Source organism: Amia ocellicauda, chromosome 1, assembly GCF_036373705.1.
Source record: "Amia ocellicauda isolate fAmiCal2 chromosome 1, fAmiCal2.hap1, whole genome shotgun sequence".
Classification (NCBI taxonomy): domain Eukaryota; kingdom Metazoa; phylum Chordata; class Actinopteri; order Amiiformes; family Amiidae; genus Amia; species Amia ocellicauda.
In genome coordinates, this window is record NC_089850.1 from 57524832 (window position 1) to 57768624 (window position 243793).

The following is a 243793-nucleotide window of genomic DNA, read 5'->3' on the forward strand; positions in this document are numbered from 1 at the left end:
ATTCACCTGTGAAGGAGCAATTTAATCTGCATTGACCTGCTTGTATCAACCCTTTGCTTTCCTATTGTGAGTGTGAGTGTGTGTGTGTGTGTGTGGGGGGGGGGGCATCAAGGCTATTTCTCATCCTTGTCGTGGGAGGGTGTCAGCACAGTAAGCTGTCCCCGTGCCTCTTTCTTACAGCTCTAGCCCCTCATCCCAAACTAAACTCAACAGGAATGCAGACCCTGTTTACAGTGATAGCAAACACTGAGAGGGAGAATAAGGTTAATATTATTTCAACACAAAGTGAGAGAGGAAAAAAGGTTTCTGCATCACAAGAGCAAGAAAACCCACTTCATTATAATCAATAATTCAAATGAAATAAAAAAAAGAAGTGTCTTTTGAGTGGGGGGAAAAGAAAAGAAAAAAGAAACGGGTACGAGAAAGACCATTCTGGGGGATGTGTTTCCATTGTGTTTTGCAGCCCGAACGTATACATACAGGACTAGTGCTGGAGACCGGAAGAGTCAGAACAGGTTGGCTTTCTAGTTTCCTGCCAGGAAGAACGGAGCAAATGTAAAGACTTTTGAGTCTTAGAAGGACAGTCACAGTGATCTCTGTCGGGGAGAGCATTTGCAGACATTTGCAGGTGCGTCTCAATGTGGAACACCTGGGCATTATAAAGTGATTTACACGTGACAGAAAGCCAATATGGCTGTAATGTCGTCCGTAGCGCAGGTGTGTGGATACACTCGCTCGCGCAAAGGCTATTGTTAGTTGTTACTGTAGCCTCATGCCTGGCCGCCGCTGGCAGGTGGAGGTGCACATCATACAACAGTAAACCGATCACAAATCCCGGCGCTCACGGCCTCCCATCCCTCTGCGCCGGCCTTGGCGAGTCCCAGACCTGAGCCTCAAGGCTAGGAGAGACCAGAGCAACCAACTTTATAAACCGAGCTTCTTAAATACATCTCCCAAAATGAGGCCCGACTCAAGTGTCCAATCTGGCAGTTTGGCAGAAACTGGAGCCTTTTTTGTCGTTCTATAACATGATAGAGCATTCAACTCTTTATATACCAACGGAAATCAGTTAGCAAGCCAGGGGACTCTTGTGGATTGGTTTGATGTAGGTTTTGTCTAAAACTTTAAAAGGAAAAAGGAATAGAAAAAAGAACATCATCAAATAAAGAGCTGGAAACTATTCTTTCATGTGTGAGAACGTAAAGGATTATGAACTGGAGGAGCCATCTTGTTCTCTAGTGCTCATTTGGATGCTTGCTAACGCAGGATCAGAGGGTGAACCGCTTGTTCCAGGCTCCTACCACCCTCTGTGTAAAGAAGTGTTTTACAGTTGTCAGTCTTATGCCCCCCCCCATTGGTTATTGGCAATTGTAACCATGTCGGCTCAAGGCTACAAGCCTCCTACTGTCCCTGGATGCAGCAGAAAACTGTCAGTCCCTGTTACGGTTCAGTGGGCAGTTGTCGGCTGGCCACACCTTATTGTTTGTAGAAATGAAGTGATGTAATTTTTAGAACAGTTTTATTCGGCAGGAGTGGTACAGTGTCTGGCGGTTCTGAGAGTCCGTGTCGTGAAGCTCAACCTCCCCGAGTAATAATCTCAACCGCTGCACTTGATCCTCACAGATTTTCTCCTCCATCTAAGACCCAAAAACAACCACGACAAAAAAAGATAAAAAAAAAAAAAGGCATTCTTCCATCTGCCATCAATTTTACCCCGAGATTCTTAATTAAAACAAAGGATCCTTTTAATTGGAGGAAATTGAATTTGTAGCCTTGCAATCTGATACTGCGGTCAGCGGTTTTCTATCAAAAGTGTTGGAATCAGCCGGAACGGAGGCAGGACAGCTGCACGGTCAACTGAACTCAAGAGGTTCGCACACAGAGCTCTCTCTTTTCTTCCCCTTATTCCTGATCCGCTGACGTGCCTTTAGAGCCATGGCTGGCCTTCGGCTGTGCCCGATCTTAACCAGAGAAGCCGCTTTCTGTTCAAAAATCAACCACATCAGTTTGACTCCGGCCTCTCTTTACAGAGGTTCGGATGATGGGCTGTGGTCTCGATGTTACTGGGTCTGTCTGGGCCAACACGGAAGTTGTATTCGGGCATCCCAATGGCAAGTTCACATTCAGCGCATTACATTCATTCTCCGAAAAGGGATTAGGTAAACGCATAAACAGGCACTAATTAATACAGGAACAGGAAGGGGGGTGGGGTGCAATCAAGTTGCTAATGTACCGAGTGACAGTCTTCTTTTCATTGTTGTCTCTGGTGCTCTGTAAATACAACAGCTTGTCTAGTAGAGAGCGCTTCCCCATTACGATGGCTTGTGGAGCCAAGCTGCGTGAGAATACAATCTCAATGGCCACCCAGGGAAAGGCCTAATCCCAACTGCCACTGCTCACGTTTACTGGGACGACCCATAGAGTAGAGCACAACTGTTCCAGGGCTGGGTGGGCAGGCGAGGACGGGGCGATGCTCAGTTTTCAGGCGCCACCTGCGGCTTCAGGCCGTTAGCGTTTTTCCCGGCAGCTTCAAATTCTCCGAATGGCGCAAACAGTGGCGCTGTTGGCGTTCTGGGCCAGGCAAGTCTGAATTAGATAGAAAAGGTTCCAAAATAAAAAATGAAAGTCTGAAGACTAACAGGGCACACCATAACAAAAATAATTATGTAAAAAATGAGAGAGCAGAGAAAAAGCTGCAGTTTTCAAACTTCAAACTGCCTCTCCACGTCGTGACATCTTCCAGAAGTCAGCTCAGAAAAACGACGGCACCGACAGAGCAGGGAATTTTGCCTCTGACTAAAACATGGGGTTTCAAAATGCAGCATTGTGAATAACCGTACCCGTTGCACCTTCCACTAGCACTTGAAAAAAAAAAAAAAGAGAAAATAAATAATAAAACAACATCCAACCCCCCCTTCCTCCCACTTTCATGTCTATAATTATTTCCCTTTGCAATTATTATTAACTCAGAGCCTCTAACCTTTCTTCTCGTGCCAGGATAAGCATTCTTCACTCGCTTGTGTTTGGATGCGTGCCCCGCTGCATATTTTAGATCTGTGAACCAACAAAGAACTATCTTCAAAAAAATGTTTTTTTTTTTGTTTTTTTAAGATAAATAACGTAAAGCGAAGCCGAAGCCTAGTCCTCCTGGTCACCCCTCTCTAACTCGCTGTGTCTCAGGGTGCGTCCCACCTGCGAGACCAAACCGCAAGACTGAGGACAAATAGGTGAATGTCAAATTCACTGTGGGCCCAGCATGCACTGCAACCAGTCAATGCGGGCCGGGCGGTAGGCACTGTTAAGCTTTTGCTCCCTGGAGCTCAGAGACAGACAATGATCTCCAGTCAGGTTTACTGCCAATAAGGCTGACCTTGCCTCTTTGCTTAAGCTTACAGAGGGCGTTGCGGCACACAGTGGATCAGACCTGTGCCGAATCGAAGACTTCGGGGTGTTGCGGGTGAACGCAGCAACCGGTCAATTTTTCACAGACCTGCTTTTCCACTTATTTGATTACAAACAAGGATGATGGTTATTATGGATGATGAAAGATGACTTGATTATTAGGATGTTTGGTTCATTTACTGATGACCGGGGAAACAGAACGCCGGAGTGATTCTACGCAGAACATTACAAGTTGCTCTATACAGTGGAAAATAAAAAAGAGTTAGGGGGCACTGCCTCCCGGGACTGTTTTAAGACCCCTAATCTCTTGGCTGCTCGGCACCGAGACTTGCAATGCAATGTGGTTTTGGGGACCGTGGCCATCAGCACTTTCAAATCCAGCCTGGGATCCTTTTATTATACTCTTTCCGTTACTTTCGGTTGTCATTATTCTAATTTTCTTTTTGAATTATTTTTCTAGTTTGAAAGCACTATGAAATATGCACAAAAGCATCCCTTATAAGATGGTATTGATGCCGATGGTTGCTATTAATAGAACATGTAAAACATGTCATGCGAAATGTGTCTGATGGCAGCGGTTTGTGTCGCAGTTCAGCAATACATGACACACACACACACACACACACACACACACACTAATGACCACATGTGCAAAAGGCAGACAATGTGGTCAGTGTCCCCATGATTAATAGATCCCAAAAACAAACCCATGTCTTGTTATTTCCACAGTAAATGAGCTACACGCATGTATCAAATAAGGGGTGGAAAAAAAGACCCAAATAATGATATTGACTGGGATGTCTACATGCAGTTGTATTCAGCCAGAGCTCCACTTTTGGGTACGAGTGTCTCTGCCTCAATGGAAGAGAGAGCAGGTGTTTGGACCAGCTGCAGGGGATTCTGGGAGCTGTAGATCACACTGGTGATGCGATGCGGAGGGGCGGTAGTCTAGTTGACATCATGTCTGAACAGGAAGCACCAGCTTGTGATGTCTCTTTTTCCAGACTCCCAATCTGAGGTCAGGTTAAGTATCTGAGGGGGGGGGTTGTTTTGTTTTGGGGAATTCGGACTAATGTTTTCTCTGCCCCGCCCTTCACTCTTCTTTCTGTTTCTTCTCTTCTCACTTAGGAACAGTCACGTTCATCCGCCCCTCCCCTCCCCTCCCACTGGTGAGTGAGACGGACTGACTGTCCTCCCCCGCTCCTCCTGCCAGACAGATCGTTCCCCTGTTTTCACTGAGCGATGCTGATATAACCTTTGGAAACAAACAGTCTTCGCTGAGGAGTTACAGGGCCCTGGAGGTTGGGGCTCAACCCCAGTGACCTCTGCCAAACTGGGCGCCTATTCAGGGAGTGAGTGATAGGTGGGGGGTCCACTCAACACCCCCATCCCTCCAGGGAGCCAGAACCAGATCTAGAGAGGAGAGGGAAGGGAGTTTGTGTTGCATTTTGTAGATGTTAAATTAAAGTTCACCACAGTTGATAAAACTGCATTACAATTGTTAAGAAAGCTATATGATGCTTGGGGCAAAAGGCATAGAAACCATCCACACAGAGCTGCCTCAGGGTAGCTGAGAGGGTGTAATTTCAAACTGGGATATTGATTATAGGAAACAAGATCGATAAGAAAGCAGATCGATGCTGGGAGGAGTGAGAGCTCATGGTGGGCTGGACCGTGTATAATGCTCTTATAATGTCAGATGGTTAATGCAATGTTGTACTTTGTGTGTTTCTTGCCTCGGCGTTAGTGATGATCTCATGGTCGGACGTACATTGACGTGCGGCGCAGTGACCCCTGAGGACCCCTCGGCATGACTAACACTCCGAGACTCCCACTCACAGGGCCCCGTCCCTGGTGTTGCCGTGCTGCTCTGGCTGGGATGAGGTCATTACTATGAACAGCAGCCATGTGAACTCTGTGCACAGTTGGCTGGTGATTTCTTTAATTAATTAATTAATTAATGTGTTACTGGTCCTTCTCTCCTGCAGCCCAAGATAAGTGTTTTGTATCTTCTCTCTCCCTTTGGTCAAATCAGATCAGCCTGTGCCAGGGAAACATCTGATATCCATGACCTTCTTGTTCCCTGGTTGTTGTCCTCGTACACATCTTATTCTGTGAACCACATTGTCTCGTGTAGGCTTTCTGGTAGGGCAAGAGCCCTGCGAAGTCTAGTTACAAAGCTGTATACCATATGATGCCAGTTACACTGTATACTATAGCAGACAGGCTACAGATTATATTCCAGAATGTCATCTGTACATTTCAGACTCCAGTTGAAAGGAAGCTGTGATTGCACTTTCGGGTCTCGCACTGGGCTGTGGCTGAACCCACACTTGTAGGTATCTTTAGCCACTTGCTTCAGTTCTAAAAGTCCTGCTTGAAAAGGTATTGACGATGCTGCTAATATATTTGCTTTAGTGCGGACTGGGACTGTGTATGGGAATACCCAAGACAAGGGGAACTCTATTGTTAGTCTATTTCTTGTGGTATAGAGTCCATTTTCAATCTTGTCTCCTACCCGGGATGAAAGACAAGAAGAAAACATCTAGCAGGACACTACAGCTCCATGCCTGACCACCTGTGAGGATACCTGACAGCGCTTGGCTGTGGGAACCAGCTATGGAGCAGCATGAGGCTGGACAGGGTTACAAAACTGCTTTCCATCTGGCTTAGAAGGGTCAGGATCCCGAGTTGATAGGAATGGACGAAATAGAAGATCACAGCGCACCTTGCCAAAACTCACCGGCCAGGATTTGTCCGAGAGCCTCCGATTATTGTCAATATTTCGAGAGCTCGCTTGGCCAGGGTAATATAACACCAGGCTGACAGATCTTGTCAAGACTCTTCTTTTCCTACACATGAAAGGCTAAAGGGTGTTCAGCATCATTAGACACAAAGATTTTGTTTCTTAGAAGAGAAAATGCAATTGGCTTGGTTTCATTAGGTCGGAGCTCAGAAGGAACGCAGGGGTGTCAGTCCTCCGCGCGCTCTGTGCTGCTGTTCCCAATGAGACGACCATCTCTCCCCCTCTCTCTCAATCTCTCTCATGGTATATAACATTGTGTGTAACACCACTGAAGACAATTCATTTAGTTTTCTTCTTCTTTTCCCTCTTTATTTTTCTTCCAGTCATCCTTCCTTCCTTTGGTTCTTTCTTTCCTCCTAACTCTCAAATTGGACTTCTTGGACTGATGACACCATCATGGAGATAGTTCTGAATAGCATTACATCTACATCTGCAGCTGAGTTCAGGACGGTACAGTAAGGCGCAGTGCAGTGGGGCAGCACAGGGCACCTGTGTGTGTTTTGACTGTTTGCGTGTGTGTGTGCGTGCGTGTGTGTGAACCTCAGTTTTCCGACTCTTCAATTCCTGCTTGCAGAGTCGAAACCTTCTTAATTCAGGACGATGGCCTCCTGCAAAAAGATTCCTCAAGGCAGACTAGGGGGGACTGGGGGGTGGCAGGGGACAGGGATGGGGGTCTTACCGTTAGCAGGGCGAGGGTCCGCGGTGACACTGTGGGTCGTCCTTGGCGGGAGCTCGGCGTGCCCCAGGGAAAGCTAGGAGGTTGTACAGTTATCTCCTGTGGTGTAATTCTCAACTATACAACCTACTACCTCAGCCTGCAAGCACGCAATCCAGGGCCACGCAGAGGCTCTCCAGAGAAGGCAGTCGAGTCCGATCAGGCAGGGTGGGGTAGAGGAGAGGATAGGAGAGGAGGAGGAGAAGAGGTGGGGGGGGTATAGGGTTACTGTGCGACTCTCCAGCCCTGACACAACTCCCTAAGAGAAGGTTCCCGCTGGGTCTCAATTAGCTTTTGTTGAGATACGAATCAAGTGTCTACCGTGTGTGTGTGTTTGTGCAGGAACCTCAGTTTTCTCAATTCCTGCTTGCAAAGTCTACCATTGTTAGACCAGGGTGACCATCTCCTCAATCTGCGCCCCGGTTGCGCTGCAGTGCCCCCAGTAGTGCGAAGCTGGGTTTGAAGCCAAGGACAGAAATCTCGTATGCTTCTTGACTAGCCAGTTACAGTGGGGGAAGGAGGTCACCCAAAATACTTGAAGGTATTGAAGCATGATTTCTGTGCTGTACTTGGTGTTCCCATTTATGATGTTCCATAAAAAAAATTCCCATTTCAACACAATATTAATAAAAACAACAGATAAACAAAAAAACAACCTAAACACAAATTCATGGATAATGTCTAGGTGCAGTGCCTGAAATCTCAGCTGATCACTGAATTTAGTGCTGAGTTAACGCTCATAACTTTGAATACTGGGTGGTTAACACTAAACGAATACAACTAAACGACGGCTTTTTTTGTAAATGCAAAATCAATATTATTGATACTACGTGCTGGCTTCGGTTCTTATCAAATCAAAGTGACGTTCTCTGCAGTGTACACTAACACATGGCCTATATGCTAATGCACTGCTGCCAAACACTGGGGACAGAAGGAAGATGCCACCAGTCTAACCTTTCATCGTCTTGTCACCTTCGCTCGGCTGTGCCAGACGGTGCAGGGCCTGCTGAAAGGACCCCACACGGCCCAGGGAAAAGGCCACAGACTGAAAACTGTGAAGAGCTTCACACGCTCCGCATAAGCGGCACAATTCCTAAACTGGCAAGAGCCATGCTTTGGCGAGATCGCTTGCAAGGGCATCCCAGTCGTCGTGAGGCGAGGAGGAAGGCATGGGGGCGAGGTAAACACAGGGATTAGCTCCCAGGTCATGAAATCTATTTTGCGTAAACAAAAGTAGCTTGCCTATCCCTGTGTGTCTGGGACTGGGACTGTCTTCCCTTTCTTGGGAGAGGGGGGGAAGGAGTAAACAAAATACTTGCTAATCCCAGAGAAACATGAAGTTCAATCAAGAAAATAATCATAAGGCGAAGAAAGTGAAGGAGAATTTCCACAATCGTTGGCTGATGGCCGTGTTTATTCTGCTTCCCAGGTGACCCGAGGAACAGCGGAGATTAGACAACACGGCCCATGGTGCAATCAAACCTCGGCCCTGGCTGCAAACAGCACCTGTCCCTCAGCCAATCAACTGTGACCACTAGGTGGGTGATACTCAGTGTTTTTTTTATTTTTGATTGCACTCTGTAGCCTAATACAAAGACCAGGACCGGCTGACCTGCTGCTGCCACAATCTGGGGAAACCGCCACAATGATTAGAGGCAATCTGAAGATGGCAGAAGAAGGTTTTTGCAGCTGCTCGAGCAACTGGAACCATTTTGTGTGTGTGAATGTGGCTGCGTCACAGGAAACGGGTCTACCCTCCTCGGTATCTGCCAATTTGTTATACTGTACACGCCAAGATATCACTGACATTATCCTTGAAGGATAGTAAAAAAATATATATATATTTACTTGTCTGTCCCTATTTCATGATGTCACTTGATTAGAAAACACCCAAAAGAATGTAGAAAACAGTCAACTGAATTGTTTAAGATAGAGTCGAGGCCCAAAAAGATTTGTTGACAGCTTGTCAATTAGTGAGAAACAGTCTTATTTGTTTTTAATTCTTAACACAAACAGCCAACGAAAAATTGATTACAGATTCGCCTGGGTATCTTACGTCCTTGGAGAGCGATCAACATCTGAGGTTTCACGCAATCGGGCTCACTTTTAAAGCTCGGGGAGTGAAATCGAGACTGTTTACATCAATATTATTGTGAAAATCAGACACAAACAAGAACACTCAGGGGAAAAAAATGAAAAGGAGAATCTCAGGAAAAGCAAGAGGAAACGTTGTTATTGAACCGGTTTCTATACAACAATATCGACAATATATTAAGCGGGAAGAAAACTCTGCAGGGTCTTTCTTTCACAAAACCTTCAGGTCCACAGCACAGCTTGTGAAGTCATGATGTTTCAATCCAACACAGCTTCTCAATTCAGTTAAACTTCATTCCCACGTACACTTTATTTTTTTAAAGACCAGCTGTGTATTCATTTCGCAGAACTGTACTGTTATTTGTTCAGGGAACTGGCAGTTAGATAATATCTCTATATATGCATGAATGTGGAATGCTTCTCGATGCACGTTTTAGGGGCACATTTTTCCCCCTGTTGAACCCCCTAAAAAAAAAAAAAAAAAAAAAAAACTCATACCAGAGAAAAAGCAATCCAACACACACAACAGTCACAATGATACAACTCAGGTCTATTAGTGGCCCAGCAAAGAAATGTGCACTCATTTCACCAGTCCCTTTTGGTGAAAGTATAAAACCACAAGCAGACCGGGTCAGGCTCAGGCTGAGGGGTGGGAGTCGGGCAGGGAGATCACTGGCACACTGAGACACAGGTGTCTTGTGCCGCGCAGACACAGACCTATAGACACGAGCTTGTGTGGTTATTCAGCACAAGTTCGGATCTACGGGTTTGTGGCAGCGGGCATACGGGTCTCTTCTTTGGAAAATTATTAAAAAATGAATATAGAAAGATTTGTCGAATATAATAATAATAAAATAATAAAACATCATTATTATTTACTGTCTGTAAACATCAAACTTAAGAAGGACACTGACCATACGGACACCAGGCATAGGGCAGTAGGTTTACAGCAGAACATAATACACTGACAGGATGTGTGACGTATACAGGAGAGCAGCACTAACCCTGAGATAAGAGGCCATTTGCGTAAGTATTGAATAAGTCGTATTAAACAAGGAAGCTTTCCCTTCATTAGGACATTGACTTCAGTGTGTTAAGGCACTGGGTACGACCTCCAGAGAAACTCGAGGGAAAGCGTCAGGTGTTTGGTGAAACTGGCTATGCATCTCCGTACATTGCAAATGAAACCCCATTCATTTGGCTACACTTGCACAGACCGCGGTCGTCCCCGTCTCGCCATCAATGCATTCTGGAGCAGCGATGTTCTGGTGGTCTCCAGTGAAGACGTGAGGGCGAGCATCCCGAAAGTCGGGCCCACCCCCTCGCGAGGCTCTGTGATGCGCTGCATGTCTGACACACGGATCACTTCCTTCAGGTTTGTGTTGTGCCATTTGCACAGTGGAAGTTTCCAAAGCCAAGCAAATGGAGGGATAGGAGAGCAAAAACTCAAGGAGCTGGCACAAAACGATCCTGGGCGAAGCAACGACACTTGAAATCCTGAAGGGCTTCTGCCAGCTGGCAGCCGTGTTAGCGGACATGCACACGGAAACACACGTGACTAAATAAGAAGTGTACAAAAAACTGAACACAGGTAGAAATGCTAGGTGATCTGATGAAAACAAGGGGCAGATATACAGTTTCAATGAGTACAGACTGAAATACTATTAAAGAGCAATAGGTCAATAAAGGTGTGAGATGGGCCAGATGACACACTCGTATTTTGTCGTTCTTGTGCTGAAAGGGAAAAGGTAGGTGTGGGGAGAGGTACTGAAATACAGTTGTTTCTCCAATGAAGCATAATTAGTGAAAGTCGTCTGGAATACATTTTTGAAATAGAGAAAGCAGAAATGATTTTGCACAGAAGAAAGCTAGGAGTCATTCATTTGTTGTAAAGCAAATGATACCGATGTAGAAAAAAATGGTTTCATCTACCATTTGAATACAGATTGTATTTGTTTTGCTAAGAGTCTCAGTTTCGACTGTCTGTCTGTCATGACTAAACTATTGTGGCGCTGGACTGGGGAAACTACAGACCCAGCATTCCAGGGCTGAGTGCATTCTGGGAAGAGGCCGTTTCGATTCCAGACTATTTCGGCTCTGAGAGAGGACTCAGAAATGAGTTTTCTTTCTGTGTTATCATAGTGCTACTTCTGTGAGTGCATGAATATTTTATACTTTCCATAAACTTCAAAAAGGCCTTTTAAAAAGTTCTGTTGAATATTTATGAGATGTACGAATTGCTCAAAAGAGACTTCAGACGGAGAGACCGTGGATGTACAAACTCAGGCCTATTATAAGTTGGAATAACTGCTGGGAAAACAATGAAGAGCAAGACTGACACGGAAAAAAAAGAACTTTTGAGAAACACAACTTCATTCCTCAAGTGTGAATTCTCTGATCTGATTCCAGATGCCGCAAATAGTGGCTTTGTTGGCTAATTTCACCAGCAAAAAAAGCTTACTTTTTCTTCTTTTTTTTAAGCCCAATTCCTAAGTGAAAGACAACATAGTGGGGAATAGACAAAGCTGAACACTGTCCTCACAAGCCCAGTGGTACAACATCGGGCACCGAGGCCAGTGCATCACTAATAACCCTCCCCCCATCTCTATTAAGGATAGAGAAAATAAAACAGTAACACGCAATTAAACATCAGAGAACCCACTCAGACATATACGGTAGGTGTGAAATGAGAGATTGATGGTGGTAAAAAAATAAACGAATCAATAAGCATTAAATAATAAATATTCTCCATCCTACAAACTTTCCACTCCTTCTCCCAGTTGAGGCCATGCAAACTCTTAAGACGCACAGAGGCAAACCAGGGCTAACTCCCCACACTTCCAGGTGCAATCTCATCATTATTACGCTTCAGGGCATTTAGGCGCAAGGTGTCCGTTTCAGCACAGACCGCACGCTGTCGATTGCTTCATCACGTCTGCAGCTCGATGCCAACAGACACGACTTGTCATGCCGAGAGACCGCAACCGTGACACACTGCTGATGTGAATGAAGCCTGACTGGTTCCTGGTTGGGTTACGGCCAGCGGGACAATCAGGCAATACTGCCGGGAAACCAGGCTCAAATGATGGGAAAGCAGCAGGCACACAAAGACCCTCTGAGGGTCACTGCAGAGACGCCGAGTCCGACCCGCCTCAGAGCATGCCTTCTGTGCCGCAGACGCAGGGCTGCGAACAATAGAGACGGCATCACCACGGACGGGAGCTGCTGTCAAATCCAGGAATCCTTCGAGTCAAGATCAAACTACTGGGTGGGTTATATTCGGATGGTACCAGTGCTTCTGAGGTCGAGCCTGACCTAGCCTTGGCCCGCAGCGCTGAAGAAGAAAGTCACTGTTCATAGGAAACAGGGGCATCTTCTCAAACTATTAATAAACACACAGTGCTGAGATCAGTCCAGGGGACAGTGGGGCTGGTGTCATTTCAGATGCAAACTTCAATGACTTCATCACTGATACATCTTCCTGTTTTCCTAGGAATACACACACACACACACACATATATATATATATGCATGTATACCAGCTGTTGGATGGAGCTGAGCAGCCATTGTTGGACAAGCCCGTACAGGTAGCTGTTCAGAGGGAAGAGGATTAGAGACAGTGGCAATGCCAGGACATGACTGTGGCTGAGAGTCAGGCCATGTGAACGCTTTCTTTCTGGATTCTCAAGCGGGTGTGGCAATGACTCTGACAGAGAGACAGGAAGGGGGGTGGGTTGAGATTAGGCACAAATGAACTTTGATTTCAATGACAGATTACAGTCAGAGACTCAGGGCAGAGTCCTGCAGCCTGAAAAGCATGGGCTGCCCAGACAGACTGAAAGAGCTGCATCTTTCTATTCCAGGAGACATGAGAGGGCAGTGAGGTAGAGGCCAACAAAATAAGGTGACTTCATTATTAACAAGGACCAGAGAACAGAGGCAGTGCTTTACACCAAGAGTGGTAGGGGTCTACAACTAGCCATCCCAGTAACCTGGATGAAGCGGATTCCCTGGGATCCTTCTATAAGGATGGGATCTGCATATCAATCAATCAGCTACTAAGCAACCCACATGGTTGGTAACGTCCTCAGCAAGGCATACATACAGAGTTTGCCCACTTCCACATAGGCCTAGATCAGTAGCCGCCATCAAAAATGGGGAGCAGATTGAAACTGATTTTGTGGACATGGAGGAGAAAACACCCAAAGAATGATGAAGTACTGCCTCCATGCCAGACATGGTTTGTCTTAATAAGCACTGTTTAAAAACACAGTACTTTACCGAGCAAAGACACTGCAAACACGGCACTGGGCAACTGAAGCATAATGGGTAGATAAAACAGAGAAAATGCAAAATTGTAAATTATTGTAATTTCTTTGTGTTGACTTTATATTATAAAGCAAAGAATAGTTGTTGTTCCGATGGATTTTTGCAGTACAATTAACAACCCCAGAGATTTCACAAAAAACAACCTCATGGCAACAAATATTTTCTTAGTGTGAAGCTCCTTGCAAGTATTAGAAATCGTAGCTTAAAGACAGAACGAGAGCAGAAATAAGCGTGCCATCAAGACAGAAAGTAAGCCAGTTTAAATAAATTACTACTAAATTCCCCTTGAGATTCTATTCATGATTCTCCTCAAGGTTTTATTATTAAATAGCACGACTGTGATACACAGGAAAAGCCCTAGAGCAAATTAGTTATACCTATACATTACAAATATTCAAAGCAGTCTTTAACCCAGTATTTTTATTTGTATATACCCCTATCTAAATAACCTTACTTTTGAAATTATAACACCTGCATTAGTTCCAAGGTTTTTTCTCAAGTGCAGTTTAAACTAAATGTCAATGCACACTCAGAGCATTGTCTGTCAACGTCCCAACAGAACTTAACTTCCCATACATGTATAAATGAAATATATAAAGCACATCCACTGTAATTAGGACTCTATCTTGAAGTGATGGAATTGAATAGGCAAACATATTCAATTAAAATCAATTCAAACTCAGTCCTCATTATGAAATCCCTAAACGACAGAATCGGTTTCATTGATCACTTAGCACTTTTAAATAGCTTAAGAATATCTGAAAGCAAAGTACAGTAGAATCTAGCCTAATGCACAGAAATATCTTAAATCAATCAACACTTTTCTTCCCCTCTTTCTACATTTTAATTCCGTCCAAGAAACAGCTATGAATTGAAACCGCAGTAATACAATCCGTCAGCGGTTGCACGATTATGGTTATTTTTGTTTGTTTCTCTGCTTTGTTTTCGTTAATTTTGATTGGGAATAACATCCCATTGTGAATATTGTAATTTCTGCTCTTCTGAATAAAACAGCACTGGAAAAGATGGCAGAGGAATGTGCAGGATGAATTCACAAGCCAGGTGAGGTAAAGTGAAAAGTAAAAACAGGACTGAAAAAGAATAAAAAGAGAGAAAGGGAGAAAACGAAAATCGGACATACTTGAAAGCGCTGTCCATTTGTGAGTTGGCTCAGAGAGTCCAGTCAGGGGACGCGTGGCAACAAAATGGCGACCGGCCGATCAGGGGGGAAAGAAGTAGGCCGACTCTCCCGCAAAACTTCACCTAGAACGAGAGGAGGAAAAGGATTGTTACTTCACCGCCGTCGGAGCCGAGGAAAAAATGAACACAAGAAATACGTACGCTTCGAGTCAGATAATCTCAACACACGCAGAAGACGATTTGAGCAAGTTGGAGCATTCCTTTCCTGAAACCAATTTACACCCAAAAACACAATCCGCGACGGTTAGCCAAACAATGACGCTGCTGTTTTAACAAGCACAGATCGCCAAGTAACCAGACAACCACCCCAAAGCATGTCGCCGCTCTCTCCCTCTGCCTCCCTCTCATGCTTGTTTCTTGTAGATGCATTCAACCGTTTTTTTCGTTTGTTTTTTGGACAAGGACACACGCACCAGGAAAAAACCCAAAATCCCAACAACATGGAAATAAAAGCAGCATACCAATCCTGTTTCAGAATGCGAGAGCTTTAGTTCAGTGAAGACAGAAGTCAGGTGGGTCAGTTGGCATGATCGAAATTAACGTGGAATTTGTGACCGGGTGGTGTTTTTTATATATCTGTCTTTTTTTTGGGACGTTTTATTATTTCGCCTTCTTTCTTTCTTTCTTTCTTTCTTTCTTTTTCGGTTCGCAGCACGACCCTTGGCTGCTGTGCTGACTTTCTTGCAAGGTGCCAAATTCGGACGTTTCCTTTTGTCTTAAAACCCCCCATGAAGACATTTTTAAAAAGAGATCGAGGAGAGAGGGAGAGAAAGATGACAAAAAAGAAAAAGCTGAATTAACTTATAAGTTGCTCTTTAAAGAGAGATGAAATTAAAAAAGGAAGTCACTAACCGGGAGAGAGAGTGAAGGGAGGAGGAGTGAAAATGGAAGGAAGCTTGAAAAAAAAAAGTAAAATTTGAACAGGTCATGTTTTAATAGCGTATTTTGCCAATATTCAATCTCTGCACTTGAGATCTGTTTCGTCCGCACTGGTACACAACAGGAGAAGCTCTGCATTCGGCTAGTGATCCTCCCTTTGCCACGTAGAGAGAAGAAAGAAGAAAAAAAAAAGAAAAAGGAGCTCATACTTTCGGTCCTTTTTTCCCCCCTCTCTTTTCAAAATGGCTGGGGTCTGAACTTGCGAAAAAATGCAATGCCCCGGTGCCTGTTTCTTTTCTTTTTTCCCCCTCAAGATGGCGAGCTGTCTGACACAGCAGCAGAAAACCCGGTTCTCTTTTTTCGGTACCGTTTACTGCCAATTCCGCCCCCCCGTCACCACCACCACACCCCCCCCGATTGAGTTTGAGTTTTTTTTCCGTTTCGGATTAAAACAAAAAGACGCACAGCTGTGTCACCGGCTCCTAATTGAGTATCGCGGGGGCCGGCTGACTGACTGGTGCCAGGGCTGTTGTACGTTTACATAATCTCCATCACGCCGTGCCTGGGCGTCTGTCGTTCCTGACCCGAGGGTCCCCGTCTGTCTGCCTCCCGGGCCGCCGTCGCTGCACAGCCCCACAACCTCTCTGCATCTCAGATCTGTCCTTACTGATTCGTCCGTCTTTCTGTCTGCCTTTGCCTATCTAATTTACCCGTCTGCCAATGGACTTCTCTTCCAACGTGCCCATCCAGCAGTCGTCAGCGCTGGTCTTTCCTGGAAAACGCTCCCTCCTTATTTGTCTTGAGCTCAAACAAAGAATTGTGCAACGTGTCCAGTTTCCCTTTTTTACGCAGAAACGTATTTGTATTTTTACTCCAGCCGATCGACTGTTAATTTTATTTATTCTTTCACATGAAACAATGTGTTGTTGTTGACAAATTTAACCCTTTCTCTGACAAAATCTCTCTCGGGTCTGCGTGTCTGTCTATACGTTACAGACTCCCTTTTCTTGAATGAAAAGATACAAATACAACAACTAGAAGATCCAAAAGAAACGTTTTCAAGATATATCATGAACGATACATTATATTATACTTCTATGTACCCACCCAAGGCCGTACACATCACAGAAAGGAAACCCTCACAGTAAGATGCAGTATTTTACCTCCTGTTGCATGCATTCCTGCCGAGGACAGTGTGGCATGGTATGCAATTACAGAACGGAATTCTTTGGTCCCTAAGGATGGCACAAGATTTTTTTTGCACGTTTGGTACGGTAGGAAAGAAGAGAACGAAAGATATGTGAGGAATCTGCACATGATCCTTGACACCCATTGAGTAATATACCATTCAGTCGACAATAAGATCTTTTGTTCTGTGTTTGAAATAGTCGTTCCATTTCCCGTCCCATTCCATATGTGTCTCATCGCCGGGTGACTGGAGGACACCGCCGCAGAACATCTGCTTAGTGACGCAGCTCGCTACAGACCCTGGACAGTCAGAGCCCATCCCCACACCTGAAGAATAATCCGTTCACTCCCACAGTTGCTTCTAGCAATATGTCAGCGCCTTAAGGACTGCATTGCAACTAATGGGCATCTCACCCATTTCTGAAAGGCAATCCGATAGAGAATGCAGCCTCACGTTAATTCGAGAGCAATTATATCCAGATGTGTTATCAAAGCTTGCAAACATGGCTTAAAAAGAATGCAAACGCATGGAAAAATATTTGCTGCGGCATCTCAAGTTCCAAAATGAAAAACAAGTCTTTCATCTCGATCACTCTTACGGTCTGTACCGAGGGGTCTGCAGCCACCACAACAGACACCAGAGTTTAGGGAGGGAGAGGTGGGACAAGCGCAGGTAGGCTCAATAAGGAGGTAGGGTTTTGTATTGAGTCCTTTGTGCCATTACTACCGTATCTGTGTACCTAGACCCTGCCTATTTATCAAGCCCAGCACAGTGGTTATCCTCCCACGGTGCCCCAGGTACAAAAGATATTTAAAGGTATGGTAATTTTTTCCCGCTCGAAAAAAACATTCCTAGCGTACCATACTGCCACCGTTGTTACCTTCTGAGTCTGTACTAAACAACATAACTTCAGTGTTTCACTATATCACCCCATTAAAACAAAACTGTCTCAATCTCATTTCCCTATCTTGCAAATATTCTATCTTTGCTATTTACTATGCTAAGTCATTATTAAGCATGGGGAAAACTCTTTAGAGGTCGGGTCTGTTTATTAATGCTTTGTACACTTGGAATAAGTGTGTAATAAAGCTTAAACAGTGTATTAAGATAAAATGGGTCACAGACCAAAAAGTAAAAATGCAGCAGAAAATTGTACAGATGATAAGTGGTCTGCAAAAAGCAGGACTGATGTTATAATTATACCTCACTTATTGGAGTAATTGTTTACAAGTACATTGGATCTCTTATATATGAAAACGTACATGTTTTTAAAACATAGATGTAGTATAAATGAACAACCAAAGTTATAATCAGAGGGAAACAATGGATGTGACTTTCTGATGTGACCCCTCGCTGCCGTCTGCAAACAGAGATTAGTCTACAGGGTGGAAAGTCCCATGGCAGCAGGATACAGGAGTGTCCGTCTCTTTGGACAATTCAGCACGTGGCAGTGGACAAACACAATGTTGTTCAATATTTCACAGAGTAAAGATCACCCATAAAAACGGTCCAGAGCGTGGAAACCGAGGCCAGTGTGTGTGAATCATAGGCACTGTTTTTCAGTGTCTGTTTTACCTGTGTGAATAATCAATTTCCCAACATATAACATATTAATCACCACTGCTGGGAAATCACTCGCTGATGAATGTAACCAGTGTGAATGTTTTACTCGAGCTTTGAATGCCAAGCTCAAAATTATTAACTTTATTAAAAGCTAAATAGATAAGACTACCACAATAATAATAATAATAATAATAATAATAATAAAGCCGCAGCTTTCATATTTTTTCTGACCTGACCCGTCTGTGCTTCTACAGTAGGTTTGTGCTTCCCATGTATTCTCTGCTAATGGAAAACAGGGAATATTTGAAAACTGCAGCATATATATCTGTTCCTCCATCAATACCTTTACATCAACAACCAGACTTTTGTGTTGTTGTTGTTGGTCCCTTGCTGACATGATTTTAGATGCCGAGGAATGCACAGCAGAAGGCCTCGAAAGGCACTGATGTGGAAACTCAAAGAAACTGGCCCACACCTTTTCTGAATTTCAGGAGAGACGAATGTCTTTCCAATAAACAAAATGAACATATTCAGAACAAGTAAATAAAATAATAATACAGCAGGGCAGATTTACTAGCAGTACTCTCCTGGCAAAAGGCTTGTAAATGCTGTTGAATACGCAACTTACAGATAATGTTCTTATTATAATTTTTTTACTATTATTAGCTGTTGAGCTGGGGTGCCAAACTTATAAACATCAAACAGGACAGACATCTTTTCAAAGAGCTGCGGTATACAAAGCCAGCAAGTAAAACACACCGAGAGATATACTTTTAAAGATATAAAACCTTCTTTTCCATGTTGAAAGGGCGAACACACTTAACAGATAACTTTTTCTGCACTGAGTTAGGACTGTGCAGACCGTAGGTGTGGACACTGTAGAGCATTTACAGATCAGAGAGTGGAAAACTAAAGTGGGGGGTGCAGTTTGGTAGGAGGTTAAGTCATGCATTTGTAAGGAAGACGGGTTTTAGTCGTGTAAATCGTACCACAAATGTAAAGCAGTGCGCAGCTCGTATGATGTCTGTCTGACGAGCTCCTGTACAGTGTCTCCATGTTGTGCTTTCACTCCTGTGTTATTGACCTTTGACCCACAACTGAAAGACCCCATCATCCTCAGCTCTTTAGTTTACACGCTTGGTCAAAAAAAAAAAAAAAAACATGTACACATAAAAAAGTGAATATAATAACAGGGACGGAGTGCTAAAAATACACCCAGTTACAGTACCAATCTGACCCCCACCACCTATTTGGCTAACAGATAAGGGCACACATAAATAACAATATAAATTGCTCCTTTTGGGACCTTGCAGTATTTTCTGCCCAAATACAAGCCTAATCTGAATCGATTTTCTTGGGCAGTCAAACCTCTGTGCATAAATCGATACAGAGCCTTTGGGGTAAGTTCACTGCGGGCTCACTGCCGTGCTCCCAGGCCACAGAACCAGAGTCGTAAGTGATTTTCACGGGGACCAGTTTGGACGGTTTAGCTTTCTTTTAAAGATCCCTATAAACACGACAGGCTTGTGCCCCTAGAAAAAGGCATGGCACCATTACATTTAAAACCTCCTTAGATCTAGATTTTATTTTAAATCTGAGCTTGTTGCAGTTGTATGTATCGTTTGAAAGGGCTGACAAATTAGGTCTTGTCAGGTGAGCAGGTTTAGGACACATGAGAAAGTCAATTTTTGGGAAAACAGAGGCCTTTGACGTTATTTTTCCTTTTCTCCCACTGGAATTGAAAGGAACAGATTTGTTTTCAAGAGCTGGCCGGGCTGCCAGAACTCCTTTTGGTGTGTTGTTAGGGGGGATGCCAAGAGGCGAAGACACCTCGAAAAAGCCCCGAAGAGAGCCCCCTGCACAACAACACACCCTGAAGGAGCGAAAAGAATTCCCGGAGCGGACGGCAGCTGGATCCGACACCGGGGCTGCGAAGCGCTCGCCAGCAAACAGAAACAAAGCCAAACGGACACCTTTGGACTCGTGGGTCTCGGTTCAAAAGCAAACCATACAAAATGCAAATTAACTAAAATAACGAAATCAATATGGAGGAGAACATCATTCAAACAACTTACAGAGCAGGGCCAGCACACACACCATTGGCAAATACTGATAAAAATAAATAGAAAAAACAAATAACTAAGTAAAATAAAATGTAAACAATCTGGATGATAGCCCTAGGCCTTTTTTTCTACTCGCGGAACAATCAAGCATCTCAATTTCCAAACCTTCCTGTCCGAAAAAGAATGAATAAAAAAGAAAAAGCAGATCAATCACAAGCTAATATTAAAGAAGAAGTTGATGATGAAAACGCTATGCAAAAAAGGCTTCTTTAGCCTTCAAGCACGTTAATAATGACTTACCGATTGCGTCTTTATTGTTTCCAAATGGATTCTTTAGACACACTGCGCTTACAGCACTTGCCAATAGGACGGCACAGTCAAGTCCATTGTGACCCGCCAGAAAGCGAAAAAAAAAAAAACAGCAAAAGACACAAAACACAAACATACAATCAACGAAACGAACAAAAGAAGGAGAAAGAAAGAACGGATAAAAGAGGGAAAGACAGAAAACGAAAGTGAGCAGGAAGAGAAAACGGAAAAGAAGAACAGCCACGCTCCTGAATTTGGAAAGATTGTTGTTGTTGTTGTTTTTTTTGTTTAGTTTTGCAAAAAGAGAAAGCGAGAGACACAAAAAAAAGGGAAATGATCTCTTTGTCTCTAAACTGCTGTATTCTACAAACCGGGTTGCCTGCTTAACAACCAAATGACAGGCAACATCTGTTTGTAAGAAAGCCAAGATCGAGTCTTGAAAAAGAAAAAAAAAAAAAATTGGCTCAATTTTGTCTCTCTCTCTCTCTCTCTCTCTCCCTCACTTGCTCTCCAGTTTGACAAAAAAAAGAAAAAAGAAAAAAGAAAGAAAGAAGACAGCAGAGATTCAGAGAGGGAAAATGGAGTTCAGTACCAGCCCAGTCACCCTCCAACTCACCCCCTCGCGCGCTCCCTTCCCCGTCTGCACAAAGACAATTCAGGTACCGCCGCACTCAACTCTCGCCCGCTTTTTCTTTTTTTTTCTCTCTCTCTCTCTCTCTCTCTCTCTCTCTCTCTCTCTCCTCTCTCTCCCTACTTCTTGGAAGGCTTCCCTGCACCAAAAATAAATACCACTGTAGTTAAAGTCAGCTCCTAAAAGAAGAAGTCCTTTTTGGAGCCCGACCATGTTTCTTCACAGTCAGATTGCTCCACGGTGTGATACCGCCACTTCGCCTGCACTTTCGCACCGACTGCACCGCTGGGACCCCCCGACCCCCTCCACCCCCCAGCCAGCCTTTTACGGTGTACGTTTCAACTTTCTACCCCCGTTACCTACAGATACCATGCCCTGCTCTGGTGCCCGTCCTTAATCCTTCTAACAAACAGCAGTTCAGACTCTTAACAGTTTGATCTCTTTGCCTTGCTGACTGAATGTTTTATATTTGGGGGGACAAACTGAACCTCAAGAGTAAATGTGAGCAAATGAGATGTGGGTGTGGGAGCCATTTCACTGATGCACAGGGTTCAGTGCCCCATGCTGCACCAAAGAAGAGAGCAGTGCGACCCTGACTGTCTTCCCCCTGCAGCCTCCTCTCTGAGCAATCCAAGGCCTCTCTCGGCAGCCGGTGTTAATCCGGGAGAGTCTAAACGCTGTGTACAGGCATACTGCACAGGGTCAGATCAGAAAGCAAACAAAGAAGGCAGAAACTACAGACGGTGGGGCGCGGGGGGAATTAAACAAAATGCGGAAAGAGGAACGTGATCTGGAAAAAGTGCGCAAGAAGCTCTCTCGTGTCAACCACTGGCCTGGAACAACACCGAGATGTTTGATTCCTGCACAGCATTCTCGAGATGCCTGACAGCAACATAAGAAAACAGAGCTGCAAGGAAGAAGACCAACACGACTACTGGACTGAAAACTGCCCGTGGCACGCATGCTCATGTGCCCAGCTCCCAAAGAGTCCTTCAACAACCATCGGGAACAAGCGAGTTTAACTCTGTTCTCGGAAGGACCAGTAGTGTGAGGACACCAGCAGATCTTAGGGGTTGTGGAGCGATTCCCAGATCACGCTCAGAGATATCACAGCCAGGACACTGAGCCATGCAGTGCAGGGCATTGAGTTCCCAGACTCAGATCATCGTTTCACTACAGGGCGGTCCACGAAACCTGCTGGAGATCTAAAGGAGCTAAAGTGTGCAATTTGTCACCGACGAAAAAAAACCCAGACAAATGAAATGTAATAAAGCACGGTAACATGCACGCACACTTCCTTTTATCGCATTTGAAGTAGATCTGACAGTTCCACTGAGATTAAATATATTCTTTCCTGCTTCTCGTTGTGGTGTGGTGTGGCGTGGCGTGTGTGTGTGCGGTCTGCTTTCCCTTTTTATCCTGTTACAGCACGTGGCTCTGCCCGAACCAGAGGGGAATCCCATCGATAAGTGGGGTAAGTCTTGTGTAGGTACAGGAGCAGCTCGCATCTGCATCGCCAGCGCGGGAGCCTGTGACAGCCGCGTGATTGATGAGAGAGGTAGGGTAGCCGTTGCCGGCGAGCCGGGATGGAGGCATGTGTGTCTGTCTGGCTGTGTCTCTTCCCCTGCGCGCCTCGCTGCTGCATTCCGCTCACGCACGACTGCGGCACCCCTCCACCAATCCCCAGCAATAATCCACACCTCAGACAGCGCGGCTGCCAGAGACTCCCCTCCGTACAATACAGATCAGCTTTCAAACTTTGTGAGCCACGGCCGCCCAGCGCTCAGATCGGCTGGGCCAGAGCCACGGGGAGAGAGGGGGCCGACGGCGCTGCGAAAGGAGGATTAAAAAAGGAACAAGTCAAGCAACAGAAAACGCGGGGCTGATGAATTTGTCAGTTTGGCGCTGGTTCTGTCCGTGTGCAGCCTGATCAATGAACCAGCCATCAGCAATCTGAAGTTTCTTTTTGCTTCGTCATCCCCCTTTCCAGCTTCCTTCCAGCTTATTTCGGCACTGACTAGATGCAAATCCTGTTTCTTACCCTGCATGATTTTCCTGATTTTAGTTTTACGTGCAGTTTTTGTTGCTCAGATTTGTCACCAATTTAAGTTAAATCAAATCTAAAACTCTCAAAGTTAATTAAAGTAATGCTAGAGTTTCCCACTTTCTTTTTTAATTTAACTTTTCAGCAATACTTCAGGAGTCTTCAGACACAGATTATATTAGAATAGGGTTCTCCAGATAGCAATCTCCAGAAGAGAAGGGAGATGGGGAAATACCATCAGCAAGACAAATAAAGTATGAGGACAGAAAGTACAAGAACATGGAGGAGGTAGATAGTGTAACCTGCCCCTTTAATAGCGTCCTTCTGTTCTCCATCTGCCTCCCCTCTCCCCGTGACTCATGACTGCAGGCCGCCGCATCACAAAGGGAGTGAGACACTGAGCTCTGACACGGCAATCCATCTCCAGGGCCGGGCGGCACTGGCCACGTCACTCCACTCCCCGCAGACTGAGCGTGGAGCCGCGTCTCTCTCAAACCCAGTCCTCTCTCGTTCAAGGCCAGCCAAATGCCAATCAGCCCCCACTGACCCACGCCGGGATCCCGAAAGAGAAGAGTGCGGCGCACAGCCTGCCTGAGTCATTGCCGCCAGCTGCGCTCGCTTCACAATGCAGACAGGAATGGACGGGGCTGAGCCGGGTTGCCGACTGCAGATTAGGAGAACCCTTGACGTCTCTCTGCCCATTTCCGTCCCTGGCGGCTAATTCAAGGCCCCCTACTGCGCAGACTCAAAGGTGCCTGGGTGGCAGGGTCTCATCTGACAGGCTTTGGCTAAACTCAGTGTCTGTAGATGGCTGCCACCCTCCTCCTCTCCCAACTCCTCTATGGGAGCAGCAGTGTTCAATCTTGCTGGGTTTGAGCCCTGCAATCCTAAATGAACAATGAACCCACATGTATGTAGTGGCAACCTATATATATGTCACACAGGTATAGAAGTCTCTACCCACAAAAGGTAGAGCACAGGTTGGTTTGCGTCCATTATGGTAGGCCTGATAATAGTGTAATGCCAGCTAAACAGGATTGGACCCCCACATGCCAACGTGGTGGCATGAGACGAACGCTGAACACAGACCACCTGGTGGCTGAACTTCAGAGGCCAGCGGGGAAGAGGCCGAACTCTGGCTGCCCTGAGACTCAGCATGGTGGGTGGAATCCAGCAGTCTGCCTCCAGGCATCCATCAAAGGATTGAGCTCGTCAGTAAGACCAAGGGTGGGCCCACACACATTACACTACATTGTCAACAGCTGTCTGCTGGAATGTGTTGGTCCAATCCTGAACATCTGGTAGGACGGTGTGCTTTTCATTTTACGATCGCAGAGATACATTAACCCAACAGGTGAGGGAGATGGATGCCCATCACTCAGCTTTACACTATGGTGGTTCCCTTCCCCAACCCCATTCACTTCAACAGGTTTCTGAGATGACATGATTTAGGAGCTGGGGGAGACCCTAATAGCGTGTGTTTGATGAGTTCCTGGTTAACAAAGATGGTGCCAAGCATTTTTTTCCAGGAAGATCAATCCCCCAAAGCTGACAGTAATTGAACTAGAAAGATCAGCCCAGTTTTACTGTTTGACACTGTGATCGTAAGGAACGAAAATATATCCCCTCACGCTTCGAGTCTCCTCTCACCTGGCACAGCCCTTGCTCCAGGTAAGACCTTCCTCCTGCCACCTAACGAGCCCGCTTTGTATCATTCTGTAATTGCAGATAATTACGGATCGGAGCACTGTGGGCTGCGGTGTCTGCCTGAGGCGAGCGTTGAGAGCCAAAGAAAGAAAGAATCTGATTGGTCCGTGAGCAGCCATTAACCCATGCAGAGACTAGAGCTCTTCTTTTTCACCCTCCTCCTCCTCTTCGTCTAAGAGAGTCTGGGGAAGGCATAGGGGGCTTCAATGGTTCAGCAGCCCACCTAAGCCCTAGCTTCTGAAGATTGAAATAAATAAAGCACAGGTCAAACAGGGAGAAGAATGCGGTTGTTTTTTCAGCTGTTCTTTTTCTGTTCCAGTACTGTCGGATATTCAACACGCGTGCTCTTTTCTGCAGTGCTTGCTCACACTTATAGTTCAAAACCAGCTTACAGTCTTCAAAGAAAGTAAAACTAAATAAAGGAAACAAACCTTTTCAAATAAGGATCAATCGGGGCTCTCTTCTGTTCTCTAAGCTAGATTCCTGTTTATAGTTCGGTATTCAACCAAGGATTCTGATCGGTAAACAGACCTATTATGTGGATCTATCATTTCCCCTTTCAGATAGGGCTGACGTATCAAACGAAACCTCCTCAGCTTTGAGCTAAACGGCATGAAGTTAAGCATCACAATTAGGTTGGGGGAAAAAGAGAGGGAGAGAAATGGTATAATCACGACTTTCCAGTAACTTAAGCCAGGGCTAACAAATGATTTTCCAGCCTCTGAAGGATGGCTTGTGTATTTTAAATCCCTGGCGCTCTCCTATCGCTCTGCTAAATGCGATGTTCTATCCTCTTATGTTAGCTGCATCTGCTTTGATTTGTACGTGCTGCCTGGGCCGGGGAGAGAGGAGTGACGGAGCAGCCTTATTAAAGCAGAGGCATGCTGAGGAGGCAAATTGTCATCTCCCAGCGATGTGGTCTGCAGCCGGCGAGAGAGGCATTGTGCTCTGGAGAACTGGCTGACACATGACCTCCCCCCACCCCCACCGGCCCCCCATCGCCTCTGCTTGTGCCCTTGGTGCATCTTTTCTCCGAGGCAAACTCGGCACGACAAAGCCAACAAGCGGAGAAGCACACAACAATCACGCCTGATAGGATATCTTATAGGATTTGTATATAATTTTCCTGGGTTGTTATTATTTTTTTAACACAGTTCAGCGGTTTTCTAAAGGATCAACATCAATCACTGTGCTTTACTTAACAGTGTCAGGAAAAACACTAAACTATATCAAGCACCATTTTAAAGAGTTAGGGTATGTCTGGGTATTACTGTGGTCTACTGTAGTAAAGCAAGGAGAACCCACAGGAAACCACTGTAAAACTACAGTAAGAACCACAGTAAATCCATGTTAAAAGTGCAGTAAATTCTGCAGTTAATTTACCATGCTCATTTGCATAAGGGAAGGACTGAGAGGCCCATGCAAACCAAAGGGTATACACTGTCCCTTTAAACCACAACAGGAGGAGAGAAGGGGGTGGGGGGGTGGTCTTCCGAGGGACCCTTAATTACTGTATTAATCACTTGGTAATTCTATTCATTTCTAGTAATTGTTGCCTGCTAATCATGAAATGGGGCCAAACATGCAATATTAACACATCTCACATGACAGCTTGGGCTAGGACTGGAGTCCGCGGCGGTGCAATGAAGAAATGCACGCGTTTACAGTGAAATTAAACTGACTAATGCCATTAGGCTTGCCAAGAAAGCTGCTTGGCTTTAGGAGAAGGGGGAAGGGGGGTGGGGGGAGAAAGAGAAAAAGTAAATGAATGTTGACAGGCAAGGTTTGAAGGACTGTGACTATTTACAGACTTCAAGTCTTTTTGCCAGTTTAATACAGCGGATTTCCACCCAAAGCCTGACAAAGATATTATATCCCTTTTTCCTTTTTTTTTTTTTTTTCAAAAGCTTTGGATTTGCAAGCAAGAATCTTAATCCCCCTACCCTAACACCCTCCCGTCTCTCTCCCTGCTCTTTCCCATTGCCCTCTCTGTCTCTCACATTAAAGTTCAAATTCAAAAAGCCTCTTATGTCATGACAAGATGCATTTCGTTCAGAAAGGTACAAGGCGCCACTCGTACAGAGAAGCTCCCCGTGCATCTCTCAAACCTAGTCCTCTTCCCCTATCCATTCTGTCTGTGTCTCCCTCATCCCTCTACCTCGGTCTCGCTCTCCCTCTGCCTCTCTCACTTTAATTTACAAATCCTCCAGTGAAGGACAGCCAGAGAGAGCACCATGGTAACCTGGCAGGCTGCCATCTTATTTCACTGCCAATTGATTCTGGCGTGCCGCCACACAGCCTACCCCTGAGAGCTCGCTACCCATCATGCACCTGACACTCGCAGTCTGGCTGGCGGTCGGGATCAATCCAGAGCATGCACTCTCGCTCACACACACACACACACAAAAATAATGCACAATCTCGCACAAAATCACAAACACTCACACACAAAACGGAGACACTGACACCCTCCCGAGACCAGAATGCTGATGGCAGAGTGGGACACAGGCCAGTCCAAGTGGGGACAATACCGCGAGACCCCCCTGTGCATTTTCTCCAGAGCCCAGCTTGACCTTTTCTCTGCTCTCCCTGACTTCGCCTCACAAGACTGCATATCTCAGGTGCAAATTTCAAATCACGCCAACTAATGATTAATTAGCCGCTTGCAGAATATTACACTTTCTTAAAAATATATATATATATATATACACAATTAGGATGGAATGAATTGCTGATTAAGGAAAATGTTAAATAGAAATTCACCACCTACACACTCTTCACAAATGCTTAGCCTTCACCTCGGGCATCTACGAGCAACGAGTGAATCGTGCGGTTTTAAAGGATCTGTTTTTTCGCGCTTCGTTGATATTTTCCCTCCTATTTGATGTATGGTTTGGGGCACAACTCATTTCCCTGTATTGGTTCATGAGTCAGTCGCTCTCTTTGTTGCTCAGAAGGCTATAAACCATTAACAAAAAGTCATTCAATGTAAAACAAAGAGGCTGGGCTTAATCAGTCACACAACCTGAAAGGCAATGGCATGAGGAAACATGTCAAGGTTTGCACTAGATTAAGCAACGCCGCGCTTCGGCAGCAGGATTCAAGGACACCACTTCAACCCTATGCTCATGAGGGATTGAGGTGGAATCATTACAGATGGAGAAACAAGAAGACTTAATGACTGACAAAACCTCTACTAAGGTAATGTTAGCAGCAGAAGTAGTAGGTGACTTTAAAAGTTGATTAACGGGAGCTTTCTGCCTCCCTTGTAATCCAGGTTTTACTGTAGAGCATCTCTACACAAGAAAAAGATCTGACCAGGCCCAGCACCAATGAAGAGAGAGGGTTTTCACCCCAGCAGCCACAAAGCCCAGATACATTGACCTCACTGATTCAATCACTCCCTTCTATTGAGTCCCTTGTTGTAGTCCTGCCTTGCTGGACGAGCTCAGGTGCAGGAATGGACACCAACTCACTCGGGTTGGGTCGACCTGGCCCCGACGGCCAACGTGTGCAGCCTTGTGGATCAGCCGTTCTCAGCTGATCTGGATTGAAAGACCTCCTCCCTTATACAGTCTGTTTTTTCCATATTTGGCTGGGGTTTCAGCACCAACCCAACTCACCACTGGAGGACATGGGGCATAGAGGAGGACTGCCCTTCTCTGCACCCGGACAGATCCAGACACAACCTCACTAGAGAACTTCGGCACAAAACCCCACAGCAACTCAAAGACACCAGAACAGGGTTGTCTGTGAAAATCTGGCAGAACTGCCACAGCCGGCTGCCCCTCTGGGTAAACCCAGGTAATCTCCTTTACACAGGGCTCGTAGGAGTGAGTGCAATGCAATACAGCCCTTATCCCGTCCTCATCCGAGCAACGATGCCACGTATCAAACGGTCTGCTGTCTAGGAACTCTGTGCAGAGACGAATAAGGTCACAGGCAGAGAGAGGAGGAAGCATATCCGGTACAGCTGCAAGGACGGTAATAAAAACTATTATCAACTTCATCCTCGTGCAGAGATACAGTAGTCTCTCTTGCCCGTGTCCACCAGGCCACTGCTGATGACTAACACGTGCGGGTGCGCTGCTGCCGAGGTCGAGTCACCGGTCAGGAGGAGATTTGAGAGGATCAGGAGTCAGAGAGGGCGGATTGTGCTCTTACACGCACACCAGCGATATCAGCGCCTCTGATTTCCAGCACCAAAACCCTGTTGCCGCACATTTAATTTCCCCCCAAGGGTTTGTTCAGCGTCGTGTAATTGAATTTAAAAAAAACAAACAGACAACTTGACGATTACTAAATACGTGTAAGCAGGCTGTTGCAATTACGGTCAGGTACTTCTTGCGGAGCGGCATCTCTTAGGTTTAATCTTCCTAACCGAGCGGGGGAAAGAGCAGTGATTGTGTATAGCCAAAATTAACAAGATCGGAATCTCCAAACAGCCCCATGCAGGCCACAAGCCCGGCGCTTCAAGTGCAACCGAAGTCTTTAACTCAACCCTGACATGATTTGTTCCCCATAATGAGCTTCGCATGTTCAGAGGTTGTTTCTGTACACAAAGACTGCAAGCAGTTAGCACACATTGGGGGGGTGGGGGTGGCAGATGCCACATGGTAATAATCTATAGCAAGCAAGACATTCCCGTCCAGGGAGATGTGGATCCAATGCTTTGTGAAGTCGTTTAGGTGCCGAGTCAATGTTTGAGGAAGACAGCAAAGAAACGGCAATTCCAAGGAGGGGAAGCGTGTCAATGTAGAGGACGCAGAAATATCAACACCAAGGGTTAGATTTCTGCTTTACATGTTTAGCTCATCAAGAATAATATAAGAGCATACAAACATAAGAAAGGATACAAGCAAATGGAGGCTTCTTGGTCCATGTAGCTCAATTGGACAGATGAGATTTCATCCAGGATTGACTGTGTCTGCTTCAATGACATGGCTGGCATACTTGTCCTACACTCCAGTCAATCCAGTCCCTCAAAACTTGTCAATTCCAGGTTCTTGAATGCCACATCATGTACAACGGCCACTTTTCCTCCTTTTTTGAGAATGACGCCACTACAGAGGAGTAGCTTTCGCATTAAATCAGATGCAACACCAGCCTGAAAGAGATAAAGGAAGCCACATGTCCCCAGTCCTTCTTTGAAAGCCCGGTCCAATGGCTTGTGGTCGTCCCGTCACAGGGCAAGGAAAAGACATACAAGGACTGGCCACCTGCACCTGGATTCCAAAACCTCTGGACCTCCAGGCTGCAGGAGCTTTTATACACAACCACAGTCAGCTGAACTCTTATCTCGCATCTCCAGCGGCTTCTGAAAGGGCTCATGCTTTTTACGAGCGCTGGAGCTGAGCACACTCACATTCTTTATATTTCCTGCAGAATTCCAGTGCCTGAAACAACTGCCCACACGCTTGCTGACTCACTTGTGATTCACCATTTGTTAGTGCTCTCTGGTGGGGCAGCAGTGTGTCTGTGGTTTCAAGAGGGGTGGGGGGGGGACGGAAAGCGGTTGTCAATGGGCGGCTGTTTGGCATCGCAACGGCAGCTTTCGCATCGTTTTGTGTTATCTCACAGCTCTTCGGCGCTGGCATGGCGGAACTGCCGTCCTGGGAGATCAAGGCCACAGGGGAGCGGTTCATTGTTTGTAATCATGTCTTCAAATGAGAAAACGACCACTTTCCTTTTATTCTCAATGAGCCTGTGTGGTACTTTGAGTCACTTCACCACCAAGAGTTCAACAAGTTCGAACTCATGAAGGCAGCCTCACCCACATAGAGAGAACTCAAATAAGGGCTTAAAAAAAGATAACGTCAAGTCCGCAAATAAACCCTTGAGCTGCAGCTCCCCCGAGTTGCTTGTGTTAATCAATTCAGGCTTTAGACTTTCAATAAGAAACTAGGGGGGCTGCCATTGCTATTACACTGATAAAGGACGGTAAGACCTTGGGGTTTCCAGGTTTTATTTTCAGCCAATCTGGTTTGGGAAAACGCTGTGAACAGCCCACCAACGCTGCTTCACGTCTCGATTGAGCCACCGATTCCGTTTGACCTCCTTCTGATGTTAAACACGAGAGTTAACCAAATGCATAACTTCATTTTTTTTGCATTATTTAGCTTCCAGTGTGTCTGCATTCTTGCTGTGCAAATTAAACACAACTGTCTCACAACTAACAAGGCAGGTGTGTCTCTACCACAACCGAATAAGATTGAAAGGCACATAGAGATGAGAAGGAAAACAAAATGAAATACACATTCAAGGTACGGGTGACTCAAGAGGATGTGGCTCGGCTACATACAAAAGCCACACCCTTGGACTTGGACATATTTCCGTTGTAGTAAGAGTTTCGTTTGAATGAAATGTGACCTGTATTGTATTTTACAACGATACAAGCTACAATTTCTCTTTACAGTTGTATACAACAATATTTATCCATAATTATTAGGCCTATATCATGTGTTTCTTTCAATGAATGCTAAAATACTCCATATCAGAGCACTGACTACCTATATTTCACACCAAATGTGGTGATTTCATCCCATGTGGCGTGAAAACTGTTTTTCATGGACAGAGAGATACGGATTTTAGTGATCACTTTAGCAATTTGTTTTATTTGCAGTGCATTTAAGTGTGTGCTAATAAAGGAAGCGTTTCAGACATACATTGGTTGCACTCCATCTGAGAATCTCTCTCAATTGAGATCTCTGGACCTTCACCATCACAGGTCAGCCGCTGGGCGTTTATCAGTCGGCGCCGATGTCATTTTGACACAACAGGCAGGGTACGCCCTGGACGGGACGCCAAACCACAGCAGGGCATAATTAAATACCCATTACGGAACATTTATCGATATTGCAGAGTGTATTTTTGTAATTTCCTCATTTCCAGTTGTCGGTATTTAGTGTAAAAATGTGTATATATGCGTAAATATTGTTCCACTCAGTACGGTACTAAAGGCCCGATTTTCAACAGAGATATGGATGCAAAGTGCACAGCTGGGTCCCTGTTTCAACATCAGCTTTGCCTTCAAAACAAGCCCTGCATCATTGCATGAACGTATCGGACACAAAGCAACTTCATGGAAAATAAACAGTTTAACAAATTCTACGTTGGACTACTACTTAAAATAATTATAATATACATGGTAATGCTTTTCCCTTGTAATTATCCTGATCTTTGAAATGTCACTTGACCTTGTATGGGGATCTGTCTTTTGTGGTAAACTAAGAGTGCCATTTAACACAATCATGTGGTCTTCATCACCACCTTAGTGATACTGAATAAAATTGGTTTATACAGACTTCTTCCAATATCACGTTGATCTCTTCATACGTGAACTTGTTTAAGGACAACCCAGTGGAGCCATTGTTGTGCTTTCATTCGAGGAACCCTCCCATGTGGGCGTGATCTTATATATTTCCCCTGAAGAGACAAAGGCGTGCGATTCTGCGCGTCTCATTTGAAAATCGCCTCTCTGGAATTTGTCGCAAGATGATCACAAGGCACGCTGCATTGCAAATCGGGTTTACGATAAAACCAGCCCAGCCCGTAAAACAGGACCCTAAAATTCGTTAGTCTATAGAAAGTTTAACTTCCTTTGTCCTGTGCTTTGAAACCCTCTAGAGATTACTTTGGGTACATTGCAACTGGGAACATTTTAGTACGGACTTGTGGACTCATTTGCCGTCAAGTTTATTGACGTCGGTGCTCAGTTAGCAAACTAGTTTGGGTTCGTCCCCAGTTAGCACACTGCTTTCTGTTCTTCGTGATTGACCCATTGAGATTAAAAAAGGCAACACCAAACCCGTCAAAGTTCTATATTATGAATCAGCTGCAGTGAAAATGTCTAAATCGTCTGGGAAAACGGTCCATTGTTCAAAAACACTGGTCCATTCTTGTTTACCATCCCCCTCATGGAGGATAAACTATCACCAAAGAAACAGCTCTTTCAAGGAAGACCGTCCCATTGGAACCGAATACTAAAAGTATTGTACTGCCTGTACAGTATGCAGGCAGGAAGACACTGCAGAGACTGTAACGTCAGGCTGGTTTCTCTATAGATCGTCGCTCTGAGTTTGCGGAGTTTCGGGTTTCTCCCAGACTGCACAGCCCCTCCGCACATGTGTGAGTGCGCGCTGGGGTTTTTTAAGGACACGGAGAAGCTTGTGCTACTTGATCCTGAAGCTGGGCAGGCTGGAGGATGCCTAGCCTCTGTAAGAAGCATGCCAGGAATTTTAAGAGCTAAGACTGCTGGCTCAGCACTGAGGCCAGATGTGGAGAGGCAACCTGGAGAAAGGGATTTAGCGGCTAAATCTCCCGCTGGTTTTAACTGTTTGAATTCTTGAATTAATCTTTTTCTTAATATATATTTATATACACACTTATAAAATACAATAGAATATATATATATATATATATATATATATATATAAAAGACCTAGAAGATGACCACATAAAAGATGGGAAGATCTTAAACCATTAAGTTGGCAGGCATGATGTGGAAAAGAGAAACTGTAGATCCAAGCAAGTGGAAACATCTTGAGGAGCCTTCATCCCGCAGTGGATTGATATGGGCTGATGGGGATGACGATCATATATACACACAGTAATGACTCGAGACACGGGAGAGTTCCTGGAAAGCTTAGTGTAGGCGAGAATGGCGCAACTCAGAGGGCATTATCACAGAGCCAGCAATGAAATGGGAGGATCTGCGTTACTCAGACGGCGTATTTTATACAACTACAAAATCAAATTAAACACTTAAAATGTTTAATTGAGATCAAAGACAACATTAATCACTAAGAACGACAGCTGCCGCCGGGGCACCACGAACTCGTTGTCTGGGCTCAAATACGAATTCAGGCAGAAGCCAGAGGCGAAGATGTTGCTTCACAAGGGCACAACTGAGAGGACTGGCTGGGCAAGCTGCCCCCCACAAACACAAGCTTCGTGCCGTCTGCGGTCTGAGGAGCTTGGGTAGAGAGGCATAACGTTGTTGTGGCTTCAGAACTTTCTTGATTGTTCTTGGATGTTCTCTTAATTTTTTTTTTTTTTAAATAAAATGTTATACAGTTGTGACAATAAGATAAATATATATTTTTACAAGTCTCTGTCTTGCATTTTGTGCTATTGTGACTGTTTGCTGCCCAAATAGTTTTATCTGTTTCCATGTTGAGTTTAGGAGTTGAAATGTTATAATATAACTTATTTAATCAACTTTGTTCTTTGCATTCATTGTTTAAATCTATGTACGCACTTTAAATTAAACTAAATGAGAAGAAGTCTGTCCCAGTTAGCATTTTTCTGGTCTAGTATTAGATTTATTACAAGGCTTAAGAAAAATAATCTCTTGCCAGCTCTGTAATGGATGTATGTGAACATTGAGAACAAACTCGTGGCTGCGTATATATACGAGAAAGTCAATTTTGAAATTTTGGGTAACTTGAAAGATATATATATATATATATATATATATATATATATATATATATATATATAATATAGATATAGATATATATAGAATATATAGATATCTATAGAAATATATATATATATATATATATATATATATATATATATATATATATATATATATATAACTTATACAGGCACTCCCTGGGTTGAGTTACACCTGACTTATGTAATTTTGTACAATGCTCCTGTAGGCCCAGTTACAAAAGTTACTAAATGTTTATGTTAGATATGTAAAGACAAGTATTGTGTTTCTGACTTAAGTAGAAAGTTGCGGTACAGAAACTTAACATTACGTTAGTGAGGGAACGTCTGCCTGTAGCTTCAGTAACTGACTGGTTTCTGTCACTGATGAAAGCAATGCTGAATATCCTTGATCATTGCAATGGGAAGGTCAGTTGCAGGGCAGCGATGGTTTTAATCTTATTTTTAATGCGATAGGCTGGTAGGTGCTGAATATCACACACTTTTCATTCGGTTTGCCTACAGAGAAACACTTTTCCTTGAAACCAAACCGCTTGGTCTTACAACCTGCAGCCACCAACATGTGAAACGGTACCAGGTTCTTTTTCCACCCCTGGGTGGAGATGAACGCAGAACCGCCGGGTTTAGTGAAAAGCAAAGGACTACAAGCTATAGCCTCGACTGTACACTGGTGGGTGCCCTGTGTGATGGACTCTCTCCCACCACACTCATAGTGAATGTATTAGCGGTTTGAAAGTCAATCTCTGCCAGGACACCCAGAAACTGGCATTTTTCTGGCACAGAAAGCCTGGTCCAATCACAGTGGTCGACAAACAGTGCAAGCACTAAGCACTAAACCCTGCATAATACACAGGGAAAATCGTAATGTAATGGTCAATACAGGTCAAGCAGAACGGAGTGCGTCTCACACTGCAATGACACTCACCCCACAACAATTCTCTCACCCAGCAAACGACACTCTCCCCGCAGTGACACTCACCCTGCAACAACTCTCCCCCTGCAAACAATATTGTCACATGGCAACGATTCTCTCACCCCGCAAGGACTCCCTCCCAGGACAGCAGACAGTTCATTTGCGTTGAAAGGGCTGCTTTCCATCGCGCTGTGAGCTCTGTCTTGTGTTGTCGTGACAGCACACAAACTGGCGGCAAACTTTGTTTTATGTTCTGGAAAATCTGTCTTCAGTTGAGAACTTGAATAACGCCATTTAAAAAATGATTTATAGATGTATATTTTCTTCCAAATTTGTTCATTAAACCTAATACAGTTGGCTGCATTCAGTCTCAGTGTAAATGTAAAAAAATGCAGAACATAATTGTTTATTTAAGAGCAGAACCCACTTTCTTTGATATATGTTGGCTCGGAGACAACATCAAGAGAGTCTCAAAACAAAATGAATCTGAACAGCTGGACTCCTGACAGTCCATATAGATATATATAGTAGATGTGTTATATATGGTGTTACCAGATTAGCATTTCGTGATCTGAACAGATGACAGGGACTCGAAACTGTGAGAGCCTGGGTCTCTCACCCTCACCAGCACACCTTCACTTCGTTCACTTCGACAGACCGTTAAAACGGGAGGCAGTAAGCAAGATAAAATGTAACAATATAAAATGGCCAGGGATGTGATACTGACGAATCACGTTCAACAGCCCTCTCAATCATGTTAAAAATGATTAAAATATGATCATAAAGCATTTAAAAAGTTGAATTAATTTGGTTTTGGAACCTCATCATGCAGTTTTTATTTAATTATCCTCTTTCCCGTGTGCTGTGTTGGGTAAGACTGTTCGAAAAAATATTTCACTTCATTTGATTCATATTATCATCATCGATACCTTCCAATACTTTTACAGGACAGATTGCATGTTGTGATGCGATCCACCTGTATCAGTCATAACCACCACTTGCAAAGTCTCAACTGATTACAGTGGCAATTCTAGAAGATGAATGTCCAACATGATTTACAATATGATTTATATTGTGACACCAAGAGGCCATTGGGACCACAGGGCACAGAGACTGGCCCAATAAAAAAAAACAATTAATCTGAAGCTCTGTGTAAAAAAAAAAAAAAAAATGTGCTGAAGTTTCCTAGAAGTGGGAAGGATATACACAGTCAAGTGAAAGAGCAGGTGTGTAGGGCAGGAGAGACTGACACTTGAACAAACACTCTGCACTCTGGTCAAACGCAGAGTGAAAACGTAAATGTCCAGAAGAGACTGAAATAAAGTCCTTAAACTAAAGATTCTTCTTAAATTTTAATTTCAACCACTCAGATTTGTGGGGTTTTAAGATTCCTTAACCCTAGTTTGTATAGATGGCAATGAAAGTGACATTACAATAAGAGAAAAAAACACCAACCTACATGAAAAACCTGTGCAATATTATAATGTTACTATCTTAATTGAACCGGTCTTGAGGGGGTGTTTTCTTTTAACAGAACGATTATGATTTTCACAAAAGCTTTGCAGATCCCCATCTGGGTTGAGCAGCCAAGCGTGTTCAGTTATGTTAAACCCAGAAACAAACAGAAAATCGCAGTGTATCCCTTTAAGCTCAAGAATTTCCATACGTCCGCAAACCCGTAGCTATAACTTGTCTCATTACAGTTTGGCGACACATCCGATTTAGCGTTGCTATGGAGAATTTGAAACGGTAATGAAGATTTTGGCTTCGCTGTTCCAGAACACATGGTTTCCATTTCTGTATAATGGACTGCGGTCAAGAGAACCCTTTCTTTTTGCGAATTGGAAAGCCCTGGAGAAACTTCAGCGAAATGGGTTATCAAGAGGCTGGGATGAAAGTGAAAAAAAAAAGGCATATTTAATGTATTTAAAAATCATACTATCAATCACTGCAATGACACTCTGTCGCTCTGGCCGTGTGTCTTGTGAGAGGAGGCTGAGGACCGGTGCTCTCTACCGCAGTGCCGAGACCAGCCGGCCTGAGCCCCCCATTTCATTAGCGCAGCCCCCTGTTCACAGCATGGCCCTCAGAGAGCAGAGTGAAGCGCACAAACACAAGAGAACATGGCGGCCATCGGCTTTGAAATGAAATTAAATGAAGGGAAAAAGAAGACTATCATTTAACTCTAAGCGAAGAAGTACTTTTACATTCTGCACAAAATTCGCCCCACTTTCTCCAGTTAAGTCTCTTTTCCTTTTCTCGTTCCCCTGCCTACTTTGCGCCCCTTTGTTAGATCTGCACCTTTAAGGTTTTAAGAATAATTTCAAAACAACAGGGAGGAAAAATTGCGGTCACTGATTCTGACTCAGCAACTCCTAACCAGCACCTACACCATATTGTGACAGACCCCCTCACACCATCTGGGCCCCCACAGTGGTAGGAAGAGCAGACCGTTCTCTAATGTGTGTCCCTTCCTGCTGCAACGCAAAGCAACTCTGCACCTCCAGTGACCTGAGAGAGGCGAGCTGCATCCCAGTGCGGCCGTCAGCCTGGTACAGATTAATAATTATTGGCACCGGGCTTTTAGACATACTTTCTGATGGTGAAGGGCTCTCCTCTAAACTGAAGCAGATAATGCGATAAGGGCTTAAGGTCTCTGAGCCTTTTTGAATGAATGTGCTCATTGTCAAGCAAGATCACAGCACTCGCTTTATTCAGCTACAGGTACGCATACACACTGAGAGGACACTCATCTAATACGAGGGTCTCGTCTGTACACGTCCTCTCACGGCAGGCGAACAGGTACGTTTACTGTAAATATGTTTACGCACCCAAAGGGAATTCAGAGCTTAGCGAGAGGAAACGTGAGGGACGGGAACTATTTATAACTTCTCTGGCGGGAGGGGCGGCGCAATGGGTTTTTCTGACAAATAGCAGTTTATGGACAAAATCTGCCGTTGCGTTTAGGGTTCAGTGCTGGAAGGACATCTGCAAATCTAATGCTCTCCTGTTTAATGGTTCCCCGGCGTTTGCAGAGAGAAACAATGACGTTGCCAGACATGGCCCAAAAAAGTTAAGAGAGATGCCCCAAAAAATAGAGCAGACCAGAAAACAAACTAAAAGGGTGCCAGGCATGTCCAGGATGTGATTGGATGACTGCCGGAACCACGATCCACACATGATTACTGATCAGGGACACCGGACAGGTCAGCAACCGTCCCGCCGATGGTGGCAGAGTGTGGCAGCACCGGTGTCGTGCAGAGCAGAAGAAAGGGGGAGGCAGCTGCGGCACGGAGGCCACCTGTTGGAGCCGCCTGGGAAGAGGCCTGCGGTGGGAGGGGGTCCGACTCCTCCACCAGCTAGGAACGGCAGCTCTCGAAGCTCTCCCCCCCGCTGGGCGTTTTTGTTTTGTTTCTTGCTGGGTTTTGTCTCTTAATCTGGGCTAACACTCGACCCCGGCTCCCCTCCCAGGGGGACGGGGCTGATGAATAACCCCAGTGTGTGAGCGGCCCTCTCTCCCTGCCACTGTGGGAATGCCTGGGCCGTGAGGTAAGGCGCTCTGTACCTCTGCCCCACAATGCGCGTGGAAATGAGTCATGCGGGGGAACAAGCCTCCGCACTGTTCCCCATGAACTGGCTCGCCAGCTAATAGCAGGGGCCCTATTGTAGCGCATCATCTGCAACATCCACATTCATCTCTTTGTGCTCCAGTCATTAAGGAAGTGAACTGGTTTTCTTTTTCTTTTTTTAACCGTGGCAGTAACGTGCTGCCTGCGGTGCCCAGTGCTGTGGCAGACAGCTTCGCTAGGCCAAGGCGATCGATCCGCACCGGGACCCGTGACGTGTCAGGGGGGCAGCCGAGAGGCCGAGGAATCAATGGCAGGGGAGGCTGAGAGCGGAGGATGTTGATTGGCCAATTAATAAGTCGGGAGTGCACGCCTGTAACCAAGCTTTCTAGAAAATTTCGGGGGGAGCCAGTTGTTACAGATTACTCTGCAGTAAAAATATACACTCTGGTCAGGTGGTGTTTCTGGCACAGCCTTGTTACACTGTTTCACAGGCCAAGACTGCAGTGCTAAGCAGGGTTGTGCCGATAATATAGAATATCACGGTATTTGAAGAAAGGATAACTAAAAAATTAGGATATTTGTATAACTGTCCAAGAAAGTGGGGAACTGTCCGGAAAGGCATTTTTGGACTCCTCTGGTATTGTACCGTAATGTTTAGGGCACTGAAACCCATCAGCTCTTTGCCAACGTTTTAATATAACACAAGGGATGAGGTGAGGAGAGACCTTTTTACAGCAACACAACGTGAGCTGAGACGACCTCAAAACTTGCCAGAAGGTACTTGTGTATCTCTGCCACAAGTTCACCTCCTGAACAGGCCCTCAGCCCAGCAGGAAACAGCGCAAATCCACAGCGGTCCTCCTTAAACCAGAGAAAATGGACATTATGCTGTTTCTGTGCCACAAACATATAGCTTGTTAGACTTGGCTGCCACACAGAGTAGGTTTTGTCGACGTTCGGTGTTGTTTTATTACATTATTTATTATGTTATTTGCTAGATACATTTATAAGTAGTTTTATGTTCATTACATTTGCAATTTAATTTGTTTATATGAAAACATGTTGTTCCAGAAAGTGTTTGGATTACGAATGGCTGTATTTATTCCAGAATGATTTCATCTGTTGTAGCCCTGAAAATCGAGACATGTTCTTGGTTTACTTGGAGTTCTCGTAAATAATAATACAGAGGTTTCAGAAAACAAGATCTTTTGCTTTGTAGTGTTTTTAGGGTTATCATACTCAAAAAACCCAACATAGAATATTGCAATATTGTTTGTGACGATGACGATACAAACATTCTGATATATCGAACACACATAGAGCTAATTGGCCTTAATACCCAATTACATTGCTCTTTTTTCTATATTTTAGCTGGAAGACTTGTATGGCCTAGCATATGAGCCTTGTGTGCAGGAACACCTCCAGAGAGTCCTACAGCCTTTCCTGCTACACCTGGACTCCTTTCCTATTGTAATGGTATAATCTGACGGCAAGTGCTCTGTAATTATAAATTTAATTGTAGTCCGTCCTTTACCACAGCTGCGTAATTGTAGCTGCGATTGTTCTGTGTGCCATGTAGTCGTTAACGGCAGGTAAACACGCAGGGAAGGGATCCGTCTGCGGGAAAGCTCTTGCCCGGCCTGTATAGAGAGTTAGTGGCAGGATGGCCGTCAGCCCAATCCAACCAGCGCAGCTGCAAACCATCGGGCAGGTGTACTGAAGTGGGAGTGCAGGAGAGCTTGCCAGCAAAGAGTCTTATGGAGAAACATTGTTTGAATTTCTTAACAGGAACCAAATGACTGTTCTACGACCCCCCCGCTATGAGCCTGCCTACCGTACTGGACCCTCTGCTGAACCTTTTGATCAGGAAACCGAGTCGAGGTCCAAGTGTAGTCAGGGACACGAACAGAGCAGCAGTGAGCACCCAAACCTGGGAAAGGCTTTCTTTTGTTTACAGTGGCCTTTTTAAAGGTTGTTTGTCTTTATTCTCACCAGGCAGTCTGCCAAAGCAGAGCGAGCTGTCAGCAGCTTCCAACCCTGTGCCCCGGACACACGCACAGCCTGATCCACAAACACACACACACACACACACACACACACACACACTGAGCATGATTCCCATAAACACTCACAACCTGATCCACACACCCAAACACAGAGCCCGACCCACAAACCCACACACAGAGCCCGATCCCCACACCCACACAGAGCCTGATCCTCACACTCACATACAGAGCCCGATCCCCACACCCACACACAGAGCCCGATCCCCACACCCCCACACAGAGAGCCCGATCCCCACACCCAAACACAGAGCCCGATCCCCACACCCCCACACACAGAGCCCGATCCCCACACCCACACACAGAGCCCGATCCTCACACCCACACACAGAGCCCGATCCCCACACCCACACACAGAGCCTGATCCCCACACCCACACAGAGCCTGATCCTCACACTCACATACAGAGCCCGATCCCCACACCCACACACAGAGCCCGATCCCCACACCCCGACACAGAGAGCCCGATCCTCACACCCAAACACAGAGCCCGATCCCCACACCCCCACACACAGAGCCCGATCCCCACACACAGAGCCCGATCCCCACACCCACACACAGAGCCCGATCCTCACACCCACACACAGAGCCCGATCCCCACACACCCAAACACAGAGCCCGACCCACAAACCCACACACAGAGCCCGATCCCCACACCCACACAGAGCCTGATCCTCACACTCACATACAGAGCCCGATCCCCACACCCCCACACAGAGAGCCCGATCCTCACACCCAAACACAGAGCCCGATCCCCACACCCCCACACACAGAGCCCGATCCCCACACACAGAGCCCGATCCCCACACCCACACACAGAGCCCGATCCTCACACCCACACACAGAGCCCGATCCCCACACCCCCACACACAGAGCCTGATCCCCACACCCACACACAGAGCCCGATCCCCACACCCACACACAGAGCCCGATCCCCACACCCACACACAGAGCCCGATCCCCACACACAGAGCCCGACCCACAAACCCACACACAGAGCCCGATCCCCACACCCACACAGAGCCTGATCCTCACACTCACATACAGAGCCCGATCCCCACACCCACACACAGAGCCCGATCCCCACACCCCCACACAGAGCCCAATCCCCACACCCACACACAGAGCCCGATCCCCACACCCACACACAGAGCCCGATCCCCACACCCCCACACAGAGCCCGATCCCCACACCCACACACAGAGCCCGATCCCCACACCCCCACACAGAGCCCGATCCCCACACCCACACACAGAGCCCGATCCCCACACCCACACACAGAGACCGATCCCAGCAGTATCTCAGTATTTAATCCATAGGACCAATTTCAGTGCAGTTGCACCGTTATTTTTTCTGCTCATCAATCGATCCATGTCATCCCCAATGGATGAAAAGCACTGCAGCATTGAGAGACTGATCGCACAAGCAAATTACATCTCAATGGCATCTAACAAACACCAGCAAATACACAACAAAAAAACACAAATACATGCAAATGGAAAATGATACGAAAACTGGCCTTTCCACACCTCAGCCCTTTGCAGCAGAGCACTCAGGTACGATTCAGGTTGGGTGAAAAAGTCATGAGTCCATTGATTTGAACTCAAGCAGTCGAGGACGCCTTGTGCCTGTCTTTGTGCTTTTGATCAACAACTGCTTATTTGAAAAGGCACAATAAACTCCCTTACTTATTCATATACCTTGCATAGCCATTACTGCGGGCGTAACTGTTGAAATTAATATACCTGAAGTGATGGCTGAAGAGATGCCGTACACTAGCCCTTTAAACTCTCGGCCCCCCAGCCCTCCATGACAGGCAGGAGACAGTGGAAGAGAGCGCGCCGAGCAGGACCCTATCACGGCTCCATTTTCCTTGGCACAGGTACAGTGATACAGGAGACTGTCAGGCCAGGCCAATTAAAACAAGCTGAAAACAAAGTGCTGAGCCAAGCATGTCTTTGTGTGACCCTCTTTCACAGCGAGAGAGAGACCGAGAGGGAGAGGGAGAGCGAGCCGGGGGGGGGGGGGGGGTCTATCATAACTCGGCACTCTCCTGTTTTCATTAGGTGGAATCTTTCCCAAGGTTAGTGCCAGTGCTTCTAAAGAAAGAGGCCGAAAAAAGAGAGAGAAGACAGAAAGGAGAAAGGAAAAAGGATTTTTTTTTCTTTTTGCTCTTTTTCTTCTCCATAAAACAGGGTCGACACATCCTGGTAAAAGAAGGTTGCCCAATTGGACTGGTCTAAAAAGAAACTAGACACTTGTGCTTTTGTGAAATGGAACAAAAAGCTGGTTTTCTGTAGTGCCGCAGAGATGTTAACCCGTGCGCTCTGTGTGTCCCAAGAAAGGGAAGGTTACAGTCGGTCTTTATCCTCCCGCATCTCATTGCAATGGCAGGGGCCAATTAACACACAGTCCCGAAGGTAGAACTTCTCTCATATGGCATGCGTGCTTGATCGATTTGTTTTTATTCAAATTCGGCTCTCCTTCAGTCTTGTTGATTCTCTTTTCGGCCTTTTACAGAATCATGTAACCCTCTTCTGTTCTCCAACTTCCTTGTGTTGTGGGCTTATATATACATAGACTAATACAAACAAAGAAAAGAAAATGCGTACTATTTAGTTTGATGAAATGCGGATACGGAATGGAGAAATCTGGGTGAGATTTACATTTCTTGCTCAAAGGATCATCTATATTCCCCCCTCTTGCATTTGAACCCATGTTCCTCTTGTTACAAGTTCAGGATGTCATAACCCTTACTGAACACTTTGTCTAAAGTCAAGTTCTCCACTGGTTAGGATCCCAATATCTGTCTTTAATATTCTATCTTTTTGCAGTCACTGTTAGGAGTAGCAAAGTGAAGAGTCCAGTGATGTGCTTTCTGTTCCCCTGACAAGAGTAGTCTAAGTTGTCAGGCAAAAACAATCTTCCCTCTCTCTCGACTCATTTCCACACTGACCTGCATCCTTCGCTCCATCCTGCAGCCGGAGTTAATGGCCTCAACATGCGGACCGGGAAGGAGGGCGGGTGTCTGGAAAAGGAAAAAGAACAAACATGAAAACGTTTAACTCACACTTGCATTAGAAAGGTATCATTCTAACAGGAGGATATGATAAAATAATAATAATAATAATAAATTGTTTCCAAATGCGTCTGATCTCCACTGGAAATGGCTTCAAAGAAAAATGATGATCAATGTGGCTGATATGTCGTGCCTGTGCGTCATTGTTGCATTATTGAAATGCACCGGCCTTTACAGAGCCCAATTATGACATTACAGTCATTATGAAAGGATGCTGCAGCAGGGTGTTTGGGCACGTTCTGCCTGACTCACTGCCCTTTCACTGGAGCGCCGGGCAGGGAATGTGGAGTAGAAGGCTAATTTTGATCATCTGGTTTCCCTTATTGCTTTATTGTTTCCCTGATTCACATCCTCGTGGTATTAGTGATGCTGCAGTATCGTCTGCCACGCTGACCACACAGTCACCGAAACGAACAACAGTTCCTGGAAGGATTCCTGCGTTATGGGTGTGTTACGGCTTCGGGCCGGCTTCCACTGCACTGAACCACAGCCGCCTCCCCGCCAAACTCTACAAACATTTCCTCCACAAGTTGTTTGTGCTCCGACTCTGGTGCGGTGATTAAACCTGGGGCGGGCAGGAGTGAAAACCCCGCAGGAGACGCACAACGATCACGTTCCCGAACATAAAACGAGGATGTGCACAGATCCAGTTCTGGGAAGTCACAGTGTAGCAATGTGTAAAGATCTCGGTCTAAATTGCTAGCACTCCTCACGTGGAAAACCGAGTCAAATGGGTTCAATTTAAAGAGCGGAATAAGGTTGTAAAAAGCTCATGGAGTGTAAAGCTTCCAGGACCAACGTTGGGCACTACTGATATAATCTAAATCTGGAGAACACGACTGGAGTAAAAGTGCAAAGGATATATATATATATATATATATATATATATATATATATAGGTATGTGTATAAATATATACAAGGCATCACAAATACACTGTGTTTATTTTCTTACAGCACACCACAATCTGTCTACACGCTCAGCTTTCCTGCCACCTTTTTTTGGTCATTTCGCTCACAGACTGTCAGCTACTGTTCGCTCACCGCAGCTATTTCAGTTTTTCAGGCTGAAGACGTCTCTTGTGTCTTTATTAAGAGATTAGTGGGTTGAACTTTCACGTACAAAGAGGTGCTTGTCAGGGGATGGGAGTCAAAAGCTGGGCTCTCACAGACAGGGGTTCATGTGGCAGCTTGGCAGGGGGTGCTTAATGGCTTGGGTTGGGGGCGCAGCAGTTGTATATCGAGTGCTACTTTACTCTTCAAGGTGAACAACTGGGATAATCAATATTAATAAGTGTGATGCCCGTTACTCCCTTCCAGGAGTGAGACAGAGGTACATCCAAGGTGAAAGACAGACGTTGACAGTAGCGACCACTTCCGAAACGTCAGCAGGATTCATTGGGAAATGATTAATTATTGTTAAGAGAGGCGCTGCGGATTCTGCTGCTAACGAATCTGAAAGACGCAGCTTTTCTTCGAGGAGCTTGGCGGCTCCTGAAAACGTGTGACTTTTCTATTAAACACTTCCGATGTCTTTCACTTTATCTGCTGTGAGTTATCGGCTCCCTGTCTCGCCAGACGTGATATTCCAGTCACCCTGGATCCCTCGAAAGACTTTTATTAATTATCGGCCTCGTCTAAAACAAGGTGTTGGTGAAATTCTGGGCTTGTTATCAGACCTTGATGTTATCAGCATGAACACATGACCTGATGGGTCTAAGAGCGCATGCTGTAGCGCCCCCTATCAGATAGTGACCTAAATCACAAAAGAAACAAAAAAAACAACAACTGTATTTAGGGTCGTAGACTGCTTGGGTTTGAAAGGGAGAGTGCAGGCCAAAAAACTATAAGGTGTATAATAAACAGAATATGTATTTGCTATAGGTTCCCGAATTCTACAATCTCTCTCCTCAAGACGGTACGTTTTATATGTGACTGAACTGAAGGCCTTTGCTCACGGTCTCGGTGCTGTACGTGAAACACACATTCCCTCATCGAGACTGCTGCACACCAAGCAATTTTAATGTGACGACCACATGCATGTTATTCTGCACGGCTGCGCTCACAGCTGCAGCAGGCAAGTCTGGCTGGGAGTCTGCAGCAGTGGGACTCACACCGCTTCCTTTATGGTGGTGGTTGTTGTTTTCTGTTTGTGTGTGTCAGACCAATGCGCTGATTTATCCACCGTGGCTCGGCACAGTGGTGGGAGCAGCGGCTCCGCGTCATGAGTCCTGGTGGGTCGAGTGAGTCAAGTGTGTTACGAGTTATTTGCTATGGTAGATAGCAATTCTAAAAAACAAAAACAGCTCATTTTAGCAGGGAAACAAATGAGTGTTGCACAACCTTTGAAGAACTGCAATGAGCCATGTACTGTGCCTATAGAAAGGCCACCCCCGTTTTTTTTTAATTTTGTCATGTCAGTGTCTCAGAGTTTCATGCATTTAAGTTATTATAAAATCATAATAACTATAATAAGTCTTCACCCCACGAGTTAATACTTGGTGGAAGCAGCAATTATAGCTGTGATTCGGTCTCTACCAACTTTGCACATCTAGGATTTAGCCATATTTGACAATTCTTCCTTACAAAATTGTTCAAGCTCTGTCAACTTCCTTGGGGAGCGTTGATGGAGAGGAAACTTCAAGTCATGCAACACATTTTGATTGGATTTAGGTCAGAACTCTGACTGGGCCAATCAAGGACATCTGCATTTTCTTCCTTGGCCACTCCAGTGTAGGTTTGGCTGTGCACTTTGGGTCATAGTCATCCTGAAAGGTGAGCTTCAGTCCCAGTTTCAGCTTTCTTGCCACCGCCATGCTTCACAGTAGGGATGGTGTTCTTTGGGTGATGTGCTGTGTTGGGTTTGCACCAAACATAATGCTTTTCATGTAGGCCATCTTAGTTTCAACCACAAAACTTGTTGCCACATGGCTACAGAATCTCTTGAGTGTTGTTTTGCACACTTCAAATGGGAGTCAAGCCTTCTTGCCATCTACCACACAGGTCAGATATGTGGAGTTCTTGGGATATTTTACATGCACATTTTGACCAGTCATGGCCATACGTTGCCATAGGCCTCTTGGTAGCCTCTCTGATGAGTCGCCTTCTTGCTCGTTCACGCAGTTTCGGGGAAGCCTGGTCTAGGCAGGGTCTTAGTGGTATCAAACACCTTCCACTTCTTAATAATCATCTTGATCATGCTCCAAGGGATATTCAAGGCCTTTGATACATTTTATACCCATCTCCTGATCTGTGCCTTCCAACAACTTTGTCCTGGAGGTCTTTTGAAAGCTTTGGTGCTCATGGTTGAGACTTTGGTTTGAAATGCTCCACCCAGCAGAGGGAACCTACAGAAACTGCGGAGTTTATCCTGCAATCATGTGAATCACTACAGTCAACACAGGTGGAGCCACTTAACTTGGTGTGTGATTGTGAAGGCAACTGCTGACACCAGAGCTCTGTCAGAACACAAGGGGGGTGGACACTTATCTAACCAAGCAACTGCAGTTTTTTTATATAGTTAACTTTCTACACATTTCTAGAATATATTGTTCACTTGGAAGTTGTGGGTAGGATGTGTAGATGAATGAAACAAAAAAAAACTATAAGGTTGCTATAAGGCAACAAAAGGTGAAAACTTTGAAAGGGGGTGTAGACTTTCTATAGGCACTGTAGTGTTGTGTATGTGTGTCTACCATTTAACAATCATGAAGAAAAGCCTATATTTCTCACCACCGACGGAGCACAGATAACAACCCCCTTGGTGTGGAGCGAAAAAGTGAAAAACAACAACAGGAAACCAGAAGAAGCCTTCAGAGTTGTCCTAGCTGGCCATTACCAGGAGTCCCCGGGAGGCGCGGTGTTTGTGCCGTCTCTGATTGGCACAGGGAGGCAGGCGGGCAGCTCTGCCGGGTTTGGTTGCTGGGGTCTGGCCGTGCTGGCTGGGGGGTGATTTACTGTGAGCGCCACCACAAGCCTGTCTCTCTGCCGTGCAGCCTCTGTGAAAAAATCATCGCCTCACACTGAGCGCCACCGAGCCTTTAAATCGAAGGGGGGAATATACAGGGAATGGAGAGCTTGAGAACCACCGCGACACTTTCATTTCACTGCACTCGGCACAGCGCTGCACCGCATTAAAGCATGTAATGAAAATCCCCACCGTCTGGCAGCGGCAGATTAATTGTATGATTATGATGATGATTATTACTAATACTACTACTAATAATAATTATAATAATGTAAAATATATCAGGGAGTGCAAAACAGATCTTAAGTGATCACCACAGTAAATTACAACTTGGCAAAGTGGTTTCATTTTAACCTGATGAGATTATAATCACATTGACTGACTGTGAGCTAGAATCAGTACCCAGTGTTTCTCAGTGCCCCCTCACAGCCCGAGCCCGGACACTGTGGCCGACAGGGCGGGAATGACCGGCGAAAAAGTGTGGCGGAGGCTAAACTGGCCAAACCAGTCAGGCCTTTTCGACTGAAATCCTGCCTATGCTTTTCACCGTGTCCCCGTTGTCCACTAAACCCCTCTTAAGCCCTCCCCGGGGGGGTAAAAGCCATCTCTGTGTTTCAGAGAGTCTCTCAGTCTCCGATCCTATTCTTCCTGAGCTACCACCAAGCGTTCATTAATACCCCCCCCCCCAGACAGCTGCCACTTACTGCGCCTGGCATCCGTTCCCAGTTGTATCGCAATGCATCACGGAGCAGACGGGCAGACAGACAGGCAGGCGGGCAGGCTGGGAACGCCCAAGCGTGCCAGGCATCCTGTGCCAGTGTGTCAATGAAGTGACCCCCCCTCGCCCCTCCGCATTGCAGCAGTCTTAAAGAGGTATTTTTTAAGCCACTCATCTGCGTCCCTTGTTCAGTTCATGTTGGTTTCAGCAGCTTTAGTTTATTTCCTTCTGATGCACGCTTCACAATTCTGCATATCCGTCATGAAGCAAAAAGGTTTACGGAAAGATTCTGCTTAATGACCACCCAGATCCTACTTTATTAGTATTTTTCTCCCTCTCTGTCTGTTTCTGCTTTGAATACTCATTTTCAGATCATGCCTGCGGCTCGCTCTCTCTCTTAGGGTTGGTGGGAGAAGCTTGGGTTCTTTTTTTTGGGTGATCTGAAGAGAAGCAACAACCATCAGATAAAGAGACAGAATAAAATGTAGGGTAAGTGATTCTGAAATGGCTGATTTGGGATATTTTTATATTTTAGGAAGCCCAAGCAGTCAGCCAGGCAAAGTGGCCAGGTCAGAAAATAATCAAAAACGTTCAAAGCATAAAAAAGAGAACGAAAAAAAACAAACAAAAAAAAAACTATCGACCTGCGCAGCAAATTTCCTGCCAAAAAGCACAGTGCGATGAAGCTGAACGTATACAGCGATCAACACAAGAATCATATTTAATGTGGCGAAAACATCAATTTAAATTATACGTCAAATCCAAACATCCCACTGAAAGCAAACTAAATTACTAAATAACTGTTCTTATTATGAAGAAAGAGCACTGAGTGGACACTGAAAATCGCAATCTCACTCCTATCGCAGCACAATCAGGAGCAGTTATTATACTGTCCATCTGAGCAAACATGACAGACATTTGTATTAAACTCTGGGCACTAAAGAGGCTCACAGACAGCTGGGAGCTTGTCAGGGCACCAGACTGGCATAGTGGTCTACTGCAGCATTGGGGCTGTAGTGAAAAACCTGGGGAAGTAACTGGTACCGGTTTGGAAGCAAGTTTGAAGCATTTCTTATGTCCAAAATCGTTAAAGCATTAAATCTTCTCATCCACACATTTTCTGATGTACACAGCAGCAGCACAGAGTCGGGCTTGGTCAGACTAGTGGAAGAGGATCTGAAACCATTGACCAATAACATAAAGCACCTAAAGCTTTACATTTAACAGCCTTTCCCTTAGCTAGGGTACTAACCTAGGGTAAATTGAAACCGAAAGAGAACAACTTGATCTGTAACGGCAAAAGGCCACAGGACAATTTAATACTTTTTATTGTTTCAAACCGGGGCAAAAATATTGAGCAAGGACAGCTGGTCAGCCATGTAATGGAAGCTTGCTGCTGAAAGACATCGGCTGGGTCGAGCCCCAGCCGGGCGGTGTGTGAGAGACCTGCCTGGAGAGCCACAGAGAGGGGCAGCATACAGAAGAGTTATTAAGTACCTCTGTATTTTAGGCCAGAGAAGAAAGTCACCATTCCATTAAAAACAGCATCATTATCATCATTATGGCTTGGCCCAAAAATTCCAATTCTGATTTTGTCTTTGTTTTGATTTATTGTTCAGAAAACAAAGGGCAAAAACTTGGTGTACCATAAAAACACAGGCCAGCTGGCTACTGTGAACTTTTTTTCCCTGAATTTATTTTTTTATTCTTTATTGGGATGTTATAAATGAAAAATTCCAGAAGTTGATTTTCCTCTCTGAGCCAACTTTTCAAGGTGAAGCCTAGAGATGGAATGCACAGATCAACGAGTGAGAGACAGAGAGAGTGTGAGTGAGTGAGAGTGAAATTTGTCTGTTCAGATGGACAGAATGGAGACCAGCAAGGGGAAGGTTGGCCACTTCGCTGTGGACGGCAATGAGAGCTGTTAGGGAACATGATTCAGGATTTGTTGTTCCCTTTCAATCTGTCCTCCTGTCTTCCGTTCTTTGCTGATGTCCGTCACATAGTGCAGGCAAAGCAAAACTCCAGCAGAGGATGACAGTGCGTTTGAAAACCCACAGAGTCGCTGGCTGACCGACGCGGTTTCTGATGCAGGGAAATTGAACGTCCGACTGACTGACTGTCAGAGCGGGTGACTCCCCCCCACTGTACTCACACTGTCTCACACTCTGACCCAATGGCTGGCTCAGCTCAGCACTTGACTGGCTGACCATTAGTCTGGCTGTCCAATTGGCAAGCCAAACTGGCTGACGGATGGCACTGTTAGCAGTTTGGCTATCAGGCTGGGTATTTTAAAAACGGACGACCGTCTGAAGGACCGCAGACCTGGCTGTGTTGTCTGTTGCCGGGCCGTCGTGTCCGTCTGCCTCTCTGTCTGTCTGTCTCCTCTGCCAAGTGTACTCAGGGCTCCTGTTTCGGGCTGTACTGAGACTGGCAGCTGTACGCAGCCGGTCTCTATTTTAATACAGGCCTGCAATCAGAACATAACCACACACACCACGGCACTGGGCCGAGACTGGCAGCTCGTATTTTAACCGAGGGGATAACTGTCACGTCTGACACTCTCTCCTGACTCACGAGCCTGTCTTGTCTCATTATCTTTAACCACGACCTGACGCTGTATCGAGTTTGAAAGCATGACAGCTCACAGACACACTGCGGGGCACCTGCGCGACTGACTGGAATGGGGGGAGGAAGGGAAAAGCAAAGGCTCAACTGGCACACAACTCCCAAGCCACACATATGGGAAATGGCCCTTAACAAGAGGAGAATATAACTCCCTGAGGTCAATACCAGCCAACAGGTGACACTTTGTAACGTTGAAGTCGGTGACAATAGATCCAAAAACTGACGCTGACCTACTTAAACTCAATCAGCTGTACGGGTTAATAGGTAAGAGCACCAATACAATAGAGAGAGAGAGAGAGAGAGAGAAAGAGAGACACTGTACATTCCACCAAGCAAACCCGGAGTAATAAAAGAAAATTCAAAATATGCAACGGCAAACCCCACATGCTTTGAACAGCACTTAAAGAATAATAAAACATATTGGAAATGGATTCCAGATGTGTCTGGAAGAAGTGTGGTTCTGTCCAAAAGGGAAAGGTTATGTGTAAAAAGCCCTTATTAAAAAAAAAAAAAAAATTTAAACCTTTAATTAAAGAAAAAAATGCATGGTATTGTTTGAAAACAAAGTCTATTAGTAAATCTCTGCATGTTTGTTACCGATTCCAACTGGGTCTAGAATACAAGGAATCGGGGTGAAAACCACTGCTGCACCATAGCTTCTGCCGACGAGCCAAGTTGGTGCATTTGTGTCACCCTGAGGTGCTTCCCCACCTACTTTCCTGTCTTTTCCACTGAACTAATTATTGCTGGAATAGTTACTTTTGAATCATCAGAAACATGGGCATAAAACATCCACAAACACAAACACAAAGAAAAACAGAACAGGTCCACCAGCCCAGAGGCAGAGATAACCCGGTCCTCCGACCACAACTCTAAAAGCCAACCCGATCTCAATACACAGCACTGTAACGGATGTGTGGCCATACATCTTTTAACTTAAAGTTATCCGAGGTGAACAGGTGCTCTGAACAAAGAACACAGTCTCTGTGGGGGGAGTTAGTCTATCACCAAAACAAACACTGACTTTATCTCTCTGGAAAGCGTTACTTATGTGTTTTCATTTGCATACTTTTCTCATCGAGTGTTCAGTTACACTCCAAACGCAGGGCTGCAGTGACTGCTTCCCCCTGCAGTCGGGCGACTGTGGCGGCTCTGTGCCCGCTTGGCCCGGCGTGTTTATTTGCTGAATCGCATTGTCCGAGATCAGAGGCTCCCTATGAGAGCTATTATAAATATCAGAGCGAGAGAGAGGGATAGAGAGAGAGAGATGAAGGCATCTCGGCTTACAAAATGTCCGCCACCCCCCCCTACACCCCCCCATCGCACCTCCCTCGCTATTTCTGCAGGAGCACTTTGCAGCAAGTTAACCCTGACAGCGGCTTCCCAGGAACTGCCGGACTCATTTTCCGGGGCACAAAAAAACTGACTTAAATAAACAGGCCGGTCGACGGAGCTCAGAAATACGATTGTAGGAAAGCGAACAGGAGGAAAAGGGCATCAGAAATGTCCTGATCAACAGAAACGGACCCAATCGGTGCTTGTTATTGAACCTCAGTCTTTTCTGGCAATGCAGTGCAAGTTTCATAGCATTTCTTTAATTTAGAGGCTTCCAAATACATTTGTCTGTGCAGTCTTTCTCCCCAATGTGAATGGCTGTTGTTTAAGTTGACAAAACGACATGGTAAAATGCTCATATCTACATAAATCCGTCATGGCAGGAAGATCACAGAGTCTTCGTTACAGTGAGTGACCGGGACACTGGGCCCCTGAGATGCAATGGGACAAGGAACAGCAATCACTATATCAATCCATTCACGGAAAATGCATTTAAATGAGTCACTTTAACATATTAATAACAACTACAAAAAAACACAAACTAAATTATACTAAACACAAACGCGGTGTAAGCCCTTCCTCATTCTGATCAATGTTGTGCTGGAGAACTACACAATGACACTTCAATTAACAAACAATATGGAAATATCCCTTCCTTTATCAAAGTGTCCTTGGGATTATGGAGCCTATTGCCCTACACAATGTCTGCCAGTTGCCTATCTTGAGACGGGGAAGTGCGAATTCGGTGGGTGGGGGCGACGTGGGCGGAGTCAACAGTCAATCACGAGGGAAGCAGGGCATGGAGTTTAACTGGCAGTACCGCTGACAGCCCCGACACCGGGGGACCACTAGCGGAGACACTCAGGGCCGCCCGCCCCCCAGCACAGCCCTGACCTTGACGATCCCCCGGGCGCTGACGATCCGAGGACGAGTATAAATACACCAGGTGGATGTTACTGACTCCCCTTCAGAGGTGCTGTACCCTGACAACTGGGAAACGGTGTCGGAGCTCACAGCTAAATAAGGGCCTCGTGCCTTCATCACTGTCTGAATTTAAAAATACAAAGTCTGCGGTGGCTCTGTTCGTAGGAGAGAGTGCCCTGGGATGAAATGCTTACCCAGATATAGGCCAGGGAAGCGTTTTGGCCAGAATGAACCCAACTGCACGGTTATGATGCACTTTGATCCACTGTCACTCCACCTGGGATGGTAAGCGAAAGTGGTCAAATATCTCATTGGTACTGGGCTGGTATTCCAAGCACCTTCTCCTATTCTCTCTGTGGTGGATCTTGCAGGGGGCATTTTTGTGCTTTCTCTCTGGTTTGGACCCAGTTGGCTCAGCGACAACAGCGAAAGATCTTGAAGAATCGTTCGAGCAGGGAGTCAATCGGTGATGCCAATATGCAGTATGTATTTTTCACACAGCGAGACAATACAGATTCACACATCGTATTATAATGTGCAGGGCCTTACAGAGCCTGGCCCGCAGGTTGGGACCTTTTGCCTTATGCAATATTATACACTATATGGACCATGAACAATTTTACATAACAGTGCGTCCCCCTCTGGCAACACTTGTCTGACTTGTCACAACTACTTTACATTAATTCAGATCTTAAAAAGAAATGAATAAGACTAGGGTACCGACCTGCCAAAAGACATTGACTCAACTTGCGTGGTAAAAAACAAAAGCAAACAAACAAACAGACCGCCTGGCTCAATGGTCACCAATTACAAGAGAAACCATTAACCACACCGCCCTGCCTGAAAGTGGTGGTGCAGGTCTGGGGGTAAAAGCTGGCCGGGTCTCACAGTGCCGTGGGATAGTAATGGGAGCAGATGGCAGACCTGCAGCAGGTTGGATTCAATACCTGGCCACAGATGAAACAGATAAGATAGACACGCAGGGCAGAAGGGGGCATTCTTGCCAGGGATGAGAAAAGAAAAGCAGAAAGAAACGGGGGAGGAAAAAAACAACCATAACAAAACAAAACAAGAAACAGCCCAGATTTAATTACCCAACCGTTGACTGGTTTTCAGTCGAGTTCCTCAAAAAGAAGAAAAAAAAATGAAAGAAAAAAAATCTGAATCTCCAGAGGGCTGTACATGTGAAGATCGGCCCTTGGAGCAGAAGAAAGAGAATCTAAAGTTTAAAAAGAAAAAAGGAAAGAGGGAGAGACATAAAAGGATATGCTAATAAAGACGTCTCGGGTGACAACTGCTAACTAGCTCGGCGTGGACCGTTTTGGTCTATTTTTAGCTGCCTTTTTTTTTTTGGTCCCGTCTCTGAAATCATGATAATATGTATATTTTTTAAAACAGTGCAAAAGGTGTGCAACAACTTGTGTGCGTCTGTTGTGTGCTGCATCGGAATGGGAGGAAAACGGCAGGAGGAGGGAGATGGAGAAAAAAAAATAAGGCGCGCTTCATTAGAGGAAACAAGTCAACAAGCCAAGAGGATCAAAAAATACAACAGCAGGACAACCGAGGAGTCAGAGCCAGAGATGATTCCAGACCCCCCGACAGACCGGCCCAGTTACACACAGGTCTCATGTGCTTTACTTTCTTTGTTGCATTATCCTTACTAGATTTGAAACATAGGGCAATTGGAGCGAAAATGTTGCACGGCAACGGAAAAAAACCTCTGTCATGGCCCCCCCCCGCCAGTGACTATCAAATTAGCAACTCCGCACCCAAGATTTTTGGGTGCTCCAATTTGTATCAGTCGACTACTCCCTACAGTTTCAAACACGTCCACCCCCCTTCCGAGGCATGGTGTGGACACGAGCGAGGGACCCGTTGCAGTGTGCAGCGCTTCGTGTCGAAATCACCGCTCTCCTGGAGAAGTGAGCGATCCGCGAAGTGCCCCCTCCGGGGCAGCGCAGACTGTACTGTCTAGCACGCCGTCTGCTTCTGTGGGCGCAGCCACGGCTCTGCTCCATCAGAGCAGTTCACCTCCCCGGCCTATCCAACCGGGCGGCAGGCCTCCTCTCTCGGGGAGTCCCCTTGGTTTCGGAATGGCGCCTCCACCAGCTTGTGATACAGCAATCGTGGAGCAGGTTCAGCAGGGCGGAGGTGGATCTCTTTGCCTTGGCAGAGTTCACCCACTGCCCACTATGATTCTTAATCCGAGACCGCTCAGGAACCCTAGGGATCGACGCGCTAGCCCAAGCATGGCCGCTCCGTCTCCTTTACGCGTTCCCAGCCTTCCCCCTTCACCCGGTGGTCCTGGAGAAGGTCAAGATAGAACGAGCGACACTTCTGCTAATAGCCCCACTGTGGCCTCGCAGATTCTGGTGTGCAGACCTGATCACCCTCCTCCACAGAGAGCCTCAGACTTCTTGTCCCAGGTGCAGGGCACGCTTTGGCACGCCAATTCGGGCCTCCTCCAGCTCTGGGCCTGGCCCCTCAGCGGGAGCGTTTGATTGCCTGGCGTCTGTCAGACATGGTAGTAGCCACTATTCAGTTGGCGAGGGCTCCCTCTACGAGGTCGCAGTATTCCTACCACTGCCGGACGTTTAGCACCTGGTGTCAAGACGGTGGTCAAGACCCAATTAATTGTCCCATTGGGGTCATATTACAGTTTTTACAAGAGCTGTTGGACCAGGGCAAGTCCCCATCCATGTTCAAAGTGTATCTGGCGGCCATCTCCACATGTCATGACCGGATTGATGGCGAGCCCCCTGGGTCTTATTTCTTGGTTGTGCAGTTTCTAAAGGGAGCTTGACGGTTGCAGCCTCCTCTCACCCCTTCACTGCCCACATGGAGCCTTGATGTAGTGCTGGACACTCTTTTCCAAGCCCCATTTGAACTCAGCTGAGCTGAAGCTAGTATCACTTAAGACTGCGTTTTTGCTGGCAATCACCTCTGCAAAATGCGTGAGCGAGTTACACGCCCTGTCCGTACACCCATCTTGTGTCCGTTTTGTGGGAGATGGCTCCCGGGTCACGCTGCGGCCTAACCCTGCATTCCTCCCGAAAGTGCTATCTCCATTTCATGTCAACAGGCCTATTGAGTTGATGGCTTTTCATTCTCCTCCCTTTACTTCTGAGCAAAAGAGTTGGCTTCACCTGCTCTGCCCTGTGCGGGCCCTCAGGTGCTATTTGGAACGCACTAAGGACATCTGGTGCTCAGACAAACTGTTTGTGTCCTATGCAGCGCTATGTATATATAACATGTGTAAACAACAGGTCTGTGGCCCACTCTGGGCTCTCGTGGTCCGCTGTGTACATAGTTCATTTGTCAGCACAATAGAGCTAATGTTGCCCTGCATTAGCTGGTCTAATCAGCAGGGGTCAACTGCTCCTGTGTTCCGCAGGTGGCGCATAAGTTGGTTCCTGCGCCCCGTGGTGTATATAGTTCTTTGTACGACATTTTCAGTTGTCTGCACAGGGGAGCTCTCCACTCTGTACTGTTGAGTAGGATGCTCCTGTGCTGCGCGGAGGCAGCATGAATGATCCTGCTGCCAAGCGATACATATTGTTGTTTTCAGCTCGGCTACTATTTGACTAGCCGGCTGCGTATTATGTTGTGTTTCAGTGGGTCTGTGGCCCCGCTCCTGTTGGATCAGGGGTCCACTGGCATGATAACACGCAGAAGCCACACAAGTTGCTCGATTGCCTACACCAAATATTGTGCAAGTAGATATGGCCTCGCTCCTAGCTGCACTAGTAGAGCAGCCGGCCTTGCTATTGTAAGCAGAGGGCGTAAGAGTTAACCTCTGTAGCCCCGCTGATTATAGGCTGATTCTAGACAGTTCCCGGTAATAGCGTGACTGCAGTCCTCACTCCTGGGTGGCCCAGGTGTGGGCCTACGGGGCCCGAGTTTACTGAGGTCCCCTAGCAGTCACCTCAGAGCAGGCTCCCTTATCAGCTCGCTGCCTCCTCCCTTGCGATGGTTTTGTTATACAGTAACCCCTCCCCCTTGTGACGATAACGATAGGTTGTGAATGCAAAAAGGAAAAAGGAAGCACTGCCCAAGCAGACGTCACATTTTACAGAACAGGAAGTGGGAAGTGACCTGTTCTGAGTGACGTGCGCAAGGGCCAATGGCAGCATTGATAGAGTGACGTTTTTCAATCGGGTTCCTACAGCAGTGCGCAGAAACCCCTCCCCTTAGGGCATTCGAAACCTATCATTATCTATTGTAATGTAATCTATTGCAGTATAATGCAAATCATAAGTAAGAAAATTAACCAACTAATGCTGCGACAGGGGGGGTGCATTGGGATGCTGATATGAGGAAAGTGTGAAACTCACAGGAGACTGTGCGAAAGCTTCCAGTCAGTGTTTATGTTGCTCAGGCTCAGCTCGGCTCAGAGCCCGTTCCCCACCTGCACCCAATCCCCGTCACCGCTCCGCACGGCACGGCCTGAATGCCAAAGCGCAAACACACAGAAGGGGGAGACAGTGGCCGCTTCTGATGTGAGCCAAACGCCGGCCAGACAAAATCACAGCAGACTATTTCATTGAATTGGATTTGATATATTTATTTGTGGAGGGGGACACGGAGGAGAAAAGGGAGGGAAAGTCAGGCTGATAGAAAGCAGGGGATCGGGCCTCAGCCAGTGGCCTGCGGGGCTGAAGTCCAAGCAAGGCCAGAGCAAAGAACTGAGCCGTTCTTATTTTGTGGTGGTGGGGGACGACGACAATGAGCGGCTTCATCTGGGGAAGACATCTTGCAGTGTGCAATGCTCTCCCGGTGCCAGAGAAAATGTAACGGCACAAAGGGCTCTATTGTCTTAAGCTCAGCTGCAAACCCAATACAAACCACTTACCATCGGTCATCTTTCACAGCAAGGTCAGGTGCAAAGACCAGGTTGGGAAGTGGTCAGAGTTCACATGTTGAGGTCTTGTTTCCTAGCTTTTGATTCACATTTGTTTCTTCTTATTCTGGTCGCATCTTTAATCACTGACACTTTTTAACCCATGCTCCGTCCCGAGCCGCCAACATCTCTCAAGTTCCTGATGTCGGCTACAGTCTGATCTAAGTACCAGAGCTGTTTCTCTGGATCGCAGGAGAACTCTTTCTTATGGACGATTGTATGGTTCTGTCATGTCCATGTTGAATCTTTTGTTTGAATACTTACATACATTTGAAAATGCAAAACCGGATTCATTCACAAAAAGCCAATCACATCCATCATTTCTACAAAAAGCGAATTACAGCACGGCTGACTCATCAGTTCAGTGTTGAACAGAAGGAATACAATTACACACTTGCCAACGTTATGAAAAAAATCATTACAAATTTGATTCCACACGGATGTCTTCTCGTCATTTCTTCTTGACAGGACAGGCGTTCGATTTTAATTGTTGGTGGTAAGTGTGACAGGAGCAACAAGCATATCCAATATTAACAATCAAGTGGATCTAGTACTAGAGTAAGACTCAATAAGGACGTTTTAAGAGGCACAGGAAACTGTTTTCCCTGCTTCACAGTTGTTGTTTTTTAATAGTCCCTGATCGGTATACTTTGAAACATCAAGAACGGCGTTGGCCACAGCACACCTTACAACGCAGGGACAGGTGTAGCCCCAGCGCCGGCAGTGATGGGACCCAGACGGGTGAGAAGCGCAGGGATGTGATGCGTTTTGGAACTGCATCCCTGCCCCCGCAGAGTGAGGGCCAGGGCTCCACATCCTTTGCAGGCCCTGAGAAACTTGTCAAACGGGGGGACTACACAAAATGTCACAGGAGAGAAATTGTGTTTCTGTGTCTTCACTCTCTGGTTGTGCTCAGACTACACTGCTCTGCTGGTGACCCCTTGACCAGTATCTGTGGACAACAGTCTCTCCCTAACAGCCCACTGATCTCCCTAATCCCCACTGGCTATGAACTGGCACTGACACCCGACGAGAGACGGGCAGATGGACGGACGCATGGAGACGGGCAGAGAGACGGCAGTCCGTCTGTGACAAACGGGCTCTTAGTGACAGAGGGGAATGTAAAGCATCCCTGAACTATTTTTAAAGCGCCAAGCGATGACAGATTATCAAATTCCCTGACTAAACCCCCCCTTTCACTCACACACACATACACCCAACACAGTGAGATACACAACACAGTCCCCTTTGCCCTTTCTATTACTGTAGTAGCGTCTCACCGGCCTTTGGGGCCCCCGATCTGGGTCTATAATCATCCCGCTTGTTACCAGATAAGAGAGGAATGGCTGGTGGACAGGGCCAGCGCGTCTGCTGGGCGGTGCTGCCTGCGCTCCGGCTTCGCTGGCTCTCTCTATCTGTCTCTGTCTCTCTGTGTGAGGCAAACAAAAGGACGCTGAAGGTCAGACGGTTGGGGGGCGGGAGAGAGGCTTTTTAAGATGCACCGCCAGTTCTCCATCCCCGTCACTGACGCCATGAATGCGCTGATGCTGCAGCCCGCCTGGCCAAGAAAACCTGTCCCTCGCAGGACAATGAGCTGCACCAGGGCGCTGTTCCCAGTCACTTACCAAGAGCACTTAATATTCACCACACTCCCAACTGTTGCTCCCTGTCCTGTCTGATTAAAGGGCTTATATTTAAGAAATTAAATATAATTACTTACATCTCTCATTTCGTGCGCTTGTTTGCAAATCCCATTTCGCTGATGAGCTTCGTCAAGGTTTTTTTCTTTTTTCCACGGGAAACATGTCAAGAGCTTTTCTCCGGTGGTATCGTGAAAAATATGACTTATTGTGCATCCCTTACACCTTGCATGACATCTGGACGATGCAATGGAAGCCACATATATATATATATATATATATATATATATATATATATATATATATATATGTATTTATACACACGGAGATATATATATATATATATATATATATATATATATAAAAGACATATATAGACATCACATGAACAAGCATTTAGCTCCAGAGCACCTGAAATGCATTCTTAATACGCATCAGGCATCTGATCTCATAGAAATACTTTAAACCCTAGTATTTATTTTTAAATGGTAGTAATGGAATAAGCACCAGTGTTCAAAGAGTAAACGGTGCTGCTGCCAGTGTTAAACAATGACTCATGTACAAATTGTCCGCTGTATGGCACAGAAGAACTCTGTATTTTTATGCAGTTACTTGTCTTATATATCCTGCACAGCTGTTTGAGTCTGGACCCTGATGTTGCTCACTGGCTGTCAGCAGACAAACAAGAGGCAAAGACCGTGAGAGGGATATCAGGATCTCACAATCTCACAACAAGTCCAGAAAGGTGTCTCATTGTACACACACTCCCACTCCCAGGCAGTCAGCTCAGTGGGACTGCAGATTGCACAACACATGAGTGCAAAATATGTCTACACAGGGTTTGACACGACTTCTGTTTCGGCACGTCGGCTTTGGGAACTCTTCTCCACAGCCGAGCGCGAAGTTTGTCCGCTGGTTAGCCTGGGACATAAGAGTTTATCCGGGGGGTGAGAAAAGAGATTGTCGGCGCTCACAGAGACGGGCAAGCAAAACAAACAAGGAACGAACTGCAGATTGCGATGGGGCCCCCGAAAGCGTATTGAAACAAGAAGGGTTTCAACAGCCCCAAGAAGCACCTGCTCCAGTGGAGCCCGTGATTTTATCACTCAGTGCGGTCTTCACTTTTCTGCGTTTGGGGGAGAGAGTGGATGCGATGAAGGAGGCGCTACCTTTTTCCTCTCGCGATTCAGCTGAACCTGGTTTCACTGCAGACAGACTGGCCCTGTCTGTGTCTGTGTCTCCCTCTCTCTCTACTCAACCCCCCCCCACCCCCCCGTGCTCCACTCCTCCACCCTTCGCCACAATGCAGGCTGTTCTTATTGGCTGAGCGCCCGCCTCGAACCACTTTAACACTCCCGAGTCCACTGCTGTTATTCGCTGGCGCTGCGTCAGCTAACAGGCAGGTGAGGCAGCCGGTGCCACCTAATCAATACCCTGAGCAGGAAAAAGTGCCAGGCAGCAAAACGCTTTCAGTCTCACAGACAGCGCGGAGGCCTGTAGTTTCGCACAAGTTGGCAGCTGGCGTTGGGAGGGAGGAAATGGGGAGGGGGGGCTGTTTTCTCTTCCAGGTATGTCAATAATACCACCTACGACCTCTGTAACTGCACCACCGAGCAGAACCGGCCCTAATTGAGGAGAGTAAAGCACAGCCCTACACCTGTTCTCTTCCAGCTAAATGCAATATGCTCTGCTGTGTATTTACAGCACTCTCAGCTTTCAATACTCCAGCTTTTGAAAACTACCCCCCCAAGGAGCGTCGAGGAACTGAAAGGGGGATGCTTATTAGGGTTGCACCAGGTTCAAGACACAGTCATCTTGCTAATGGGATCCACATGCACAGGGTCAGACTCCCGATGTCTCAGAGCCATGTTAAGAGTTTCTTTTTAGTTGCTGCTCCTGTTCCTATTTACCTTCGTAGAAACCCAGAGATTTAGTCACTTGGGACTTGGGGCTTTGCTAGAGATAGAACACAGTCATGATTAAGATATCATTTTAAGTTCTGATCGCCAATTTCACCAATTAATAAAGTTCACAATGCCGATGCACTCTTATGAAGGACCCCTCAAGTCTAGGCATCCTGGAGCATGGCTGCATAATAACAAAAAATAAAATCGACCTACAACTGAGCTCAGATACAGAAATTACTGTCGGGTGACCAAACACACACACACAAAAAAAATAGGCTTTCATTTTGGATGGCAAAGAGTCTGAAGTTCTGCAGTCCTGATGTTAACTGGGAGGGAGTTACAAAGGTGTGGGGGGGCACAGACGTTCTAGCCTTCGCAAACTTAAAAGGACATCTCAGAGCAGCGGGTGAATCTGCATTTCAGAGAGTCCAGCAAGGGTTTGGAACGGATGAGATAAGTCATCTCGTGTCGTTCAAGGTGCGAATGCCCAGACCCTTCCCAGTTATTCTAGCTCCCACCAGACGACACTGGGAACCACACAGAGACCGGAGGTATGTTCAGAGAGAGGAGGACATGTTGTCAGCCTTGGCAGTGGGTATCAATGGCTCCCAGACCCCAAGGTGCTCAGCGACAGGAATGTGCTCAATGTGACCGGGCTGTCAGGTGATGCCCACTGGTCTACGCTGGCGGCAGCATCACAGCTGTCAGCGTCTGTGACTGACAGTCCGGCAGAGGCTGCAATCCCCCCACAGACGGCCTTGTTTATAACCCAGGTTTCCCAGCGCAGCCCCAGGCCAATAACAATGCCCTGTAAAACAATAATTACTTTATTTAAGGCTTACCAGAGGGGGGATCTACTGTGTGAAGCGCTCTGGCTGAGAGGCCTGTCATAACCCCACTGCCAGAGTGGGAAAGTTTCTGTGGCTCTTGTGGGTTCTGCTTTTTATTTTCTCTCTCTATTCTTTGAGGCCACCAGCTATAGTTCAAAATGCTTGGAATTTGGTGGGGAGAGGAAAAAAAAAAAAAAAAAGGGTTTAGAGTTTGAGGAAACTGCTGAGTGAGCTTGCTTTATTCCCCCTGGGGAATCGACGCGTCTCTTTGGAGGGTTATTTTCAGCCTGCCTGAACTCAAGCTCCCCCCTGCACCCCAGAGGTTTGGAAATTTTAACTGCGTCTCTGCAGTCTCAATTGGATTTGTCTTTCTAGCTCATCCTGGACATGCTCTACAGAATTGGGCTTGGGTCTTTTGTAGACTGCAAACTGGGAAAATAATAAACAACGGTCTCTTGTGTTAACAGACAACTGAAAGCAAAGATAAGAAAAAGGTATTTGTTTACCCAATGGTTGATCATTAATGCACATCCCATAATGGAAAGCAGGGGCCTTTTACTGATAAAGTGTGGAAATCAGAAGAACTAGAATGATGACTCCCTGTGTGTCGGCTAACAAAGATTGCCAGGTTTCTAATGACAAAGGAATGGATTGCGTTGAACCACCGAGTCAAACGGCACCAGGCGACGCAAACCGAGCCTTTGTTATTTCACCACTTCCTCTTGTCTCTGCGCCTGGGCCTGCCCTACTGGGCTCACACTGCTGTCATTTTTCGGAAAGTATTTTAGCAGCTGGCTCGGGGTCAGTGTGTGTCGTTTGCAGTGCGCATCTTCCGACCGCCGACCCCGCGAGTTTGATTCCGGTGACGAGCGAGAAACCACCAAACGCACGATTCTGTGTGCTGATCCAGTAAAAGCCCGGTCCAGTGAGATGCTTTTCCTCAGCTTGGACGTCATTTGTAAGAAAGCGATGGCACCCATTCACAGGGACTGTTTAATCTGAGTGGATAATTGCTGGGTATAGTGTGGGCTTCTTCAGCTAAAACCGCATGGTGTGCGATGTAGTATTTACCGAGGTTTTTCGTGTGAAACTTCTTGCGTCATTTAACTAGAATCTCCAAATTTTTTGGATCTCTTCAGATTCTAGCATTGGATCTGCCCTGTGAATGAACGTTAAAGGCAACCTGTCCAAAGACTCTGCAACTTACCTTGACCACAGCTGACCAGGCTCGGGGGCTTTTCCAGGGTCTCCTCCCAGTCAAGTGTAGGATACTTTCAAACATCTGCAAGACAAAGAAGAGAAAGAACTAATTAGCTTTCATTCACATTCTCCAACTCTTCATATAAAAAAAAAAACCTTCTCGTAGTATCCCCAGCTGAAACGGACTTGTTTCAATGATATCTGCCCTTCTTAAACCTACCGAGACTGGGCTGTTTCACTGGGTATCTTGGCTGGGCCAACCCTTGACAGTGAGTGACTCAGACCCCAAAAAGGTGCTGGTGTGCAAGATTTCAGCCGGCTGAGATATTACAATTTACACCTGCGACGAGTGAGAAACTAATTGGCTCTAATCAAATGAATTCTCCATCCACACAAAAAGCTAAAGTATCTAATTTCCCTGTAATGAATTCAAATTGTACATCGGCTGTTTCTAACTTTAGCCCAGACTCGCCAACGGGAGAGAGAGACGTGAGCGTAGTTGAAACTCCTCATAAGCAGATTAAAAAATGACAGAGCCGGTCCCACAAAAATAACACCTAGCACAAGCAAAAAAGGATGTATCCCTCAGACAAAACTAAAACATGGAGTGAGTAAAAGAAACCCTCCTGACTCCATTCTATATAAACTAGAAGACGGAACACGGAACACGGAACACCTCCTGGCGTGAAGAACACCCTCCACACATTCCGGGAGCAAAAATTACATTTCGATGACGCGCATCACACATGGGAATGAAATCACAGGGAGTACACTGGTATGTGAGAATCGCTGGAGATGTCGGTAAGAGTGGATTCCCAGAGTGCAATAACAAACGGAAACGGTGATGTTTGTTGGAATAACCCTCAGATACCAGAATTCCTCGGAACTGCTGATGAGAAACTATATTTGACAATCGCATCGACTCTCTTTGAACGGTCCTCTGATGTTGGCAGGTCTGATGCACTTTCCCTTGATACCGTAGCTGTTGGCCGAGTTCAAATGGGGCCACTATCCCACCTCAGAGCAAATCAATCTTCAAATCCGACCTTCCCTTTCACTGTGAAGTAGAGACGAAGTGTAGTTATAAGGAAAGTTATCAAATTAAGCAGTAAAGAGATTTGTCATGTTTACGAGTGGGAGACACAGGACTCAGAGGTTTTGAAGGTGCAGATTGCATTCACTAATTCACTGTGAGTCTCTCTACAGATCTGTGCTGGAGCGCCATGCTATTGAGTGCAGTCAAGCCACCTCATAAAAGACACAATGGTGAATCGGATGTCAAGAGGTCTCGCGCCACTTTTCCACATTATAAAATCGATCAATGAATACATTAAATACAATAAGGAGAAAATTGCCCGGGCCGTGATGGAATGCTGCAGTGATAAAGCCCTAATTGTAAAAGGCAGCAAAAGAAATAATACAGAAATGAAAAAGCCAAGGAAAAAAGAAATACCTCACATTCCTGGGTTGTATTTGAGGGCCAAACTGTAAAACTGTAACTCCATCAAAGAGATATTTTGATTTATGATAGACTTAATTTCTCAGGCGTTTGAAACTAAACTGCTCGGCTCTAGGCACCGACCCGAGGGAAAATAAATAAAAATACGCACATAAGCTAACATTTACTTTTTATTAGACTCGATCCGAGAGTCATTTTTAAAGCCTTTTTTCAATAAATGCCCCTAATGAGGGTCTTGCATTCCTCGTGCAACCAGAACGCTATTACAGCCCCGCTTTTGGACGCCTATAAAATATACAGAGGGTAAGTTGATTTGTGTTCCTTGAGGAGGGAGAAATCAATGAGTATTTGATATCATCTCTTTGTTTTGATTGCTGGTGGGTTTCGTATCATATTGTGTGTTGTGCTGGCTTCCATTTGACTCCTTCTGCATGTTAGTAAAAACACAGCAACTGGAAATGGTGTAGAGCAGGAGGCAGGTCACTTCAGTCTCAAAGTCAACCCAAAGGCAATTTACACAAACTCCGTACTTATTACTATGATACCAGGGCATTAATTGGCCTAGCCTGTGGAAGAACAGTGTTCTCATTGTCTCAATCTAGATTTCAGTACTCTTATAAACATGGCAGACGTTATATAAGGAACGGGTGAGGATGAACAGTCCAGGAACGCCCCTGATGCCAGTCTCCAGGTCCAATTTGTTAATACAAGTTGTCCATTTCTACATCTGGGAAACCCAAAAATGAAAACCAAATGGTGGTCTAAAATGAGGCCAGATTTGTGCTGTTCTGATCAATTCTTATTAATACATTGTCGGTATTTCCCAGAGTGCCTGTAGCAGCCGAAGCCACACTGCCACGCACCGCCGTTCTCTTTTCATTTACTATAAGATTACCGTTTCCATTTCATTTCAGTCGTTATTAGCACATAAGCTCCCGCGCCGGGTATTTACATCGGGTGTTATTCCTTTCGGAGTCAACCCGGGGGGGCGGCACAGGGCACAAGCAGGAATGAAGAGCTACTTAAAATGTTCAGAGGGAACATTGTTCGCATTGCTAGACAATTATGCCTCTCCGCTTCTATCTTGGCAGAGAGATAAGCGATTGGGATGACCTTCAAATTCCCATTTCAAAAGCGGACACTTGGGTGCAGAGGGAAGAGAGACACCATCTGGTGCAATACCACTACCCAAAGCAACGTGATTTCCCCGTCCTCCTCCCCAATCAAGCCCAGGCTCACTAAGATCCTGAGATCATGAAAAGTCCCTGGCCCGACCGTGCACCCGTGTGTCAGGTCAGCAGAGGAGGCTTGCAAATGTTTCAGCGTTGACAGCCAGCGCACCGAAGAGCAGCTCTGCCTTAAGTGGCCGCAGCCGTGGCTGGAGAAATGACATGGCGCCAGCGTAGTGCACGCGAGTGAACGCGGGCGGAGGACTGCAGTCTCCCAGCCAGGTTTGTTGCCCGGAACTGAAGCGCTGCCTGTCTTGCCTGCCCCACGGTGGGGGGGCGTGTTAATTCCCTGTGGCCGTTTTGCAGAGTCTGTGCGAAAGAGGCTTTTTTCATTGTGTGTGTGTCCTCAAATGGCCTCCCACCCCTCTCAGAAAATCCTCTAAATGGCCCCTCTTCCTCTCTCTCTCACCCTCCCTCTCCCGACCTCTGAACGTCCCTCCCCTCTCTCCATCTCTCCCTCCCTCCTTTCTTTCTCCCTCTCCCTGACCCGGTCCGTATCTTCTCTCTCTTCCTTTCTGTGTTGTTTACTATTTCCTTTCTTCCCCCTGCCTCTCTCTATTTCTCTACCCTTCATTAATCCCCCCCCAAATTTTTTCCTCTCTCCGATCTGTCCTCAGGTGGCTCCCTCCTATCCTGATCCCCTCCTCATTGAGGCCTCTCTCTCTCTCTCTCTCTGTGATGGAGAAAGGCTCTTTGAGAGGGTGGGGTAATCCGCACTGGTTGCCATGGCACCAGACATCTCCCGCTCCTGCTCAGTGAGCACATGAGCTTCCTCTCTGCTCCATTTCCCCGGAGTCTGACTGTGAGTGTGTGTGTGTGTGTGTGTGTGTGTGTGTGTGTGTGTGTGTGTTAGTGATAGAGAGAGAGAGAGGGAGACAGAGAGGGAGAGGGAGAAGGAGAGGGGGAGAAAGAGAGACAGCGAGAGAGAGGGAGAGGGAGACAGAGAGGGGGAGAGGGAGAGAGTCTGTCATTTGCGGCTTTGCGTATGTGTGTGTGTGTGTCTGTGTGTGAGAGATAGAGAGACGGGGGAGGGCGAGGAGAAGGAGAGGGAGTCTCTCATTTGCGACTTGTATGTGTAAGTTAGGTCTCTCTGTGTGCAGACAAAAGCCAGGGTTTCTCTGTGCCTAACGGGATCTATTCTCTGAACAGGTGTCTGCGGTGTTCACACACACACTGCCAGCACAGAGCACCACCACCAGGTGGGCTGGCTGGTTAACGCTGAGGCACCACTCTGCGCTGCAAGGTCACCTGGCCGGCTCCGGCACGGCCCTGGTATCTTCGAAATAGTGCGTCTAGCGTGTGCGTGTTCCCCCCGCTTGTGTGCGCCTCCTCTACATTTCCATCACGTGACATTCCTATACATATGTGCGGACAATCTTGTCCGTTTTCTTCCTTTCCTCCGTAGATTCACGTTCACAAGGTGTGAGACTGGTATCCAGGTAGGGCATGGGAGGGTTACTGCGTTCTGAAAACAAATGGACCCTTCGCCAACATACGGACATCCCGACAGAGACTGGAGGCCGTGACACACTACAGCACCGTATCCTCAAATCATGCATGCACACACCTGCGGGGGGCTGCTTCCCTGCACCGTGGCACAGGCCCTGACGCTGTAAAGCACATAGAGTCATTGATCTCTCTCTCTCTCTCTCTCTCTCTCTCTCTCTCTCTCTCTCTCTCTCTCTGGCGCATAATAAACCTACGCAGTCATTTTCAGCCCTGGTCTTTGAAAATCACTGAGAAATTAGCTCTCCCTTTCATTTAACGCTGTCAGGTTTTTGTCGGCGTTCATCAGTTATTCTTTCTGTGAGTCTTCGAAAGCTGGCCAACTGTAGCGACCTTTAAAAACATTCGCTTATCTATTAAATCCATTTCCATGCATCAGTTCTCTCCAATATACTGATGGGACTGTCTGTCTGCCTGTCTGTGTGTCTATCTATTTATCGATCTAAGAAAGGTCATAATCATGTACAGCCTTCTCTCCAAGCCAGACAACTGAAACTGTGGTTTACCAAAAGGCACTGAAACGATTCCAACACACTCACGGTCACACACCGGCTCTCACAGCCCCAGACTGCACAGAGCCCCCATCACCAGCAGAGGGCACTGCTGGCCCTCCCTGCCCTGTCCTCTCACACACAAGCCAAAACCATTAACAACATTTACACTGGCCCCCAACTGATCCCAAGCAAAGTGTTGAACGCAAATTCTCTCCGGTTTAAAAAGAAACAAACCAAGGAAAAAAAAGGTTTTTTTTTCTGTCCTCGAACTGTGAAACCAAGTCTTAAGCAGATTCTGAGGGGAATCAGGCTGGGGTTGCACAGGGTTTCGATTACAGACATTTTCCGGGATTCAGAGGAGTGTGCAACATTAATTTGTGTCCCCCCCCCCCCACAGCCACTTCCTTACACTCCATTCTCGGAGGTCAAGGCTGGGGACGTGAGGAATTACACACGATCCGAGATCAAATAAAGAGAAAAAAGAGACCACTACACCACCGCCCTGATCGTCAGCCATCTGTGGACACCCATCTATCAGACGCACTGGGGCTGCCACGCTCTGAACAGCCAACCCGGGCAGAATTGATCGCTTTCTTCTCCCCACCGCCTGTGTGTGAAAGAACTGGGTTACAGGGATACCAGGGTCCTTTTGAAACTCTGAGTAATTCACCCCCCCACTCCCTGCCTCCCATCTTCTTGGGTTAACTACATTCTCTCTCTTTCTCCAGAACTCTTTGATACAGTCCATTTTTCTTCTCTTTTCTTTTTCCCCCAAATTATGGATTACACAGATTAACCCCCCGGGGCACGTTAAACCCGGCGCATGTCTTTGTGCGGCCAAATTCCTTCCCTGTATCTCAATTTGAGACTCCAAATGGGCCCACCATTATTCAGCTTAAGGTTATTAGAGGCCTGCGCTGCGTCCCATGGGCGGCGTCTTTGTTGTCAACCCGGTTCCCACACAGCACACTCACGCCAGCGCCGAGGGACCCCGACGCCACCTCTTTGTGTTTGGAGGACTGGCTGCTACAGTACAGCTGCTGTTCCCGGTCCGTTCCCCCCCGTCTCGTTTGGCCGGTTCTCCTTTCGGACACTTTGCTATTGAAACTGCACACAAAAGCTCTCCTCGAGGGACAGGGGGACATCCACTGTGTCTCTCTCCTGTTCTGATAAGACTGGAGAAACATCATATTCCCCTTTAACACAAAACTCTACCTCTCCCCGGTACACAGCTATTTTCCCCGTCCCGTGGTTCCTCTCATCAGAGACAGCAGCCCTGCGAAGATCCATCACGAAGGCCACTGTCCACAGCGATAGCATAGTGTCTTGGGGGGGGGGGGGGGGGCGGTGGGGGTTGCGTCTGCTAAAAATGGCTGAGCCGCGGCGGCGGGCTGGAGTGGAGCGAGGTCAAACATTCATTTTCTACCCACGTTACACACACTGACAGATGCTGTCTCCTTTGATCTAACTTTAGCCGTTTGCTTTCAGTCTGCAGGCAACCGTCCTGAAACAAGCTTGCAGGGTATATTCGGTCAATTTAGGAGAATATTTATATATACACACACACTATACATTCAGAAAATATACATAAACACAGCGTACACATAAACATATCTATGAATCTATACACAAACAGAAGCATATATTATCTATATTGATGTACACGTTTACATACACAAATATGGATGTAATTATAAAGAGACTGGGTACAGCTCTACCCATTCTCTGTCTCTGGCCTCGTCTGCTTTCCCCATCACACTTCTTGACCCCTGGTTCCAACATCAGCCGTGTGCTCGACAGTGTTTATTTTGCTTCATTTATTTTCTGAAGCGTTACAATCGGTTGATGAGACCCCAATCGGAGAGACCCCCCACGCGGACCCCCCACCCCCAGACCCCTCAGCCCCGGACAGCCACCCCACCCGATCCCTGCCCCCTCCGCGCGCCCGATCTCATTCCGCAGGCTGACAGTGATGGAGGAGATGGGGAGCGGCTGGCCAGCTGGGGCACATGTCTGGGCCACTGTCTGTCGCTCCACGCGCCCCCCCACTGCCTCCCTGCACCCCATGGCCCCGCGCAGGTCACATGGCAGCTCTCACTCGCCACCCCATCCCAGATGAAGACAGATTGAGGAGGGAGATCGCACGATGTGTCTAGCCAGGCAGGTTTCCCTGGGAAACAGGTGGGGGGGTGCGGACAGGTGATTTCAAGGGTGAGCGAGACTGGATAGTCCTACATTACAGCCCCTTCAAGGCTCCCCCCCCAGCAATTACAGATAATACATTACACACACAAAGCTGCACTGATGTCTGAGACTATGCAGCCGGCAACAGCATTAATGCAATTCTCTCTCCATCATTGTGCATCTGGGTCCATGCACTAGACATGTAACCGTCCCAAACATGTGCGTTACATAAAACACGGCTCTCGCCTTTACACTGAGAGATACAATCGATTCCCGTTAAGTCTGCCACCTCTGAACAAAACGTACAGCACAAAACAACAGACGGCATTCATTTAGAACTTCAGTCTCCTTCTCTTCAGGTTGGGGGGTTTAAAACTGCACTATGTTCCCCACTAACCTGAGAAGATAACACCATATAGAAACGGCAAAGCTCAAGTTTAAAATCAAGATTATACTCCTCGAACGCTCAGTAATTTGTCAGTGACCGATCCCATGAGAGAGGCGATCAAAGTGGGACTCTGGGTGGGTTTCAGCTGTGATGAAAAGCCGGGAAAACAGGAGTCAAAGCAGGAACAATTACTTTCGGAGCGAGCGCCGGTGTATGTTGGGACTGCTACACAGTACTACGCACTGGTGGAAAGGAGCGGAGGCCGAGGGGCGCGCAGGGTGGGGAGATCGGGAACAAACTGGGCTGCGGTATTCAGAGCGGGGTCAGCCAGTCCCTTGTTCCTGCTGCGCTGTCTGTTTACACTTGCAAGCTGGAAATTTCGGCTCAGCAGCCCTGAGGGTCTCCAAGGGGCCTGCCCTGCTATTTCTACCCTCCCGTCCCGCAGAAATCAATTACCACTGCCTTCCAGGGGGTCACTTTTTGCGACCTGGTTTTGGTCCCCGCCCGCTTCTTTAGTTTAGTTGTTTAGTAGTTGAGTGTGGAGATGGCCATTGAACAGCACAGTTAAAACACCACCAAGGACCTTAGCCAAGGTTACCATGGAGAAGGGCTCCATTCTAGACCCCTTTCTAGCAACATGGCCTTTTGGGAACCCTGTTCCCTACTCCTGCCACTCTTTGTGTCAAGAAGGGCCTCCCATCTTAAATGCACTTCTTATGCTTCCCTCCAATACAGCGAAGACTCCTGGAGGGTTAAAATGCTCAAATAGCTACATACATAAGTGGGGAAGTATATCCTGGTTGCACACACTTCAGGTTAGCACAGGTCCGCAGAGAAGTTAATCAGAGAAAAAGAGAGAGAACGAATACACAACTCTGGGAGAGAGAGACAGAGAGGAGAGGAGCCCCAAAGGACTGGGTGTGCGAAACAAAAGAGAAGTGAAAAGTAAAAAACAACTAGAGAAACAAACAATGGTCTGACTAAAGGACCGATTAGTACCCAATTATCAGAGCGGTTCGAGACTGCCCTAAGATTTTGGTCGTATTTAAATACAGATACACTGTTAGTTTCAGTGACGCTTGGGGCCACGGGGTTCATCTTTCCCACTCTGAGCTGCTGTGAAACCGCTCCAGAGTTTTTCATCATAATGTGTTTATTTTATGAGGACAAACTTGGGAGGCCCTTTTGTTTAACTTTCTAGGGAGGCTCGCCCTCAAAGTAAGCTTTTTCAAACACGCAGGAACCAGATGGCCGCGCAGATCAGTTTACTTGTGTTTAGGTTTGAAAAGACTGGAGTGTGGCCCAGAGCCAAGGCAGAAACCAACACACACACACACACACACTCTTTCTCTCTCACACACAACAGGACTGAAGCACGGCTCAAGAACTAATATGGTGGGACTGGTGGGTTATGGGATATTTGAATACCTGAACACAGCTCACGGTTTCCTGTGGTGATCAGCAAGTGATCAGTCAATATTTGGAAACGCAATACTGTTAAAACAGGAGGCCAATACCGATGATTTCAAACAACAATGTGATTCCTTTTATAAAATTTAATTAAATATAAATATATATAAGATGCATGTTAAAAACGCAATCTCTCATTCCTGCCTCTCCTAATTTACAGTCATAGGGCAGCAGGCCATGCCAGAATTCTTTGTTTGCCTCATTATTTGTAAAGTGTGTACAAACTTCCATTTCTGCATTGACTGGATATGCACTGCCCATGTCAGTAAGAGCTGTTTTTCTTTTCCCATCCTGACCTACTTACACATCCGTGCCTGTCCCAACAAAACAAGGGAAAAGCCGCACTGCAACAGGAAGTGGGAAACTCAGCTTTTCATTTGAAATCAGGCAAACTCTGCCCGAATTTCGCTGGTGCCCCCCGTCAGCCCAGGAAACATTTCATATTCAGGCTGCTAGAGATCCAGTCCAGTCTACCAGTGGGGAACCGGACCCGCTCTGCGTTAGTGGAGCGGCTGAGATAGTTACTGATGCAGTTAAAGGGAGATGTGCACTAAACAGCCCAGGACTCCACTGCAGGAAAGTCCAACCTATCTCATCATCTACAGCTCAGCGCTTATTCACAAGCCAGCCTGGACAACCAATACAACGTGTTTAGAGCTAACGCAAGTGCACAAACCCTATACCCCACCCTCACCATCCAGAGAGGAGGTCACGGCTGAAAGTCCGGAGTTTCTGATTTTGTCACACAGAGAACAATGATCTAAAAAAATGTCTAGTCCTTTTCTTTTATTCCCCCCCCGCCGATAACAACTCTGGTTAGGTTTCTACAGCACCCTATTATCTGACATTTTGGGGATTTGGACAGCTTCAGTAACTTCTAAAACCAAGAGCGATCACTCAAGAACTTTTTTCCAGAGCACCACTTAAACTCTTCACAGATGATTAAAGAAGATCTCCGCTGTGTCAACATTTCCGTAGTAAACAAACCTCCTTCTCAATTTAGCACAGGGGTTTTACAGAATGTATTTTTAAACTACAAAAGCGGCCCTTGGAGGGGGGGGGGATGTTTTTTCCCAGAGCGAGCTGAAGGACAATTGTGAGTTCACTTTAAATGGTTTAGAAGGAAAATAAACATGTCGCTGAGCACAGCAGGTGCTGCTTGCAACACTGTGGTCGGGTGTTTGTTTTATTTACGCACAGCCCAACGCTGGTCCCACCAGGGTAGAAGTGGAGAAAAGGGACAACTGGGAACGAGAGAAAGCTCTGAGGGTGTTCCTCTCGCATCACATCTCTGGCAAACCCCTGGGCATATCACCACTCATACACAAACACAGGTGAGGTTGATCGGACTGAACTGGGAGAGCTGTGAAGAGAGGGCCTCGCCTTGATGAATAGGGGAACATTGCAACAGCATTTTACTCCTGGACCTTCTTATACCTTCAGAAATGCACAACAGGCCACACTCACCTACTACTATATAAGAAAGTTAGCGGAGGAGACCACAAGGCAGTGATGTGGTACGATGAATAGGGCATCGCTATTTAATCACTCACTGTGCTCCTTCAGAGGCCTGTCAAATTCAAAGTTACGGCTCTACACGGGACAACGTCTTCCGTTTGCCCCAGGTCACACACACAGAACAGCCCTCCACATGTAGTCTGTGAGGCCAGTGACTGAACACCCAACACAGTGAGGACTCTGTGTTCAGCGCAGACAGACACCCAGTCAGGGCGTACTGCGCACATTCATCCTAATCAACCAAAAGTACACGGTGTGCGACTAAACTAGAGGCTCATACCATTTCCTGTATGCTGTTACTCAGTTTTCTCCTTGTTATAAATCTATATACGCAAGACCTTCACAATTCTATACTGTTGCTTCTACTTAAACGATTTGCTGCAATGCTTTTTTCATGTGTACATCAACTAACGACTTTGGCATTTGGAGAAGACTGCTTGAAGCTGCCTGAGAGGAAGTGAGAGGGGGAGGATAGTCAGTGTTACACAGGAACTGCCCGTCTGGGGTTCAGAGACCATTGTGACACCAATATCCTTTCCCAAAACGCAACCTTGGTGACAAATAAACTGAAATGACATGCACTGCAGAGTTGTATGCACTCTCACAAAGTCTGTACTTTACAAGATTTTTGTAATCTACTACTGACTTTATCTGTATGATTTCGAACCTAAAAGTAAGTACCGTACATGACTATTACAAATAAGAAATGACTCAAGCAGCAATAAAAACAAATCACATCCCTCAATCCTAGATAGTATTCTCATATTCTATAAACAGTTATAAACAATATTCCAGAATAGCATGTTTCAAAACATTCCAATACAGTTAAAAAACAAAGTTTCAGAATTTGCAAAACATGACATTTCTTTCTTTTTCATCACACCACACCCAAGTAAGTTAGCAACGTCTGGTCCCTCTGGTAAGCACACAAAACCGTCCCGTCTCACTACACAATGCCCCGACTACTCACTATAACAAATGCGGATGAAGGGAAGAAAGACAAAAAGAAAATGAAAGAACGAATGAAAGACAGAGAGGACGAAAAGAAGGTATGAAAACGAACCAATGAAAGCACGCGAGGAAGAAAACGGATGAAAAAGAAGGCACTAAGGAACGGAAAAAGGAAAGACATGTATATTAAAGAAAAGCCAAAGAAAGCAAGGAAGAAAGAGACAGACCAGGGTTGACAGAAGCAGCCAGAGTCCGTGGTGCAGGAGCGAGAGGAGGGCGAGAGGGCTGGACTACCCCAGCCTGGGACTGGCCATCCACTGCTGGGCTCGCAGTATCTAGTCCTCCCTTTCTCCCCTGCTGGCTTCGGCACCGAGCGCAGGGGACGGGAGAGGGCTGGAGTGTTTGCCTTCCCGGTCGAGACGCGGGGAGGGAGAGACGGGGGTGCCTTTATGGCTTTTATTCGATTCCGTTTTATCTCTCTGCATTTCTTTTGTGTTCCGCTCACCCGGCGGCGGGGCGGCAGGTATTGGTGGTGGCGGGGAGACGGGGGGCTGCGGGCAGCTGGCGGCGGAGCTCCGTCTCTCTCACTCCGTCTCTCACTCTCACTCCCTCTCTCCCTCGGCGGAGGCCCAGTCTGGGGAGGGGGAGACAAAAGGCAGCCGTGGCTTTGACAATGCCTCCCCCTAGACCTCTGACACTCACATTGAGGAGCCAAGGCTGCAGACATGGGGACGAGCAAGACAAAGGCGAGAGGCGCACACAGAGCGAGAGACAGAAAGAAAGAAAAAGAAAGAGAGACAGCAGAGAAAAAAAAAGAGGGATGAGGGATGAATGGAGTGGTAAGGTCGCCGGACTGTTTCTCACCTTTTGTGTGTGTTTTTTTTTTTTTTGGTGTGTTGTTTCGTTTTGTTTTGGGGATTTGTTCCCCCCGGAAATTTTCGCATCGTAATCCGGTGTGGAGGTCCGGGGGAGAGATCGCTGGGGTGCGCCGGTCAACGCTGAGGCGTTCAGGAGGTTTTGGGGGGATTTCTTTTTCTTTCTTTTCTGTTTTGGTTTGTTTTCTGGCTGCGGTTTTGTGGGGCTCTAAGACAGTGTCTCTTTTGCTTGCTGTGAATGTCCAGCGTGGTGATGAGAGAGACAGAGAGAGAGAGAGAGAGAGAGAGAGGGAGAGGGAGAAGAGAGAGAGAGAGAGAGAGAGAGAGAGAGAGAGAGGGGGAGAGAGTAAAGAAGAGAGAGAGGAGAGAGAGAGGAAAAGGGAGAGAGAAAAATGCAGCGGACAAATCTGATGTTGTTGCTTGTTTTGATGTTGTTTTCAAATCCTCTCCTCCTTTCCAAGCTTTCCTTTCTGCTGCACAATTTTACAGCACAAGGACTTTTCTTTCCTACCCCAACACCCCCCCAGTCCCCCTCTGCACTCCCACCAGCACCACACCACCGTAGAAGTGAGTAAATAGTGAGTTGCCGTGTGCGTGTGTGTGTGTGTGTGGTGCTGATCGTGTCTGAGTCAGGGCTCAAGGTCTTTTTTATTGCGCTCTCCTTGCTCTGCCTGAGATGCCTATAGGAGTTATCGCAACTATCAATTAGTCTGCAATAGCTCACGACCTTACGACCTCCCTCCCCGCCGGCCCGGGCATCTACACAACGAGGGTCGGGGGGTACAGACGCCAGCAGAGCATCTGGGACCAATAACTGCCTCTCACACTACGGGCTCTTCCTCTGGGCTCAATGGAATTGAGCCAAGTCCTGCCATCCCCATTAAAACAGCATTTAATGAATTTGGGGTTTTAATTATTATGATCTATCGAACTTATCAGAGGGGAAATAGCCTCCTACAAAACTGCCTTGAGGGGTGAGCAGGTATGCTATCATTCAGTTTAAAACAGACGGTGCGATTCTTCAGCAGGACAGCTGTGGTGCTTCTTGCTTTCTCTGTTTTTGTAAAGATACTACATGAACTTGAAGGTGAAGCTGAGTGAGGGGTAGGAGGCGATGGGGGGGAGCTGTCCTATAGTGTGATGGAATACAAAAAGACACGTGAAAAGAAGTGACTGATTGCAATTGTGGTTAAAATGGGAGCTAATGGCGTTTTGACCTAGGCCAGTCGGACTTTTATTGTGCGTGTGTGTTTGCCATCTGCAATTAAATAATTGCTCCATGTTAAATTAAACCAGGAGCTGACAGAACAGGCCGCTCCAAGATAGAATTTCCAAAGGTGTCATGCCAATATACACCCGAATAAATATTTTACTCATGTTAGTTCCCCAAATCGTAGTCTGTCCCCCACACACTTGTTCTTATTGTTTTATACATATATATATATATTTATAATGTTTTTAATAATTAAATAGCATTACATCCTGGTCTTTATAGTGGTCCGAGTTCGAATAGGAACACATTTTATGGTTGGGGGGTGGGGGGGTAGTTGAAAAAGGAAGCTTATATTTGCAAAAACTCACAAAACATGCATGACTGGCGACCTCTGCGGGTTTACAAAAAAGTATACTGACCGACGGATTAACGCTTTTTACGTAGAAATGATAGAGCGCTACGGAGATACTCAACTGAAGGTTAACCCTCTTCCCTACTTGCGTTCATCTAATCAGCAGGACCTTTCAGATCTCGCCCACCATCACAGACCCCTGCACTGCGTGTGAATAACGGAGAGCTGTGTCCTCAAACCCCATGACATTAACGGACAGAGAGATTGTCACTGTTCGTCTATTGGCGTGTTTGTGTTAGGATACCATTAGAGCCCCAGAAAAGATAGAGAGAGAAGTTAATTTGCCGGCACTATTACTGTGATTGACAGTATTTCAATACACACTACGGGGAGACAGTGTTTGAAAGTGACGCCCGAGCCCTGCTAACGCTGCGGCCGTGGTGGACGTGGAGAGCTTCAAATGAAGGCCGTTCTCCTTCCTGTAGAGATCTTGCTTTCCTCCATTCGTGTTGTTGACTCTTTTTAATCACAGTTAATACAGGAACACTTTGTTCACCTTTATTCAGCCCTTTGTTTAAATCCACTCATCCAAATGCCAGACTGAAGATAAGATCTCACTCTGTGTTCCTGACTATCTCGGGTCCTCCTCTGGGTTTTGGAGAAGATGCCACAGAGCTCAGAGAGGAATGAATGTGTCGGGAGTGTTGGCCAAGAGTCAAGCAGCGGTGGATCCATTTCGGCGAGTCGCAGCCGACACACTAGACAGAAACCTTACTACCCACCCTGGTGGCAAGAAGACCATTTTCAGATCCACATCTTCACATTTGCAATGACTTGCCAAGACACGACATGTCACCTTGGGTGAGGGCGTTAAGGTTTGACAATTGCAGTACAGTGTTTCTGCCGTATTTTGCCGACACCATTACCCCCAGCCTACGAGAAGAAGACAAAGCTGACTGAGGTAGGAGAGCAGGGCAGCCTGGGGAAGCTATGGTCTTCAGTTCTGCAAAGCATTGCTCACTTCGCAATGTTGCTTTTCCCTGGGCAACAGTGACAGTGTCTGGCACTGTGTGTGTGTGTGTGTGTGTGCGTGTGTGTGTGCGAGTGAGTGAGTGAGTGAGTGAGAGAGAGAGAGAGAGGGGGGAGTGAGAGAGTTGTACTGCAGAATGTACGAATTTCCAGATCTGATGTGTTGTCTAGTGTAACGAGCCATAGGGACCACACTGCTCAATACTTCTAAAGCTTGTAATTCTGCTGTATGTATTATTTATACTTTCCACTGCAGCCGCGTCAAAGCAAAATTGAGATGTGTTCACGATCCACGAGCACAGCACACTGATGAGAGGAGAGACAGTCTGCAGTCGCGGCGCACACAGCACGCCATTAAAGCGCACTGCATTTTTAACTGTGAACAGCAACCAGGTCCCCTAAAAATGTAAGAATATTTGAAATGTCGTTCCACTTCCTGTCCACATTTTTCTTTTTGAAAACTCCTTCCACAAACTGCATTCATATTGTACGAAAGCAAATAGTTGGAAGTTACAGATGGCAGCAATAAATAGTGTAATAAGTGACACATGCAATAAAACAGCAGGGACAGATCATTGGTGTTTTCTTGTATTATTTTGTATTCATTGTTACAAAAAGGCCGTGATTCATAGGGGTTCTGCTGTAGCCTTCATTTCACAGGCAGAAGCTAAATACAGGCACTGCTTGGCAGACATTACAGCATCTCCCCTCTGAACTGTAACGAAGTAACGTAGAGCTGCAGACACAGACACGTCTCTAACCTCCTTTCCATCAATCAAACAGTGTGAGAATGTGTTAGTTTTTAGGTTTGATGTATTTTTTCACCTGAATTAGCAGACATCTAATTAGTTAGCTTATGAAGCCAAGTGATTTCTGCCCTTTGCATAAAGAAACAGAGCAGATAACTGAAATTCTGGCACGGAGAACAATGTAAAACAAAGGTGGAAATGATCCAGTTGTAAATGATTAAATCACGGAGAGGTTCTGGTGCCTGAAAGCCTGTAATCGGCTACAGCAAACTATACGAGGACTATGTGATCGGGGATATGTAGAGAAAGGAAAAGGAGAGGGGATTCAAAAATGGAGGGGGACAGTACCACCTGAACTTGCTGGGGTTTTTGTATACAGTCATAGAAGTGGTCTAGCAGAACACAGCAGACATTCCCTGACACAACACTGAAATCAAACCCAACACAGCTGAACTGACAGTGTGTGTGTTTTTAAAGAGGATAGATCCAAGAACACCAAAGGTCTGACCCGCTGCCAAGGACCAAGCGTGGATCAACAAAGAGCAGAGGTACCTGACGGAGACGCAACATAGTAGCATTTTCAGTCCATCGCAAATCAAACCTTATCCACCAATGCACAATAGTAAACAGCGTGGAGGTGTGCAAATAAATCACTCACTGAGTCACACAAGTGCGTTCTCTCCTGCTGTCCGGCAGAGCGCCGACACTGGGACCAACGGGGGGGATGAAGGGCGAGGGAGGGGAAAAGGAGGAGAGTGCAGTGTCCAAATGAAAGAGAGAGGGAAAAAGCAGGATTATTTTCTTTTTGTTGGTGTTTAAATAATCTTACAATCATCTTTAGTAGAGAACAGAATGTGAAGAAAAAAATTACCCGGGGATTGTGTGGAGTAATATTTCACTGAAGAACACTTCATATAAGCACTGAAAAGCACTGAACACAAGCAGAGATGTTTCTGAAATCTATATATGAGAGTCTCTGGATGGCAAAAGGATAACCCAGCCACACACACATAGAAAGAAACAAACCCTATAATGGAAGGTGTCTTTCTTTTTCCAAAACCTGCTTGTGTGTTTAGAGAAATGGAGGAAAGAAACGCCAGGATCGTTGTGCAGCAGCTCTGAGTTCTGACTTTAATGCAGCTCTTGAAGTCGGAGAGGAGCTGAGGAGCAGAGAGACGCAGCCAAAGAGGCACACCGGTCATATCAGGGGGAGAGTAATGAGAGGCCCCCAGAGGCCAGGAGAGGGGCCGAGCCGGGCTGCCGCACTGTGTGGACGTGGCACCTTGTGCAGAACCATCCATCAACTCACACACACACACACACACACACACACACACACACATACACATACACGCACGCACGCAGGCCCCCAGTCATTCAGTTAATGACACTGCAATCAGATCGATGAAACGCAGAAAAGGGAGGGGGGGGGGAAGCCTTTGCATTTCTGTACTTATTAATTCACTGACTAACTGCAGTGGCTGGAATGTGACCAGCAAGGGAATGGAGCTGGCGTTGATAAGGACCTGAGAGCCGAGCCAGTGCAGAGTCCGGGATCAAGTCCAGAGAGCCTGACCCAAGCTCTCCAGAACAGGTCACCGGCCGCCCTTATATCTACAGGGACCGGGGTGGTATAGAGGGGTGTGATGGTGGCTGAGAGGAGGGCGGTGGTAACTGACCGGATCGCACATTGGGTGACACACGGGTGACACACAGGTGTCGAATCAGCACCGATGAGTTGATATTTAAGGAACGTGCCACCGAAATGCCCTCGCTTCTGTCAGCGTTACAAACTGCCACCGCAGCCATGTCGTCCTTCCACGCGGACCCGTCGCCACGCGCACTCGAGTCTCTCTGGTGTGGCTGTGTTTTTAAACACCCCCATGGAGATAAGAGTGTCAGAGTGCCACCGTTTCAAGAATGCACATTTACCTTGAAGATGAAGCTGAATGAGGTGAGGATAAAAAGCTGGCGACAAAGAGGACGGGCAACAAAAAAATGGTTGGTTATTTAGGGCCCTTTATGTCGAGCTGCATTATGAGTGACTCTTCAGAGCTCAATAGGAGCGTCACTCACGACTTCAATGCAGCCCTTGAAGAAGCTGAGGGGCGCAATAGACCTATAACTACCGCAAATCTTACAGAATCTGACCTGAGTCTCATTCAGGGAGGGCGCACAATACCTGCCTCTTGAGGCACCGATCTGAGACGCACAATGCAGGCCTACAGTGCAAGGTTAGGCTTCACATCCAATTAGCTGGCAAAATAAATCCAACAAAATAAACGGCAGCTACGACACAGCCTGGAAACAATTAAAACACACCGCAAAGACATCCTGGATCATGGAGACTGGGAGAGAGCGTCACATCAGAAATTATCTTAAATTTGCCTCAATTGTGTCGTCTTTGGTGCGAGAGAGGGGTGCATTACAATTCTGGCAATCCCATTATAGTATTCCTCACAGCTGTCTGCATTGACCTTCACATACTATAACTCATGTGCACATACATCTTAAAGCGGGGCATTCACTCGGCTCAGACCCATGGTGCTGTCTGGGGTGGTCCTGTCAATCACGCAGAGGTCATAACAGAAGGCACAGACTAAGAATTTGCCAACTCTTGAATGGCAGCCTCATCCTTCTCAGCCCTGCGGTCCGATACCTAAGTCTTCCTCACCTGCAGTCGAGAGGCACGGGGCGCTCATTAGCATACAGGCCCACTCTTAATAAAGGGCCGCAGAGAAGTGTGAGGAAACTCAGTCATCTCGCCAGCAGGGGCCAGCAATGGCCTTTAAGTTTCCATTCTGGCACCAGTGTGTGACTCCAGCAGTTTAGTGCTGTACTGTTACCATGTCCTTGGCACCGAAGCACAGTGGCATTTAGGACGTGTCACCGGCTCGCAGGGCAGGAAGGGAGAGCGCGGTCTGAAGATGAAGGGGGACGTTGGAAATCCTTCTGAGCTTCACAGTGCTGGCCCGGCCTGCTTGTGCTCCCCAGGGTTAGGGATCAATAGTCACATCCAAACTAGACTGATTACAGGCTTCATCAACACAGCCTTCATTGCAGCGATGCTCGGCTGTTGAAGTAACTTTGCAAACCGCGAGAGGCCAAAGCTAACTGTGACATGAGCGAGAGAGAGAGAGATACTACACAAACTTCAACATCGCTCTCGACCAACAATTAAGAAAGGAGCATTTTCCAGCATTTCTGTGCGAGTTGCCCCGAAACCCCTGCCTCTTTCATAACAGATAAGACATCATGGGAAAGAAAGACGAAGGGAAAACAATAAAAAAAACAGGGAGAAACAGCTCCAGAGATTCCCTAATATGTGTCAGGCTACACTTTTTTTTTTTTGCAGGCTGGAATAAATGACCACTGGCCCACATTGCATTTAGGTATCTAGGTCGACCAGGCAGAAGCTAATTTCGCAGTGAAACCCTCGGGAAACATACAGTGAGTGTGTCTACTGGAGGGGGGGCTGGCTCAGACTAAAATAATTACCTGTCACAGAAGCAATAGTCTGGGCAGCAGTTATTTTTGCACCATGAAATAAAATAGTCTGGAGAGATTAATAGCTCTCACTTGGTCTCTCTCTCACTCATGTCATCAGAAAAACCCACAGACTCAGACAGATGTGTGTATTAAAGGATACACAATGTTGATACGGACCCAGGATGGGTTGAAATGTACCGGTAGTGACAAAGACCGTACAACCAGTTGCGTGCACTGGTTTATAAGCATGCAACCGGAGCACAGCCACTAACACATCTGTGCAGCTCTGCAGCTGTGTGGACTGCATTGCAAGGCACCTAATTGATCAATTAAGAGTTTGCTTATGATTGTTGAGATGATTACATCATTGGAAAACATGTGTTGCCTACTGACAACAAAGCTTGAACAATAAACCCTTTTCACGTTCGTTTAATCAAATGTATCTGTTTACAGGAGTGTGTAAATGAATTCTAAATATGACTGGAACTGTAGCTGAGCAGTCTGTGCATTGAGGTGAACAACAGCGATTCTGGCTGCTGCCCTTATTGTTTTCACTACGCCCGACTCCAGGTCTGATACACGGCTACAGGAGCCTCAGATGTTCAATGTAGGCGAAAGACTATGGTCTTAAATCGACTACAGAGAGAAAAGCAGTGATGGTAAAGGAGCACAGCACACACAGCCGCCACACCGCCAGTCCGCTGGCATGTTGGAGTGGATTGTGTTTTCTGATCACGGCGCGCCGCTAGAGCAGAGTCAATAAACCCAGAGACTTCTGTGTGCGTGTGTGCGTGTGTGCGTGTGTGTGTGTGTGTGTGTGTGTGGAGGGGGGGCGGGGGGCACAGTACACCGTGTCACCACTGATACCACTCAAGGGGTACGACACACGCTCACACACGCACACGCAAGCACGCAAGCACACGCACACGCACAAGCACAAGCAGAGGGCACTGAATCCGGCTGTAACGATGCATGGACATCCTAATTGTACTGTAATAGTGAACCTTACTGGGAATTTTACAGATCCTGAAGTATTCTCTGCAAAGAACACTGTTTACAATAGTCGTAAGTATAGCAGGGAAACACTAGTTTAAATGCAAATATTATACAACTACAATTATCACAACTCCGTTTAAGTGTGAAACATATGTAAGATAGTTCACTGAAAGGTTTACGGTTTCGGGCACAGAATCGAGGAGAGGGCATTTGCGATTTTGGGCATCTGAATACACAGAGCTCTGCAAGATGGGAGGGGTGCTTCTCACGTCAACGGAGACCCATTAGTGGTCCATTCCAGTCCAGGGCCGGCAAAGTCAGCCTTAAGATTTGTATTATGCTTTGTACGGCACTTTCTGCTTCATGGTAAATCTACAGCAGAACGCAGATCATGCAAACAAATATAGTCACTGTGATTTGAGACTTGCACAAACTATCAGCTGAATTACAAAAGGGGGCCGTGCCTGTGAGGTGCAACTGACAATCCCAGAGTAGTGAGAGCAGAGAGGAGAGAGAGGACTGTCCTCTGCCTGCACTAATGGCAATCCCCATGCCGGCCCATCGGATTGGAACCCTTTCATTATCTGAGGTTCATAAATAAAATCCGGGTTGTGAGAAACAAGGTAAGATTTTTCCTTGTGTTCAGGAAGAGTTCAGCCGCAGAACCCCACTAACAATTCCCTAAGGATTTATTGTTTTTTATGTCCTTTTAATGAACGTGTTGAAAGTATGGGGACTCCGGATAATAAAGGCTTTGCTGAGAGTTGACGGATGTATTTGATATCATGAAACAGCGCAGCCATGATCGGATCTGAGGAATTTAACAGCCGTTACACCGTGGGCAGTATAACACTTTACGGACTGTATCAGTGAGATACAGGCCACTACAATGGCAATAGGGGCTTAATGGCCTCCTCTCATTTGTAAGCTTTCTCTCAATCCTCTGGAAAGAAAAAGACAGAAGGAATGACAAAGTAAGAAGAGATTCATGTCTATACTTAGGTGGCCATTTTTCACTGATAACCTGAATGAATGGCAGAAAGGCATTCCCAGCCCTCACTTATTGAAGCCATAACTCAGTGTTTCTGAAAGCAGCAGAGCAGAGATCAAAAGTGCAATTTGAGGGTAAGATTTTGCAGGGGGAAGAGAAAAAAAAAAAAAAAAAATCTATAGTGTCACGTTCCTGTCATTACTTTATCATTCCCGGGGAGAGGAGAGGTAAACAATATCTTGTAAGAATGACACTGGGCATGGGGGATGATGGCATTATTTTAATATGGGGAAACAGACGTTATCCAATATAACTTGTATTGTTCTTACCTGCTAAAAATGCATCCCGCAAACAAAACATGACCGGCACACATTCACCAGTGTAAAACAATCCCCCACACACCCTCTCCGGGTGAATCTCTATTCTTGCTCAGACTCGGACAGCATGAGCTGGTGCAATTAAGGTACAACGGGAACGATCACACGGGGATATTTCAGGATGTAGCTGTGACCAAATATTGACTCGTGAGAGGCAATTATCAAACAGGGCCGAGGCACGTTGTGACAAAGACTTTGATGCCTTCAATCCCGAACACACGACACAGGCACGCTGCATAGTTCAAAATGAGCACCCAGCTTAATTACAGACGGTGACAGCTATCGGACAGTATTGTAGCGACACAGGCAGCGCTGACACTAATTAGAGGGAACGAAACGAGTTGTGAAACCGGAGCGGCAACACCTTTAATGAGGTGTTGTTTTTAATGCATGTATTCAAAATTTTAAAAATCGTGGTCATCTTTCTCTTCATAGAAAGGGGGAAATAGTAGCACCTTGTCTATAATTAAATCCCTGCACTCTGCGCCACACTGGCCAGACCTGTTTACCGTCTTGATTCCAGAATATGACATTGCGGTCATATTTGAAACACGCTCTCTCAAAAGGTCCCAATGAGAAAATAAACCTAATTTGTTGAGTCTGGGAGGCAGCCAGCGTCCGAATACAACCTACACATCAACCTACACCACTCAGGACATCTGTGGTCAGCCAGCCCCGCCACCCCCCACGGCCAACCATGACCCAACGGTGACCCACCATGCTCTGCAGGATCTTCATCATTAAGGCCACCAAAAGAAAAGACAACAGAAAAGTGGTCCTATAAACAGCTTCTTATTGAAACCAGTCATTTTCTAAAATGCGAAACGCCAGACCAAGCTTTTCCCCTGCAGGCCAGATGCAGTGTGGGTAATTCCCTGTGACCACAGTTTGCCATTCCTCTCCACAAAAGTACAGTGTGCCACACAGCGATCGCTTCCACGTTTCCTCCCAGGACGCAATCTAAACATCCCAGCGCTGCCCACAACATCTATACATACAAAAGAGAGAGAGCTGCTATCAATTCATTCGATGTCTTTCTTTCCCATGCTCAATCTATTCTTGATTCTTTCCTTCCGTTTTCTTAGTGTGCTGGATTGATCCCTCCCTCTCTCTCTCTCTCTCTCTCTCTCTCTCACCGTGAGCAGCAGCACTCCGCTGTCAGCCTGGTCCACTAACCCAGGACCGGTAGCCAGCCACAATCGCATCAGCATGACTATCACTGGACTGGGCAGTGTGATCTCTGCATCTCAGCAGTCGTGCCAGGAAAACCCAGCGTCCGCACACGTCCGCACCATCCGTTTAGACACAACCGACACAATTCGTCTGTGAATACTATAAAAGGGCTATCTGTAATCAGCCACAGAAAATAAAATGATCATCGTACTAATAAAACTCCATGCAGCCGCGCTTGGCCATCTGCTTCCACAGCCGAGACGTTGCCTTTATGGCATTATTTATGGAAGATGTCATATTTCAATTTACGAGTCTCGAGTAAACACAGCCGTCGTATTTCTGCGGAGGAGCTGGGTGTTCAGCCAAGACGTCTGGGCGAATATCGATCTATTCAGGTTACAGCCCTACGGGGATCGGAACAGAGACGCACAGCCACCCGGACACACCATCCATTACTGCTCCCTGAGGCCGAGGCTGGGAGCGGAGACGTCGCAGCGGCGCAGTTGGGAAAGAGCGGCCGAGGGGGAGTCGTGAGGAATCGCAGATACACGGTGACAGCTTTTGACCTTTTCTAAGGGGGTGGTATTATAATTCACTCTAAGACTTAGACCAAATCAAAACTTTGGTCATTCTGGGAATGCAAATGGCCAATCCGATCATGGCTTTATTTATTGTCAGAAGCCATTTTATACTACTTTTAAAAAGCATGACAGGTGTGTGTATATATATAAAATATATTTCTGCTTCACTGAACCAATTGCGTAAAAAACTGAATAAAAATCGAATCTGAATCCTGACTTGCAAGTCCTGCAAAACAGCTGCTGAAACTCTGTCTTTCTTTGCCAGCCACAGGTCCACCAACAACGACACCATTTGTTCCAGCTTTTATAAGACTGAACACTGTATAAACCTAGTTAAGAAGCCAGCAAAAAACTAAGCATTGATTTTCATTGAGGCTTTCTGAACAGTGGCTATGGTGAGTATCAGTACAAAACTCTTTACTGGAGAAACTGGATCTGAAAGCATCAAATATGAAAGACTATTTCATTACAAGAAGGATGGAAAGAGATAGAGGATTTTTTTGGTTGTTGTTGTGTTTTTTTATGGAGTTGATTAAACTAATATGAGAATCCTTGATTGGAGAAGAAAGCGAGGAGTTGAACGCTTAGATTCAATGGCAGTACAGTTCGGATGCCGGGAGAAATCTGTGTGTTTCAACTAAGCTGATCAAGAAGTCGCTGAAAACTGAAGAGAATAATGGAGTGATTAGGCCCTCGACTGAAGCAATTATGAAATACTGCCTTCGAAAGAGGGAGTCATAGAGTGCCTTTTGCAGAGAAAGAGACATCTATTTAGACCGGCGTCTTTAAAATCGCTCAGACGCAGTTAAAGGCGAGACGGCTAACTAAGAACAGTCAGGCCTCTGAGACAAAGCCAAAGTCATGATCTGAAGGTGGCATTTTTGATGAATGTGTCAAGGAGGCGTAGCTGAAGTTTTCCACATTTTTCACATTCCTTCGCTCCTTTCGTTGTGTCGGATAAAGCCCAGGAATTATCGCTAATCTCCCGACCTAAAATGTAAACATACACAACTTTGAGACTTTCATATTTCTGGGGCTTTTGTGCGTGTCGGTCAACTTCTCTCGCCAGTACACAGGAATCTTATGAATCTAGAGCCCAAATAAGAACAATAATGTCAACAATGTATGGAAAGTGAAATGAATTAAACTTTTATATTCTGTACTTATTCCCACTGTTAATCACCTTACTGTTGCTGCTCATGTACTCGCAGGAATTAGGCCTGCTCTGATGTAACTTCCACTTAAATTTGAACAACCCCTGCACTTATTTTAAATTATCGTTATACATGGGACTTATTTGTATATTGTAATAAAATATCAACTTATTGTAATATCTAACATGTACTGTGAAATGTGTATACACTCACCTAAAGGATTATTAGGAACACCATACTAATACTGTGTTTGACCCCCTTTCGCCTTCAGAACTGCCTTAATTCTACGTGGCATTGATTCAACAAGGTGCTGAAAGCATTCTTTAGAAATGTTGGCCCATATTGATAGGATAGCATCTTGCAGTTGATGGAGATTTGTGGGATGCACATCCAGGGCACGAAGCTCCCGTTCCACCACATCCCAAAGATGCTCTATTGGGTTGAGATCTGGTGACTGTGGGGGCCAGTTTAGTACAGTGAACTCATTGTCATGTTCAAGAAACCAATTTGAAATGATTCGACCTTTGTGACATGGTGCATTATCCTGCTGGAAGTAGCCATCAGAGGATGGGTACATGGTGGTCATAAAGGGATGGACATGGTCAGAAACAATGCTCAGGTAGGCCGTGGCATTTAAACGATGCCCAATTGGCACTAAGGGGCCTAAAGTGTGCCAAGAAAACATCCCCCACACCATTACACCACCACCACCAGCCTGCACAGTGGTAACAAGGCATGATGGATCCATGTTCTCATTCTGTTTACGCCAAATTCTGACTCTACCATCTGAATGTCTCAACAGAAATCGAGACTCATCAGACCAGGCAACATTTTTCCAGTCTTCAACTGTCCAATTTTGGTGAGCTTGTGCAAATTGTAGCCTCTTTTTCCTATTTGTAGTGGAGATGAGTGGTACCCGGTGGGGTCTTCTGCTGTTGTAGCCCATCCGCCTCAAGGTTGTATGTGTTGTGGCTTCACAAATGCTTTGCTGCATACCTCGGTTGTAACGAGTGGTTATTTCAGTCAAAGTTGCTCTTCTATCAGCTTGAATCAGTCGGCCCATTCTCCTCTGACCTCTAGCATCAACAAGGCATTTTCGCCCACAGGACTGCCGCATACTGGATGTTTTTCCCTTTTCACACCATTCTTTGTAAACCCTAGGAATGGTTGTGCGTGAAAATCCCAGTAACTGAGCAGATTGTGAAAGACTCAGACCGGCCCGTCTGGCACCAACAACCATGCCACGCTCAAAATTGCTTAAATCACCTTTCTTTCCCATTCAGACATTCAGTTTGGAGTTCAGGAGATTGTCTTGACCAGGACCACACCCCTAAATGCATTGACGCAACTGCCATGTGATTGGTTGGTTAGATAATTGCATTAATGAGAAATTGAACAGGTGTTCCTAATAATCCTTTAGGTGAGTGTATGTTGTGACTACAGCAAGTCACTCACTGGGTAAGATTGTCCCTAAAATAAATACAAAATAAGCAGTTTGTGTCTGAGCAATGGCTACTGAGTACGCCTGCAAGTTCCCTTTTCTTCCCATTTTCCTTTTGTGCCCACAGTTTTGAAAAGGCATTCTCATTCAACCCCACGTGCCCCTGCATAGCTCAGCTCCTGCTTGGAGAGAGAGATCCAGACAGCGCTGACACACGGGTCACCCGAGACGTGCCTCCGCAAGACACGCACTCCTTTCCTTTCACACTTCTGGCCCGACAGATCAGACAGCGGGGGCCAGAGACAAAACAAGTATTGAACGACATAAGTATTAAATACTGTAGGTTTTCCCTACGTAACGTATCAACTTGTCTAGAAGTACTTTTAAAACCATTTGAAACCGAAACAGTGGAGGGAAACACTAAGCAGAAACTAATTGTTTCACTCAACTGGGCTCAGGGCTTCAGAGAGCTCTGATGTTGCTTCTCTTCAGCCAGGGGGGGTGTTGTGGCACAGTAAGCCAACCAGGCCCTTGACTCGAACCGGCAACCTAGAGGACAACACGTCCAAACCTCCTCGGTCTCAATCACTCTCTAGCAGATGGCTTCGGCACTGAGCCCCGAGAGATTCCCATGTCCTCATCGACACTTTCCTTCAAAGTCAACACAGGGGTTGCGGGGAAACGTGGGCTTTTGAATCCCTTATCTCCAGTCCCAATGCAGGGGCTATCGCTGAGAGTCAGCATTGTCTAGTCACACGGCACACACGAAGTAGGCCACAACTACAGACTGGGGGCCACAGAGAATTACAGAAGAGGAACAGAGAAGTATAGAAGAGAATCAATCTCCACAGAGAAAGCTAGCCATGTTTCAAAGTTGTTTTTGTTGTCATTATTGTTGTTGCCTTTTTATTCCTTCCTGATACCGGTCTCTAAGGACCACTGTGGGTATCTCCAGTTCAACATCAGCAGCTGTTACACCCCCACCCTCTCTCTTAAGCCCCCCCCTCCCCTTCTCTCCCTATCCCTGCTGGGTCATTCAGCAGATTTTAATTTCACTTCTGGCTTCTGTCTCCCCCAGCTTATGCTTCAGCCACACAAAGGGCTGAGTTTCAAGTTGAACGTGAGAACCATCTCATCTCCTGACCTCTATTAGCATATGAATCCCCCCGCCCCCCCATCCAAAATTAAAAGAAAAAAACAAAAAAAACCTATATTGGTTGGAAGCATAAAAAGAACGAGAGAGAGAGAGGAGAAAGACTCCAGAGAGCCATAGCACAGAATACTGTGACTTGAACCGCCCGACTACTGAAACACCCGACACCCAACACAAATAAAACAACCGCACTCCGTTAGAAAATATATTTGGACTAAGGATAGCCGGGACTTTTTAAGAACTTGCAATTATGCAGGCAGTGAATAGGACCTGGGGGAATAAATGACGAGTTTGTGGCTTAACTCTAGCTCACGTCAAGGTTGCTATTCTGCAAACTTCCAACTCCACAGAAAAACAAATCAGAAGTCCAGCAGCTCCACTGTCACGCTCATCTCCCTGGCAAAAGTTACAAATACGCCTTGTACTTGTTGTCACTTTGGTTGGTTTTAGTGACATCCTGTATGACGAAAAATAGAAAAGAACCAGGACAATCAGTGACCTGAACTTGTTCTAGCAGCGACTGAAACCGATCGTAGTTTCTACCTGCCTCTAGCGTTTGTTTTGCACGAATCGAAAGCACGTCTCGCACAGAAGCTTTTGACCAGCAGAGCAATTCAGCCCATGCATCCGACTGTCCCGTCACTGGTGCGCAATCTTTGGGAATTCCCACACAGGGTTGTTTCACCGCATTTCTTGCCACCGAGATACGGAGTAGAGGACAAAAGATGGTAGACACACTAAATCTAACTCTTTCTCTGAGGGGGTGAGAGGGCAAGACCAACTCAAAACCAACTCTGATCTACCTGCGAAACATAAATGACAAGCTTGCACCCTATGATGGTTCGATCTGTAAGCAGTAGAAAGTGGATACTCACAATAAATGAAAACCTGGTGGAAGACAACTCTGTACTTTGCGACTGGCGGGCAGGTTCTGGTTTTGATCTGGTCTAGCCTGAAATAACCGCTGACTTCAAGCAGCTTGAACAGCAGCACGGCATGCGCCACAACGGCCTGGACCTCTGGAGTGATTTATAGATAAGACTAGCTGAGCAGAAACCTATACACTGGAGCGCTGGTTAAACTGTCCCCAATGACCCAACGCTCAGTTTAATTAAGGAAATTAGCGCACGGGCAAAGCAGGAAATTGCCCCAGAGGCCTTCAAAAAGCCCAGGATACTGAGCTCTGCTTTCCTGTTCACAAAGGAGAGGACAGAGACGGACTGTGCTTGTAGGCAGCGGTGAGGTCAGACCGGGCCCTGTGGTACGAGGGGGCTGGGCTGCTCTTCCCCTATCTGGTGGTGGTGGTGGTTGAGGGAGGGGGAGGTGGGTTGAGGAGGAGGTCAAGAGAAAGAAACGGCGGAAGGTGCGTTACGGGACAGACTGGGCCTGCCCACCCGGAGTCTTCCTGTGCGTTAAAAAACACGACCTCACACGAACCCAGCTGTCACAACGCCCCCCCCCTCCGCCCGGGCCTTCCTGCCATTCTTTGCCATGACTGGGATCTGGGCAGTGGAGGGGAAGAGGACTGGGGCAGCACGGCTCCCAGCTGCCAGCCTGAGAACGGGCAGGAGGCGGCAAGGATGGCAAATTCTCCGGCTCAAATACAAAGATTAAACAATGCAATGTACTGGCTAAGTTCTGTCAATCAGGGTCCCCAGGGCTGAATTCAGCGAATCTCAGAGTGTCTCTGCACACACATGGGCCAGTCACGGTGGGTCACTTGCTTTGCCCATGTGCTCACCCATAGAGATTTCGCACACTATCTACGATCTCCAGACAACCGCAGCTAAGTCAGGTTGATCCTCATTTGCCACCCATTCGGGGAAAACCCAGTTAACTCTTTTTGAATGTCAGATATTTCGCTTATTTGCGCACAGTGAAACAACCTGGGATCCCCAATTGGACTCGGCGGCTCTGTGGTAATTAGCAAGTCATCTGCGCATGTAATTAAAAACATACTTGACGATGGAAATATTTCATAGCGCCTCTCAACATTTTACAGGGAGAACCAACAGCGGCCGGCACTTCAGCCAGGTCTGCGGCACATTCCTCGGCCCGCGTTCCTGGGAGTCTTCAGCCGTTTAACTGTTGAACTTCTCCAGGGAAGCTGCTCAGGGGCTTGAGGGTGTTAAAGCTAAAAAGCTCATTAAAAATTGTTAATAAACATTCGACTTAAAGTGGGAGGAATCAGCAGACTCTATAATCTCCAGTAAGCGGATATCGGAACCCCTTTGGATCAGAGCAGAGGCTGAACGTGTTTGACTGACAGTAAAGGACGGGAAAAATCACACACCACACAATGACAATCCTTACACACACACACACCACATCTGTTTCTTTTTGTTTTTTTAATTATTAACTTATCCTACATCATCTGTTAACCTGAAGGCAGTTGGTGTTACTTATTATTTCCCTTCCACTTCCACTTGAAAGACGCTTTTTGGTAATGAAAGGGAAATCGAAGGTATTTCATCTCTGGCTGCTTTTAGCTAATGTGCGTCGCAAACAGCCCGACACCGAGGGAGGCTCTTGAGATGACAAAGACACTTACGAACAGGATGTGTCGAGGGCCTTGAGACAAGCATGAAAGCAACAGACAACACAATAGGCAAATATACAATAATAAAAAACAGGTTTACAACTGTGTGACGTGAGTCTTTGCAGATGGCGACTGCGAGTGAAAAGTTAAAAGACAGTTTTACACAATGCTGGCTTAAGCTTAGACACTGGAGTATTAGGAGTTGCTGAGGGATGCTGGCGTGAATTAAAATTAATCAGTTCTCCAGAGAAAAGGTTTACATCCAACTGCAGGCTCGATTTTGACATTTATAGGTCAGTTATGATGGAAGCACAATAGTCAGTGCACTACATAATATAAATATACAACCCAGCTTCAGTAAATGCCTCAGCCCATTTTTACCCATAATTTTACAAACCACAAAACTCACAAGACAAAAAAAACAACAACTGCTGTACCGGGACCAGCACAGCGCTTCAGACAAAGGCTCATCCTTTTACCACAGATCTACTGCAAGTCCCACACTACTGCATCATCTACCACATTGGTACTGCAGTGCGCCGCACTGTACCGAGTGAATCAAGAATGCCACCTCACTCCTTACATTAATCATGAGTTGTCTGTGGCATCTTAAAAGCAAGAGATGCTGAAAATTGAGCAGCAAACCAAATTTTGTATTTAAAAATAAGCTTGTTTGTTTGTAGTCCTTTTGAAGCCTCTTAAATGCTTTTATAAGTAGCGTCGATAGAAGTCACGGCAATAAGAAACGGGAGACAAACGGGAAGCAGTGAAGCCGAAATCGAGACAGAAGCGCAAAGGGACACGGGCCCGTGACCAGGGAGACCAACGTGGCAAAAAAATAAAATGAAAGAAAGAGACAGAATTGGAAATAAATGTCAGGGCCGTGTTGGGTAAATTGCGAGACTCCGCTCTCGCACCAGTGCTGGACCGAATCGTTTATCGCACAGGCGCTGCAGTAAACCTGCCGGCGGCCGCCGCCAGATTGACCCCATTCATCAGGCATTATCAGTGCCGCCTGACGGGGGGAGATAGCAGAGGGGAAATGAGAAGAGTTACAGCACTGACCTGACTCTGGCACGCTCACAAAGGACTCCGCACACTCTTTCTCTCTCTCTCTCTCTCTCTCTCTCTCTCCCTCTGCCTCCCTCACTCTCTCTCTCTCTCTCGCCACAAAAGGGGACAGGCTGCGAGCCACAAGAAGAAGCTGAAAGAGAGAAAAAGCCATTAAATACTGTTTAATGTAACAACAGAGGAAGATACATCTCAAGAGAAGCACCAGCTCCCACTCCCAACTGATTGCCATGGTACGTTTTTTCTGGCTCCTGGGTCCACCAGGTCAGCGGACCATGTGGACGATGGCTGTCCTGCGTGTGCCTGTCGTCCAAGCGGCTGCGTTTCCGTTTCTGCCCAGTTTTGAGCGAGGCCTGGACAGGATTTATAGTATTGACCTCTGTCACCAGCAGGGAGTTGCCCAATACTGAACTGGAAATACGCATCTGTAATTTCTATCATTTACTCACTCATCTGTCATATTTTGATAAGGTACAGACTGTGGCAACGAATTTCCTCTAGAAGGACAATAAACTAAACCCTGAAAAACACCAAGTAACCATTTCATCAGTCAGGAAGATGGGCGCGATCTGACACAATGGCGTTTGCACTCTTGAAGAGGCAGTTAATACAAAATATATATGTATACAGGATCTGCGCCTCAATATTGACATCATGACGCATGACACGGATATATTTTGAGCAGAAAAGCCCATTTTTAAAAAACTTAAATGTATCTGTAGATAGATTAGAATGTGCCGAAAGCATTTGCAAGAATTTAAGCATCTTGGTAGCATATTAACTGTTAATCATTCAGTACAAAATGTAAATGCACCCGTTATCAGCCTGCCGGCGTTTTCCTCCTCTTGGTTTTGGTTTTACCCCAGAAAAGGACATGTCACTCGCAAACCGCGATTGGAACATGCTTACTAACTGCGCTGTCCCCATAGCTATGAATTATGGATAGGAACAGTGAGGTTGTGTTCTAGAATCTCAGAAGGCACGATGCCACTCACAATGCATAACGGGAATGAAACATTAACTTTCATCAGCTCACCCCTGGCTGACACGCATAGGCTGCCATGTCCTGACAAAAGCGCCCTGCTGCTCCCCTCACTCAAATTCACTCTCACTGCGTTCAGTCAAACCTCATGCCATTGCCAACAGCTCTGCCAGAAGGGGTCCGGGCTTTGATCGTGGGTGCTCAGCTCAGCGAGAGCTTCATCATCACATGAGACAAGTCCGAGAAGCCAGAGGAGACGGCTCTAGGGCTGACAAGGCTTGGTTTGATCTATGGTCTGAATTAAGTGCCAGAAAAGGGAATGGGACCTGATCGAGTCATTTCGAGCTCCGGACAGGTGTTTTTATTACCGTCGGCCTGTCGGGGCCTTTATGAAGCACTTTGTACAGAGCCAAGACACATCAATCTCGGGAATGTAGTACAGACTCGCTTCTCTCCATTACACGGTGTGCCTTCGCTCTCCCCGTCCCTCTCTCTCACCCATCAACCTGTCAATGTAATCAAAGAGAGAGTTTTTGTGCCAAATTGCAATTCGAAACAGGGGGCTCTTATTATTGGGATTATTGCCAATATAACCAATACAGGAGAAATGGCGCTGGGGGAGTCCAGGGTGTTGAGCTTTTGTGGGTTTGGTTGCCAGGCTAGGATGGATGACCATTGTTATGAGATTCACCTCCCTGGAAACATCGCCACTCAGCACTGAAGCAGCACGTATGTGACGCAACTGGCTTGGCTTGGTTTGGGCTTATCTTTTCCCAGGAGTAGATTTTGCGCTATGCTTACTTCATTTGAGTTCGTCTTGTGTGCTCTGCGTAAACTTACGCTGAGGATTCGCAAGAGATTGAAATTTCGATGTTCAATGGAGGGGTAGAGAGAGAGAGAGAGAGATTTGCGGTTTGATTTGATTTGAGGTGAAAGTTTAGTGGGAATGGCCACGCGAGCCGAGAAAGTACCCTGTCCAACACTGAGCTCATTTCCTGCCATTTTCACTCGGGGCACCTTCTCAGAGGCATTTTTGGGGGAGAGGTTATTTGGATTGGAAAGTAAATAATCGGAGAAGGATCGACCGCTGAGACGTGAACCACAGGGGACACACGTAATAGGATAGGAAAGGAGCATGACATGAAATAACAGGAAAGTGTAGATGATATAAACACTGAATTGTTCTGACGTTACAAATATGTTGGCAGCACAGGTCCGGCTCCAGCACAGACTATAAAAATAAAAATACTAATTGAATGATGGGTTCTAGAAAAAAAAAACAATATAGTTCAACCCCTGTTAGGTTTTTGACCTATCTGAAAAGTTGTAATTAACTCTAATGAAAAATGCAGTGAAAACGCATTTGCCAACCAGAAAGGCAAAAGATGAAAAACTACAATAAACCATATTATAGTAAAGTTGTAACAGTTAAAGTAAATGTAAAACATTCACTGCAGACTGGAGCTGCAGTGAATATTTACTATGATTAAAAAATTAATGTTTTGGGTAGAGCATTAATTAATATAAAATACAGCTTCTGCTGCAATATTGTGGTAAGTTACTGAAGTATTTGGTTCCCAAGGAATGCAGTTTAAGGAGCTGACAGCAGGTCGTACAATTAACACAATGCAGACATTTCATGTGATCCAAGTGATCCGTTTTGTAGATAAAGTGTTTAGTAGCACAATCGAACACAAGACAGAACTTGCAAGCAAAAAATAGACAAAAGTATATCACGATGACCTACGTCATAAAGTCCTGGAAATAAATACCCAAGAATACCTTTCATAGTCATAACTGGATAAACAGTTGTCAAAATGCAGTTTAAAATATATCCCCTGGAGCATAGTACATATTTACATTACAGAAATAAATGTATATCCATAAAACAGTTCCCTAATATAATATGTATCCTTTGAAGCTGAAATTGCTTTTTGAGAAGTTAGGAACATAATTAAAAACCGGTTTAATTTTCACATAAAAAAAAAACAGGCCTAGTATAGAACACACCTAAAATAAGACGTTAAATTTGTGTCTGTGCTGGAGACATCTATAATCCTCTAACAAAACAGTTGGTTTCTTAGATATCACTGCCCAAAGCACTTCTCTTGTCTTTCGTCTTAAAGGCGTGGCAAAGGTGGTGCCTACAAAGAATAGACCATTATTAGACCCATATATTGTCCCGGTCCAGTCTTTTAACAATAGATGTCTCTAATATGCTGTGTGCAGTACAGGACATGTCCCACGCCACGAAACAAAGGCGTACAGGACAAACATAATGTCATTTTGGGATTACATCATTCTTAAGTGAAGCTGCAAACTGAGGCGTTTCTGTTTGTAGTTTGTCTTACAGCACAGAAAAAAAACGAAAGAAAATAAAAGCGTTTATATAAAAATGTCGACATCCACTTAAAATTATATTTAACGACTTCAATTTCTAAGTACGTCCCTGTGTATCTGCGACATGCTGTATGTTGCATGCAGAATACAGCACTCCAGTAACTCCCTGAATTTCTTCTGAATACTGGCCCAGAAAGTAAAACAATTCACATTTTCACGCACAGCTTAGAATTTTAATGATTTCACCTCCAAATATGACGTTTCTCACAGTACTTGCTGAAAAATGGCGATGGATCCGGTCATTTCATTTATGTAAACATCAAAATATCCCACTGATGACCAAGGCAATTAGGGCATTAAACCTTTTCATGGCATCGCCCGTATGCAGACAACTTTATACGATGTGTGTAAGAGTCATCAGACGAGGCAATGGATATACTATACCACATTAACAGCTTTACACCAGTGCAGGTCTATGCATAAAAATCACCCTGAAAGGCACAGTGACGGCACAGTCCTTAACTAATGGAAACCAGTTAGCGATGTTGTGCACACATGTCCTTACAGTGCAGATTGGTCAACTCAGCCTCTGCTACTAACCAGGACTCGGGCCCGGGAGTTTGTACTGACTACAGTTTTTTGCTCCAGGACCAGCTCCAGTCTTAACTCCCCACACCCCACTCTCTCTCCAGCCTTTGTGCTACAAAATCTGCCTGCCGGGACATTTGCAGGGTGTGCCTGAAAACGGTGCATTTTTCAGGTCTCAGCCTCCCTATCTCGGGGACATCCCACGCGAAACCGGACACAACTGGTTTATTTCGGTTTTTAAATCCCTGCAGTAAAGCCTGCTTTGGTCGATTGAGCGGTGCTGTCTGGAGTTTCCTGTACGGCATCTTCCGGGTAGAATCTGCCGAACTAAACGCATATAGAAGAAAAAGGGAGGAAATAAAGGTGCCGTAAACGTTTATTCGGTCTCGTACTGCACCGCATTGTGCGTGGCTTGGGCGGGCCTGGGGACTGAAGCCCTCTGGATGGAGAGAAAGCCGGGTGTAATGAGGCACATGTTATTGTGAGGGGAAGGGTTAAAGAGGCCAGCGTGTCTGCTGAGTGAGAGGGGTGTAGTGTTCTGCGAGTTGCTGCAGGGTCACTGAGTGCAGAGAGTGCAGTGAGAGAGAGAGAGAGACAGAGACAGAGAGACAGAGGGAAACTACACCACACCCTGCTCCCCCTGCCCTGCTCCACACAGGGGCACTAGACAGGGACCTCAGGGGAAAAGAGCAGCCCACTAACCAAACAGGAGGATGGCAGCAAAACCCACCATTGGTGTCAGCCCTCTGCTGATCTCAGTCACTGAACTTCATGCCCCTAGCTGCCTCGTCCTGCGTGCAAAACCTGTGGTCCTCCCGCAGCCGGACGCCATTGATTGTTCGGGTCCCTTGATTTCTGCGGGTGAGCCATCAGTCAAACACAGGTGCATTAGCGGGTGCCGTGTTCGCACATACACGCACACGCCAACGCACACGAGACTAGCACAGTGAGAGAGAGGCCAGAGGGAACGTTCACCTTTCCTGCACCCCTCTCACCCTCTCCGCAGGTTTCCATGGAAACGCAGAGTCTGCCGGCGTGGCTTTGCCTAGGAATGATAACCGAGTGCAAAACTGCACTCCCCAAGCCCAGAGTTGGCTTTCAACTGCTCTGACTGGCGCATGGGGGGGAAAGGACAGCCGGGACAACAAAGAGAAAAGAAAACAACGGATACAGTGAGGTAGACAAAAATGAGCAGCAAAACTGAGGGAAAAGTTAAAGGAAAGGCAGGAAGATCCTGCAAGAGTATTCCTGCCACGAACTGAGGGAGTCTACTGTGAGTTTTCAAACTCTCTGCTCATAAATGCATTCCTGTTGTATGGAAACAGGGCACGTGTGTGTCATGAGCACATTCGATTGCATCTGTATCACACGGTGCACGTTTGGTTTGCATCACTCTTTTCCAGCGGCAGAAATGGCACGAACCCGTGTCAACAAAGCGCCGTCTTTTTCGTTTTTTTCTCTTTTGAATTTGATTAACTGCATGAGAGACAAAGAGAGAGACAGGGGGGGGGAAGACAAGGTAAGCAGATCGAAGCCGGGCTGTGTTGATGGCTGTGTGACAAGGTTACTCGAGTGGGGGACCACAAAAGGGCTCTAAAAGGCAGCTGTCTAAACACTCTGCCTCAGCTGGCTGTGAGTGGTTACTCCACTCTGAGCTGCGAAGAAAAGAAAAAAAAAAAGAAAAAAAGAAATGCGTCTCTCTCCTTGAGTTTACTCGCCCCAGAGCACAGACGGGCTCAGCAGTAAGCTCATGAAAGTATTGCTCTGTCACAGCCGGTACACGGGAGGGAGTGGGTCAAGAGAGGGAGTCAAATCACTGAAGGTGGGTTTGTCCCCTTTGTTTGTTTGTCTGTCTAAGTCCTGCCAGCTTCACAAAAGAAATACCAGGCATAGTGCCCTTTTCCAAAACAATGTCTCTCTGTCTTGTAGCTGTGGAAACCGCTGATATATATTATCCGATGGTGCACCAACACAACTTGAATAGTACCGTCTCTCAGATACCGTGTCTGATTCCATCAGCCTAAATGTCAGGACCATGTCATTCCTGTCATCACGATTTGATTGGCTGGTGAACTGCTTGAGGTCAAAGCGACAGGTCTTCAAATCACTCCAGATGACAATGGAAAGGAGACTTGAAACAACACACTTCTACTTCCATTTCGGAGTAAAGTGCGTCGTTTTCTCACCCAGGCATGTGGAGGCCTCCTAAAAACCATGGCGGGGGGTTTGAGGGACATATTTTCTCTGACGTATAACACCGTCTGCAATGTCACATCCAATCAAATCAATGCAGTCTGGCTTTGCACATCAAGGTAAAGCACAGTCAGGGCACAGGAGCCCAGAGAAGCTACATCAGAACATCTGCAACTTGAATATGATAAATGGGCCGTCACTGCAAATCAAGTGAAGTCATCAACCGACGCCGCATGTTAAAAACTGAAAGCTCTGTATATTCGCAACCCGAGGAATTCCAAAGTTCACAGAGAAAACCATGACACCGTGAAGCTTCAGAGGGAGAGGGTTTTCTAACCGTACCGCATCAGGTGACAACTCCTTGGCTCTCATCTTATTTGACAAAGAGAAGACCGCCTTGGCCCGAACCAGTCTCACATGTCAGTGAATATATTATGCATATGCTTTGATGTATTGAAACAGACTTAATTTTGAATGCACAGTGCAGTGACGATGTCCAATTTGTTCTGGTGAGGCCAAGTCTGTCCATATGACTTATTGCACAGAGAGACAGACTTGCCCATGTAAGGGCTTCATCTGGAAAGAGAAACCAGCTCAAAAGTACAATTATTTTATTAGATATGCAAAAAATGATATATATCCTAATGCTTGCCAGCTTGCTCTATATCCCTATCAGAGAGAAACTGGAGCTTAGGAGTCCCTTAATACAGCACTTTTCCTCACAAAGAAAAACACAGCTCGTTTGCAAACAAGTCTCTGACCTCCACAGAGCAGTCGGCTCAGAGTTCATCATCACGTGTTGGCCGCTCTCCTCAGAGATACTCCAATCACAGTCAGAAGACCCACATTTTGATGCACTTACTGTAGTTTTAGCAGCTTATCTTTGGTCTCCACCAATCACTGTGAACCTGTTCTTATCTACGGAGTTGCCCATCTTATCAGTTCAGACATCTTCACTTAATTTACTTCACGTCATAAAGCAGTCGTTACGGCTTCAAATCTCTCACCAGACCTCCAGGCTCTGAAGGCAGGGGAACAGTCATTCTCTTCAAGGCCAAGAAGAAGAAAAAATCTTTTTTTTCAGTTACAAACACAGACCACAACCCAGAAAGCATTCCATATTCAATGCTTTCTGGTGCCCAGGTCCACCACCTGGGATTGGACCCACAATCCTCCACTCCAGAGTCCTGAGCCTTGACCGCTACGCCACACTGCTGCCCAAATTGATGCACACGGTTTTGATGGAATGATAGCTGCAGCTTCTTGTGACTTTGTTATCAATTCATACTGTGCATGTCAGATGACCACAGCAGAAATGCAGTACGAGTACCATATCTAAATCAACAGACACGTTACAGACTTTTTTTATAGTGTGAATGAACATACGATAGTCTTTCAAATAAACACAAATCTCCTGAAACTTATTTTTCCCATCAACCATCAGACACGACGTCATTGTTTGGAACTGAGCATAATGTTCATTTAACACGCAGCCTCCCTGGATTAAGCTGTATGTTTACAGCCAACATGGCCTTGGCATTATCATTTTGAGAAATCTGCACCCATCGCTGAGGTTTATATCATTTATATTTTAGGGTTATCTAATGTCTTCTGCTGCATGAACAGTGATTCAGCGTTTTTTCTCTTGACTGTCGTCGCTGGTTGGCATGCTACCAAACCGGCTAAGAAATATTCTCGGGAATAATATGAAAAGCCAAAACATACCACGCCATTGTGAAGTCATAGCCCCCTCTCCCTTTAATACCGTTGATACGATTTTCATGCATGGCTAAATGTCTACCACTTAAACTGTAAGCTGCTCAACTTTCCTTGCTTTTAAACCCTGTGTTAACATGCTTTTAAACTCTATAACCCCGTATTCTGAGCACGCTACAGATTTCACTCTGATAACCCTGTGCAACCACTAAAAAGGCAGCTGGTCGACCACATAAAATAGCTTGACAGATTTCATGTTCTCTGGCCAAAAGCTGAGAGACCCAGTGTTTGACAGTATTGAGACATTAGACCCCCCCCCTGCTCTCTATCCCTACATCTCTTTTCCTCTCTCTCCTTTTTCTCCCATCTCTTTTCTTTTCCTGTTCCATTTTTTCTCCCGTCTTCTCTCTCGCGATTTCTATTCCTCCCCGTCTGACTTTCTCTTGATTCTTTTTGTCTTTTACCCTGTTTTAAAAGTATTCCTTCCATAATTGCCTGTCTCCCCTTTCTCTATCCTTTTCGATCTCGATCTCTCTCTCTCTCTCTCTCTCTCTCTCTCTCTCTCTCTCTCTCCGTCTCTTCCTGGCATCCGCCATTTCAGGGTTCTGCCGTTCTCGCTCCTGCACTGAAAATGTCTGCAATCCGTGGGACTCTCTCAGCCGGTGGGCTTATTTACTCTGAAAACTTTTTCTCATTGTCAAACCAATGCATCGCACTTTCACACAGAAACACACACAATACAATTCTTCTAAACATAAAGTTAGCTGAAACGAAGGGGGGTGAAAAAAAATGAAAGAGAAAGAAAAACACCAAATTAAGTTATAAATAAGTGAAGTGAACCGCGTGTCGAAAAATGCTAATCCATGCCAGCAGGATGCTTTATATTTATCAAATCTTTCCAAAAGGCTCGCCAATCGACTATTACAGTAGATGCATCGCTGTGGCGGGCGCGTTCCCCTGGCGCTCGGAGAGGACGCGGGCTGCACAAAGTCCTGCCTTTCACCGCATGCCAAGTCATCGTCTTGGATACAGGAGTCAGTCCGACTGTGATTGAGCCATCAATCAACACGTGGTCTCTTAGCATTCGATCTCACATGTCATTGGTCCCCTCGGCCAGTTCTGGAAACCAACGTTTTTTTTATTTTAATTTAACTCAGAAGAAAGCTATTAATTGTCAGATAAGCTTGGCTTTTTTTTTTTTTTTGCTCTCTGAGTCACACCAGTGCTAAAAAAAAACAAAAAAACACAAATGCAAGGCTGATGTGCTTGTCAGGTTCAGAGCCTGTCCGCTTTCGGATATAGTTACAACTGCACACTTAGTTAATATCACCAACCAATATCTTTACCTATCCTTTTCCTACCAGATCACCACCGAATGCACTAGGTTCGCTAAAGTAAAAACTCAGTGGTGAAATCGAACTTCATGCTTTTAATTTGATTAAAAAAAGACACGGCTTAACTAAAGTCCCACATGGGCTTACAAGCAGTGGGGAACAGCTCGCAAATTGGAATGGAAATCCACTCACACGGAAAAAACGTGTCTGCATGAGAAACACAACCTCATAAGAACATAAGTTTACAAATCGAGTGGAGGCCATTCGACCCATCATGCTCGTTTGGTGTCCATTAATAACCGAGTGATCAAGGATCCTATCCAGTCTGTTTTTGAATGTTCCCAAATTGTCTCTTCAGCCACATCGCTGGGTAGTTTGTTCCAGATCGTGACGACTCTCTGTGTGAAGAAGTGTCTCCTGTTTTCTGTCTTGAATGCCTTGAAGCCCAATTTCCATTTGTGTCCCCGGGTGCGTGTGTCCCTGCTGATCTGGAAAAGCTCCTCTGGTTTGATGTGGTCGAAGCCTTTCATGATTTTGAAGACTTGGATCAAGTCCCCACGTAGTCTCCTCTGTTCCAGGGTGAAAAGGTTCAGTTCCTCAGTCTCTCAGTAGGACTTTCCCTTCAGATCTGGAATAAGTCTGGTTGCTCTCCTCAGAACTGCCTCTAGAGCAGCGATATCTTTCTTGAAGTGTGGAGCCCAGAACTGTCCACAGTATCCAGATGAGCTCTAACTAGTGCATTGTACAGTCTGAACATCACTGCCCTTGTTCTCAATTCTACACTTTTGACAATATACCCTAACATTCTGTTTGCCTATTTTATTGCTTCCCCACAATGTTTGGATGGAGAAAGTGAGGAGTCCACGTAGACTCCTAGGTCTTTCTCATGCGACACTTCATCTAGTTCTTTTCCTCCCATGGTGTAATTACAGTGGACATTTTTGTTACCTTGCACTTTACCACATTGAACTTCAGGTCCTCATCCCAGTGAGCACCGCAGAGTGAACAGCATCAGCGACAGAGTCGACCACTGCATCTCCCATCCCAACCAGGAACCCAAAAGGTCTTGAGGGTCCGGGCAGAAGCACACTAAAGAAGTCGCACACTGGAGAGCCGTCAGAGCCGGGATCCTTGACTGGCTTCTTAACACTAAGTCTTGCCCGGGTGCAGGTAGTTTTCTGGTTAATGTTTCCTTCATAACACAGGAAGCTTTTTTAACCTGTTTTAACCACTCCTGCTTCCTTTCACTCACTCAGCCGCCTGAAGACATGCTTCACATGTTCATGTTGTCCAAATTGTTAAATGTCCCTATTCAAAGCGTCTGCATTTCAGGTCAGTTACACGTCTGTGTCGTTTTATTTTCTGTTAATCACAGTGTGCATTTAAAACTCCTTTCTCTTGTATTTTAAACACTGTAGATTGTTTTCTGTGAATGTACTCTTGTAGACAACATAAAACAAAGAATTCTGAAGCACTAATTAGAAGATTTTTATTTTTATTTATTTTTACACCAAACGAGACTGAGCTAAAGTCCAAAGCATGGCTTGACCCTGCAGATGTACAGCTAGGACAAAATGCAAATCAAAGACATTGCAAGCATGACCTATACATGGAAATGCAGCAATAAACAGAATTTTAAATGGTACAGCACTACCAATGTACTAATCAACTTGCACAAACCCTGGTGTGTGACTTGGCAACTGCATATGGTTTGGGGGGGAGGATGCATGATCTGAACCTGTACTGCAGAGAGAGAGAAAGAGAGGGAGAGGCGGGAGGAACAATCCTCATTACAAGCTGCCAGAGGATTTTATTGCTGATAACAGGCTTAGTTTTTATGAGGGGCTGGTCTACCTGACTGCTCTGACAGGTTCACGCCATCTGTTTGGCCTTCCTTTATGCCCCGCGTGGAGCCCATGGTCTTGTAAATGACATTAATAGCCCGTCACCTCGTAAACTCTGCACAAAAGACACATTGCCTGTCTCTGTGCAGAGAGCCTCTCCTCTGAGCTCCAGCACACGCATGCTGAGGGCATCTTCAGACCTGGGCGAGGGCACCTCCCTCCCATCCCAGCCTCTGCCAAGGAGATCTACCTCCACTGGGCCAACGGTTAGCCATGCAGGTGCAGACAATTACAGCCTGGCCTGCAACCAGGACCAGGGCTGTGCCAAAACAACCACTGTTCAGTGCTGACGTCATTGCAGGGTTTGGCGTCATTAGACTACTTAGCAGTAAGTTATTTCCTAATCAAAATACTATCGAACCTAATTTGTTTTGGGGATAGGAAACATACTAGAAGCGTAGCGGATCAGCAGAGATCGAGGCAGAACATGTACAGGGTTTCCCTTATAACGACACGAGTACGAGGTCTGCACAGAAGACAGCCACGCCTGAACTTTACCGTCAGGGAAGCCGGGGTTCAGATTTACAAGGCAGGCTGAGGGTGGTACAGACAGCTCACACTCGTGACAAGACACACACACAGCAGCCACACCTGAACACACACTGCGCCTCTACCCCAGCCAAAGCCCAGCTATTTAACGCGCCGTGGTGGAAGTGCATGCAGCTTCTGACACTGGCAAACGAACAACTAGACTGAAGCGTCGCTTTTGTCTTTGATGCACCGGATAAGCTCGGCGAACGCAGTCCTGCAGTATCGGTCCCAGACTGCCAGCCGACTCAAAGCAAACGCGTGATTGTACCTCTTAAACTAATGAAAGATTTTGCACTGGGGTGACACCGGATAATCACAGAGGCCTCATCGGCCATTCGATTACCAGTCGGAGCCCAGGGGTCAACAGGAACCGAAGCAGGGAGAGGTGGGTCACAGCATGACTGTCAGGGCTGTCACTGGCCTGTCTGTCCCAGAGCGTTATGTAAAGGATGTTTGGCATTAATCCACTGCTGGGACAGATTCATCAGGATTTCAGGCTCAGACAGATAAATTATAATCATATAAATTAAATGATAAAACTAAAACTCAGCTGCATGTGATCTCCCTGCAAATCAATTAATGCCTCATTCCACAAAGTCAACCCCAAACCCTGTCCGTTACCCCATCCCCGACCCTGACCCTCGCCTAGTTATACGTGTGACTGACAACAGACCTCAGAGGAAGTATAGAAGGCACTGGTGTGTTATTCCTGTGGTTGTCAAACATCAACTCATTGAGATTTGGTGCCATTATGGTCAAGTGTGACTTACCATTATCATCACTATCATGTTTTATATGACACTGATTATTTGATGGGAGCATCAGGGTGTGCTTCTGTCTTTAAATGAAACCGGTTACTGTAGCATCATGCAGACCAATCCACTCTGAGAGGTACGAGAGAGATAGAGAGATAGAGAGAGAAAGAGATAGGGAGCCGTGCTCAGTGGGTGCGGTGAGCGCCGTGTCACAGTGGGGAGCCCCTGGTCCCTGTGTTGTGGCGAGGGAACCAGCCGCAGTGTGATCTGACAAACCACAGCGAGTCGGCGTGCCTCAGGGCTCAGCGGCAGCACCGCGGGGGGGGGGGGGGGTTGTTGGGGTTTAGGTCTGGGGGTTGGTGGGCGTTATGGGAAGGGTGAGGTGGTCACAGCTGTTGAAGCTGGGGCAGGCCATTATTGAAGAGAGCATTTTTCACTTTCTTCCGCGGGGGGGGTTGGGGAGACAAGAGACAGCTCTGAGGTCATCCTGGAACAAATGCGGAGGGGTAGGGGGTCAGTATCGCTTCTCACCGAGCCGCCATGCTCCGCAGTGCCTGACCGAGATTAGTCACTGGGAGATAATCTGTCCTGTCCGGAAGAGGAGAGGAGGACGGGCCACTCACGCCTGCGCCTCCCTGCTCTGTGTCCTGCTATCACTGCTCTTTCGGTGGCAACACTCCCCCGCCCCGGAACAGCTCCTCAAACCCAGGGAGTGAGGAGACATTTATCAGTGTGACACAGTGCGCCTCTCATGCCCTTCCCTTCCCACATCGTTTTTTTTTTTTTTTTTTTATATAATCAAAACTGCTGGAAGATATAAGATACTTCCACTGGGCAAAAAAACACACTGTATTGTGTGAATGACCCAGATTAGTGAGACTGGCGAGAAGGATTGTCAGATTGAATTACATATCAATGAGCAGGAAGAGGCGGACAAACAGCCCTGAAATACAGACGGGAAACAAAAATGTGCTGCAACTATCTGGGCGTTTTCATCTCACCCTATGTAACGACGTTAATAACTTTGGCTGAATTTGGCTTGAACTCCATCTGGAATGAAGCAACCAAATGCTGTTAGGCAGCCAGTTGCTCCCGCTGACCTACACAGACAATAATTACAGGAATTAATTTGTATTACTCGTTTAATGTCCTAAGAGAACACCGTTGGATTGTTGAAACAGAGAGGAAAGCAAATGGACTGGAGTTCTGCCCCAATGTTCAGCATAGCAACAGGAGTGAACAGAGGGCCCAACACGAGGCGATCGGACTGATTGTCATGTCATAGGTTAAAGTACAGGGCCAGCGCAACTACATAACTACTACAACTACTACTATTTCAACTACTACTACAACAACTACTTAAGTGGCTGAGTTGTTGAGGAAAAGCCAGCAAGCACGGTATCAAAACTACTACGCACATTATGGCCTCTTCTGGTGCTTCTCACTCACACATTCCTACAGCATTCCTGCCTGCTTTCACAAGGAGGAAAATGGGAAAAACTTGGCCCTCCCAGTGCTCCTTGTCTGTCCGGACATTTTTACTGTCCAGAGGGGTACAGTTACCTGCCATGGAGCTGAAAAACACCATAAATAAACACAAAAATGTAAAAAGGGAGACTGAACGCAACCACATAAGAATCCAGTGCCTTGATTCTGAATATTTCAGCTGTAACGTCATTAAAAGAAATGTAAGAAATCCACTGAACTAAAACAGGAGCTGTTCTATGCTATTTCTGCCCCACTCCGAGTCCTGTGGGTGGGGGATGTTGACGAAATACTTGTTGTTTCTGTTTGACCTGGCTAACCAAATAATGCTGTGGCAACATGGCAATAAAGTGAAGACCGAACAGAGTGATGTTGTGGCCGCAAGAAATGGGTCGACTCTGGGGGGTGTGGTCAAAACGTTATGAAACAAGGCTATAAATCGACATATAAGACCAGATTGAAAGGGAAAAACTATTAAGACAGGACCAAAATACACAGAATAAACGGTTAAAGTAAAATTGTGCTTAAAGTAAAACAAGTTGTGCTTGATATGTACAGAAAATGTGATTGTGCGACAAGCAGAGATTGTTAAAGACTATTTGGTCTGGGTGATATGTTGGCGCAAAAGACTGTCTCCCACACGTCAGTCCGCTCGATGCAGACAGCGCGCCTCTTATTGTGTCCGACCACGCCGAGGTTTCTACGAGCCAAGATGGTGCATTGTGACTTGGCAAACAGCGCACGGTAGCCCAGGGTTAAAGTGGCTGAGCTGAATCGCTTCACTTGATGCGTTTCTGAGAAAGGACTGGATATCCCCCTGAGGCATGACATGCAAATCTCCTGGAACAACAAAAACAACAACCCGGGGGCCACAAGAATGTGTTGACTGCCCGTCGCAGATCTGCAGGAATCGTTATTTTCACTCTCCTGACTCATATAGTAAATAAACAAAGTGGGCCGCTTCTTCGGGCTGGAAACACAGTGTTCAGCCAAAGACCACTCGGCAATGGCACCACAAGCCTCTTACCCAGATGTCATTTTAAGCTGTGGTTACGGCTGGGATCTGGAAAGCACCCTTGGATGTCAGGAGGCTGTCTGGTATGTAGTCACTAAGAGGATCAACGCTGAGTGTGTGTTATAACAATCAGTTTGATACATATTTTTTATAATTTGTTTTTATAGAACAATTTCATATTTAGCATCATAGTCATCAGCGTCCTTGGCTCTCAACATTGCACTGCCAAACTGTCACAAGCTGCCAAGCCTCCACAGTAACATCCAAAAAGTGTTAACTCTGCTAGATAGTCTACCTCCGAGCCTGTCTACAGATCACTACAAGAAACAGTCCACCTCATCTACAACTTCAATATTGGCGATTGCCGTATATATGGGGCTCATACGGTTTACTCATAAGTTACAATTGCTTTTATGTTTGAAAAGCACTAGATCATATGTAGGACACTGTCAACTCAGGGCTAAATCACTGCTGGGTTGAGCCGGCCAGACAAGCACCAAATTACCAACCATGACCCCACCGCAAGCACCAGCCCTTTGGCATGTTTTCATTAGAAACACAAAGAGGCTGACCTCTCACCCTGACCTCTTACCCCTGCTGAAGCCTGAGTCCACACGGACACAAGAGGAGCCTCTGAATCCCTCAGCTTTGTCACACCCAATCCACCCGAAATAAAACCCAGTTCTCGAAGAGAGAGAGGGAGGGGTAGGAAGAAAAAAAGATTTGATTTTAATCCCCAGCCAAATCGGTGGCTTAACTCTTTTCCCTCTTCAAATACGGAAAACGGCCAAAGACAAAAGCGGAAAGGATCTGCCCGCATTGCCAAAGGGTGTCTGGGTTGGGTAGCTAATTGTTAGGTTGGCTGAGTGCTTGGTAAAATTGTGGATTGGGTGGGTAGGAGGCCAGATTGCAGGAAAGCTGCTGATTTGGTCAGTTGCTGGCAAATTGGGGGGGTAGGACTTGTGAGTTTGTGAGGTGGGGCTGCAGGAATGACCACAGAAGAGAAGAACATTTTCACTGGAGCAGAGACAAACCCACCTTGAACAGATACAAGTGCTGGAGAAACCAAAATGTTTGATTTGCCGTTTCGAGCAACAACTCAGACCTGAAGCACTTGCTCTCAGTTTCCTCTTCCCCCTGACACTACACACACAGTTTGAATGATTCAAGTTGACACTTTTTTCCCCCCACAGTGTTGTGACTAAAAACTTTATCCTGGCACTTATATAACCCTGGCTCTTGAGAAAGGAGGTGAAGTGGCATGAGTTAATACTCCCAGCACATCGCCAGTGCCAAACCAAAAGCTATTTCTGGTGGGTATTTTTCTTAATTTATTTTTTTAGCAGGATATCCTTCTGCACACCCTATGTTTTAAACCCTCGGTACCTTACTGCCGCTAACACCCACATGGACAGCTCTCGTACCAGACTCAGAGTGTGGGAGGGAGAAGGGATTTTTTAGTTGTTCTTTTTTATAAAAGAAAACACATTAAAACAGGCATGGTTCACACTGTAGCCAGTGCCACGTAATGCCACGGCTGTAACTAGGCCACACCATCGGCCGAACTATGCCTGACACGGCATTTATCTTTCCATCTGGTGTGTGTTCTCGTTACAAGCCCTAACGAGGAGAGGGACATTTTATACTGGGTGGAGGGCAGTGGCTGGGAAGTCCATAAATCCAATATAGTGACCACTTAAATGCACCAGAATAGACAGAGCCTAATAAACTGCCTTCTTAGAACCAGTAAATCCAGTAACCTTCTGCTGGTCAGGAGAAATATAAATACCACAAGATCGACAGTGCCTAATAACAATAAATAAACAAACTTCAGGCAGTATATCAAAGCCTCCAGCAAACAGAGGTAAAGAGATGTATTATCTGGATGTCAAGACTGTCTATTTTAAACTGACAGGACTTTGCGCAGTTATATATAGTCATGTGTGTGCCCAGTATAGTTCAAGAGAGGTTCAACAAATGCAGTAGGCAGACTATCCAGATGATGTACACATATACTCTATAATGTTTTAAATGTAAACTAAAGCTGTTCCGTGCAGTCGAAAAAGGAAACCTGGACAACACTCCCACGCATCTGCGGCAACGTTTGCCCCGGTACCTTTTCAGAAGGTACACAGAGGCCATACATGCTTCCCTGTCCGCCCCGTGTCCGATTCCCCTCGCTCTCATCCCCCAGTGTTGTAGCAGTACAGTCACTTTCAGACCCCAAAAAATAATGCGTCACCAACCGTAGTGTTGAAAGCATGCAGTGTGTCACAGAGTGGATCTCTCTTACTTGTACTACGCAGCCTCCGTCCCCGTTTCGTCCTCCTTCAGGGTTGTGTGCAGTCTGTTTCCCTCTTTAAATCTGTGTTACCCCATTTTTGGGAAAGGTTGCTGCCTGAGCCGCCAAAATAAAACACCTCCTCTAAAGGTATTCATCAAGAGTCCCGTTCGCAGCAGCTTGCAGCTCCACACATCGCCGCACACAGCCTGTCTTTTGTTAGACCTCGAGCCCGCAGCCTGTAGTCTAGGCCCTGTGTGTAACAGAAATGTCTTTTCTTTAGAGACTGTGCACCATTTAACACGCACGCACGCACGCACGCACGCACACACACACACACACACACACACACACACACACACACCTGGAGCAGATTTCAGAAGACCTCTATCGCTATTTATGATGTTCTGCTTGACCTGGGTCCATTGAAAAATCGCCCCAGTCTGTGGCAGGTCAACAGTGCCGGTTTTTAAAGTACGCTTTATTTCCTATCATTATTGATCACTGGATACTTGTTGAAATAATTAAATCAAATGATACAGAAAGAAAGTTTAAAAGGTGCAAAACTGGAACATGCATCCCTGGTCTCACTGTTTTGTATGAACAATCATCTTCGAAAGCAATAATTTGTAAAGACATACATTGATCAAACACCCTCAGGTCATATTAGAGCGCTGAGTAGCTTATGAGAAAAACAGGTTAGAAAACAAGGCAGAAAAATAAACATTCAGCTCTTTATTTCAATTATTTTAAAAGATTCTACTTGTTTATGAAACCTTAACACACACACACACACACACACGCATATACATATTGTGTATCACGGTAAGCTATATGCGGAAAACTTCATGGTTTACAATCCACTCTGTTGCAGTAACGTTTCTATCTAAGCGTGGGAGATAAGTGCCGAATAAGTTTTATACTGTTTACTCTTGGATCTGCGCTTCACTTCAAAGCAAAACCACAACTTCAAAGCCTCAGCTCTCACTAGGTAAACTTACGGGAGAAAAAAAAAAGGCATTTGTTACCATCTCCAATCCCACCCAATCACCATTACAGATTACAGCACAGCCAGCCCAACAACCCAGGAATATTAAACTGTGGCGAGAGATCACAGAAATTCGTGGATGCTGATATAGAGTCTAGATTTTGTTACTGTCAGGGTTAATAATATTCAGCCTTCGGAAGAAGAAACCACACACACGGACCGGGGAGCAGATGCAGAATTGACAACTTATTGCATGCACTTTTTATTTTTTTGGCTTTTGGCATTTGCTGAAACTTTCCTGCCCGTGTCCACGTGGCGAAAGAGAAAACTGTAAGAGCTCCTTCGTGCTTGGTAACTGGACAGCCATTTCTGACATTGCTCCCGTCTCAACAAAGAAAATACAGATGCCTCTTGGGGTAAAATTAGAATTGAACGGCGGGCCGCCAAGTGCACCACGAGAAACTCCCAGCCTAGCACTGAGGAACTGAAGCCCTGGCATCAAACTCCGGATATCGGGAGATAAAAGTTTTGTTTTGTTTCTTCATTTGACTGATCTATTGCACTTACCCTCTGGTCCACTACAGAAGCACGTTTCTATTTAATATAGCAAAGGCAGCTTTCTCTACAGTGCTTTTAAGGCTGATTACTTTATAAGCTGCTAAAGAGAAGCAACTGCAAAATTGCATGCATAACATCACAATATCCCCAAACGACACCCTCCAGCCCAGCAGTACTGACCTGGAATGCAGTCCACAGGTTTCTCTCTTCCTCTGTCTCTCTCCATCTCTCTCACTCTCCCTTGACGGTGAAGTTTGTGCTCCAGATTTTCTCCTCTCAGGCAGCCTAGCCGACGAAGAAAAAAAAAAAAAAAAAAAAAAACTGTCCAACCTCACTATTCCTCTTCTCCGCTTTTCATTTTTTCTCTCTTCCTTTTTGGCTGCTAGTCCGGTATAGGTGCCACCCCTCTGCACACACATGCACTCTCGCACAAAAGCACAGACTTTGAGAGAGAAAGGAAGAAAGAAAGAGAGCAGAGCGAGAGAGAGGGAGGGAGAGAGAGCGAGCGAGAGTTAAGTACAAAGTCTCCACTCTGCTCCAGCCTCCAGTTCAAATTTAGAGGCTTGCCTGTCAGAGCAGAAACGCGCACAGTGAGCATGCTCAGAGCTGAAAGGCACACTTTTAAATGAACATTACTTCCTTCCCAGTGCCTCCTCTTGTGTGGGAATCCAGCATCCCCCAGCCCCCCGAGAGCCAGCCCCCCACCCCCCGCCCCCCCGGCCCTGCCTCCTGCGTTTTCAGAGCAGCAGGAATGTAGCATTAACCAAAGTCCAGACAACATGCTCCTATCTACACCAGAGCCCCCCACAAAATCAATAACTCTGTGAGCTGCCACTCTGGCCTCGGGGAAAGAAGGTCATTTTAACCAAACAACTTGCCGGCTAACTTTCCTCGCTCAGGTGCTGTCCCACTTGGGGGAATTAACTCTTTCCTCTCCCACGGGCTACCACCATTAACCCTTTCCCTGCTGGATTCTCTCTCTCTCTCTCTCTCTCTCTCGCTCTCTTTTAAAGTAAGAGCACGGTCTCTGCTGCCATGTGGGATGAGCTATGCAGTGAGGAAAACCCAGGTCTAAGGGTTGGGTATTATCTGGTTTTATGAGGGTGTGTTTTTTTGGTTTCCGAATTGGGAAATGTTGGTGTGGCCTTTATTTGTGGTTGATGTGTTGTTTTGTACAGTAGTATCTTTACTAGCATCTCACAGGGAGTTTAAATCTGGGGTGAGAGGCTGTCACTGACTTGTCTGGCCTCTGATTGTTACCAAACGCTGTTGTTTTGAGAACAAAAATAAAAATAAACGCGTATAAAAGCTCAGAGATGGCTTTGTACAACACATTTCCGTTCTTTAAAACATGGGCACAAGAAGGGGAGAAGGTAACTTGCAAAATAAAATAACTGTGAATTTAAGAAGGGAGGTGTGATCGGTTTAAGGCACTACCTGGATTATGACACGGATGAAAAGTTCAATGCATCCCGGTGTGATTAAACTGAAGCTGAAGTCTCTGCACCAAGCTTGCCGAAAGCACGCCTGAGAGACCAGCAGCAGCCTGCATTAAAACAGTGTGCGGGAAATATATATATAAAAAGAAAAAAAAATACATCACCTGGTTATACAAGCCCCTGCAAAAACCCTTCAATCTAAAAAAGGCAAACATAACACACCATTGCTCAGAAAGACAAGGAAAAAATGGTTTTTCATTCTCATTATGTTTTTGATATCCACACACACACACACACACACACACACAAAGACAGAAGGCGAGATATCTCCAGATAATAGACAAATAGGAAACTGCAGGAGTATGAGGTTCAAATGCAGGACACGCCGGCTGTGACTTTAACACTGATGAAATATTTCACAGTTTATCCGTTGGCTTGTTTATCAGTGTCTATTATTTAGAAATGACTGCGGCTGGCACTTCTCCTGGATTTCACCCAAAACAAACACAAAGCCAACAATTTAACTCTAATTAGATCACACCCATTACAGCTGAGGAAGTCATGATGTTTTAGTTTTTTTTCTCAAGTGGAAAAATTCACATTTTTCACATAGTCTCACAATCCATTCAGCAAGCTTGTTTACTTATACAAGCCTGCCAAGTATGGCATGATTTAGTGATGATAAAACAGCTAAGTGCTGGGCTATACTGACCTACCCCCCCATGGCAGTGCAGCAGTGCTAATCTCAGCTAAATCTTTCCTCAACGCTTCAGAAGGAAACAAATCAGACTGTATACTCTTTCACTGGAAACATCATTTCATTTTCACTAATTCACTTAGTTTAATGAGTATCGTTTGTCAAATTACATTTATTTGTCAATTACGTGTTTTTCTAAGTTCATCATCGATTCTTCCTTGCATACTGGAGTTAATACAGCGTGGGGGGGGGGCACAGCTCATTTCAACTTCCCTTGTGGGATAAACCTATATTTTGTATGTATGGTAACTATGACCCCTATATTTGTTCATACACCATATTTCATATATTTCATATATATGGGATATCTTTCAAATGTATTTTTATCTTCAAAATTAATTTATACCATATATTATCATCATATAATACAAATATAAGGGTTACAGACTAAATTATACTTTAAATATATTGCATATATTTGAAAGGGCCAGATTTTGGTGAATGATAAATATAAGGATCATGTACCATTATATTCAAAGTGTGTTTACAAAAGTGGTCCATTGAGTTTAACCTCAGAAAATCTTGACTGTAATCTGTTTTTCCCACAGTATTGGCCTGTTTTTCAAAAGTATCTACACCTCCATGTTTTCCTCACTATGATGAGGATGTCAATGACAGAAACGACAGGCAAGCAATATTGACTCCACTAAAGGAAACCGTGAATCGCTAGGAACAACAAGATGTCAACAGCGTCTGAAACACAAAACCAATATAAACAACAACAAACAGCGGCAGCAGCCATGCTGTGACAGTCGAGACCGTCAGGAGCACCGAAGAGGAAGACTGACAGGAAGTCTGCGTGCCTGAAATCTAGGCCATCGTCAGAGTGTGCCGCAGACGAGCCCGTGTCAGGACGATCACAGCGCCTTCTTCTCCAGTCGTTTCTGGACTCCTTCCAGGATGTGGTTTCCTGGCAGAGAGCAGAGAGAGCCGGAGGGCAGGCGGGGAGGCTGACAGATCCCGGGCCTCGTGCACAATCGCGCAACGGATCAGCGCCGCAACGCTGCTGTCACACGATGCGCAGGCGTTCCTCGGGGGGCTCTCACACACAAGGGCACGGAGCTCAGTCACTGCTCTACTTTTACTGTTCCTTCTGCACTGCAATTTGAATAAAGTCTGAACGAGGATGTTTAACCTTTGTAGAAAAAATCTGAGAATCTGACGACTTGTTTTCTGTGTGGCGGTTGGCTTTCACACAAGCTCTGCCACAAGAGGAGAAGAATTGTCGTTCTTTTTTTCCATCATGGACAGCTCCTTAAACACCACAGGGTAGCTACTTAAAACAATGCTGGAAAGCAGAGTCTTCCTACTTTCTGTGTAGCAGTAAGACATCTTCACTCCGGGGTTCAACTCTGTGCCAGAACGCAGCGCAAAAGTAGGTCACCAACCACAGCAGACGGGCGAGTGTCGATGTGCTTCACGCTGCAGCTGATCCGAAAAGTCCCGTGACGCTCGCTGGTTAGGTTCTCTCGAGCAGCCAAGACTAGAAGCGGACTAAAATCTGCTAGCGCTGCCCGGACACGTGGTCCTGAAGAAAACCTGTAATTGTGGAGTCTCCAAAACTGCTGATGTCTCTCTCTCCTTCTCTCTCTCTCTCTCTCTCTCGGAATCCAGCGCACTCTCTAATCTAAAGGCTGCTGTCCCATGCCTGAGAAGCACAGGGTGTCTGGCCAAGCTCTGATAAAAACCCAATCTCCGGCTACGCACTAGGTTATTTGCCATATGAGTGGCCTTCTGACTGAGCTGCAGAAGCCATTGGTGTAACAGGCCATTTAGCAGGGCCGAGCTCCGCTGTTTACACATGTAAGTTATCAGAGGCTTTGCACACGCAGATAGCAGCCCTTTGGTGGATACCACGCTCAGGCACAAGAAAGGACGCAGTGTACAGCTTTAAAGAAGGGAAAAAAAGGAATAATTCCCCTATTGAGGACCAGCCTTTCTGATAAGGAAAAGGCTGGGGAAGTGGTATATTATTGTAAGAATGCAATTAAACTGCAACACAGATAGACAGTCCCAATTCCCAGAGTTGAAGGCCCATTTAAACACCCCCCCAACACACGCACAACCCTCCCCCTGCTGCTGTAGAAAAGCTGAAATTGCTATCGAGTGAGGGTACCCAGAGGCCACATAAAGTCCAGACCCCAAGATGTCATTATTGACCAAACTACAGGAGTTTAAGATTCTTGGTCGAACAGATCTAGAAGAATAGAATAGGACAATGATATTCCTCTGCAGAGAACTCAATTTTAATGTTATTTCTATGTTTGGTTAAAAACCTCTCAAGTTGCAGAGTTCACTTTAAATGTTTAGTTAAAGGCTGGTTTGTGTCACTTCTCTTGGCCCGCATTTAGTTAGGTTGTCCTGGATCCTATTGGAAATATTGTGTGAGGTTTGGGGAAGCATTTTACCAGCCCAAAGTGTTCAGAATCCCGCTGATGAAGCCTGTGCATCCCTGAAATGCCTCCCCCAATCAACTCACATTCAACGTCCTTGAGAAACGAAATGACGGAGACTGGTTCGATTTGCGGTTTCCTCGGTTCTCTCGGAACCGCATCACGGCAGATTTCTCTTGGGATCAAAGGCCGAGACTGAGAAAAACACAGTCAACAAATCCTGCGGTGGCTCGCCGGACAGTCAGAGACATGCAAGACATTAATTAATAAATTATCTTGAAAAAAAAAAAAAAATGGATCCCTGGTCTTGCTCACTCAGCCCTTTCGGAAAGGTCAAAGGCGGTGCTGGAGAGTCAGCGAACGGTAATCTGATTGAACTGTATGCGCCACCGTGTCACGATCACGTCTGATGGAGAAGACAGGGCGGCATTGTTTCCAGCTGCTCTGGGCTTCTGGCTCATGTGTTCTGTGGAGGGGGTTACTGACCTTGAAAATCTCCCAGGAGCAGATGCATCGCACAAATCACTCTTACCTGGAAATGAGGGTCGCATGGCGCCATTTTACATAATTGTACATTAGTTACCATCGGAAGAATATATATTTTTACATTTTGCTTAACTCCTTGTGGTTCAGAGAAATTCAGAGCATTCCTAACCTTGACAAAATGGTTAGGAATGTATCCAAATTTATTCACTCCTTAACAGAAAACAGAAAAGGCTGAATCTGCTTTTTTTGGGAGGGGCAGGGCCTGCCGCTGAGGCGGATAAATTGCGATAAGAAAAATACTAACACACAAAGCTTGCGCCAGTGTCTTCCTGCACAGACACTGAGACGATTCACAGAAAACCGCAACAGGGGACAGGAGCTGCGCGGCTTATTTATCTTGGCACCAGAGAGACCCCCATACAAGCCTCCACTGTACAGGACAGAGAGTGGGCAATAATGCCATTGAACTCCCCCTGACAGGCGAGTCGGTCGAGATATGCAGAGGCCAAGGCACCTCCCCTGACCCCGGTGCTGCTCGTGACCGAGGGAGGGAAAGAATGCGAGGGGCTTGGCTCTGTCTATTGTGACGGGAGCCCCCCACACCGGGAGCCAGTGACCGGGAACAACAGGACCTCCCAGAGCAGACTTTACCTTAAAGGATCCCCAAACACCGGCTACAGGGTCTGGAATGTGGCCGACCATTTCAAAGTGCATTACATTAGTGGGAGGGGACAACCGTGTCAAGTATCAATACTCCAAAAAGGCTTCTCGACTCAAACTTTGATCTGACTGTGCATGTTAATGATACAGCAGAAGGTAGAAAAAAGTGGATTGGACTATCGGCACTGTGTTTCTCGCAAAGCTGCTGAAGTGGAAGTATCTGGGTTCTACCTTGACTAGCCATCCCATCCCCAACATCCCCTGATCCGGTGAGTGGCCCAGCCAATGTGGGGCCGCTTGTTTGGAAAGCGTCTGACTGGTCAATGAAAATCCTGGTCAACCACAGTTGCTGGAATTCCATCCAGACTGGGTTCATGAATGCGACCAACCATCTTTTTCCGCTGTGTGTTGAATAAAAACATAAATCAAAAGTGACTTGGGAGATAGAGCAGCAGGCAGGGCCCCTAAAAGCCATGTCTATACCAAGGTAGGAGGTTCATAATGTCAACAGTTTCAGATCCTGTCCTTCTTAGCACAGTTTTTCGTTCATCTGAAGCCAGGGTGGAAAATATAAAATATAAACTATGCTGGAAACCAAATATATAAGCGAGGCCAGAGATGCTGTAGATAAAGATTGTGTATCAGGGCAATGCTGCTCAACTGAGGGGTGTTCGGGCAGTGATGGGGAGGCCGAGAGCCACTGATTCAGATATTAACTCATACTCTGGCGTTGTTCTTTAGCTGCAAATGGAGACGGCATTCATAACGGAGCCGCAACCGTGACCGGGGCTTGAGTTAAAGGCCATGGTGTATGTGGATTTGTGGGCAAAGCACGGCAACATGTGGAAGGAGAACGGGGAACATGAAATGTACGCACTGATGCGTTCCTTTCTTTCTCCCCGATGGAGGCAGGGAAGGAAGAGAGAGAGAGAGAGAGAGAGGGAGGGAGGGCTGCGTTGCCTCGGGCGGTGGGGAGGGCGAACTGAGGTGAATTAGACTGAGCTTTCAATAGAACAGGCAACTCTTCATCAGTGGACTGCGGGCTGGACTGGAGCCAAGACCGAGGGGATTAGAGAGAGAGAGAGAGAGAGAGAGAGAGAGAGATGAGTGTCTGAGGGAGAGACATTGTACAATAGAGCAAATGAAAAAGAGGGAGAGTGGAAGAGAAGCGAGAAACGACTGCTTCGAATACCGCCATATTACATTCACAGTAATATGGTCTTGTAAGCACACACAAAAAAGCATTACGTTAATTATATTCATCATGAGAAATGAGACAGTTTGCCCGGCAAGTTTACTCCAACAAGAGTGTTGACTTGCATACTTTGAGTCCAGCCAATACTGTAACATTACTTTTCGAGGCACTGAGATTAATACTGACATCTGTAGTCCACAATTATGTGACATGCCTACAGCTTATCAGCACATGAAGTTAATAATAATGAGAGGAAACGAGAATCCTGCCCAAAAGGACCAAGACGTGGACGATCCATTTCAAGACCCAAAAAATACCATTGTTGTCTTTCTACAACCATAGTAAAGTATCTGCTAAGGCTTGATAAAGACATACAAACCGTGCTCACCCACAGTGACTGCACTGAGAGCCGAGGAGGTCCAAATGCAGCCAAAGTGAAGGACCTGTGTGTATCAAAGTCAGTGCTGGTAAACCTTACAGATAATAAAACACCCCGGCAGCCTGATCCCACCTGTGTGTGACACAAAACCTACATTGTACCTCTAACACTCACACTTAACAATGGGGGAAATTAGCCAGAGAAAACTATCGGTCAAATTGGGACACTATAAAAAGCTGAGGATCGCATTCTGTCACACTGAGATGCTTTTCAACTCTTAATTATGCATAGTGTGTCAAATTTAAAATGGAAATCAACACCTATTAGTATTATTATTATTCTTATGGTACAGCTGTACAGGAAAATAGGAAGGCAGAGTGGACCAAGTACGGGTTTGAAACTGTCCTCCATTGCAATTCATTTAGACAAAAGGCAGCCGACAGGTTTGCAGATTGTAAAGATGGTGCAGCGAATGAAAAATGGAGGGAGTGCGTTCAATTTGCATTTACTGCACTCTGTGCCACAAAGGTGCCTCCTGTCTCACAGCCTCCGTGCAGCCCCCCCCCACACCCACTCCACCTCTCTCTCTCTCCCCCCGTCTCTCTAACTCAGTAGGAAGAAAAGCGAGAGAGAAACGAATCTGCATATGATCTGCTAAATGTCTCAGTCTAATTGCATTACCAGCCTAATAAGCCATTATTCTTTTTTATTCCCCTCTTCTCTCCTTTCCTGCGACGGCAGTGGGCCGACGGCACAAAGCAGCACAATCTGAGGCGAACGAGTCTCAGAGAACTGGGTGCCCACATTTCTCTCCTCCTCCTCCTCTCCCACACACGTTCTCGCTTTCTCTCTCTCTCAATCACTGTCGCCAGCTCCCTCTTCCGCCCCCCCTCCGTTCCATTTTTGCTTCACAAACCCCCCTCCCCCCATGCTCTGCCACCCCTGCATTTTGGACATGCACCGTCTCGTTGTGTTCCTCTCTTATGCTATTTATTTTTCTCAGTTTCTCAGTTTATTTGAATATTTTTAAGTGAGCAATCAACCAGGTCTGAGTCGGGGCTGGAAGAGGAAGCCGCAAAGCAGAGAAAATAAAATTATTTGGATTGTTGCCAAAGTGTGGGGAGCTTTTTTTCTTCCATCACCACTGTCCTTTTCACTCTGCAGCCACCTTCACAAAACCCAGGGCGATGCTTAGTGAGAGCGTGTACTGTGAAAGGTTTGGGTTTAATTCTCGCCATGCAAATTTCTTGTAAACTATTCAAGTTTGCTTTTGTAGGGAATGGGGGAAGAGAGGAGGGGAGGGCAGAGGATTGATAAAGTGGGGGGGTCTGCTCAGAACCCCTTCGCCCTCCACAAGACAAAAGTAGAATGCTTTTAAATAAACAAAAAAATGAACGTTTAATGCAATCCTACAGCTTTCTCTCTTCATCCGACCTGTCAAAGGAGAGAGAGAGAGAGAGAGAGAGAGAGAGAGAGAGAGAGAGAGAGAGAGAGAGAGAGAGAGAGAAGGGGAGAAATGCACCCGCGGAGAGACACGCATTCCAGCACCAACCACAGACAAAGGCTGACATGAAAATACGAGAGCGATGCAATAATAAAATTATGGGCTAAAACGCTGGCTTTTGGTATGAGTTGTGTGTGTGTGGGGGGAAGGATTGCTACGCTCCGCCATTCATTAAAGCTTGGTCTTGGAAATCTGTTTAAAAAGAGGAATTTAAAAAACAAAATACTTACATTTGAGCCTGTTTTTGGAGGCGACCAATAGATTTACCGCCTACTTGATTGGTGTGTAATTAAGAGTTGCAATTAGAAGAACAGACCAGTCTGGGAGACCCCTAACTCCCTCCCTACCTTCATCCATCCATCCATCCATCTCTCCCTCCCTTCTCCCCCTCAACACAATACACAGCCACAACTTACACAACCACACTGCCCTATTGTCCTGGCAAGAATTGCTCTGGCTGTTTATCCTTTACTACGTTCCTTTTTTTCTTCCCTTTTTTTCCTCCCCCTTGGAATAAATATCTTACTTGTGTCCGTGATGCTCCAGTTTGGACAGCCAATGGGGGAGCGCTGTCAGGTTGCGCGTCTCGTCTCTACAGCACTACTTGTATCAGTCGCAAGCGGGAAACACAATCCCGCTTTTCTTCAGTCTGTTTCTTTGGGGGGATTTTTTGTGTGTTTTTTTTTCCCCTCCTCTTTCCCCTTCGACCAGCTAGCCTTCACTGGGTATTGCGCGTGAGGCAAAGCCGTATTTTAAAGTGTGCCACTTAACTGACTGCAATGCAGGCTGGTTGCGTTTGAAAGGCAGACAGATGTGGCTGAGGTGGTCCCCCCCACGTCCCCCCACCCCCCCCATGACCAACTTAGAGCAGAAGCCATCTTCTCCCTGGGCTGCAAGATGCCGGCAGACGGGCACAAGGGAACAGAAACACACGGGGCTGCTCCCTCTTTGTGGATGAGGAAAGACAACTGGCTTTAACACCACCGTCATATCAGAAATACAGTCTCTGTCCTTTTGTTTTATGCCAGCCTATTGCTCTCTTGTGTTTCTCTTTAAATGCATCAGAAACATTGATCTGTGCAGGGACCCCTTAAGTTGCTGTCAGCATTACATTTTGGGTTGCTGCCGATTTCATTTCAAAGGCTTCAAACTGACTCTGTACATCGGTAGAAGCTGGGCGGCTTCAAGGCAGGCCGAGATGAAATACGAGGCTCTATGACAGGATATAAACAGATGTGCTTCAGACGTTTCCTTACTTCCTTAAGCGATCATTGGTAATTAAAACACAGAATACTGCAGATTCAAAAGTTACAGCTACACAAGATTACACCCAATTCGATTACTGTTAAATTTGCTCTACCTTTCCCCTAAAGTTTGGCTAAAGGAGTGCATTTTCATTCTAAAGTGCATTTATTTCAATTGAGTTAAAACAACTGCAGCTATCATAATAGTATCAGTATTATTACTACTACTACTGATACAGTTAGTATAGGCAAGTAAAAAGAAATTCACTAAAATAACACTAACATCAGAAAAACAGACTTCAATGTGCTTCAGTGCAGCCCAAACTTTGTGTCTAATCCCATCGCAGCCGCACACTTATCTGAAGTGTATATAGTGACAAGTGAAGTGCGTGAGCGAAAAGCAGTTAAAATGGCATTTGTGCGTGAGAACAGTAGACAAGTCTACACTGATTTTCGGGAGTGGGGAGGGTTAGTAAGGACATAATTGTAGTTGGTGGTTGTTGAACTGTCAGTGTGGCACTTGATTTGTGGTCAGTGAGGTTGCTAGAGTCAGGGCACAAGTCGGGGTTTGAACTGATTTGATTAAAGGATTAGGTTAAGGCTCAGCAGAAGTAATCGCTGGGTTAAAATACTCTTGTTTGCGGTGGTAAATAATGGTATGAGGTTTAAGTTGAGAAGATGGTTAAAATAAAACCATTATTAGGCTTAAAAATAAGCCCGGCCTAGTCAACACTGAGATTTTCAGCTGCAACCAATTGAAAACGCTCCATGCCTCAATAGGAGTTCAGTCCTCAACCTATTAGAGGTGGTACTGGTAACATATCCAACACAGATCTTTCTGGCAGCGTTGTGGGAGATTGGGGTTTGGTTGTACTTTGGTTCTGACTAAGACGACGGGAGAAAAATGTTGCACAAACTTATCACCCCGACCACACACAGTCGTTCACGTTCTCAGATTTTTGCACATCTTTTAGGTCCCTCTCTAGAACGATACATTGCAAGTGTAACTGTATTACGGTGCACGCATCTACAGTATATTCTGTTAGAAACGTTTTTCATTTTACTGAAGCTGCTTATTCTGTGTATGTAGAGTTTGGCACTTGGGGATGTTTCTTCTCTTCAGGGTCGCTATTTTTTGTCAATTCATAATGTGGTCTTTGAACGTTTTGACAACAGCCCCAGGAGTCGACACATTTCTGTTCTGTTGCCACAACATCCCTTTGTCCTGCCTTCACTTCACTGCGATATGGCCATAATGCTATTGGGTCAGCTGGGTGAAAACCGCATTCCCCTTTTACTTTTTATTGTATATTACTCTAAAACACACTGCATTTAACTGCAAAACAGTTTCTACACTAACCTGCATCTCTAGTGAAACCTGGCCATAACAGAGTGCATCTTCAAAACAAGCAGGGACCTTACACCAAACCCAAGCCCAGCTATATACGCTGTAGATGTGGACAGTGACATGTGGTAAGGTTTCATGTGCAAATTTATGTAAGGGTTACCGATACAATGGTTAAAGCTGGATGCCCCCATATCAAATCTGAGGCTCTTAGTGTCTGATTTGGTGAATATGCAGCTAAGAAGCAACACTGCTTCACAAGTTGTAATTATACATTTACTTCAGGCCTTTCCTCCACAGAATGTAATTAGAGATAGTGGGAACGGCTTGTGAGAATGTGATAACAAACCTCTACTAAACACATGCGGAGAAAGAAAACATCATATCCTGACGAAACATTTTTCATACCGTCGCATCAGAGCAATTTCATATTTATGAAGCCGGGGTTGGGGGGTTGGGTGGGGGGCAGTGCAGGAAGCGGGACTCTCCGGGTCCTCTGTGCCAGCTGGCTGTACCAGGCGGTGTGTGTTTTGACTGACTCGAACAATTCGCTTTCATCTCGGCATGTGACCACAGCCGCTCCGGCTATCTCTCTCCGGTCACTCGGGTCGTCGGTCCGTCTGCGGCCGTACATAACAAAGCTCCTGTGGCGCCGACATTTGTTATTCCAACATTTTCCCCGACGTTGAACCGCTGTTGGGATCGTATTATTTTACAAACATTTAGGCGCGGGATGCTTTTTTAATAATACCCATCTCCCCTGCAGTCACTGTGCCTCAGGCCTAAATCTGAACTGTGTTTGAAGGGGCTCTATATATTTAATCGTGCCTTTCAAGACTGAATGAGAGATGTGCAGTGTGGTGGTGTGATCCCATCTTGTGGAGGGAGTGTATGTCGTGCTATGACTTGTTCATTAGAAATAAGGAGGGGGGGGGGGCATTGCATATCAGCTGCAGACTTAACGTAGAAGAGCAAATTCAGGGGGTCGGACAACCCCAACAAACGTATGTCAAAGTCCAATAGTGTTTCACTCGTCCTAGAAGCATCATCAACATCAACCACAACGAATCAAGCCGGTTGCTTCTATCTCAGCAAATGTTAACAGGAGACAATGCCTTCCACATCCCATGAAATGTGTTTCGTATCTCCGTATCTTATCTCTTCATGTGCCCCCTCTCTTCCTCCACGCTCCTCTTCCACAGGTCGATTAGTCATGTCTTCCCAGTGCGACTGCCTGGGCTCTCTATCCTCTCCCACCCCGCAGTGGAGGAACGAACGCCCCCTGATAATTACACCTGCAGAGTATCATACCACCTTTCAACGCCTGCTCAAGATGAATCAGTTTAGATTACAGCTGGAGGCCCTGTAGGCCATTCCCATCTGCGCTGACACCTCCGTTTTATTCCCTGTCATATGCACATGATTTTACTCTCATCCTGTTCTGTGTACATACAATACTGTATGTCAGAGTGAGTTAAAGCCATGTTACTCATCTGGGATAAATATGGGCGTCTGCTTAATAGCTTAACACAAACCTCGACCAGTGCGAAGCCAAATCGCCCCAAAAGGCTCAATTTCGGGTCGTGACGGCTGCCCCGGTTTTGAACAAACAGCCTCCTGATTCAGCTACCTTTATTCCCACCTTGTTGGTGAAATCACAGAAGATGCACTTGCCCTGACGTGACCTCTTCCTGTATTACTAAGGCAGTGCCAATGAAGGATGCACTGCAAATCAGATCTGACATGTTCCACTGACTTCTTCGCACATCTCCTTTAAAGAAGTATAAATAAAATAAAATAAAATAAAACAGAAAGCACCGGGAAGAAAAGAAAACTGACAGTATGGGTACTGTTCTCCCCAGAGCTGTGTGGGCAGAGGCAGGGAGAGAGACAGAGATCTCTTTCAAATGCAGATGCGTTGGAGGCAAAGGTCTGTCTGGGTGTTAATTCTCAAAACCTAGGCAGCGCCCTCAACTTCAAAACCTCATCTGCGCAAACCTTCAAAAACAATCTAGCTGGGAGGGAAAATAAAATAAAACCAAAAAAAAGAAAAGTAAAGCGCATCTGCACTAGTGCGTTCCTGATCGCTGTTTCGAAATGAACGCGTTCAAGGTGTCAAGGAGTTAGCGACGTTCACTTCCTTACTGAAGGGAGGAGGGCAGTACAAATTCCTGAAGGCTGCAAATTCTGTCAGAAGATCCCCTTAATCGGACAAAATTACACAAAAACAAGGCAGATTTGGAACAGGTGACGAGAGGGGGCGGGTCAGCGCCAAGACACAGAGAGGTGTGTGTCTGTGTGTGTGCGTGCCAGGGAGGAGGGGGCCGGCGTGTGCGATCGTGGGGTGAGGGGGCTTTCAGCGCGGAGCTCCAGACAACCACCAGGTCTGCCCCAGAGGTGAGAGGTTATGGGAAAACCGGCGAACAAAAGAACACTTGTTGCGGGGAAGGGAAGGGCAGCCATCTCGTAGAAGAAAAGAGGAGCGAATCGAGGGCGGGGGGGGGGTGTGTGGAGCGAGAGGAGGCACATGAATGACAGAGGGGAAAAGCCCGCAAGTAAAGAGGCTGCGAAAATTTGTAATGCCATCGGTGCCTTTCAGAGTGTGGCCAACTACTACCTACCCCCCCAACACCCCTCCCACGCTTCAACGGTTTCCTTTATAAACAATGTGTGCTTAAGAGGCCTCCTGCATTGTCTACACAGTGACTCCGCAGCCGGAACAAAGCTGTGCCTTTTATAAGTCGTGCCTTACAATGTGTCTCAGCCGTGTTGCTGGAAGAAGAGGAGAAAGGGCCAAATGTGCTGTTAATTAACTTGATCCTCCCAATTAAATCCAGAAAAACAAAATGCTCTGAACAGGGACTCCACAGAGGTGCAGCAGCAGATTAAAAAGAGGCTCTGCTCCCTTTCACACACTTTTACTAGGAGACAGAAACACATTCCCTGCTCCTGTGATCCGATTTAAAACAGGTCAAAATGTTTCTTCAAATCACAAGAGGCTGCTTTTTTCATCATGATAGCCGATTTCATACGTTTGTAGAGAAGACAACAGATAAGACATAAGGATAAATAATGTATAGCTGTGTGAACACGTGTTCTTTCACCTAGTTTTCCTGCAGATTCTGCAAAATAAATAAACCACTTAAAAGCCGGGATTTTGAATGCTTGCAAAATGACTACAGACATACACTTGTGCAAAAGGATATCATTATAAATCAAGTCAATCTTTCTATCCAATTTTAAGGAACTGACAACAATGACGATACCTGGCAATCTAATCGCCCAACGAGAACAACCAATTTGCACGGGGTCATTATTGCCGTTAAATTACATTTCAGTTCGGAAGCTACACTGAACGCCAAAGAACAGACAGACGCTTCAGTAATGCGAGGATTAGGATGCACATAAAAGTTCACAGGTAAATGGCAAATAATGTCTGACTATAAATATGTACGTGTGTATATATATATATATATATATATATATTCATGTATACACACACTGTGAGATACAGATTCATATATATTGCATTTGTTATATAAATATATTCGGTCTGTGAAGTTTTACAAAGCTTCGGAGGTGCAACGCAGCATTGTCAGCACATTGTCCGATTACGGAAATGGGAATTTAGATCACTAAGATTCCCACGGAAAGGAGAGTTAAGGAGAGGCAGTGAAATTATTTTCCCGAAGTAGTTACAAAAATAAACAATTAACGGAAACACTAAAGCAAGGATTCAAATACAAAGAACACAGCAGTTCTAGTAGAAACCGCAGACGCAAAAGCGTTGGTAAACCTTTAAACCGCAGGCGTGTAAGAGATGTTTATGCTTGTCGACTCTCTTTGTTATTCTTCTCCTCCTTGTTTGCCCCCTTGCCCTAGTTCTTGCACCTGTAGGGGAGTCAAATAACTTCCCTTCTGTAGCCGACAAGAAAGAAGAAAGGGGGGGAGAAAGAAAAAAAAAAGCCATTGATCAAAGTCACTCAGGAGTGACCTTTGACCAGACAGGGTGACCTCTGCCCTCTTGCATCTTGCGGCTTTTGCCAGCTGTGAGTCTGACACACGAGGTGAGGCGTGTCGTTCTGGGAGCGCAGGAGAAAACATCTCACACCAGGAAGGGCGGAAGGAGAACGCCGCGGTGCACGGACAGATGATCCAGGGCTTGAATTGTAGTGCGGGTATGCCGAGTGTGATACAGAAACACTAAAGAAAAGGGATAGTGGGAAATAACAAATCTGGAAATGTGTCGGCAAATATTACGGGATATTTGCAAAAGCTGCTGTGACGTGCTCTTCTAAAAGTACTTTTTCCCCTCTACTGTGGCCATATTTAATCAATTACCCCAATTACTGGCTCTGCTAAAAGCCTCAGAGTCAGATCGGAGATGTGGGATACTTTTTTCTTTTAATCGAATCCACTTACCAGGACCGGCAAGGAGGTCAGAAAGTTTTCCACTCCCTTTTCAGGAGTGATTTCGCTTTCGTTTCCACCGGCCCATTTAAATTTCCACCGATTGCGCAGTTCTCCTGGCGGGCATTGAAACTGTGGGCCAGAGGTTTAACAAATCACAACCCAAACGTCGCCACATGAACAAATCACTAAATATGAAAACAATAAACACCTGAATGCCGATTATACCGACTCCAATTCCTGGCTGCTCCATTGTGATAAGTGTATATGCGGAATAGGAGAAAGATATGAATTTCTGTTTGAATGCACCCCCCCAAGGCATCAACTTATCTCAGAGGCCAGCCCAGTATCTAGGTGTGTTTCCATTTACTGTCTCCTCTTCAGTCTGTAACTTTCTTTAATGATCTCAATCTTTTTGAATTGCACTAAACGACTCTGTTTGAGAGCTATTTTTGTTGCATATCGCTTTCAGGTGATTTGACATGAGATAGCACAGATTAAATTTCAGCCTGTCATTTTCAAAACACTTCACAGATGATGTGCAGAAAGTTTGTTACCACCTAGTTTCTTTGTGTTTAGAGTAGGCATCTTCGGGTTGAAGAAAGTCAATAAATGACGATGAAAAAACTGATAAGAAAGTACCTTTGTCTGAGATGTGGCGAGATTCCCCGGGGCCGTGACTGCTGCGTTGTCTTCAGGGCCTCAGTACAGCGCTTCTCCGAAGTGGCTGGTCTCCCTGAGATGGGTCTCTACTGCCTCCTACTGGAGATAAAGGAGAGCCTGTCATCCCATTGTTCAGAGCTCATTCTCAGCAGCTCACATATCACCACACCGCTCCCACAGACTGGCATGGCAAAGACAACACCCAGGACATGGTGCTGCACTACGGACCTCTCGGTTTACTGTGTTACAAATCAAATGGAGACACCTTAAACAGATCTAAAGAATCTGTTCTATTCTTCTATTCTATTCTTCGATTTCTCCGTGAACAATCGACGGTCAAAGCTGGAGAGGTTCAGTCTGTGCCTGGATACTTAGGGGTTCTGACTGGACTGAAGTAACCTTCATATATATATATATATATATATATATATCGTATCACAGCCCTGTAATCAATATGTGTGAATTCTAGAATGACCTGGGAGGCCATTCTGTTCCTGAAGAGTGGACTTTGGGTTCTCGCCAATGACTTTTACATATTCCCATGAATGCAGAGGGTTGTATTAAAATTAAACAAGATTCACAAGTTAGTTTGCAGTGTCAATTTTATAGTACGGTACAGATCAAAAGACTAACCCGTGCATAACAATAGATGCAGATAGATCATCAGACAGACAAAAGAAAGATAGATACACAGAGATAGACAGACAGATAGATATTCAGAGATAAAGATAGATAGACAGACAGACAGATAGACCATTACACGAGCATGGTAGGCTGTTACCCAAGGTCATTATGAAGAAACATTCAGAACAAAACTGGCTGATGACTTTCACTGAAAAATAAGGTCAGCCAAAAAAGTTGAAAATATCAAATTATATGAAGCACTTAGTTTCTGAAGAAGGAATCCTTGTCAAGTTTCTAATCTTGGTTTCTTGAGATCTTAAAATATGCTTTTCCGTTTGAATTGGCCTCAAAGCAACAATATAATTTTGTCCCAATCTCTTTAGGGGATTATTATATTTGAACTTCACTGCGTGATGCTGACAGGAGACGGCATTTTATTTTACAATCCAGCAGTGAACATGTTTCAATATATAATGCAATTTATGGAAGTGATATCATATGGAAAGGATATCAGTGCAAACTAGGGTAAGTTTTAAATTCTGTCAGAAATTAAAAAAGCGCAAACACTGCATACAGACTGGGTGACAAATGATACAGGCACCCTATACAAATTGGCCAAATTGAAAAGGATAAATTAAAAATTAAGAGACCACTCCAAGTTCAGAAATCAGTGTTAAGTGGTCTCAATTTTTTCCACACCTGTATACCAAATAATGATAGTCTAATACACTCGATCTGTATTGATTTCGAGGGGAGATTATCTTAATGTTAGTTTTTTTTTTTAACTGTACCTAATGGTTTATTTTATTAATTGTTTATGGTTTATTTCTTTTTTTGTTAGTTTTTTGGTCTGTTTATCAATCTATAAAGCTCTCTGTGGCCACCCCTCAAATGGCGCTATACAACATACAAATCTGTTGATTGACTAAAGTAAGCAATACAAGCCCCGTGGAAAGCAATAGGATCAAATCGGTACAGGATCCGTCCCAATGCATGTATTTCAATGACCTTCGAAGAGCCGACAAAACTTTACAGATCGGGCACCTTTCTCAGGTCCTGCAGCCCAAGGGTACAGGGGCTGCGTTAGTGTAGCGCAAATGTCCGCAGTTCTGCGCTGCTCCACCAATAGGATAGGTGGGATTCTGGAATTCTGCGGAAATCTTGTTCTAGATGCAGAATACCGGTTTGATGATGCGACTAGTCAAACAGCAAGAAAACGTGCAACTGCGATAGTTTAATTATCCAAGCGGTGAAGACCACTACACATGTCGTGGTCAAGGGAATTAAAAATGGTTGTTTAATTGCGCCTAAAATAATAACCTATAGGAAAACATTTACATATATTAATGGTTCCCACAGTTTCGTGACTTTGAAACAGGAGAACAATGCTGTGGGCAACACTGTCCGATACTGAGATTTCCTATCCGTATTTCACAAGCCCTGCTGTACACGCAGATGCAGCAAGCTACAGGATGTGTCCAGTCTTATTCATATGTTAAAACCTATAATCACAACACTTTTAAACAGCCAATTAAACAAGTATGAATCAAATCCAATACCAAGGATGTCCGACTCGTTTGGACTGGGTTGCAATTTCCCCCCGAATGGTTTGTAAAGCAAAAAGAACAAAATCGATGTAAGGTGAATAAAAAAAAACTGAGATGTAAAATACATATTCTGTAATGCTATAGCTATTGTATGTCATACAAATAAAACAAAGAAGACATTCCACGTTTCTTTGTGTCGCATAAATATCTCAATTTTATTCAAATTAGTGTGAAATTAAAGCAAATGTTTTGCAGACCACGGCGAAGTGTGACCCTGTAGAGCCGACCCGCGATGTCCCTACCTGTGCGGAAGACACCGCCACCTGCTCGATAGAGGCCGCTGTTTCACCGTGAAATAAAGCGGATATAAGTGAGGCTGCATTTTATGTTGTGTCCCTGTAGCGCAGCTGTCCGCAGATCTGCAGAATCCCACCGATCCCATTGGTGGAGCCATGCAGAACTGCAGACATCTGCGCCACACGAATGCGACCTGAGTTTTACCGACCCAACCGCACCAACAGAAAACTCATTCAGGATGGAAGTTGTGACTGAATCGCACAACTTCAGAAACAATTGCCAATGCTGCACAAACAATTAGGTCTCTGTATATTTGCAACCAATTTGGCATTTAGCATGTAAGTAGTCAGAATTAACACAGTAAGTTACACTCATCCAACAGAACAATATGTGATTTACATTAAAATCTGCAAAACATTTGAAGTAACAAATGTAAAATACCGATATGCTTTGGGTAGGCTATTTCTGTTAAATAATTCAACATAATTCAGTAACTCATACAGTACAGTGCAGTGATTAGATTTCCCTACCTGGTACAAGTACGATACAAAACAAACAAACAAACAAACAAAAGTTGCCTTCTTGGAGAGGGTGCTCAATTGCCATCTTTCAGGAGTCCAGCATCAGCTCCCAGGCGCTTCTAGGACCAGCTTGACTTTCTCTCTTTGCTCTACACTACCACCGTTCATCCCACCACGGACTCCTATGCAACACAGCCGATGGATCTCTCTCTCTCTCTCTCTCTCTCCCAAACCCCATTTAAGCACAAAGAACAACAGGAAGGTTGAAAAAAAGGGGGGAAAAAAGCACACCATTGATGGAAGCCAGAACACACATATATTGCCATTGACGCTCGTTCTTTATGTCCACCCAACAGAAGGGGAGGAGGGATGGATAACGGGCAGGACCAAATGGCTCCCATCAATTGAGCCGGGCTCCCCATTGTGAGGAGCCGCTGTCACTACGCATCATGGAGACGGAGAAAATACACCCGAGCTGCCGGGCTTGATCCGAACTGAAATCAATGGCGGCTGAATTAGCAAGCGCTGCAACATGCCTATGGTTTGAAGACAAGCACCTGCGTCTGGACAGTTTTATATTTCTGTTTAACCTAAAAGGGGTTTGGGGAGGTCTAGGTAGATATTATGAAACTAAACATGGATGGATAGATAGGGAGAGAGAATAGAGAAGTTGTATACTTTGTGTTTTAAGTATTACAATCATGTATCAAAAATTCAGCATCACTATAAAAATGGTAGCTCTACTGTGGAAATTATAAAATCCCATAGACATGCGATAGCTAACATTTTTATTCATCTTGTATATAGTTATTTAGTTAATTACCTATTGAGGAGCAGAGCCAAAGCAGTACTAATGGCTCGAGTGTCTGCTATCGACTGCTTCTAACAACCAGCGATGGTTTGAAAATGAATTTCTCTTTTCAAACTTAAAAAAAAGTGAGAGAAATGCTAGGTCTGGGGTTGGGGGGGGCGGTTGGTCTGGAGCCATCTCCCAGGACTCCCCCTCGCCGATAATTAGTGATCAATCAGGAATTAGTTTAAAAGGCAGAAAAGAACACAGAGAGCATTATTAGATTGTAAAGATTCACTGTTCTCCGATAATTACATGCTTTCTCCTGGGGATGGGGGAAAAATGCACTCCGGCAATGCGCCTGTCCTTAAATCACGGGGAGACGCAACTGGACTCTGACAGGTGCCCATAAACTATGCCGAGACGACGGCGGCCCGACCTGCTGCAGGAGAAGTAATCCCAACCATTATGCAGCGGAGTATAAATGTTTGAATACGTTCCAGGGGGGAGAGCAGAGTTGCAACAATGAATACATATCCTATCTGTTGCGTTTGTATTTTTTGTACCTTTACAATACCGGGAATGGAAATACATACAATGAATAACATCCCATAAAAATCAACAGAAGTATATCAGTGTGCCACCCCACTGTTTCTGAAGCCACTTGCAAAAGAAGGAAAGTCTGTTTTCACGCCACACTTTTAAGCATCTCCAAATTATTTCATTTTAACCAAATACTTTATCTACCTAAATTCACATAATTTTACAGCCAGCTGTTATTTGAAATGTCCTGACTTTTGATTGTCCAAAAGTTGGCTGCCAGGGAGAAAAGGTCACATGCTCGAGTCATTAATTAATTAAGTCCTTAATGAAGTCCTCCACAGATCACATGAAAGACACGGAGCTTGGGGTTTCAGGGGGTTATCTGACCGAATGCAGGGCAGCGTCAGAGAGGCCGGTACGTTGCGCCCGGGTCATTCTTCAGCTCTGGCACAGTGGTAGAGTGAGCTACCGAAGCCCCTCTCTCGCTTTGAGCACACAATTGATGACGCCCTGGCCAAATGAGTGTGCCAATTGTTGAAACAATCGAAATGCACAATGAGCATCTCTTTAGCGTCTGAAACATCCAGATAATGTGCCGCCACTGGACCCAACATCATTCATATTAAGTAAAATAGAATGAAGGCAGGGGCTGAGTGATTGTGGGTGGCCACACGTTATCTGGCTGCTGAAGACAAATGTCACAGAGGGGAGCAGGTTTCAAAGACAACACTGTTCCCGGTGTCGTATCACATTACGGATTGCACATTCAAAATCTACTGGTGTTCTGTGGAGGCTTGGGCTGTTCAGGTGCAAAAGGTGCATCGAGGTAGAGACTATAGAGTGTAATTTTAAAGTGTCGCTAGGATCGCAGTACATGCTCAAATGACACAGCCTTGTTAATTGAAATGGGTCCAGCCCGGGTCCATATAGATCTGTTTAATCTGCAGGCCGAGGGACAGGGGAGGCGATAATTAAAGAGATGGTAAAGTAAAACTGGAGAGACTCATAAGGCATGGCGATATTTGAGTATGGGTACAGATTCGATCCAATCAAAGAGCAGTGGCCATGACATGAGGTTTAGGATCGAATGTATATTCCCACAGAAGTCACTCACATGGATCCAATATCTCAGCAGACTGGTAAGCCTGCCCCACAACGATTCACTCCCAGAATGCAACTTCCACTGATTTAATGAAAAACAACCCCCCCCACACAAAAAATCTGTGATGTACCAAGTCAAGTAAAATGTCTCGTTTTTGGTTGAATATTGTAGTGTCGACACAAAAAGAGAAAAGCCTTACTGAAAAAATATGAGAGGAATAGATTGCTGTGATTACACTTGCAGGCGGGTCAACGGCACATATAGACGCAGCTTTAATAGGTTAAAGGGGATTATAGATTATTCACTTTCAGCCTGGGCACCAAATATAAACCAATTAAACTGAGCTTTACTGTCCGTCTCAGCAACGGAATTTAATAAAAGGATTTAGGCAGGGAATGAAACAAAACGCTGTGTTTTACTTAAAGGTCTACACATTATCAATCAGGAATACATAGATCTTTTTGTACTAACTAAGAGAACACTCACACACACAAAAGAAGCTAACTCTGAAATCCACATTTTATTGCAAACTCATGTCTAATTCAGGAGACATTTAAATTAAAGAGCAGGCAGTAGTAATTCAGGAATTTTACAACACTGTATAATTGTTTAAAGAATGTGTCTATTCTTTTACTTAAATTTAGTAGCATTCATGACTTCAGTTTGCACTTGTGCAGGGGGGTGTATCACTGTGATGTCACTTCCAGCTGCCAGATCTGCGCTTGACATTCGTCCCGCAGGTGTGAGTGACGTCACCCAGAAACAATAACCTGCACCAACGCGAGATGATAATAGAAGATTGCATTTGCTCATTAACGACTTGTTAAGTTCTTTACACCAACTGCCCCATTGTCCTTCTCACCACGTGGAAAAGCAATTAAAGGTGAATACAAATGGTTAATGTATTGTGATATACTGTATTTTGCTCTCATTTGTAAGATCTGAAATATAGTTAGGACCGCTGCTTAGTATTCTGTATCCTCTTGTTTTACTTTGTGTTTCCTGTAGAGTAACAGATTCCTGGAGATGCTCCTTCCTGGTTTCCACACAAAGATAAGGAGATAAGCTGAACAGGGAGTGTTGTAACTACAGCTGCAAAAACTGCCCGCGATCTGAAGACATTATCTTGCAATCTGGCCAATGGAAGATTTCTTCTCCTTTTCTTTACCCTTTTTGTTTTTAAACATGCAGGGAGCCAAGCAGTCGCTCCAATTCCAAATCTTTTCCATGGGAACAGTCTTAAACATCTCCGAGCAGCCTGAAACAACAGCACACAGCCTCGCTAGCTAGACTGCAGATATTTCAATTTTTCTTTTTCTGATTTCACTGCCAAAAGAGCACTGTGAACACACAGGGGAAGGGTGGTGGTTGGTATCGGGATTTGAATTAGCAATATGACTGAGTCCTCTCTCACAGGCAATATGAGAGACACAGGCAATATCGGGCAGACCCCAGTCAGACGATGTGAACCCATCACCACGATGAATCACCGCGTGTATTCCAGGCCGGGCCGAGGGCTGTAAGCCGTGGTACAGATAAGTAGCCCTGGGAACAGATTAAAAAATGCCAGAGACTCAGCTGATTGGGCCATTTCTGCAGATGATGAGGAGATAGAGCGAGGCTCCCCTGATCCTTGCCCAGATCAGATAAGACTGCCTAATGCTCTGCTGAGCCAAGGCCAGCTCTGCAGTATCAAAGAGGCAGTGTCACATCTGATCTTATACATCATCATCATAATACAGTCACAAAGATGAGTTTCTTGCCCAGTCATCGAAGGAGATGGTGAGGACGGAGGCTGCATTGGGAGGCAACACAGGAAACCCCCCCCATCATGAATCTCCAGCCTTGGTCCTGCAGAGACCCACTACTCCTTGGCCCTCCAAAGTAAAACAAACGGGCCCATACGCCACAGTCTGACCCGGCAAGGGCTTAAGGATAGACAACCAGGTAGAGACAGTTTACTAAAGGTCATCTGCTCCTCTTCACACACAGACCGATTTACCCTGAATTCCCTGCTTTGACTTTGCATTTTAATCAGATGCAATGGAATAAATAAAACCAGCAGAAGGCAATCGAGTGGGCTGGATGACAGACACGGGTGTAAATGGACTGGGGCTGAAGCCAAACCAGCCGATCAGACTGGCAGTGAGGCCCTGGGGGGGGGGCAGACAGGCCGGGGCAGCCCTTCTGGATTATCAATCTAATGGATCAAATCAGCGAGAGGGACTGGCGCTTCGCTGCGGGCCGAGCTCAGCGCTCTCCTGCTTTACCAGGGTATGAAAATCACTAGCCTCACATCCCTCTCCCTGGCATGATCTAGGAGAGGGAATGTCCTTATGCAGGTCCCCTTTGTATCATGTCTGTAAAAGGCTGGTTCTCAAAATGTTGTTGTTGACATCTGTTTTTATATATTTATACACTTATATAAACTAGACTCTTTTGTAGTCCAGCTCCTAGTTTTTATAAATGTATAAATATATAAAAACAGAGCTGTGACCTCTGACCTGGGTCCTGCACATCCCCACTCCAGTTCATTTCAGAAGTCACTCCACAGCACTAACTACAATTAAGCAGGTGCAGTCTGTTTGGTCACTGAGGGGAGCTCTGGCCCTTAAGAGGTGAAGAGTCTTGGTTAAGAGTGATCTCTGGATGACTGGATTCACCCAGGCCTTCAGCAGTCGATGCTTAAGGGCCGAAATCGTGAGCCGGAGAGAGAAATAAGACTATTAAAATGAAACTGGGTCAACGTGCTGTTTGCTTTGCATTGTCTGGAGTCTGTTTTTATAAAATGCTAATAAAAATTATAACCGTCTCAAGGTTACAGTTCTCGGAACAGATTTGTTCTCCGGTGGGTTTTGCTGGTGTGGTGCCGGAGGGGCGAGACGAGGGCGCGGAGGCAGAATGGGTTAAACTGGGACGAGCTGAGCAGGGATTCAGTTTCCTTGGCTTTGGACTGTCTGCCGTGGTGGCTGTCTGAAACGGATCCCTCCTCACTGCAGGTGCGTTCTCAGGCACAGTTAGCGGGGTCATCTCTCGGTAAAAATAGCAAAGGGGCTCTACTGTTAAGAAACAGCACACCAGACGGGGCTGCGAGACTGATTCAGCACTCACTTTGTGAACTGTGGAAAAACAAGACGGACTGATTGATTGATTGTCCCTAAAGAAATGCAGGCTGGGGTCCTCTTCATCATCTCACAACACACACACACACGCACACACACACAGACAATTCTTAACCCTAACTGACTTTGCTATGCATTGAATATCTTAGATCTGTCAGACAGCATGGGTGCTGCCCAATACAGACAGACAGAGAGAGAGAAGCATACAGACATACACAGAACACAAAGGCAGCACATTTCTGATTATAATTAAAGCTACCTTGATAAAAATCCAGATCCGAACAGGCTCACGCTGAGTACGACTACATTACCAGCTGTATCAGGACAACAGACCACATATCAGAAGCTCTGCAATCGGGAACACACATGCATCAACATACTAAGCTGCCAAAACCAAAAAAACACAGAAATTGATAGTAGAGAAGTTGGATTTTTTTTTTATTTGGATCCTTGTAATCAGTGTGCTGTAGAGGCCGTGACTGTGATGTGCTCCACATTCACTTAGAGAATTTTTAGGCTCCACATGGGAAATCAGTCTAGGCTGTGTAACAGTTTTTGGCCCTATGAAACTGCTTACACTTTCACTGCATATTTTTAATAAGAGAGATTAGCGATCCAGTTATCTCCCTACAAGTCCTTAAAACATTCATATGAAAACCCCAACAGAAGTCATTTTTTTCCACTCACGCCCCACAATGGGTTTCAGCTTTTGGAAGAATGAGACATTTATGTAGGTAAGTATTTGTGGAAATGCTTAAAATAAAACACTCAGGGATTTGGGCAGTTGACATTTTTCATCATTGTAACACATACATACTAAAGCTGTTGATACTGCTATATAGGATAGAATGGAATGGAATAGAATTAACTCTACAGAAGATGCATATATGCAGGACTACTGACATAATAACTATCGCTTTCCAAGTACGGGAAAGAAGAAAGGGTAGCAAGATGAAAACCTGGTGCAAGGTACCCGGATCCACGAACTCGGCACATTTCTCATTCAAACGGAATTTCTTCGACCGTCTTTAACAATGCATGTGGCCTGGCAATGGCTCACTGACGACATCAAGTGGCCGCTGCGTGGAACTGACACCATCACGGGTGGGGGTGGGGGGGCAGACAGCTGTAAGTGTATGGGATCGGATGTTTGGAGCTCTGAAGCCGCTCGGCCAATCACGGCGCGGGTTCGGCCGGCGGGGCCAGGCCAGGCCAGCCCACCCGCCTCGCCAGCTGTTGCAGACAAAGGAATGGGCGTGGGCCCTGCATTGTGCCTGCGATTACAAAATGAAAAAAGTCGACTGCGCTTAGGCACTCAGGGCCCGTTATCCCTTTGCTAGCATCACCTGGGGCAGGTCTATCTGTAAGACAGTCCTGAAATGCAGTATTCTGGGCCCTAACTGCACTGCAAAGAACTGCAAAATATACTGCATACCAACGCAGGGTAAAAATCCGCCACTGCAGTAAAAAGCCACCACAGCCCGGGTATTGCTGGAAGTAATCTCGTGTCCTGCACAGATGGCTCAGATCTGTCTGCTTCAATTAATTCACCAGCCTGGCCTCAAATAACTGTGATGTGAGAGACAAGCCTGTGGTATAAAAAGCACTTTCACCTCTGGAGCCAAACTATGCAGCTGTGAGTGTGATGGACTCAGATGGGCCTGGATGGGGTCAGACCTTGGCCTTGATCACAATAATACAATTATTATTAATAATAATAATCATTAATCTGGCAGGTGCTTACACAGATCTCACATAGGCTAGGTTACACATAAGTTGTTAAGGCACAGACACACTCAGGGTGTCACACAGGGAGAGGGGGGGTGCTGGGGCGTGTACAGAGCACATCAATAGGGCAGGATGGGAGAAGCCTCAGCTTGGGCACACAGGGCTTACCTGCTCATTTTCTATGCACACTGAAATGTACAGCAACTCGTATGTACTAAAACTACCTCTCCAATCACAACCAGCCAATTCTTTCAGCATTTGGTCGAATTTACCTGTCCTGGAACCCAAGTCATATTTCTTCCAGTTCACATCCCATGTTTTACCCCACACCCCGTCAGAGAATCTCCCACCCCACTGCCCGCTGCCATGCTGTTGCTGGAATAGGTACAGTTAATAATCGAAATTTCACCTCATGTACCCCCCCCGGGGAAAAACGTCACACTATGCCACAGTCAGCCCACAGAGGGAATGGCATGGTCACTCACCTGGGGATGTGACTGACTGGCCGAGTCTGCCCAAGCCGAGCGCCCTGTTCTCTGCAGGATGAGGCTCTCAGCACCCCTTGGTGGGTGAACCAGGCCCCAGACCAGCTCCATCCATCCATGTCATCCGGGCTGTCATTCTGGGATGTTCAGTGTCAGACCATGAAGGGTCTACAGCATGACCTAGAGCCAGCAATTGACAATGGTTAGCTACTCAATTAACTCAATCACAGCCCCGGATTTACCGCTCAAAACAGCAGCTCTCACGGGCACCGGCCTCGACCTGCTTTCCCAGAGACCTTTGCGGAAACGGCGGCGGCCCTCTGTCTCACACCCCCGGGTCCACTGGTCGGGTGAACCTCCGACTCGGACCCCAGTCTCCCCCCGGTATAAACCAGACCCCCAACCCCACGGTCTGCTCCAGATCCTCTATCTAAACACGATCGCCAACTCCGCCTCTTTAGCTGGGGATTTTCCTCTTGACCGCAGCGGTGCATTGTGGGATTGTGGGAGTTCCGGGGGCGGCTGTTCCCGATCTGAGTCAATGGAAATCTGCTTCATTTCTTATTCGGATCTTCCTCTGTTCAAAAGCAATTGCATTTTTAACACAATGCACCTATATTGTATAAGAGACAACCCCCCTTAACATATACGCGTTATTATATCAAAGAGTAATGTTGTCACCTGGCCTCCAATACATAGAACAGACAGACAGACAGACACACAACTTACGGCAGTCCCTCCACACAACAGCCCAAGATCGCCACAGTGTGTGTGTGTGTGTGTGTGTGTGTGTTGGTTCTTGTTGTTTGGTACACAAGATCTATTCATTATACGGTTGGAGGTAGAAATCAGTTCATTATATACCGCGCATGCGTAGAGGTATCTCAACGTAAAAGTCATATTCGTTACAGCAACCATTTTAGCTTTGCAAGTGGTGTATTTATTCATATATGCAATTAATTATTTGGTAGTTCATTATTTATTTATAATGTTTTGGGAAGATCTCACTCTACTTCTACTTCCCGCCAAGCTGTCCTGCGCTCACAGAGCCCCGCCCACACACCCGCTCAACGCCCAATCAGGTGAGAGAACGGTCCCGCCCCTTACCTGAGAAGATGACGTGCGTTTCGATCAATTTAATCAATAAATGATGTCATGTGCCACCAACACACTGAAGATGAGCGAAATAAAGGCTTAATATTAAAAGGGATCTGTTATGGTAATAGATAGGTGGGTCAGTGGGAGCGAGCTATTCTTCATTCTCTTGTCCCTACTGTTTAAGTGCATGCCTGTAAGTAATAAAGCCGTTTTTGAGGTGTGCCTGCTATTATGAGCTGGACTTACTCATTATAAAACCTACATATTGCTACAATAACAATAAGCCATTGTTTTACTAAACACTGTTAAACTCAAACCAAACTACAACCAGCACTTTTCAAGAAATGCATACTCCTTTCAAGTCATTGTAGAGTACAGTGTTGCTTGGTGAGGACATATGCGTATGTTCAACAAGTTATGTGTTGCCAAGGACTCAGCGCCTGTACATAGTTGAAAATTGCTGCAGTTTACTAAACACTCTCAAAAACAGGGTCTGAGGTTTGCAGGACTTTGAAATGTTCATTGTTTCAGCTATTTCAAAAACATGACACACTCCGAAATCACTTCAGAGCTAAACCATGAGCTCCTGTGAATCGTACGGCTTGCTTTACACATTAAGTACAGGATAAATACATACACAAATACAATGCAATTGGATGTTTTGAAAAAGTTGTTCTAAATATCCTCAATTTCTGCAACCACTCAAGTCAAAAAATCAGCCCTTGGATAGATTTTAGATGGTGTCCAGAATTTGAACCTAAAATATGAATAAATCTATTCTGTTTCTTATTTGTCTTCATCATTACAGCTAAAGATAATACCCCCCTCTATTGTAATGTAATTTAAAAAATGTTTTACACAGCCGGGCACCATTGAAGAGCAATTCTGCACATGAGTTTGCAGTGCATCAGTCCAGTAGAATAGACGTCTGCCAGTCAAGAGTACCATTCCAGCAGGTGTGCCGGTCCGGATAAAGTGTCCAGATGTCATTTTGTTCTTCATGGTAAAGGAAACACGGACACAGCAAATGCCAATAAAACATTTATTTGCAAACATCATTTATATATTTCTGAAGCAGTAAATAATAATATTATTATTATTATCAACAATAATAATAATTACTTAGGCAATTGATTTGCAACAAAACAATACACATTCTTTAGAAACACATCTTTTGACTTTTCGAATGCATACAAAATTTAAACAATAATTTAAATACATAAAGCATTTTCAAGTAGAGGCTTAGATTAAATTAGTTTATTTTTTTGGACGTTGTACATCTTGTTTTTGCTTGTTTGCTATGGTAGGTTTAGATTTTTTTCCTTTTTTTTTTTCAATAAAATTTTCTCCTCATCAATTTCATGCAAAGCACGGCGGAGCCTGTGAGAGCCGTCTGAATCACCACACTTTTCAGTTAATCATTTTCTTCTCAATACGAGGCCAAAAATGGAACGAAAACATGATGGGACAATTAAAAATAAAGGTCTGCAAATGGCGGAAACAACCAACAATGAAGACAAATTAAAAACAAATTAAAACGGGAGAATCCTTTCGGAGGTCTTTTGCAGGGACAGTCATACAGCCGTGTCCCAGGGCAATGGCAGCACAAACGAGAACAGATGCCACAGCAACACCATGACAGTAGGGCCACAGTGAAGAGAATAATTCAGCCCCTTCCTTCCCCTGGGATCTCAGACGGGCTAAAGAATAGGGCAGAACTACGACTCCACGGCTTACGGCACAGGTGGTAAAACTTCCAAATGACGATGGGCAATCCCACTGAGTTCTGAATGCACTTTCCAGGACTGAGCCCTGGATACCCCTAGGTATCTAGTAATTGGAGATCTGAAAGCGTCTGTTGATTGGATGTGGATTACCAGCAAGATCAGAAACCTAAAAGCCCCATTATTTTAAATCCTTACTCATTCGTTTCCCCTGTGTTTATTTGTGCCATGTACAGGGAGTTATTCTCCCCCCACTTTTGAATAGGGAAACTGGTCCACTGGTTTACTGCTGCACCCCACTTCTCTGTGTGCTTTTATCTCAGCGTCACTTCAGTTAAGCGTGCTTCCTAAGTAGGACCCTGCGTTTTGCACGACTTGGATTTTTAAGGGATTTTATCAGTTGTGCATGCAAAACGCAGGGCCCGATTGATAGGATCGAGAGGGCAACAGGAGGTTATTTGGCCCAAGTTCCTTCTTCAGGTGACTCTGCCAAGGCAAACCCCCCACAATCTACACTTTGGTGACCTTGTCAAAGTTTCGAAATGCTGGTCGATGCAAGTGAGTTGCTGACAGAAGCCAGTTGAGACCGGGAAAGTCAATGTTCTGTCCCCAACGCCTCTCCAAACTTAAAGAACTGACCTGCAACCTTTACAGATACTCACTGGGGTTGAAACGGCATGCAATCATAGCTAAATCATTGCAGTTTATTGACCAATATGAACTCACCTCAACCAACTAGCGAATAACCATTTCTCATACAGTGGGCTACTATGGCAGGTGATCTCTGTATATACACAAACAGTATACAAGTTTGGACATCCTAAGTCTCCTTGGGAGAATACATTAAGAAGGAAACACAATCTACACAAGTGCGGAAAGCTGAAAGGGTTAAGTAACACAATTTACCCCCCCTTTTCGGTCTCTACTTCTTTCTTCGCCCACACTTTCAGACTCTCACCGACAGAGATGGTGACTTGCCGAGCCAGCAAACTATTCCACCCAAAAACAACAATATTAACCTCCCAGGGTTAACAAGAGCAAGGCGAGGGAAATTTTCCCTGTGTGATGCTTCAGTTAGTGACAGCCAGAGCTCAAGTCAAAGCAGAGGTCTGCTCACAACAGACAGGAAAACACATATGGAAGAGGATGGGACAGGAAGGACAGGTGACCGAACAGCTCACAGGCAAAGACAGAGGATGGACTGGGAACAAGATCAACTAACAGAAAAAAAAAATTCCCAGAGATAATATGGCAAGTGGAGCAAAATTTGGCAACACAAAATGGCTTGTTCACATTTTATAACCAAGTGGATGGTGAAGGCAGGAAACCCAGGGAAGCCGCAAATCCCTGCCCCTGCTTTTACTTTGGGATTGCAAGATAACATAAGAAAAGCGTTGGACAACGAGCGCTTGGACAGAACACTGAAAAAGCAGCAGTGAACGCTTCGTTAGTTTCCAGCCACGTGTAATGAGCCTGGAATCGGCGTGTCTGGTCTCGCGGGGCAGTCACCCCCAGGCTGAAACAGAGTCTGGGGTCCTTGTTGGTTTCTCAGCAAAGACCAGGGTCCCTGCTTCCTTTTAAACTCTGATATACCTCAATACAATTAAACTTTCAGAGGCCAAGACGCTGATCACCAACAACGCATGGCGTCAGATACGCTCAAAAGGACAAAATACCTCCGATCAGTCCCTTGTGAAAAGGGGCTTCCTGTTCTGAGATGCTCTTGAAATGCATCGGTTATAGATTTCATAATAATAATAAAAATAATAATACAAATCTGATTTAAGCTACATTGCTCCAAGCTGAGACTGACGATAGTATTTTCTGAATGTTCTGACTGTGTACTTTAGGTGGAACAGTCATTGAGTGAAGACACACAGTGACCACAGGTCCAGGGCTTGCCTGTCAATGAGGTTCATGCACTTGATGGAAAAACTAGCTGAACGGTAACCCAGAAGGCACTGGGTCAAGTTTTGGTGGTCAGGTAGCCGGCCCGGCGTTGGCTCACAACTGACGGTCCAGCTCTGTCAATGCAGGTGTTTGTCAACAGTATGTGGACATACTACCTGCATACACATACATACACATATCTAAACACAAGATCATCAACAGTGCTGGGACAAGCCTCCCTCCAGTACTCCAGGAATGGACCGCACTGGAAGTCATACGCTGTGCTGCAGTCACCGAGACGGCCCTGGCCTAGATGCGGCATTGTGGGAAGAAATCTGTTGGGCCTTCCAAGTCAGGGCCTGGATTGTGCTTCTCCACCCCTATGCCCCGTTCGCTCGAATGGAAGGTCTGCTTTGACAGGAAACCGGCCGTCAGTGTTGAGTCAGTCCGCTGGCCACACCGAGCACCACTGCAACGGGGAAGTCCCACTCTCTGTGCGCAGCAAAGGCAAGAACAACGTAGAGCACGATCCGGCAGACTGGACACATACATATACAGAGATGACCACATGCATGCGTACATATATACACACACACATACATACACACATACATACATAAACGTTATACGGTAGCGTCTGCGAGCTGTAGGGGCAGACTGGATCTCGTTCAATATATTGTGTAGGTATGGCTGTCATACCGAATGTACATATGCAGATACAGGAACGCCAGGCCCTGACGGAGGGTCTGTGGCACGAAGCTTCTGGGAAACAGAAAAGGGGGCAGCAGGAGAAGGAGGGCCAGGGGCCGGGGGGGCTCATGCGGGGGGCCCGGGTCAGTCCTGCAGCAGCGTCTCCCTCCAGTTGAAGCTATGGTTGGGCCCATGGGTCAGGGGCAGGATGGGGGGGTCGACCAGCTGCCACACGCCAGTGTCGCCCTGTTCCTCACAAGCACAGAAACCCAGGTAGGGGATCTGCAAGACAGGGGAATAAAAGGAACGAGAGTTGACAGATAGGCCATCCTCAGTCTGACCTGCCGGGTGAACTCTGTGGAGCCTGAGGAACGAAGAGAAAGACAGAGTGAAAAAGAAATTGAGGAAAGAAAGAGAAGAGGAAAGGGAAAGAGAAAGCAAAAGAGAGATGAAAAAGGAAAAGAAAGGGACATGTGGGGATTGAAAAAGGAGAAAATGAAAAAAGTGGGAAAAGGAACAAGAAAAAGGAATACAAAAACTGAAAAAGAGAAAGAGAAAGAAAAGGAATATGCCAAATAAAAAGGGAAAAACAAAACACAAAATCGAGACAGGCGGTACGACGGGTGGGCCTCTACTGACCTTCCTGACGACCTGGACGAAGTCCTTGGAGTTCTGTGGCGACAGGCCCTGGATTTGCCGGGTACAGGCCTCCAGGGACGAGGCATGGGCCACCACCAGCACGTTGTTGCCTACAAAGCAGGCCCAGATGTATTTAATAGGGTCTATAGTACAGCCCCACCACTGGCCTCAATGGCTGCACAGGGCGGATTTACGCTGGTGTAAGAGACAATACTTCCCAGCTTACAAAGCTTCCCTATACAAATGTAACCTGAACACATCTGTACAAGGAAACCATTACCAACACGATAGCTTATAAACATATGATTATGGTGCACTCAAAGGTGACATCATAAACATGCACCAAGACAGGTGAACAAGAGAGACAGATGAGAACGCATTGAGAATAAGTCAAACGCTTTTGCCACCTTCATTTAACAGTTAGCAACAAAGAGAAGCTGTATTCACGAGATGAATGTGTATAATAGGGCATTTTCTCTTGAAAACAAAATACAGAGGGGCCCGAAAGTCAATCTTGGACATTTTGTCTGCTGGGATCAACTGGTGGAAATTAAAATCCACTGACAGTCAAAACACTAATTTATTGGTTTTAAATTAAGTCAATTGAGAACTACTTGGATGTAATTATTATCGTGTACATTTATCACATCTTGTTAGTGCTACAGTGATTACTAAAATGGCTATTACCCCCCCTCCGTCTAAAGAAAGATTTTATCGCTAGGGAGCAGTGCAGTAGTTCCTGATAGTCTAGCTCAGCTGAACCGACACTGAGGACTGAAATGCATTGTAACCAAGTCAGTCACTGTGTAACCGGATGGGACAGTGCCCTGGGGGGACACATAACCTCTTACCTTTACCTTGGCAATCGGACAGTATTTCCTTGGTGACCTGGAAACTGCGGCTGATGTACGTGTCGTAGGATTCAGAGACGCCCAGCTTGCTGACTGGAATATGAGGTCTGGGAGAAAGAAAGAGGGAAAGACAACCTCGCTTACCATTTAAGGTAACAGCAGTGTCTTGTGTTGTATTGTATTGTATTAGAGTCTCTGTGCAACATATTGCATTATTGATGCTTGTTTTAGCCATTATTCACTAAGGTCTAGATCAATGCCAGACTTTAACCTCACCCACGAATCGCTTATTAGAAGCGTGTACTCTTTCGCCGTTTCATCTGGCTTTGTTCAATCTGTATTTTGTTATTTCCTCTGGGGTGAACTTTATCAAATGTCCTGACAGCATCCCCAGTTTTCAAACTGGTTTCGGTTGCCATGGTATCCCATTTTTCTTTTGTGTCAACTCAATTCCCAATGTTGCCACAATGTCATTTGGTTAGCTGGGCCTCTACATCTTATGATTGAAAACACCGATAGGGTACAGCTCTGTACTCTGCGATTCCCAGGTGGCTCAGAGATTTGATTTGGTCAAATTTGTGCACATGCATTTTCCGAGTTGCGATATAATGCAGTTGAATTTATCAATGGGCTTCCTTCAGCATCAGCCACATGAAAATAAAAAATAAAAATACTGAAAAAAGTATGAAGAATATTTTAGGTGCGGTGCAGTGTGCCAGTGAGCCGCCCTCACCTGTACGTTGTGTCCACACTCAGATTGGCAGCAGCCAGATCGGTGGCAGGTATCCAGGCTGGCAGCGAGGTGCCGGACACCCACTTGGTCCACTCAAAAAGCCCCGGCTCCACGCGGATCTTCATCTTGCCCTCCTGCTGCAGCCCTGCAGGGGAGACATCAAAATAAAGCAACTAGAAATGACTGTGGGACAATCTGTCCTCTACTGGAGGCCAGTGTGTCATTGGGGCCCTGCGAATTTCTTTCCAACTGTATTGCAGTTTAATGCTACATACAAATTAGCCAGAGCTTAACGTGTTGGCTTCTTTATTATTACTTTTTGACTTGGAGTGGCTGTGGAGGTGCTGGCAAACAAACTGAAGAAATGTACTCTTGCAAAATGCAGGGCCCTATTTATTATTACTGAGTCTACTTGCTGTTGGCTTCCAGGTAGGAACTATTGTGTCAGCTGGGATCTTCAGATGAAAGGAAAGCCTAGAGAGTCTACTTTAATCAAAAGACAAAGGACTGTGATCATTGCATCGCTATGTTGATCTGGCGTGTGGCTTTCATGTGTAGAAATGACTGCAGGGCGGAGCCGGGGGTCGAGGGAGGAGGGTGTTACTGTACCTCGGAGGATGTTGTGGGCCGTCTGCACGCAGCGCAGCGAGGGAGAGCAGTACACAAAGTCGATCACCGTGTTACTCTCCAGCAGCGCCTCCCCTGTAACACACATACACACAGGTATATAAACATACATGCAAATACACATACATGCACATTTACACACACTAACGCATGTCCATACATGGAAATGCACACACATAAGCAGAGGGATTGATTTAAATGACTTAAAATACCCCAGATTACTTATTTTGTGTACAGTGACACTCTGTGTGCAAGAGTACAGGATCCATTCTCATCCCAATCTGACGACTTTAACTAGGAGGTTTTGGGCAACATAACTACAATTATCTAAGGATGCCTCTTGTGTTGGAAAACTCATGTATTTTCCACCAGCTCATTTCTCCATGAATTGTTGTGAAGTGATCCAAATAGACCGTAGGCTGAGCCAAGGATATTTCTATTGCAGAAGAAGGTCAGTTGCAATCCAGCTCATGTAGCTAAGCCGGCTTTTGTGGACGTCCGCCCCTCCCTTAAAGAAACAAACTCGTCTTACCCACGAGGCGGGCCTGCGTGGAGCCGAACACTGTGATGGGGGCGTCCTTGTCGTAGTCCCGGTAGCCTCCACTTCTGACTGGAAGGCTCGCCGGCATGTTCAGGTTTGTGCGAACGTACCGACCTGCCCACCACGTCACAGCACGACAACAACACAACAAAACACACTGGATAAATAAATACACAACGCGGCCACCTGGAGCAGGAAAATGCACATTTACTGTCTATTGGAATAGGGGAAAGACAATACCTGTATACACACACACACACACACACACACACACTTCTGAGCTTTCTCTGTATGACAATCTGTATTATGTCCCATTCGCCTGTTAAATGACTTCATCAGGCCTACATTGTATGTTTGTTCTTTTGTAACAGGCTTTTGTGACATATGTTTATTGTGTGGCAACTGTATGTCATTCTGGGTGAGGGAGGCTGCTAATACATCAATAAATAATAACTTTGTTTTTACTGAAAGAGAAAGGAGACACGCCACTGCAAAATTAAACCGCACGGAATTGCCCTTATACTATTGTGGTTTACTACAGCTCTCTGTAAATTCACTCTCTCTATAATGTCCTGTGCAACACGATTCTCAGTTTCTGTGAACCACAGTCCAGAGCAGGAGACACGGCGCAATGTTGCCAAAAAGTAATGTGGCTGGCTGGGCAGCTGCCTTCTTTCCCCTGTCCTACTGTATGGGATTTGTGCAGCTCAGACCCCCACAGGGCCAGCTCCCCCCTGCTCCGTGTCAACCTCTCCTACCTTTAACATCGAAGCACTGGGACAGCCAGTGTTTGCCGAACACCACGTCCATCCTCTCGCCGTGGCGACACACAAAGAGGCTGCGCTTGGGCAGCCGAGACTGGCTGTTAACCCTGAGGACCTGGAATTGTCAAAATCACAATTCACACCAGCATAATCAATGGCATTATCTTAATCACCATAATCGTAGAATATGACATTACAAATACTGATGGTCTGATACAACTACTTCTGATAAAAGACTGGGCTGTACCTGCATGGGGGGACAGATGACGCTGAGGGAGGGGGGCTCCCCGGGGCCGGGCTCGTCCAGCAGTCGGCTGTCCAGTCCGTCAAAGCCACCCCCGGCACCCGAGGGCGAGGCGCAGTTCAGGAATGAGTGGGACCTGTGTGTACAGAGACGGAGAGGACAGAGTGACTGTACTGCACTGAGCCACTTCGCCTACACACACACTCACAAACACTGCATTCCCTCAGGCATGTTAAATATTATTTACGTCTTTACACAAAGGGTAGTGGGGGTCTGGAACAAGCTGCTCCCCAGCTCACGGCCTCAGCAGATTCTGTGGGCCCCCTCCAGAAGAAACATATGAGCAAAAACTTTGGTGCGTGTGTGGGGGGGGGGGCGGGGGGGCGTTATCCAGGGTAATGTTAAGATGCACAACCACAACTGGAATTATCTGTTGGAATGTCTTATCTTGTTTATTGCATTATATATTGTGAGTGTAAGCCTGTGAGGGTCAGTTGTTGCAGGGGAGGGGGACGACGGGGACGACGGGGACGAGGGGGACTCACCCGTGAAAGACCCAAGTGTCACTCTCGTCGGCGCGGACGATGTAGTTTTCGGGCAGTAAGCCGGACAGCCCCGTGCTGAGTGAGGTCCCGTACACCCAGCCCTCGCTGGTGCTGCACTGCTCCACCGGGGACATGAAGATGAAGTCCCCGGGCACCAGCTCCAGCTCGTCCTCGTTCTGCGGTGCGTAGGGGTACATCACGCGCAGCGTCTGGGACACAGCAGGGAGGAGAGAAGCAAAGTCTTACACAACCACTCGCCAAGGGGTTGGGAATAAGTATAGAAGGTTACACGTTTCCAAAATGATTAGCTTTTATTAGGAAAGAAAACAAAAGCTTTTAAGTCTTGTGACCGCTTGATCTTTTCCGTCATTCGTACCGGTTTGTCAATTCGTGGAGCTACCGCTTGTATTCAGCAAATCACATTTGAATACAGCCGATCCGATTCTAACTGCCATTTCTTTCTGGTACTTTCCCCCTGTTGACCGTGAATTAAACCATTTGCTCGTAATTTAGATAACGAATTATGAGGAAAATAAATAGTTCGAGCCCAAAGCACTCTGAGGAGTCTGCTGGCCGTACCTCGTGATTGGCGAAGCGGATGTCGCGGGAGAAGAGCACAGCCAACCAATCGCAGCCCAGCGAGACGTCGATGCCCTTGGCCAACTTCTCCAGGGCGGCGAGGTGGTTGGTCTGGAAGTGGTAGGCCAGGGTAACGTGCAGCTGCTTCTTGTGCGGCTCCACATGGGCGTCTGGGGGGAGAGGCAGAGAGAGGCGGGGACTTAGTGAGCAGCCAGACCAGGGGATAAGAAAGAGGAGGAAGAGCACGCCTGGGATGACCTGAAACAACAAATCAGGAGGAGACGGCACTGAGCCACTGAGGGGAGGTGTTTGACACTGTGTGACACACTTGAGAGCAGCGGGGGTCTCTTGGAGATTAGGGCTGTCATCCCAGGACTTTACATAAGGAAGTGGCTGCTGCTCATTGGAAACACACAGACACACACACAGACACACACCTGCTTTGCTGGCAGCCTCAGTGGCGAAGTCAGCAGCAAATTTCTTGAGCACCTCGGCGCACTGCTCCTCCACGAACAGCCCGATGAAGTTGGAGGAGGTGTAGAGCTCCAGGGGCAGGGGGTTGGGGAAGCGGCCCCTCCACTGACACACCGTGGACTGCAGCGCCTCGCACAGAGCCTCCAGCTTACTGTCCGCACACTGCAACACAGCACAGTCACACACTGCGGCACAGTACGGCACAGTCACACACTGCGGCACGGCACAGTCACACACTACAGTACGTACGGCACACTCACACTCATACAGCACAATAACAATAATCTAATATACACGGACTTGTATTTCATAGTCAGTGTAACACAGGCGATGGCTTTGTGAAGGGCGCTATATTAAACACAGATGGATTACTGGATTGAAATTATAGGTGATACTCTAAAACAGCATGTCTTAAGGGGTTGCAGCCCTGTGTGCCGGTCAGTGTGCCATGTGTTCTGTGAGCCCCTGGCTGTGTTTGCTGGGGGTGGGGAGGCGCTCTCACCATGAAGAACTGGCACAGTGTGACATGGGGGAAGATGTTGTGGGCCTTGTTCTTGCCACAGGTGACCCGGGACTGCTGCCAGAAGTGGGAGAGCTGGTGCAGCAGGGGCCCGCTGGGCCGCAGGTACAGCACATACTCCCGGGGGAGGGGGTCATCCAAGAACGGGTCGTCCACGTGAGAAAACAGCCTGGAAACACACACACGGGTCTGAGCAGGGCTGGGAGACTGGTATATTGAGAGACTAGGCCATATGGACTCCCTGACATATTCAAAAAGTGCTACACTGACTCTGAACACGGTGTTCTTCAGATTACACGCATGAGTGTCTGTCAGAGGTTGAGGGAGATGGAGGGTGTATTCCCAACTCCAGCCACAAGCTGGGAGAAGGAGGGTGTATTCCCAACTCCAGCCACAAGGGGGAAGCATGACCACACAAAATCAGGCGTGAAACAGCCCCCTGTCTGGAAAGTGTCAGAGAGGGGATCCGTTTGGAGTTGCATCTGTTTGGTATCAGTTCATTTGGCGAGGGTGAGAGGTTATTGAGGATACACACTCACCAGTCACAGGCGGCCTGCACACTCCTGCCCCCCGTTGACACCAGGGCTTTCTGACTGCAGAGAGAGAGAGGGAGAGGGAGAGAGTCAAGACATTTGCATTCTGCTTTAAATACACCCACTGCACCGACTGCCCGTACAAGCAAAAGCCCTCTGGACACGTTGAGGCACAAGCACCACTGACTCACATCCCAAACCCCATAAGCCCCAGGCAAGGGCACAGAACCACAGCAGCCTGGGTTACGATTCAAAACAAGTCCCGATTGTCAGAGGGCGGACACGTGCACTGTACATGCAAAGCAATAATAAACAAAGAAGCGCTATATAGCTGGAAATGCATGGGTGGGTGATGCCTGGGCAAACCGGAAACCACGCAAATGTTCTGGACCCACAGAGCGCAGACACAACCATGCTGCCCTCACACAACGGGGTCCTCATGTCTCCCGTGGCTTTAACCTCTGTGAATTTCCTTTTTGTTGTCGTTTATTAAGGTGGGTGATGTTTCAGTTAATGAATAGTAATTGAATTAGCTCGGCCACATGCTGAGGGAATATCTGGCACACAAAAGTATATACCGTATATACATCCTTGTTTAAGTAAAAATACTAAATTGGTCCTGAAGAACTTGGTTCCCTCCAGCTATCATGACCAGAAAGCGTTGTTTATCAGTATTTATAAATGTAAAGGAGATCTATAAAAGCTGGGGGCTCTCCTGGAACAGAAGCAAGTTCAAGTGGTCAGTGTGCTAGTGGATAGACGATCAGCTCTTAGCTAAATCTGGCCTCACAGGTAGACCACACTGTTGAGGCCTGGAGAGCAGTCATTGCAGACCTTTATACACACACATACACACACACTAACAGATATGAGTCATTCAGAAAATGCAATTATCCAGAGACATGCAAAGTCAAGGTGTTCAGTGAAGCATGGTTTGATAGTTCCAGATGACAAAAGGCCCCCAAAACAGGATCTCACTTTTCATGTCTCAAAAGGAGAGTGAAAGGAGGTTTGGTCCAGTGCAGTTACTTGCTCAATCGGGGCTGCCTGGAACCCAGAGCCGCCAAATAAGAAACGTATTCTCCTAATCACTAAAACTGCCCAGCCTCTGTCTCGTGATCTTACACCAACACAGTCTAGGAACAACTAAAATCCCGATGAAAGGTTTCGAGAAGAGGGGGAAGAGGAAATGCAAAGGGGGAAGTGTGAGGGATGTTCAGAGACAAATATAGGAGGAAACGCTGCCTGAGGCCACTACTGTAGTGGGTCGATACAGTCCATGCGCAGCTGACTCAAAACAGCCAAGTCACACGCATGCTAATCTAGAGCGCTCTGTTCCCTGTTTTCGGTTGCGTTTCCCCGTCCTTCTCGGCTCTCGCTGAGCCCTTGCACACTGGGAAGAAATAAACAAAACACGGGCTTTGAACTGCTTTAATCAGCCTGCTAGAGCGAACGATATCGTATGCGGATCTGCGGGAAGCTGCCAGGCGACCAGAGGCAAAAGCTTATTAGAATTCAGAACCATGACACGGTGGAGCAGAGATTGCGGTCCGTTCTACCTCCACACTGTCACACGCGCCCTCACCCACTCCCACGCCAGGCCTCCCGAGGTAGGGAACAGTGAGCCGCCTCAGTTACATGCATGTTCTCACACACACACGCACATATACAGACGCACACAGGCACCGGGGCACTCTCGCCACCCCCAGCTCCACACTCACACGCACGCACACGAGCCGCAGTGCTCATCACAGCATCTAATTAATGCAGCTGTGGTTTCGCAAACTGTCCTCCCTGGATTAATTAGTGCAGAGAAGCAGCTCGTTAGCACAGGGCCGTCAAGAGAGGAGCCGTGGGCTGTGAGGGAGAGATCGATACACCCAGGAGAAATGAGCAGGGAGGGGGCATCAACTGGGCAATCCAAAATTAGGCAACAACAAGATGATTTTCGTTTTTTTAATTAATCAGGATTCGATGCTCCACATTTCCATGTACAGGTAGGGCATGCTTCAGTCAGACTCTAAATCAAGGATTCTGGGAGAGTCTAATCAGGGCCCTCCCGGGTCTAGTGCATGCTGGGAGTCTGCGTTCCCTCACTGACCAGTTATTCAACCTGGGAGATCTCAGCACGGCTGCCCACTGAAAATCGCAAATTATTAACAAGGCTTCAGTTCCGACAATAACTCGACACTGGCCCAACACCCCAAAGACCACTGCTGCAGCCATCTTGAAAGAGACTAATTAATTGTCAGGCTGTCATTTCAAATGTAAAATCGCCATGTTCTCGCATTCTCTCCCTTTCTGTAGACTCTCCCGAATCCGAGCGACTGATCGTTAAATCAAGTCGGCCTCATTTCCTGTGATCTTTGGGCCGGCTCTGGAGAGACAAACACAAGAGTTTCGGGCCTACAGCTCTGACCAGCTGCAGGATCTGGAATAGGCTCTGAGCCAACCCCAGCTGTTGGATATTTAATGTTTGTGGTCTTAATTTTGGGATTTTTCTATTTTTAATTTTATTCCACTGCTGACACTGACACGCAAAGTTGTTGTTTTTTGGTGAGGGGTTTTGCACAGTATAATTTTAATAACATCCCTATTTAAGCTGAACGGATCAGCCTTCAGTACCAGAACCATGTTAGTGAACTAGACTGCATTCATCCGCATTGAAAAAGTGCTTGAAATTTGACAGACGCTCAAGTCTCAGAGAGGACAAGTTTCCCTCTTGTTTTTTAAATAGACTAAGTCCTAATATGGTTTTTCAAGGGTGGTTACTCTATCGTTAGTGTGGTACATTTAAAACCAAATCAAGACAGACACATTTTCATGTAGTTTTCTTTTAATATTTTAAAATTCAGATTTAAGAAAAGGCAAGGAGAGAATCTAGAGAAATTGTCCCTACTTTAAGTTTGATGAATTCACAATTTTAATCCTTTAATGAGCCTTTGATGATGAAAAAGCTCTCTAGTGTTGTTCAGCCAGAGATAGATAGAGTTCGGTTACAGTAAGTTACGCAAATGAAAGACGGAAAGACCGACACAAGTAAAGTTGTCTCTGACCGAATCACAGGGAGGCCTAGAAGTCTAGAACGACAGTACTTCAACATTTAAGGGATGAGCATGCAAACTAAACAAACATGATGTTAAGTTTTACAAGGCCTAATTCTGTATCCTCCTCCCCCCCGCCTCTCACAAGCAGTGAAAGGGGCAAGGCCACACAAGCAAGCGGAGACAGCTGTCATAGGGTCAGACAAACAACATGCAACCTCCCTGCAGATAACACAAGAGACATTCATTCACATCGGAGGCCAAGAATGTACTTGCAGGCTCACATCACAAACACACCCACTTCCTCAGTCCTCCTCCACCCCGAATCCATTTCACAGTCACATCACAGTGTGAATGCGTTTCCGTTCGCCGTTACAGAAGCTGTCGCTGTTACCCGGAGAGCTCCCTTCCCATGATTCGAGATTCTCAATGGTTTTGTCTGTTCGTTTTTTATTTCTGTCGCTAAGACTTTCCACCCCACTGAGACAGTTTCCAAGCTGGTGGGTGCTGAGAAGTACAGTGTCTGGCACGCCCCCCCACCTCCCACACACGCTTGATCACATACACAGAGATGCAGCCACACGTTCACAGACATATGTGAACCTGGCCCAAACACAGGACATTCAGTCCCTCCCTCACACAGACATCCAAACTTGAGCACAACCTGATATCCAATTAACCCAGTTTGACCATCCACGAAGACAGGGATACTTCTTCCACTTTAATACTACTCAATTACTGTTCCGACTTTTTTTCATTATCTCTCTGGTGCAATAACCACGTGCTGGAAACTGGAACTCTTCACTCTCTTACCTACTAAATTATTTATTCCTTCTTGCAGTAAGTGGAACAGCTAATCTCCATAGAGCTGAGCAGGGAGCACATATAAAGCCTGAATGTTTAGGCTATTTATACAATACAGTTTGCCACATAGCAGAACAAATTATGTTAATTTCATTGTGGAAATGTGGGGTGAGATTGTCAATTTGGTGCATTTCGGGTTTTGACAAATAAAAAAAGAAAACTGCTGTAAAATCAGTTTCCCCCCGAGCACCGTCCTTAACGTCCTCTGACGGTCACACAGTAACATGGTAACATTGCATTTCAATACATATCAGGTCTGTTCTGTTGCATGCGTCCTGCATGGGCCTGTCCTGTTACATTTGGCCACACCATGTGTAAAAACCCCAGGAAGTCACACCATCTACTGCGAAACATCTAGGATTCCAATAAAACTAGCCAACCGCCACTGTACAGAATCACCCAGCCAATCGGAAAGTGTGTCCCCTGCTCGGTTTAACGCTCATCTGAACTCGGCAGTGGCAGCAACATCACGGCTCCCCTCGGTCACAAACACACAGCTGGTGGAAACCTTCCAAGACATGACATGCTAAGCCTATTAAGACCAATACAGATCAAAGCCACACTAAACGCATTACACTGCCAGTAGAGTGATGACAGATCAGTGTTTCAACTACCAATAACTGTTTAGTACTTAAAGACCTGGGGATTTCACCCAGAGGAGGATTTCCCCTTTTCCCGGCCAAGCATCCCTCATCCTATATTTATCAAACTATCTATCTGTGCACACACCTGATTTTATAACCGAGCTTGGCAAACGTCCTGCACTAGTCAAGGGCATTTCTTATAGAGGTTTCTGCAATATTTCTATAGAGATTGAAATGCTCTGACTTCCTGCCCCGTGCTCCAGGTTAGGACACAGTGAATGGAGACGGTGGGAGATTGGACACCCATTTGCCTGCAAAATACATATCTTATACCCGGGAGGGGAGGTAAAAGTGTGTCCCAATCCTGCAGCTCACTACCCGTCAGCTCCACAGCGCAGCCGCTTGGATGATATGATGTTCTTTCTGCATGGTTTTGTGAAGCCACTCTGGGCTACGTGACAGTTGCATTATGGGCAAATAGTCCCAGTTCAGTGTCCGAGTCCGTGGGCGCTGTGCAAGGCAACGAGCCTGGGTCTGGGGGCGAGACAGCCATGCAACACAAATGCTCATGGTTCTCGTAAACGACACGAGGTTAGCCAGAAAAGGGGGCATTTCTCCTGCCCACAAGCGCCTTCCCCCCCAACGTGGGGACACTCTTATTCAGCTGACCATCTGCTCTCCAGCTGATGGGAGTCTCTCTGGGGTTTTCTGGTTTTCCTGTCTGCAACATATTAAGTGCCGAAGGGGAAACTCTGTGCAGCGTGACGGGGCGTTTCGCTATGAAAGCGGCCGACACTGTGCTTGTTGCGCTGCTCTTGGGCACTTCCCCCGCCTCCCCCGAGTGAAAGCGCAGATGAGCGAACCCACGCAGCGAGATGGCGAGCTGGCCGGTGCAGGGGGAGGCTGTGGCACGCAGAAGAGCCAGCCCCGGCACTACCGGACTCAAGAGTCCTTTTCTGTGCTTCATCTTCTGAATGCTGAAATTAACTCACTGACTCAATCAATGCGCGCACAAGGAGGTGTCTTGCATATGTATATTGCTTGTTTGTTTGTTTGTTCGTTTGTTCGTTTATGTTTGAGTAGGGGAGGTGCAGTTTTACAGATTTTCTTGAAGGCCGCACACACTCACTCTAACCCAGATCCTGAGAGAGGGAGGCGGCCTACTTCCTGAGGACGAGGAATAATCCACGCTTCCTAATTATCAGATGTTAATCATGGCAGATGGAAGGCAAGGTGACTTGTCTGACTGCCACTTTTCCCCAGGTGCTATAAATGTAGTTCAAGGTCAAGGACAACAGTGGAAGGTGGTGGGGGGGGGTAGTCTGGAAGAGGACTCTAACATCTTTTGATCACACTGTGAACATGACTGCCACTATTTTTTGTGACAATCTGGACAATGGTTTACTGCCAGTATTTACAGAGTGGGGCCGAGTGCACCACAATGGCACACAACACAACTCATTCGGAGCAGAACAACTCGAGGAGAACAGGGTGGTAAATTAGTCTAATTGCTTGCTCAGAGGCCCGACCTCAGTCCCATACCTAGAACACCTCTGGGAGGAACAGGCAGACGGACACAGGGAGGTATTTATTCTGTCCGTCTGCCCAAAGGAACACAGCATTCATTAAAGCCAAGCTTAGAAATACACCAAATGACTACAATCTAGGCCAGCTGCTGTTCTTGCTTGTTTCTGGAAACCTCGAACAGTGCCAATGTGGAAAAGGCAGCCCCTGCTGTGGTAAGTAAACGCTGCAATGGCCCATTCTGCAGGGCAATGCCATTCTGTGCTTCTCTCTGCATACCTGTCGCCCAGACCGCCAATCTCCCAGCATGCACCGCTCACCCTTGCCACTCGAGGCTTCACCGTTTCGTTTCTCACATCCTACTTTCTGCGGAATCCCCGGGTCCACCTGCTCGGCTCCCGTTATGACTCGGCGGTGGCCGAAAACGAGCGTTTCCATCCAGGAGAGGAAGTGCCATGGGGAAGTAAATCAATGTGACACACCGCCAGCTGTGGGTGGAGGGTGGAGGGGTTGGTTGGTTAGAACATCACTAATTCCGCCAGTTATTAATTACTGTCCTTTTCTTGCAACTTTTTCCTCAACATTTTGTTTGTTTTTCTTTTATGCACATGTTCAGTTATTTTGAATTTAATCACTTTGAGATTTTAATTTTTTTTAAGTGATTTTAGTAATTGATTTAAAAAAAAAATTTAATCACAAGAATTAAAATTTTGAATGTTTTTATTTGTAAAATGTAAAATACTTCAAACAATAAAACAGTATTTTTCCTCAACATATCTCCCCCTGCTGGAGCCCGAGTCCAAGATCTTTTAACCCTTTTTATGAATGATTGTTTTTTAAAATGACTTTTAAAAATGAATTTGAACTGTTTTTAAAGATTTAGTTGTTTTTAAAGCACTAGTTGTTTTGGAGTTTTTTGGTTAGTTTTGTTTTATTTCTTTGTCAAATACATTGACCGTTTTGGATTTAATTTTAAATGCATCGGACCGTTTTGGTTTGTTTTTTATTTTATCATTTTAATTGTTTTTTTATTTGTCCGGTGCATTTTCAGTTATTTTCAATGTATTTGACTCTTTTGTTGGTAGCATTTAGCTTTAATCACATTTGTTTTGTTTAAGCACATGTTTATTGAAGTTCAGTATTTATTTTATGTTAAATCACTAAGATTTTAAAAAATTTAAGTGATTTTAAGAATTGATTTTAATTTTTTTTAATCATGAGTATTAAAATTTGAATGAATGTTTTTATTTTTTAAATGTAAAATACTTTTACCAATAAAATAGTATTTATCTTGTCTTTTAAAAAATGACTTTTAAAAATGAATTTTAACTTTTTAAAGATTTAGTTGTTTTTAAAGCACTAGTTGTTTGGTTTTTTTTTTGGTTAGCTTTGTTCTATTTTTTGGTCAAATACATTGACCGTTTGGATTTAATTTTAAATGCATCGGACCATTTTGGTTTGTTTTTTATTTTTATCATTTTAATTGTTTTCAGTTATTTTCAATGTATTTGACTTTTTTTTGTTGGTAGCAGTTTGCTTTAATCACGTTTGTTTTGTTGTTTTGTGCACTTGTTTATTTGAAGTTCATGTATTCTGTTTATGTTAAATCACTAAGATTTAAAAAATTAAGTGATTTTAAGAATTGATTTAAAAAAAATTAATCATGAGTATTAAAATTTGTATGAATGTTTTTATTTTTGAAATGTAAAATACTTATACCAATAAAATAGTATTTTTCCTTTATCCGAGACAGAATCCGATCTCGTCAGCTTCCCCAGCAGTGTGCAAAGCATCCCTTCAGCACCTGCACACTTGCCAAGGAATGCGACCCCTTCCATCGCTTGCATAACAGGAGGCAAGAGGAGGGATCAGTCCATGAGGTAAGGGGACGGGGAAGCTTGCCGTCTATATGTCTCTTTAGCTGTCCTTGTTTATTCTCTACATTGTTGTGATTATCATATTATCTATTCACTCACTTCCTCATTCACTCTCCCATGGACATATTTTTACTTTCATGATTATTATTAGTATTATTTAATACATGTAATATGAAATCAGCACTTATTATTTTCTTCTTACGCCAGCGAAGCTCTGAAACGGGCAGCCATCACAGTCAGCTCATACACGTCCGGTCAACCCAGCAGTGCTGGAGCATTATGGGTAGGGCTGACAAGGCTCTCACTGATGGCTTTTGTATACAGCGTTTCTGTTGTTGTGGTTTGTGTTTAACTGTTGAAGTTATCGATCACAAACTCCCGCCCAAGAAAACAGGAACAGGGAACCCATATGGAAAAGGCACATCTCATATGTAACACAAATATATGTACATCTAAATTATATAAATAAGATATTTACAATACAATCTAAATATATACTATAAATATGCGAGTCACTGACATCGCTGTGGCGCTCAGGTGCTTAATGAGTCACAGGAGTGGGCTGTTGCTCGGTCAGGGCATAGGAAACTCACTCTTCTGGCCAACTCAGTACTGCCAGTGCTACATTACAAACTAGTCCCAGTCATGGTTTTCGCACCAGTGCAGAACCAGCGATGTCTAGACTATAGGCCTCGACTGGACAGGCCACACCAACGTCCCGATTACGTACACCGGTTATTCAGACTATTTCCACAGGGAGGACGCATATCCAGAACAAGACAGGCCAGAGAGCTGCGACCAGGGGGCCTGACATGTAAAATTGGTGTCACACACGAGGCAGGGTCAGAAGTTTGCCTGCTCTTTTTTGGAGATAATGCGATTATTTAATGTATGTGGCTAATAATGCCCCGATTCACACAGAGCAACAAGGAGGAGACAGTGAAAAAAAAAAAAAAAAAAACGTTCTGCAAATTTAACAAAGTCACATTCCAAGGCTATCGTGCGATTACGAAGCACATTCGGCACATTGTGTTCTACCACCAGCCATGAGGCATCCGCTGACGAGTACATAACAGCGCGGTGAAGACATAACCTGGGCCCTACCTTGCCCCTCAGCTCACTCATCTTCTATAAGCGGGTTGCGGTGGATTCAGTTTTTCTACAGCCCACATCTTGGGATGTCCATCAACCTTCTCTGAATGCGTCAGCAATTTCCCCTGTTCTCCTGCTGTTGCATTGCTAAATGAATTCACTAACTATGTACTTTCTTAATTGCGCATTGACATTTTCTGTTCCCAATCTCTCTCCTGAGGTAATACCTTTTGCAGACGCTGGGGGGGGGGGGGGGGGGGCTGGGGTTAAGCAGCCTGCGCACCCACAAAAAGTGCTCCTACCTCCCCTCATCTGACTTCCTTTCTTTGCACAACCCCCGGACACTTCGTTCTCTCAGGCGTCAGGTCGGGAAAATCTGAACCCGGAACCAATGAGAGGGGAAAAGCCGTCCAAACCAGCAGAATTGCAGCCAGCCCTGACCAACCCGCCCCCCCCGCCACCCTTTCCCCACTTCTGCTTTGGCCGTCCCCCACCTCACCTCAAGTCTGCCATTGTTCTGCCCACACTTTGTTTACCCCACATGCGCAAACCCACACTGACTCACTTCCCTTGTGCTCCAAAACAGACACCACCGCACAATGGCCCCTATTGAGGGATGCAGCTGAACTCCGTTTAACGCCAATTGCGCTTGGCCAAATAATCTGATTACGTGGCCGGGCTCGCTCGCCCCATTAACTCCTGTGCTGCCGGGGTGGCCCGTGGGGGAGGCAGTGAGTGAGGGGTTAAAGCTCCACGCTGAAGAAGGTTGTGCGTTGAAAAAGCGTGGCAGGAGACGGTCTGAGAGAGAGGAAGAGTCATGGCTTCTGATGGCGATGCCAGGGCAAACCCAAAGACTGAGCGCTTCAGTGCAGTTGCCCCACGGTCCCAGAGGGCATCAGTAGATAACTTTGTGGGTGGGGCCCTGTGACCACCACTCTTTTCCAGGGTGCCCCCATCAGAAAGCCCCTCACTGTACAGCAGCGATAGACTGATTTCTCGGTGCTCTGCGGATCCCCCAAGGGTAAGCATGCCCCGTCCCTTTGCTAAAAGGAGACAACACAAGTGGCTCACTTTAAAAAAACGACACACCACCACGAAACCCTACTGCTGAGTTTGCTTAACGCCGAAGTGAAATGGGTTTTTCAGGGTTTGAAATATGGTTTGGGTTTGTTTGTGTTTTTTGTATGCCTTCACAAATCAAACTGATTAAAAAAACATTTAAAAAGCCAATGCAACATACACAAATTCACGTATAAATAAATAAATATATAAAAGCACATATAAATACAATCACACACACTGCATGATTCTCTTCATGCACAGAGCCACACAGTGCTGCTACTGAACAGCTTGAGTGCGAACGAGGTCCTTCAATACTGCGCTACACGCACGAGAAAGAGACGCCTTTCGTTTGAACACAGGATTTACAGACGCAACTTTGCCGACAAATCTTTGGGAATCTCTCTAATGTGGCCCCTGAAAGTCAACAGATACCCATGTCTTCCTGGCCAAGCTGACATTTGTGCATTTGAGAAGTGCGGAGCATCTCATGGCAGTCACAGCTCCTCTAAGCCCATAATCAGAAAGGAACACAAAAATAAAAATAAACACCAATACGCCATAAAATTGCGCAATTGGGTGTTCACCTCCCCAATAGTGTGATCTTTTTCACAACAATTCTGGGGACTGTTTGAGTGTGGTGGAAAATAAGAAAGAAAAAGCTTCACCCAGGTTTAGCACAACCTCACTGCCGCCCACACTGCACCCCCCAGCCACACACATGCACACACGCATGCACACACACACAAAGATCATGTTTCTCTGTGAGAGAGGAAGTGAGGCCACATGGCACATATCACAACACAGCTCACTCCACACACAATAATGAGGCACACGTTGCCAAGCAGACCCTAGGTGGGTTTGCTGGTTTTTAATAAGAAGCTTTCTTTAAAAAACAACAACTAATAAACCAACTATTTCTGATAGCACAGCACCTTTACAGATATGATCTAGAGGGCTGTGCTGCAAGAAGAAACCAAATGAGAGTGTTACTGGGGTTATGAGAGCAGAGACAGCAGTAATATTAATTATCATCTTGATCGCAGCTAGCTCGGGCTTTGAGAGCGATTGCAAATGCTGATCAAGAGACGAAACCTAGGGCTGTGATCATTCTGGCGCAAACACAGCTCTCTCCTTGCAGTGAAGTCGAAACTTTGCTGCCTGACCTTTTCCCAATTGCTCTCTGGCCGGGGGTTTGTCTCGCTAACCACAGCCTTGAGTGAAAAGAAAAGGCCTCATTACGTGCCCAGAGCACAGTGCGCCCCGTAGGCCTGACACCTGCGCAAAAATGTGAAATAATTACCCACTGTACATCCTGTGTCTGCATAAAACACTTGGACAAGAGGCACACCAGATCATGCAAATCTGCTCTCTTCCCACCTGCACCCCCTGGGCCTTGTCAATCACAGCAACCCTCAGCCCGCGTTGGCCCCCGGGGCAAAGGACTCTGGGATTTAGCCCTTCTTCCATGCCGTGTGCTTGGAGATTCAAACAGAGTTACACCCGTGACCGGATAAGGCTCCCTCCCCCGCCAGTGCCTAACTCTCAAAAGCACCCCCCACCCACCTCCTGACACACACACACACACACACACACACACACACACACACTCGATTTGTCAATCACCCTCGTTCTGTTGCGGCCAAGGGAGAGGGAGGCTATTTTTAGGTCAGACAAAAACAAAGCAAAAGACAGCTCTGTGATCTGGCTGACATTAAAGACCGACCCTTCGAGCAGCAGATACAGGGAGGCAGAGAGAGAACGCTATTCTTCCAAAACAGTACTTTGATTGTGTGTTATTTTAATTTGCCTTCTTCTTAATTAATTTTATTCCCAGACCGCCCCCCTTCTCCGTGTCTACATTCATGTTTCCTCCCAATCTGATCAACAAGAATAGTGGTTGCAGGGGCTGTTGAACTAAATATGCCGGAAAAAGTCATTTCCATTAGCGCTCTGACTATATTTAGGTATCAAAAATGCTGAAAGCGGATGACAACAATCAGAGCAAACCCACAATGCCCCACTAAAACAAATTATTTCAGACAGGGGTGTCGTTTGTTTCTTGTCCCAGACCAGCTCTTGCCTCTCGAATTAATTTCTATTAAAGGATCAACTGAATTAATTTCACATTTCTCTGCAGACTGATGTTCTGTGGGTATTTTCAGCAGTAAACGTACTGTAACAATCAGCTGTGAAACTAGACTGTGAAAGGAGTAGATAGACCTCCCTCTAAAATAAGAACATTCAATTAAATACTGAGAGTCTGGCCCCCTGAGTATGAGCGTCTCTGCTTCCAAGGAACTACTTTCTCACACATGCGGTGGAACCTGGATGACCCACTGAGCCAACGAATGAGGAACCAGAGCCAAACAAAGTGGCATTACTGTGGTCAGGGCAGGGCCGATATCAAACCGCTGTCTTGGGAGACTGACACACAGGAGGTTGAGTCCCTTTGCTTTTATTTTTATTTTTTATCTTTATTTCATTTCAAATCTCCTATACCCATCAAAGTTGGCCTAGTCCTTCACTACTTTTTTCACACTGCAACCACCCCACCCCCCCGCCAGGCAGCTCTCAGCCAATCGTGTGCTGCCCTCCAGGAACTCGAGACGTCCGTGGCTCTTATCTGCTGTGTGGCAGTGATGCCTCTCCGACAGGCCACCAAGACACGTATTGCACACACGCCCATGTTCTGTTTATAAAACATCTCGGAAAAAAATGTACTTCCTCTTTTCTTTTCTTTTTTCTAGCCAAAACTACACTTGCTGACTTTTCATTTTCGGTCTCTTTCTTTCCTCCTTCTGAGACAAATAAACGAACACCAAAATCCTGTTTCTAGATCTCTGCCCACCTGTGTTTGTCCTGTTACCGTGGTCAGTGTAAACGTGTCTCTGAGTCTGTCCACTGTCCCCCCTATAAACTGCCATCATCGAGGAAACTGCATTACATCACTGAGGAAGTTGGGAAACTTCATTCTTACCTCCACAACTTAACTGTTCAAGCCTATTGCACTGTAACCCTGGACTACTGTTATTGTCTAGCAATGTATAACTGCTACAGTTCTAGATGGACAGATTTGAGAGCACAGCAAAGTGCAGAACTGGAAAATAATAAATCAGTTGATGGTGGAATTGAACAACCCAACCCTGCAAATAATTTGTTTTCACCTGATTATGATTATTTAACATCTATACCTATATAACTATTTTTTAGATCGAATAAGGAGTATTATTATTATTGAATTCATCATCACCTCCATCAATGGAATAGATTTATTTTTACACCTGGCCAAGAGTCAGTTTTCAAAACGCAGGTCCTCCCTCTGCTTCTTCTCCGCTGAGTGTTTTTTGTTTTACACCTCTTGAGAGACACAACCGCAGAAAAAGCGACAGGAAGCAATCTCTCACTAACTCATCCACAAACCTGAGGAAACGTGCATTGTTCGTTTCTTTCTTTTTCTTTGTGGGTGGGTGCTTGATTGTCTCTGGCAGGGAGGAGGTCTGGCGACAGCCCTGCCCTTCTGACCCTCCACGGCCCTCTCTGCTGTATTTCACACAGACTGAGCACCACTCAGGAAGGAAGCGCTAACCACACAGAGACTCCCCAGGGCCAACGAAGGGGTTTCAGAACAGGGCAGCCCTGCTCTGTGTAGCTTATTGATCTGAGGGTTTCAACAAACAGTTTCCTGAAATATGTAATTGAGAGGCGAAAATGACAGACCGAGGGAGGTGGTGTGCACATTGTCTCACAGGCTGGTGGGGGTGATGTAAGGTGGAGGGAAAGGAGAACAGACAGTGGGAGGGAGGAAGGGATTTGTGACAGATAGTGATGGATGGTGCTACTCTGGTGCGCATCGTTGATGGCACTGAATGATGTAGCAAAGCCCCCCCCACTCTTCATGTGTCGTGACATCACAGCCAGCCCGCTATGAAGCCCAGAGCTCAAAAGCACAGAACACTTCTGGGATGAACTTCCAACTTGTCTGGCTAGGCCCAAAGCAAGGCGCTGCGGGAGGAAGGGAAGGGTACAGGAATTCCTCAGGCCCTCGATCGAAAGAAACACACTGCACTCAGATGAAAAATTTATATTATATATATATATATATATATATATATATATATATACACACACACACACACATATACACATATACACACATACATACATACATATATATATATACACATACACATAAATATATATATATATATATATATATATATATATATATATATATATATATATATATACACATATATAATTACACACACACACACACAGTAGCCTGTCAGGCCACAACAAGTATTTTGACAATTTTGTCCCGATACTCGTTGTGGCTCGGTGTAGGAAGTTGCCGTACAGTAGCCTGACAGGTGCCAGAGCTAGTAAAGGCCAGGCAGTTTGCTAAGACACGCAAGGGCTGGTGCGTCACTGAGCCTGACGGAGGGTCCTGCCAGGCAGTGACAGACACACAATGGGCTCAGTAGGTCAGTGCTAATGGAGTAGCTGGGCAGTGCATTAAGCATGAATTGCTTTGTCACACACAGCTAAGCCCCCCCGCCGGCCCTCCCCTGCTCTACCGCTGACAGCTCCATTCTCCCGGGCCGACAGAGCTGCAGTGAGTCCTGGCCAGGCCCGTCCCAAGACACCGGCCTCTGCAAACAGAAACGCTGATAACACACACACACACACATACATACACACACACACATGACCCAGTGAGAGCCAAACATTCCCTCAATACAAAACACATTCTTTTTTTTAGGGAGGGTTGGGTGCACTTCAGTCAGAGAAGAGATCTACTACCATCGGCCTGGGTATCTGCTTTCTAGACAAGCTTGCCTCGGTCGATGTGCTAGGGGGAGATGACCCAGAATTAAATATGCACACTTGAAATCCTGTTTCATCGGCGTGATTAATACAACAGCCTGCAAACTTGTAACATCCAAACTGGGTCAGACTCATACATATATGATGGTAATCTTAGGATTATTACATCAGTTTTCGGGTTGTTTTCTCTCAGATCTGTGCATAATCCAATCGCTTTTCACAAGATCATGCCGATAGATTTAAGCGACACACACATAGTCCCTCACTCTAAATAGATCCATCCATCCACAAGGCTGGCTGCAATAAACCCCTTGGGTCCCATCTCCCCCTTGTGTTCCTCTGTCCTCCAGTTTGACGCCGAGGCACAGTGAACTTCAGCACATTGAAGGTAATACTGTATAAAAGGCAAAATGTGCTGTATTTAACACCAGATATCATATTATGATATTAAACAGTTAATCTGGTCCCTTAGCGTCCTTTTGAGATTCTAAGAAGGTGCAAACAGGCCCGTATACACATTACGATCCCTAGTCCACTATCAGACATTAAAAATAAATCCCCCCACCACCCCCACAAGGCAGCCATCCTCATCCCTGCCCTTGAATACCCGATCTTCTGAACTCTGACCTCCCCACAGCACTATGGAGGAAATCCCATAGGCCCGGCTCCAGCGTCCTGACATTTCCTGTTTACAAATTTGCCAGGGCCTGATCTCCGGAGTGGCAGCAGGACAGAGACGGGCCCCGAGCCTCAGCTCCCCGTGGCAGGCATGAGACAGGGGACTGGATCGCTTTTAGGGGTCCACTATATGGCTTGTTTACTAGGTACAGTAACAACAGGTCTGGGGGTATTTATTGGTCTTCACTTCATCTCGTTATCTCCGCAGACAGATGGAATAAAAAAAATTGGATAGAACTCTGGTTTAGGAGTATTACCGTGGCACTGTAGGGATACGGTCATAGACATGGGAGCCAAACACCTCCCCTAGACCCAGTCATCTCTGTAACCTTTCTCTTCAGTTTAGCAGTAAGGTGCTTCGGTACGTTTTTTTTTTTTTGTATTTTCCTCTCTCTATTTCAAGGGCTGACAACTGCCGGCTAATTGTGCTATTTATGGAAGGCTATTTGAAGTGTTATTTCAGTGTGTTTATTCGTTCAGTGTCAGAAACGGGGGGAGCTATTAATTTCCGCCCTTGCATTAATACAAGTCAAGGCCTCCTTCCTGTCTGTCTGCGGTGGGGAGAGTGAAAGAGAGAGAGAGAGAAAAAAGGGGGAATGCGATAGAAGGTGGTGGAGAGAGGGAGAAAGAAAGAAGAAGGGAGGGAGAAAGAGACAGCGATAAAACAATGTGTTCACAGAGCAGCAGCTATAAAGATAGCACCGAGGGGATGTTTGTAACAGATTTAGCCAGTGTCTCTGGGATGAGGCATCTACCGTTGTAAACAAAACAACTCCAGCCATAATCAGCAACCAATTCACTTCCCATTCAAAGGAAGACACTGACTGTGCCTATAAAAAAAGTCTACAGCCCCTGGAAGTTTTCACATTTAGTCGTGTCAGTGCCTCGGAGTTTCACACAGCATACTCAACAGTGTTAAAGGGAAAACATTTTCTACATTCCGGAGAGGATGTAGTAATCTTGGTACCCATAAGCGAAAATAAATGCCTGTTCAGCTAGAAGAGTCCCTACAGCATCATTGACAAGGTGGGGGCTGTCCACTCCCAGGAGCGCAACTAGACATACAAAAACCAACGCAACGCAACTAGATCATGTCTAATGTCATGCTAAAGAAAAGGCAAGAAGCCACCAGGGTCCAGGGACGGGCAACGCCCCACAGTCCTTCTGTCTCTCTCCCACTGCATGGCATTACAGTATCGGGAGAGGATTTCACTGTGGGACAGAAAAATCTGCAAAACAATGAGCGAAGGCATTGATTGCACTGTCAGGTGGGCAGGGCCCAGTTAAGTGACCACAGGACATGAATGAGAACAATCAAAGCACAGAGTCTAGGGCAGTCAGATACGTTGGTCTTGCTTAGGCAGAGTGCACAGAACAAATGCTAACACCCTGAATCACAGGGAATGTGAGATGTTCCCCTAACGCTCTGCTGACGGTACGTCCCCTTTTTTTACATGACCTCTTTGTCCATTCAATATATTTATAGAATCTTCAGCAACATAAACTTTGCTATATCGAGTTCTATAGACTTCCTGATTTTCTGTGCATTCTCATGAAATCATCCTTTTTAAACTTGTTGCTCTTTTGAGGAAGTTGGGTGGAGGGGGGGGATTTAGGAAGTATGTGGCATTCACAATTAAAAGCTTAGTCTTTCACACACTCATCTGAACTGATTTCCAAGGAATGTTGTGAAGTGTGGGAGGAGTCCCTGTCCCCAAATTAATGTCTGCCTTGTTTCGCCTAATGAAGCCCGATTCCCCCGGCTCGAACGCAATGAAGGGAAAAGAAAAAACCCTCTGATTAAGAAAATCGGTCCTCGGCACACAATGCACAGGCCTCTAATCTCAACAACGTGCACACTACAATTACTCCCTAATTGCTCATGCTGGCAAACATTAGCTCTCCCTGTTTGTAAGGAGCACAATTGTTATTAAATTGTCACGCACAAATTACAGATCTGCCAGGCTGGGATTGTCCACAGTCGCCGCGCAAGAACGGCACCGCTGACGAGACTGGTTCCACGTTTCTCTCCGCTTGACTCCAACTGCGAGGCGGCGATGCTACACAGCGGCTAGGGTGTCTTCCTCGGCCTAGGGCTGGAGCTGGTCTGACTCTCAACGTGGGGAACTAAGGAGTCTCTGTCCTTCGCAAAAAGTTCCGTGGATTTCATTCTTCTACCTACCAATCCCATGATCACACCATATACTCAAACTAGACCGGTTTGCTCAATGAATATCCCCCCCCCTCCCCCCACTCCTGGGTTCCTTGGCCCTGTTGGAGGACTGATCGTTGCCCGTACATTTTCAACCAAAACAGCTCTGTATGTACATTTCTTTTGGTGGGTTTTCGATGCTCTACAGCTCTAGGCTCTTAATAGGTGTCAGACACTCGGAAAATAAGCAGTGTTAGTTTTGCATGGGGATGCCGGCTGTGTGAATCCCACGCACCTGGTGATTAGAAACGGTGTGATGAGCCACAATCTGAAACCCAGCCCTGGTTGAGTACTACTTTCTAAACCTGTTGCAATTTAAAAATTAAAATTAAAAATATAGAGAGACAGTTGGAAACAGTAAGGCAAGCATTTTGACCTAAGTGTTTGTTTGGACCGAGCAGGATAAGAATCTGGCTGGAATGGAAACCTGAAGACACTCCGACCGCTGCATTACAGTCGGAGGATTCTCGCGTTTTGTTATAGGCTCAGAAGGAAAGAAACTACTGCCTCTCGCTACCCACGGTCCCCCAGCTGTGCGCGGTCATCACAGGCAGTTACGTAGCAGAGACTGCAGGAGTGAGACGGAGTGGACTGCTGCCCAACGTGAACTGTGTCTCACTGCAGACATGCACTCGCACAACAGGTGCATATCACTGCATCGGCACAGCGCCCCACGCCTCTCCGCCGCTGTCCAGGAAACAGGGCTCGGCCTTGGAACCCAGCAGAGTGTGCAGGCCTGTTTTAAAATCTTTAAATTTGGTTGCAGCCGATAAGGCGGAAACCTGAGCTCTGACCTGACCCCACGCTGCCACCTGAACTGTGCCACCCTTGGTCTTGATGGGTCAAACAGCCCATTGTGTAAAGCTTTGGATGAAAATGCTGGCTATGACCAAGTATTAAAGTCATAGCGAGAAACATACCCTCCATTCTCCCTGTTGGGCAGAGGCTGGGTCCATAAAGACATGATTGGTTGATTATTATTATCTCAAATATAAGGCACCTTCAACCACATATGTATTTGGCCTTTTCTACATCTCAGTAAGAGCTTTCGAACAAAAAAGTCTGAGATACAATGCCATAAGATGAATCTTGGGAATATTCTCCCCTTGCCCAAAAAAAACCGATTCCCGAACAGTGACGTAGGTGAAACCCACGGACACACTGCTTCACCGTGCTGGACCGTGACATTCCTGGCAAACACGCGAAAGCTGGGATGAATTTAAAAAAAAAAATGAAACGAAACTGCCTTCCAGAGCATGAGTTTCTGCTTCATAAAGGGCTGAACAAAGTGTGATACACACGATTCGTTTTAACATGCACCGGAATTCGACATCCGCCCACACGGACAGCTTCAGCCCGTACTTGTGCTTTTCCAAATGATCAGCCGCACATAAAGACTGCTCTCTTAAGAAGCAATTTCACATTTCCACATCTTCCACTAGAGCTGGAAAGCTATAATACCCTTTCTACTGCCTTCATTACATTACAGCCCACTGTCATTCACGGATTGAACTGTAAGTCAGTATATTACACAACCACAACACAACACAAGCCAGAGAGCAGTTATTACTTATTGCATCTACAGTACGGTGCCTTTTAGACTCTGATCATTACATTAAGATCTCTATAATTTATGAATTAGAAATACAGCATAGTATATTATATTATATAGGCCCAGCACTACTGAATGACTGCAATTTTAAAAATTATTATTATTAATACTACTACTACTACGAATAATCTTCATTCTTTCTAAGTTGAGATACAAACAGGTAGTTCTATAAATCCTTAAATAGCCAAAAGCGTACAAAACCATAGCAACTGAAGGTCTGGAAATAAACCAAAGAACAAGAAAAAAAACTAAATGATTGCATGATGTTTGGCTCCAAACAAAATGAAACACCCACACCGAGGAGAAACAGAAACGTAATCAAAAATATTCCTTCACAACTTAGAATGAAGTTAACCCGAAGAGTGAAACACAGGTGTTGTGCAGCACACCCAGACAGAGCTCAAATCCTTTTAAGACATGTACCTGCATTCAGACTCAATTCACACTCATTACATACGTGTACAGCTGTGAAAGCAGTCAGGATGAAAAACAAGTGTTTGTATTGCTGGAAAACAAAGCTAAAATCAGCAACAAATTAACATTCCTATACACATGCACGCGCACGCACACAACATTATTAATACAGAGTCAACCATTTGACCAAAAGCCTGAAATCTTATCAACTAACCAATGCAAATATATAAGATCACTTATCATAACTGTATCAATGGATACCCATGTAAATTGCATTGGACAAAAGCATCAGCCATATAAAATAATTGTAATTATTATAATTATACATAATAATACGTTATTATGATAATTATTATTATTCAAATATCTTTCACCTACACCCAAAAACCAATTACTAACAATATATAAAACCAGAAAATGATACACAAGGTTGTAGCGCAAATCTTATTTGTCATTTAACCCAAACCTGTTTATGTGCAATGCACATGTAGAAAACTACCCCAAACCTGTAGACAAGGGGCTGATCTAGAGTTACAGGGCATTTAGGTTGTTTTTAAAGCAACAAAATGATGGATCTTTTTGTCTTGAACAGCAGAGACAGGAACTGAACAGAGATGAAAGAAAAGGATTGTGATAGTTAAAGGGCCCCCTTGAAACTCATCCTATTCAAATGATAAACTGTAATTATAATTATAAAACCACAGCTTTTTTTCCTGTTGTGCATCTGCGAGCTATAACATTCAGAACACCAAGGGCAAAGAGTAATATAAATGTATTATTGTTGAAAGCAAATGTATTTATTTTAATCTAAAAACAAATACATGCAATCATTTTCATTTTAACAAATAAAGCAAAAATATTGTCTATTTTGGTGATCGACACAAGACACAAACTCCACCAGCACACTTCAAGACAGTTAAAATTACTTTTGCAATTAGATGGCTATAAATGTTAGGCAAAAAAAATAAGTAAATTATGTCATCCAAGTAATTTTTTAATAAAACAAAGAATGCTATAGTTCAAGCACAGTGATGTTCTATCAAGAAAGGATTATTATGTTAAGTTTTAGGTTTTTGTTATTTTTTTCTTTACAAAATGTTTTCATATCGTGTGACCTTGTGCCACATGCCGACTCTCACCAGGACTGTGCGACTGTAATGGAGGCCAAGAGGAAACTTTCAACTGACTGACTCTTTTGAAGAACTTTGAACCGACGAGAGAAGGAAGCGGAGAAACGCACACAATCACACATCACACACAGGCACATACAAGACCAGTCCTCTCTCTCAGGGAAGGATTAGGGAATACATTTATAAGACCGGCTGTATTATCGTATAGATAATGTGGGCGATTAAACCAATATCATTGTGTAAGACCAGAGCGAGCAAGAGACACACGTCAGAGATGGTTTCAATTGCAACTTTCAATGGTCTTAACACACCTCCATCTCTCTATCAACTGACACCTTCTACTGTGATCATGTCCATTCACCCGTGTAACCAGAAGAGAAATCTCCCTTCGCTTTCATGTGCTGCTGTGAACTTTTGCGTTTGCTCTCGGGTACGATTTGGTTTAACGCCATCACTCCGGACTAATAATTTGAACTGGGCTCTAAAAGTGCAACAAACACAATAGAACTACTACCAATAATCATAATATCACAAGCGCATGAACAGAAATAATAATAACCAAGACCAGGTGGGATTTGTGGATGAGTAAGGTGAATTGGCCAGTAAACAGCACAGAAGTGTGCCTCGAGTTTGATATCGGCCCTCTCGCAAACCGAAGCCCAGTATCCACGAGGCCCTTGTTTCCCAACGCCAGGTCTCTGCTGAAAGGATCAAGTTTAGCCCGAGTACGAGTGACTCTCTCTCCCACCACCCCCTTCCCCATCCCCATCCCCCTAGCTCTGTCTCTCTCGTCTCGGCCCCTGACGTCTTGCACATTCACACAGCACCCAAGCTCTATCTAAAGGTCAGCCCTGACTTCCTGCTGCAGTGAGACTTCCTCTCGGCAGACGATTCTGAGCACGCGGTCGACACAGAGAAGAGTGTGTGACAGGCCTGTGCGTCTGTGTGTGTGTGTGTGTGTGTGTGTGTGTGTGTGTGAGAGAGAGTGAGAGCGTTTGTCCAGTATCAGGAGTATGTGAGCTCTTTGTGTGTGGCTGTGTGTGACAACTTTTTTTGTGTGTTTCTTTTGGTCGTTTGCTGCTGCAGATTCAATCAGCTGAAGAAGAGAGGCTGGGAAATGCTTGCAAAGGACTTCTATAGTCTTCAGATTCCCCACTTGAAGACTGGGATTAATTAGAAGCAAAACACATCACAAGGAAAAAAAAAATTCTGGGGTTGAAACAAACACACTCTGGTTCTGAAAAAGACACGACTGGAACTATAAGATCCCCCCCACCTCCGCCAACAGCTCGCCCCCTCCTCCTCTCTCCCTGCACAGCTCTGAACTGAAGGCACATCTGCTCTGTCTGCCTCTCCCTGAACCTGCGGCCTTCCCACCAACCACAGAGACACTTGTTTCTTTAGAGCTGCCAGCGCCCTGTTCTTGCGTTGGTCCCCCGCCATTCTGTTCGTTTGATGGTTTTTGTTCCGTGTTGTATTGTTATCTCACAGACTTCTCGGGTAAATGCGTTATATAATTTCAGGCGAACGCTCGCACACTCAAGCCCTTGCGTTTTGGAGGCTCTATCTATGGCGTAGTCGCTTCCTGTCTCAACCGGCTGATGATTTTGATAATTATTGGGTGCTTTGTGGGTGCTTTTATCAATCTTGACTTTGGGGAGGTTAGCTCAAAAACAACTAACTGTAACAACTGTAGCAAGCTCACCATAAAGACCTGGGTTTTCCATCTCGAAGGACGGAGCAGAGGGTGGTTTTGAGAACTTGTTCTGCGCCAGTGGATTTTGAGATACAGTGTGGTTTGGATAACCAAGCAGGCTCAAACTGCATTTATAAAAAGGTCTGAGGTCAAACGAGACACGTACTGTTTCTTCCGGTCCTTCATTTTTTAATGTTTTTAAAGTCGTTAATTAGCATGGGAGAAGGCCCCTGTGTCTGAGTGTCTGACTAGCACGGTCTGACAAGAGCTTATTGATCAATGAACATCAGCTGGGCAGGAATATCCCCCTGTGACGGAGCGCACTCAGAAAAGATTTGTGGCCCCCCTCAGCACTCTCCTTCGCTTGGTGAAGAAGCGCTCAGTCCGTCTTCGAGCTCTTCTCTATTTCTCGGTCTCCTCTGAGACGGAGGTGGGGCGTGATGCCGGCCTAGCTCGTTTCCTTCACTTCAGATTTTTCACACGTACAGTTAAGTGAATTTTGTGTTCGTATTCATACGTTTGTCCTGCGTGTCTTCTTGCGCAAGACAAAGCTTCTAACTGCTTCCTCAAATTAGGGCCGTCCACAGGCACCTCATACGGGCGATAAATCCTCCACATCACACCACCGCACTGGACCCAAATATCTGTAAAGACTTCGACTTCATGTACAGTTTACCAACCCCAGTTTACCAGATGATGCTGAATAACTTATTTATTCCGCTCACCAGATGTCCTCATCCCTGGGGCTTAACAGTGTTTGCAAAGTTTTACAATTGAAGCACAAGGACAATATAATGGAAACAAATGCACAACACACACACACACACACACACACAAAGTAACAAGCATTGCAGATACCGCAGTCAGTATTATATCCCTCGTCTCCTGTGGAAAAAGTCCAACTGAAGACTGACTACATGCAGTGCCAAACAGCGCGAGAGATTGTGTGAGATGTGGTTGGGAGCTCTGACACCTTGCACATAGAAAAGGTTCTTCTTGAACAGGCGCTGCAAGGTGGTGAGGTTGGGACGGCACGTGTGAAAAGAGGTCTTGAACCAGCAGTGGTTACTCTTAAGTTCAACAAGAACAACAAAATGCTTATCAAACATTTGAAACGTCTCGCTGTTCACCTTAGTATTAGCATGCAGTTACCACAGCAACAGTGACAGGAAGAGAGAGGGAAGAAAAAGTAGATGAGAGAAGGACGGTCTTAAAAAAAGAAAGACTGCAGATCGATATTTATGTTCCCAAAATAGAGTTACTTAATCAGCAGCAGTATCACATGATGGAAAGGTAGAGAAACTTGCAACTTGCGTTACAAAATAATACAGAAATGGTGCAGTTTAGCATTTCACATGCGGCCAATAAATGCCTCCAGTAAAAGATGTTAAATTGGTATTTAAGGTTTTATTTACATATTTAAAACACTGGGCACACAGTAGAGACTTGAAAACCTTTTGAGAAAGCAATCGCCTTTCAAAACCACATATTGGATTGGCTCTCAACATGCTTCCAGCCCAGGACGTCCCTGTTGATTCTTCAGTTCTAGGTGTCAAGGGCTCTGATTGGCAAACCCACGAAAGATGCATTTCTGTGGCCGATCGTGCTTATGACTCGGATAGAGAACACGGCACATTTATCTCACACTCCACGGCAGGCTATGAAACTGCATCACAAGCATCACGAAGACTTCTGTATCGAAAGAGCAAGGTGGCAACTTTCTCCAATACATCTCATCCCCCTGTTGCTCTTACGGTTTGTAATACCACACCCACCATGTTCCTCTGTGAAGTTGAGCTTCTTTCGAGTGAAAGGTTGACGTCTGCGGCATTTCTTCCAGTTCAGGAGGGGACGTGGGTGTTCCCCTCGTGTGTAACCTTTGACCTTTTCTAGTAGAATGATTCAAGCTAAATATACAACAGGTGCCTGTTCTAAAAATAATTATTATTAAACGTTATTCTGGAACGGTGTCAAAGGTCACACTATAAGGATACCGCAAAAACATGTCCTCTTGAGGGGACGGGGAGAATAGGACCTGGTCTATGAGAAATGTTACATAGGCACCCAAAAATTACCTAAGTTCCCTCACCAGTGGGAGCAGCTCGCCGGAGGCAGAGTATGTCCTGTCTCTCACCTAGCTCCTTCAAGTAGAAAGATTTTCCACGTCAGTCAAGTGCAATAACCATGAAATGAAACGGTGATAAAGAAAAGCTCCATTTCATCCCCCCCCCCCACCTCTGTTGTAAAAGCAGGCCGGTTTCCTCAAGATCGCGACTGGTTTTGAGTCTCTGCTCAGTGTGGTGAGCGCTCTGCCTCTCGGTTCCACACGTGGCTGCCTGCGATGGAGGCTGTAGGCGTTTATTTGCTAAACCAGAGAGAAAGAAAGGAACTCAAAAACAGACGCTTGCTTTCTTTTTCTCTCTCTCGGATTGCACACTTATACGGGATGCTATCCTACTCTATTCTTTCTTTTTATATAGCAGGGAGGCCTCTGGCCTGCCCATAAAACTGTGCCGTGCTGGGTCACAGTTGGCGAGGTGTTAGCTATCTGACAGTGCCAACCCCCCCTGTCCCGTCCCGTCACTCGCTTGCCATGGGCCTGCCAGTGCCTTGCAACATTAACGGGAGAAGAGCTTGCGAAGGAGGCTGTTGCATCTTTGGTGGTTTCAGTCGAGTCGGTTACAGTCAGTCAATCAGAAGTGCAGATAACACAGTCAAGGTACAACTGGGGTGAAGCAGAGGCCAACTTTTCCATCTACCTTGACGCAACAGGTGCCAGGCCTAATCTGTGTCTTGGGGTCCAGGCAAGGCCCTCACCTCCTGCCCCTTTCACACACATCGCAGAAAAATATGTTCTAGACTTACACTGTAATGAGAGACAAAGCTCGCTCTTGTTAAACACAGTTTCTGCTCTCTGGAACATTGCTTAATCCATGTGCAAGCAATCGGATCCAGAAACCCTGCTGGCTTTAGAAACATATATATATATATATATATATATATATATTATTATTATTTATATAAGTACACAGCTGAATTTCTTGGCCACGGCACATAGATGCGAGAGGAAAATGATGCAGTTTAAATGATCTTCAGATGGCGATTTCTTTCCCCCGCAAACTGAAGAAAAAGACAACAAAGACCTTACAGAGACTTGGTGGACTCAAGGTACAGATGCAGCCAAGAAAGCCCATATGATTCACAGACTTGGCCAGATGGACCGCTAATTAGGACTGTATGGTATCGGAACAAATTGATCCTTAGAAGGGGAAGATTTCACTTAAGTCTTTTAGCACTGCTGGACTGCCCTATTTTCAGGATCAGGTGCTCGGGAGGAGAGAGTCAGATAGTTTGAGTCACTGGCCCTCAGCCGCCACACAAGAGAGTGGAGAGGGGAGAAGCGTGGAGGCCTGGCTGCACTTGCAACGGGCCCACGTGCAGCACAACGGGCCCAGGCAGTGCGAAAGTGTTCCACCACTCTCTCTGGCATCACGAAGGCTCAGCACCGTCCCACACAGTGTAGACATCTACCGAGCTGACCGGCGCGAGGCCTTACGCAAGGGGACACCCAGTCATCGCATTTATCTAGCCGCGCTCTCCAACCAACCGCCGAGGTCTATTCTTAAGCAGAATAAAGTGGGCTGTGACCAGACCTCCAAAATCGCACTGCAGCGCACTTCCCCTGACACACAGAGACGCACGTGTGCTAAGTCACATGCAGGCACGCACGCACACACACACAGTGGCCTGCCAAATGCATCCCTGACTATAAATAAAAACCTTAAGAAGCCAATTTTACTTTGAGGTTCCCCCCGCCGCCTGCACTAATTGCGTGCTATTCCTGACATCAACCACCACGCCTGGCGCTCCTGCCCTGACTTCCCAGAGCCACAGGCCGCACAGCACCCTGCAGCGAGCAAGAGAGAGAGGGAGAGTGGGTAACTGCTGGTGGACAAGACAAGACTTATATATATATATATTGCTTTACTGCATCTTCTCCTATGCCCTCCCTTTAGCACATACACAGGACTTAGCTGTATTATGTCTGAACTGTTACTTGTACTAGGATGTGTGCTTATTGTATTTTGGACTGATTATACCTCTGCACTTTTGTAATGCTTGGACATGTTTCTGGTGTAAACTGTAAATAAAAAATCAGGACTGACACCACAAGCCTGGCTGGGTCTCTTTATTTGTCCTCTTCTTTACCCAATTAGAGGCTGTGATGGCCCAAGTGGGTGGATTTCCCTACACTACACTCGAACCTGGCATTCACACCCCTGTCTCAGGCGCAACTCAAAAGCACAGGGAGGACAGTGCTGACAGGACTGTATTAGACTCGGTATAGATGGGCAAAATCTAGCGCTGGTACATTGCTTGCTAAGCTTGTTCCAGTGTTTGTGATGCGACTCTGCTGTGGGACGCTGGACATTGCTCATCCAGGGGTGCAATTCCAAGAGTGAGGAGATCGAAGGCGCACAAGACAGAGCGAGGACTCCAGTCATTTCGGGGTCACTACCAGCTGGACACAGGGAGAGCCGAGGGGCAGGGCTATTGGGGACAGGGTTTAACACTGGACTGCGTGGAAGGTCTCCTAATTGGCAATCCAGACCAGCCGATTTGGAAAACGTCATCAAATAAAATGTATTATTAATATCTCTATCATTTGTATTATTGTTGGTGGTGGTGGTGGTGGTGCTGCTGCTGCTGCTGCTGCTATGCATGTTTCATTTCTATCTGTATCCCATTCCGTGATGCAATGTTATTCCAGGGAGTAAAAAAAAAACAAAAAAACAATTTAAAATAATAAATAGATCCCGGGGCCAGGGTGTGTGAAGAGGAGTGTGTTTTCACAACTGTGCATCTGCTGCCTCCCTCCCAGTGGGCGTGGGCACAGACTGGGTAAGAGGGAGCAGGGGGGCTGTTAGAGCAGTTGTCTTTTTTTGGCTGGGAATTTCCCGGACTGGCCCGAGGCCGCCTTGCAGCGACGTGGCACGAGAGCCCGCTGGGAGGGTGCGTGGGTACGGGGGTCCATGGGTCTTGGAGGGCGTGTGTGTTCAGCAGCTGCACTGGACTACAAACAGAGACACCGAGGAAACACACTTGGTATAAAAGACTACAGCTGTCCCTGGAGGAGAGGACTGACAACTGGGACTGCAGACTTGGGCTCAAAAAGAACATGCTTTTCCCATACCAGTAACGCACCACTAATGTGGAAGGACGGCACAAGAGAAATAAAATGTGTTTATATACACATCTACACTATAACACCAAATGTTAATGGACAGTCTTTCCACTGCCCTGATTGGACCAGAGACCATGTGATGTGTGCAGGTTAGTAAGAAGGAAAGCCAAATATGTTTGGTCAAATTCTGCGCAAGTTATATTATCAGCTTTGATGGAATTTGTAAAGTATCTGCCCTTTTATCTAGTGAAAGTATGATGCACGATGTCACGAGGCGGGGGTGTGAGCACAGCAGTTCAAGGCCAGCAACACAGAAAATGCTATTTCAAGGCCTTGGCCAACGCATAAAACAGAACACCTGTGGGAGGAACTGAAGCAGCCAACGCCAGACTGATTCACTGCCTGTGACTCGTGTCCTTCTGTAGAGTTGCTGATGGTGTGCAGCTCAGCCAGTAACACGATGGTTAGTGATTGAATACATACTCTCAAACCTGGAGCAGAACTCAATTAATTAATGCTGCCGCGCACAGAACTGAAACCGTCTGTGCCTCCATTCAAGAACTGAGACACAGCTGCTGACACAGTACTGACTTAGACCCTCTCATCAAATGGAGGGCAGTGGCGCGGGGGGGGGGCGGAGTAATACGGGGGATGTCAAGAATGAGCTGGAAAGGGCATTTGCGGGCGCTTCAATGAAACAGGAGTCGTTACACACCGACGAGTTGCATCAGGGAACTAGAAGACAGGGATTCAACTGTTCCACCAGAGGGATGTGGAGAAAAGATGTGAAAAAGAAAAAAAGAGCCCAACCTTTGACAGTGGAAAGATGACATAGAAATTCTGAACTTTCATCAGTAAACAGACGTGCGAGAAACAGACAGGACCTGCCACTGGAAACAATGAACTTCTCCGGTGTGTGTGTGTGTGTGTGCGTGTGAGAGAGTGTTTCACGTGTGCGTGTATGTGTGTGTGTGATGACTGGACTCTGGGTCACAGGCCAACACACACAGCAGTTTCAGACTTTCCACTGTGCACAGGCTCGGCTGAGCAACCCAAAGCGCACTGTAGCGTTCTGTCGACACTCGCAGACACAGCGACTACTGTTTTTCTGACATCAACGGCGTCCGTGTCACATGACCGTTACACGACGAGAACTCCACACTGGTCAGTGCATTAAGCCTCGATCAGACGAGCTTCCTTCCATCCTCCCATAAAAAGGAGTTCTTAATTTTGTTATCGTGAAGAAGCCACAAGTGCCTTTGCATTTGAAAGCAGCAGCCCCCCCCACCCCCGCACACATACACACACCTGGACTGAGAGTCGGGCCTTGCCAGAAATACACACACGAAAACGGTGATTGCATTTCAAAACGAAATAGGACTGGGTCTTTTGGCGAGTGGTTGGTGTTGTGGAACCTGTATGCTCAGCGAGGCTGAAGAAACTGTACAAAACATAAGGGGACGGCCCGTCTGGCCACACGCACTTCCACAGCCCCCGGCACGACGCAGGCCGCGCACACAACACAGCTGAGAAAACCAAAAGGATCTCTGGAAGACATGCGAGCGAATCAACACACACCTCACCCACCACCTCCTCCATCATCCTTAGTCCAGTACAGTCTGTCTGACCAGTTTATTTGTGGATATTTTTTTTTTTTTTTTTTTTTCGGAGTGGTCAGACCAAACTTCACTTACAAAAAAAAACAAAAGGGACAGTTATAATCCTGTTACTGGTTGCCTGGAATATCAGTCCAGCTGCGTAAAAGATTACAGAGTAACAGTCTAGTCAACAAGAAACACGAGCCCGCCGTACACAACTGCTCAGAATAGTTGTCATCTCATCAGAAACAGCGCTTGTAACATTTCACAGCTACGGGCCCTGCCTTTTTTGTTGTTTGTCAGTCTGTTTTGTCTGTTTTGGTTTTGTTTAGTTTTGCGTACGTCCCCTGCTTCTTCAAAAGGGTAATGGAAAATTATCAGCCCGGGCCGAAGAATGCAGAAGTGACTGAACGATAGTGAAAACAGGGCCGTACTATGTATGTACTATATTGTGTAAGAGGAAATTAGATAAATAATAAATAATAATAATAATAATAATAATAAATGTTAAAATTACAAAGAAATTACAAAACCATTTTAAAAGTAAACATCAAGAAAAGGGTTGTTTTTTGGGGGGTTTGCTGGGATTATTTGCTGTTCCCCAGTAGATGGACGGAGCTGTTTTGAGGTCTGCGCTCACTGTATCACTTGGGAGATAAGAGCACAATGCCATGTGTTCAGTTTTCATGGTGCCGAAAGATGGAAAGACCTCCCGACGTCTCTGGAGAAGCCCTGAAAAACTGAATTGCAGAAGCTCTACAGAACGGTTACAAGTCTTTCTTTAAAAACTGAGGTCCAAACTGCAATAAAGCAAATAAATAAATAAAAATGAGACAGGATCTCAACACTGACAAGGAAACTGAGCGGTTAACGGTCATATCTCAGTCGGAAAGTTAGCGTCATCAAAAACCCTTTGAGATAATGAGCTTCAGTTACTGTTTCCTTACTGTGGACCTCGTCTCAGACCCCGGTCCACTGCATTCTGGTTCCTAGTTCTATCGGGGGGCTAAAATAATGTTAACTCCGACTGATTATTATAGGCATGTGAACATTTTTGTTTTATTCTATAAACTACTGACAACATTTTTCCCAAATCCCAAATAAAACTATGAATGGAATGGAATGGCTGCCATACATGTAGAGATGCTGATTTAAGATCAAACTGCAGTGGTCTCTTCATTTTTTCCAGAGCTGTATATTAAGAACAAAATATCTGTTAAATGACCAAAATGAATACGGAATGACAACAAATACACATCCATCTCGCTTGTGAAGAAGCCCAAATCGAAAAAGAAAGAGTCAAGTCTCAAAACCATGCGTCATTAACCTCCTGCAGAAACACTGCAAACCTCGACGGGAACGCAACTGAAATGTAACCTCTGTGTAAACGGTGACCTCGGTGAGGAAAGTCAGCCGAGGCGCAGTTATTCTGCCCAAGGCGGGGGCTTGTGTGTCAGGCTTCGTTTGATACTTTTCCGATCAGTTCTAAAAGCTTATTGTGTTCCTCCCTCCTTTCTTTCTCATCCTCTGATCCCCCCCCTTCCCCCTCGTCCCAATCTCCCCATCTCTGTAACAAAAGCAATTTTCAAATCTCTCGACAGGAAGAGAGTGCCTGATGGATTTGGTGGATTTATAAATGATTCAAAATGCTATCAAGAGAGAAGAGCGAGGACACACACAAAAAGATTGAAATCAGGACAGTTCTGCCTCGACGTCGCCCAAGACATTTTTGTAGGTCAGGCCCACGGCAAGAGAAGCAGTCAGAGTATTTATAACCCTTTCCGTCACAGCTAGGTGGGCACTGGCCGGCTAATGTACTAAAAGGCCTCTGGCTTTCTTGGTTCACACTGTGGCTATTTTCTATAGCTCTGTAGCCGCAGCTCAGGGAGAGCCTCTTGCTATATGAAGGGCAAAGGGGGGGGGTGGACTCCACAGTGCCAATATGAGAGACAAACACATGCGAGTAGTAAAGTATTTTGTTCACACTAGTCGTGGAGACCGGGTACAGATTTCAATTTGATAAGCTATGTGATTAGAACCACAGGCACAGCACAGCCACAGTTAAAGCCAGGGGGTGTCTGGGTCTTTCATCAGGTCGGATACACGCCCACCCTTGGCCTGCAGTAGTGCTGGTATGCTTTACTGCTAGGGCATTTGCAGGATCAACTTCCTCTCTACAGGATGGAGGTCAAGACTCGGACATGGTTTCAATGCCGATTTTGCTTTCCAAAAAAAGAGTGAAGTCCATCTTCACTATTAAATCGATGCTGGCAGGACAGTCACTGTGCCCCTCACACAAGAAAACATCTCTATACACCACACAAGCCCTGCTACAATCCCGCACTGTTTCAGGCTGACGCAGGCGCGCGACAGTGGTTGCTCTTTCAACGGGCGCAGAAAACCTCACAGGCGCTTGTGACGAAGCTCGATAGTGTGAACGCAGCACTTCTGAATCACACCCTGGTGGCAGATATACAATTTTTTTTAAAAAGAAACATCAGCTTTTCCAAGCCACAACTCTTTGAAGGTCATTAATAATCACAGAATGGAAAGTCCATGTTTCACGTTTTGTTTTTCATCAAATCAGATCACGGCTCCATTGAAATGCCTGGTTCTCAAGTTCGCCATCATGTTATCAAAGCGCTGAACGTTTTGCTCCATGCAAGATGACTCCCGTGCAGGACGCTATATGCACAACCAAACTAGTTAAGACTATAGGAGGTTTGTGAGCTCACTTAATAGGTTAATGATCACAAAGACTGGGAAATGTATTATTATCCAAAAGTAAATTACAGAAATGAAGGAGGGGAGATTTGCTGAAGTACAACTATTCATGCAGGGGCACTAGCTATACACATAACTATACAAACTTAATTCGACTTCTCTAGGGCAGGACAAAGGAACACAGAGGTTGATTAGCTTTCTCACAGAAAATACATCATACTGTCCTTTCACCAAGCTGGCCACTCAACGGTGGCCCCCCCCTTGTGAAGTTGCACGGTGAAGATGACCAATAAATAACAACCATCAACTGTGTTTGCAGAAATAATGAAAAACCAAATCACATCCAACATCGCTTATACCATATATATGACGGCAGGCATATCTTTATTTCTGATTCGATATGATTTTATTGTTTTATCTAGGGGGAACCAGCTGAGTGGAACATGTATCAGAAGCAGGTGAGCAATGTCAGGCCGTGTGGAGCCGCGGGAACACGCACAGAGTGGGGTCGAGCACACGCAACAGTACACGACAGTGTCGGGAACACATTTTCAAAAACAAGGATGCAGAGGTTATTCGTTTGCAACAGTCAGCACCAAAAGTACACATTTCCCTCACCCCAAGTACCTAAAAATAAAAGTTTTTAAATAAACTTAAAAACAGTAGCTATTAGGACAGGAGTCGCGGCCTTGTCTGATTATGACAAAACCTGGATCTGGATATGCTGAGACTGAGCGATGTGGAGGAAAGTACTGTACACACACACACAGAGGCCCGTTCATGCCATTCGTGAACATTTGCACTGCTCACGAATGGCATGAACGGGCCTCTGTGTGTGTGTGTACAGTACTTTCCTCCACATCGCTCAGTCTCAGCACTGTTTCCCCAGCTGAACCAACAATGGGACACTGTAGTACCCTAGTAGGACAGTAGTTGAACCCTGTGGGGAGGAACCCTGGTGGAGCCTCTTTTGTAGAAGTGCATCCCCCACCAGACAGCAAGGCTCTGACACAAACTGAAATGCAGAGGGAGAGACCCTCTGCGGCCCCGAAACCAAAAAGGCAAAACGTATTCAACAGATTAATGGCTGCAGGGCCCTAAGTAAAGACTTGGTCAGGACTGCTTCAGTGATGTGGAATTCGCTCAGGTTGCGCACAAGTTCTGAAGAGCCACAGTCAGTTCTGCAAGGTTTAAAGTCTCTTTTTGCCCCAAATGCTCCATTTTAGTGAATGAGTCGTTCAATGCAGTAATTGACAGTTGAGGTGAAACAGAAATTAGCAGGACCAGGGTTCCCCACCACTAACGCACCACATTAGGAAAGCGAGAGAGCATTGCCACCCCAGTCACCAGTCATAATTCTTCACTGCTTAAATTTAAAAAAAAAAAGAAAGATACGATGAGACACAACTTCCAGTAACCGGTTAGTCCGTCTACTAATTCTAATACACGTTAACCCACAACGTGTGCATGTCGAGGGTCTGCGGACTCCCGGCCGCGTTACTCATGATTAGTCATGCGAGGGAAGCGGTGGACTAGCGAGACTTTCTAACACCGACGAGAACTGCGTCAAGTGCGAAGGGTTAATCTGACTGGATGGTTAAACTGGATGGTCTATGCATTTGTCACTTCTGGTTATTTCCAATTTGCATTCCTTTTTCCAATCCTCCCCTTGTATATCCCCAGTTTCCCTCCTAGACACTTCTAGACAAATCTTTAGTCTGTTCCACGACCTTGAAACTGCCAAGCCAGCTTACAGTGCCTATGCCAGACTTGACAGAAGCAAAGTTTAAAACATACATACCAAACTAAACATCTAAATATCACCCACTAGTGTGCCACACCGAAACACACCGATCTCAATCTGCTCTCTCCGCAGTGCACTGGAGCCCTTGAACCCAGTCTCTCAGCTGTGTGTTACTCTCCCCCAGCGCACAACGCCAGCCTTACAACTGAAATGACCTTCGAGACGTTCGGCAGGGAAACATGGCCGTGAATTCCTGTCAGCCACTCAAAACAGGGCCCAAGCGAGCAGAGTCAGCCATGTGTCCATATATAGATGCATATGCAGTATGTGTATAGTTTTCATGTCTTTCACTTGAAAAAATATCGATTTAGTTTAATATATACAGTTCATAAACCTGTACTTATCAACTTATTTGATAAATGATTAATTTAGTTGAATACATACTGTTCGTAAAGCTGTTACTTATTTATCAATGTGTAGATCAATGATATATTAAGGATACAGAAAACTGTAAGGATTCCTGTTGAATATACAAAGTTATACACCCTATGTTAACTTGGGACTTTCATACCAGAACTGAGAAAAGTCACACTTCTATCAAAAGATAATTTAAATAAACTAATGAAATACAGCAAATATATTTTGCATTTACATATTTTGGACTTCTACCTGGATTTTATTTTTCAGAGATAAACAAATTACAGCACTTTTGTTGAGAAACAGAACATCAGAATCGAAGCAACACGGCAGAACTGGAGCTGAATTTCTGACAAAGTGTTCAGGCACGGCTCAAGACATATACTGAGATTATTATTATCATTATTATTATTATTTTGAAACTCTAGTGCGACCTTCCCCAACAGCAAAACTGCATCCAGAAAACCCCGCTGTCGTTACAGATTTGAAAGTATAACACACCCGCACAAATCTCTCCCACGGAAATTATACCCATAAATCCTCTTTGTAGCTGTCGTTTGCTGGCATGCTGTTGCTGTACTGCTGGATTGTTACAGTCACATTTGGCCGGGACAATCCACTGCCGAGATAAATAACGCTGGCCTTCAACGGTTTGTGGCCTGCTGCGATCAACAGAAAGAGCGGCCTGTAACTCTACGTGATAAGGCACAACTCACTTTCCAGTCGAAATACCCAGCAGTGCCCTTCAAAATGAACTCTGATGATGACTTCAATAAAACATTTATTTAAAGATATTGCTAATTAGGTTATCATTCCAGTGAAGACATCGTGGGAATCGAGCTGCCAACCATTGTTTACACAGCCGATTTTGAAGCTGACAGCACATCATCTGTGGTGTACTGACACTACTGACTGGCAGAAGGAAAAGGCGATGTAAAACAAGTCAGGGGAAGAAAGAAATGCACTCTTGAATGCTAGGAAAATGACAAAAAATGACAAAAAATGAGCTGATCAAGTAGTGACTGCGATGTTTACCTATGTCAATATACAGAATCTGTGCAGACAGTCAAATGAATAAAACCACTGGGCAATGATGTGGATAAAGCATGCCCACTACCCTTATGTAACAGATATGCTATGCTCTGTGTAACTAAATTAATCAATTGTTTGTAACAATTTGTAACATAACATTACTAACACGAATTTGGATCCAAATAATAACACACTTCCAGCACATACACTCCCAATGACTGTGTGTGTGTGTGTCTGACTGTGTCTGTGTGTCTCTGTGTGCGTCTGTCTATGTCTGTGTCTGTCTATGTCTCTGTGTGTCTCTGTCTGTGTGTTTCTGTGTGTCTCTCTGTGTGTCTTGTGTGTGTGTGTGTCTGACTGTGTCTGTCTGTCTGTCTCTGTGTGTTTCTGTGTGTCTTGTGTGTGTGTCTCTGTGTCTGTCTGTCTGTCTCCGTGTGCGTCTGTCTCTGTCTGTGTGTGTCTGTCTGTCTGTCTGTGTCTCTGTCTCTCTGTGTGTCTGACTGTGTCTGTCTGTCTCTGTGTGTCTCTGTGTGTCTTGTGTGTGTGTGTGTCTGACTGTGTCTGTCTGTCTGTCTCTGTGTGTTTCTGTGTGTCTTGTGTGTGTGTGTGTCTGACTGTCTGTGTGTCTTGTGTGTGTGTCTCTGTGTCTGTCTGTCTGTCTCCGTGTGCGTCTGTCTCTGTCTGTGTGTGTCTGTCTGTCTGTCTGTGTCTCTGTCTCTCTGTGTGTCTGACTGTGTCTGTCTGTCTCTGTGTGTCTTGTGTGTGTGTCTCTGTGTCTGTCTGTCTGTCTCTGTGTGCGTCTGTCTGTCTGTGTGTCTCTGTCTCTGTGTGCGTCTGTCTGTCTGTCTGTCTGTCTCTGTGTGCGTTTGTGTTGGACTTTGCTCTCACTGCGGTACTGCTGGCTGAGTTGCCTGGGATCCCGGCGGCCGCTAAAGGCATCTTGTTTCTTGTTTCTTGTTTCTGGTTTCTGGTTTCTGCTGGCAAGACGCTGCAGTCGCCAGTGGGCAGCCGTTACAGTGCAGCGCCGGGAGCCCGACCTGGTCCCTGTGCTGCAGGTAGGCCGGGACTGATGGTTCAGAGAGACCTGGAAACCTGCAGGGTTGTGGCTCTCAGGGGACTCAGCAGGGCACCGCCGACGAAGCGCAACTACCGCGGCCTGCAGGGGTTCAAACTAGACCATTTATACCGTATCTGAGGACACACTCACATACGCGCATGAAAGCTTCACATCCCAGCCACTGCCGAGCCGAGCCGAGCCGAGCTGGCGCACATCTACGGAGCGATACGCAAGGCTAAATTAGTCATTAGTAACTAAGGCTAAATTAAAGTTGCGCTGCGGTGAGCGGAACCAGAAGCAAAGCCGTTTCATTACAGATCCCAGATCAATCAATCAATCAATCAATCAATTTGTATAGCGCCCTTCGCAGGGTGGCCACAGAGCACTTTACAGATTGAGAGAAGACAGACACATAATAAACAAATAAATTAATCGCAAACGAAAACAGATAAACACTTAAAACTAAGCGCTGGCTATAGCGCAGAATTGATTATCATCATTAGCCCTATTAATTATTATTATTAAAAACAACAACTACAATACACAAAACCACAATGTCCCTTTAAACTTCAGGCCCGACACCCTTCACAACACCGGCTGCCTCCCCTCAGACACCGAGCTGCGTTTCCAGACACGTAACGGGCTGCTGGGTAACTGCGCACCGGCACCGGCACCCACAGCAGCGGGACCAGGGCCGCCGGGGGCCGCGGGGGCAACACGGATGTCCGCAGATACTCACGCCCTGGTCTTGGGGAAGCCCATGGACAGCAGCACGTCCAGGCTGGACCCGTGCTTGATGGTGCCCGGCCGGAGCTGGCGCTGCCGCCGCGGGGTGACTTTGGTGTAGAGATCCTCTTTCGCTGCCATCATTTTCGGGTCCCATGGACTTGTGGTTGTGGCGAAGCCCCCTCCCCGGCCGGCCGGCGTCACAGCGCGCAGGGCAGCCGGAGGGCCATGGGAGGAAGCGGACCCGCGTTTCGCAAGAGCTGATCGCAGTCACCGAAAAAAGAGAAGCGCGCAGCTCGGTTTCCTCCGCGCAGCAGCGCCGGGGTTAGGCTTCCTGGTGCGGCGGGACGCACACGGGCATGACTGTGGAGCCCAGGGGGGTTCGCCTCCTCTCCAAATGCGTTAAGAGCGGAACTGGGGCAGCGCTCCTATCCGGGACCCCCCCCTCGAAAGCCGAGCGCAGAAACTGGAGCACATAGCCTCTCCGTGCCAGATGAACGACCCGGGGGACCGCGCTTCCTCCAGCAGGGACTGATTCATGAATGGTTCATGACGGAGCGCCGGCGCGCAAGCCCACACCCCCGGTCTTAAAGGCGCAGCGAGCGGCGCACTGGGACCACAGGGGACGGGAGCCGCGGCAGCACTTCCTCCCCAGTGCCCCAGTTTGCCCCATGCATATACTGTTATTTAAACTGGAGATATTCTGGAGACTATAATGCATTACAGATATTGTGTATTTGCGCACCTCCCAATGCACCATAAGGCATCATGCATAAGGGCATTCATTTGTATAATTATTTATTAAGTCATTTCGCTTTCGTCCTGGCGAATTTAATCAATATGCATATCAAACAACAATAGTGCTATATTTGATGTAACACTTTTGTATTAGTGTTGTGTAGCGTCGTGGGCTTAAACCGGCTGCACTAGCATGCGCAAGGAATGAGGTGTGTTTTGTTTCTTCAGCAGACCCATCCGAGGATGTGTTATCAATGTTACAAAGCCGTCTTGCTCTTCTACATTTTGAACACTTTTTTGGGTGCAATGCGCTACACTAGTTAACACCCAAGCAGCAGTGAGAAACTGTTCTTGACTCAAAAACACACACATTCGCAGTCCGGCTCTAACCCTGCGCACTGTTTATTGGATTAGATCATGATGAGTGTGGCACTTGTGTGACACACTTGTCACAGACTGAACTCCGGGCTTGTCCAGCTACACATATCACACATCACACATCACACATCATACATCACACATTCTGAGATTCTGGGATAGTACTCGTTTTCCACCGCTCCTGCTTTTCAGGATCCATTGCAATTTGTGTTGTTTAAAATATGATTACTTTTAATTATTACTATTATTATTATTATTATTATTATTATTATTATTATTATGAGGTATATGGAAGATTCGTATTTGGAGCGTTTTGTGAGGCATTTGTAATGAAAAACACTATATAAAGTACAATGTATTATTATCATTATTATTGTTATTATTAAGATCATAACTGCCACTCATAGGAGTTTTAGTTTTTCTCTCTTCCGTACCTAAGGGTTTATTTTATTGTATTAATTGCTTATGATGTATTAATTGTTTTATTTTTTGTTTACTTCTGTTTATCAATCTGTAAAGCCCTCTGTGGCTACCCTGCAAAGGGCTCTCTACAAAATAAAAATGGATTGATTGATTAATTGATTGATTGATTGATTGATTGACAGATAGTTAAAACTCCAGTATTTTAGATTTATATTTAACTGACTGAGGAGCACGATTCATGCTGTACTAAACAGTACAAGCGTGTATGCAGGTCGTGTGCAGGAGATGCTGCGCAGCGCAGGTCCACAGCCGCGGTGGTCAGTCCGGCCCCTGCGCTCTGCCGCCGCACGGATCGAAGGGCACAATGTGGCAGAACACGCAGCCGGCCTGCTGGAAAGCCTGCTTCAGCTCCACCTGGTGGCCAAAGAGAGACACTGCCTGAGTACCCGAGGTCCTGGGTGTAGGTCACTGAGCTGCGTTCACAGTATTGCTGCGATCATTAGAACAGATTGACTGCCAATACGCCAGTCTCACCTGCATTACTGGTAACATGTTGGAAGAAATGATTAAACAGAAAATAGAGCGGCATCTTAATTAAAACCATATTCTTGGAGATAGTCAACATGGGTTTAGACGAGGCAGATCATGTCTTACTAATTTATTAGATTTCTTTGAACATGCAACTGCGGCTGTAGATCATGTGAAAGCATATGATATGATATACTTAGATTTTCAGAAAGCTTGTGATAAGGTTCCACACCAAAGACTGATCCTCAGATTGGATGCTGTAGGCATTCAGGGTAATGTAAGTAGATGGATTATGAACTGGTTGATGTCTAGGAAACAGAGGGTGTCTTAGAGGAGTCGCTTCTAACTGGAGTGAGGTTGTTAGTGGAGTTCCACAGGGATCAGTATTAGGGCCTGTGCTGTTTCTAATCTATATTAATGATCTGGACTCTGGGATAGTTAGCAAACTTGTCAAATTTGCAGATGATATTAAAATAGGCAGCTCAGCAGATACAAACTCGGCAGCACAGGCTATTCAGAGGGACTTAGATAATATTCAGTTGTGGGCCACACCTGGCAGATGAAATTCAATGTGGACAAGTGCAAGGTATTACATGCAGGTAACAAAAATGTCCACTATAATTGCAGTATGGGAGGAATAGAACTAGATGAAGTATCGCATGAGAAAGACCTAGGAGTCTACATGGACTCCTCACTTTCTCCATCCAAACAATGTGGGGAAGCAATAAAAAAGGCAAACACAATGCTAGTGTATATTGTCAAAAGTGTAGAATTGAGAACAAGGGCAGTGATGTTCAGACTGTATGATGCACTAGTTAGAGCTCATCTGGATACTGTGGACAGTTCTGGGCTCCACACTTCAAGAAAGATATCGCTGCTCTAGAGGCAGTTCAGAGGAGAGCAACCAGACTCATTCCAGGTCTGAAGGGAATGTCCTACTGAGAGACTGAGGACCTGAACCTTTTCACCCTGGAACAGAGGAGACTACGTGGGGACTTGATCCAAGTCTTCAAAATCATGAAAGGCATCGACCACATCAAACCAGAGGAGCTTTTCCAGATCAGCAGGGACACACGCACCCGGGACACAAATGGAAATTGGGCTTCAAGGCATTCAAGACAGAAAACAGGAGACACTTCTTCACACAGAGAGGCGTCACAATCTGAACAAACTCCCCAGCGATGTGGCTGAAGAGACAATTTGGGAACATTTAAAAACAGACTGGATAGGATCCTTGGTCACTTAGTTATTAATGGACACCAAATGAGCACGATGGGGCGAATGGCCTCCTCTTGTTTGAAAACTTTCTTATGTTCTTAACTAGAATGGCAGACCTCCCTGAAAAAATACAAAACACACAGATTTACTTCCAACCAAGCATGTAGTCTCTTACCAGCTTGTGTGAATCCAGACACAGACCGAGCACGGCACCTCCACTGCCAGGCAACTTCACAGCAGAGCCAAACTGGACCGCCACAGACAGACAGGATACGTTAATGACACAGCCCTGGGTCATGACCGTTAACCAACCATCAACGTTTAGTGACCGCATTGTCCACAAATCAACAAATCAAACGATAGTAAAGTACGTCAAACTGAAGTGAGAAGTTCCAGTAACAGAAACTGCGGCAGCATTCAGCCCAGTGACACCTCTTGTGCCAGAAGAAGTGACAGCTGAACCGCACTGCTAGATGCATGTCATTTCCACACATGTCATGACTACCCTGCTTTGAAGAACCATCAGAAGCTGTCAGGGTATCTGGTTGGTGGATATAGTTTGTGGGGATACATCCCCGAGTGCCATCCCTATCATCCCCAGGGATAGGAGTCCGGGGGGCAGTTTTGACACCCCTGTCCTCAAATCCAAGATTCAGTGGCTACTAAGTTGAATGCCCTGCCTGTTTCTGCAGGTCAGTTAAGTTATTACCGTTATGTAATGGCAGTCTTGTTCTATATTGGCTACAAGGACGTGTTTTACAGCTTTTTCTTTCCAAATCGAATGCACTGACAATGTTAATGGAGCGGGAGCGGGCCAAGTTAAACTGCAACGGCAAAGAGCTTTTCAAATGATTGGCTGTACCTGTTTGGCCAACTGCACCATCTTCAGATTGCCTTGTCCCAGACACTCATCACCATAGACAGACCTGCCAGAGAGAGAGGGTCTGAGAAAGGGCTGGAAAACTAACTGGAGAAAGAGAGAAATAGAGCGAAGAAGACAGAGAGAGAAAGTGGGTGTTATGAGAAGTGGGTGTGTGTATGTGTGTGTGTGGGAGAGAAAAAAAAGAAATCAGCAAGCAAGCGGTTTGTTTTCTGGGATCTTTTCCAGAGGAATCATTAAAAACAGAGTCTGCATGACACATAGCTGGGTTAGCCAGCTTGACATTCTCACCTCCTCAGATCAAAGTTGCGGTCCATCAGCTCAGCCAGCCGGGCCCAGTCTCTGCTCTGCAGCGCGTCCCTAAGAGGTCAAGCATGAACACTTAGCACACTCCACAACCAAGGGGGGCTGTAGATTACTGCAGGGACTCAACTTATAATTTGACTGTCCTTCTCATATGCTGTGTCTAACCTAGAGCATTGAAGTTAATTGTATCTTTAATGATGCCATATGCCAGCAAATTGCCGGCATCGGATTCCGTGGGGACCTACCGGGCTCCGTCTGTGAGCTCAGCAAAGGACTTCATGGCTTCCACCACGTCAGGGTCCCCTGTGAGGAGAGAGCGAGCGCAGGGTATGGGAATCAAAGCCCATTTAGTTGGAAAGCAGACAGAGGTAAAAGGGCATATTTAAGTTGCTGTTGCTGTCCCTTTTTTCTTGGTTCTAGCTGCCTGCCTAGTTCTGTGTTTGCTGTGTGTATACTGTATGCGTGTGTGTGTATGCTGTGTGTAAATGAGAGCTGAAATCAATTCCTAAACATGCCTGAAGAACGTGATCGATGACTCAGATTATCTGGACATGAATACGTTACACAAAGGAGGCTGCCTGAGATAGCAGAGAGAGTTTATGCATCACAGAAGGTCTCTGAGTCTTCAGAAAGGTCAGTTGACAGAAACAACATCTTGTTTTCCCCAACAAGTATACGATTATAATTCGTGTTGCTAGATGGACCCTTTTGGGAGCAGATTTTCCAAGCACCGCTATATAATTGGGAACAGTGTGTGTGTGGACAATGTGTATGAATTTTAATGAACAAACAAAACTTGCAACTAGGAATCCCTATCTATGTAAATCCATTCAGAATAATTAAGTTCCCCACTCTGAAGCAAGACTCTCTCTACAATGTCTGCCAGTCTCTCTCTGTCAGCTCCTCGTATCTTTCACAGTGGAGGATAAAGTGGGGCTGAGTTTCGAATCTGCGTACTGTTACACTAGCTAGAGTCTAGCTTCTCTGGGTCTTCCACACCTGCCTGACCACATCATCTACCAGGTCCCTCACTTTGTATGTTTGGTGTTACCAGTTCAGTATGTCCTGCCAGGGTGTATTCTCTCGCTGGGAGAGCTGTAGGGGAGGAGATTATGATGCTTTTTAATCTGCTCTCTCCAGAACAGGGTGTATACCTCGATCGGGCCTTCCGTTTTACTCAGCCCCCTCCTCTGCCAACTGGGCTCAGAGTCAGGGCCACCTACTCTAGGTGTCGGTGCGGCCCGTTAGTCAGCGCTCACCGTTGAGCCAGCGTTGGCGCACGTCGCTGTGGATCCGGCCCGAGTCGCTGGGGTCTCCCAGATAGGCCAGCCAGAGCGGGGGGAGGCAGCTCATATCCATGGGTATGTACTCCCCTGGGTAACACACACACACACACACACACACACACAGGTCAGCATCCTGTGGAAATGGCCTGCTTGGATCTGAATTTATCTGGGATATCTTCACAAAATGAACTCATGGCATTTGGATGTGAACTGTCTGTGAGACCCTTTCCAGAGAAGCACCATGTTTAAATACCGTAGCCTTTGTCATCCATCAAAGCCTTGCTGAAGTCCATGTACACAAGCCCTTCATACACCTGTGAAGGGAAAACACTGTTGTAACAATGAATTGAATTGCTGAGAGGTGCTGAGACTGAGACACCGGCTGTGGGTCGACTGGAGACAATGTCTTGGTTTAGCAGATAGTGGCATAGTGTTCAACTCATTCCAGTATTATAAAGCTTGCTGCCTGTCCAGGGTCGTCAAGTCTTTAATTAAAACTTCTTCCTGCTGACTTCCCATTGGTTCGGAGGAGAGAAAGAAGGAGGAGAAGAAGAAGCAGAAGGAGAATGATAAGGAGGAGGAGAAGGAGAACAAGGAGAATGGCTTCAGGCAGTTTTTCTCATCGTTTACCATCAAGACTTCCAATCCACCCCTCAGAGAAACCCTAAGCCTGCGAGAGCTCCGACACCGACCTGCACCACCCTGTCCTGCAGCCCCGCCGTGATGAACAGCTCTTCGCTCTCCACGTTCAGGATGAAGTTGGCCCTCACGGGTTTGGGGAGATCCTGCATTCAGACACACAGTAACCATGTGTGAGAGTTTTACGCCACTGAAAACTCCCTAACAGGTCCCCTTCTAAGCTAAGTCACACGTCTGACCACAAAATAAAAACAAAGATGGCGTTTGTCCGGGGAAGGGAGTGGCCTCATCAGTGGCCTTCGGGGTTCTGTGTTACGCTTGTCCCCACACCCCACAACTGGTAAACTGCCTGCCTGTTAACCAGCAGAAGGAAGGCTGGAGGCTCATGCTAATAGGACATCACGGGATTTGAAACAACACTATCGAAGTCACAGAGGAAGAGAGAGGCTGCAATTTACGACACAAACTCGCTCTCCGGCACGTACGCTGTCTGTGATGTTGAAGAACTTCATGAGGCACTTCAGGGTGGCTGACACGATCGCACTGGAAGAACGAGAGGGGGAGTCAGTCATTTGGCAGAGGATTTCTGCCCAAAAGGACCTACCACTACACTCCGAGGCCTGTGTGGAGCAGCACCTCTTAGCCACAAACCTGCACCTTTACCCAGGCTACTCTGGTCTGCTAAACCAGTGATAGGACATAGTTGGGAAAATGAAAGTGTAAAGCTGGGAGGAGAGGCACCGTCACAGTGGAAATCCCATTTTTGTCAGTGGACATGAATAAATTAGTGATAAGGCTGGGGAAACACCTATGGCAGGGTGGATTTATAGGATGTTTACGGTATTTTTATAAAGACACTCAACTCACTTACCTGCTGCCTGCCAGGCCCTGGGGAGAGGAAAGCAATGGACACAGTTTATTTCAGACAACAATGATCTCCGTTCTGCATGAAAGAAACGCAACACAGCTGGAATACAGCGAAAGGAACCAGACGCTCACTATATGTGCACAATGGCAACACAACAGATACAAATTGGATTTTATGTCAGTCACATGATTACATATGTTAAAAATCACATTGAACTGATAATGCAATCAACAAGCCCCTCTCCTCTCACTGCCTGTTGGACATGGAAGAGAAAGTACTAGACAGAATCTGCAGGAATCCCAGCCAGTTCACACTGGGGGTTTTAGCACTGCCTGGTGGACATGTCTGGCATGGCAGGGCAAACTGTCTGCCTCATTTCAGATGCAGGACATCTGCTGTGAACTGCAGCTAAGGAAGACTGGTGACAAATGCTCTGCCATCTGCTTTCCTCGGGACGGAGCACACTTACCACTTGGCGAGGGATGTTGGTGTCGTACTTGAGAGTGAAGTTCTGCTTGCTTAGAGCGATGCTGACAGAACAGGGGGAGGGAGGGAAAGAGAGAGAGAGAGCGAGAGAGGCGTTACTCAGTGGGGAACCGACAGGACCAACTTTTGTATGTCTCCTTCTTTTGATTATTGCATGGTGGAATGACATATATAAAGCACACCATCCATGGGTCAGCAACCTGTCTCCTGATAGGTCTGCAACACACCTGTACTAATACCCTTTTAAATAAAGAAAAACTATTATTTTAGTTTTCTGTTTGTGGAAATTAAAAAAAATAGCCAAACTCCAGCTAAACAGTGACCTTACTGTGATTGCACTCATCCAGATACATCCGCTGTTGAAGCACACGGTCAATTTACACTGTATAACAGACGTTTGACCATGCTGGTGCCATGTATTCAATTTGCCACGGTGAAAGATATATCTGGCATCATAGATTTCAATATCTCCCTGTGCCCTGACACTGTGCCCTGGATCTCTCTGTGTTTTATGTGAGGTGAGACACAGAGGCTCCACAGGTGAGCTGGTCAATCCCTCACAGCTCTGCACTCCACAGAAGAGCCCCCCCCACTATCGAATCGCTAGGACTCCACACACAGATACAGAGTGACTCACAGATTGGCGTCTCTCACCCCTGTTTGGAGCAGAACTGGTAGAACTTTTTGCAGGTGGCCTGCAACAGCCTCAGACCTCCCAGGTACCTGCAGAGACAAACGTGCTCCTGATGACTGATGTATTTTTAGCACTTCTATTATTTTACTGTAACTTCTCCTGTGCCTCTCCCACCCTTTAGCACACACCCGGGTCACAACTCTGTCTCATTCACCCCTGTGAGCTCATCTGTACTAGGATGTGTGATGATTGCATTTTGTACTGCTTTTAGAGGAAAGGCTGGAAGAGTCCTTCCCAGATTCCCAGGTGAGTTAGTGTGAGGAAGAGGAGGAGGAGGAGGAGGAGGAGGAGGAGGAAGAGGGCTGACGGTCACCCAGAGTAACGCACCCTTCCTTCCTGCTGATGCAGAAGAGGTCCTGCAGGCTGCCGAACTCGGTGGGGTCATTGAGAGGGTGGGGCAGCAGAACCTGTCAGAACACACACACACACACACACACACACACGCGCGCGCGCACGCACGCACGCACGCACGCAGACACACGCACGCACGCACGCAGACACACGCACACACACACGCACGCAGACACACACACGCACGCACGCACGCATGCACGCAGACACACACACGCACGCACGCACGCACACACACACACACACACACGCACGCACGCACGCAGACACACACACACATGCACGCACGCAGACACACACACACGCACGCACGCACGCACGCAGACACACACACGCACACACACGCACGCACGCACGCACGCAGACACACACACACACGCACGCACGCAGACACACGCACGCACGCACACACGCGCACGCACGCAGACACACACACACACGCACGCACGCAGACACACACACGCACGCACACACACACAGACAATGAGAGACTGTAGCCAATTCGCTGACTGCACGGTCACTCCATATCGCTGTGTTTCTTGCTATTTTAATACACCCACACGTATTTCTAACGCCCTCCAAAACAAAACACATACATACTGAATATACACAATATAAATCAATCTACTGCCCATATCCAGGGCATCTATGCATTTGTTACAAATATCATTACTTAATTTTTCTACAAGGTAAAAGCTATGAACCCCCCTGCCCCATGATAGATCATCCACGCTTTGAATTAGCGCCCTCAGTTTCTCCGACTCCCAGAAGAGACAGGACACCGAGAGACAGAGCCGCCACGGTGACCGTTCAGTTCGACCGGCTTACCAGCGTGCTGCTCTCTGTCAGGCTGACTTCTGCCCAGAAGTTGGCTATGCTCAGGGCGATGGTTTTTCCGTGGAAGCCGTCAGAAGGGTTTCCCATCAGTCCGACCCTGGAAAAAGGGCGTTTGGATTTAGGCTGGTGGCCTCCCTGCCTATACTGACACCAGAACAAACGCTGGGAGTGGAACAGTGGCTTGGGGACAATCTCACTGAAAACAACGCTGTCCTATAAAACCTTCCACTTTTTTCCCACCAATTCCAATTATTCTGGCTTTTTCAGCCCCATTCCAACCAGCATTCAACCGGACAGCTCTACCTGGCGTAAGACCGGCTCCGGATGGGTTTGCCCAGGGATTCTTGCTGTTTGGTGGAATAGTGGGCGAGCCACTTGGTGTAGTCCGACAGCCCCTGAAACACAGGAGAGGATCCATCCGCTTCACAACACACAACATCACACAGACAAAACAGCCAAAATACAGTGTCCAAGTGCGGGCTGAATAGAAGCTGAGTTTCCCATTAAATGCATGTGGCACTGATGTGGCAAATGTAATTGCTAATCACCTCATATAGGTCGCTTAAGTATAAAGATGTTGTTTAATTTTTCCTTTAAACATATAATGTCATACCAAAAGTCATGGGACTGGCCTCCCCCTCCCAGCAATGGATGGCAACACGGGTCACATGCTATTCAGAGTTAATGTCGCTAGCTGGCCACCAGATTGGTCTGGAAAGCGTTTCACAGCCTGCTCAGAGTCACGCTCTCAGTTCCACAGAATACCGCTGGGATCAACTGGAAAATGATACCAATGTCACTAGAAACTAGTGGGAGGAACGGCATAACATCCCTCTGGCGGTGTATCAAAAGGACAGCAGCACCATTTTGGACAGTGCTGTACTACACCCTCTTACATAGATTGTGCCCGGCATTCTTCCATTGTCCTGCTCATGTTGTGTTGTGTTGTTGTGGCACTGAATTGTACTGTATGGACGTGTTACGTTTCTCTCAGGGTTCTCCACAGACCCTGCCCTACCACTTGGCCGATGAGCTGGAACCCTGTGGGCAGCTTCATGCCGTACACCGGTAGCTTCTCCTCATTCACCAGCCACTCCTGCAGCACAGAGAGGAAACCACATCTCCGTTAGCCAGCCAGCTCACTCCTTCTTGCCTGTTACCTACACAAGAGTTACTGCATGATCACTCATTTCCTGGTCTTACAGCTGTGGAATTGAATGGCACCAATAGCACACCCGGTCTACAGGATGGTGTGAACAAAACCTGCAACCAGTTGGGTCACACCGAGTCTGCCTTTGCTCCACAGTGAAGGGCAGTCCTTACCCAGAGCCGCCCCAGCGTCCGGTCCTCCACTCTGGGCCGCAGGGCGAGGAAGCGGGCGAGGCAAGGCAGCGTCTGGCTGCGCAGGCAGTAGAACACCACGCTGGCCAACCGCGACCCCGTGACCCCGGCCGCTGGCTTCTCCAGGAAGTGCATGATCCTGTTACACAAGAGACAAGGGCAACCCCCCGGGGGCCGGTTCACATAAGGGTAGAAGACGGGTGGCCACTGAAAGGAGGCCATTCCAGCACACGTGCGTGGCTTTCTTGGACTGGACAGCGAGGGAAGGGGCGTCAGCACAGCACACGTTGCAAAAACAGCATGATGGGAGATTTCAGCCGCAGGGAAGGACACGAGCAAGGATATGAGAGTGAGAGAGAGAGAGAAAGAGACCCCCCTGCCCCTCTCAGTCAACTCCGATATATTTACTGTGTAAACCAATAATATGAATTTATTTACCACTGCTATGTAAACACGCCATCAACGTCATTTAATTTATGTAAACTTTCATAACATTAAACACGTGTACTGCATTAATATCGCAGCGCTGGGAAATGGTTCTATGGTGTTTTTGCAACTATTAGTGTTCCTTAATGTTGGATCTGAACTGGCATGTGAGAGACAGACCGTGCGTCCCGTGGCGCCGTGTCTGACCTGTGCGATTCGGGACACACTTCCACAATCCCCCGGGAAGTGCTGCTCTCCCCCTCCTCCATCTCGTAGTAAATGGCCAGATCGCCCGGCTGTGGGAGAGACAAGCACAGCGCACCCCCGGCGGAGCGCAGGAGACACGTTTCGACAACTGGCATTCTTTCTGCACATGCTGGGTTCAGATTGGGAGCCAAGTGCATCCGAGTTTTGGTTGGGTCTCAGCCCTGGTATGAAGGTCTCACCTCACCTTAGACCGGAAGAATCGCAGGACCTGGGCAATGTCGAAGTTCTGGTCAGCACACAGCATGTCTCCTGCAATCTGCAGATAAATAAACACACACACGCATACAGAAACACACACAGAAACGGAGAAAAAAATTACTAAACTGAAATGGACTTTTGTGTGCCACACAGGGGGTCTCCTCACAGTCTCTTTGTAAATAACAAGTGAATATCGACCTTATCGAGGCTGGCGTGGTACTCTGTGCGTACACTGATACCAGTGATGTGAGCAACTAGTATTAATGTAGCTCCTTCACTCTGTTGACTCTGGTTAAACATCTTCAACAGGTGGCACAAGCAGAGCAAGTGGGCGGCTGTGTGGGCGAGAGTGGGTGGGTGCGTGGGAGTGCGAATTAAAATCCCAAACCATAATCCACTTGAGGCTGAGACACTGAAGATCTTTCAACAAGGCCAGCCAAAGCTTCCTCCTGGCCAGTGATTGGCCAGAGCGAGCGCGTACCACCATGATGTCGTCGCGGAGGCGGCGGCTGCGGATGGCCAGTTCCAGGTCGGCCACGGCCCCCAGCCGGCCCTCCAGCGTGGTGCTGCCGTCGTTCACCACGTTCTCCACGGGGAAGTCGTTGGCTGTGGCCCAGCGTTCGTAGTGCTTGTACCTGCGGGACAGTATATAGACTCAATACTGAGAGCGGAGTACACAAGACAATACTGACAGTATACACACACGACCTGTACTCTGAGTAACTAGACTTATTATCAACAGGACACTACGCTGGCTCCACACAGCACACAGACAGTAAACAGAGGCCAATTTGGCAGCACGGCCTTGATCTTTATATCTACACTAGAGTGTAAACACCCTGTCTCAGCAGTACAGTACACAGATTGTACTCTAGACTGCGTTAGTTCAGTGTATCAAGAGTCCACTGCCAATGCAAACAGCGGGTCTTACTGACATAACCAACAACCAGGTTCTGAAGGAGACGTTATACTGGAAACACTTGCACAAGCGCACAGACGAGCTCGGGTGGAGAGGTTTACTTACTTGTCTGCATTGGTGACCAGATAGACTTCGCTGAACAACTGGCGCCTAGACAACAAAACAAAAACAATAACCTTTCGATAGTGTTACAGTCCCAGCCATCCTGCACAGAAACACACACCATTACACGCACCTATACATATACACACACAGTCACTGACTGGGTTGGCCCTCCTGGGGGCCGTGTAACTCACGTGTTCACAGTCTCCCACCAGAAGTCCAGGATCTTCTTGCCACCCACTCCTGGCAGCAGGGCCTTGGGCACTCCAGTCAAGTGGCTGTACAGACCCGTGCCATCATTCTGCCAACACAGAGAAAGATGGTTGGAGGAGAGATAGAGTGAGAGAGAATGGGGAGGAGGGGGAGGGAGAGCAGGAAGTTTGTGCACAGAGGGGGGAATAAATCAAATAAAGAATGAGAAAGAAAAAAAGAGAAAACAGGAGAGATGGGGAGAGCAAGGAAGAGAAGGTCAGTCAGTGTGAGGGTCAATCTGATGTCTTACACAGGACAGTCATTCTAATCCAGATGGACGACTCAGAAACAGTGTCCCTTTTGTGTCAAGAGTGGGATTTCATAACATGGTCCTGTAACACTTCATAAGCGGCGAAAGCTATGGAGACTGCAGTGCCCGATCTCCCCACAGAATAGGGCGAGACTGTGCACAGACAGTGAGACTGGCTCCTCACACAACCAGGAAGTCACTTTTTTAAATGTACTGACACCTCCTTGGTTGAGAAAACCTCGCCTATGTCTGGTATTACTAGTATTGCAGCTTCACCTCTGAAACCCAGGAAGCAGCAACAAAGGTCATGAAGCGTTGTTTTCTCTACACAGAATATGGCTACTGCACATTTTGAAGATCTTCTCCTACCTGGTTTCGCTCTGTGCTGAAACAGATGCGGCACTGAGGTTCATGAAGCGCAGATGTCCGCAGTTCTGTACGATGTGCGCAGCTCCACCAATGAGATCGGAGGGATCCGCAGATCTGCGCTACAAGAAGGCTACCTGACTTTTTAAAGTTGTGGTTCAAAACACGCAACTGCACTGAACTGTGGTCCAGTGTGCAATAAATGCGCGTTGTGGACTGGACACGTAGTGCACGTCCTTGTAGCGCAGATTCCCCGCAGTGCTGCGCTTTGATTGTAATGGAATCGGCGCAGATCTGCGGCAATCTGCGCTGCGGACGCGACCAGCACAGCGCGTCGCTTTCCCTGAAGCCGGACTGCGGCCTGCGAAGCGGCGACTGATCTCCAGTGCAGACGGGGAGCTGGGTGGCGATGCAAAAACACCTACCTGAATCTGGGACTCCAGCAGGGCACCATGACCCGCAACCAGCAATATGCAAATCATTGGTCGGGATTTGGAAACGCCACCGCCGTGCAAGCGCTTTGTTTTGACTGGACACTGACGAGGAGACTCTGCAATGCTAATGCGTCGGGCTTTGTCGACGCTAGATGGCGCTACTTTGCTCTTGCTAGGCGAGCTGGGTTTTAAAGAGACAGGAGCACTGAAACTGCCGGGTACACGTCATATACGAGGGTCTATTCGTGTCGCAGATTTCCGCAGATCTGCAGGATCCCACCCCTCCCATTGGTGGAGACGCGCAGATCTGGGATACACTATCTCGACCGGGGTCATAGCAGTGCTCTACGCTGCAGATCAGTGCATCATTGAATGGGACTTTTCCACATGTTGACAATGACCTACACTTTCCCTGCTGACAACAGATTTAAGAACAATGATTGTGGTTCAGTTTACACACTATCCCATTTGCTTACTCCCTAGTGCAGTGGTTCCCAAACCGGTCCTGGAAGACCCCCTACCCTGCTGGTTTTTGTTCCAACCGAGCTCTCAATTACTTAATTGAACCTTAATTGAAGTAACAATCCACTTAGATTTTACTTTTTAAATTGTGTAAGAAAATAATTGTTTCTTCAATACATTTTTAAATATAATTCTGTACTTAAAACCCCTACGGTTTAAAATCATTAAAAGTCTCTGATTTAGGAAATTAGTTCAATTAAGTAATTGAGAGCTCAGATGTAACAAAAACCAGCAGGGTAGGGGATCCCCCAGGACCGGTTTGGGAACCACTGCCCTAGCGGTCAACTAATATCCTTGACAGCCTGGAACAGTACAGCTTCCTTAGAGGTAGTCACTTGAATACAGAAGTAGAGCATTTTGACATTAGAAAGTATACGTGCACGGATCAGTGGGCTTCATCCTGCTGCACAGAAACGAGCTTTGTCTTGAGGTTATTTCATGGTGCCAACCTTAATACCACAGAGGACATGTGGACAAACTGCAAACAGTTGGATTTTGTATTCCTCCGCTATAATGTGGGTGCTGTAAATGGAGTTACACCTAAAACTGCAAGAAAAGGGGAAATGACAAACTGAAAACTAAGAAAAAAAAAGTTTATTTTTTTTTTACAACAGTACAGCATTTCATATATATAATTTTTAAAAGCACAGCAAAACATAGGTCACAAAAGGGATTGATGACCATTTCTCATTCATATACCAGTGAAGAACAGTAAATAGGCAAATAAAGAGTATTGATTTGCATCCAAGACCCTGGGAGACCGATTGCATTTTCTATCAATTTTATGTACACATAAAAATAGGTGATTCAAAAGCACATCATGCCAGTCCAGGCAATTGGATATTACGATCAGTTTACTAACTAATTACGAATCAAATCCACTGTCCAGTTCAAATTTTTGGTATTTTATATATTCATTTATTTATAGTTCATAGTGCAATTCATAAACTGAAAATGAAATGGCCAACTACTAAGCTCATTTGTGCAGAGGTAGTTTGTAGAAATAAAATCTGAAAAAACATGACCGGTTCAGTTTTGTTACAGTGGTCACTGATCCAGAGCCTTTCAAATCAATACACTAATTCACCTCGCAGAATAATCTCTCTAGATCGGTGGTTCTCAACCCTCATCCTGGAGGAGCCCCTAACCTGCTGTTTTTTGTACTAAACTAGCTCTGAATTTCTCAATTGAACCCTTAATTGAAGTAATTAAGTAATTGCAAGTTCTAGGACCAGGGTTGAGAGCCACTGCAATAGAGGGTATAGTTCTGAAAAAGTGTGCAAGCAAGGTGTGTTCTACCTGTATGCCGAATTAATAATTTGCTTACACTTGACTGCCGCTGCTCTAAAGTTTGCAGATTTAAAAAGCACAACTTCCACAGAATAAGAACAGACGATTCACACGTTTCGCTGTCCTGCATCCAAACAGCCCTCATGTTACATTAGGAGTAACGGTCGTATTCATCCAGTTTTCCACCAAATCACGACCATACCGTTTCTATTAAAATACACACGAAAAAGCTGCGAAATGATTCAGTCATACAGCACAATTGATATCAAATGTATACGAGGTCAGTGTTAAACATGCACTACATTAGTAGGCCTCTCTTATTCTGGGAAGCAAGGAAAACAAACCTTGAAGCGAAGGTTACAAAAACCAAAAACATACCCACCCACTCCGTCATAAACCCTAAAAGAGAGATAGGAAAACAGCACAAACTAACCTTGAAACATTTAAACGTACAATAATAAACTTTTATATAGCGCCCATAAAAGTAATCTGAGTGGTTTAAACATACAAACACTTTAAATGTACAAAGCAAAACATTAAAGATTACGTACAATATATCTATACAGCAACGATACATCCCAGGGTTTCACATGCAGTTCCAAAACAGACATATTAGAAGTTCTTAAATTTTATGGTTATTGTACAGCATCGGTTCATAAGCGATTAGTTGACTCGGGGTGCAGATGAAAATGCTGGCCTTGTGCACAATTAGGAGGGTCATTTCACGTGACTGGATCCCACCTGGATCTTCACACGCAGGGAGCAGGCTGAAGTGACTAGTGCACCGAGGTCACTAGTATTCATTTTATTCGCTACTTATACACACACAGTATGAAAGAGGAACTTATCAATGGAATTGGGTGTTTCAACAACAAAAAAATCCCTACCAGATTGGTGCTGTTAAAAAAAAAAAAAACACATGTAATGTTCTATCCAGAAAAACTAGCTTCTATTTAGAGTGAGAGGTATAAAAATACATTTAAAAAATAAAAGTAACATTTAAAGGAAATAAAACGCATAGGGGAAAAACATTCGTAGAGGTATTCCATAGATATTGATGCTTTTTTCCATGTGCTGGGTATTACAGGAAGGGGGCCGACACAGGGGGCTGACCAGTCCCGGGCTGCATCACACCACAAAGGAAGACTTCTGTCGGAACTCGCCCTGGAACACAAGGAAACAACACTTTGATTACTCGGGATTCACCGCGGGCCATCTTGTGGGAATCTCGTTCCATGCCAACACATACAAGCAAGTTGTTAGAACACGTGTTTAAGTGTGTGTAGTTGTAGGTTCTTTGATCGTTGGTTTCTTTTGACAAACAATATGATTACCATCACAATGAAGCGAATTCTAGTGCACTGGGCAAAAGGACAAACATTTTCACGTTCCTCTTGAACACAGGTGTTTACCAGACATCATTTCCCATATATGCCATTGTGGGCATGAGTCTCACTGAACTGCACAGGTAAACATATTCCCTGTGATCCCATCTGTACATGTACCAAATTTCAATGACCTACATCAAAACTCGCTTTTCTTAGCACAGTGGTCTCAAACTCAATCCCTGGAGGGCCGTGTGTATGCTGGTTTTCGTTCCAACAGACTTAATTGGTCTAATTGTTTAATTTGATAGATGCATTTAAAACACCTATACAGGCCCCGGGATATTTTATCAGCAACTGTACCTTGAATCAAATGCACTTTTAGACCATCAATTTTAAAATACCTCAATATATATATAAAAAAAAAAGGGGACATTTGGTACCAAGTGCTCAAATAGTACTTATGAGAAGAGACACCCACAAAGAATCAGTGGTTTAGCGATCAAAGAACAGTTGTTTGCGATGGCCTGCATCAATGTCAAAAGCAGGCTGCGACGGTGTGGCCCCATTCAACTCTTCTCTGAACGATACCAACTTGGCCATGGAAGCAGGGCCTGTATGATTAGGAAGCCGAACCATGTTCAGGGTCTGTTCAGACTCCCTGGCTGGGCCCTGCACTACTCGAGTGACACGGACGGTGAGAAGAACTGACAGAAGGAGAAGGGGCAGTCAGGTAGTACTCACATCTTCCTGGTCAAGTCCAGCTGGCGGCTGGCTGTACACCACTTTGGGTTTGCTGTGGGACAACAAAGAGCAAACTTAGTACACCAGCAAAGACATGGGCAAGTAGGCACAGACCCCACATCCCTTTGATTCCAGCTATAGCTGAATTCTTTTATACGTTTAACGGTGTATTTACATTCCTGACACAATCAATACGCTGCACCTAAGAATGTGAAACCCCAAGGGACGACGTGTACAAAGTTACACAATGTGTTGATGTTATATTTTTGATGCATCAAGGAAAAGCACTAGTGCACGTCATAATATACGGTGAACTCAAATACCTACAGCAAAAATAGTCAAGTAACTACAGCCCAGGCAGAAATACTTAATTTATAGTGCCACTGAATATCACTGGTTAAATGCGGTGCTGTGACACTGTGGACAACCCCATGGGGAGTGCTACATTACTTTTATTGTGTGCATTACTTTGTATGCTTAGTCGTTTGTATCGTGCTGTGCTAATTATTCTGTTATGTTACACAGCAGTTTAAATTCGATACCCAATACAAATGTCTGGACTGACCATGGCAGCATATGGTCAGGGTTAGCTGGTGTGGAATTAGGCATCTGTTCGCACTGAACATTTTAATTTTATTTTCCTGTGCACAATCCGCAAACATTTCTCGTCACAAAAAGGTGAAAAATAGGTTCATGAAAATTTGTCACGCATAAATATTTATGTATGCATTAGTAAAACGCAAATGCCAATTTATGGTGAAGGTTAAGCAACTTCACAGAAGGGCAGTTAAGGTATCCCACAATGCATCAATGAGAGCATGGTCAGGAATAAAAAGTTGACTTACCTTTCACTTTTTTCTGTAAAAAATAAATAAAAATAAAACAATTTAGTTAAATGCACATGAAACAGTTAAGTACACAAGACTATAATCACAAGGTGTAGCCTATACCAGGGGAGGGTTCTCAGAGGAGAAAGGGGAAGGTTAGCCATCCTCCTCCCTGAAATTCATAGTTACTGCTCCCTTCCAAACAATTACACCATAAACATGTGCCTGACTGAGGATGTCCTCTCAGGCTTCGACCAATCAGATCCGTTACAGAATTAACTGACATTTTCCATCCAATTAAAGGATCCAGAACAAACAGGGAGGTGTGCATGCTCAATGGGAGTGTAGGGATTCGGTGAATAGAGAGGGTGACATTGACAGTGATTTAGTTTACATTCCAATCAGCCATTATCATTATTATTCAGGGAGATCGAGGTAGTTATCATTTGTCTTGGTTATAGACTGTTTTTTGTCAGTTATTGCAAATTTAATTTTTTAGTCTTCTGATAAATTATCTAGTCATCTCCTGTCCTCAGTGTTTCAAGTCACCAGCTGCCACTGCAGTATTAACAAAGGTACGTCAAGTTGAGCAACGGAAAAGCAAATGTCTTCCTTTGACAATAACTATGGAACTTTGGAATTTGGTCAAGAAATAGAGGGCTTTTTCCTTTTTAAAAACAATGGCACAGATAATACTGTATGGCTGTTCTGCTTTGTGGGGACGCTCTGTACTCACTGGGAAGGTATCCTTTGCGATTAGCGTACCACAGTGCGAACAGCAACAGACCCAGGGCCAACAAGGCCACAATCACCCCAGCAACAATGCCACCAGTGTTCACATCATCTGGGAACAAAGCAAAGCCGAGGTTAGGACTGAACACTGCCCCAGCTTAGGACTCGACACTGCCCCAGCCCAGGACTCCGCTCCTGATCCGTGTGCTTCAGGAGACCTTGGCTGCAAGCTAAACAGCAGGAGCCTGAGCATCCACTGCACACTCACAACTGACATGATCCAGCATGGCTTATAAGGTATATTGAGGGACTGTAGGTCTAACTATCGCTGGTCTACTTTGACTTTTGGTTGGTAAGTCTTGGTAAGAATGGTAAGATTCATTCTTTAGAATGGCAAATCGGAAACAGTTAAAGTTACTAGATGGCTACAGTATTTCAAAATTTCAGATGTAACACTTGCTACCTCGGTTTAAAAATGGGTCAATTGCAATGAACTTGCAGAGTTGGTACAGAGCTACATACAAAGTTACATACTAGCTAGTACAGTACTATTTCAGGATCATCCCCAGCTGTGTACTAAGTTCCCACTGCAACAGGAAAAAAAGAGGCAAACAAAGTTGGAGACTAGCTGATCCCCAGCTTTAGTCCAGTACTAAAGATTAAGTTTCATGTTATGCTACTAAGAAGGAAGTGAAGTGAAGAGGGCTGGGCACAGATCTACAATCACTATTCTCTATCTATGGGGTCGGGCTTCGCCTCAATTAGGACATCCGAGCGACTGATTGCAGCGGTTTGCAACAAAAAAATATTTATTGCACAAAAATAAATAGCAAAGGATAAATTGCATTACCCAGGTCACTTTTTCTCCCCCACTCAAACCTGTTATCTAGACAAAACATTTAATATGATTACTGTCTGAATTATTTTATTATTATTGTGATGCACGGGTGGAGGTTCGGACACGGTGCCTCCAACAATGCAGCTTCACAATGATCTGCTGTCCCGACTTGGAGCTCTCGGCACTGAGCCGCAGCACTGCCCGGGAATTAATATATTGGCATATATTAAGTCGACTATAGGCTTTATAAAGCCCATATTATATAACTTCATATTATATTGCATTATAATTCCAGCTGGGTAATTCATGTAGAGCTTTCAATATACGTTATTTCATAGTATTTAAATGAAACCTTTTAACCGACAATTTGTACAATGGTTGTCATTTAGATTTTTGTTAGCTGTGGTGTCAATTTCACCCGCATACACCAGAGCATTTGCTTCTTCATGAATTACAAATGTTTTCAATGTCAAAAACAAAAAACATTAAAAAAAAATGGTGGTTATGAATAGTTCACTTACAAAGGTTGTCAATACATTGTGATTTGTCACATTTTGTTCCACTTCGTACGGTACGATCTCCAGTTGTTGCTGCTTTCAGTTCATTGCAATTGACCCATTTTGTCCTTAATGCTTCTGTACAAATATAGGACTAGAAATTTAGTTTTACACAAACACTAATTATTCTAGCACAGAAACTGGATCATCACTATGAAATCGCCATCAATGACACAGACCGAAGATTTGTACAGTGGGATCAAAGAATCAGTTGCATGCAGTGACCCAATTAATAATCAATTAAAGGGGTTCAATTAGGAAGACTATTTATGCATGCATATATTTTAATAGGCAAAAACTCAAAGCACAAAACCATAATTACACTCAGATATTTACTTGCAATAATTGGCACCCATTTAACACCCTTGGGAATCAATCCCTCATTGCAAAATAATACTCACTGACTGCCATCTGCAATGCGCCGCAGCTGGCAGGACTACCAACCCCGTTTGCGGCTGTGCAGTAATACTGCCCAGCGTCTTTCTTTGCAACCCTCGGGAAAACCTGAGAGAGAGAGAGAGAGGAGTGATCATTGGATCTTATAATATGCTCTACAGGACAAGCCTCCTCCCGATACAGGTCTTCTATTCATATACATCTCATTTGGAGAGAAAAGGACTATTCTTGGTGCATCATTGACTGCATTCAGATCCCAGAAAACAAATTCACGACAGTTGTAGGCTGTGTCATGACGTATATTAAGGTGGTTTCGGTTAATACTGTATTCATGTATTCAACAAACTTCTGCTTTGTGCCCTTAAGTTCTGTTGGGTCTTATTCAAACAAAAAACAGACCTATTTCAAACTTTCAAAATGTGTAACTGGCACATACCCACCTTAGAAAAGTCCTGACACAACCTCTTCTGTGACTTATGTACCAATAAGTAAACAAACAGTTACTCTAGTTACTAGTTACTCTAGAACTCCTTCAATAGATGGTCTTAAACCCTGATCAAGTTGCTTCATGAAGGATATAAATCCCTGATGTGGAATATTCCTAACAATATAAAACTTGTGCGCAAGCTTTAGGTAAAAACCAAGGTAGAAAAACATCTTCCTTCCCTCGATGATCGTTCACATCGCCCGAGTTAATTTGTTTTTAATTCTGTTACTGTATCGACATGACCTTCGTCACACACAGAAGCAGGGACCTTGCATACATCTTCCACTAGTTTGGAAGTCTTTAACAAACCTGCACTTTACTATATTTTTAGTACAGTTTTCTCACACTTGACAAATCTTTTTTTTCTTCTTTCAATGCTCGTACTGCACTTTGTTGTTGTCCTGAATATACAAGTCAGTTGAACCCGTCTGGATCCCCTGTGGGCACTGCCAGTGCGTTACAGATGCTCACCAGAGTCCCGTCAGTGGGGTTGAGGACGTAGGATGAGTTTTGGAAGGCTGGGATCTTGCTGGGATCCACGGGCATGGGGACCTGGTTCTTGAACCACTTGTATGTGCAATCGGGGGAGCCATCTTTGTCAAAACAGGTCAGTACCACCCTGCTTCCGGTGGTCACCGAGGAGGGCACCCCGCATATGGGGGGAGATGGGGCCACTGTGGAGGTAAAGAAGCTCATTAACACCCCTGCCCTGGCTAGAGAGCAGAGACCATGAACGGACCCCCGCTGTATTACAAAGCAGCAACACATCGTTGAGCATAAGGACAAAGTGGCCCACCAGAAAACAGCTCTTTATTTGCTGTAGCAGCAGAGAAAGACACCAACATTAGCATAGATGACATCTAAACTAATTTAGCTTTAAATATATACATTATTATTAAGATACATAAATCCTGATCTATGACTCAAGCGGGAGAGAAGTGAAATGTACGTTGCGTTTATAAGCCTTCATAAGCTTTGGCAGACAAACCCAACAGTGTTTCACAGACAAGGTAGCACTGCTCTTACCTTGCACAATCAGTTTGATCACAGATTTTCCAATCACTCCAGTTGAGGAGTAGACTGCACACGTATAGTTCCCGTTGTCTTGGCGAGTCACTTTGTTAAAGCGCAGTCCCCCTTGGTATTGCTCAACACGGCCAGTGTACTTCGCTGCGAGTTAAAATTAGGGATAAAGTAAGATATGAGAGAGAATACTGCAAGTGGTTAACCTACACCCCCCTTCGGCAAAAGGATGATGCATTACTCTACATGGCACATCCACTACAGTTGTGAACTTCACTTTTTTTTTTTTTTTTATGATTAATGTATTTGAATATTTCCAGAGTTGGTAGACTATTTACCCGTGAGTAAAACCCTCAGTTTGAGAACATTGTACATTTTGCAAATTAAGACTATCTTGGAGTTTTTCTCAACCATTGTGTGCAAGTGAACAAGCCATGTGTTGCACTAATCTACAAATCAGACTGCCCTCTCATTAGGACACCCAGGGCTGATCCAAGGACACACCGCCTCCCTAGATGCCCGCCACCCTGCCGCAGACTCGGCAGATCTAGCCTGCATGCAGTGACTAAAGTCGTCCCGTGAGGTTAATGTGCAGTCCGTATACCTGCCACAACAGTTGCCAACTTTCTGACAATTCAATTCTATAGCTTACTTGTTTTTTAGCACCCACAAATATGTTTTCAACCACCCAAATATTGGCACCCTGGGCAACGGCCTACCTTGCCACCCCTGTGGAAATCCCTTGCTAGGGATGAGTTAGTGTAGTCGATAACTACACCAAAAAAAAAGTTCACTATTCGAATACAAAAATACATGTGTACATCTTATACATTTCCAATATAATTTGCAATCAACGTTTTCCACAAAAAACAAAAACAGCTATTGGCTAAAACACATGTGCAAAAACTGCCCTTTCTAGGGAATCAGATCTCCGTGGTGTACCCCATTAATACCACACTGATTCAGTTCAAAACAGTTACACAATCTCTTGAAATACGGATGCCAGTGTCAAGCTTAAACAGAGGGAGGGAGTAGCACTGATGGCAACAGCCTTGTTGTCCCCACAAAATTAATACATAAAGTGTGTTTATTCCAGTATACACTTGGTTCTTACAGCCATTTAGCCAAACTTGTTACAAAAATATGTAAATTGAACAAAAATGTAGCAGAAACAGGGATAGTTTTGGTGCCACCTGCCTTTACACATTGCTGTGTTTTTAGATTTAATGAGCAGCATTTTTGTTTTTTCTGGTTAAACGCTAAAGAAAACACTTTTGTTATGGAGTTTTGCAAGTAATGAAAATTACTTTGACTAAACTAAAAAAGTTAAGGATAAATGCGCTACATTTTTTATTTGTTGCAAACGATAAATTATATTTGGATGTGTACAATAAATAAATGTAAACATTTAGAAGATGCAACAGCACACAGGCCTACTGCCTGAAATTACACAGGGTGCTCCTTTCCTAGCTTTGTATTTTAATTGAAGCGACTATTGCTTCAGCATGTCTTCATAGACAGACATTCATCTTACATGTGGGCTGTCCTTCATAGAAAATCAATGTCTCAGATCCGGATTTGTCCATGTACATCCACTCGATCCTCGGGATGCCAAAGTCAGCCGAGTAGGAGCAAGCCAGATCAGCTCCTAAGAAAAGAATGAAAAATGAATAAATACAAACAGAAAAACTAAATGAGACCTAAAATGAGAGTGTCTCTGAAGGGCTATTTCAACCTACATAAACTTTTAAATTTAAAATGTTGTTTCATGTCACTCTCTACACTCCCTCGGGGGATTATGAGCTTCATCTAATTTAAATGGACACCTCAACCCAGTGTAAAGCCCTCCTTGCCCACGGATGAATACGAACACAAATTTATTCCTTTCAGCATTGCTTTACATCCCCAAATACATGGGATTATTAATAGCCACAGGGAAGCACAAGTGTGCAAAGATCAGAGGCTTGGACGGCTGAATACTGCCGGCCCCAATCCTGGCCAATCGTTCACAAATCGACCCCCCCATTATTATTCATGTTATTCTTTTATCTCGAACTTCAAGAATAAAGGAAAAAAAAATGTATGGTAAAAACAGGAGCCAAGTGAAAGAGAACATCCTGTACCATGACTGGTCTAGGTGATGCCCAGCTGTTGCTGGACAGAAGAGGGACTGCCACGCCCAGGAAAGTTATATTGGTGACTGACCTGCGTTCTCTGGCACTGTGACCGTGGGTGTGTTGGTGGTGACTGCAAAACTGGAGGCTTTGCCTGGAGAAAGAGGGAGAGAGAGGGGGTTGAGAACGGCAGGCCTGTCTCTGGCTGGAGATAAGTCTTTCACTGATGTATAGTACTTTAATACAGATCCCCATTTTTCATGTCGGGCATTTTACATTTTTCCCCCCACCTTCTTTTTAGCTGGCAAAACAAATGCCTTTTCCCCACGGAGAGTCTCGAGTGCAGTTGGTTTAAAAGATCAGCCTCCAAAATCAACTATTTCTAAAGCATGACTACATTAGTTGTTTCATCAATCCTATTCAGAGATGTGCTCTCAGGTTTTTGCTCCAGCTCAACTCTTAACACAGGCATCATGGATCAGAATAAAAGGATTCTCAGTCAGCATAAATGATTGATTTATGGGAGAGAGATGAAACCTGCTGGATTGCAACTCTCCAGAACCAGATGGAGACCTCTGGTTGTTGAGAAGTTGTTTAAAGGACTGGTAAAACTGTCGAAACTTGGAGTTCACTTGGACAACAACAGCCGTGGAAATAAATATACAGGAGTGAGGCTTGAAGTGAACGCTGAGCTGTAATTTAGTCCCACCATAAGTATTGTACAGGATTGCAGCAGGTTTGGTAATGGGTATTTACTAAACGGCGAGAGATAAAATGGGACGCACTGAACAGGCACGTCTGCCGAGACAAAGACAACAAAATAAACAAGGGTGGCATTTTGTACTCCTTTCAGTGCGTGGGTGTGAATCAGTCACTTCACAGACTCATGCGCAAGAGTAAGCACTTTCACACCAGACTAGAGTGGTGTTAAAGGCCGGTCTGCAAAAACTGATTTGTCATCTTCAATCGCAGATTTGTTTGATTAATTTGTGGTGGGGATCAGAAAGTTCAGACACTGAACAAAGCCCGGATATATTTCCATCGGAAACACAAAGCATGACTACATTTTGTAACCGGATGCATACCGAAAAATGCACACACTAGGAACTACAATTATTTGAATCATTCCCATTCAGTTAGACAATGTCTCCATGTCCCAACAGAAAGTGCATGCTGGCACTTAGATGCACACAAGTCAGTGTGCCGGGGAATGTGGGAAGGAGGATGGGCTTTTTAGATTATTCAATCAGGAGCAAGAGACACTGAGGATGACAAATGCCAGGGACAGTCTAAGATCAGAGATTTCATGCTGGTAACAGCTGGACTCAAGAGTTTTGCTGTTGACCACTGTAGTGGGACATGTCTTTTCCTTATATTGCTTATGGTACTTTTACATTTTCTGTCTATTATTCATCCCTTTGTTTATAATGTAATTAGTGTATATTCACTACTTCATTGATATTAGTGGGATACTTTTATAATAAAGGTATCTCTTATCTTTGAGCTGAGAATCAGCACAAGCAGTACAAAGGTTGCGTTGATGGGGGTTGGTAACCGAGGTATTTACTGACAGTGCCACATAACAGGTTCAGCCATTTACAGTTTCAAACCACTAGCACACTACAAATCATGAATCACAACTACAACAGTAATAAACCCAAGTATGAGTAAAATATTACACATAAGGTAAACCAATTTGTATGGTTTGATTTCAACAAGATGTAGTCACTCAATAGGTTAAAATCTAAATTCAGCCTAAGATCTTTAATACAGTAAAGAACTACACTTCCTGCGAGTGAAGAAATCCAGGTTAACCTGTACTTGCTTTTTTACATAAACTGGTTACATTACTAACTAATCCTAAACACCTAGCAACAATAAAGGGCAGGGAGGCAATCAAAAATCAATGACGAAGAAAGTCCTCCGATTACAATCATATTTTGCAGCGAGTCGATTTTATACCGATGAATTGACACAAAGGGGGTTGAACTACAAACAACGGTCTTCACGAGACCCTCAGCTGGACACCTCCACGAAACCGCAAATTCAGTACAGTAACTAACACAGGTGGGCAGAATAGGGTCCCGAGTCTACGAACCATCCAGTAACAAAGCCAGGTCTATTTAACCATCACACCACCTCCCCTCGCATAATTAAGACTGTCAAGCCCCTATCACAGGTAGATTCATCCTTAATCATTTACATACACTGTGCATGTATATAGCCTCCTATTTCCAGGCATGTTTTGGGTGAACAGTAGGATTAATTCTGATTAGGCTTCCTGTGCCCTTTACAAAGCATCAATCAACTGCCACCTGCATCCTGAAAGGACAAAGAACAGAGCCAGTGGACCGTAACTCCCGCAACCCCCCCCGCCGCCTCCCAGCTGGAGTCCTCAAACAGGACGTGCAACGGTCAGTCCTGTTTAACCGGACGCAGGTGATCTAATGAACTGAGATCTGGTCATTGTAAAGCACGATGGCAGGAAATAACCGAAACAATGACTATACTGCAGGTCTTATCTACACATCAGCCAACCTGTGTAGTCACTGTAAGCAGAAACTACAGATTAACAAAAAGCAAATAACTTCCTCATTCGCACACTTTCAATACATGGAGTTTCTGTACAGGGCTAATATACAAGAAGTGTTGCCAAGAAGAGAGGACAATAGAACTAAAATGAAAAGACTGTAGATCCCCAGGCAAGGGTTAACATTCACCACTACTTTAACCTCCCTACAGCTCCTAGCATGAAACGCAGCGCTAACTCCTCCCCTCGCTTCAGCTCAAAAAGCCTCATGGATGATTTCCGAGGGTTGGAAGTGGGAGTTAGAATGGTGGCCGCAAGGGAAAAGGGCCTGAGAAGAAATTGATTCATTCCATCACAATTAGGGGACAAACTGCGTCAAATGTCTTGGTCTTCTCCTTGGTGCTGCATGGGACATTGTGATCCTCGTCACGTCTACACTGTCAACTGAACTCACGAAGCGAACTCAAAGTGTGGACTGAAAGCTCAGTTTTCAGTGACCCCAGAGCAACCAATGACTTCATTCCACCCACATACTGAAACCAGTTCTAAAAATAAAGCAACCACTAGTGTTTATTTGCATGAGGCTGTCACTACAATGGATTACATAAACACAGATAGAGGCTTATTTTACAGAGGGGTAGGGGGAAGACCTTACAGAAAATGTAGCAGAAGTAGAAAGAAAGATCACAACTGACCTCAAAAAAAAAGTGGATGGGACATACAGTGGACTTTTAGATTACAATTGAACTAATTCAGTTAAATTACAACTGGCAGGGTCTGGATTTCTGCCCACTTCAAATACAAAAACACTAAAAGGTCAAAGGTAACTGGTAGTTCAGACTTAGCGGTAGTATGCACCGTTTTAATGTTTGACAATTCAACACCCCCTTCAAAAAGGCTAGGCTCAGCAGAGGTGGATTAACATCTCACTGCGTTTGATTTCACTGAGTACCTCTGCATTGTACACAAAATTCTTGGTCAAGGTCTCTATACTTTGAACTGTTGACTTTCTACAATATCTTGCCAGGTTGTAATGCAAATGGGACTGGAACTAGTCACTTTGGATAAAAGACAGCAGACAAAAACACTCACAAACGGGTCTCAATTTACAATAATGGGTGCCAGGAGGTATTCATGTCTGAGTTCTGCTAAGCACATTGTAAAACAGGGTTAGGGGTTTATATATGTAATCAGCATCAGAGCTCAGGGGAAAAGCATAAGATTCACACAGTATTCTTCACAATATCACCCATTATTCTAAAGCATGACCAGTCATTGTAACAACTGCATTTCTGTTCAATGTTCCCTCTTAACCACCAAAACAAATGCCTGCACTCTTCCAGGTCCAGCCATTAAACTATGGATTTGACTTGGCACAGATATTTCCTTCCACCACATTGACACACACAAACCTGGCAGATGAAGACCCAAGTAGGGCAGCCCACTGTGTGCTGCAATAGCATTGTCGCCATTGTCTCGGCGATGTTAGAGCTGATGTGATCTTACAGACAAGCCTTTTACACATCCCACACTCCCGTTACGATCCTCTCCAAATGTCACCGTACGTCGTGAACAATGCGTTGTGGCAGCCTATTGAGGACTCCCAAAGATGGTTTGCCAGAGTCCGCCTGCAATGTGAGGAAATCAAGCTCCAACCTTGGCAATTCAAGGCAGACAAAATTAGGTATTCTACTCTTGGCCCACCATGCAGACATATTACTTCCTAGCAACTCAGCTTCAAAATTGATTTTAAACAAAAAGTTAATCAGGTTCATAAGAACTCCGATTGCATTTCTGCTGCATAACACTTTGGGTCATGCTTTCGAAAGAAGTGAAGACGCATGATTAAAGCACTGTGTGTGTGATAGTATAAGCGCCTTGTCTTGAGCTGTCAAAACTCGAGCAACACAAAACAGGTTTCTCCACTTCTTCAACGGCACGTTCCTGGAATGCCGTAACAGGCAGTGTCAGCTTACAGCACAGAACTAATGTCCTGAAGAGCAGCCCTGACTGCTCAGACACTCCTATCCCATTGCGAAGATCCTTGCTGATCTAAGCTCAAAAAGCAAAAGGCTTTGGCTTCTAATCATCACTTGGACTATAATGAGTTTTGTGCAAGGCTGCATTACTGCAAGAACATATGCACTGCGTCAGATTCTAGACAATTGCCAGCATTTACTATTTTTTGGCAAGGGGCCCTTGTCCATTATTACGATAATTATTTCTTGGCAGTCGCCCCTTATCCAGGGACAGTTTACACAAGAATCATTTTACAGCAATACATGCATTTACCTTCTGCTAAAAACACACGGGCACACATACATCATGTACATGTACAAACAACTGTGCCCATGAGCCAATTGTGGGGGAAAAAAGAGCAGACTAGTCGAGTCTGAAGCAGGCCAATTGAACAAGTCGCAGATTAAAGGCAGATTAAACACACTGTAAATGCAGGAACAAACTTAGGCTACAGGGTTTCACTCTGGATAAGCGAGTCTGCCAAGTAATACAGGCTCACCCAAAAACAAGTGAGGAGTCAGAAAGTTAGTGACCTTGACAAAAAGATCATGCCTGCTTTTCCCAATGTGGGGATTTGTCAAATTCCTACTGCTACGGAGTCTCGTGTCGTTTGCTTTAGGAAACTAGTCGAGATACTGTGCATGCTTTGATAAAAGGAAAGGAAACCGGACTTAATTTTGTCAATGTTAACTGGCATCTGTGTGTGTGTGTGTGTATATACACTTAACGCAGCTGGCTCTTCAAGAACTCCCAGCTCACCCATCACAGAAAACAAAGGAAAAGAAACCAGAAGTAAAAAATTCTCTGAGGAGGTTGTTTAAGCTTCCACACAGAGAGCACTACAGGTTTCCGGAGATCAGTGTTTCTCAATCTCGTTTTGGTCTGCCAACCACTGAGCTGATGCAAATATTTCTGCAGACTTACCCCCACCCCCACCACAGTGTCAAAGCACATGCTTTACATCAATTCCCACCATTACATTTAACCCTTAAACACCCACTGTACCTCATGTCATGCCCTCCTATTTGCAATCCTAATTAAAACATTAATTTAGGTATCAAACAAAAGGTATAGCTTCTTCATTTTTAAATTAAGTATCTTAAGTAAAATATTAATGCATGGGTCGAAACAAATGTAAACTGTCATCTGCCTGCCTGGTGGACCTGCAGGGGCCACAAATTGAGATGCCCTGCCTTAGATAAAGGTAAAAGGTGGCAGACAGGAGAACTTTACCCTGGCCATGGGTCTACATTATCATTTCCTGATAGAGTCCAGAGAGAGTGGATTCACCCTGACAAAACAGTTATCCCAAAGGATGGGTGGAGTCGTACAAAACTGGGGGAGCAGGTCAATGGAACAATTAACAACCAGGATTACGGTGAGATTGTAACACCAACCAGGCAACGATGAAGACTTTCCCAGAACTGCTCTGTTCCTCCTCCACCGATCATTGCAGCACAACAGGTGAAAATAACCATTTGCCTTCTGATACAGAGGAGACTGAAATGTAGGATTGCTCTCCCCAATATATAAGTGATTAAATATATATAATCATCTCCATTAAAATCTGTATGCATATCAATGTGCAGGCACTGTACCGGGCTGGTGAATAATTCTCCACCAGGATTCGTAAAACCTAAAAAGCACAAACGAAAGGCTGAGACCAAAACAAAACTTCACCCAACTGCATTTTTCATTTAAATGCATACAATTGGCTTCAAACAATAAAGTTGATCAGACAGATCCAAGTGTTGTTTTGTTCGAGAACAATGTGATCTTGGAACAATAAAATGGATGTTAAAGCAATGACTCACACGACTAGGCGGAGGGCGGGGGGAAATAAACAAATACTGAAGGAACCACCAGCACTGTAAACTAAAAGCTGATGTGATTTTTCCCATTCATGTACCCGGGACTAAATCAGCCACCCCTGCGCACTGTGGATGAGCCGTCCACGGTGAACACCGGCACACACGGTTACCCCACATGGCCCGTCTGCTGTGCAGTGGGAGCTGCGTGCTTTCTTTTCCATTGTGTGCTGGAGCTGCAAATCACTCACCACACACGTTGGTGCAGCGCAGACGTGCGCAGATCTGCGGTGCTCCACCAATGGGAGCGGCGGAATTCTGCACATCTGCGCTACAGGAACGCGCCCTGTGTTCAAAGGATTTTCACTCCTCGGTCGCACTGTTGAACCCCGGACACTGGAGAAGTTTTGCACAACACAGAAACTAACAACAGAGAGGATCACCTTCCGTCCAAGTATATATTTTTAATTACTATGTATTTGAAACTGACTGTTTCCTTCACTGCCACGTAGATGAATAACGAGGTAAACCGCAAGTGCAATGTCCACAGTGGGAATATCCTCAAAAGACATAGAAACCAAAGACATACGTATGTGCATCTAATTAGATTAATCATTAATTCGGATATAATGAGTCAGTATGTTTGGTTGAGAAAGTACAATCATCCCCAGCTGTGTTGCCTGGCGTCACCCGACCGAAACTAGTGCTTTGAATATTTGTGGACGAGACGATTTTGAGACACCTCGACATCACCCGCTCACCCCTCACCAGGCAAACATGCAAGACTTACGGTCTCATTTTCCCACAGGTCTGCGCAGATCTGCACAATCCCGCCGATCCCATTGGTGGAGCCGCGCAGAACTGCGGACATCTGCGCGACCATTGTTATGGAAAGGCAGCCGACAAAGACAAAGGCAGTTTAAACTAATATGATCCGACCCTGGGAAGTCGCTCAGCGCCGAGGTCTTCAGAGACCCGACATCTTGATTTGGTTATATAGCTCGGAACATCGCACCACCCAATTCGTGAACTTTAAAAACAGCTTCCCAACAACACATTACAAACAAACTGGACAAACGGGAACGTCGCCCGTGAGAGCGCAATTCCCGCAAGTTCCCCGCACGGCGCTCAGTGCGAGTGAGTTCGGGGGAAAAGACTCGTTTCCCGCAGAAAGCAACGCCAAACACGGGGAACAACAGACACCGAGGGGCATCACAGCTCGGCGTGACGGTGGGGTAGAGCCGCCGGCGCTCACCTGCGAGGAGCAAGACGAGGAAGGCGCGGGCAAACATGTCGACACTCGGCGGTGCGTCCCTTTGTTATCCTCTTCCCTCTTCCCTCTCTTTCCCTCCAGCCGCTGAGAAGAGCGACGCACAGATGCGGGTCCCGCTGACGATCCCACTCAAACGCAGAGAAGCGACCTGTTACCGCGGCCGAGCGCAGGAGAGGCAGACGGGCGCACAGCCGCGCAGGGATCGGCTCCTCGGTTCCACGGCTCCCGGCTCCTCCGCCTCCTCTCCCCGCCCTTCCGCGTTGCGCACCTGCCCGCCAGGTGCGATTGGAGGAGCCGCACGGCCCGCCCTGCGGCCGAGGAGCGGGTTTGGGGAGACAGTATCGGTGTTACTGGTTTCAGGCCAGGGTTACAGCGCGCACTTCACTGCGTCTCGGGTTTTCCCTGAAACAATGTCCTCACATTGAGTTACTGATTAACTTTTTAAGTTCTTTCGAAGTAATGGAACCGCATTTGACCTTTCACCTGTCTCTCTCTTTCTACCTATACATATATAAATGGAATAGATTGTATTACCTGTCTTTCCATAACTGCGTTAAATAAATAAATAGTACATATTCAAACTTAAAAAAAAAACAGAAATGTAGTGTTATCTGGGTCATTTAAACATAGGGTACATTCCGACTGTGTAAACTAAAAATAACTTTTAATTAATAAACGAATATTATTTATTTAAACCTTTAGCATTATATAATTAGGCAAATCACATACCTACATACATTTTATGTATATATAGTGTGTGTATATACACTTGTTTACTTATTTGTGGACTGTTTCATTCTCAATTAAGCATGACGTGAAAACAGAAACTTATAAGATACTCATAAATTAACACCGTCTACCCCCTAGCGGTCGACACAGATCTATGTCACAAGTGAAACAAACCCAGATTTCAAATCAGTCGCAAATTGACCATAAACTGACACATATTACATCTAATAATAAGAATAAAAAAAATCATATCCTGTTATATTTAGCCATGTTATTTTTGTACAATGTACTTGCAGTGAAGGTCACATTTATACAAAATAAATGGTCAGTACAAGCAGGTTAATCATTCCTGTAACATTTTACAACTTCAACATTTTGAACGGGTCTAATCAAAAACATCCCGTAAAAACAGAAGGATCGAAAATGGATTATGAATCTGGCCAACTGAACCAAGCAGAGTTCAAACTGCTTCTGCAATTCACTCCAGTCTGCCCAGATCCAGTACAATAACATACAAACCATCCCGAGGGGCCTTTGCCATCCCCCTTTACTGTGAAGCAACTAGCCTGTTGAACTGGGCCCAAACCACTGACCCCTGACCAAGACTTATGCAGTAAAGAGAGTATGGATCATCTTCTGCTACCAATATGTTTAACCCAGCACAGGTCATGGGAGAACAGACAATCTTAACGCACACAAAAAGAAAATCCAGGTGACGTTTATTGAACATGGTTTGTAAATACAAGACAAAAAAAAAAAAAACACTGAAATAACAGGATTCCACAAATCTATTAATGAGTAATCCAAATTGGGATTGCCAGCCAAAGACGTCTAGAGACCTCTTGTGCTCTCTGACACTGCGAGTTTGTCCATCACAATCGCACGGCTTTGGAGGAGCAGAAAGGATGTACAGCATTGTTATTGAATGTGATTTTTTCCTGAGGCCTTGCTGTCCTGTGCCGCACATAGCCGTTGTTGGAAACAATTCTCCAGGCAGCGTGAAAATGAGTTAGGCCGGGGGACCTCTCCGAGCCGGCTTAAGCCCAGGATGTGAAAGGAGAACCTGAACCTCCCAAGATGAGCACATTTGGAGATTTTACCTACAACAAGAAAAACAACATGCCCTCCTCAGCTGCCAGGGTGAGAAAGGAACAGAGGTCTGGGGTGGGTCCTCTCATATCACTCTACACACGCTCACACACGCACAAACACACACACGCACTCTCACTCACACTCTATGGTCTGAGAGGTGCTATTCTCTGGAGGGTAAGGGCTGGTCTTCCAGGTCTTTTTTTAACTGGGCTGATTCACCAAAGTTCAAAAAGGGAAAGGGGACAGATCCTCCAAACACAAGGGTGGAGCCACACAGAAACATTTTCAGGGAAAAAATAAAATAAAAATATATAGATGTATACATAATCATAATAAAAACAATAAGAGGGAGGTTCCCATGGTTTGCAGGGTTACCACATCTGAGCTGTGGTCTGCCCATGTGGGGGAGGGGGGGGGGGCACAGAGATGAGACTCTCCCAGGACGCCCTCCTACCAAGCTTTGACACTTCCAGTCCAAGATGGTGTCCGCAAGATGTGGCAACGCGGTGAGCTGTACCGGTGAAATGGATTTCCCCAGGTTGCCTCGTTGTCTGGTGACCACTGTGCCTCTCGCTTCCCTTGGGACACACGTGGACTGGTTGGCCCTCTCGGCAGAGTCATCACTTACCCAGCTTCCAGCTCTTGCCCATCCCATCGTGTCCACGTACTGGTATTTGACACCAAAAATTGGTCTTTGGCACAGATCCATCTCAAGCAGAGCACGGCGCTACAGCTGCGCCCAGAGGGCCCAACCCGAGCTGCACCAAACACAACTCAAGCTGTCTGGAGTGGTCAGGTAAACTGGACCCTGCTTTAGACCAAAGTCTCCGTAGTGAGGCACAGCAGGGCGGGAAAGAAAACACTATGCAAGGCAGTTTGGAGTCATTTCAGGTTTCGCAAGCTGCAAACCTGGTAGCGTTTTAGTTGAGGTTTTGTCCATTTTCAGTGTACTGGCATCGGTGGGAAGTTAAAACATTAGGGAGGTCTGTGTGCTTCTCTCCCTCACCATCACCGTGCAGCTCGTAGAGACAGATATGGGTCCAACTGCTGTGCGGAAAGTCGTTTACATCCCGGCGACAGAATATATAATTTGTACAAAGTCAAACGGGGTTAATTTATTCAATTGGGCAAAGGGTAACATATACAAAAGGGTTTGACTTTGCATGTGTGTGTGCATGTGTGTGTCTGCATGTGTGTGTGCGCACGTGTGTCTATCTACACGATGAATCCTTTACACTAGCTGTTTAAGCAGTCGTACCCTCTGGGGTACCAATAGGCACGGCCACTCCTCTCCCCCCCCACCCCCAATCATTGTGGATCTGCACTTGTTGCTCCCACAATGCCGTGCTGTCGGAGCTGACTTCGCAAGAGCTGGTTTTTGGATTTCCACTCCTCTACCTGGCGAGAGAGAGAGAGAGAGAGAGAGAGAGAGAGAGATCAGATTGGAACCCAGGTCAAGGAGGGGATTAACATACAGCTGGGAGGATAAGTGTGCGTGTGTGTCTGTGCAAGATTGTGCTGGGGCGTGCAGTGTGCCGTACCTCCTGCCGCAGTATCTGGTTGTCCATCCTCAGTCTGTCCAGGGAGTTGAGCTCCTCCCCCAGGCGTACGTTGCTCTGCCGCAGCTCCTGAATGTAGTCGCAGGCCTTGGACAGAATGCCACCTTTACTCTGCAGGGGGGAGAGCAGCAGCTCCATCAGACATACTCAAGCCATCCCCCCCCCCGCCACGGACACAAAACACCTCGAATTGATACAGTACACAGTACCGTACACAGTATGTGCAGAGACTGTTTACAGTAAACACAAAACATGCACAAACACAGAACACAAGCGCACGAGCCAGGAGCCGCTCACCTGACCGGTCTTGGTGGAGTCCATGGTGCAGTCGGGGATGGTTTTGGACAGCTGAACAATCCAGTTGTTGATCTTGTCCCGGCGTCTGCGTTCAACTAGGGGAGGAAAGTGCAGACACGCAACGCGTCAGAAAGGGGGGTCCTGTGCACAGACAGACCTGCCCCCCACCCCCCCTTCAATCAACAACTTTCCCAGCAAACCCACTCGGTCACGAAGCAACTGACAGACACAAAAGAAGCCAGACAGCTCTGCCTTACATCTCTATGCCTTACATCTCTATGCCGTACATCTCTATGCCGTACATCTCTATGCCGTACATCTCTATGCCGTACATCTCTCTGTCTCTCTCTCTCTCTCTCTCTGTCTCTCTCTCTCTCTCCCTCTCTCTCCCTCTCCCTCTCCCTCCTAGAAGCCCACCGTGGAGCCCCTCACCTTCGTTGTGCTGTGCTCGCCGCTTCTCATCCCGGGACGTTCGTGGGGCTTCAGATTTACTGCAAAAAGCAGAAGAAAGAGCAAAAACAAAAGCATAAATTGACAGGATCAGTGGTCAACCCAAGCTGTCTGGGTTGACATTTATTTCACCACTTGTATTATATTGTGAAGGTGACAGTTCTGCAGTGGTGGCGAAGACTGTGAGTATGTGCATCTGAGTGCAGTGTAAATGTGACCTGCTGGCGCCATGAGAAGCAGCTCTCGCCTCGCTGAGTCGGGCCTGCACACACGTGTAAACGTACTGGAAGAGCACATGACCCCAATTGTCCCCCCATGACAACAAAGCCGAACCCCGGTTGAATTAAAACTGTCAAACAGGACGTGGGTCCGCTGGGATGCGCTGGAGTCAAAACCAGCAGCTGTTTGTCCAACGTGTGAGCGAAGGGCCGGGGGGGGGGCGTGTGGCTGCCTTGGGGGCCGCTGTGCTTGCGTGCATGTGTGGTGACTAGGTATTACGCGTTGTAAGGCTGGGTGCGGGGGGCAATGGACCTCTGGTTCCCTCCAGCCAGGACTTCCTGCGGCGACATCATCACGTACAGTTGCCCTGAGACACAAGGGGGGAGGGGAGGAGTCAGTGACATCGAAGACAGTACAGGAATCACTTGCAGAGAGAGAGGAAGCACCTGGATGCTAGTTTTTGGTATTGGGGGGACCACAAACCCAGGACCCCTACTGTGACTGACTGGGAAGAGTCTACTCCTAAGAACACTTGAGAGATCCTCAAAGATCTGGTCTATCAACACTATTACAATCGTTGTGATGCGACATCCTTTCCTGAGCTGCAGAAACGTCCAATAGAAACCGGGAGGCAAGGCCCGCAGCACCCGGAGGGGAGAGGAGTGGATGGACGAGAAAGTTCAGAGACGGCCCCTCACCTGTGGGCGTGTTCTGGCTCAGGAGCGTCTCGGGAGCCTGCACGCTGGTCACCATGGTGCCGGGGGCGGCGTCAGAGATGGTGGCTGGGTAGTAAGTGTAGTGAGTCTCGCTGCTGTCTCCCTCCAGGCCCTCGGACTGCGAGAACACCTGAGGACACAGCCACTGCACACGGTCACTCGGGATCCCAACAGGAATCAGGATTAGACGCAGCAAGCGCCCGGTAGACTCTTAAATTTAAAAAATGTGATCGTTTCTTCTCAAACGGTTTTCTATTACCTGCGTCACAGGCTGTGTGGCTGTGGGAAACCCGGTAACCACGCTGACGGCTGTGGCTCCGTCCGTCTGTCCTTCTAACTGTCCGTCTGACACCTGGATGACCCGATAAGTCACCTGGAACAGACAGGGAGGGTAAGTGCGCACAGACAGACACAGCCAATTGGCAAAACACATTTCACAATCCACTCCGTCCCTGTAAAAGGTTTATTTCTATGTATTTATTTCTTTAGTTGGCTGATGGATATAAAAAGTGTTTAAAATGCCGTGAAGAACAAAGTGAAGTTTCAAGTGATACACAGTGCACTTTATCTGAACAGTTTCTCTTCGTTTTTCCTCAGACCCATTGTTCAACAAACTCTGATAAGATGAGTCTCGCAAACGCAAATTAGTGAATGAAGGCAAGACCTCAAATGAGGGGCATGAATACCATTGACTGAAAACAGACACACAAACACGATACAGATCTCAGTTATGAATCAGAATAAGAGTCGTTTCTGATAACAGCATCAGCCAAATAAATAAATAAATTTTACACACGACTGCCCCATAGTGAAGCAGTCTTAAAGGCTCGGATACTGGCTGCTCGGCAATTGCCAGTCTAGTGCAGTTCCCCCCATGTGCTGCCCTCTACCTCCTACCTGCCCAGTGGGAGGGTACAGCTCCCCTACCTGCCCCCCAGCGCCCTCCGTCTTGAAGAGGTATTTGATTGGCTGGTCCGAGGAGAAAGTGGCTGCAGACTGGATGGTGGTGATGGCAGAGGGATCTTCTGCAGTGGCCACGGCACCTGGAGGACAACAAAGGCAACCCCTGCCAGGTAACTAGCCACGGCCACATTCACCGCCCATGGGGTTCATGGACTGTGGATGAATCTGGTATTTAGTATTTGTTTTTCATCTTACCTTCCTCGATGACAGGGACATTCCCATCGGGATCTGGGCTTTTCTGTTGCCTATCAAACAGGATCATGAGAGAGAGATGAGGCAAAGAAACATCTTGCATAGCCACAGCCTCATTCAAGTACATGAGCATGTCCTCATCTCAGAAAAAATGAACAAGTCTAACTTCTGAATCATCAAAAAAGCAGATGCACACACACGATCAAAGCATTAGAGTCAACACCAACAGACCGATACAGCGTTGTCACTGACTTGACGGACACCGAGACGACAATGAGAACAAATGGCAAAGCAAGGTAACACTGATTTAAAAGATACCGGGCTCAATAGGTTGGCCTGCTCACCCCTTCATGTCAAGACACAGTGTGAAGTGAAGACACACTCCTTCACTCCCTGGCTCAAACACTCAGTCTGGCTCGGTCAGCAGCCACTGCAGCCTGGAAGAAACAAGAGGAAAGAGCAGTGAAACACACACTAAATAACTCGTTAATTAAAAATCTGAGCAGAAGGTCAAGTCCCAAATCTTTTGCAGAGATATATAGGAAAATGAAAATGGTTGGATCCATTACAAATTAAATCTAACCTGCCAATGCCACATTATACAACAGATGCAAAGATATTCGTGTTTGGAAGGAAGTATTTGTGGTTTAAAAAATAAAATGGGGTTTTATCGAGCACCGGGCAAAGGAAAAACACTGCCGAACTACCTGAGATATTTCAGCTTCAGGTCTCTATCACTGTGTTGAATCAGATTAACTCGGAGGAAAGCGGATGGCTAGCCAAAATTCCAGAAGACGCATAATTCAAACCTCTTCTGAAATAACACACAATGTGACCAAAAGTACTGGGAAATGCTTCTGCCTGGAGGAAGTCATGGGCTGGACGTGGGTTGTTTTGGTTAGAGGAGCATGACCACAAGGCCATATAATAAAGTTCTAGTCACAACATTGTGCAGCCAGCATTGAGCAGATTGTGCGATGAGGGTTTGTAAACATCCATGCAAGTAACGTACAGCAGGCAGGCAGCATTCATTCATACAGCACTGTAATGCCTGCAAATATTTGAGTGAAGGTGTACTGCTTGTCTTCTGAATCAAAGGCTCACAAACTGAAATGAACATTTTTGATGGACAAAAGAATACAGAAGTGAAAGGAATTCACCTCAGAAGATGATATTCCTATCACAGTTTCATTCATAAATAACAATCTTGAGGGTAATTTGAAAGCAATTGGGTATTTTGCATTTAGCCACTTCTTAATGCAGGGGTTCATAACCAGAGGTGCACATTTTTTTAATGGGGGCTGGGGAGTGGGAAGGGAATCCAGGAGTTGCAGGTCTGACAATTGAACTTTTTTTTAATAAGACATCCCAAACCAACCCACATGAAATGCATATCAATATCGGAAATCAAAATGACTGTGGCCTATAACTGTCAGCACCCCACAATGCTCCCTAAACAACTGGACAGCAACTTTAAGAGTATCTTGACCTGCCTGACGGGGGTGCGATCCAGCAAAAAGGTTAAGAACCAATGTCTTACTGGAACCGCCTCCAGGCCACCGTACACTCACTAGACACTGGACAGCCAGATGACAAGCGAGTCAGTAATCGCGTTCGTGTAGCGCAGATGTCCGCAGTTCTGCGCGGGTCTGCGCGGCTCCACCAATGGGATTCTGCAAATCTGCGCAGAACTGCGGGAACCTGCGCTAGAACAACGCGACCAAAAGTGACAGCCTAAGCAATGTAAACACAGACTTCAAACAATACATTCAAGCGTACAACCTTATTGCCGGCGTTTACTTTCGTGGCGGATATTGCACATGTCAAAAAACTATCGGCGAGCGATAAAGGAGCGTGGCTTACTGCATTTGCAAATCAAACTATTTGCAAACCAACACGCAGGCTATATGATGGGAACAGGACATTTTACACACACATGCCAGCACACGTAGATGCTGTGCATACCGCAGCAAAGCAATGCATGCGAAATGTGCACGATTCGTTGCTTTAATAAGGCGCGTTAACGTTTAAAACTCCCACACATTTTGTGCACAAAGACAAATAAAATTAAAAAATAGCCCGGTCTGAACCTCAAGAGACGTCTGATATTATATTCTCATTTTTCCGGGCGTAGTAGGAGGTTATGAGTATCATATCACACACAACACAACAAGCATTCAAAACAAAGCGATACGGAAACGAATCGGGCTAAACAGCCGCTCTTTGTTTTAATAATAATAATGTCCACATTATACACACCCTAAATCGGCCATATGGCACCGATCATTACTATAAATACATTAATGAACACATCTCACCGCCATAAAACTCCAAATAGCAGAAAGTTGCAATATTTCTCAGCACCTACCTCCAAGATTCCTCCTTCGTGTTTATGGTTAAACGGCGCTTCTACGCATGTGCAAACACCAGCACAGCGCTTCCCAGCACCCACTCTTCAGGCGACCCGGATTTAGTGGCAGCCATATTTGTTGAGGGCAACGATAACCCAGCAGCAGTAACAGAAGTATGCCAAGTATTGTTTAGATTTCATATTCCCCAGCCCACGCCCCTGGTGGCATCTTCGATGTAGAATGGGAGACATGTAAAGATACTATATAAGGGCTGACAAATGCTATATATGCAATATATAAGAAGAGTAAAATGAAGTGGAGTGCATTTGGAAGAAACAGCACGATGTTGAAAGGAAATCTACCCTCTTACCTCATGAGAAAATTTGATGAATGCATACCAACAGTGCTCACTTGTGGCTGTGAAACCTGCTTACTTAATGCATAGATTATACAGAAACTGTGGACGACAGATTCGTTATAGCACAAATGTATTACATGATTTTTTAATGAAATTTTAAAAATCATAAAAAAAATACAAACATATGCAAAACTGAAATGCAACACTGGCCTCGCCGATAGATGGCATTGACGAACTTCAGTAGATTAAAATTACAATTCCAGTAAATATGGAGTTTTTGTATTTGTTTTATTGTGTTGTGCCCCCTGGAGGGTGTACTTGACTACACCGTCCATTTGATTAATACAGGAGACGGGCGGTCCTCTGCTTCAACCCTTTAATCCAGGGGTTCCCAATGTCTGGTGATGGAGGGCCAATTTCCGGAAGTTGCATGGGATGGGAGGGGGGCACAGTAGAAAATGAACCACCAATGAAAACGAAATATGTATTTTACAGAAATACCTCTTACATTTCTGATAGGGAACATTTATTAACTTGAATTGTTGTTTTATTATTTCCCCCCAAAGTACATGTGCAATTCATAACAGAAAATTTTCTGAAAGTGTAAAAATATAGTAAAGGTTCAGAAAAGGGGGGGTTGAAGGTTGGCTTTGGGGGGTTGCACCAACCATCCTCGAGGGTCACATTTGGCCACCAGGGCAGCACTTTAGGTACGCCTGCTTTAATCAATTTGCCCACAGACAGATCAGTTTCAAAGAACTAAGAAAAGATACAGCTAGTAAACACACACAAACGTTAAATTAAAGTATAACTTAAACTGTAACCAAACTCCAATGAGAGTGAATATTAGAAGATTGTACTTTTAAGACTGTTTTATACAGTGCTGATGGAATAGTGAACTACAGTGTGGAATGTGAGCTGGTTAATGGGACACCAGAACTACTGTTTAACATCTTCATTGTGTTATCTCAGTACTTGTTTACAATAGACATGAAAAGATATAGACAGCTTTCAATTATCAAATTAATTTCACTCCAAGGTCAATTCACAAATAAAACTATTATAGAACATTAGACATTGGGATTTATATAGAGAATTGCAATCTTAAATTAACAAAACCTGTTATCCTCCATTCAATGTATTTTCAGAACTACCTTTTCTGATACTTGAATATAAAGGTTTGGCTTTTTGATATGGGGGCTGAACTTTCCATTTTCTGGTCCAGTTTTCCTTGCTACCAGGATCAGTAGTTTGGTAAAGTTTGTTAGTAGGTGCATTCATAAAAAGTACTACTTCAGTTTAAAATTAAAAAGCTATAAAAAAAAGCTATAGACCTAAAAATCACTTTGTCTTTTTAAGTTTATAATGTAAAATATCAATTTTTTTCTACATAAAATTGTTGATTTTTATAATGCCTAAATAATTCAAACTAAATAATTATATTAAGTTCTTTAGTTGGAGTAGTCACTATGTATCCACAAGATGGAGCACTTTAGAAAGCTCACCTCAAATGACCCAAACCATTTTGCTTGGGGGGTGACAATTAAGTAATTCAGTTTCAATCATCAATAAAGTAGTAGTCTAAACCATTAATAAATCATTTAATGCATTGTATGTTAAAGTTGTCACAAATGTTTCAACGGGAGAAGATGATTCTGGCACACTGACCTGTAGTGACCCATGCCACTCCACAGAAGAAGCAACAGTTAATTAACAGTTTAAATACATTCATAACCAGGAGCAAAAATATGTAATTCAATGCATTGTTCATTAAAGACTTTAGATGGAGCACTATTTTTTCTGCTGGAGGGGGGTATTCCAGCACACTGGCCTGAAATGACTGGGTTGGGGGGTGGGGGCAACAGTAGTATCAATAACTAGTCTATAAGTTTACACATTCTACATCAACATTTTAGGAGTAGTCAGTGTTTTGCATGAGAGGGTGAGTTTAAAGCCCTCTGTATACAGAGATTGATTCTTGATTTTGAATAAGGGGGGGCAGTCAGCAAATCAAGCAAAGGTGACCCAGTTACAGTCATCAAAAGCACCACAGCTCTCCCAGCACTGGTTGATGCACACTGTACAACTTCAGGAACACAAGCACATGCAGAGTAAAGGAACAAGGCAGTGAATTGTACCATCATTTTGCATTTTAAATTGCTACCATCCCCACCAAAGGGTTCATAAGTTTAGAGAAACAAGGTGTGTACCTTGTGAAAAGTAACACCTCCCCTTCTGTTTAACAATTATTTGAATAAGTTTCTAATGAATTCTCAAAGCATAGGTTTACATTTAATTTCTCCATGCAAAAGACAAGCTTTCAACAGGACAATTAAAGAACAAATATATAACAGGCATCTTACTCTGAAATCCTGAGAAGTCTATCTCTATTGAACTTTTTACATTAGGCACACAGCAAGTGACAATGGGTAGTTTAATTATTAAGAACATAGAAGACTTTCTGGAGACTATCTATTTTCAGTTCCCCCTTCATATCACGTCTGTTTTGCATGTATTCCCAATTTCAACTGTATTCCATCCTATCAAAATGCTCTTTGTACATACAGCTATGCTCCAACAATTTCACAAAGCCTCAGCTGTTCCTTACTAAGGTGCATGTCTTGCTTAGATAGGGTTGCCCTGCTAAATTTCAATGTGATTATAGACGTTTGACTGAAAAGCACGCAGACAGCAAAGTCATGTGAGTGCTGGTAAAAGTGCCACTTGAAACACCATTCTAGTGGCTGTTGTTTTCTAATTCTATTCAAGCAAAATGTGCCAAAAAAGGACCACAATGGCTAGATGTCTGTAACCATTACCACTCATCAGATAACACAAAATGTAATTTAATTAAATCACAGGTATCAAATATCTCCTGCTTGCAGGCCCGGTTAGGAACAAGCTTATTTAATCCACCAATTCCTCTGTATTTCTCTTACATCTACTTGGCTGTGTTTCAAGGCTTCTGCACTCAGACTGTACCTGTCATTTAGTAGTTTATTCCTGTGTGGCTGTGCTCTCCTGTAAAATTGCACTTATATTATGGTTCCATCATACCTCTTGCTAGTACTCATGTTGTTTATTTTGATTTCCCTTTAGCTCTTAACTAAGACTTTACACCTTGTCTGCACTTATTAGCTATTACATCTAGGACATAGGATTACTAAAGTAATACAAAAATGACTACAAAAGATTTAGAAGTGAGTAGTTTTTTGAGTATAATCGTAAAACTCGAAAAACTACTAACTTCTAAATCTTTTGCAGTCATTTTTGTATTACTTTATTATAAATACATGTTAATTTGGATTCATATGTTGTTTTTTTCTGACTTTATGTGAACGAAAAGACACAAATTCGCCTGTTTTCTCAGTGGAAATAGTTAAATTTCAAAATATCACTGTCCTGGTTTGTGATGGAAAATTTGACATTTTCTATACTTTTGAGGCATAAGCAATTAGCAAATAACACTTACTACCCAGGACCAAAAAAATGGTTACATGGTGTAATAAATAAAAAAAGGAACAGAAGTCATATGAAGAGTATCTTGCACTGTACTCATGATTACTGATCATAGCATGCCAGTGATGAAACCTCAGAGAGAAGTATACAGAATTTCACCATATGACAGTATTTGCCTTATTTACATATTCAGATAGATTTGATATACAGATAGATGCAAACTACCATTTGCGACATCCTCCAATGGTTGCTTTTACACCATTTGCAGATTAAGTAGCAACTAGCACAAGGTTGTTTTGTCCTTAGTTTAAAAACTCAATAAGGAGTGGCTGGTTGAATTTCTCAGATCAAATGTTAGTATCACAGTAGTGAAAAGGCTTGGATCAGTACAGTTACATTTCCACAGTTTCCTACTTATTTTATTTTTATGTAACTCCCAACTGGATTTGAAAACTGAGCTGCTTCTGTGGGCGGTGACTTGAAGATAGAAAATACTAGATTTGTGAGTCCAGGTAATTTCCAGGATTGCTGCTGTTTTTTCAAATAAAGGCCTACAAAACAAAACAATCAACCTTCCCCCCCCACATAAAAGTACCTTGGATGTTGAAGAACTCACCTCAAAATATGAAGTTCTGATCACTACTGCAGGCAAACCTTGATGGGTCCTGTAATTTAATATGTTTGAGCTATACCACTGTCCAAAGCAATTGCACACTTTGTCATTTCAAGACCACTTTTTGGTCAACCATCGCCCTAATACTATTGTGAACTCGGCATTGGTAAACATCATTACTGTGAATGTGCTGGGGAGGGGATTGTGTCGCGTGGGAATCGTCAGCCTAATCACAAATGGCACATTTATAGGACAGACCATACATGGGTTGCTGCAAGGCTTGTGATGAATGGATGAACTTAAACTGTATAAATAAACAAAACAAATGTGAGAATGAAATACTAACTTGTAACTGACTTGCATATACATAAACAAATCTATATTGATATACACCATCTAGATGCTATATATCCTGCAGAGCAACGGGTGTCATTTTTTTGGCTTACCACCACCAGCTGTGTGCAAAAGCCAGCTGTTTATGCTCACACACATTTCTAACCTTAAAAAAAAGCACTGTAACCATTTAATTAGTTAATCTTCATTGCTATGTGTAACCCTGTGTAGAGGTATGAAGGCGCATGGGGTTTAGATCTGTATGGTTTGGCCATAGAAATAACCTCAGCAATAAATTCAATAGAATCAACAAAGGCGGGCCTTCTTGGGAATACACAGTGAATCTTAGTGAAGACAGATGTTCGTAGTGATTTTCTAATTAGCCTTTATTGGGCAAATGATTTGAATTTAGCAAAGTGGCAAAAGTCAGTGCAGAGATGTGTACATCCAATTCAGGAGAGCAAAAGACCCACATCAGTTTTGAAAAACAATGAACATACACACATATATATATTATAGATCCCATTTCCCCTATACTATTCCAGCCTTAAAACCCTAATTATACCCCCCCAATTTGGAAAGGTTAACAAACATCTCACCACTACTATTTCTAGTTCAGACATTTGTTATTCATTGAATCAACTATTTTTGGAATTACAAAGGTATGTCACGTTACAGTGACAGCTCCCCAAATTGGTAGAAATGATTTCACCACCGACACTAGAATCTCCGCTGCGTGGCGACGGGGTCACACGGCCGCTCCGATTGGTCACACAGAGAGCAGCTGCAGCAGCGCAGGAAGCGACATCACAGACAGCATCAGCAGAGCAGGGGCTTGGAACAGCACACTGAGCGCAGAGCAAGGGACCACACTCTCTGGAAAACAGAAGGAGACGCAAACATCAGCCTACAACAGCAATCACCCCTCCACTCGCCTTCCTCTGTATCACCCATAGGCTCCTTGGTTATGTACTGATATACAATGTGGTTACACATAGTTACAATGTAGGTAATTATGACTGAATGTCTGTTTGAATAATACACAACATCATACTGAATTACACATAACCTACAGTGTAACTATGCTTTGCTAAAGTGTAAATACACTGTATCTACATAAAAAATTGCTCAATCCACACAGTGAGTATCCCCCTACCATGAGCAAGACTGAACAGTGTTTGCACTTACTGCCGTTCACAGCCAAAACCTTGGAGGCTGTCTTGCCCTGAGTGATCTCGCAGGTGTAGTTGTTTGACTTGTCCTTAGCAAAGCCCGTGAGGATAAGCCGACACGTGTCCTTGGTTGACGCCAGCAAGGTGACGTTGACGCGGTTCTTGAAGGTGGGATCTGCATTATAACCAGGTTGGGTGCCACCCATCTTCTTGTCATTCTCCAGGAAGTCGCAGTTGATGGTGGAATTGCCGTCGGGGGTGAACTTGCAGTACATCTGCAGATTGTTTTCCTTCGTAGTGCACGCAGTCACATGAGTCACATCTTGGGCCGAAGTGAGAACTGCAAGCAACACCCACACCAACACAACTTTACTTTTATCACACCACATATACACCACAGTCAAATGGAGCACAGCAGCTTAAAGTCCATATCCAACACAGAGAACATGGTTTTGGCTATCGGTTTCACTTTCATAATGGGCAATAACATTTATAATTTTTATGGTGGTACAGCACTTTGAGAGTCCCAAAATACTCAATATTTCCGAAAAATACAGAGAATGCTCCTGAAATGCAAGAAGTGGGCGTGATGTCACAGTTGGAACACAACAACATGGATTCAAGTCACTGTTTGGTTGTTTCTGATGTTGTGAGTAATTGTGAGCAAAGAAGGACTTTTTCTGACCGAGTTAACACCATGTTGCATCTTTTCTTAACATGGACAAAACATGGACGGTAATTAATTAATAAGCTGCTAATTGGAGTCTGATGAGTCTAATGGAGCAGATGGCTGACTCCCATGCCAACCTTTAATGAATCAAGCAATTCTAATAATCCTAACATTTCTGCTTAATTAAATTTCCTTGATACTTCCCCTCTGAGAGGCTAATTCTAGGAAGGGGACAATAGGGCATTGAAGCCTGTGCGACGATATTGTGATTCTTCGTGGTACTTCCTGACCTCCACTGCAGAGAAGCCTTCCCTGAACCAGACCCGGTGAGCAGTCGAGAATGGCACTGAGCCGGGCAGTGACACGAGGCCATAGTGGTTCTCTGCTTCTGTACCAGGCAGAGCTCCAGTTAGTGGGGTTATTCTTACCTGACAGGAGGAGGACAAGTGCGGCTGGGAGATACATCCTCTTGGCTCGGATTGACTGTTAGAACAGAGTGAAAGAGAATAAGGTCACAAGAGTGAAACATGCCCAGGAAAGACCTTAAAAGGACAGCACAGCTAAACAGAGACAACATTTAAAAGGACAAGCTCCCTCTCACTGGAAAATGCAATGGTTACATTTCCAGGAGATATAAGAATGGTACAGAGCATCTTTGGTTTCACTTAGCAATTCCATCTGAGCACATCTGGACATTTCTCAAGGGAACCCCGAGGCTCAAATACAAATTGGAGTGGCTTGTTCAAGACCCCCACAACTCTCTGTGTAAAGAAGAGCCTCCTATCATCCCATCTGGAAATTACTCAACTTTGCACAACTGGCATCTGTCTGGCCAAGTAGAGGCATAACAAAAGTCATGATGGCATTCTTATTAGAAGTTCAAAGAACAAGGGCATTTTTAGTGAAATCCAGAACTGTCCACACTTTCCCACTGTCTGACCGAGCGTCTCATGTGTCTTAAACAGAAAGGTGCCCCGAAAACACTGCACAATAAACAGGAAGCCTTGTTCTCCATTTAAGAGTTGTAACCGAGTTTGAAAACTAGGGCACCGGTTTCTGCAGTCACATGCACTCCACTGTGGCATGTGCTCTTGTTTTTTTGTGACCCACTGCAGCCTCCTCTTGGGACAGGGAGGGGGGTCCTGTGCAGCCCAATACAGAGCTGCTACCAGTCTATGCAGAGGTGTGGCTAAAGATCCAAAACAAACTCCAGAGTGTGCAACTGCAGAAGCCTAATTAACTACCCTGCAGTTATCCAGAAAGTCCAAAGACATAACCCCAACAAACACAAAATAATGGGAGATCATATCTGTCCAGTGTCAGTTATACTCATACTGTTAATACAATATTTCCTAATCACTGGGCTAATATGAGGGGAGACCGTTTTTAATAGCTCACGGTCCAGCTATGCCAGAGTTGCACCAACATGTCACAACATGAGGCACCCTACCATAGACTAACAAAATGACATAGCAGAAGAGATGCCAAAAATAATAAATTCCACCTATTGTGACATTCACAATTTGTACAGTCAATATTGTTTCCAACTTCTGCTCACTGCTTCCTCATTCTAATTGTTCTCATATCAAATCATATTATAAATCAGCAAAGTATTTTTTAAGTAAATATTTTCAAATTCACTTTAAAATCTTTGAAAAGGGAAGGGCAGCTAATGAGTAACCTGGGTAGGCTATACAGACTGGGGCTGGGATTAAATCAAAACTTTGACCCAAACGCTAATAGAAAACTACACAACCGTACTCAGTTGCCACTTTCTCCTAATCAGAAATGTAACCGCTATGATGTACAGGTTTTTAGTTTGATATTAGGGGGTGTAGTCAAAGTTTTGATGTAATCCGGCCCAGGGTCACAAAATGCGCATTAAAACACAAACTTGGTATTGCTGACCATTCTGATCATATACACAATACGCCACTTTAAATGCGCAATCAGTCCCACGATTTATTTTAAAGATCGTTAATGTTTAAGTCACTGTTATTAATGTGGAAATATCCAGATTTAGATGTTACAGTTAAAATTTAAATTGTTTCCTCACCCTCCTAGTTAACGCCCAGATCCCATCAATATAGCTCTGGAAACAAATAAGAGACCACTTAACATTGATTTCTGAATTTGGAATGGTCTCTAATTGTTTTCCAGAGCTGTATATATAATCCTAATGCGATTGAAAATCTGACGAAATAATCGAAGGAAGTCAACACATTTTAGCATCTATCAAAAGTTTAATCTTTCTCCTTTTTAGTGAAGGTAATCACCAGCTTCAAATTCCTCACTGCAATTAAACCTGTGTTGATCTGCCCGGACCTCCCACTAGTACTGTTTTGGTCTCCTTTGTAGAAAAAAACTTTTCTCCCTGTTCATTTGTTGCAAATGTCAAGTTAAAGTACTCGTATCGATACTTTAGTTCAGAATGTATTTTGCGAAAACGCATTTACCGTCAGGCTACATGTCACATCTGCAGCAGTTCTGTCTGATCATGCGACACTGAGCCACAGTGCATTGCATAATGAGAAGGACAGAGAAAAATAAAGAACTTGCACTAGATATGTTTAAAATCACTAAAGAGAAGAAAAAGAAAAAGTCAGTTATTACAGGTTTCATTTGTTGGATTTATATCCAGTCTTACCGTTGATCGGCCGTGCTCTGGAGCAGGACTGCCCAGCGTGTCGAGACGAGCAGCAGAGAGAGTGAAGTGATCTCGTTTAGCACAGCGCAAAGGATGGGGCGTGACGTCTGCCGTTAAATAACTGTACTGTTGCAACAGCTACCAGGTACTAAGTACATCGTGTAACTTAAACCAGTTTTTCGGGCTCAGAGGACACAGATCCCCATGGGGTAGAACAATACTACCATTAACAGGCACCGTATTTAATCCCCTGCTTCACATCAGTCTTAATAAAGCATGCAGGTGCCTGAAAAGAGCAGACTGGTCCAACTACAGTGTCCAGTCAGAGAGTGCATCGATCCAGTGGTGCAGACTGGTCTGGATGGAGTGCACAGGTAGTGTAAAATCCATATAACAGTGGCTCCCAACCCTGGTTCCGGAAGACACCCTACCCTATTACTTAATCGAAACGTTCATTTAAATAATATTTTCTAAATCTGAGGCTTTTAATTATTCTAAACAGTAGAGGTTTTAAGTTAAGTATCAAATTGTAGAAGGAACTTATTACATTATAATTTACACAATTTAAAAAGTCAAATGTAAGCAAATTATTACTTCAATTAAGGGGTTCAATTAAGTAATTGCCAGCTTGATTGGAAGAAGGGTAGGGTGTCCTCAAGGACCAGGTCTGAGAACCACTGCGATTGAGGGTACAGGTTCTGATAAAGTGTGCAAGCAATGCGTGTTCTACCTGGATGCTGAATTAGATCCGGTCAAGGCTATTGTTGGACTCAATCTGAACATTCAAACTTCGTCTTGTTGTAATGACCACTTGTGACCACTGGAAGGCAATTTAATTTCAGAGCCACACAAATACCATGCTTTATTATTCTTGTTCTCATTCCTATGACTGCAGCAGCACAATAGAGTTAATAGACTGCGTAAATTGTACATTTACATACGTGTCATTCATTTCACAAGTGGTACACAGGTGCTCTCTCTCTCTCTCTCTCTCTCTCTCTCTCTCTCTCTTTATATAAAATATATCACCAAACATACTGATACAATAGAAAAAAAACAATCATATACCAACTTTAGAGCTGTTAACAACATGTAAGCTACACTACTAGCAAGGGCAACCCTCCACCACATTAAGTTAATTCCTCTCGGAGGCACAGGCACAGGCTCCAGTGAAAGGAGCTGCCCTCTGTGACCGGTAAATGGTTTCCAGGAAATCAGCAGAGGAAATGAGAATTTCAGATCAGAGTTGGCGGGGGTGGGTGGATGGAGACTTCACATGCAAGGAAGCAGCACTGATACAAACTGCGCCAGTGGTTATGATGCAGTTTCTAGAACTGAAGTGATGCCAAGGGTCGCAGCATATGTTCAAGCTCCAGTGGAAAACCATTGGCCAGTTACGGGGCTACAAGGGCAGAGAGCTGTCCTAGCAGCACATGGAAGAGCATTATAGACCACGGCAGTGAAGTGGTGGCTGGGAACAGAACACTTGGGGCAGAGCAGTTTGCAAGGTTACCTGTAAAGACAGAGACACAAGTTAAATTAACACACACACATGTACACACTATTTACACTACAGGCCAAAAGTGGGGAAGAATTGCTGCTTCTTCTCTCTCCTCAAAAACCACAATTGTATTTTTCTATTTCAATCTCATTCAGCTGTAAAAAAGACTGTAGACAGAGACACAATGGCAATGGCAAAGAGTCCTCTTTTCACCAGGATAGCAATGGGACAATTCAGGGTACCCTGCAGAGGAAATCTGACCACACCATTATTCTGTCCTTCTAATGGTCTCCAAAATTAAGTGTAGTTTTTGTATTCCCCAGAAAGGAGAAGCCACGCCTTGAGAGAGGACCCTGTACTCGCTGGGATGTAAGAAACCAAGCAGGGGCACATGTAGATGCTTTTATATTGAGGGGTATGGTGACAGACACACACCAAGAAGCGATACTCACTCTGGTTCACCACCACTGTCTCATTGGCCTGTCTCTTCCACTCATTATCTTTCTGCACCAACCCCACCCATTTGTGCCTGATCTGGCAGGTGTAGTTCCCTGAATAGCTGTCGGTCCAGTTTGCCACCGTCAGGAGGCATGTGTTGTTTTTCGTGCGGGAGATGTGGGCTGGGATCTCGGGGGGCGGCCAGGGTCCACCACTGGTGCCGCCCACCGGCTTGCCGTTGAACATGAAGTAGCAGTGGATGTTGGAGGTCGAGCAGCAGGGCACACAGTTCATCATGAGGTCCCGGTTGTCGATGCATACGGTGAGGCCCTGCAAGTTGTGGTTGTGTTCTCGCTTAGCCAAACAGAGCCCTGCCAACAACAGACAGGGGGTCACTAGTCAAACACAGAAGACACGGGGCTCAGCACTCACCTGCTTATACCTACAAATAATGACCATCCGAGTGCAAAAGCAAAAAGACGTACATGGCCAATTTCCATAGACCTAGCAAGTGACTCAGAATAAGGGGCATTTCTGAGGCATAGATTAAATCTATCCAGGCAGCCCACATTAGTCAATCAATACAGAAAGTCCACCCAAAGATGAATGAATAAATTAATCCAAGGCATGGTCAAAAGATACTGGGACACAAGGACATATGTCTTTTGTTTTTTGCAGTCAGATTGTACAAATAATAGAAAAGCTACACAGAACACAGACAATAGAAAACAGGGAAAGTAGACAATTCAATCCAAGGAGGAAAAGCAGCCCCATGGTCTTAGATTGTGGGGGGTTCTTCTCTTACCTGCTAGGAGAGCTAGTGTTCCAAGGGGATGCATCCTCATGTGCCTGAAAGATAGACATCCTGCCCATTCAAAAGCTGCCTAAACGCATCATGATTGCTTCGAGAGGAGGAAAACAAAAACATGCCACACCAACCCAGGAACAGTCTTCATCAGTTTGAGACAAGTTCACTTTTTTCATGGATTTCATGGACATGCACTAAAAATGCATACAGGCACAGGAGATAGAGCGGTAGAGATTTCGAGGTTGACCTACCTCTTGGTTTTGTCTCGTCTCTGTGCTTCCCCCTCCGGTTCTGCCACAGGCGTCCAGCTGGAGAAGGGTGGGGACGGACTACGCACGGCTCGGAGAGAGAGACTGGCAGTGTGGCGGGTGGTGAAGTGCTACAGCTAGACCAGACGAGGATGCATTATACACCACAGATCTGACGGAGCCTCGCCCAAACCTCAGATGTTGTTTGCTTGTTTGTTTTGCAAGCAGACAGACATCCACTCTCGTCTTGTTTAATTTATGTCCCCACAGGCTATAAATTGGACTTAAGCACCATTAAAAGGTTTCTGGAGATGCCAATGATACAAAGCAGCTGCTGCAGTCCTAACATGTGTGAGGGGCCTCCCAGCTGAAAATCATTTAAATAAATTACTCTGATAATTGCAACT

The 243793-nt window shown here is 45.6% G+C and overlaps 5 protein-coding genes and 1 long non-coding RNA gene across 16 annotated transcripts; all 6 read right to left on the reverse strand.

Moving 5' to 3' along the window:
• Positions 1-43653: 43653 nt before the first annotated feature.
• On the reverse strand, positions 43654-113739 carry LOC136762044 (uncharacterized). The gene is made up of 4 exons (XR_010820761.1): positions 113295-113739; positions 111581-111821; positions 64070-64144; positions 43654-43963 (listed from the first exon to the last, which is right to left on the reverse strand). It is a non-coding gene; the product is annotated as an uncharacterized LOC136762044 (long non-coding RNA).
• A 28735-nt stretch (positions 113740-142474) lies between these two features.
• On the reverse strand, positions 142475-190892 carry LOC136754483 (ubiquitin-associated and SH3 domain-containing protein B). 2 transcript variants are annotated; one of them, XM_066710522.1, is made up of 14 exons: positions 189913-190892; positions 152807-152860; positions 152250-152436; positions 151711-151909; positions 151274-151443; positions 150695-150903; positions 150153-150285; positions 149900-150020; positions 149133-149255; positions 148583-148675; positions 147974-148118; positions 147247-147347; positions 146390-146499; positions 142475-146032 (listed from the first exon to the last, which is right to left on the reverse strand). In XM_066710522.1, the coding sequence occupies exons 1-14, from the start codon at positions 190041-190043 to the stop codon at positions 145895-145897; spliced, it is 1914 nt and encodes a 637-aa protein (XP_066566619.1). In that variant the 5' UTR covers positions 190044-190892; the 3' UTR covers positions 142475-145894. The 2 variants fall into 2 exon arrangements, with proteins under 2 accessions (XP_066566619.1, XP_066566618.1); XM_066710521.1 differs by having other exon boundaries at positions 147241-147347.
• A 123-nt stretch (positions 190893-191015) lies between these two features.
• gkup (glucuronokinase with putative uridyl pyrophosphorylase) lies at positions 191016-204228 on the reverse strand. 4 transcript variants are annotated; one of them, XM_066710517.1, is made up of 24 exons: positions 204078-204228; positions 203656-203769; positions 202979-203085; positions 202788-202832; positions 202245-202398; positions 201750-201821; positions 201506-201594; positions 200855-201011; positions 200550-200627; positions 199835-199926; positions 199523-199628; positions 198671-198750; positions 198304-198372; positions 197633-197693; positions 197167-197183; positions 196781-196838; positions 196349-196441; positions 195910-195970; positions 195630-195743; positions 194616-194673; positions 194356-194424; positions 194047-194110; positions 193360-193431; positions 191016-191852 (listed from the first exon to the last, which is right to left on the reverse strand). In XM_066710517.1, the coding sequence occupies exons 1-24, from the start codon at positions 204132-204134 to the stop codon at positions 191757-191759; spliced, it is 1983 nt and encodes a 660-aa protein (XP_066566614.1). In that variant the 5' UTR covers positions 204135-204228; the 3' UTR covers positions 191016-191756. The 4 variants fall into 4 exon arrangements, with proteins under 4 accessions (XP_066566614.1, XP_066566616.1, XP_066566615.1 ...); XM_066710519.1 differs by lacking the exon at positions 203656-203769; XM_066710518.1 differs by lacking the exon at positions 193360-193431.
• Positions 204229-205187: 959 nt separating this feature from the next.
• On the reverse strand, positions 205188-222822 carry LOC136754582 (junctional adhesion molecule A). Its single transcript, XM_066710540.1, has 10 exons — positions 222554-222822; positions 215033-215095; positions 214362-214475; positions 212831-212974; positions 212276-212478; positions 211323-211425; positions 209531-209638; positions 208813-208825; positions 207968-208019; positions 205188-207062 (listed from the first exon to the last, which is right to left on the reverse strand). The coding sequence occupies exons 1-10, from the start codon at positions 222588-222590 to the stop codon at positions 207027-207029; spliced, it is 873 nt and encodes a 290-aa protein (XP_066566637.1). The 5' UTR covers positions 222591-222822; the 3' UTR covers positions 205188-207026.
• A 1180-nt stretch (positions 222823-224002) lies between these two features.
• usf1 (upstream transcription factor 1) lies at positions 224003-231233 on the reverse strand. 7 transcript variants are annotated; one of them, XM_066710530.1, is made up of 11 exons: positions 231157-231233; positions 229133-229225; positions 228792-228841; positions 228561-228676; positions 227893-228006; positions 227616-227763; positions 227230-227284; positions 226681-226739; positions 226249-226343; positions 225934-226062; positions 224003-225790 (listed from the first exon to the last, which is right to left on the reverse strand). In XM_066710530.1, exons 2-11 carry the CDS (start codon positions 229138-229140, stop codon positions 225701-225703), a joined length of 864 nt encoding a protein of 287 aa, XP_066566627.1. In that variant the 5' UTR covers positions 229141-229225; positions 231157-231233; the 3' UTR covers positions 224003-225700. The 7 variants fall into 7 exon arrangements, with proteins under 7 accessions (XP_066566627.1, XP_066566626.1, XP_066566624.1 ...); XM_066710529.1 differs by having other exon boundaries at positions 227197-227284; XM_066710527.1 differs by having other exon boundaries at positions 227197-227284; positions 227616-227778.
• A 5037-nt stretch (positions 231234-236270) lies between these two features.
• thy1 (Thy-1 cell surface antigen) lies at positions 236271-240580 on the reverse strand. Its single transcript, XM_066710572.1, has 4 exons — positions 240392-240580; positions 238173-238227; positions 237091-237414; positions 236271-236778 (listed from the first exon to the last, which is right to left on the reverse strand). The coding sequence occupies exons 2-4, from the start codon at positions 238207-238209 to the stop codon at positions 236672-236674; spliced, it is 468 nt and encodes a 155-aa protein (XP_066566669.1). The 5' UTR covers positions 238210-238227; positions 240392-240580; the 3' UTR covers positions 236271-236671.
• Positions 240581-243793: the final 3213 nt, after the last annotated feature.

Excerpts from the sequence above, each read along its gene's own strand:
- LOC136754483 (XM_066710521.1), bottom strand. The coding sequence starts at position 190,043 with ATGATGGCAGCGAAAGAGGATCTCTACACCAAAGTCACCCCGCGGCGG. Across the intron at positions 152,861-189,912 it reads GGCTTCCCCAAGACCAGGGC|TCAGAAAGCCCTGGTGTCAA; the intron begins GTGAGTATCTGC and ends CTCTCTCTGCAG. Across the intron at positions 150,286-150,694 it reads GACACTTGGGTCTTTCACGG|GTCCCACTCATTCCTGAACT; the intron begins GTGAGTCCCCCT and ends CTGTACACACAG.
- gkup (XM_066710517.1), bottom strand. The coding sequence starts at position 204,134 with ATGATTTGCATATTGCTGGTTGCGGGTCATGGTGCCCTGCTGGAGTCC. Across the intron at positions 200,628-200,854 it reads GGACGCTGGGGCGGCTCTGG|GAGTGGCTGGTGAATGAGGA; the intron begins GTAAGGACTGCC and ends TCTGTGCTGCAG. Across the intron at positions 194,425-194,615 it reads GAGCTCACAGACGGAGCCCG|GGACGCGCTGCAGAGCAGAG; the intron begins GTAGGTCCCCAC and ends TTGACCTCTTAG.
- LOC136754582 (XM_066710540.1), bottom strand. The coding sequence starts at position 222,590 with ATGTTTGCCCGCGCCTTCCTCGTCTTGCTCCTCGCAG. Across the intron at positions 212,975-214,361 it reads CTATGAAGGACAGCCCACAT|CGAAGTACACTGGCCGTGTT; the intron begins GTAAGATGAATG and ends TTTAACTCGCAG. Across the intron at positions 207,063-207,967 it reads CTGGACTTGACCAGGAAGAT|GGCGAGTTCCGACAGAAGTC; the intron begins GTGAGTACTACC and ends CTTGTGTTCCAG.
- usf1 (XM_066710523.1), bottom strand. Across the intron at positions 228,007-228,530 it reads TGTACCCTCCCACTGGGCAG|GTGACTTATCGGGTCATCCA; the intron begins GTAGGAGGTAGA and ends TGTCTGTTCCAG. Across the intron at positions 226,344-226,680 it reads GCGAGCACAGCACAACGAAG|TTGAACGCAGACGCCGGGAC; the intron begins GTGAGGGGCTCC and ends TTCCTCCCCTAG.
- thy1 (XM_066710572.1), bottom strand. The coding sequence starts at position 238,209 with ATGTATCTCCCAGCCGCACTTGTCCTCCTCCTGTCAG. Across the intron at positions 237,415-238,172 it reads ACTTGTCCTCCTCCTGTCAG|TTCTCACTTCGGCCCAAGAT; the intron begins GTAAGAATAACC and ends TGTTGCTTGCAG. Across the intron at positions 236,779-237,090 it reads GGTTTTGGCTGTGAACGGCA|AGAGTGTGGTCCCTTGCTCT; the intron begins GTAAGTGCAAAC and ends TCTGTTTTCCAG.